Here is a 242079-nt window from a genome sequence, read left to right as displayed (position 1 = left end):
ATACCTTTGTTAAAAAAACAATGCATAGCCGATTTGGGAGGAAAAGCTTCAACCCCCTTAACATCTGAGTTACCACTGAAGGCATAGCATGAATGATAGTGGGCGTCTGAAGGTGTCATTACTGAGAAATGTCAAACAAATTCAAAACCTTACATTTGAAAACAGGTTTGCATTCCTCCACCTAAGGTGACGTTATCATTGGAAACAATAAAACGAACTGTTTTGATGTAGAATCTATAAATTGAATCGTCAGAGCAGAGCAGAATTGGTTGTATTGTAGCCTGAGTTTCGTGCAGCCTCTAGTTTTACCAGGTGGAAACGTGGTCCATATAATGTGAATACATGCAGAATTAGACAGTAAGAGGCCCCTGACATTAGGCCTATACTAAAATAGTAGGGGCTTTTAACAGCTCGCCAACTTACAGGCATCCTCTGCATAGCAGTATGAATAGCCTTAAAAAAAAAAAAAAAACACTCTGTGGTAACGATAGTCATATTTCTGACCCTTATGCCCTAAGTGAAACCGTTAGTCTCATCTGACTGACCCAAGGGTTGGTGCTGGTGTGACAATGAGGCTTCCAATGTTCAAAACAGATGTCAAGCTTTCAGTTCATGGCTCGAAGGGGGGGAGCAGACCCACGTGAGACAGTATCAACGGCTGTAATGTTCAGTTTGAGGAGCGTCATTCTCTCTGGGAGCAGGAAATGGTGTCCATTCTCGGACCAGACCATTAATGTCATGTAGAGCAGCCATAGCATCTCTGTGACTGCACTCAGCCGGACCGTAGCAGGGCAGAACTGGGTGACTCTTAGTGAAGCCGTCCAAGGCCATAGACAAAATGGAACCACGTACTAACAAAAGGGACACAGGGCCATCAATGTCTCTCTTTACCATTGGCCTAATCAAACAAATCAGTGGGGAAAATGTGGAACACTAATCCATCATGGGAAATGTTGAGTTAATTTAAATAATTACTTATGGGTTGAAATCAAATTAACATTAACATTAGAACTAAAGTCAGTTAAAATTGGACTTGCACGGATCAGAATCTAATCAATACACCATTTTCCCAGCTCTGTGATGAAAGGATAACAAGCAGGGATGCAAACTTGTCACCTTTCGGCGAAATTCGCCGTTTTGAATCCAAAATAGGTCGTTTGTGTGATTCATGTAGATCTGCAATAAAAATATTATTGGGGTATCGGGGGGGGGGGGGGGGGGTGGGGGGGGGGGGTCTGGGAACTGGAGTAATCTGCAGCCGCGAGCTGTTATGTGCCATCATGACACGCATGGTGTTCTTTTTTATATATGATAATGAAGCGCGAGCTGTGTGCTCGAGTCTTCCTGCCTGTCGGCTCTGCTCATGGATGTATAATAAGGCTCTGCTGCTCCGCGAAGATGGTCTAGCTTCAGCAGCTACATTACCTACGGGTGCGTTCGTTAATATTAACTGTGTGGTCCGGAGTCACTGTGGCACAGACTGGACCGCTGGTGAACAGCTGTTAGAACGGGCCGTTCAGGTGTTCAGAGCAGAGCTCCCTGTCGGAGCGGCAGAGCGTGATGTGCACTGAAAAGTTTTTCTGTCGCAATATTATTTAAGGAATCGTTGAGCTAGCTAACCAGCACACATTGTCACTATCTGCTAACGTTAGCTTTAGTACTCAGATGTTGTACTTGAGTAAAAGTAGAAGTACCAGAGTGTAGTAATACTATGTTACAGTAAAAGTACTGCATTCAAAATGTTACTCAGGTAAAAGTATACAAGTATTCTCATCAAAATATAGTGGAAATAGCGACAGTCACGGGCGTCGCAGCCATTATCAGGGTGGGACAAGTCCCCCCCACTTTTTGAAATGATTAGTTTAGACCCCCCCACTTTTACCATGTGGAAAGTCCGTGAATCGGTCTATCCAGAGCCATATAATAGAAGAGTTACGACATCTCCGTTCACTCCAATGGACCACTTTTTTACAGCAATGGCGGATCGTGGAGCCTCTCAATCGTTCCCCGGAAGTTAGCGCCAAGGCTAGCAGAGCTGTAGAGTTGCAGCATAATAGACCGTTCGTGACGGACTTTTAAAGGTAAGAAGAAGTTTAAAGATGTATATTGCGGATATTATCAGTACATCTGATTCAAATTAACATGTGTATTAAAGGATGTCAGTCGATTAACCCTAAATTAGTAGATTTAGGGAACGTTTGCAGATAACAGATTAAGCTAGGATACCGAAGCAAGTTAGCAACAGACGTTGAACAGCCTTTTAATTGTAAATTCCGTTCTCTTAATGTCATTTCGTCCAACGTTGTTGAATTAGAGAAGAGGGGCTTCTAAACGGAATTGTATGCGGGGTGGAGGGAGTTAAATATTAGATAAATATAACTTTGGTGCGTGTAAGAGTGAGTGTTTTTAGCAGAGCCATATTGTGTCCTTGTGATTATGTTGATTATTACCTGTCTGTATAATGTTGCAGCTCAGCTGATTTTGGATTGATGGCAAAGGGAGAGGAACTTAAGTGAGAGTGAACACACAAGGTAAGTTTAATACTACTGTTTTATATAAGTAAGCATACTAAACATGTATTCTATCACTGTATTATATAAGTAATCTTGTTAGTAACCTACTGTATGGCAGGTGGAGGGGTAGTGATGTTACAGGTGGAGGAGCAAAACTGCAAGACTGCAAACTCACAAGACAGAGAAATCAAAGTTTGTTCTCCAGAGAAGAGGTTGATTTCACTTCAATTTTTTATTTCATATTTTCTAAAGATGTGGAAATGGCACAAAAAAAAACTTGAGAGCTGTAACCAAGACAACTGTAACAACATGAGTAGAGAGCCACCAAGGTTTTTCAAGTCCCTCTCTTACTCCATTTTGCCAACCCAAACTTCCAGGTACATGACGGGACACCTTGCTTGTTTTTGTTGTTTGCGCTCCTCTGGCTGGGTGCTGGCAGGTGGAGGGCAGTGATGTTGGCAGGTGGGGGGCAGTGATGTTAGCTAGGTGCTGGCAGGTGGAAGAGCAATGTTTAGTCCAAATTTTCCATTGCAACGGCTAATGGAAATGATTGCAGATGTGGATCTGTTTTGGGGTTGCTGGATGTGGTAGCTTGGCTGCTGTTGTTCCTTTTCACACCTTTTTGGATTGGCTCTTGCTTCCAAAATGGCCATCTTTTAATTTTATTTTTTTCTGTCATTTCTGATTTGTTTGGCCTCAATTCTCAGCCTCAGCCGTATGAATCTTTTTACGAGTTTTTGTTGTACTCCACAGCATGACGGAAGCCTGCTGGAGAGGGCCTGAGCTTCTTTTCCAAGACACCCACTGCGTTGGGGAGCTGCATGAGGGAGGAACCAGTCTTGGTCCTAAATAGTTCCTCAATTTGGTGAATGAAGTCAAAGGCTTCTTGGGAGGGACGACAAAGAGCACCTGCCTTGAAGTCTTTCAAGTCCACTAACAAGCTGTTGTCAAGGACTCTCATCATGGTGCTCTGTTGCAATTTTGCATTTTTCACAGATGCTGGCAAACTTGATGATTTTGTGGACGATGTAGCCTGCAAGATGGAAGATAATACATTTCTCAGTTTTTGTGAGGTCAGGTGCTGCTGCTCTGTTCACCGCCATCAGCTGTTCCACTCTGACTGATGGAGTGATTTTTGGCTCCCCTGTGTCCAGGAAGTCTGCCAAAAAGCTACTGTGGTCTTCCTGGTAGCTCCCAGAGCTGATGGTGGTGAGGAACTGCCCCACAGATATGATTCTCAGTGCATGATGGAATTCCACTGGAGTTGGGACAGGATTTTTAGACCTCACACAGCTGAATGTATTTTCAAGGCAGTCTTGTGTGAACCTTGACGTTAACACAAACCTGTGTCCTTGTGTAAGCATCTCCTCTTGTATGGCCAAAATTGATGTTGTTGCCATTATCACCCCTGTTTGAACAGGCTTCCAACCTCCCTTTTGACCTATCTTTATCCCACGAAACAGATGGACGATGTTCTGGAGGAAGGTGATGGCCTTTTGGTACTCCTCCATCTTGAGCCTGCTCAGGGCTGTAATTGGATGGCGAGATGACATCAGATCAAACCAACGATCAACCTGCTCCAGGAACCACGCTGTCGTCAGGTATGACAGAGGGCGGTTTTCTTGCTGCACCATGTATTTCAGCCCAGCACTTGTAGCCTTACTGAACACATTTAGAGCAAGACCAACCTTCATCTTATCAAAGTGACTTGGCTCGATGGCTGCATGAAAGATGGGGAGCTATTTTTAAGGCCATCCCTTCCTGAAAGGTCAATAAGTCCTTAATGGGGACCACAGAAACCTCGTTAGAGGGGAGGTTCTTTCTGTTAACAACATCCTCAGGAATTATGAAGACCTGCTCACGGACAAGGGCACTTTTTTAATTTTTTACCAGATGTGGGACATCGGGCATGAAATCGGGCCTGTCTGGTTTTGCTGGATGTGGCACCGATGTTTTTTTTGGTCCACCCCAAAGGATTTCCACATGGCTCGGTTAGGGCTACCCATGTCGGTGGTGACATCAAGCACATGTAGTCCTATGGATGCTGCCCTCTGTATTATATCAATAATGATTGGCCTGTACTCTGCTCCATTGGTAGAATTGCCAGTGTAATGATATGCCACTACTTGCTCCACCGTGTTGTGTTTCCAGCCAACATAAACACACAAGCATGTGTTGCCACCCCTGTGTGACCTGGTAAAGTCACATCACCGTAGTTTGCCTGTAATCATGTCTACACTTGGTGTGATTGCCATTTCATCCAAGGTCAACACACACTCCCTTTCAAGGTCTGTCAATCTATCTGCCTTCAATTTTAGGAAATCAAAGACCTCTGTCAACACACCAGGCTCAAACTTAACACATTGCATCCTTCTTTGCAGTGTCCTTATTCCTGGAAGGGGAATCTTCAATTCCTGCAGAGTTTTGTAACCCGTTGGTCCGCTCGCAAAGCAATTTTTAAAGCCTTCTTAATTGTCTCATTGCTCCATTTCATCCCCTTTGTGGTGAGTCTGCCTAATGCCTTCAGTTGGTCTTTTGAAAACGTTTTCTTATATTTCTTGTCCCTAATTTTCATTGTTTTCTTGAGAGCTGCATTTTCCTTCCTGATTTTTCTTAGTGCAGCCTTTGCTTTTTTGGTGATTCCTTCTTGGCTCTTTAATTTTCTCTTTAATTGTTGTAATAGATCTGTTTGACTGGCTGCTGGTTCCCTCGTATGCTGACTGGCTGCTGGTTCCCTCGTATGCTGACTGGCTGCTGGCTGAGTGGGTGGTGTCCGCCCTCCCTCTCTCTCCTCACTAGCCATGTCCTCTCTTTCTTCACCCTCACTTTCCTTTCTCTCAGTCTCCTCATCCCTTCTTCCCTCAATTATTGAGACTAATGTGAGTAGAAGACATGGCACTGTAAATTTTCGAACATTTTAAATATTATACCACTTAAAAATAACAAATATTACTTTTGTTACTAAGAGTTCATACTTATTATACCTGTGTCACCTTTCACACTATAGCTGTGATCATGAGCTATGGGCTTTGTAGATACAGGTCTCAGGGTGAATCGTGGTGCAGGGGCCCTTCTCTTTTTGACCACAGGGCGATGCACGAAGATATGAATAGGGTATAGCCTCTGCTCTCAGCCTAGTCTTGCCCTTTTTTGTCTTGACAAACTGGTCTGCATCAAAATGTGCCTGCGGAGTGACTTGAGGTTACTTCACACACAGAACAACTGTGTCTGAATCTTGTCTGCCCACATACATATTCCATAGTGGTTGAATACACAGTATTAGGAAACACTTTATACTTACTGGACATGTTATACTCATGACATACTGTATATAAAATATGACCAAGAATGTGAGACAACTTTATAGAAATTCATATCACATCTGTTACTGATGCCATTTGTCATACTTTGTTAAACTCACAAATAATAAAGTTCCATAACTTCAGTTGGGAACAAAGACCACACCTTATCTCTCCAAGGCAATTTCCCATCCAATAGGTGTACTATATAGGTGTGTATAACCCTTTCTCCTGTCTGTTTATCCCTCTTTCAGCACAAGAACCAGAGGGGGATTCAATGGAGCCTGAATACCTGCACTGAGGCCCTCACCCTGCACCCTGCACCCGAGTCTCAACTCTGTGTTTTTCAAGCCTTTCCCTGTTTTTTTGTATTAAACAAAACATTAAGCTTTCCCAATGGTGTGGTTTTCGTTTTGTGAAAAAGTGCAAATGCAGTGTTTGTAAATAATTACATCACATATATGTTTGCTGTTGGTCGTGAAATTGCTCCTGCTGACTTGAGCCAGCCATTTTTTCCTCCGCTCTGTGTCAGTGGGGAAGCTGTACATTTGTACTCCTTTCTCGGAGCGATTTGAGCATCCCCAGGCAGCACAGCAAACCATGGTGGCGACTAGGAGGTAGCACAGCAAACCAGGACAACACGGAGGAAAAGGCACAGACAAACTGCATGATATGCTATTCAATGTTTATTGAATTCCATGTATTTGCAATGGATGTTCCTAAAACAACACATTTAACATCATCATCATGCTGCTGCTGCTAGTCCTTTGATAGTCACCTGTCGGTCTCCTGTCCTTTCTGAAAGCCATAAAGATGACATTAGTCATTTAGATAACTTGTGTCCTCAATTACCATGGGATTACTGAAACGACCATGAATTTAAGAAAATGGTAGACATTAATCTAATCTGAATTTTAAAGCATTACTTTAGATCCCCTCCCTCTAAATATATCAATAAACATTAGAAAGTGATGCTCCTGAATACCATACAGGTTTAAGAAGATAATATTGGTTTGAAAGAATTCAAAGCTATAAATAAACAGCAACAGGCTCTTTAACCAAGGCACTGTTAGCCTAACATGTAAACTAGTTGTTCACACTAATCCTAATATTATCACTTAATATTAGCAAATTCTATTTTATTTTTTAAAACATATTGATGTAAATACATACACATATCGATTTGTTGTATAAATATTGCAAATCAAAACCTTTATTCACTAATAATTACCAAAAATCGTAGTTCTATCTCCTGTTATCAATGCATTCACATTGCCCGCCATGAACTTCCGGGGAACGATCCTCTTCTCCGTGAACCACGTGACGATAACAATTTTTGGACTTCCGTTGACGTAACTCTTCTATTATATGGCTCTGGGTCTATCCACTCGCCGCACTCTGTAGAGCGCTGTGTCAGTGCTTCACTATCAAATCCATTCCACTTGCTTATTGAGAGAATGCCCAAATCAATGAAACCCCGTACCATGTTTTCCCTGCTACTTTGTACCAAGGCAGATTCTCCCATAGCGCGCGCATTTTCAAGGAGTGTTGTCATAGTTGGACAGCTCAGATCTGTTATATGAAGCGATGCCGGTAGAAGAGCTAAGGCACACACACCAAATGTTCAGGACATTGTTAATACAGCGAAAATCAAAGCTGACGATCTCTTGGTTTGATATGTTTTCTTCCCCAGACAACATGGATATAAGAACATTGTTTTCGAAGAAGAGGAAAGTAAGTAATGAGCTGGTGGCAGTTAATCAGTTAACAGTGATGGCGGCAAAAGCGTCTCACTTCTGGAGGAGTTTCGTCTTTATGTCATGATAGAGAGATACAAATACTAAATAGTTTAGAAAAGGCATCGAAATGCCAGGTTACTAGTATTTATCATGTAAACAGGGAACATGAATAACCCGATCTCTCTGTGCTCATGTAAACACCATGATGTAGAGACGCAGTCAGTGTGTTTTACTGGAGCCTCAGTTCGATAAGAGATTATTTTCTGAGTTCTTTAACTTCGGTACTCTCTCTCAAAATGGTAATGTGGATTATGTTTTAATTATACTTCTTATCATTCAGAAGCTTTTTGTGTGTGTTTATGTTTTACTGAGTGCTTATAGGCAATTTCCATCCCAGTATTCAGTTAACTATTTATTTTCTGTGCACATTACATAGACGAGCTAATATTCTACTGCTTGGGACTTTGAGTCTTCAAAATGTCCAATGTCACAGACTGGGACTTACTTTAGAGTCAGTTGTATTTACATTCAGTATGACTTGTTATGATTCAATGTGAAAGAGTATACTGCTCAATAAATAATGATCACTTCACCACCTCTCTTGACATCTAGGCGCTGAGAGTGAGTCAGAGGCAGAACACAGGGACAGTGGAGAGAGGTCCGTTGCTGAGACAGTTTAGAGTAAATTGTGATGTGGACTCTCATCCCAGAATGTTAAGGAAGTCAGTTGGGATATTGAACAGGAAGCATTTCAGTCAAGGGGCATCATATGGCCAATATAGACAGAAGAGCAACATTTAAGTCAATGATACCATTCCTAGGTGAACTTAACATCTGTATGGAGTCAGATCAGTCTCAATATTAATAAATGCTCACAGAAGGATTCACAAATGTATTTTGCGATTTATATATAAATGACTCTCCACAACAATATCTCTCAACGCACTCACACATATTTTTGTTGTATATAAATGTACAACAAATGGGCATTTAAACTGCTTTTTATTAATTCGAAGACGGCTCTGAATTAATAATCAAATATGTTTCCTTTCTTTACTACTGGATGCAATTACAAAATGTACCCATCATTTTCCTCATGCTAGTATAGCCACATAAAAGTATCAAACCACCATCTACTGGTTTTTTTTTTCGTGGGGGGGGGACCCCACCTTAAAAATGTCCCCCCACATTCAGGATGCTTCCTACGCCCATGGCGACAGTAAAAGTAGTCGTTGTGCAGATTGGTTTATTTCAGAATAATATATATGATATGTTTTATAATGATTGATCATGAAAGTGTTCTCAAAGCTGGGAAGGTGCAGCTAGTTTGAATGACTTTGTATACTGCAGGGTAGCTTGTGGATTTACTCCAGGTGGAACTAAAGTCTGATTTAACACTTGATTATATTTCACATCATTCATCCAGATCTGTAAAGTAACTAAAGGTATTAAATACATGTAGTGGAGTAGAAGTACACCATGTACCTCTGAACTGTTGTGGAGTAGAAGAACAAAGTAGCAAAACATTTAAATACTTAAATAAAGTACAAGTATCTCAAAATTGTACCCAAGTATAGTACTTGTTGAGTTTATGAACTTAGTTACTTAACACCAGTGGCTATACAGATAGAAAGACTAAGCCTTGCACAGAGGCATGAAAATACATTTTCAAAATGCTCAACAGTGCTGCCAAAATTATAAACTGACTGCTACACAATTAAAATAAATGCTTTATATATTTCTATTAGATGTGACTCTTTAGCGTTTCTGTTATTATTACTGCTGCTTTAGTTGTTCTGACTGCTAAAATCATCTGTTATTCCTCATTTTAAAGCCGATATTCCGTGGGGTCGGGGGGCTCGGATCCTTGTCACCTTTTTCATACCTGATGAGTTTGCATCCCTGACAAGACTAGGTACATTACAGGAGTGTTAAAACACCCAAACATGCACACGTATCTTATTTTAGTAGAGATGAGAGGACAAGGTCTAATGTTGTGAACGAAATGATCAAGTCAAAGCTTCAGTATTTTATCTTATGTAGCACATTCAATTCAATAATTAATCTTGAATTACTAATAACTCTAAAGAAGGCAAAAAGTGGATAAGGCAAATACTCATCCAAAGTGTGTGTGTGGTGTGTGGTGTGGTGTGTGTGTGTGTGTGTGTGTGTGTGTGTGTGGTGTGTGTGTGTGTGTGTGTGTGTGTGTGTGTGTGTGTGTGTGTGTGTGTGGTGTGTGTGTGTGTGTGTGTGTGTGTGTGTGTGTGTGTGTGTGTGGTGTGTGTGTGTGTGTGTGAGCGCTTGTCTGCTCAAGGTTTAAAACCAGCTGTGAATGTTTATGAGAAACAATTCGTAGCTTAGACTGAACTCGAAGGAACTAGACTGGAATTTTTTTTTTTTTTAAGAAATCAAAACAGGTGAATACTCTCTTTATGGTATTTAAATTGGGCCAAGTAGAACCCCTTCATGGATTTGTGATACTGATCTCTGTCTGTTCGTATTTGGAAGTCTCATGATTTATTGTGTGGGCCTGTGAAGGAGAGGCCCAGGGAAAACAACATCTATCTTGGAACTGCAATTACTTATCTTAAAGAGATTGCAACATTATACTCCTTTAAAATTGCTCAATTCATTTAAATACATTTATTATGCACAATAAAAACCTCAACAAATATATTGATCCTGGCTTAACCAGCGACCTTTACTCTATTGTTCATAAGCTCAGTAGTTTAACAGCTATTAGAATTGTAGTAATGTCTGTAGACCAATTGTACTAGAAAATTTGAAACAGTTTAATAAAGAATGTTAAACTATATTTAAAACTGTAATTGAACTTCAACTTATATCAATTATCTGATTCCAGTGGCCAGTTGGAATAGACAATCAACAAAGTTTTCATTTTGCAGCAACAGCGTAAAAGGTTTCAACCACAAATGAGGCGAAGTCTGCGAGCTAGTTCAGGCAGTCAACTCGAGCACTTATGCTGCATTCATACATAACGCCCCTTGCCACTCTACAACCAACCAAACAGAGTCTCCTTAATACGCCGCTCTATTTAACCTGCCAGATCTCTCTCCATGCATTGCTTGCTGCTGCTATTGCTGCAGCTACCTCTACGTCGCTGCTGCCACTGCTGTGTTCACTTGCTATTGCTGCGTTCATGTTCCTGCTGCTGTGTTTCATGTTGCTGCTGCTTGCCTGCCGGTGCTGTCCTTGCAAATGTCTATTGCAATCTCCGACTCTGGAACCGAATCATCATACGCAAGAAGCCGTAAGAAATGCCTCATTCCCGAAACACAGGCTAGCTCAGAGCATGGTTCAGACGCCGCTGGAACGATCCACAGCTCCCGCACGACACACATTCAGGTGTCCCACTCCCTTCCGTCCTCATCTGGAGTAGCTTTTAATATCCTTTGGGCCAGAGGAAGTCCCGAGTTCTACGCCAGCTCCGGTAACAACCCCTCTCTTGTGTGTCAGCTAAGAGTCGTACTGTCTCTCGGTCGGCGGGTATTTAAACAACAAAAGGCAGGAGCAAGCTGACTCCGGCATTCCCTGCCATCCTGTCCTACCTTCTCGAAGTAAAATCAGCGCTTGAAGCCTTTAATTCCACGATATTCCCGTGAACAAACTCGATTTCCTCTGCCTGCAATGTAAACAAATGTTTCTACTTCCGCGTTCAACCACGTTGTGCCGCTGACGTCACACCCCCGAGGATTCTGGGAATTGGAGTCCCAGATCCAGTCACAAGTTCTAGCTTCCTGCCCCCTGCAGCAGCAATTCCTTGTGCGAACGCAGCATTAGGAATCGCATCTTGGCAGGTATATAATACTATTCTGCATAAGCAATGTTTTATTATGGAAATATTTGGCCTGCAGTAAGTCATATTTGAGGCAATTATACAGAAGTTGTAACCAAACAAATGAGAGCACCACAGACCGTGGAGGCTTTTAAAAAAGGCCTCAAAACCCATCTCTTCAAAAGAGCCTTTGCCTAGACCTTTTTATCACCCTTTTATTTTATTTTTTTATTAATTCTACCGTGTTGTGTAATGTTTATTTATATTGTTTATGCTCACTACTTGTAGCACTTCGGGATTTGAAATCAAATATGAAGTGCTTTATAAATGGAACCCATTATTATTATTAAGTGTACAAGTATACTACTATAAATGGAAATAAATTAATCATTTCCGTTACGTGATATGAAGGGAAGCGCGATACATTTTTGACCATCATTTTAGACTTCAATCAGCTGTGACTTCAGGTGTTCATGCTGCCGTCATACCCGTTTCAGATCCTCGTAGCAGATATCAAGCGAGAGGAGAAGACCTCCATCCGCGGAAACACGGGTACGTCCGGCCGTCTCGGCATAAGCGAACAGCCGATCCGGCATCAGAACCGAGTCGAGGCCCCTCGATCAGCTGATCCGTGAACACGGAAGTCGCATTACGCACAAGCCGACCGCGTGCAGGCCATGGATGTACCCTCTACGCGCATTCAACCCCTCCCAGGAAATTCAACAAGCAGATAAATGACGTTTATCCGTGTTCACAGCACGTTTAGGCATGATCGCCTCCGTGTCTCATCAAATTCGTATCTCGGCACCCCTTTGGGTTGGGGGAGTCCGGATAAAATAATAATATATTTAAAAATGAATAATATAAAAAAAAAAGAATGCACAGGTGCTCCTTCATACTTTCATGCATATAACTGGTGGTGGTGCAAACCGTGCTTCCTTTAATGATCGTACGATCCCCTCTATCTGGTACCTCAATAGCATACCTCAGCTAATGTCTCAGTGCACACGTCAAGCATAAGGAATGGATGCAATATAAACAACTCATGCTCAATGTAGTCTTGCAGCGTATGTCTCTCACAGCAATGAGTCACTCACTCGGCTCACGTTTTAATCATCTGCAGAATACCTTCATTGCATTACATCATTAATCAGCACTTCTCCAGAACGGTTTCATCTAATTGCATCCCTGTCCTGTCATTCTCTGTTTTATAATGATTGCTTATTCTGCCCTTGTGCGTGTAACCACACGTATGCCCTATCCGACCTGATATCCGCACCGTACTGGCTAATCAAAAACTGTTAAACTCCTACGGTAAGCTATGCATATAACTGGTGGTGGTGGTGTATCACATCCTTCTAAGATAATGTTTTACCACATGCTATGCCTCTCTCACTTATTCCAGCAGACTGCCTGAGCGATAAAGTCTTGTCTTGCAATAGCCAGCAGACTGCCTGAGCATCAGAAATCTTGCAATAGAGTAGAATAGAAGATTGTGAGATAGCAGTCTGAGAACCAATAGCCAGCAGACTGCCTGAGCATCAGAAGTCTCGCAATAGCCAGCAGACTGCCTGAGCATCAGAAGTCTTGCAATAGCCAGCAGACTGCCTGAGCATCAGAAGTCTCGCAATAGCCAGCAGACTGCCTGAGCATCAGAAGTCTCCAATAGCCAGCAGACTGCCTGAGATCAGAAGTCTCACAATAGCCAGCAGACTGCCTGAGAGGTCAGAAGTCTCACAATAGCCAGCAGACTGCCTGAGATCAGAAGTCTCGCAATAGCCAGCAGACTGCCTGAGAGATCAGAAGTCTCGCAATAGCCAGCAGACTGCCTGAGATCAGAAGTCTCAAATAGCCAGCAGACTGCCTGAGAGATCAGAAGTCTTGCAATAGCCAGCAGACTGCCTGAGCCATCAGAAGTCTTGCTCCATGCAATAGTCAGTATCACAGGGAGCGCAGCTCACCCCATCCTATTTTCCTTCTCTCTCCATGAATGTTATGTTCATTCTTTTATAAATGACCTTGCGATGTCTTCAGATCCTCTCTAGTTACTTACAGATGCTGCGCCTTCTGCTGGTTCGGGGGATTTCTCAATGAGTGGTTGCCCCACCAGCTTGCCATGCCCTTCGTTCAACCAAATGACTCTGGATCTACACGTCAAGCCCTCAAGGATTTCCCATATTCTGCCTCCAACCAAGAGCATGATTCAAAGCATACAATTCAGCTTGGTACTTTATCTTCTTCTGTCCCAACCTCCTCTGTGTACTTATGCAATATATATAATAGTTTGTTCATGCATTAATTGTATTTTCATTCAATCCTGCAATCTTCAAGTGCTAAGTATTAAGCCACGCTAGAGTTCATTCATTTGCTCCTCAAGGGCCTTAAGCAGGCACGTCCTCCACGCAATGATAAAGACTGCCTCTTAACTTTGCACCCGTGCAAAGGTTAATGTCTAAGTTCAGGCAAAGGGGTTTCACTATACATTGATAAACGTCAGATGCAGTTGTTACAGCTTTCTATTGGTTTCTCAGGTGGTGAATATACACAGACCTCTCACCTTTTAATCCTCAGCATAATCTCTCCCCTTACTGAATTAACTTTGGAGATCAAATATACACACTGTTTTGAAACATTCAATGTCACAGTTCTGTCATTTCTGGGGGAGTCAAGGAACCCCGAATAATCATTGCTAAAACTAACACTGTTTTCTTTGTCCTTTATCTTCCATGCTGAACTTCTTCTCGCATCATTGCCCTCTGACACATGGGTCGGCACCCATGTTTATTCGATGGCTGCAAACCCAACGACGAGGGTTCTCCTCCAAGCTGTGTGATCTCTGCCTAAACTGCGACCTGCCCCCAGATTGCTATTCCCACTGTTTAAGAATCTGCACAGCCACAACCGCAGCTCTATATCCGCCTACCTCAACCCTGAGTATCCTGGGCCGTCGGTCATCTTCTGCCCACCAGCTCTATATCATGCCTCACATGAATGAGATCCTTTCAGCACAAACAACCATGAGCTCTTGCACTACTCGATGATGAGTAACGTTCAAAGATGTATATCTGTAGAATTCTGTTATTGCATACCAGGTGGTTGCTGGGTTAGATTATATTTATTTCATTATAGTATATTCCCCTCATAGCTGCATGCTTGGGGGGGAAAGCTCATTGTCGCTGCCTCAAAGACCTAGACACAGCAGTCTTGATAGGTAGTATATTCCCCTAAAGCCGCGGTGCTGGGGGGGGGTCGGCACTGGTCACTTCCAGGCCTACACATAGCAGTCTCTCTAGGTAGTATATTCCCCTCAAAGCCGCGGTGCTTAAGGGGGATGGCTTTTCGGGCTGTTCCCGGGCCTTCACATAGCAGTTTCATTAGGTAGCATATATAGGTAGTATATTCCCCTCAAAGCCGCTGTGCTGGGGGAGGATGGCTTTCGGGGTGTTCCCGGGCCTTCACATAGCAGTCACTAGGTAGTATATTCCCCTTAAAGTCGCGGTGCTTAAGGGGATGGCTTTTCAGGCTGTTCCCGGGCCTTCACATAGCAGTTTCACTAGGTAGTGTATATAGGTAGTATATTCCTCTCAAAGCCGCTGTGCTTAGGGGGAATGGCCACATGGCAGCTCGCCAGGCCCTCTACTTATCAGATTTACATCACCAGCGTCAGGCTCGGGCTACGCAGTTTTGGGGGATAGTATCTAATCTCCATAAAGTTTTGGGGTTAGTTATTTGATCATCACTCATCGTGCTATGTATATCTATGGAGTGATGATGCCCGAGCCTAGTCGCCAAACTTAACTATATGCTGCTTCTAATAAACATGTTAAAGGAACACGTGAGTTGTCTGACTGAAATGAGGCGAAGCCTGCGAGCTAGTTCAGGCAGTCAACTCGAGCACTTATGCTGCATTCATACATAACGCCCCTTGCCACTCTACAACCAACCAAACAGAGTCTCCTTAATACGCCGCTCTATTTAACCTGCCAGATCTCTCTCCATGCATTGCTTGCTGCTGCTATTGCTGCAGCTACCTCTACGTCGCTGCTGCTTGCTGCCCCACCACCACCCCAGCTTCCACCTGTAAGCTCGGGGGTTAGTTATTTGATCATCACTCATCGTGCTATGTATATCTATGGAGTGATGATGCCCGAGCCTAGTCGCCAAACTTAACTATATGCTGCTTCTAATAAACATGTTAAAGGAACACGTGAGTTGTCTGACTGAATTAGTATTATGTCTGAGTCTCATTCTGTCTTATCTGCTTTGTTTCGGAATGTGTTCAATACATTACGTTTTTTTTTATTTTACCATACAATACATAGATTAAGAATAAATGAAACAAATAATACAACATTGACCTATTAAGCAGACAGATTTGCAACCCTGATCTCCTCAGGCCGGTATTTATGACCAGCAGTGATGCCTCTGAGGGTCTCAGGGTGTAAGACAGATGCAGGACATAAAACACTCTTTTGCTATTTATTTTTTCTTTTGCAGCACATTTGCAGCACATTTATACTACAATGTATAATTTTGCTTTACATCTTTACATTATTTATTTTTCTCAAGTCATTTACTTTTGGTGAGATAACTAAAGTTTAGTTCATTTTACCCTGGCTATGGACTGATTCATTATTAGTTTTACAAAGCATACACAAAACGGCGGGTAGGCAAACCAATATAGAAACAATTAGACAAACAAACATGAACTCGCAATAAACACCAGCGTGACAGCCAAGTACATTCAGCTCATTTAGTCCGAATTAGGAGGTTTTCAGAGGGGTAGGGAATTATTGAAATGGAGCACCTACTCTCGCATCCACCCCTTGTACAAGTGCTAAGATCGTGCCTGAAGACCGTCCAAAAGCGATAAGCTTCCTCTTGCGACAACCACTCTATTCTAGTGGCGCTATGATCCCCCGACCAGGAGAACATATACTTTTTTCCGCTACCCTTTCTCTCCAAAACAGCACAGTTAACTGTAGTCCTACACGACCAGCCTATACACCCGCCATTGAGTTCATCCCAACGATGAAACACAGTTTGTTTCTACGCTTGCTTGCCACTGCCCACCCGTGATCAATTAGCCTATAATTGTATGTATGCACCCCGGACCGCCACCAGCTGAATCCAGCAAAGTAGGGAACGCTTCCAAGCAACGTAGCCGTAGGAAATGTTCCTCCAGCAGAGTAGAGAGCTGTGGCGCATCAGGTGATTCACGCACCTCGCGCTGCCCCAGCTTTATCAGCAATGCAGAACGGTCACATACAACGAGTGCTTTTAGACCATCTCGTTTTTAATAGAGATGGCGGTGGTGTGAGTTAAATCTTATAGACAAAAGCTGTGACTTTCTTCCTCTCAGCTGCACGGCTGCAGCCACCCAGACACGGGGGTGTTTACACACACCACCCGCGGCTGCTGCTGGAGCCGTGCTCACAGAGGCGATAGGGGGAATATCTCTGGCTGCTTATTTTTAACTGCTGTGTGGCCGCTAAAACCCCCAGAATTCGGCGATTTGTCCAATACAAATCTTTACATTGCTTTCATTACAGAAGCTCCACTTTACTGATGTATTTCTTTAAGGTTACTCTGAACATAAGCTGTGCATGCTTGTATGGTAATTTCGTCCCCAGCAGCATGCACAGAGGGCAATCAGCCAAATGTTCATTAACCAAAATATGAAACAACAACCGCTCAGTTTCACAGGTAATTTTAGGATACCGTCAATCACAGATTCTGGTAAGGCAATGTCCAAATGTGGATTTGAAATTACACTTACCAGTCTCTGAAGATATGTTGGTATCCTGCCGAACAACGCCAATTTGTAAGGGAAACTTCTGTGTAGCAATGCAGTGGGAGTCACCGACTCATGAAGGAGACACAGGACGAACAGGAGTTCTGATGTCAAACACTGGTAGTTTTATTACAAGCACATCGGCTGGAGAATTCATATCACAAGTCACAACAGCCAAAGGTTCTGACTGCACGGGGTGCTGTTTGTCATGTCAATTCTGCTCACCCTCTCATCTTGGTAGACCTTTTAACCAGTTTACAGAGAGCCAAATCCACATATGGGGGAAGGTATCTGTGAACACTTGGAGACACTGAATCACTTATCTGACTTTATGGCCTCTTGTGACCGAGAGGTTGACCGGTCATAAAACTGATAATGTCAGCAATAGCTGAAACTTCCCATTCCTTAAGACAGATAACAGACCTTCGGCTTCGTCGTAAATGTCAAACAGGCCGAAGGTCAAATATCTTAAGTAAAGACAAAATTAATCCCTCACAATAACTGAATATGTTGCAACCACTTCCACCTTTGTAATAGTTTTTCAAAGTTTCAAGATCTTGGCTTGAAAGGTGCAAATAATCTGGTTCTTTATGATTTTTAAAATGCTGCTTTATCCGTTTTAGTTTGAAGTTCTTAGCAACTAATAGTAGTTGAGAAACATCTCTGAGTACTTTAGAGAGCAAGTGGTTTTCAAAGTGGGGGTCCGCGACCCCTCGGGGGTCCGTGGCACTCTGCCAGGGGGTCCGTGAAAAGTTTTCAGATTCATTAATTTAAATTTTTAAATTCCTCTCTGGGGAACCAGCAACCTTACCGTGGTAGAGAGGTTTGTGTGCCCTGATGAACCTGGGGGCTGTGTTGTCTGGAACCTTGTGTTTCCTGGTAGGGTCTCCCATGGCAAATTGGTCTCAGGCAGGGGCCAGACTAAGATTGGTTCAAAAGACCCTCATGAAAGACGACACAAGAAGTGAGGATACCCGGCCCGGAGGAAGCCCGGGGTCCCCTTCTGGAGCCAGGCCCAGAAGGAGGACTCGTCGGCGAGCGTCTGGTGGCCGGGCTTGCCACGGAGCCCGGCCGGGCCCAGCCCGAAAAGGCAACGTGGGCAACACCTCCGCTTCTCCGTCCCGCGGGCCCACCACCTACGGGAAACATCGATGGGGTCGGGGTGCGCTGCCAGAAGGGGTGGCAGTGAAAGCGGAGGGTCTCGACGGACCAGACCGGCGACAGAAGCTGCTTTGGGGACGTGGAATGCGTCACCTCTCTGGGGGGGAAGGAGCCGGAGCTTGTGCGGGAGGTGGAGCGTTACCAGTTGGATCTGGTTGGGCTCACCTCTACGCACAGCGTCGGCTCTGGAACCTTACTTCTGGATAGGGGTTGGACTCTATTCTTCTCCGGAGTTGCTCAAGGTGTGAGGCGCCGGGCGGGTGTGTGGGGATACTCACAAGTCCCCGGTTAGGTTCTTCGTTGTTGGAGTTTACCCCAGTGGACGAGAGGGTCGCCTCCCTACGCCTGCGGGTTATGGGGGGGAAAACTCTGACTGTTGTGTGTGCTTATGCACCCAACAGCAGTTCAGAGTATACGGCCTTCTTGGAGACCCTGGAAAGAGTCCTGTATGGGGCTCCTGAAGGGGACTCTTTAATCTTGCTGGGAGAACTTCAACGCCACATGTGGGCAATGATGGAGACACTTGGAGGGGCGTGATTGGGAGGAACGGCCCCCCTGATCTGAACCGGAGTGGTGCTTTGTTACTGGACTTCTGTGCTACTCATGGATTGGCCATAACAAACACCATGTTCGAAACATAAGGATTGCTCATAAGTGTGACGTGGTAACCAGAGCACCCAGGCAGAAGGTCCATGATCGATTTCGTTATCGTATCATCGGACCTGAGGCCGTATGTTTTGGACACTCGGGTAAAGAGAGGGGCGTGAGTTAGTTGTCAACCTGATCACCATCTGGTGGTGAGTGGGTCGAGTGGCGGGGGAAGCCTCTGGATAGACCTGGTAAGACCCAAACGTGTAGTTCGGTGAACTGGGAACGTCTGGAGGAGGCCCAAGTTCAGGAGGCCTTCACTCACACCTCCGGCGGAGAGCTTTTCGGGGCATTCCTGTGGAGGTTGGGGACATTGAACCAGAGTGGTCGGTGTTCAAAGCCTCTATTGCCGTAGCCGCGGCGGGGGAGCATGTGGTCTCAGGTCCTAGGTGCCTCAAGGGGGCGGTAACCCTCGAACCTCCTGGTGACACCGGTGGTCAGGGAAAGCCGTCCGACTGAAGAAGGAGGCCTTCAGGGATTTGTTATCCCGGGGGACTCCCGAGGCAGTTGCAAGGTACCGACAGGCCCGAAGGGCAGCAGCCTCATCCGTGGCCGAGGCAAAGCAGCGGGTGTGGGAGAAGTTCGGAGAAGACATGGAGAAGGACTTTCGGGCGGCACCAAAGTTGTTCTGGAAAACTGTCCGACACCTCAGGAGGGTGAAGCAGGGAACCATCCAAGCTGTGTACAGTAAGGATGGGACGTTGTTGACCTCAACTGATGGAGTGTTAGGGCGTTGGAAGGAACACTTTGAGGAACTCCTGAACCCGACAACTCCGCCCTCTATGTTAGAGGCAGAGCTGGAGTATGACGGGGGATCCACACCAATCTCCCGGGGGGAGGTCACTGAGGTCGTCAAACAACTCCACAGTGGCAAAGCCCCGGGGTGGATGAGATCCGCCCGGAAATTCTGAAGGCTCTGGGTGTTGAGGGACTGTCATGGTTGACACGTCTCATCAACGTTGCGTGGAAGTCGGAAACAGTACCGAAGGAGTGGCAGACCGGGGTGGTGGTTCCCCTTTTTAAAAAGGGGGATCAGAGGGTGTGTGCCAATTACAGAGGCATCACACTACTCAGCCTCCCTGGGAAAGTTACTCTAAGGTACTCGAAAGGAGGGTCAGGCCGATTGTCCGAACCTCAGATTGGAGGAGGAACAATGCGGATTCCGTCCTGGTCGTGGAACGACGGATCAGCTTTTTACTCTCGCAAGGATCCTGGAGGGGGCCTGGGAGTACGCTTTATCCGGTCTACATGTGTTTTGTAGACTTGGAGAAGGCGTATGACCGAGTTCCCAGGGAGTTACTACTGTGGGAGGTGCTGCGGGAGTATGGGGTGAGGGGGTCTCTACTCAGGGCCATCCAATCTCTGTACTCCCAAAGCGAGAGCTGTGTCCGGGTCCTCGGCAGTAAGTCGGACCACATTTCCGGTGAGGGTTGGCCTCCGCCAGGGCTGCGCTTTGTCACCAATCCTGTTTGTAATATACATGGATCGGATTTCGAGGCGTAGTCGTGGGGGGAGGGGGGTCTGCAGTTCGGTGGACTAAGAGTGATTGCAACCACTGCTTTTTGCAGATGATGTGGTTTCTAATGGCTTCATCGGTCTGCGACCTTCAGCACTCACTGGATCGGTTCGCAACCGAGTGTGAAGCGGCTGGGATGAGGATCAGCACCTCCAAATCTGAGGCCATGGTTCTCAGCAGGAAACCGATGGACTGTCCACTTCAAGTAGGGAATGAGTCCTTACCCAAGTGTGAAGGAGTTCAAGGATCTCGGGTCTTGTTCTCGAGTGAGGGAACAATGGAGCGTGAGATGGGCCGGAGAAATCGGAGGCAGCGGGAGCGGTACTGCAGTCGCTTTACCGCACCGTTGTGATGAAAAGGGAGCTGAGCCAGAAGGCAAAGCTCTCTGTCTACCGGGCCATTTTCGTTCCTACCCTCACCTATGGTCATGAAGGATGGGTCATGACCGAAAGAACGAGATCGCGGATACAAGCGGCCGAGATGGGTTTTCTCCGCAGGGTGGCTGGTGTCTCCCTTAGGGATAAGGTGAGAAGTTTCGGTCATCAGGGATGGCACTCGGAGTTGAGCCGCTCCTCTTCCTTCGCGTCGAAAGGAGCCAGTTGAGGTGGTTCGGGGCACCTAGTTAGGATGCCACCTGGGCGCCTCCCTAGGAGGTGTTCCAGGCACGTCCAGCTGGGAAGAGACCAAGGGTAGACCTAGGACCAGGTGGAGGGATTATATCTCTTCGCTGGCCTGGGAGCGCCTGGGGATCCCCCAGTCAGAGCTGGTTATGTCGCCAGGGAAAAGAAAGTTTGGGGCTCTCTGCTGGAACTGCTAACCACCCCACCCCCGCGACCCGACCACGGATAAGCGGGAGAAGATGGATGGATGGATGGATTAATTTAAATTATCATGATATCATTTTTTTTTTCATTTTTTTTTTTTTTTAACAAATAATCTTTTTTTTTTTTTAATCTAAAATATTTAATAGATTACATTCAAATCTAACAAATAGATACATTTCAAAAATCAAGCGCGTTACCGTGGAAACAACAATAACTGTTACGTCAGTTTTTCCTGTTCACACGCAGCAGCGGAGCAGCCTCTTAGCTCCGGAATCCGGTTCGTTTCAAGCACCAAAAAATTGTCCCGGCCAGAGCAAAAGCACCACATACGTCACGCTTACGTCGAGGCGGGGGCAGATACAGATCAACTCCTGAACAACAACAAAAAGCCCGCGTTTTATCCAGTTTGTACAACGATGGAGAAACTTAACAAGAGTTTCAGTGTTTCTGCCATAGACTGTATATATAAAGGTTTCTGCTCATGGTGAAGCAACGTGTCTGCGTGTTAAGGTGGAACCTGAGCATTCACGTTGATCACCTCTCATTAGAACTCATTACAAATCTATAAAACTATAAATATTAAACTTTACTTCACGTGTTCATTTGAGAACAGCTGTTACATACCTGGGTGAAGGTTACAGTTCATTTAAATGAAAGATGCAACGTTACTCCACACTCATGGTTCAGTCCACCTTAAGAAATAAGACCGACCTAGGAAGCAGTTGTGTTTTAAAAAAACCTTTATTGACACGAGTACACTTTTTTATAAGAATATAACTAAACCACAGAAATGACTCCGGAAAAGCTGCAGATAGAGCCATAAGAAATTAATGCAACTGATTTCATCCGCGCGGTTTGGCTTTATGAAGCAGGCACGCAAACGGTTACGTCATGACGCAAACGATGACGCAACGACGCATTACCAGTCGGACTCTGGGCGGTGTGAAAAGAGCCAGAGAGCCAAACAGAAGGAACTGGTTTTAACCCTAAAAAGCGCTAGCACGACGGAGCTTAACCGGAGTTGCGTTGGTGTTAATGAGGTATTTCTCTCTCTCTCTCTCTCTCGCTCTCTCTCCTCTCTTCATCTGATCGTCCTCTTCTCCCTTTCTCTCTCTCAGCTCTCTCTCTTCTCTCGGGGCTCTCTCCACTCGTCCGCTCTCTCCTCTCCGTCTTCCCTATCTCTCTCTCATCTACATCCTTTCCGTATCGTCACTCTCCTCTCCTCTCATCTCTCTCTCTCTCTCTGTGTGTGTGAACAAATTGTAATTTAAAACACATTTCCTACATGTCTACACCACCTTACCCTCTTTGGATTTAATCAAGAAACATTAACCCTGTATAATGTTAACCAAAACTGTAAAATTATGTTATATTACTAAAAACGTATTATTGGGAATCGCGAGAAGTTTCAGAGCGACAGAGACACAGAGCGTCCCCGTAACCATGGTAACTCACTCTCACTCCTGCCTGGTGCGCATGGCGCGAGAGGAGAGGGAGAGACGCATAAGTGAGACTGATTACTTTGAGCAACATGCATGGGAATAAGTTACAATATAACACATTTGTGTATATTTCTCGCTATTCAGATGGTCATGGTGCTGCTGTTGCGCAATGTGCAGAAGTGTCTTCTTTTCGCACCATGACATTATCAGGTATGAATTTGTTTTTTTCACTGCTTGAGAAAACGGACTTGTGGCTGAGAGCGTGTGAAAAATGTCAATTGTGTGAGAGTTGGCAGCTCTGTGAACTCGGTTGAAAAATTATGTATGAAACTGCCTATCAGATTTATTTACTTATTAATCGAAGGTGCCGGAACGCTGTTCTGGATCGTTCCGGCCCACTTTAACCCCTGTGTGTGTGTGTGTGTGTGTGTGTGTGTGTGTGTGGTGTGTGTGGTGTGTGTGTGTGTGTGTGTGTGTGTGTGTGTGTGTGTGTGTGTGTGTGTGTGTGTGTGTGTGTGTGTGTGTGTGTGTGTGTGTGTGTGTGTGTGTGTGTGTGTGTGTTCTGAAATGCACTTCAAATGATCACTTTTCTCTTGATTTCCCTTTGATATTTTCTTTAGGTACAGTGTTACTTGCAGCTAATTGATTGATTGTTTTATGGGTATTCTGTGTTGAGATGGTGCAAATATTTGTAATACATATCCAATATCTTTCTAATACATTTCTCTTGTGTTGTTCTCTCACATAACTAAGACTATAGAAGTGTAAAAAATAGGCTACGTCAGATTATTCCAAGGGACATACAAGTCAAATCAAGTATATTTTTATTTATATAGCCCAAAATCACAAATCAGAATGAGGGGGTCCTTGGTGTATTCTCTATCTTGTAAGGGGTCCTTGGCTGAAAAACAATTGAGAACCTCTGATTTAGAGGGTGTGCAGGCTGAAGAGTTTGCAGTTGCTGACTGTGAGGCTTGATTGAAATGCACAGATCAGTGTTTGTATACTCACAATGACACTGCTAATATGTTAGAGTTCATCAGGTTAGATGTTGACCATAATGACTGTCATGTGTAGCATGCTAACATTTGCTAATTAGCACTAAACAAGATGTACAGCTGAGGCTGATGAGAATGTCATTAGTATTTGGTCATACATGTGGTTGACCTGAAGGAGCTAGAGTAAAGTGGGAGTGTCACCAAGCAATTAATTAATGAATCGCTATGGGAACGTTAATGTCTCTCCCGAATTGCATTGCAGTCCATCAAATAGTTTGATATTTACATTCAGAGCAAAGTGGTGAACCAACATCAATATTCTCTAGCAAACCTTGAATAAATGGATTAGGGAAATGATTGAGAAATTACATTATTAAGTGCAGAAGTTGCCTATAATAAGCAAGTAATAGATTGGAGGGAAAGCAATACAAATAAATAAAGGGCAAGATTATCTAAGGAACCCATTTTAGGAGGAATATTCGAGTTGCCGGATTTAATTATGTTTTAATAGTTTAAAGGTCAACGGGACGGGTGGCGCAGTGGTCTGTGTATCCGATCATCAGATCAAGGGGGAGTGCTGGGGAAGTCCAGTTCGAAACCCGCTCCTGCCGCCACTGCGTCAGGCCGTTGTGTCCTTGGGCAAGACACTTCACCCGGATTTGCTCCTGTGGGTATTGTCCACAGTACATGTATAATACCAATGTGTACTTTTAAAAGTGCCTCGATGACCTCGAGGCGTGAAGATGGACGGTGTGGCGCAGTGCGCTGTGCAATGATCATCAGATCAAGGGGTGAAACCCGCCGCTGCTGCGTCTGTAAAGCCGGTGTGTCCTTGGGCAAGACACTTCACCTGAACTTGCTCCTGTGGGTATTGTCCACAGTATCTGACCATTGCATGTATGATATATGTGTAATGTGTGTATATGTAAAGCGCTTTGAGTCATTGAAAAAGCGCTATAATAAATGTAAGGAATTATTATTATTAAAATTCCCGTTTATTCTATATATGATGCTCTGAGGTCAATTCCTGATTACATTGATCCACTGTCACACTCCTAGGTTTATGTCACAGTTTTAGTGTTGTCTGTCGGGTTATGGGTTTTGTAAGTCTGTTCATTCAGTGTTTTGTCTTCCTCCTTGTGTTTTGTCTGGTCCTCCTCCCTGTCGTTAGTTTCCCTGATGTGTCTGATTGTCTCATTGTGTTCACCTGTTGCCCTTGTGTTTCTCCCTCCCCTGCCCAGCTGTGTCTTGTCCTGTGATTACCCTTCTGTGTATTTAGTCTTCCCCTGTGTTTCATGTCGGTCCATTGTTTTCCCTCCATGTTATTCCACGGTCCATGTTCCTTGTGCTGCTCGTTTGTTTTGGGATTTTTTGGATACTGCCTTTTTGACACAGCTTTTATTATTTAATAAAGCTCGCTTTTTGTTAAAATCTGCATTTGAGTCCTACCTGCTTCACCCCCTCGTAACAGAATGGACCGACCAAATTTGGACTCAGCAGATTTTAATGTTTTGGCCTCACAGGCGGAATGTCTTGGGTACTCTCTGGAGTACATTTTTTACACCTGGAAGAAGGCCTCATCTAGACGGGGTAAAGAGGCTGCTCTGAAGGAGGCACGCCGGGAGGTGCTCGCAAGCCCTGGCTCAGGAGCTTGTTGCCTGAGTGGCTACAAACTTTTTCAAGTAGCCCTGAAGACTTGTCACATGCTTCTAACCCTTTCCTGGGATCCGACTACTGTCCTGTTGGAGGTCCACGGAGTCTCCAAAAAGCCTCTAGGAGACGCAGGGCAAGGATTCCAGCCCATGCTCCAACAGCCATGATCCCGGCTTCAGTTCCAGTTTCCACAGCCCTGGATCCATGCACCAGTACCGGTCCGCAGAGCTATGATTCCTTGCTCGATTACCTGGCCCACACAGCCATGGTCCAGGCCTCTGTTCCGGTTCCAGTGGCTCCAGCTCCAGCCTCAGACCTTTTTTCAGGAACCCGTCTGGCGTTTGGAGGTCCACGGAGCTTCCAAAAGGTCTCTGGAAGATGGAAGGCCAGGATTCCAGCCCGTACTCCAGCGGGTTCGGCCCCAGTTCTGGCCCCAGCGGCCATGGTTCCGGCCCTGGTTCCGGGTCCAGCAGCCATGGTTCCGGCTTCAGTACCGGCCCCAGCAGCCATGGTTCCGGCTTCAGTACCGGCCCCAGCAGCCATGGTCCCGGCTTCAGTACCGGCCCCAGTAGCCATGGTCCCGACTCCAGTTTCGGCTCCAGGACTGGATTACCGTCCGACACCAGCTCCCCGAGTCCTTTCGGCGTACCGGCCGACTCCAGCACCTCGTCTCCTGTTGGCTCACCGGCCAACGCTAGCTCCCCGTGTCCTGTCGGCGTACCGACCGTCTCAAGTCCCCTCTCAAACCCTCTCTCGAGTCCCCTCTCAAGTTCCCTCTCAAGTCCCCTCACAAGTTCCCTCTCAAGCCCTCTCTCAAGTCCCCTCTCAAGTCCCCTCTCAAGTTCCTACCCGAGTCCCCTCTCAAGTCTCCTCTCGAGTTCCTTCTCAGGTCCCCTCTCGAGTCTCTTCTGGAGTCCCCTCTCAAGTCCCCTCTCGAGTCTCTTCTCAAGTCCCCTCTCGAGTCTCCTCTCGAGTTCCCTCTCGAGTCTCTTCTCGAGTTCCCTCTCAAGTTCCCTCTCAAGTCTCCTCTCGAGTCCCCTCTCAAGTCTCCTCTCGAGTCCCCTCTCAAGTCTCCTCTCGAGTTCTTTCTCAAGTTCCCTCTCGAGTTCCCTCTCAAGCCCTCTCTCGAGTCTCCTCTCGAGTTCCCTCTCGAGTCCCCTCTCCAGTTCTCTCTCAAGTCCCCTCTCGAGTTACCTCTCAAGTCACCTCTCGAGTTCCCTATCGAGTCCTCTCTCAAGTCCCCTCTCGAGATCTCTCTCAAGTTTCCTCTCAAGTCCCTCTCAAGCCCTCTCTCGAGTCCCCACTCAAGTGCCGTTGGAGGTTCCGCTGGGGGTCCTGCCATCTCCATGTCCTGTCCCGTTGGGGGCCCTGCCGACTACTCTTCTGCCGGGGGTCCTGCCAACCCTGTGTCCTGTGTCATTGGAGGTCCCGCCGACTACTCTTCTGCCGGGGGTCCTGCCAACCCTGTGTCCTGTGCCGTTGGAGGTCCCGCCGACTACTCTCCTGCCGGGGGTCCTGCCAACCCTGTGTCCTGTGCCGTTGGAGGTCCCGCCGACTACTCTCCTGCCGGGGGTCCTGCCAACCCTATGTCCTGTCCCGTTGGGGGTTCCGCCGACTATTCTTCTGCCGGGGGGTCCTGCCAACCCTATGTCCTGTCCCGTCGGGGGTCCCGCCGACTACTCTCCTGCCGGGGGTCCTGCCAACCCTATGTCCTGTGCCGTTGGAGGTCCCGCCGACTACTCTCCTGCCGGGGGTCCTGCCAATCCTATGTCCTGTTCCTCTGGGGGTCCCGCCGACAACTCCTCTGCCGGGGGGTCCTGCCAACCCATTGTCCTGTTCCGTTGGAGGCCCCGCCATCACCTGTCTCGCCGGGGGTCCTGCCAACTCCTGGTCCTCTTCCGTGGGGGATCCTGCCGAGGCCTGTCCCACTGGCTCCGGTTCCTGTTCGGCCGACACCGGGTTCTGCCTGGCCTCCGGAGCTGTCTGGTCTTCGCCTGAGAGCCGCGGTCTTCGCCCTCGAGCCCAGCCCCCTGAGTGCCGTAGTCTTCGCCCTCGGGCCCGGCCCCCTGACCCTTCCTGCCGCTGCCTTCACCCTCATGCTCGGCCCCCTGAGTTCGCCCGCTGTGGCCTTCGCCCCTCCGTGGTCTCTGCCTTGCCCCCGGGCCGTCCGCCCGAGTTCCCCACCTTGGACTCTGCCTTGCCCCCGGGCCTTCCGCCCGAGACCCCCTCCTTGGTCTCTGCCTTGCCCCCGGGCCGTCCGCCCGAGAACCGTCCTCCAGACCCCCTCCACCCACCCTGCTGGACTTTGTTTTTTGGGACGTCTGGGATCCGTCCCTTGAGGGGGGGGTTCTGTCACACTCCTAGGTTTATGTCACAGTTTTAATGTTGTCTGTCTGGTTATGGGTTTTGTAAGTCTGTTCATTCGGTGTTTTGTCTTCCTCCTTGTGTTTTGTCTGGTCCTCCTCCCTGTCGTTAGTTTCCCTGGTGTGTCTGATTGTCTCATTGTGTTCACCTGTTGCCCTTGTGTTTCTCCCTCCCCTGCCCAGCTGTGTCTTGTCCTGTGATTACCCTTCTGTGTATTTAGTCTTCCCCTGTGTTCCATGTCGGTCCATTGTTTTCCCTCCATGTTATTCCACGGTCCATGTTCCTTGTGCTGCTCGTTTGTTTTTGGATTTTTTGGATACTGCCTTTTTGACACAGCTTTTATTATTTAATAAAGCTCGCTTTTTGTTAAAATCTGCATTTGAGTCCTACCTGCTTCACCCCCTTGTAACATCCACAGTCATCTTTACAGATCCAACTTTCAGCTTCTGTCTCACCTCATTAAAATGTGCCAGGGCGAAAGTTCACAGTAACATTCTCCTTGAGTAGATCCAGCTACCGGGTCACAAAGCCATAATGTGGTTATCATAGGGTACAGTCCCTGCAGTAAACTGAACTCATAGATAACTCAATTTGGCAACAAATCAACCTCAGGATGTGAAGAGAACAAAACGGGTGTTGCACAAATAATTGTAAAGATTGTATAAACTTTATAGGTACTTTGGATGCACACAGAGCCTGCAGTACGTGACAGAATGATGAACACGGTTTTATTGTGAAACCGTGGACAGCAAGAACTGCTGTTTCAAATTTTGGTGCAAAGAAAATGTGTTATTTGTATGTAAACAGCACAGCTTGAATCAGCTCATACGTTTGTTTTTTTAAAGATTTTATTTTGGCAGCAGCTTGTCAGGGCAGCTGATGTTAGGTGCTGAAAGCTGTGAGGGTAAAATATCTTCATCCTGACACGTGACTTGTCAACTCCATGTCACTCTTGCTTTGTCACGTTGTGTCTTGTGAGTGTTGCAGCAGCATGACCAGACTACTCAAATAGCTAGTGAGAGTTTTCAATGTCAAATCCACTGCCTTAAAATAAGGTAAGGCAAGTTTATAGCACCTTTCAACACAAGGCACATTAAGAGCATTACAATATAGTTCAGCAGAAACATTCTATAAAATGGCCTTTAAAAACTTTCATTAAAAAACAAAGACAATCAAATAAACATAAAACAAGCCAACATATGAGAATTATTAAGATCATTTAGAAATGATTTGATTCATGCGGCTTGCCATTCTTGGACCCTATCTGTAGCTGTAATACTTTGTAGTAATAACAATTGGAGCAGTCTTTTGCTCTTCAACTTGTGTTTAAAATGCATTTCTACCTTAATTTATTTTGTAGGTTTAAGAACAATAAATATATTGCTGTCTTCATTCCTTGCAGATCATTTCTAAAGTGTAATGTTTTCTCTCAGCCATGTGCTGTTGGCCCTGAGTATGAACACGGAGGAACATTCAGAGCAATTACAGATTTTTATGATTAGAAAGCTTTTCTGTTTTTGACCAGATGTCTGCAGAAATCTTTTTTTATTGTAATCATGTGTCCTCATATCCTGCAGTTTCCATTTGGCATTACATTTTTTTACATTACATTGCATTTAGCAATTGCATTTGGCAGATGCTTCATAGATAACAGTAAGAGGCAGAACCAGTTAGAGCTGAGTATGATAACATTATCTAATCAAACTAAATAAAAGTCAGCTGTCCAATGTCCGACATCTGTTATTTTTCTTTTAACCGTGACTCATACAACATAATTTAATATGAAGCCCCTACTAATATAACACCCAGAAACCAGAAAATCAGCAGTACCTCACTTTACTTGACTTATTTTGCCTTATTTTAACCAGGATAAAAGCAATTGTATTTGTATTACAACATATCAATAAGGCTATTAGTTTAATCCGCTAACTGACCTCATATTCTGTATAGGAGAACTTTTAAAGGTCAGACAAGGTAAACAGGCTCCTTGTGCTGTTCCTCTCAGGGTAGAGTCAGTGACTCACTGTGTTGGCCTGAATCACTTATTTCCTTTTCCCCATCAGTGGAAAAGCACCACACAGAAAAGCAGAGGAGGGTCCGCTGGCTGTAAAAGACCTCTCTATGCGGACTCTGGCCTGCAGCCAGGCAGCAGACACGTGTCAGGCCAGGTAAACCAGGGAGGCGTTTCATAAACTCTACACTGAACTTCAAACACTCGCGAGTTGTTAGACTCCTGAATTAGATGTTGTAGAAGTTGTAAATCACTAAATATACAGCCTCGTTTGAGGTTTGTGCGAGGACTTTAAGCTGAGTCTTGGAGATTTAAGCTGGACTTTGACTCAAGATTCATCATATAAAGTAGAGGAGAGGGGAAAGTGGGTTATTTTACCTAAGAGGGAGAGGAAGAGAGAACGACGACATGGCCATGTGGAGGACAGCGACAGCTCTTCTGCTAATTCTACAAACTGGTAAGAAATGATTTGTTTCTGTGAGAGGTTGACAAAGGTATTCAACAGCACTGATTGGGTTGCCCTAGAGGTGGAGATACAAATATAACTAAACAGAATTTTTCCATATAATAGTATTTTTGTTTTAATGAAAGATTATCAAGATTATCATCTATATTACATGTTAAACATATTTTCCAGTTGACCTCAACTTATTGTTGATGTACATGGCCATAAGGTGACAAAAAGTGTATAATTTGGATAATTTCAGAGGTCTGAAGAAAAAATACATTCCAGTATTTGAAATGAATAGAAACATTCGAAAAAAAAACATTTTAAACATATTTATTTTGTATTCCTCCAATTTGTATTGTAACCGTTTTAAATCAAGTACATTGAAAACGGTAGAATATTTTCACAGCAGTAGGATAGTTCTAGAGATGACAGGATGTTTTCATGACTCATTTAGTGGGAAAGTTTAATGATGTATGTGTTTCTCTCTCAGTGTTTGGCCAGAGCAGCATTAGATGGTGCACCATCTCAGATGCAGAGCAAAGAAAATGTTCGGCCATGTCGGAGGCCTTCGCCAAAGCCTCGATCCGTCCATCCCTGAGATGTGTCAACGGAGTGACCATTGAGGGCTGCGTTCAGAAACTACAGGTCAGAATAGGGCTAGAGGAATTTAAGCAATTTTGAAAAATGGTAGTTGTTCCTTAATAGGCAAATCATAAAATAATTTGCAGTGTAATATACCTTATTATTTAGTAATCTATGAATCTGTATCAGTCAGGACACCAGAAGACTTGTTAAAAGATTATTAAATATTTTGAGTGGTAGAACACACTATCAGGCATAAGATAACAAGGCTGGAACTACTTTTACAGTTGCAATCAACTTTTTTATAGCTGATATCAGGCAGCACACTGGGTCCTTTAGGGCAACCACAGACTTGAAGATTTCTGATCTGCCAACAGTAACCTAGTAACCAGAAACTGAGCAAAACACGAACCTTAATGTTTGAATAATGCTTTGTCCTATGTAGGCTAGGCTATATGGAAATACATGATATGCTGAAAATGCTTTTTAGCATTCTTATTGTAAACAAATCCAGTGTCTCTGTTCCAAAACATTTAGATGTTTTAAACCATACCATAAATAGTTATTGTTTCTTTGTACAATGTTCTACAAGTGTAGCTGTCCCTGTCAATCTATAATATTGGGGCTCTTAAGTACATAGGGGAAATGTCCTGATATTTATAACACTATTCATCTTTTTGCTTTCTCTGTTACTGTAGAAAAAAGAAGCAGATGCCGTGTCCATGTTCAGCCCTGACATCTACAAATTGGGGAAAACCAACTCCTTTAAGATTGCTGCTAGTGAATCAAAAATTGATGGTTAGAATGTTTATTTCATCTGAAAAGCAACTCAAACACAGTTAGATGGTTGAAGACAGAGATAACTATTCAGAGAGAAATACAAGTGTGAAACATGATTTCACACTTGTATTCACACAGGACCAAAGATAAATCTCTGGTCCTGTGTGATAAGCAACTTTAAAAACATGTTAGCCAATTCAGTATGTTGTTTTAGTATGTAATGTTAAAAAGAATAGTTTAGTATTTTGGGAAATATTCCTGTTTTTGTATTGCTTAAAGATGAGAAGATGAGCCACTTAGTGTGAAGTCGAGCATGGTGGCCATATAGCTTAGCGTGAAGACTGGAAACAACAGCTAGTAGCTCCGTCCAAATGGAAAATAATACACCTTTAAGAACTGCTAAAAATCACATAATAACACTGTATAATTTGTTTAACATGTACAACTAGAACTGTTGGTGTAATGAGAAGTTGTTGGACTATCTATTGAACAGAGCCAGGCTAGCTGTTCCCTGTTTCCAGTTGTTGAGCTAAGCTAAGCAACTAGCTGTAGATTTGTGTTTTCTATACAAACATAAAAGTGTCTTTATGAGTATTTATAGCAAGAAAGCAACACATTTATTATGGTTAACCTGTAGCAACTTAATGCAGGCTAAATTATCACACGTGTTACCTGATTATAACAACTACTCCTGTCTCTGGGATATTTTTTTTTTAAAACGAGTGATAGTCAGCACTGATCTCCTACATTATATCTCAAAGTAGAAATGTCATGTAATATATTGCTAGTACTCAGTTATTGTGAAGTGTGTTTTTATACCTGCTCTGTTGTTGCCTCAGGTACCGGTGCTAACTACTATGCAGTTGCTGTGGTGAAGAAAGCAAATTCTGGCATCAGCATAAACAACCTGGCAGGAAAAAGGAGCTGTCACACAGGGAAAGGCCGAACAGCCGGCTGGAATATGCCTTTAGGATACCTCATAGACCAGGGCTACATGTCTGTAGTGGGCTGCAACATCCCACAGGGTAGGAAATACACTTCACATAAATAATTGTGCATATGTGTACATACAGGAAGCTGGAGAGACTTTTGTGTGTTTGTGTCATCAGGTGTGGCACATTTCTTCAATGCCAGCTGTATCCCTGGAGCAAACCAGGAAGGTGATCCAGCCTCTCTGTGTCAGCTGTGCAAAGGAAATGGTGAAGGACTGAACAAATGTGACATGAGCGACAAAGAGTTATACTTCAGCTACGCGGGAGCCTTTAGGTAACACACAGAAGTTACTGTTCTGCAGAACTGGGTATTTACATATTTGTAAATTACTTCCAGGACCTATCTAGAGACATTCCATCTTTAATAACATTTTACAAACAGTAGCACATTGAACATATCGAAATATAAATAAAAAAACTATGTTTTCGATAAACAAAAAAATATATAGTTCTCATTCATAACACTCCGTTCGATGTCTCACTATGGGATGCGCCTCATCGCGGAGCAAACATAAGCATCAATCTCATTACGCCAATCCTGATTGGCTGGAGATCTTGACGTCAGGGAAATCACCCCCTATAAGTAGCTTGCGCCACAACGCATGCGCCATTCAAACACCTCTTCTCGCTTCAGAGCACATCTCTATGGTAGCCGGACAAGCTTCACGGTCCACAGACTGAACCCAAATATCCATTTCGGTCGACGGGCGCTTGCCGGCTACTCCTTCTGCTTCGCAGGAAGACGGTAATTACTAACGCTAGTTATTGTTGAAATCGACCTCGCCGCTCTCTTTCCCCGGAAAGTAAGCTAGGTCTGATTTTTTTCAAGCTAGCGTTAGCTTGCTCCCTCACTACCGACACCACGGTAGCGAGGAAGTCTTTTCTTTTCTCTTCCCCACGGAGGAGGAAAGGATTAAAAGGAGCATACTGCCACACCAGTCAGTATTCTCTGGGAATAAAAGACCCACACCGTCCTTTTCTCCGGATTAAGGACAGGGTGGTTACCTCTTTTTCTCCCAACCTACCTGTTGAGAGCGGGTCCTCTCCACGCCACGAGGCGAACAAGATGGACGCCCCTCTCCCTCACACCAGAGGAGTCAGGGACTCGGTGGCTCGACTCTGCGGCTGCGGGTTGAAGATCTCGGGCACAGACACACACCAGGTCTGCTCGTCCTGCCTCGGGCTGGAACACGCCCGAGGCGCTATCGACAACCCCGGCTCGTGCGGACATTGTGTCCGCTTCACCGTAAAGAGCCTCCGCCGACGGCTAGCACGCCAAGCTAGCCTGTCGGAGCAGGAACCCCCCATGTCCTCTGACCTGCCGGCCGGCAGTCAAGACGCGGGGGCATCTGCCACAGAGAGTGAACCCCTCTCCATGTCCGTCTGGGGCTCAGTATCTGCGATGGCCGCAGAACCGGATTCCCGCGCCCTGGCAGGCCGGGACCCGGTGGCGGCAAGACACGCGGGAACGGGACCCCACGCTTTACCGAGCTGGGGCTCCCAGTTAGACCTCACCATGGTCTCACCCGCGGAGGATGTCCTCGAGCTGGATTACGACGAGGACGAAGAGGACGCCTCGGTGTTCCTCCTGTCCGAGTCGGATGAACATGAAGAGGACATCTTCATGTCATCGGCTCAGGCTGCAAAGCCTGGAGCGAGGGCTGCTCTCCCAGACGATAGCATACCAGCTTCGCCCTGTCTGAGTATGGACCTGCAGGCCGTGTGCAAACGCGCTGCGGCCAGACTCGACATCCCGTGGCCTGAAATGGCCAAGGAGACCTCCAGGTCCCGCTACGAAGGGAAACATTTTCCCCAAGCAGCGCGGACAAAGAGACAACTCCTTCCGGTCTTCCCGGAGATGTTGGATGAGGTGTCAGTCTCGTGGAGAGACCGGCCCTTCAGCAACAAGGTCCCAATCCAGGGTGCCTCCTCCCTAGACTGTGACGGAATGGAGAAGCTCGGCCTGCTCCGCATACCGCCCATGGAACCGCTGGTAGCAGCCCACCTCCTACCGAGGATGGGCCCGTCACCGAGCAGGAACCCCACGCTGCCGGCAAAGTCGGACCGATTTCAGTCGACAATGACTGAACGGTCCTACAAAGCCGCAGCGTTGTCCGCCAGGGCCCTGAATGTGGCCTCGCTGCTAACCGCTTACCAAGCGGAGCTCTGCGAGGACCTGTCGGGTAACCCGGGTGCAGCCACTCTGGACGAGATGGCGGCGGTCACAGACATCTGTCTCCGTGTCCAACGCTGCGCCGTCCAGGCCACGGGTAAGGCAATGGGGATCATGGTGGTGCAGGAAAGAGCGAGATGGCTCAACCTCACCAACCTCCCAGACCGGGAAAAGGAGGATGTGCTGGATATGCCCATCGTTCCCGAGGGAATTTTCGGCTCCGCTCTTGCTTCCATGCAAAGGAGGTGTGAGTCGAAAAAGAGGGAGGACGAGGCACTCCACCTCTGCCTCCCTCGAAGGGTCCAGCCGCTGCCTTCGCAGCAGCAGTCCTTCGCCCAAGCTGCCTTGAACCCTGCTCGGTTTAAAACACCGAAAACGCAGAGGTCGCAGCCCGCCCCGAGTCCCCAGCCCAGGCTGGAGACGAGGGCGAGCTGGCCCAGAAAATCTCCGGTTCCGGCTGCAGCTCAGGCGCAGCCAACCCAGAATTTCGGCCAGCAGGCGAGGAAGAAGAAGCGAGCGGCGTGACAGCCCCTCCTTCTCCCCTCCGTGACAGAGCTGGAAGTCCACGGTTCCCCAGCTCTAAATGTGTTCCCGCCGCCTCGAGAGATGCCTCAACACCATCCTCAAGTCCGCAAAAACACATGTCACAAATCTGTTTGTTCCTCTGTCATTAAACATTTGCCGCTGACGCATCCAGGCTTCAGGCCGAGGGCGCAGCTCAAAAAAATGATAAGAAAAACAATAAAAACCAATAAACAGCCCGCCAACTGTTCCCCATCTGAGAGCAGCTTCGGCATCTCTCAAAAGGCGGATTACAGGCGGGTCTGTGAAGGCACCACCGTCACGCGCATGCGCAGTGCCGGCTGGGGTTTTAAAAGCACCACCGCCACGCGCATGCGCAGTGCCGGCTGGGGTTGTGAAGGGGGCACCACTGTGTTCAGACACTAGAGGTTCCCATAACACAACAAATAGAGACTCAGAGGGGAAGAGATGTGACATCTCCACTGGCTCTAAGGAGCATGCAGTGGAAGATGCTCACATCATCTGCTTGGGTTTTCAAGACAGTAACACGGGGCTACAGACTCCAATTCGCTGTCACCCCCCCTCGCTTCTCGGGCATTCTGCATTCGCAGGCCCGAGGAGAGTCAGCCCATATTCTGGAGAAAGAGATTCTCTCTCCTAGAAAAGAGGGCTATATCTATTGTACCCGCCGAGCAGAGTCAGGGCGGCTTCTATTCCAAGTACTTCCTCGTTCCCAAACGGGGAGGGAACGGAATTCGGCCAATACTTGATTTGAGGGCTCTGAACAAATATCTAAGAAGATATAAGTTCAGAATGCTCACTCACACATCTCTGCTGCGGCTCGTGCGACAAGACGACTGGTTCACATCAGTCGACCTGAAAGATGCGTATTTTCACATCCCAGTATATTACCCACACAGGAAATATCTGAGATTCGCATTTCAGGGGATCTGTTATGAATACAGAGTACTCCCCTTCGGTCTGTCTCTCAGTCCAAGGGTGTTTGTACGATGTACGGAAGCCGCGATAGCCCCGTTAAGACAACAGGGTATTCGCCTGGCGACCTACCTGGACGACTGGCTGCTTCTCGCACAGTCGGAGCAGGAGGCTGTTACGCAGACAAATGTCCTCGTAAAGCACCTGCTCAACCTGGGTTTCATAATAAACACAGAGAAGAGCATGTTGTGCCCCGCGCAGACTATACTCTTCCTGGGTTTACACCTGAACTCGGTGCCCTTTTCAGCTCGCTTTTCAGCGGAAAGAGTGAAAGCTTTCAGAGCTTGTCTCGCTCTTTTCCAGCTGCGCAAACATGTTCTCTTCAGATCATGCCTGCGATTGCTGGGGCTCTGTCCAGGATGTCTCCCATCAAAGACATTGGTGCAGCGGCGAGCTGGTCCTCGCCGCTCACTTTTGTCTGCCTCCTAACAGGCTGGACGTTCTGCTCCCAGTGTGACTCAAGCAGTGCTGGGCACCTGGTTGAGTCAGAGCTCTACCTGTTAAGTTCTGGTTGGTTTGGTGATTTTCGAGATAAGCTCGTCTGGCAATACGGGAGCTACAATTTCCCATAGTGAGACATCGAACGGAGTGTTATGAATGAGAACTATAGGTTACTTGCGTAACCCCAGTTCTCAGAGTAACATGAATGTCTCACCAGACGGCCCTCCTTGCTATGGTGAAGCGAGAAGAGGTGCTTATTTTGAATGGCGCATGCGTTGTGGCGCAAGGTACTTATAGGGGGTGATTTCCCTGACGCTGACGTCAAGATCTCCAGCCAATCAGGATTGGCGTAATGAGATTGATGCTTCTGTTTGCTCCGCGATGAGGCGCATCCCATAGTGAGACATCTCACTTCATGTTACTCTGAGAACTGGGGTTACGCAAGTAACCTATAGTTTACGGCTTTCCTTTAGAAAAATAATGCGCATTTGCTAGGAAAATGTTAAGTTTTGATTGCAAAAAAATCTTAATGGACATGTTTTTAAAATGTCTGTAAAACAATTCACTTAACTGAGCAATTTGAAATAAATCCTAATGTCTGATAATGTTTAGAGTGTTAATATAAACCATGTTTTAGTTGATGACGTTAGCATGCTACAATTAACGTCACTAGAGGAAAAGTCAGGGAACCAAAGATTTTAGGATTCATCACCTGTGACCCATATACATCAACACAAATCTAATATAATGGTTGATAACATTTCGAATTCTGAAGCAAAGTGGCAGGTGAAAAAAGACATGCCCATCTCTAGAGTGACACTGCTAGCATGGCTACCAACACATGCAAGGCTAGCACAGTGGTTGGTATCCTCCTCTTCGAGGCAGAAAGCAAAGGATAGAAATTTGAGTCAAGAAACACTAACACTTTCAAAGCAGCTGGTGTGACATTCTCCAAGTAGCATGGACCTTTCATTCTCAACTCCTCCTTTGTGTTTAATCTCTGTAGGTGTCTGACTGAGGATGCAGGAGAGGTGGCCTTCATCAAACACACCACTGTCGCTGAAAACACTGATGGTAACCTCTTAGTTAGCTGTACAATCAGAGATGACCACATCAATTGTTACATTTTCAGCCACTTTGTTGTTAGCTTATTAGCATGTCTGTTAGCTAACCAGTTATTATTTTCACCAGATCATACTCCTCCCTGGGCAACCAAACTGAACTCAGCGGATTATGAACTGTTGTGTCGTGATGGCTCCAGAGCTCCTGTCTCTCAATGGAATAGATGCCACTTGGTCCGCGTCCCATTTCGTGGAATTGTTGTTGGCATGGACGTCACTCCCTCTGTGGTGTTCAACATGCTGACGGAGGGACTGGTGCGTCTAAACATCCACAAATAACAGGAAGTATCTTAAAGTTACAATCTTGAAGATCTTGTTTGGTTTTCTATGCCGGTAATTTAGATTGATATCACTTGTTAAGAGCACTTTTTGAGAATGTTCAAACAGTTTGTAATCTCATCATTGGGCAATAGGTTCAGTCACCATTGTGTTACCTCTTACGACAATATATAGTGGCTTAAGAGAAGAAAATCTTCAAGATTCTAACATTGAGACACATTGAAGGAGTCGGACTAGCATTCATTACTGTGAGATTCTGTGTGTGAGATGAATTGAGTGTTACTTGTCATCTGCAGGAAAAGTCAGAGTTCGGCATGTTTTCATCTATGGATTACGGAGGAGGAACTGTTCTCTTCTCTGAGTCATCCACCATGTTTCTGGGGGCCGTGTCAAATGACCCTGAGAAGTGGATGCATCGCTACTATCATGATGCTCTGACAGCCATGGACTGTAAAGCTGAAGGTGAAACAAAAATGGCACTAGTTGATTTCTATGAAGTTTCTTTGTGAAATGTATGAGTAAATGTAACCGTTCTAGCTAACTGGGAAACCTACCTATCAATTCATATTTCTTTCTTCCTTTACAACCCACCTGTCTATCTTCAAATATCCCAGGTGTCCTGCGTTGGTGTGTGTTGTCCAGTGGTGAGCAGCAGAAATGTGCTGACATGAGCGTGGCCTTCCATAACAAAGGTCTGACTCCAGAAATCAAATGCGTCCACGGGAACTCTGTGACTGACTGCATGAAGAGAATCAAGGTAACAGATGATTTCAGCTGGCGGTTGCTGAAGAACAACTACAGTGATTTCCTTTCATTCAAATTAAAACACAGTATCTGTGCTCTACGGTGGAAAAACTCTAAAACTATACCTTAAATACCACTTACCAAAAGTTTGAACTGGAGTCATTATGTAAGGACATGCGAGAAAGACGCAATTGTCTCTGGCACTGACAACCGATGATAACCACAATGTGTTGATTAAGGAAAAGTCTAGGGATATGTAAAGTCAGTATTATTCATCCTCTAGCAACCAATATGGAAGACCTACAGATGGATATTACCATCCATATAGCCTTGACGCAAGCGTTTTTCTTTGTTCAGATGTATTAAACTAACCCTGTGCCCAATACTTGTTTAGAAGGACTTGGACTTGAATTGAGACCTGTAGGTCTATACTTTGAGCAACACCAACACATCTGTGATAAGCTGTTCTGGCATCTCAATCTCTGCCCTTCCTTTCGGTAATTGTGTAGAACAACGAGGCTGATGCCGTCACCTTGGATGGAGGTTACATCTACACAGCAGGAAAAGAGTACGGATTGGTCCCTGCTACCGGCGAGAGCTACACAGGTAAGATTTCAAACACATAAACTCACACAAGCAAAGTCACACATTCTTGTTACAAAGGCAGGAGATAGAGGTTGTTGTTTCTGTTGTCTCCAGAGAGCCGAGATGGTTCCATGTACTATGCAGTCGCAGTGGTGAAAAAGAGTAGCTTTGACATCCGTAACCTTGACGACCTGCGTGGCCGTCGCTCCTGTCACACCGGATATGGTCGCACGGCTGGCTGGAACGTTCCCGTAGCAACGCTGATGGAGAAAGGCCTAATAGCCCCTAAGCACTGTCAGATACCTCAAGGTCAGTGGGATGTTGGTGTGTGAATCTGTGTCTGTGTGTAGTAGTGGTCTGAGATAGAATAGTCAGAACTCAGAAAAAATAGCACTGGGAAAGAATGCCTCACGCCTCACTTCCACCAAAGTTTGTGCGGATTTGACTCAAATGTAATGGATTTGGTGTTATATTATTAATGCATGGTATTTAAACCCTCACACTGCCAACTTTGTATTTGTCTTGACATGTTTGATGATATGCTCGAAGATCCACACCACGCCCAATCAAGATTACATGATAAAGGAAAGCTACTGAAAGCCACATTATAAATTACAAAACTATTGTATCAGGCTGAATGGTCCTCATTTCTGCAAGTAAAACAAACGTCATGTAAAGAATGGACAGTTCGTTATAAAACCCATTTGTTTTAAAAGTCTTACTTTTTCTTCCATTCTTTGACTTTCTATTTTTTTATGTTTCCCATGACGCCTAGCCGTGGGAGGGTTCTTTGAGAAAAGCTGCGTACCAGGTGCAAACCAGCCCGGTTTACCCAGCAACCTGTGTGGGCTATGTGTGGGCACCGAATCAGGAGAGAACAAGTGTGAGAAGGGAAAAGACCTGTATGATGGATACGACGGTGCCTTCAGGTAACACCCCAAACCCCTGCACTGCATCAAAGTTACATTTTTCACTCCAATTTGTCCCTGTATCCCCAACAATATAATACATGTTAATGAACATGGGTACATTTAGACCGTTGGAAACCTATTTCTGACAGAATGACTGCGCTACAGCTGCTTAATTCATCCAAAATGACCCTATTAGTACTTTAATCCTTAGGTTTAACCCACCGTCACATCATTTTAAGGTCTGTGATTGGATGTTCCTTGCTGAAAAGCATGGAGTTAAAATTAACTTCATCCTCATCTTTTGCACAGATGATTGAACTCCATTTTATGGGACTTTGGGGAAAAGTGCACCAGTAAAAACTTCTCTAATTAGCAACTGTATTGCCTCTAATATAAAATGTTATTGAGCGTTGCACCCATACTGCATGTGTCTGTCTATCTGTCCTTTCAGGTGTCTTGCAAAAGGAGATGGAGATGTGGCTTTTATCAAACATTCTACTGTCTTTCAAAATACTGATGGTAAGACAACAAACTTCAAGAAATAAAATGTTCTTATAAGAGTCTTGTAATTTTAAGGGACATCATTTTTCTTTGTGTTTATTCAGGTAATGGTGAAACGTGGGCAGTGGATCTCCTGTCTAAAGACTTCCAGCTGCTGTGCTCTCAGGACACTAAAGCTGAGGTAACACAGTACAGACACTGCAACCTGGCCAGAGTCCCCTCCCACGCTGTAATGGTACGACCCGATACCAACATCCACGCCATCTATGGACTACTTGACCGTGCACAGGTACAATTATTAATATGTCTTTAGCTTATACAGCGTACGGTCTGTAACACTGTACCGATTGATTCAGAGGGTGTAAGCCAACCAAGTAAAGAGATCTGAAACAATAATTATATAAATGATTCTCCACTGTAAAGGACTCACAGATTTCTGAGACCAAATGTAGGTTTTCATACATGAGATTTGATGATTTGATGATTTTTGGTGGTGCATCAAATATGCTCTGACGTCTGAGAATTATTATTTGGGCGCCAGAAAGCATGTTGTTGGACAATATAATCCAACAGAAACAGCTAACTGGAATTTAGGAAGAAAATGGTGTCTGTGATGTTTATTAAGTTCCTTTTTATTTCTGTTTCCCTATAGACATATTTTGGCAGTGATACAGGTACTGAGTTCAAGATGTTTGACTCGAAGGAGTACAAGGGCACAGACCTCATCTTCAAAGACTCCACTGTTATCCTTGTCGGTGTTGGTGACAGGAAGACCTACCAGGAGTGGCTGGGCCAGGGCTACATGGACTCGCTGGTTGACCTGGAGTGTAACTCATCCAATGCAGGTAAAAACAAACAAAATAGCTAAAGTCACTCCACACTATCCAATGTAAATCAGAGGTATTTTTCTTTTCATGTTTATTTGTGTGGGTATAACCAAAGCAACTGAAATGTTGTAAATTGAAAAAAGGGTGAAGAAAGCAAATCTTTTCTACGACAGTCTAGAGTCTAGATATCACTTTAAATAGTTAAACAGGTCTGCCAAGTAGATCAACGATGTATTCGGTAGTTCTATATTTAGCAAAGGCTAATTCATTTTTAAAGTCAACTATGTGGACAGGACAGATAGTTACAATTGTGTCACTATGTATGATAGTAAAAAAAAGGATGAGCAAATTAGCAGCCTCTTGTAATTACCGGTATAACTGAAGAGTGGAGTGCAATTAGGATATAGATCATTCAGTCATAAAATAAATACACAGATAGGGGAGCTTTCTAATGATTTCCATTGTTTTCTTACCTACAACATATTTAATATCTCTTTTTTTGTTTGTACTTACAGTGAAGTCCTCTGTATTGCTACTGCTGATGGCTTTGGTCAGCTTCATGCTGACCGACCTCTGGATGTAATGTGTTGCAGGCGTCCAGCAACGTCTCCAACTCACTTTCATTACTTTTTTTCTCTATTTCTAATCTATTAACACTTTACCTTCCCATGACTTCCCCCTCTCCATGCCTGATTATTTTGTTAATTGTCTCTCAAGTTTCTAAGTGAAATTATCAGTTTGTAACTTTCTACTATTTTTGATCTTACAAATTGCATAATTTCTTACTCATTTTTTATGAGAGAGCCATGTTGGAGCTGCCTTTGGATTTAAATGGTGCTGGTGTTGGATGGAAGCACATTGCCTCGTGGTATTGTGGCAGATAAGAGAGTTTAGTTGCCAAAGACTTAAAGCCTGTGTGAATCAGACATGATGAGAGAATGTGCTGCTGCCACTTTGTTTACTGAAGGTGGGCTGCCATATCAGTGTGTATGCGGCCACCTGTTACCTTTCCTTAGTCGGTGGCTCATTCCCGTCTCTCTGAAGCACCGACAATCTGATGATGAACTTTTACACGAGTCCTTAATAACATTGGGATCAATTTATGATGTAATATAATTGATATTACTTACTTACTTTAAACACGAGTAACAAAATGCTCTATGAGTTTGGAGCTAGAGCCAGGAGTTCATTAGCTTAGCTTTGCCTACCTTTAGCTTAGCTTTTCGCCATATTGAACCTTTAAAACAGGGTTGCCAACTCTCACGCATCTGGCGTGTGACACACGCTTTCACTCTCAATCTCAGGCTCTCACGCTGCCCAAACTATTATCACGCCAAAACAAGAATACCGAAGACTAGAAACGGTTTTGAAAACTGTTGTCACGCAGTGATCGTCTTCCCAATAGAACATCTTTGATAATGTCTTCTGGCCAATCAGAATCAAGATAACGGCGTGGTGTTGTGGCAGGAAGTCCCGACGGAGAATACTTTTGCTGTAGTACATCTCTATATACATCGATACAACATTACGTGTTGATTTCTATCAACACGTAATGAAATAAGATCCCACGGTTTGATGATTGACAGGTGTGTGGGCTGTCTTCCATTTTGACACACAGAACAATGGGGGCTATCCACCCTTATCCACAATGTAAAGTAATTCACACAGCCTCTTCCCTCTTCTCTCTGTGAGGAGCAGCAGGTTCAGCTTCATTTAAATATGTCGTGTAGTAATAGATGTATTTTTTTTTTCTCAAGAGAGTACCAGAATGTGTATTTTATGTTAGTATTTCAAAAAATCTCCTGGGGGAGAATCCCCCCTGCAGGGGTTGGATTTTCAGCATGTCAACTCTTTCACTTGTGGGTAAATTGCAGGATTAGCTCCAGGTCGTCCTTTTTATTTACTACAAGACAAATGTGCCTTTTTATTTCATACAGTTCAATTTGGATTGAGACAGGGAAATAATCTAAACCTCACGCGTGGCGTTTCACTGTCAAGGGGGCGATAGAGCGTGTATGTAATTACATTGCAAATACTGACTTGAGCCCCACCACTGTATGGGTTAGCCCTACCATAGATTACCCAACAAAAACACTCCGGAGCCGATAAGTCAATGAATTGCTTATTGCGACAGGCACACAATAAAACAGTGGAAACAAAGATGTGTTTGATTTTCATTAGTGAATTAAACTGTGTGCCCTTTGCCCCTTTGTAGTCTGTGTCCAATATTGTGTATTTGTATATGTATATCCTATATGCTAAGGTCCCGCTGCTGACACGATAGCAGTCATTTCGTGTGCAGATGTGTAATTAAACCCATGATAACAAAATCTCACTCCAGCCAGGTACCCAAAGTTGGCAACCCTGCTTTAAAACTACATTTTTAAAAGGCTTTATGTAAATATAGAAGTCATATTGCTGTTCCGTTCTGCTGCCACTTGCTGTGTGAGTACTACTAACTAACACAGCCTTTCTTTAGTTTAGGCTGTGTCGCTAATATAAGCTAATGCCATATCAGTGAATATGCACTAGTGTTGCCTCCACACAGAGCTGTGCTGGGGATAGTGTGATGATGAGTGGCTGAGTGTTCATCCATAGGCTGTCTGCTTCATGTATTCTCCTCAAACACCTAAAATTAAGTTGAATATATTAATCTGGTTTATATCTTGTTATTTTGATCATAAATGGAAACTGCTTTAGCAGCAGATAGTCAGCACTTGCAGCCATTTCTCACACCTTGTAAGCATTCCATTTCATACATTTGGAAACACATGGAGTAGGCTCCATCAGATTTGGGGAGAACATAAAGAAAACATCCTGTGGTTTGTGCTGAGAGTGAATGGATTTTGTTTGTTTGGATGCTTTGAGTCAAAGAGGAGTTTGTGTTAATTAGGAGGAGACAATACGGTTTAATAATATGTGTCTTCAACTTTCATAGTTAAAAAAGGGGTTTACTTGCATTTGTGTTTGACTTGGAAACATACATTGATCCCGTTTTGATTTAAAACGGGTTGTGGTTTGATATATTTAGTAATGCAATGTTTGTGTCCAATTAATATAATAGGACATAAATGTTTATGATAGACCTTTCTGAGTAAAATAAAATCTGCTCTCATGTACTCTAACCCAAACAACTCACTCCAGAAATGTGTTAACTCAAACTAACTTGCTCAAGTCATATACTGTATTCATGCTGCTTGATGCTGTTTCCTGTTTTAAAAGGGTGATAGATGTGTATTTTCCTATATTAAGAGATTTATTTGTATATGATGTTCAGATGCCATATCAGTGTATATGTGCTGACTCATGCTGTCAGAAACTAATGCATTCTCTTCCTGCTGATAGAGATTTATTTCTATGTGAAATGATGTAACATGTGACTAATATTTAGTTGCCAGACCAGTGAGTCTGCACAAGTATTGCTACATAAAACTGCCTAAATGAGCTGTTTTCTGTGCTTCAAATTAAAAAAAACAATTTTAAACGCATGTAGTTTGGTTATTCTCTGAGTGTCTGTGTATGTGTGTGTCATATTGACCAAGCCAAGCCCCTACACACATGTATTCCCATTTGAAAAAGGACTGGTACATTTGCAGCAGTAACAGTTTTTGTTTTAAAGTTTAAGTCTAACAGTTATTTTCATAATCAATTGATCTGCCCACTATTTATTTGATTAATCCACAAAAGTGGAATTACATAGGACCCATGGTGACATGTCTCACTGATATAAAAATGGTCTATACGGACAAGAAACACATTCTAGCATTTGTGCTGAAATCATCAAATGTGTCCTTGAAACAAATTACTTCAAACAATTAATGAATCAACAAAAAACAATGCTGAAAAGCATTGACATATATTGAATAATTATTGTAGCTCTTTGTGAAAGTATCTACAGTATTTTGGTCAACGTTTTGTCAAGGCAAAGGGAAATCAGAGCAAGGAAGCATAATTACATACATTACCACAGCCGTAGGAGCAATACAATATAATCTCTTACCCTTTGCAGCATATCTCTAATGATGAATGCAGATGAACTGAGTTACAACTTGGAGGCAGTGGACTGTGAACTCCTGACTCTGCTAACCTGACACAACCTTTCTTAAAGGCAGTCATTGACCTCAGTGGTACATTTGCATAGGTACACACACATGTATCTCCCTATGATCTAATTAAAACATTTATACAGATGAAACAGTCATTTCCTAGCAGTCATACATTATAATCTTTATTTTTACAATCGGACCAACAAGGTGAATAATGTCTATACATATCCTCATCACATCTTTCTCTATATGTACATTTTGACCCACCAAATGATTTACCAAGACAACTGTATGTTCATTACTTTAAAAGCATTTTGGGTAGATATATGTCATAGTGCACATTGGGTAATGATGGTTTGGTATTTCACATTAATCCGACAAGACCTAGATAAAAGGCTGTTCAACAGGGTCTAATGAAATTACTATGAATTGTCAACATTTCCACAATATTTCCAAATCTATAATGGGTCCCACAGTTGTTTGTAAAGATAAAATAGACACTTTCCATCCCTGCATTCTCTGAAATGCAGGGATACAGTGAATTCATTCGTTTAACCTCAGTTCATCATATATTATCTGGCCTTAGATATTCTAAATCACTCCCTGATTGTAAACTGGATCAGTGTCTAATATGTTGCAGTTTACGGTTATAGTGCATGGATGAGGCAGATTGTTTATACATGACTTCCCATATGTCCTCCTCCAGTCATTGTTGATTCACCATGGTTTCAGCTTATCAATAACCGCCCACTAAAGTGTATTCACAGTCTCTTTGTCATCCTATATCCAGCCTGTCGTGTTTACTTCTTGATCTGTCTGGAGCCGTCCTTCCATCCCTGCTTCACCTCATTCACAAAGGTGTCTTTGACTTTCTTCAGGATGCTGCCCATCTTCCCCAGGTCCCCGGGGACTTGGCCGGCCTCATGCTTCACCTGCCGCATCGTCGGAGACTGCAGGACCCGCTGAGAGGCTACTTTACCGGCTATCTGAGCCTTGGTGATGGCGTTGGCTGTGATCTGTGCCGCCCTGCGAATCGGACGAGACTCTGCCAACTTCTCAACAACACGGTGGTTGTTGAGGAGGTTGAATAAGAACCGGAGGAGCATTGTGTCGAGATATTTTGTCGAAGACTTTTGACAATTTAGCTTAGAGAGCTAACTTACCGGTCCCGTCACTTTCGTGTATTTCTGCCCTGTAATGACAACAACAACAACAACAACAACAACGTGTAGCGTTAGTAAACTGGAGATAATGATATCCGACGGTAGATTATACATTCATGTGTGCTGGGGTTGTGGCGTAAATAAGTATACATAAAACAGTTACTGACTTACTTCAGTTGGTTCAGGTGACCACCACTAGGTCGCCGCCGCAATGACATAACAGACTGTAATAGAGTGAGGCTGAAGTTGGTTTCACGTTCTATTAATTTACATTTCAACCGCACGTATACTTATCCACAACTGCGTCTCTACCAATATGAAGCTAACTTCAATTTATGGGAAATTATTTTCCGGACGTTTTAAGTGGTAACACCATTCAGTAAAGTGCGTCCGGTTGAATCATACGTACATCCGTTCTCAGTGCCAGATTTCCCAGCTCGTTTCCGTTGATCATCCTTCCCAACATTCGCACACGGAGCGCTGAGATTCGTCATCTCAGAATTTAACTCTTAAACCCGTGGACACTGTGAACCGCTGCCATGCGTTTGCTTTTGTTTTTCTTCGTGACCATGCTGTCTCTGATCCCGGCGGCAATGAGTGGAGCCGAGAAAAAAAAGCTGCAGATCGGCATCAAGAAGCGAGTCGACAACTGCCCCATCAAGTCCCGCAAAGGAGACGTGCTGAACATGCACTACACCGGCAAGCTGGAGGATGGCACTGAGTTTGACAGCAGCATCCCCCGCGACAGGCCCTTCACCTTCACCCTGGGGACCGGTCAGGTGATCAAAGGCTGGGACCAAGGCCTGCTGGGAATGTGCGAGGGCGAGAAGAGGAAGCTGGTCATCCCCTCCGAGCTGGGCTACGGAGACAGGGGAGCTCCCCCAAAGATCCCCGGAGGAGCGACGCTCATCTTCGAGGTGGAGCTGCTCAGCATCGAGAGGAAATCCGAGCTGTGATGAACAGGAGATGAGGGAACTTTCGAAACGTACGTTTTTTATAAATGTGTGGTTTACACTGATTTGGATACCTCCGATTCTTACCTTAACACCATCCATTGTGTAGGCCTACATCATGCCTGGAAAACAACATGGCCTCGGTTTCCTGTGGGGTAATCTGATTAAATGCAAATGAATTTAGAGGTGCACCATCTGAGCTCAGAATTACATCAACAAATACATGTAAACTCAGAAAACATACGTCAAAATTATATGATAAATTAAAATATATATAAAAACAAGCCACATGTTAATAATATGTATGTTATTGAATCTCAGTTACAGCTATTCGCGACATTTAAATAAAGTAAATACCTCAATGTTGCAGTGTTTCATGTTCGTCCACTATGACTTAATTAAAAACATATATTGGCTTTTTCGATAAAATGTTTCTACATAATTTAACTCGATAAAGGGACCCTTAAAACCCCACCACTTTGACATTTTCAAAGCGTTTCAGCTTTTTTTAAATCTTATGAAAACACCTGTTGAACCAGCTTCCAATCCCAAAATGCTTTAATCTTCATACATAATATTAGGAAATAAACTTGTAAACCGTCTGCGGTCACACCCATCTAACTATGGATGCAAACAGACTCCCAAAGAGTGATGAAAAAGTTGACCAACTCCATTGAACTCAAAACTAGACATTTCTTGAGAGAAGCAGAAAATCCTGCTTTCTAAGTCGCTCGCTAGCTCATATTTCTTACACCACAAACCTGAACTCTAGATCAAGGGGTTCGGCTGCATTTTTTTAAAATAATATGTTCACTGTAGGTGTCACGGTTCTGACTGAAAAGAGTCTTTTCAAAATGTAACCCCTTCAACACCTGTGCTTTTTTGTACCTTTTGGATTACATTTCAAATTTGAAAGTTTTACCATTTTCTTTCAGGTTCCAGGAGCTGCTGCAGCATTACGTGGAGATTATCTGACCTCTGATGAAGAACTTCATGGAAAATCTGGGAGTAGAGTTAGCAACCCCCTGGCAGAGCCACTGTCCTTGTTTCACTGGCTTTGCCCATTGTGCTCTGATTTATTGGTCTGAAGTTATTACAAGATGTGATGTATGTCCGTGCTTAACAAACTATGAGCAGTGAGCAGCTAAACACAGTATTTGGCTGCAGGTTGGAAATAAAGACATGCCCTGCAGTTTCAGTTCATCTGTATTTCTAATTGTCTCTGATTTATAAGTGTGATCATTTGTACATTCTTTTCATAGAACAATTTTGGTTGTTGTTGAATAAGTCAGGAAAGGATGGTTTAGTATACATGTTTTTTACTTTTTAAGTATTTGATAAATGACAATAAAATGTTAAATTGAAGGGGAACTTTGCAGTCTGATGTGGTTTTGTTGAACAACATATTTTTTTTATACACATAGATAAAATCTATAGGGAAAAGTGTGTGGTTATATTTATCTACTTCAAATATATAAAATGTATTTCAAAAATGTTCTTTAAATATCCAAAAGAAAACACAATAAGCAGTCTTTCAGTTACCAGTGACACGGATGGCAGCAGCCAATAGAAAAGCACCACATCACACATTTCAACTGCCAGCTTCCGTCATGTGACCTGGGGCACCTCTCGGTAGCCATGAGTTTAATGGATGGAGGATTAGACATTTGGTGTATCATATAATGTAAGGGGTGCCAATTTTGGATTTAGCTATAACTACTTTAATTCGGGAAATGTTAGACCATATTTAGGTCTAAAAATGCTCGTGGTTCCAGTAAATTGTGATTTTGGATTGTTATGTGAAATGTATTACAGAATGAGCGACGTCTAATAAGCCCTTCATATTTTGGTAGGCTATTTGATTTACATCAAACAAAATAGAATGTTTTTATTTCCCCCCCCAGAAACACAATAACGAGAGTGAGCCCCATTCCGAAGCAGGAGGGGCGGTAATGCAGCTCGCACGCAAGTTGCTATGAAGAAAGTACGGACAATATTTTGGACGGACAAGTAAACCGGAAGTTATCTCAGCGTTGCCGAACACCTGCGGACTCGTTCCGGTTGGCTCTCTGCGATTTGTTCAACATGTCTGCTAAATTAAACGCGTTGCATAGCGACTCTTACGTTGATATCAGTCAATACAGAGACCAACATTTTAAGGTGAGCTTCAAATTAGTTTAAAAGACTGGAATCATTTATTGTAATGTCAAAGTGACGGTTTATCATGTTAGCTTATAGTTAGCTAACAACAGAGAGGGCAGCTCATGCTTTGTATGGAGGCGTTTATTGCTTTGTAACCTTAGGTTTAACTCATTCAAGATATGATAATGTCTTAACTTCTTGACCCACATTGTATTACCATGGTTTTTTTCATTCTACCGCAAGCGTCTCCATTGCAGTAGCTTAACGTTTAATTGAGTTTGTATTTAAACAAAGCCGCTCACTGGAGTTCTCAGACGTTAATCGGAGTTGATTTGAAATCAAGAAATACCTGACGTCAATCCACTGAGGTGCTTTAGATATGGAATAATGAGGTACACATTAAATTAACGGTGCTGCTTGTGTTTTTAGGGAAACCGCTATGAACAGGAAAAGCTGCTGAAGCAAAGCCACACTTTGTATGTTGGGAATCTCTCCTTCTACTCTACCGAGGACCAGGTAGGAAACACTACAAATAAGTATATTTGTGTGCACAAACAAGTATTTAAATAAGTCTCACTGTTCTGTTTTTTAGAATCAAATGCCGTATAATCATCATGTTCTTTTATGTTAATAAGCTGAGAAATTAGGCTCCGTTCAAATAAATGTATTTGTTCTGTATAAACTGGGGTTGTTATGGCATATGACTTGTTGTAGTAGGTCCCCAAAGCCGTGTGATTACAGCTGTTAGTGATCAGTAATCATTTGGATTTTAAATCAGAGACAAAGCTAGTTTAAAATATTGAAATGGCGGTATACTTTTTAAACCAATTTAATTGTTAAAAGTATTTACAGGTAATTCTTTAATGCTCAACAGATCATTTGTATAATAACTTGTATTCTCTTTGTAACTGCAGGTACACGATATCTTCTCTAAAGGTGGAGACGTCAAGCGCATCATCATTGGTCTGGATAAAGTGAAAAAGACAGCCTGTGGATTCTGCTTTGTAGAGTATCCTTTTATATGGAAAATACTTGATTTAACCTACAGCAAACACTCATATCTGTCAACATTTAACTAACATTTGACCACTATAGCTTAAAGTGATCATGTTTTCTAAGTGTATTAGCCTGCAACAGACCGTAACTCCTGCTCTACCAGATACTACACTCGGACAGGAGCAGAAAACGCCATGCGCTTCATTAACGGCACACGGCTGGACGACCGTATCATCAGGACAGACTGGGACGCCGGCTTCAAGGAGGGACGGCAGTACGGCCGCGGAAAGTCTGGAGGACAGGTGAGGAGGATTCAGACACTTACGATAATACAGTTCAGCGAGATGCACGAGTGGTTTATTGGCTTAGAATAAACAGTCTACATATCAGCAAACCAAACATTTGTGTGTACAACATCTGGTGGTGTTCTGGATCTCCTGCCTTTTCATTTGTGTCCTTCATATTGAAAAGTTTTGGAAAACAATATAAAACACAGCATGCTATTTAAATGATGGCATTTACGGAGAAACAAAATCAACACACTACATTATGACATTTGAAAACACCAGTATGATATTTAGAAAGTGAACTCTTGTCCAAAAGTAAATGATGCATGCCTCACCGTGGCCTTTGTAGAGACGGCATTAATATAGCATGGCATTTGAAAAATGAAAGAGATGATGCTATTAACTAATGCATAATCATGTCAAATGGGTTGTATTGCTGCACAATAAGCTTTCTGGCCGTGTGTTAATGAAGAAGCATACATATTGGACTAAGAACTGGTTTATTGGGGGTGAAAAATAGAGCCAATTGCCCTTAATTATATAAATGATTTGGACCCCCAGCATTAAAACAATGAATCATGTGTATTTACTGTAACCCTCTGATTGTGTTCCTCCTGTAGGTGAGAGATGAGTATAGGCAGGACTACGACCCGGCCAGAGGCGGCTACGGTAAGCTGGCTTCGCAACATCGAGGCGCGGAGGTTCAGAATAGTTTTTAACTGAACCCCACTGCAGGTCCCCCCCCCTCTCAGTCCTGGACCAGAACCACGTCATGCTACCACAGACAGTTAGTCGCTGTGTAACCAATACAGCTCTACAGCTGGTCTGCACGGACCACTGGAGCCCGGAAAATAGCAGCTTTTATTTATTTTTTCTCTGTCTTTCATACCGGCTAACAGTTTACAAGTTATCGCAAGCCAAACTCCAAACTCACTGTGTTTTTATTTGTGCATAGACATACCCACAACTCCCTTTCAGGCTGGGAGAGGCTCTGATGATATGTGGTGACTGAGTTGGTGATGTGTCAAATAACAAGACTGTTTAAGGATGTTGTTGTGTCTCAACATTGGGTTAAAGGCAATCCTCTGAACGAATAGAAAGGATGCATTCTGTTATCTTAACTGGTTTCCACAAATGAAACTTGGTGTCCCAAATTGGGTATGCTTTTTTTAAATAAAGATTTTCATTTTTGATGAGTCATGTTTTCTTGTCCTTGTCACCATATGAGATTTTAATCCAATAGTCTCTGCTTAAATTTAACGTAGGCCTTTTTAGGGGAGAATTCATTAACATATTGCATAAATACACACATGTGTTGTCTTGTCTGTGTTTTGCAAACAAAGCAGAAACAAGTGATGTTGTCCCTTAAACCTTAATGATTAATAGGTACTTTGGCCTGGGGAAATAACTTCCATTCCCATCACTAACAAATCCCCTATTTTAAATACAGACAGCTGCTTGTATTAACGTCCAGCAGACCTAGCAATTATTACTGCTTTGGAGTGTTTTTGTCCAACTGATATTTGCTCTACCTTTAGGTTCTTTTTAGGTGTTATGTCCTAACTTTCTCATGAGGGAAATATTTAGCTCACATCACAAAGTTTACCAGCTATCTTGTACTTTGTCAGTCTGCTGTCTTGTGCTGGAAAGTAGGGTTTAGATAAATCAGTGTCCCGCTGTTGGAAACTGCTGCTGGTCAGAGTGAATGGAAATACAGTTGCAAGAAAAAGTACGTGAACCCTTTGGAATGACCTGGATTTCTGCATAAGTTGGTCATAAAATGTGTTCTGATCTTCATCTAAGTCACAACAATAGACAAACACATTCTGCTTAAACTAATACCACACAAACAATTCTATGTTTTCATGTTTTTATTGAACACACCATGTAAACATTCACAGTGCAGGGTGGAAAAAGTATGTGAACCATAGGCTAAAGACTTCTTCAAGAGCTAATTGGAGTCAGGAGTCAGCCAACCTGGAGTCCAATCAATGAGACGAGATTGGAGGTGTTGGTTAAAGCTGCCCTGCCCTATAAAAAATACACACCAGTTTTGAATTTGCTATTCTTAAGAAGCATTGCCAGATGTGAACCATGCCTCGCACAAAAGAGCTCTCAGAAGACCTACGATTAAGAATTGTTGACTTGCATAAAGCTGGAAAGGGTTACAAAAGTATCTCTGAAAGCCTTGATGTTCATCAGTCCACGGTAAGACAAATGGTCTATAAATGGAGAAAGTTCAGCACTGTTGCTACTCTCCCTAGGAGTGGCCGTCCTGTAAAGATGACTGCAAGAGCACAGCGCAGAATGCTCAATGAGGTGAAGAAGAATCCTAGAGTGTCAGCTAGAGACTTAAAGAAATCTCTGGCACATGCTAACATCTCTGTTGACGAATCTACGATACGTAAAACACTGAACAAGAATGGAGTTCATGGGAGGACACCACGGAGGAAGCCACTGCTGTCCAGAAAAAACATTGCTGCACGTTTGAAGTTTGCAAAAGAGCACCTGTATGTTCCAAAATATTCTGTGGACAGATGAAACCAAAGTTGAGTTGTTTGGAAGGAACACACAACGCTATGTATCCAAAGGGTTCACATACTTTTTCTTGCCACTGTAGTATATGGTCTGTTTATCCAAAACAAAGTTGGGGTTTGTAACTAGTGACTCATTTCTTATAAGACAAAGTCTTATCATTATTTCATATACAAATGCTGGTAAAAACAAGTCATTCTTACACTTCCAGTTCTGTAATGATTATTTCCAGGAGAGGAATACATCAGACGTTAGTGATAATCAGAGGTCAATGTCTCAGCCGCTATGCCATTAAACAAAGTTTCTTTAAATCAGGGCTTGTCTCTGGGATTTGAACCCGGGACCTCTCGCACCCGAAGCGAGAATCATACGCCCAACAAGCCATAGATGGTTATCAACAGTATGTTTAATCCTTGCTTTTCTCAATAAAGCATACTGTTAAATGTGTCTTTGCAAAACGTGAAAAGGATCATACATGTTCTGTTTGCCTCATGCTATGAACACTTCATTGTTACATTACAAGTAACATGTAATGTTTTTAAACACATTGTAACTACAACTGTTAAAGTGCAGGGAAATTGCAATTTGGGTTTATGTTTTATTTTGTCATGTACCAATCTTCTGCATTTTTTAATAACACGTCTACTGATACAGTTTAGATAATGTCCATACTCTTTGCATAGTTTTGTAAAATGAAATGGACATGGATGTTAATTATGGTATCATATAATTGAAGTGTAATTCAGAGCATTGCATCAATAATAACTTTTGGGAGCCGGCAAAGTTCAGGTTGAGGACAGCCTCTCCTTTATCTTTGCAGCCAAGCAAAATAGGCTTGTGATTACATTGATGATCATCTTGCTGCTCAGTTTTAGAAGGCTGCGTTCCTACACAGTCCTCGTTCCACGTGTAATAAAGAGCATGGTATCTTGGCAGTTTCCGAGCAGGCAGCTGGGCTCTTATCTCAGAATGAGCTCAGCAGGGGAGTGAGTAGCAGAATACTAAACTCATGCTTTAAAATTGGCTCAACTTTAGACCTTTTTATCGTTATATTCCTGACAATTCCTGCCATCAGCTACCACATCTTACTCTAAATCACATCCTATCCATGTAGCCAGTTTAGAAAATGAACACAAGATGGCAGAAGAGGAAGTGGAGTTCCTTGGAGGATAAAATGGACACAGAAATGTGACAGTGAATCAACAGCCATGCACTTTTGATTGGTGCTCAAGGTTCTCAATGTGATGAGAGAAACTTCCCTTTCTATCATGAGAAGAATGAACACAACATCTATTTGAAAAAGGGGAATCCCAACCAAGGCTGCTGGATAACTGCCATGGCACATGAAACGATTGTGGTGTAGCTCAACACATTATGATCTAATTTATTTTAAACCACAGAAAGAAAATACAAATAGGACTACAGATTTGTTTGATGCTGATATCTAGTAAATGTATTGTCAAAATAGCAATAAAATACCAGCTTGAGTCAGTTGTAGACCTGAAGCCACAGTGATAGAGCATGAAAATACTCAGGAAGTAAGCAGATAAGTCGAAAAGCAAGTGAGCATACAAGTAGAAAAGTAAGCTAAATTTGCTTGTCACAGTCTTCCTGCCTTCAGCCACATCCTCACTCCTCCTGCATTCTCCATCCGTCCACCAGATGCCCTCAGACTTTCTCACCTGACTCTTTCATTCACCTGTTTCCACTTGATCTCATCAGCCCTGAAGTGTAGCACACCCATTACCTACTCCTCCCCAGACAGACTTTCAATGTTAGATATGCCTTTGCTTGTCAGCCTTTTGAACCAGACCTTGTACATAACCTGTCCCTGTTTTGTTGCCTGTTCCTTACCAGCTCAACTGTCATGGATTTTTCAGACTGTTGGCAGTCAATGTCCCTTTATCCTACCTGGCTGCCTGGTAAGTATCAGTCTCTGTTTGAGTCCTTCATCTGTTGGTTGAATTATCTGAATGTTACATTGCTCAACTGTTCTTTTGGTGAGATAAACGTGTTTTTAAAGTTAGCTAAATAGCTAAACATAATGGTGAAATGTTCTAAAAAGTATTGTTTAATCAGTTGAATTAAACAGAGATAAAACCACTACATAATGGTTGTAGTAGTAGTAGTTGTGAGGGAATATTTCTGTCTTTACTCCTAGATATTTAACCTTTTCTGTGTGTTGACGTTTACGACCAACCCTGGCTCTGTTATCTCTCTTAAGGAATGGGAGGCTCCAGCTATGATAAACTTGATAAACCAGTTCAACTCTCGGTCACAAAATGGTTTACGGCTGTGGGAACACTGGCTTCGAGGCCATTAAGGGTCAGACGCAAGTGATTCAGGGTGCCCAGCTGTTTAGTCTATCTCCCCAAATATGTTGTTTACTCTCTCTGAACTAGTTAAAAGGTCTATCGAGAGAGAGGCGCGGCAGATTTGACATGGCAACCCACCAGTGCAGTCAGAACCTCTGGCTGCTCTGTGACTTGATGTGAATTTCTCCGGCCGTATACTTGTAATAAATATCAGTGTTTGACATCAAAGCTCCAACTCTCCTCGTGTCTCTCTGAGTCCTGACTCTCCATTGCTGCAGAAGTTTCCCTTACAGTAGTAGTAGTGAAAACATGACCAAACTGATCCAAACCACTTTATATAAAACATTCATTTTTTTGTTGTGCTATCCTTCATCATTGAAATGAATGAATAGAATAAACGAAGAGTTTTAGAAAACCGTTTTCTTCTTTGCCGAGACCCCAACAATTTCAGGCCTTTCTTTATTACACAAGTTGGGTTAAAAGGAACTGTGGCCTCAACAGCAGAAAGGATTGTAAAAGGTTTAAAATCTGCCCTTAAAAACATAAAGAACCTGTTCATGATCCATAAAAGCTCTATGCATTGAATTTATGATTTATGACATTTTGAGTGAGCCTGGGGATTCATCCACTTCATTTCTTCTGCAGCAGAAGAGGTAAAGCTCACCGAGGCCCCGCATGACACGCTTCTTGCACATTTACAACATTAGCTGTTATCATAGCGCAGTTCAAAAGGGGTCAAGTGAGAATTAGACAGTGCCGAGGCCAAACCCAGAATTAATGAGACGTTTATGCAAATGAGAGGGCTGTTTGGAAATATGGGGAAAAAATTCCATTCAAATCCTCTGCTTTGTCTCACTGATAAGCTCATTACTAAGGCAGCTTGTCATTGGCTGCTTACAGATGATGCAGTTAGATAATGATCGCCCATCACAATGAAGAACAACAGCTCTCACTGTCAGCGTGATGATACTCCCTGACCTGGTCATTAATTCATAATAATATTCACTCATGGATAAGCAGACTTAATACACCAGCAGATCACTTGCTCAATCTCCTTTCACCCCTATGCACATCCTCTAATCTCTGGGAATTTTCTATACAGGTTTTTTAGGAAATATTATTATAGTGTGCTTCAAACTTTGTGGCAGCTTTAGAAAGTTCACTTTCTGCTGTGACAATGGCAAAGATCATTTTAGATTTGAGTTTGAAAGCACTTGACTAGCCCTCACAGAGCCTTGACCTCAACCCCATTTATAATGAACTGGAACGCTGATTGTGAGCCAGACATTATCAACATAACAATTATGTATGGCTGCAATGTTCAGCTGTGCACTGTACTAGTTGGCCTTTCAGTACTCTTTGTACTTTTGGCCATGTGGTATATATTTGATTTAGATTTTATATCTGATAATGCATCAGTTTTGTCCTTATTAATAACCTTATTTTGTGTCTAATCTACATTTGGCACTGTGCAGTAGTCTGTCAGGACAAAGAGGATGACTCACAGTTTATTTAATTCCGTTAATAGTACGGAATAGAGTACGTTATGCTTACGATTTTCTTCATAAGTGCATGTCATGCATTATGTCATTAACTTTCACCAACGTGTATTTAAAGATCCAAGATTGAAAGGCTTTGTCATATGCACAGTAGCTGCAGTGTAGAAATTAGCAATCACAATATTAAGTCCCAAGCTCTTCCAACAATGCAACATAGTTATATACTGTAGGACATAAAACAAAACAAAAAATAGTGCAAGAAGAAACATAGGTGTGATGTTTTGACCTATAAGATGGATTGCGGAAGAAAGCATTTCTCATTGTTGGGTTGAAAGAAATGACCACTAAACTTAAACATAACATTGGATGTATAAAACCTATAAACAGAACTTGAAATCTAGAGAAAAAGGTTTTCATAATATACAATATAATGTCAAAGTATTGGTTTATCATTTCTCTCTCATGTGTTCTGAAAAGACCCCAAATGAACACTGTATGGGGACTATTTACATTACTAAGCACATCATTTAAACAGTACTTAAATAAGTAAAGGATGTATATTCATTTTTCATTTCTTTCTCCATTTGAAAGCCTAAATGTGAGCATTAGTGTCGGTCTAGATTGAGACTGAGCAGTGTGGTGCGATAAGGCTGAAGAGGAATCGCTGAAAATGATTTAACATGAGGAGCTTTGTGTCGAGGCTTCAAAGGCACCTTGTCCACACACATGCTTTTGTACAGCATTTCATCATCTGCTGTTGCATTTGCTTTGTTTCATCTGTCATCCCATGAAGGGGTGATGTATGGATCATGAAAACATGAGTTTCATGTCACTGAAATTAATGGCAAGACTTCAAGACAACACTATAAAATCATCGTTGGTGAACAGAAAAAAGAGTAATGATCCTTGAAATATGTTTCCTACTTTGATCGGGGAAAACAGCTTTTATTTGGTTGTCAAGAGAATTTGGAATGTGTGGCTTTTTGGATGGACAAATGCCCTGATGCATTTCCAATTTAGGCATGTTTATTGTTTATTCTCCCTCTGTCTCAGTGGGTTTGTGCGGCAGATCAACCCCTCCAGCTATCAGCAAGAGATTGACTAAGATGAAAGATGTATCTGCTATAACAGAAGTGTGCCGTGTGGAGGAAATGGCCCGGATGGGAGGGTGTGTCAAGAAGAAGAAGATTAAAGGAATATTATTTTCATTTGATTTGACGAAAAAATCCTGGAGCCGTATTAAATACACTAAGAGCAGCGGAACCCAAAGCCAAACCAACGAGGGTTACAGGAAACACATTATTAGAATTGAGTCAAATTGGAAATAATGTTATTTTCTTAAATGGGTCAAGGTTCTCAAACAATCGCATTCTCACTATCCTGGATAGCATATTTGGTTGCTGACGTGTAAACTCTCGACAACTCTTGTCTAAAAAGGAGGAAAGAAAATGCTAAAATTACAGACATTATAGCCCGTCATTTCTGCATAATCAGACAAGTTTAACATCTGGATTAATTGTACCATGAGTCTGTACGGCTGTCATCAAGATCTATTTACTATTCATTAGTGTTTTGTCTTTTGTGACTCCAATGTATGCAAAAACAATCATAGTAATAGTCATCATCATTTTGACTCGATGTCATGGCTACTCATCAGATCTTTCATCCACATCTCAGACTACAAATCTGTATGTAAAAAGTATGGAGTCATGCCTTGTGAATGATATAGTCTTTTACCAGTTTTTGTTGTTGTTTTGTTTTGCTTTTTTTTGCAAAGAAATTGGTATTGGCTGGATTCAATATTTTTGGAGCTTTACTCAAACCATGACAGAAGTTAGGATATATCTGCCGTTGCTGCATGAGTTTGGACCTTCTTCAAAGGTTTCTTCATTAGTTTTGGCAATTTGTATTTTTTGGTAAATGTTAGGGAAACTTCATGGCCTGCCTTACGACTAACAAGGAGTTTATATTTGACTTAATGTCCAAACGACCCAAAGGAGGCAGAACAAACTTGGCTTGAGGCATTAATTAGACTGTGCTCACCAGAGTGTGATAAGAGCAACAACCACAATTAAGTGTTTAATTGCGACCGACACAACAGCAACAGCTCGCCTTGCATCCATTTTAAAATGTCGACAGGCACTACCATTAGTTCCTTCATTGGTGAAGACTTTTTTAATTTTCCTCAGTTTACACCAACATTCAGGTAAAGATAATTCAGATTATAAAGGGTTGTCTGTTTGGACAGCAGCTCTGACTCTCCACTATCCTTTTCCATGTCTTGTTCCGGCGCGAGACCCTGTCCGTCACAGCCACTGAACTGGTGATTCTGTCGGGTTGCTACAGCTCGTAGACCCAGGAGGCGCTGGCCCTAATATCACGCTCCACAACACGCTCAATACCCCGCAGTTTTCTGGAGAGCTTCACCTCATCCTCGATGCTCTAACGGCGCCTCAATACATGTGTTCGTCTCGCTCACTCACTAAAGATCAAGGTCAGCTGAGGGATTTGCTTACCAGTCCATGTTTTTTAGTGACAGACGAGATGTCATGCTCAAGGATGAAAGTTTCTGCCCCAATGTTTCCCCTCTGATCTCCTTGTGTCTTAAAACATGCTGCTCTAAGTGTGATGTCCGTGCAAAAACCACTGTCACGCTTGAGCGCCTCCTGTTTGAACCGTAAGGCACCAAGTCCCTCCAGCAATCATGTTAAGGCTAATTGAACAAACTTATAATTACAGGAGGATTTTTCAGTCTGTTTCAATTTAGTACAGTCCATTTCCTGCCTCTGATCGATCCACTTTCTTCCTCCAAGTGGCACTGATGACTGTCTGTGAAAACTAAAAGCACCACAGATCCAAACCTTACGACCCGTCGCTTTGGTTTTCTCTCCCTCTCCTCTAAGTAAACACCATCCATCACTTAGGAATAGAGAGATCACCGGGTAGAGAGATATTTTCCTTTTGGCAGATATGGGGTTATAAAGTAATTCTCAATCGAAATCCTTTTGAGGAATGGGAGGATGGTGCAGATATGTCAAGGTATTCTCAATTTTACTTACACTCATGTCCTTTAAACTGAGGAAAGCACTTCAGAATCTGGCATATACTTTACGGTTCAGATGAGTTCACCAAAAATACAAAGTTTCCTCACGTACTTCCATCTAGCCTGGCTTACGTTTTGACAAATATATCCCTGAGGTTTTTAACGTGTACTTCAATACTCCCTTTTCAGGATCTGCACATCTCTTTACAGTGACCCATGTTGATGATTTACATTTATAAGGTAAATGTTAAGAAAATCTCACTCGTCACCGGCTTGATCTTCAATATCAGGATACATGTATTTATTATCCTTGCAAGAATGGAAGTAGTCATCACATGCAGAGGTTGCATGGGACAAATAGTTCCCAGAACAGTGTCCTCACATACCTTAAATACAAGAGTATCACAGTCACAAGATGGAAGAATACCGGTTCAAAGCAGGCAGCAACAGAAAAATGAGCAGAATCCTGCAGAGTGTGTGTCATCCGTGGGTTCATGTCAAACCCCGCCAGCTTCCATCTGCTGGGATGTCCTATATTTATCCTCCCTTGAAATGTCTGTCTGGGCATGTGTCTTTCTCTCCATTTGGGTTGGCTTATTTGAATGGCCACCTTTCTCTGCTGACCTAAAATACACTCTGCCCCTGAATTTCAGCAAGAATGTAGCCAATCAGTAAACAGAATCCTGTGACTCCTGTTACATGTATGTTACAAAAAACGTCAAACACATTGGACAGTATGCGCAGTGACTAATTATAGGCTTTTCTAATGCTCGCGGACATGGGCAGATGATGCATTTTGATGACCAAATCAGACACTTGCAACATGTGGAAGCGGAAACTGCATTAGCCCTAAAAATATATGGGATATTTACTAATTCAAGTAAAAAATTAAGAAATTCGAATCAAGCAATTTGTCTAGTAAACAAAACCATCGGCAGTGCAGATAAGACAACTCAACATGCAAATAAGACTGATTAATTTATTTTAAATAAACAACTTTTAATTAGGTAGTTAAAAATGAAATGTTATTTTTTGAAATAATAACAAGCAGTGTCTCTTTAGATTATTAATGCATTAAAAAAAGATTAAATTACATGTTTAACTTGAGTGAAAGCCAGAAACTCTGCAGTTATAGCACATTATGTATCAATGAAGCACCAGTGAGGATATCATCTTGCTGTGGTTATGGGGATAATGTGCCTCTCTGATTCTAGCAAGCTATTACCGTATGTGTAAATAATACTCGCTAAATGGAAGCTAAACACTACTATCTCTAGGAATCCCTTAAGAGCTGATCCCTTATCAGTGCCATTAGGTGTCTCTGAAGGAGGACGGTAAGAAAGTCAGATTTAACTGTCCGGCTGATACACATCATTTCACAAATAGGCAGTTACTGCTTGCTTGGAATTCAGAAGCTACACAGCTGTTTTAGGGGTTATTGATATCAGACATTTGTCTTTCAATGATTTAGTCCTAATGCTGACACAGGGCACAGATCTCCATGCTGATCCATGAGGGTGGGCTTTTACTGAATAAATAATAAATAAAGCTAAATAAGTTTAGGAGAATCCAGTGTTCTCATGGAAGATGAACAAATTGAATTACAATACAATAGTTGTACCCTTTAAACCTGTGAAATTAGAATGTTGCAAGGATGAGCCAGAGGAAACTTGAATACCAAAAATCAGCTTAAGAGACTGTTGTTTTATCTTCTCAAGTCTGACCTTGCTTTATAATTTAAGAATAAGTAACACCGCTAGGCTGTATTTCATTACAAGGGTGGCTGGGCAGAGACGAGGAGCCGCTCTGACAAAAGACCAGAATATTCACAAAAGACAATGTCGGCCAAAAAACAAGATGGCCAGGCGCAACTCCTTGTTACTGTTTCTTAGCTATTGAACATTTAGGCAGACTATCATACCACATATGCTTTTTAAAGACTTGTGGCAATGGAGACACTGCATATTTTTCCAGCCAAATGACCTGCCAAAAGTAGAGAGAATCTGGCAGCAGATGATGTGAATACAAAGTTAGAGTAAGTGTGCATTGAAATAAATAGGATCATGTGAGTATAAAATGGTGACATAGGATTGTAGAGTGGCTCAATAAAAGCAGCAAAATCCTTAATATCATTTGAAAGCTAATTAAATCACCATATCAGGAATAGTAATACACCTTAAATGACTCCCTTATCACCTGACACTGCCAAATGATTTGCGACCATTTTTCACAGGGAGGCTTTGCTGAGCACACATGCTCTATTTCAACACAAGTTGCATACGATTACATGGCAGCACTTCGCTCTTTCTCTCAGTATTTGCCCCTGAGCAAGGACAATTATGATGGTAGGCATGACTACCAATATAAGCTCTCATATGAAATGTCATCATCTCACATCAGCTGTACTGGACCATAAAGGACGCTGGGGTGAAATAGCATCCATTTTCTATCAATATTCAGAGAGTGCATCAACTGACACGTAACTGCTGAACCTTCCTGAGTTAAATGTGCTGTGTTTATATGTTCAGCCATGTATGCCATCCTCCCTTATTCCATATCAAAATATGTTCAAAAATTCAGTGAGCATAAAACCTGTATGAAAAGGAAATGAGCCAGCTAAAACTACACTCAAACTGGATGATGCAAACTGTATGCATCAGCAAAAAGTCCTGGTGTATCTGGATCATCAGACCCAAACCTGCATGATTTTTAAGTTTTTTTTAAGATTTAAGTGAAAATGTGTGCAATATACAGAACAACCAGTCTTAATTATTTCCGCCTATTCCCATATTATCTAATGTTGCTTTGTGCCTTTGCGTCCGGACCACTTGCACCTAAATCTGAACCCTACTCTGACCCTGTAGCTATAGGTTTAACTAGCTGCTTTTCATGCAGTTTATTATGCAAAATCAACTTTTCCATGTCTTTTATACATAAACATGTGTCCCCTCTGTGTAACGAGATTCTATAAGTTTCAGGAAAAAAGATGTGCTCACTTTTTGTCCTGATCCATCTTTATAAAAATAAAATTAGCTGATCAGATTTTGGCCACACTGTGATGTCATACTGTTTTTTTGCCTTGTGTAAAGGCCCGGACACACCAAGCCGATTTTGGCCGTTGGTGGGCGTCAGGTCGACGATGAGCGTCGACACGCCCTACTCAGATTGGTGTGTCCCGCACCATCGTGTCTTTTCAGCCGTGCCGACACCTTTTCGGCCGAAAACCCCAGTCGGCAAAATAAATCACTCTGATTGGCTGTTCAGCTAGCGAATCAGTGCATGAGAAGTGAAACGGAAGTGAGGGACCCAAACAAACGATTAAGAAGGCAAATCTGAGATTTCATTTAACTCCAGCTCTCGACACAGGTTCGGGAAAGCCCCATGAGCTTCTCGTTGTAGAGTGAAAATGGAACGCACACGCTATTTGTTGTTTGTTTATATCACGCAGTCTGTTCTTCTTCTCTCGGTTATCATGGAGTCTGTCTTCCGGTTGTTGCCTCTTTTGAATGACAAATTCACACTACCGCCGCCTGCTGGTAAGGAGAGTTATTGCCACTCACGCATGCGCAGTTCGTACGTGCTTCTTGGCCGTCGGCTGAAGTCTTTGCGGTGTGTTCCAGTGCGAAACATGGCCAAGACGCAGGAGACGTGAGGCGACACAACAGTCGGGGTCCGTCTGTGTCAGTCCTTTGGTGTCAGCTTGGTGTGTCCGGGCTTTAACCATTAGCCAATAACCCAACACAGTCTCACTCCCTGATAGTCCAATAGCGATGCTTGGTCAGGGTCCTGTGTTGCATAACCAACCAAGGTTACCCCCGCCCACCTTATCACCTGAATCTCCTCCTAGAGCACCATTGTGTTTATTTTAACAAAATATCTCGCAGAAGGGCATGGGGAGTGGCTCCTTATTTTCATCTAAAGTAAAAGACAGAGAATCAGCTGAAAAACAGAGGGGTTTATGGGATGCTACAATGCATGATCTTTTTGTTTTATTCCAGCTAAACACTTCCAAGACATGTTTTGTATAAATCTGAGAACTATAATATATAGATGAAAAAGAGTATACTAGGGGACCTTTTTAATAGCAACAAATACACTACATGTCAAGTTTAGCAGACTCAATATAGTACACAGATACATTTGTCCAAATTGTAATTTTATTTTAATTTTGAAATGATATGACCTCATCCACCATTTCATAACGCACTCATTGACAATGACAACTGTAGTACCCTCTTGGGTACAAGGGCCTCTAGTAAGAAAGGCTCTTGTACAGAAATAGCATTTCGGAAATGCACTCCAGAGCTATTTAAATGCTACTTCTATATATGTACTCATGTCATATTGAAAAGATGACACCAAGCGATTTTAAATAATGCAAAAAGCATTGCTTAAAGAGCCTGTGACAGCATCCCAACAACTGTTGTGCAATGAAATATTGGGCTACTAGTCATCCTGAACCGTCAGTTTAAAAAAGAAAAAGCGATACCGTTCCGTTAAATATCAATAATTTCGAACATCGCGGGGAAATTCCTTCGACTCATTTTGAAGTTTTGGGGGAAGCCGGAAGTGACGTCAATGCGGGAACGCTTCACTGTGCGGCGAGAGAGCCAAACACGGACAAAGTGTGTTGTCATGCGTATAAATGGTGAATTACTGAGTTTAGGCACGTTAATAACGTTTTAATGAAGTTGACTACAGTATATTCATATTTGTCAGTGCTTTCATGTCAATTCGGCGAACATAAACATAAATGATCGTGGTGAAGATGATGATTAAATTAGGATTACAAATCGGTAGTGAGAGCTACTGAATTTCCTCCCGTCGGATGTGATATAAAAACAAATCGATTATTTTTGTAGTTGTAAACTCAAGTGGATGAAACTACATGTATTAGTGCTTTCATGTCAATTCGGCGAACATATGATAGATTAAATGATCGTGAGAATGATGATTACAAATCGTTTGTTTGTGCCGGTCTGCATTTCCTGATGAGAAAACAAACCGATGCTTTTTGTAGTTGTAGTACACCAACATGGATTAAACGTGTGTTTTTTTCACCACAATGTTGGGGAAATTAATGGATAAAATGCACGGATTATTATTATTATTATTCCCACTCCGATCGGGACACTAGGTCCACCGTTTCCCCGCAGCGAGGCTCCCCCCGTTGACAGTTTACGTGGGCTGGGTGCAGTCGTGGACTGGCCATCGGGACGAATCCAGATGGGCCGGTACCGAAGTGGGCCGGTCGGATAAGTCACTAGCACATCCCCCATAGGCGACGCGTGAGGCTCAGGTTTGGGAAGGCTAAATAACTTTTTTTACCTGACGCTGCCTGCCTCCGGCGTCTATAGAAAAGAGATCAACTCAGTGTGCGGAGTTTAAATCTCTCAAGTCATATTACAGGATAAAGGAAATACAGTTTAAACTGCCGTAGGCCTATGCAGAGAAGACGCCGACGTGTCGCACTTATCATTCATATTACATCATTAATCAGATCATCGATCATATAATATCATATATTTCCTTATCTGAGTCAGCTTCTCCAGACGTGAACGCGCTCTCAGCTGGAGAGAGAAACCCTGGCTTGATTTACCGACTTGATCACCAGCGTCTTAGGACCGCTTAGCGAGATCTCGTTAGTTAGTTTGTTGTTGTTAGTTAGTTTGTTACTCAAACATATCCAAGGTCTGTTGAACTGGCTTCGTAGTACAGGGCACATGTGGCTGGCAGCGCTAATGTCAAAGACACACACATTGCATTATATTTGTATTTTACCAGGATGCAGTGACACAAATATTTACATTTACTATCAACAGCACCCGCCGCCCCTGACATCCCCCACTCCCCCCGTTGACAATTTACTAGCGGTACCGAAGTGGGCCGGTCGAGAGTCCCGGGATGATTTTTAGTCCCAGTCCACCACTGGCTACATGACCGTATGATCGCCCATATTGACGCACCTAATTCCTAAACTTCTAACAGATACAACATAAACCGATCCTTCAGCCTCATATGAGCTCTCAGACACGTTCAAAATGAAACTGTCTGAGCTGTCATCGCTTGCTGCTGTGTGCGCCATCGTGCGTTTACATGCAGATGCTGGGATCCTGAACGGTGCAGCTGGAGCGCTGTGCCCGCAATGACTTCACACGTAATTTGGCGGGACTTGAAGAATCCCCGAGAAGATCCAGGAAATGGTCAACATTTAAGGGCAGATTAATGGTTATCAAAGTACAAATATCCAAAATCAGTTCAGTAACGGTTTTCAAGGGGACAATATTTACTCAAATTGATGTGTTTGGATGATGGGGGAAACTCGTGTCACAGGCTCTTTAAAGCCAGGAAAAATCATCATTACGTATGTGAACAAAAGAAGAGTTAGATGCTGTTAGAAATTAAAATCAATGTTTTGATAGCATAATGTACCTTAAACATACGGTCAGTTTAAATGCTATTTTATTCTGGAAAAAACCGGAAGTTCTCAATACCAAGCTTTTATTCTGAAAATCCTTCATGACGACATCCGGGACTACCGTCCATTAGTATCATTGAAGTGGCTATTGACGCCGTTAACATGTATTACATATAAAGTTATGAAAAAGATAAAATAGTTACGGCATATATTTAGTGATTTTAATGTTAACAGATCATTGATGCAATAACATTTTGACCCAATTTGCCTGACTTGACACATGGAATAAAACATGGGCGTAGGAAGCATCCTCAATGTGGGTGACACAATTTAACAGGGGGTGTGGGCAGGTGGTGGACCTCACCTTCTCTAGGGGGGTCCGGGGGCAAGCTCCCCGGGAAGATTTTTTTTTAAATGTTGAAGTCAAATGCATCAATCTGGTCCATTTTGAGAGCAAAATTAGGGACTAAATCTATGGCAGTCAGTAGGGGCTTTGACTGTGAGCCGTAGGGTCGCCGGTTCAAGTCCCCGACCAGACCTATTTGGAGTGTGGACTTCTACTTGGAGAGGTCCCAGTTCACCTCCTGCCGTGGTGCCCTTGAGCAAGGCACCGGACATCTCCCTTCCCCCCTCACTCCCATTGCTCCGCGGGCGCTGTACAATAGCTGCCCACTGCTCCTAGTACTAGACTCCTACTAGGATGGGTTAAAAGCAGAGAACACATTTCACTGTGTGTGCTGTGTGCTCTGCATGTGTGACCATTAAAGAGGGTTTCATCCCTCCCAATTCTTCTTCAACACCCATATAAAACAGAACTGTAAACAGATTAACTTTTTCTTTCAACATTTATTTGAACAGCAAGTGGAGGAAAAAGTGACTGCACCCAAAACAATAAACCTGCTAGCTAACTAGCCTAAACTCAGTAACAGAATGTGGGCAACACGTTCTTCTCCACAGCCGCGCGACCTCTGAGTCAGACGTCACTTCCCCCTTTTCTATCCTACGGGTACAGCCGTACAGCCACTCCCCCTGAACCCTGTTGTAACAACATAATAAACGTTTTGAGGATACAGCTTGGGATGTGAGGACATGGCTTAGAAAGGGCGTGTCGCCTTCTGTCCTGCCAGTGTTGGCAGGACATTAATTAAAATGTCGAACTCGGACTTCATTTTAAGGACATTTCAGCCAGGGGTGTAGAGCTATATTTGTTTACGCACCGGATTGGCAAAACAGGAGAGTGTGTGCACCAGTCTGCCTTGATCTATGTATTCATGTCTGTGACTCTCACAGTATCTGCTGCCCGCAGCTGTTTTATAGAAGGAAAACCTCCTTCACTTCATGAAATCTCTGCAGCACCAGGAGGCAGTGGGAGGGTTAACTCAGCCTCTGAGAAGAGGAGCGTGCAGTGCCTTTCACGTACCGCCTTTCAAGCACCGCCTTTCACGCACCGCCTTCACTGTGTTTACCTTCAGAATCATTAGAAAGGCTAAAGAGCGGTGTGGCTGATGTGTTTTAATCACACACACCTCTACACACACACACACACACACACACACACACGATTTAAATGCAGACTTTTGTTCCTCCATGTTACGTTGTTATTGTTTCACTGAGCGGACCCGCACATTTTTTTCAAACGCTCCCCTTTTTGGTCCATCTGTGCAGTTTTGTGCGCTGTGATGATTCGGCTGTACCTTTAGTAATGAATATTAAATGTTGTGAGGAAATCTTTCCACCAATAATTCCAATAAGTAATCCAAAATGTATTCACTTCAGGTTTACGAAAGTAACTGTAATCAGAGTACTCGTTTTTCAAATGTAACGCAAGCTGAATACAGTTACTTGATTTTTGTATTCTGATTACGTAACACTGTTACATGTATTCTGTTACAACCCAACACTGGCCACACCCCACTGGGCTGGGCCGGAACACTTACAAATGTGGGCCGGTAGGATTTAGGCAATAAACTTTATAACTTCTTCTTTTTTTTTTTTTGGCCCTCCGGCCCACACACAGCACCGGCCCACCGGGGTAACTCCCGGTATTCCCAATGGCCCTGCTCCCACCTAAATAGCAACAGTTAACCAATAGTGGACTATAAAGTCAATTATTACGTAGATAGGTTTATAGCTTATGCGTAAGGGTTCCTAACTTTAAGTGATGATATCAATAAGATAAAGCCCATTTTTCATAGTAAACTAGATAGAAATGTTATTATTTTAAACTAAGTGTTGTTTTGGCTTGTATTTCAGGTTTTAGAATACCACACCAGTGGTTTCCTTTGTTACAGTTCGTTTAAAGATCACCCCACCATTGTTTAAACTCCTCTCTGAGAGCCACATGGTCTACTTTCAAATCTCTTTGTCTACAGGTCAGAGTTTGAAATAAACGGGTGCCATCTTGTTTCAAACTAGACTGTATATTCAAACACCAATTTGTTGAAGCTAACACAAGTTGTGACATTTGCATAATTTCATACACTTCGGTATGCACTGTACACACTAGATTTAGATCATCACCAGATTTCTATTTTCATATTTCAAAAGTCAAAACCATACACTGTACAATTTTTATTTTTAACATTTCTGATTTTAAAATTTGCATAATTTTTATCTTTTAACTTACTTTATTAATTTTTTTACATTTTTTTTAATCCTAATAAAAAAAAAAAATTAAACTTAAAAGAAAAAAAAAAACTTAAAAAAAAAATCTTTAACTTAAAAAACAACAACCCAGATTTAAAGTTAAGTTCGGATGACATAGGATATTATTTATCAGGAACGAAGGTGCTAGTCGGAGGATTAGTGTTTCAATCTTTGATAACTTAATAATATTCATTCGAATAGGAAGAGAGCATGTCACCGAAAGAAACTAAGTTGAGACCAGACGCAGAGTCAGGCTCAACTGCAGATATCAAGGAAAGGGTACAAATCAGATCAGATTCTTTAACCTTTCCAAGTAAAAGACAGAAGACATGGAACCAAATAGAGAAACTCTTGGAACAGTGGCAAACAAGAGGACTGATTCCAGCAGATGATCAACCTGGACCAACGAAAGCACATAGAACAGCTGTAATTCACTATGAGAATGGAGAATACCTGCAACAGCAACAAGCATGGATCAAAGCCGGACAACCCCCTTGTTATGGACCTGCTAAAAGCGCTATGAACAAAGCTGAAAAAAGAAAATCTAGAGTTACAAGTCTGGTACTCCATCTAAAATATGTCAGCCACGGATCAACGAACAGCATGTATGTGGTTCAAGGAGCAGAGCTCACGGCAAAGGAAGATAAGAAAGACAAGACAGAAGAAGCTCCACTTATCCAAACTTCAAAGCTCCATCCAAGCTTGACTGATGCGCCTCCTCCCTACATGACAGAAGAACACCTTTTCTTTCAACCCTCAATACAAGCCCCAACTTTTGGTGCTTTAGGAGGAGTATTGGAGTTGGACGGTCTCCCCACAGCTACACGTGTCAAAGACTTGGAGTATGAGGTAAGACTCCTATCTGGTGAGCTCAACAGAAGATTGGAAGAACTCGGCAGAAGAATGGAAGAGGAGCTCAACAGAAAAATGGAAGAACTCAACAAAAGAATGGAAGCACAACTCAAGAGAAGAGAAGGCGAAGGTTCTCCAGACACAACAACAGTAACTGAAGCTGGAAGAACTGCTCAACACTCATGCTACCGGTGATAGCGGCTGGAGAAGGAGGATTGAAATACCAATCATGGACTCACAGAGACATGGAAGCATTAGTGGCAAAGCTACCTCCACTCATCAAAGGAGGTCAGAAGTGGGTGAATGATCTGGAGAGATACACAGCCCAAGACCACCTGTGCTTGGGGGACATGAGGGCCCTGCTTGGACAGATTGAAGGACGACTTGAGGCAAAAGCAATAGATTCTGAGGCCAATTGCACGCACGACTTAGATGACACTCCATTATTGGGCTGCTATTCGTCACATCTACCCGACAATACGCAGTTTAGATGCCCTCAACAGCCTGAGGAAAGGCACGGAGGAAGAAATGCATGCCTTCTTGAAGAGATGTGAAGGAGTGTGGGAGGACTACACTGGAGAACGACATGATCTTTATCCACCTGTTGAAATGTGGTGGAAGAAAGCTGTCATTAAAACCCTTCCCCCATCAGTGCTGGCAAGCCTGGGAAACGTGGTGGGATTAGACACTAAACCCATTGAAGAATGGGGACTACATCTCATTCACCACGATATGAAATACCAAGCAACACAGAGGGAAAATGATGAAGACCACAAAAAACTAGCTAGAAGACTCTTGAAGATACAAATAGCTGAGAAAGATACCGAAGCTAATAAAAACAAGAAAGCGGCAAGGCAAATGGCAGCTACTTCAGAGATGGCCATAGAACCAGAGAGGCAGGGCAGACACCTCCAACAATTCAAGCTCAGGAAGAACCAGAGAATGCAGGGCAGACACCTCAAACAGTTAAATCTCAGTGCCAGAGAATCAGATGCAGAACCGACAACCAGGAGGTTTCCGAGGAGGCAGAAGACGTTTACGCTTTGAGGGATGTTACCATTGTAGCCAAATGGGCCATTGGACCAGAGATTGCCCGCAACTACTAAGGCAACACCCACCACATGCACCAAACAACGGCCCTCCATGTAGTTACCCCAGGGGAGGTTTCCATGATGACAACGGAGGCAGGGGGTCCCAGAGATGTCAAAGACAAACAGGGGTGCCAAACATGACCCAAATGCCACTGACAGCCTGGTATCAACCACAACAATGAGGAAACTCAGAGGGCCAGACCACCAGGTGATGCATCTTCAGCACAAGGGTATTTTGAAAACCAGCTACATTGAACCATATCTGTCAACACAGGAGAAAGAGGTTTAATGTTATTAAAAAAATCGAGAGTAGCATATTGTATTTACATATAAAGCATCCACAGATTAAAAGTACCAGATTAGAACATTTAGCAGACTATTTTTGTAATTATGAGAAGGATAGAGATTACGAGTGATGTTGTTTCCCCACACAGAAAACTATTGTGTCCACATAGCTAGTGCGGTCAAGACGACGGGTTTCCACCCAAAATATGAAGACGGAAACCTAGTACTCGCCCAAGAACTACACCGACTGCAGTTCAAGGGGCGGCGATACACCTGACGTGGAGCTGTTGAGACCTAAAAACAGAAACTCGATTCTGCTGTGGTGAAGTCTGGCTACAAAGGGAGGTGTCCGATAGGGTCGCTTGTCTCAAATCAGTGAAGAAGTCAACAAAAACCCAGCAGAACTAGAGAGTGACTGTTAGCGGGAGAACAGTGACGGAGCGACAGAGACTGGCACAACATTTTCCAGCCAGTACATAGATAGACCGTGGCTGTGTTTAAAGGGGAACTTCATTTATTCTTAGTGGAAGTGTAGTTTTTTTTTAGTCAAACAATTATGTGATTTATGGAGTCAGATTACATTTTTCTCAAACACAATTTTATAATCGGTCTGAAGTATCTGTTTTAAGGCAATGAGCTGCAGATTAAATAACATAACACTGATTGAGAGCTTGGATGAAGAAGTTGTAGGGTTTTTACAACAGTAAAATAATCTTTAGACCCTCTGGGATAATCCAGTCCAGATTTGACGAGTCTAGGAAAAGTGGTTTTAGATCAGGACCTGGTCTAATGTAGTCTAGATTTAAAAAAAAAAAAAGCAGCAAAATCTCCCTTGTTCGTATTTTCACAAATAGAATTAAGGTTTCACAAATCTCAAACTGTGTTATAAAGAATCTTTAGACCCTCTGGGATAATTCAGTCCAGATTTGATGAGTCTAGGTATAGTGGTTTCAGATCAGGACCTGGTCTAATGTGGTCTACATGTGAAAAAAGCACTGAAATCTCACTTTTTGTATTTTCACAAATATAATTAAGGTTTCACAAATCTGAAACTGTGTTATAAAGAATCTTTAGACTCTCTGGGATAATCCAGTCCAGATTTGATGAGTGTAGGTCTAGTGGTTTTAGATCAGGACCTGGTCTAATGTGGTCTACATGTGAAAAAGCACTGAAATCGCACTTTTTGTATTTTCACAAATAGAATTAAGGTTTCACAAATCTCAAACTATGTTATAAAGAATCTTTAAACTCTGTGGGATAATCCAGTCCAGATTTGATGAGTGTAGGTCTAGTGGTTTTAGATCAGGACCTGGTCTAATGTGGTCTACATGTGAAAAAAGCACTGAAATCTCCCTTTTTTTAATTTTCACAAATAGAATAAAGGTTTCACAAATCTCAAACTGGGTTATTTAGACTCTCTGGGATAATCCAGTCCAAATAAATCGGCTATGCAGCGATTTAAGAGGTTCAAACACGGAGGATTGTTCGCTCAGCGCTGTAAATTAAATGTCCCTTAACTGCCGAATCGGATGCTCTGAATCGGAAGCCAACTTCCGCGTCGTGTTATCCTCTTAGGCCCCACGGACCCGGTTCCGGGGCCGAAATCGCGTCATTTGCAGGAAACAACGTCTAAGGAACCTTAATATTTAATAAACTATGAATATTGTATTTCCATATAACGGGAAAAAAACTAATTTAACTGATCTTTTTAATTTTTTTCTTTAAAAAAAACACACAATGCTAACAGTGAGCCTCTGAATTAGCCCCGAGCGAAAAATGCTAACCTATTACTGCACCGAAAATCACTCCTAGCTCCCTTATTACTTATCCTAGCTGCACATCCAACACATCGTTTATGATCGTAAAGACACAGAATCTAACGTTGCTCACCTCAACAGAAAGATACAAACTTGCGACGTTATCAACAAAAACGTACATCAAAACAAGTGGCGCTAGGTACTAACATGCACTAGGCTAACATGGCTTACCTTCGTCTTTGCCTGGTCTAAACTGGTCTTCAATGGCATTACAACGATAAAAACGATGATGTAGTTAATCCATAGGTTAATATCCAATGTGACTGTGTCCCCTTTGAAATGTTCTGATAATCTATAAGCAATAAAACTGCAATTCCGTTATCTGCTGTCTGCTCTGTGCTCCGTGCGCTCTGGGTCCTGCAATTCCTGCTTCCTTACGTAGTAAACAATAAGTAATGTCTGCTGCGTAATGTGCTTACGCTGGCTGGCATTGGCAGTGCACTGCATCCCCATTAAGTAATGGTTGATTAATAAATCCCATTTTATGTTTCATCATACTCTCAGAGTAGTCGTCCGGAAACTTGAAATGTTCGCTGCATAAATGCACCTGTGGATCTTTCGGTTCATGCCGAGCACATTTCGCTAGCCACTGCCTCCGAACGTACTTCCTACGCTTACCCGTTGGCAATAGATGGAACCGAGCATTCCGTGGATTGTTCCTATCCGAATTGTGGCAATGTTTCGCGATACAATGAGGCATATTTCAATAGAATTGTGAGAGTAACTAGTGTAAACAACATGAACAAAGCACATACGTCAATTTGTCCTCGACACCAAACGCATAGTTCACGTCACTTCCGGTAAAATAAGTCATGTGACTCGTCAAAATGGCGCCGCCCACAGGGTTGATGTTATTTCGGTAATTAATCAGTTTAAAATCACTGTTAACCTCATCGGATTAAAAAAAAAAAAAGAAAAGACTGGCAGAGACTGGTCTGTTTTATCGGATGATAATTATTTAAAAATGCGTGTCATGAGCATTGCCTCCCTTTAACAATAGGTCTCATAACGACAAAAGGTATGCCAAAGCTTGGGCCTTCTCCAAGGAGGGAGTGGTCCAGTTTTAGATATTAGACGAATAGAAGTGATGAATATGTCAGAACTCTGAGTAATATTATCCAAGTTTTGTCTACACAAGCTAGGAATACCACAGAGATACCAGACGAGACACCAGAAGAGACTCCTGTTCGGCCAGGTGATTGGGTGAGGGTGAAAGTTCACAAAAGACAGTGAGCTGGTCAGAACCGTGAGAAGTTGTAACGAACTTCACACGCACTCCAGTTTAAAGGTAAAGAAAAAGGAGCAAATTGACAACACCTCACACATTGTCACCCTTCACTGGCAACTTCCAGAAAATTATTGGGAGTTAGGACCGATTTGGCAGAGCTGGAACAAAACAATAAATAGAAATAAGATAAAGATTTTATAGATTGTACACTAAAGTGAAAACCTATTTTTAGTTTTACACCTGAAAAAGAGTCACATTTTTGTATACGTTATTTTTGTACTCATCAGTTAAATTCTGTAACTGACACAACCATGGAGAAAATAGAGATGATGTCAAGAACAAAGCCAAAGCAATTGTGGGGTCCCCTAGGGATAAGAGTCAGAATAGCATTGTTGATTGTGCTCATTACACTTGGCACTTTTCTGGTTGGATGGGGAGTACAATATCAAGTAAGACATGGATCCATTAGTTCACTCATAGAGAATGCCCACATCACTAACAAAACTCCAGCTGTGTTTCAGAGACTTTCACTTATCCCCAGAGCCAAAAGATCAGCTGAGCAACAAGAGGAGGAGTTAGAAATACTCGGCCCCAAAGGTGAGGCGGTTATAATCAAGATGATTCACCCCCCCCTATATGCAGTTCTTGTATCAAATGATGAGATGGGTTTAAGTGATCGGGATATGTAAGTGATGGGGATTTACAGATTAGGGGAATCTCCAAATATACTGGATCCATGTTTTACTCTGTACCAGAAACACCCGGTGTTAAATTTATGAACAACCGACCGGTGACCTATCTGAGCACAATTATTGAAAATGATTACAGTAGAAACAGGCTACTAACCCACAAGTACAGCTTTGTACGTACAAACTCTATGAACAAAATTCCACAGCAGATAGTAGCGACATTGCAGATATGTCCAGTCACAAAAGTTACTTATGTTCTAAATAACAGTGAGATTTAAAGCGATGGAGAAAATATGGGGACTTTTTTTTATAGTGTGTGAAATATGTGGTGCTTGAAATATGTAGGTATTTCAATTTATAGAAGAAAATGGTTTCCTGAATGCGTTATTTGGAGTAAACATATTACAGTGGGTGAAAGCAATGTTTAGGGATACGGTAAAACCATTAGTAGACATGAATTGTGTTGACATTTAACACTAGAACAGATAGTAAGATTAGGAAAATAGAGTGGAAAGGGTTGGATTTATATTACCTCAGTGTGTTAGAATTAACTATAGGTAATACGTCCCGAGATCTCTCTCTCTCTCTCTCTGCCTGTCAGAAAGCTACGACCCCATCTTCCAAGCAGACAAAATACCTCACCACGGAAGACTCCTCCTTCTCCATCGAACAGACAGAGAAGCAGAGCTGAACCAACAACTCCAAGACTGCATCCAGAACCATCTCCACCTGAGGCATCCAGAACCAAAACCAGGTGACATAAAAAGGCACACTCTCATCGGTCCCCCACAGGACATGAAGTTCCAAGCTGAGCCACGAGATTTGGCACAAGAGCAGAGTGTGGGACATGAGAGCGGAATACGCCCTCCATGCAACAGCGAAGAGACTGTAAAGGAGGAGATGAAAAGCAAAGCAGTTGGGCCACTGGAAAGAGTTACAGCGGAAGGATCCAAGAGCGGATGGACTGAGGAGAAGGTGGACGGAGGAGAGGACAGGACGGAGGAGTTGGCATGGTCCATGCAGAATGTGAGGGGGTCGTGGCTTGACAACCAGAGGGGGAGAGAAGGAAAACGGGAGTGAGTGAGTTTACACATAAACACACTTATTCACCAACGAGAAATACGTAAAGAAAAAGATTTATTAGCAATGAATTAATCAATTGGTAAATTTATAAAGTAAGAAAGAGGAAACTATTAAATAATCCTAAAAACACACTGAGGGTAGAACATATTATTCAATCTTTTCATCATATAAACAAATTATTCTTTAAGAGATTCCAATTCATGTGCAAATTTGGGGAAGATTTAATTTGTTACAATATAGATCTACAGTTTAAAGGGATAGTTTTAGTAACCACTCTATAAAAGCAGTCAAATCTTTATTTGTATGGAAAATGTTAACGGTAGAGATAGTACCAAGCCAAAGATAATATTCAAATCTAAGTATTGATTTCACCATTGTATCATGGTTATTACCTCAGGAGAACTGTTAAGGTGGAAACAACATTTGTTTGTCGTCCAAGATGTAGAGTTTTTTTAAAAGACACTGGGCAAAGAGCGATTGCAAATTTTTATTTTGAAAAACTAATATAATTGGGAGTAATACAGTAATAGGCCTTGGTGCATATTTTTGACAACAAATATCGTTCAGGGAGAAGGGGTCGCTCAACCCACCCTGCAGATGTTTTAAATCATCCGGGACTACCGTCCATTAGTATCATTAAAGTGGCTATTGACGCCGTTAACATGTATTACATATAAAGTTATGAAAGAGATAAGGAGGAGAAAAGGCATGTAGAAGTAAGCAATGAATGTAAAATGTCGAAATCCTCCGTTTAACGCAATATCGGACACAGAAGAACGAGGGGGAAGTCTCCTACGTCACCACAGCCCCCAGAGAGGAGGAGCAAACAGCCAGCAAGCGGGAAGGACGAATGCTTGTGGGCTCTCTTCTACTCGGCCGACCACTGCGAGAGGAAGCTGCAGCCTTTCTCTCCTCACTGAACAATCTTCTGCTTGTAACATTACCTTTTTATTAATTAAAGTACCCATTTGAAACTTCTCAGAGACTCCATTTAGTCTCCTTTTTAAAAGCTTCTCTCCTGGACGCGAGAATAACGAACACAGTTATCAATGCCCAGTAGGGAAGTAGCATTACTGGGTTCACTGGTCTGAAATCTAATGCGAGCTTTGACTGGAAGTAGTATTGTGTTGATAGAGGAATTCTGTGTGTGAGCATGCATCTGTTTACATTTAAATCTGCACAAAGATTCAATATCAAAGTGAAGCCGATGTCTGGATAAATGAGGCAATTATTTTCATATTCTCCACTGAGATTAATTTGCACTGTATGCTAACTAGGGCTAACAGCAGATACAAATGAATGAATATTAAGAGCCTACGCGATCTGACACAGCATCTTAATTCTAGATTTGGAGAGGAGGACTATATTTAAACTTTGTCAAGAAAACCCAGGTCATGTGTTTTAACTTTTTTAAGTTAATGCCAAGAATGAATCAAATGGCTATGTATGTGAAAAGGCTTACTCTAAGTGTTTATCTCAAATGTATGACCCACCTTTGCAGTTCTCCTCAACTCTATGGAGTGTTTTAGCATCTTTCAGCGAATTGTTTTTGATTGAAGTGCCACACATTGTTTTGTTTCGCTTAACTCTTAACACTCTTTTAGTGTATTTGTCGCACTGCAGCTTTTTTTTTTTAGGGGTAACAAATATTTAAAACATATATTTTAATCTCTTTTTAAAACATTGATAAATTAGCTTTTGTCTCTTCTAGATTAACGTTTCCAATCTTGGCATTTCATATTTTCTTTTACTAGTCACAATATTTGAGTGCGTTTTGTTGTATTACTGCTTGTTTGTTTAGGCTTTTCTGATGTTTATTAGTACTTTGCAAGGAACATTTTCTGTACAAGGAACAGTTTTCATTATAAAGCTAGTTCCTGACTCCTTGCAGTTCTCCTACTTTTGACCAAGATTTCCGATAATGAAAAATTAATTACATGCGTTTGATTCAGCCTTATTCAATAAAGTGAGATAAATATCTGCCTGTTAAAACCCCTTTAGCATTTAAGCAATACTGTAAAAGTACAATTAAGTATTATTTTCTAAATCCACAGCAGCAATAGGTTATATCTCTCACAGGCTCCGCCCTCTACTGGACTCTATGGGTACTACCTTACCCTGCGAGCATTCTCCCACTGAGACTTCTATAGACGTAGCCTTGGGCGGGCCTACCTGAATGCGCGCGCATCACACCGTATAAAAGGAGGCCTCGCCTCCTGACTATCATCCTTTTCTCTTCAGCAGCGGAAGTGATTCCACGAGAGACTGAAAGACGTTTGAAAGAAGAAGAAAGAGTTATCATACCTCCAGGGAGTCGCCAGTGCTAGAGACCCGGGCCTGTCCTTCGTGCCCTGGCTGAAATAGCGGGCGCCGATCCCCACCACCTTTGCTTCGAGTGTTTGGGGGACCAGGATATGGCCGAGGCGGTGCCATTCACGTTCGCCATTCCTTCCGGGTCTGGCGTCCATGGAAGTCCACCGTCCAGGGCTGTACTCTCCCTGGATGATGATCATGGCGGCGGGTGTGTGGGCTACTCACTCATTGCTAGAGATGCCCCCGCCTCACCAGGTCAGAGCGATTATTGGGCCGCAAGGCCGAATAAGTAGCTTGGTCCACGGGCCTTGCCCCAGGCCCGGTTCCCCCGGGGACCGGTGCTCGGTGGCTTCACATGATATAGGGTCGACCCTACTTCATCACAGGCCGCCGCCGCTGCCCGCCATGTGATGTCCCTGGGATATCACGCCGCGTGGCACTTTCCAAAGAGGATCGTGTTGATCTCCTGGGAGCCCCCGTGTTTACGGAAGGGCTCTTTGGATCGATCTCCTTGCTCATGGGATGAGGAGTAGTCGCAGCGTGGCTGCTTCTTGCCCATCCCCAGAGGAAGAAACACTGTCATACACTCCGGACCCCGCCCCTGCTGTAAACCCCAGTATAGGGAGCCAGCAGGTGGGCGTGTGCACGTGAGTAGAATAAACCGAGTGCTGTCAAAGCACTGTGCGGGTTCAAGAGACGCTATTGCCGGCATGCTGTTGTCAGAAAACACACCTTGCCTGGTATAATAGCTCCGATTAATGCATTCCACCGTTGCAATGGGAAATACAGCGTTAATACGTGGGCGCGCGGCCCTCGTGAGAGTGGCCGCGGTGCGTTCAGGGACCCCCGCAGGAGAACGGTGGTTTACGTTTGTAAACTCTAGTTCTGGAGTGAGGTGTGTGTGTGGGAAAAATGCATTCAGTAAAGACTATTGCATTTATCCCAGAGTAAGAGTTATTTCTCTCCACAATTCCACTTTTCCCCATGAATAATGACCGTTTCAAAGAGACGGCATTGTGACGGCGCGCGCGGCCCCCCTCCCCCGAGGGCGGGCCACGGTGCGTTCAAAGACCTCAGTAGAGAGGTGAGACCAAGGGAAAGGTGAGATCCCGTGCCCGCGGCGCCCTCCACCTCTTCGGCCCACCCTTTGGAACCGGCGTGCCGGCACTCACAGGGATGGGCTTTACGGATCTGACTGGCGGGGGGAGAACATCTCTCCGCCCGGGAAGAGGGGGCGAATCCCGCCTCTTCCCTGTATAATGCACAGATCACTACGTTTTCTAATAAGAATGAGGTTGATCTGTATCCAAATATAAGTGTCTTTTGTTTCCACAAAGGCTACACTTACACACAATGTTAACCGTACAAATTCCCCATTCGCTGCCCCAGCTGTAGCTCCTGTAAAGGAGGTGGCTAGTGGGCATGCGCAGATGACAGGGATGAACCGCAGGGAGTGCTATCTAAAGGAGAGCACTATGCGGGTACAGGGATATTATGGCCGGCGTATTACTGTCAGGGAACACACTACGCCTAGAGCAAAGACTCCAATGCAGTTACCGTAGGGGTAAAGGCTGCATTATGGCGGAGCCCGCACTCATACAAGAGCGCGTGGCGGTGCGTTCAGGGACCTTAGTAAATAATCGGCCCTTTCTGTGTCAACCCTCCATGGGCAAATCTTCCCTTCGCGGGGAGTTTTGCGGCAGAACGGGTCACCAGAGAGTATCACAGCTTTATAGCTGCGGCCCCACAGCTGAGGGCTTGTCCATTAACACAATGTTCTGGGGAATGGAAACTCAGCTGTGTGCTAACAAGGAGGAGGGACAGGACGCTGAAACGGGGTCATTCACTCCAGTTTTGCAGCGTCCCACTGTACCTCATGTCTATACACTGTACCACTGTATCACATGGACCACTGTCTTGTGGGTGTCCCACACCCACCTCTTTTATGGGCATGCAAGAGGTAAATCTGTCCTCCCAGGAGGAGATGTGTTTCCTCTCAGCAGAGATTCAGGCTCTGGTGCAGAAACAGGCTGTGTCTGTTGTGCACCCTCAGCACAGAGAAAATTATCTTTATTACATTACATTACATTACATTGCATTTAGCTGACGCTTTTATCCAAAGCGACTTACAATAAGTGCGTTCGACCAACAAAATACAACTTGAAGAAAACAGAATCATATAAGTACATCAGGTTTCATAGAGCAAAAACATTTCAAGTGCTACTCAACTGGCTTTAGATAAGCCAGTCCTGTATTAGTATAAAAGTGCTTCGTTAATAGTTCTATCGCTCGAAGTGGAGTCGAAAGAGATGAGTTTTCAGTTTGCGCCGGAAGATGTGCAAGCTATCTGCCGTCCTGATGTCAATGGGGAGCTCATTCCACCATCCTGGAGCCAGGACAGCAAACCCACGTGTTTTCGCCGATGGGAACTTGGGTCCCCCTCGCAGCGAGGGCGCAGCGAGTCGTTTGGCTGATGCAGAGCGTAGTGCACGCGCTGGGGTGTACGGTTTAACCATGTCCTGGATGTACGAAGGGCCAGATCCATTCGCAGCATGGTAAGCAAGTACCAGTGTCTTGAAGTGGATTCTAGCAGTTACCGGAAGCCAGTGAAGGGAGCGGAGGAGCGGAGTAGTGTGCCATGTACTTCCTGGTTCTCAGGAAGACAGGGGAATTCAGACCTATTCTAGATCCCAGCAGCCTGAATCGCCACATTTCCTGCAGGAAATTCCGCATGTTAACTATGAAACAGTTACTGGGGCTTGTGCAGCCAGGCGATTGGTTCACCACCATCGACCTGAAAGACGCGTACTTTCATGTAGAAATTGCTCCAGAGCACAGAAAGTGTCTGCGTTTTGCCTTCCAGGGGATAGCCTACGAGTACAACAGACTACCGTTGGGCTATTCCCTATCCCCACGCACGTTCAGTAAATGTGTGACCACAGCGCTTCAACCGCTGCGCGCCCACGGCATGAGTTTCCTTTTACTAGACGACCTCATAGTCATGGCTGGGTCCCGGGAACAGGCAATGTTTTGCACAGCACAATTGATCACACACCTAACCAAATTAGACTTTGCGATCAATTGAAAAAAGAGCACCCCCATACCTCACCAACAGGCGTTGTAGTTGGGAGTGGTGCTCGATGCAGGCGCGCTACGCGCCACCCTGTCAGAGAGCAGAAGTGCGTCCCTTCTCCGGGCGGTTCACAGGCTGCGACAGGGGGCGACAGTGACAGCTTTAACTGTCATGCAGACTTTGAGTCTCATGGCGGCTGCTCACATTGTGGTCCCGCTGGGGTTACTGCATATGCGCCGCCTGCAGAGGTGGTTCTCCAGCCTGCGTTTGGATCCAAAGAGGGACAAACGGCGGCTGGTGACCATCCCCCCCTCAGTGGAGGGCAACCTCCGGTTTTGGGGGTCCCCGGATCACCTCCGGAGGGGGTCTCCACTGGGACGGATGACCTCCTACATCACAGTGTTCACGGACGCATCCAGAACAGGATGGGGAGGGACCTGCCTGAAGAGGGCTATAGGTGGGCGCTGGGCTCTAACAGAGTTTCGACACAGCAACCTCCTAGAGCTACAGGCGGTAGTGTTAGTCCTCCAGCATTTCATGCCCCTAATTCAAGGGAGACATGTAATGGTCAGGAGCGACAACAGCACCACAGTGGCTTATATCAACAGGAAGGGCGGAGTCCACTCCGCCGCCTTGTTGACCACAGCGGAGAGGCTGTGGTTATGGGCTTCAGAGGTGGTGTTAGCCCTGAGAGCCCTCCATATCCCGGGACTGGAGAACAGGGGGGCCGACCTCATGTCGAGGGGCGGCCCCCTGCCAGGCGAATGGACGCTTCACCCGGAGGTAGTGAAGCAGATCTGGGCCCAGTTCGGGAGAGCGGAAGTGGATCTGTTCGCCAGCCGGCGCAACAACCACTGTGCCCTGTGGTTCTCCATGGCCCTGGGCGACGACCTGCCCTTGGGGGTGGACACGTTTGCACACGAGCCATGGCCAAGGACGCTGCTATACGCCTTTCCACCGCTGCGTCTCATTCTCCCTCTCCTGGGGAGAGTGAGGCGAGAACGTCTGTCAGTCATCCTAGTGGCTCCGGACCGCGTCGGGGCGCCGTGGTACTCAGAGATGACACAGATGAAGGTGGGCCAGCCCTGGGCGGTTCCCCAGTTCTGGGGGGAGATGTCTCAAGAGGCAGGTGCAATCGGGGCGTTACCCACTCTCGGCCAACCTCTCCAGGGTTGGCTCCTGAGAGGGACAGGCTGAGACAGGTTGGATTGTCTGACAGTGTTATTCAGTCTATCCAGGCAGCTAGAGCTGGATCCACCACAGGCCAAGGTGGCTAGGATTCCAGCGATGGTGTGAGGAGAGGAGAATAGAGCCCCTATCTTGTGAGTTAGGCTCTATTTTTTCCTTCTTACAGTTACTGGTGGACAGAGGGCTTGCGCATTTAACAGTGAAAGTGTATGCAGCAGCCATCTCGTCCTGCCATGAGGGATTTGGCGGCAGGTCAGCCTTTAGTCAACCACTGATGTTGCGGTTTTTACAGGGGGTCAGGTGGCTGCGCTGAGTAGTGCACGCCTCCACCCCACAGTGGGACCTGCCCCTAGTGCTCGGAGCTCTGGTCTTAGAACCATTTGAGCCTCTGGAGCTCTCCTCCCTAAAAGCACTGTTGTTGAAGACAGCTTTGCTTCTTGCCTTAACGTCAGCCAAAAGAGTGTCCGAGTTAACCGCTCTGTCGGTGCACCCGAGCTGTTTACGGATTTGGGGTGACCGGAGCGGAGCGACACTCAGACCGAACCCCTCCTTTGTGCCCAAGAGCCTAAGGAGAGCGTTCAGGTCAAGGGCTATTCAGTTAGGGGGTTTTAGTCTTCCCCCCCATGGTGGGGACAGGGAAGCTAAACTGCACCTCCTCTGCCTGGTGCATGCGCTAGCATGTTATGTGGAGCGCACGGTTGCCCTTAGACGCACCGAACAGCTGTTCGTGTGCTTCGGGGGCGGGGTGATCGGGAAAGCTCTGTCCAAGAAACGCCTGGCAGGCTGGCTCTGCGAGTGCATTGCACATGCCTACGGACAGGCAGGGAGAGCCTGCCCCACGGGGGCTCGTGCGCACTCCACACGGGCTGTAGCTGTGTCAACAGCCTTATTCAACGGTGTGAGTGTGGAGGATATATGCACAGCGGCGTCTTGGTCGACGCCAGGCCCCTTCATAAGGTTTTATCTCTTGGACATGTCAGGCTCTTTCTCCTCGTCTGTAATTGCGGGGGCACCACAGGACTGGTAGGTGGGGGGGGGGTTGTGGGTCAGTTGGCATCTGACCCCCTCCCCGGACGTAATGCGCCTTCGCTGTTCTCGGGCCCCGGGATGGGCGAGGGGCGCGCTGGGCCCTTACAGGGCTAGAGGGCTGCTCTCCTCCTGTCGAGAGGCAGGAGGGGGGTAGCTCTCTGGCGCTCTCCCTGTTATCCTTAGGGATTCAGGGAGGCAGGCGTGTAGTAATTCGAGGGGGCTCTCCCCATCCGTCTATGGGCGGGGGGGGGGGTCCCCCGGCACTGTTTTTTGAGAACACTTTCTGCGAGGTAAGCGCAGCAGGGTGTGCTCCGTCAGCCACAGCCCAGATTTCTCCTTGGTTACAACCGGGTTAAAGGAGAATGTGGGGCAGCAGCTGCTGACCAGAAAAGCCGGTCAGGGGCAGTAGGGTGGAATGTTGTTGGATGACAGTGCGCGTATACATCGGGGCTCCACCCACTGTACCCATAGAGTCCAGTAGAGGGCGGAGCCTGTGAGAGATATAACGTTGGGTTACGTATTATAACCCTTGTTATATTAGCACAGGCGGAGCCCTCTACTCAGGGCACTGTCTGTCCTATTCCGCTCGCTGAAGAGAGGTGTAGGATGATAGTCAGGAGGCGAGGCCTCCTTTTATACGGTGTGATGCGCGCGCATTCAGGTAGGCCCGCCCAAGGCCGGCTACGTCTATAGAAGTCTCAGTGGGAGAATGCTCGCAGGGTAAGGTAGTACCCATATAGTCCAGTAGAGGGCTCCGCCTGTGCTAATATAACAAGGGTTACAATATGTAACCCAACGTTTCATAACATTAGCTGCCTCCTTTCATCCTACTTGCATTTTTCACTGAGATGTGTATAAGAAGCTTTCTCTGATATGCCTCTGCTGTTTTTAAAGTTGGACTCTCTCCAGAGAAACTCTTCCTTTGAGAGTTGTAGCATGACTAAAAAAGAAACCTAAAGAACAGAAAGCTGTAGAAATTAGATGATTTGACACATGTGATATGAGCAAAGAACTTACTGTCTGAGCACCTTCAGATCAAGCTTTAGCTGCTGCTTCCTGTCACCATTACTGAGCTCTGCACTCAGCCCACAGGGGAGGAAACCAGTGCAGCAGTTTTCATTTGCTTGAATATAGGGTGCTTTTGAAATCAAATTCATGCAGGACATATTCAAAATGTAAAAGCACAATAACAATAAGTATGACAATCATAAAACATATTTGTATTCAGAGCAGAATGGGGGATATTTTCATGGAAATATTTTAAAGACGTCTGAGAGCGAACAAGTCAGCCGACTGAGATGAGGCGACGCATTTTCCCAATGTGCGAGAAATTACTTTTCTCACACCTCGGCTGCCGAATGGTTTCTCATTCTGTATGGTTGTAAGGCAATATCAAGAGATCTCTCAGATAGGGCAACAAATAATCAAGACGACAAATAGCATCAACCCAATTTTCAATTTTGCTTTTCACAGGAGGAAAGGGCTGTGATGGTTGAATTATGTTCCCATCTATGACATAATGTCCTATTGAGTGAGGAAGTTTATCTTTTTATTCTCAGAAGCACTTCCTCACGGATGTTGTGTAGGGAGAAGAGCAAAGTCCTTTAGGGACCAAAGCCGAAAAGAAAAAGAGGGACAAAGAAGGAGACAAAAAGAGGGAAGGAGACAACATAAAAGAGCAGCTTTAAAACTCTAAATGTTTTTATTTTTCAAGGTTTTATTTTTTTAAACACACATCTTAGATTCATCAGAGACAGATAAAATATTCAACTCTTCTAGAATAATAATGCATCTTGACATGACGTATAGGAAGCTCTCAGATAAGAAGTATGTGAAAGAGCAACTATAAATGTTCTCTCCTCCCTTCATGGATCTAGCATAATGAGAAGGCAGATCTGATCTTTGTACTATAGTTCTGATTGTTCTTTTTCATAGATTTTTGGTTTTAAGTTTTACAAATCAATGACTGCTTTGGAAAGTGCGGCTTTGATGATCTGTAATCAAGAGTGAGACCAAATGGTGAGAACAACATGTGCATCAAGAGAAAAGTAACATTAGATAATTGAACTTCAGTTGCGATATTTCGTTGGTGTGTGGTCAAAAGTTATAAATGGTGTGTCTGTCATTTCCGTTAAGAGTTTGAGAGAGACGTTGTTTTTAACCAATTGAGATGGAAAGGAGATGTTATAAGCTTAATTTTCATTAAACTATAGAGTTCTTGTAATTTGACGAATGGGACAGTCTCCACATAACTCCATGTATATCTGCCAGGATTTTGTCAGTGTTACAAATGTTTGAGTGGACATTTACCACCCTCTTATGTCATGATTTATTTGCTTAGTGGGCTCCCAATGCAATAACATATTGATTTGAATGGTACAGCAACTTTTACACATAATAGCAGGAAAGAGAGGCACCTTCACCTTCTTCCTTGCATATTAACAGGGGCCTCCTCTCGTTTCTGCTGCCAGATATCTTTCCTTACCATGCATGCTTTGTTAAAGGTGGGGTAGGTAATTTTGGAGAGACCAGCTCGAGTGCGCTAAAATTTGAAAATACACAGCCGGAAAAAATCTGCCACTTCCTTACAGAGCCCCTCCTCCAACACACACGAACGCGCACATGACCAATGAGGGCACGAGATAAGTTTGTGCACAGATGGAAGGCTGACAGGCAGGTAGGCCCAGTGGCGTTTTTATATGTACAAAAGTGGTGGGGCACAAAAAACTTAGATGTCTATATATAAGCTTCTGCAGTGAGGTTCATGGCTGGTGAGGCACTGGCACTGACCCCTAGTTTCCACTGGGTCCGTCTGCGGCGTGTTACGGGCGCGTTGCGGCTGCGCCGCGGCGTCCGCCGGGATCGCGGCCACTCTAGTCAATGTGTGCTATTCCACCAGACGCGCTGCGTTACGGCTCAGAAGCGTCCCAGAAGTGTCTCGCCGCTGGGCTCCGCTCGAAATAGGATTGAAGTCTATTTTTCGACGCGACGCAGCCGTAAGGTAATGTCGGGCAGGTAGTGGAACGGTGACAGCATCCGGCCCATCCCCCAAAACCGGTTCCTTCTCCTCCCCCCATCCCTCCTCTGTAGTCTTTCCAGTAGGAGAATAAAGGCCAGCACGACACATTTAAATAATTTGTTTAAACGGCATAATAATAAGGACGATCGTCCATTCTGTGATTCTCCAGAACACACATGTTATGATATTATGGTTATGAAGGTAGATATGGTGCAAAATGCGAGAGCGTGTAAAACCTGATGTGAGCACTTGCAGAAAAAAAATCTGAGCTTGTGTGTATACATTTACACTTGTATAAAATATCCACGTAACTGAACCAAATGTACACTTGTATAAAATATCCACGTAACTGTGAACCAAATTTGAAGTCACAGAAGAAAAGAAAAAAGTTTTGTAGCTTGTAGGAAAAAAATGAACTTAGTGATGAAATGTTCACTTGCAGAAAAATACATATTTTTTAAATATATTTTCCATTACAACTGCAACTTGGTTATTACAACCTCTCAAATCAGTCATTACAACTTGACGAATCTGCTCTGTGGCAGTATAAATAGACGAATCTGCGGTCTTGACTTTTGCTACACTTCTTGCGATAAATGTGTCGCAAAAGTAATTTAATGTGGGGGAGGGAGGGGGGTTGGAGCGAAGGGGCGGAGCTATCAGAACGACGAGGCTCGGGTCAGTCACACAGTCACAGCCAGATCTGTATTGTATTGTATTTTCACAAATATAATTAAGGTTTCACAAATCTCAAACTGTGTTATAAGGAATCTTTAGCCTCTCTGGGATAATCCAGTCCAGATTTGATGAGTCTAGGTCTAGTGGTTTTAGATCAGGACCTGGTCTAATGTGGTCTACATGTAAAAAAAGCACTGAAATCTCCCTTTTTTGTATTTTCACAAATAGAATAAAAGTTTCACAAATCTCAAACTGTGTTATAAAGAATCTTTAGACTCTCTGGGATAATCCAGTCCAGATTTGATGAGTCTAGGTAAAGTGGTTTGAGATCAGGACCTGGTCTAATGTGGTCAGGATGCGAAAAAAGCACTGAAATGTCCCTTGTTTGTATTTTCACAAATAGAATAAAGGTTTCACAAATCTGAAACTGGGTTATAAATAATCGTTAGACTCTCTGGGATAATCCAGTCCAAATAAATCGGCTATGCAGCGATTTAAGAGGTTCAAACACGGAGGATTGTTCGCTCAGCGCTGTAAATTAAATGTCCCTTAATTTTCCCCTTAACTTTCCCCTTAACACTAGAACCGCCAGAGGTCGCTGTATACCTAAAACCGCCAACGGGTAAAATGTACCCGCTATTGATTTGCAAGGTACAATGTTCTTTTATTTATCATACAGAACAGTGCGTTTTGATCGCACAGGGATGAAACCTATACCAATAGAATCTGTGGACTCTCAGCTTTTCATATGATATAGTTTGTGCAGATAGCATGAAGTATAAAATATCGCTAAGAGTGCTGATTTAAACACTTGTTTTGTTTAGGTACACATCTCTCTATCTCTCTCTCTCTCTATCTCTCTATAACTATCTATCGATCTATCCGTAATGTTCTGTTCTATGTTCATATAATTGTCTACATAAACAGACGACCCGGACTACTTCTCTCATTCCGAGTGTCCATCTTTATTCAACTTGCACGTAACCTGCACACATGCATTACGTCCTCAACGTGAGCTCAGTCATCCAATATCTTGTATTCTCCAAGATGTTACACTATCTATAACTATCTATCTGTCTATATCTCTCTCTATCCATCTATCAATATATATATATCTATCTATCTATCTATCTATCTATCTATCTATCTATCTATCTATCTTTCTCAATCTATCTCTCTATCTATAAGGAACCGCAGTAGACAAAAGGCGTTGCTATAGCAACACGTCATGTTTACGCTGCATTTTCTATGAGGTAAATATTACCCGCTGGCGGATATGGGTATAAATGGCATTTTTTTTGCCGATTTTTTCAATCTGACTTCCTATTGACAATTGTTAACAACAGAGGGTGCTACATAACACACATTCAGGAAAAGTCACGGACTGGGAGACTTTAATACGTTATTGAAAAAAAGTTACATACAATCAAAAAACAGCTGTGGGTAAAATTTACCCGTTGGCGGTTCTAGTGTTAACTGCCGAATCAGGTGCTCTGAATCGGAAGCCAACTTCAGTGTCGTACAATAAGATGTGTGTATATTACAATTATTAATGTCATATTTCAAGATGATTACTTAGATATTACAATATGGTTGGTTGAGCTGGAGTTCATTATTGAGCTTACACGTTAACGTCAGTCATATCTGAAGAACAAACCCAAACCTTGTTCTTTTTATTAATTGCATTACCAAATTGGTATCAAATAAACAGTAAGCATTGGTAACACAACTTCCAAAGTTACAGTAAAATAAAAAGGACCCTGGCTCGGACAATACACAATCGAACATGTTCAACAGAAGATAATCAGTTATATTGTTTGTACACATGGTACTTTACATAAATATCTGTTTGTTTAAGGTGTCCAGGTGATGCAGACAGGCTGGACCAGAGAGTGAGAGACAGAACAGGACTCCTCACAGCAGTGAACTTCAGCACAGGTACAAAGACTCTATTTTTCATACTGTACAAAGAATCAAGAAAGATATTGGTTTAAATGAATGAAGTATTGACTTTAATACACTGATATATATTCCATTAAACAATACTAAATACTAGATCACCTACACATCAAAAACACAGTCAGCTGATGGGATGCATCTATTTCCACATCTACACTCCATCAGCTGATTATTTCTATTTGCCTCACTTTATGAGCTTCACATCACTTGTGCCTTGTACCGCAGAGTTTGCAACGTCACAAATAAATGGGGCCAATCTTCAGTCAGATGTGAATGTGTAATCTAACATTTTCAGTAAGAATAATGGACAAAAGGAGTGCAAATACAAATACAATTTATTGAAATGTGAACCGAAAGTTAATCAAAAATGTTTTAAATAAAAAGCACATATGGACAGAAGGTGTAAACCTATTAAATGTATAAGTAAACACATTTAGTCAAATAAAGTGACAGACTAGGCCTGTGCAGTTGGTATCAGCTGTGCCCAGCATGGGCTCCTCCATCCTCCAAGACCCTCAGTCCTCTCCAAACCAACAGACAGGACGTCCATCACACGGAGGTTTCTCCCTGAAGTCTCTGCAGCTCTCTGGACACCACGCTGTCTCAATCCGTCCACACTGAATATGAGAGGGGGAAAATGAAAATAATAAATGCTTTAGACAATAAGAAATATACAGTTGACAGTTGAGTTGCTCAGTTTTTTTAGATTGTCAATACTATTACTGTGTAACTAATATCCCAGGTTAAGAGGCACCTTCAAATAAAGATTGGTCTTTAAATACATTTGGTCTCTTCAATTGTTTGTCTAAAGTCAAGGATCTAGAACTGGTACTTGTAGTTTTAATGATACAGTCTGGTTATTATGCTGTTTGGAGGAGGCATCACAGGTAAGAGTACTAACTAGCTACCATCACATGTACCTTAGCTTGACTTAAATGTATTAAACGTATAATTAAGTGATGGCAAAATATAAATAACTAATGTCATGCAAACATATTAATATTTGCTTGATTCCAGAGTTGAATTTAGCACAATTGCATACAAACGTCAAGGGATTTTAAGATTCTGAAGTCTTCGTTCTAAATAGAAAATAGCATGGATAATTTACGAAGGCTTTACAAACACAGCAGGAGCCCAAGACAATTATAAAACTTGTCATTATTTCAGTACAGTTCAATTGGTTTTATTTTCATAAACGGTTATCAACCGTTAGTGCCAAAGCAATAGGCTATAATATATGAATTACTGCTGTAGACTACAACCACTACTTGTTTAGCTAGCATAAACTCAACAAAGCTAGCGTTAGCTGGCTAACTGACGTTATTTTGCCGCTAAACTGCACGATATAAAACGGTGGTCTTCAAAGCGGATTTAATCCTCAATCACAATAATAATATTCAAAGTAATACTGGGCAAGTAATGGGCAAAACTTACTGTTGATTGACGTGCCATGTCAGCGGACTGGTAGCGACACGAACCGTTAGCCCCGCAGTCATCCGGTTCGACGTGACTATGGCTGTGACTGTGTGACTGACCCGAGCCTCGTCGTTCTGATAGCTCCGTCCCTTCGCTCCAACCCCCCTCCCCCCCCCCCCCCCCCTCCCCCCCTCCTCCCACATCTACAGGTGAAAATTACTTTTGCGACACATTTATCGCAAGAAGTGTAGCACATAGCTGTGTGCATGGCTTCCTTCTGCAGGGAACGGGGAGACGCGCTCTGGCGGCGGTCTCGTTCAAGATCCGAAAATACAATTTAAATATTTTGCACACTTATTCCACTTATTCCTAGTGTGCCACTGGTTACGGTGCCGCGTGCCAATGCTGGCACGCGTGCCAGGGGTTGCCGACCCCTGACCTAGACAAAACCATAATGAATAATTACAGGCCAATATCAAACCTTCCCTTTTTAAGCAAATTGATTGAAAAAGCAGTTTTTCAACAGTTGAGTAATTTCATGTTTTTAACTGACGGTTTTGATGTGTTTCAGTCGGGCTTTCGACCTAACCACAGCACTGAGACTTCACATGTAAAGGTCTTAAATTACATCCATTTGAACACAGACAGTGGCAGAATATCAGTGTTAGTATTATTAGATCTCAGCGCTGCCTTTGATACTGTTGAGCACAACATATTGTTAGACCGTCTTGAAAACTGGGTGGGAGTTTCAGCAACAGCTCTAAACTGGTTTAGCTCCTACTTGAAGGACAGAACAAACTTTGTCTCAATAGGCAATTACAAATCAACCCTGATAAATATGTCATGCGGGGTTCCTCAAGGCTCCATCTTAACACTTTTGCTTTTTAATATTTATATGCTACCTCTGGCTGAAATTATTAAAAAGAGCGATCTAAGCTATCACATCTATGCAGACGACACCCAGATTTATTTTAAAATTACACCGGGAGACTACTCTCCGAGGGGAACCCAACCCAGCCGGATTTTGGGGCGCATCACTGCAGCTCTCTCGTCTCCTCTTCATACACCACACTTTTCGTGGCACACGTACTTACAGCCAATCAGCTCTGAATTATGTGAGATGACGTATGGTGGGGATGGCAGCTCAGTGCCCCTATGGTCATTATTTGTTTGCCACACACATTAAATAGGACAATACTCTGAGCATGCGCAGTGTAGTTTTTACAGTCACCGTTCACTTAGACAGTGAGAGGGAGGGGCATGATCGGGTTTTGTCCCAAATGACTCTAAACAGCTCAATAGGCACACACTGTAGACACTAATTAGAAGAAAACAGACTAAAACAGCAATGTACAGACGAATCAGATGATTAAACATGATCTTAAAATATATTTTATATTTTATTTTTTTGCATTTTGTTGTAATCATTATTTGTAATACTTTCTGCTGACACTAGGTGGGACTGTGCCCCTAATGACCAGTCGCCACTGGGTAGGCCATCCAGTTATTTTAGCTGGACCGGCTAAAATGATTGGTCATGCTTTTTACAGTACTACGGCTTCCACAGATGACATTTTTGTATGGATTTGTTGTCAAAGCACTTAAGATATTCATTGCTATCAGGATGTTAAGAGCATTCCATGGAATATAACAAAAAGTGTATCTCGAGCCGGTTTCTCAAACTTACCTACCCCACCTTTAAGTATGATCATACAGCAGCTTATATGTGTTTGGTGGTTCAGAATGGTACCTACCACTCATTGTTAGTCCTCTTGTAACAAGGGGGCAGTATTCTGGTCTAAAAAGTGAAGCCAATGCAGACTAGCTCTAAACCTTCATTCAAATATCCAGCCTACCTTTAACAAATCTATGATATTTTGACCAAACCAATGACTGGTGAAGGCTCACATCAGCTCCAGCTGTCACAATGACTGTCTCCATTATTTTGTGCTTCTTTGTCTAGGGCTGCGGTCGAATTGTCAGTTTCTCTTAGTAACCTTCCTAACGGAGTGAAATAACCCGGAAGTACCTCAGTGGCAGCCATGATAAGAGCCGTTCGAATTCTCTAGATGATAGTAAAAGAGGTGTTAAACTTTCTTTATAACCTCCTTTAGCTTAGGAAACACTGGATCTTCCTTTACGAAAGAAAAGGAGAAAATGCTGCCACACAATGCCTTGCGGCCGCAACATTTAAGGCAAGGGAATATTCGGACGTTCACGGAAACAACCGATTATGACCGAGAAATTATATCATGAAAGTTACTGTGCTTATTAAGCATTTTAAAACGTATGTGGTAAGTTGCCAAAGTGCTTTGTTCTGAACGTTCATCAGTATTATAATCAAAAAGAGAAATATGAACGTTAGTTTTTACTGAGCTGTGTGGGGTTTCTTAAACTTTAAAAAAAACGTTTGAATGGTGATATACACAGTGATAGATGTTAAGGACTAACGTTTATAATAAACACATTTGTATTTATTATAAGATCTTTTCATACAATCATACGTATTGGGATCATTTGTTTTAATGTGGACCGGAACCTTTTTTATTTCAATTGTAACCTTGTTCATGAATAATTTATGTTTCTCTGTTGTCCACGTTCATAAAGCATAAAACAACACCATAAGAGCACGTTATAAAGTATCTAGATGCGTCTGTCTTTCTTATTAAACATCCATGTAGTCCGCTCACTCCGCTTCTTCCCCACAGCAGACGCACATTAATGACGTCCGCTGGCGCATCATAAATACGTTGCATAGTGAAAGTGCAGTCGGATTCTCAAAGCACCGCAGTCCTTTTGAATTCTCCTATCCACTATGGACTCAGTTTCCACTGTTACGCTGATAATACCCAACTGTATCTCAGCACTAATCCATCTTCCCAGCTCCCCCCTCAGTCTCTCATCAACTGCCTGCATGAAATCAAAGCATGGATGTTGTCCAACTATCTCAAACTAAACAGCAGGAAAACAGAGCTCATGGTTGTGGCACCCAAGGCACTGCTCCGAAAGGTTGGTGACTTCATCCTCGAGGTTGACGGCTGCTCCATCTCCCCATCTCCTGAAGCCCGCAACCTGGATGTCATCCTCGACTCCACCCTTTCCTTCCACTCCCACGTCAAGTCTGTGACCAAATCGGCCTTTTTCCATCTAAGGAACATTGCCAGACTCCGACCGTCACTCTCGGAGTCGGTTGCCGAAACCCTAGTCCATGCGTTTGTCACCTCCCACTTGGATTACTGCAATGGTGTCCTGTTTGGGGTTCCCAACAAAACCCCGGACAGGTTCAAAACTGTGCTTCATGGGCGTAGGAAGCATCCTGAATGTGGGGGGGACATTTTTAACGGGGGGTTTGGGGATCCCCCCCACGAAAAAAAAAAATAGATTTCCTGTATTCTGGTGCATTTTAACAGATGGTTTGATACTTTTATGTGGCTAGCATATACTAGCATGAGGAAAATGATGGGTGCATTTTGTAATTTCATCCAGTAGTAAAGAAAGGAAACATATTTGATTATTAATTCAGAGCAGTCTTTGAATTAATAAAAAGCAGTTTAAATGCCCATTTTTTGTACATTTATACAACAATAAATATTTGTTAGTGCATTGAGAGATATTGTTGTGGAGAGTCATTTATATATAAATCGCAAAATACATTTGTGAATTCTTCTGTGAGCATTTATTAATATTGAGACTGATCTGACTCCATACAGATGTTAAGTTCACCTAGGAATGGTATTGACTTAGATGTTCAAATAAATGTTGCTCTTCTGTCTATATTGGTCATATGATGCCCCTTGACTGAAATGTTTCCTGTTCAATATCCCCACTGATTTCCTTACAATTCTGGGATGAGAGTCCACATCACAATTGACTCTAAACTGTCATTTCCCTTTCATCACTCACCTCAGCAATGGACCTCTCTCCACTGTCCCTGTGTTCTGCCTCTGACTCACTCTCAAGTGCCTAGATGTCAAGAGAGGTGGTGAAGTGATCATTATTGATTGAGCAGTATACTCTTTCACATTGAATCATAACAAGTCATACTGAATGTAAATACAACTGACTCTAAAGTAAGTCCCAGTCTGTGACATTGGACATTTTGAAGACTCAAAGTCCCAAAAGCAGTAGGTAGAATATTAGCTATCTATGTAATGTGCGCAGAAAATAAATAGTTAACTGAATACTCGGATGAAAATTGCCTATTCTTTCACACACAAATACGGGTATTGGGCCGAGGGCCAGGGTCGGCTCTAGAACAACTTGAATGGGGGGGCAATCATTTACCAAGGGGGGGCACACACTGCCGTCAACAACCAACACACAAACACCAACGCAACTTCAATTTAAAAAAACATGCTGTAAAGTCTATTGTCTTTCACACACATTGCAGGGGTGTAGTAATATTGTATAGCGCACCTATGACTTGTGCATACATGCACGGTTGTGGCACGACCACCAAAACAGAAACATATAAGGACAGAGGGTGTCGTTTTCTCATACTGATATTCTGCACAAACTGTGCTGTTGTATTTGCTGTAGGTTATTTTTGTATTATACTGCATATACAGCACTTTGGCTCGACCAAAAATCGTTGAAAAATGTGCTATATAAATAAAACTTGATTTGATTTGATATGGACATAGGCCATCATATAAAAAGTGTGCAAATGTATTTAGTATCCTATCCATGTGAACATGTTTTAGGTGGGGGGTGGACCTAACCTCCTCTAGGAGGGTCTGGGGGCATGCTCCCCCGGGAAGATTATTTTTAAAATATTGAAGTTAAATGCATCAATCTGGTGCACTTTGAGAGCAAAGTGAAGAGATCTATGGATAGCCTACATCTCTCAGCATCCATATGAAACAGAACTGTACACAGATTTACTTTTTCTTTATGGATATTTCACTAATCATTCCCCTTTTAAACTGTATTCTTGTGTTACTGTCCTATAGTATTTCATACCCGTTTTTCATTTATTCTCTCTTTAATAACTATAATGATCATATTACATTACATTACATTGCATTTAGCTGACGCTTTTGTCCAAAGCGACTTACAATAAGTACATTCGACCAGGAAGACACAACCTTGAAGAAAACAGAATCATATAAGTATATCAGGTTTCATAGAGCCAAACATTTCAAGTGCTACTCAACTGGCTTTAGGTAATCCAGTCCTTTATTGGTATAAAAGTGCTTCGTTAATCGTTCTAACGCTCGAAGTGGAGTCGAAAGAGATGAGTTTTCAGTTTGCGCCGGAAGATGTGCAAGCTATCTGCCGTCCTGATGTCAATGGGGAGCTCATTCCACCATCTTGGAGCCAGGATAGCAAACCCACGTGTTTTCGCCGATGGGAACTTGGGGCCCCCCTCGCAGCGAGGGCGCAACGAGTCGTTTGGCTGATGCAGAGCGTAGTGCACGCGCTGGGGTGTACGGTTTAACCATGTCCTGGATGTAGGAAGGGCCAGATCCATTCGCAGCACGGTAAGCAAGTACCAGTGTCTTGAAGTGGATTCTAGCAGTTACCGGAAGCCAGTGAAGGGAGCGGAGGAGCGGAGTGGTGTGGGAGAATTTAGGAAGGTTGAAAACCAGACGAGCCGCTGCATTCTGGATGAGCTGCAGAGGTCGGATGGCACATGCAGGTAGACCAGCCAGGAGGGTCATATAAAGGTATTCCTAGAAAATACTTACATAAATGGTGACCAAACCGTTTGAGACCCACTGAGATAACTTACACTAAAGTGAACTATCTAAACACTGAGAGAGTCCTTACCTCACTGAGCTGACGTTATAAGATCCTCTCAGTCTGACAGGAGAGGACTGTCCTCCACCTTGGTGTAGAAACAGCCCTTTATATCCGTTAGCATAGCTAGCTAACCAGATGCTAACCACAACATTCCACGTTACCGCTCGCGCACTCACAAAATGCGCTCGTGCCACACACACACAGAGCTTGAATGAAACACAGAGACCCATGTACTTGTACTGTACTGTATATCATATTATTTTTGATGGCTTTACTGTATAATCAGTGTAACAGATTAACAGATCGCCACTGGGCTTTCATCTAAACACTCAGCCACGTAATGATAACAAAAAAAAGGTCGGGGGTCATTGGTCAAGCAACACACCAATCAGAGAGCAGCAGTGAGCACACCTCAGGCTGTGTTTTATATTTGTATTATTTATTTCTGATGTATTTCACACAAAAAACCTTTAGTGGAAACGTTTTCACTTAGCCTATATGATAAAAAAAAAGAAAAAATCGGCAAAGTGACAAGGCTTGCCCACCCTGCGTTGGGGGGGCACAGTGACTCATTTGGGGGGGGCATGGCCCGCGAATGACCCCCCATGACGCCGACCCTGCCGAGGGCGACACCGTACTTCCGGTATCCGCCGTTTTACTTGAGGTGCAAGCAGGCCAAGGGTTTAGCCGTACACCGTCTTAGCTTAGCTTAGCAACGTTGCTAAGCTTCCTGTACTGAATATCATAGTCTATTGCCTTAATCAATATCTAGTCAACTCTAAAATACCACATACATGCAATGGCATGATAATATTATTGTGACAAGTGGGGTATTCACCTGGTGTTTCCAGAAATTAGACGTAGATGCAGCCAAAATCGACGCAGTCTGTAAGGGCAATCCGACAACCCACACAGCTCTAGTTTACGCTGGTAACGACCTAGAGCACACCCCTCAAATCCAGAGATGTAATCCGAAGACATGCAGCGATTTCTTCGGTCGTTAATTCAGAAAAAAAACCTAGTGCGCTCTGCCTTGCTACGTTAGCTAGCTGTTTATATTTGCACTTCCAGGATATTTGCACCTCCATGAAAATGGCGTATTTTTATATATATATGGCGTGTGTTGCATTGTGGGCAGCACTGTGTGTGAAAGAATAAGCACTCAGTAAAACATAAACACACACAAACAGCTTCTGAATGATAAGAAGTATAATTAAAACATAATGCACATTACCATTTTGAGAGAGAGTCCCTAAATTAAAGAATTCAGAAAATAATCTCTTATCGAACTGAGGCTCCAGTAAAACACACTGACTGCGTCTCTACGTGGACATCATGGTGTTTACATGAGCACAGAGAGATCGGGTTATTCATGTTCCCTGTTTACATGATAAATACTAGTAACCTGGCATTTCGATGCCTTTTCTCATCTAAACTATTCAGTATTTGTATCTCTCTATCATGACATAAAGACGAAACTCCTCTCCAGAAGTGAGACGCTTTTGCCGCCATCACTGTTAACTGCAACTGCTACCAGCTGATTACTTACTTTACTCTTCTTTGAAAAAAATGTTCTTATGTCCATGTTGTCTGGGGGAGAAAACATATCAAACCAAGAGATCGTCAGCTTTGATTTTCGCTGTATTAACCATTTCCTGAACATTTGGTGTGTGTGCCTTACCTCCGCTCCCGGCATCGCTTCATACAACAGATCTGAGCTGTCCAACTATGACAACACTCCTTGAACATGCACGCTATGGGAGAATCTGCCTTGGTACAAAGTAGCAGTGAAAACATGGTACGGAGTTTCATTAATTAGGGCATTCTCTCAATAAGCAAGTGGAATGGATTTGATAGTGAAGCACTGACACAGCGCTCTACAAAGTGCGGCGAGTGGATAGACCGTTTCACGGACTTTCCACATGGTAAAAGTGGGGGGGGGGGGGGGGTCTAAACTAATCATTTGAAAAAGTGGGGGGGACTTGTCCCACCCTCATATAATGGCTGCAACGCCCAGTCACACATACAAAGCCGTGGCAGTACATCACTCGCACCCTCATCCACCTCCACTGGTTGCCGGTCAAGTCCTGCATAACATACAGAATCCTCCTCTTTACCTACAAGTCCCTCCATGCCCATGCCCCCCAGTACCTATCAGACATCCTTCGCCCACATGCCCCACCCCGGAACCTGCGGTCTTCAGACTCTGGCCTGCTTACCACCCCCCCGCACCAAACTGTGAACCTTCGGGGACAGAGCCTTCAGTGTGGCAGCCCCCACCCTCTGGAACGCTCTCCCTGCGGAGATCCGCAACATCCCCACGCTTGACTTGGCCCTCAAGACCCATCTGTTTACTGAGACCCCATTTACACAGGAACGTTTGTGTTTACGCACCAAATTTGTTTTCAAAAAAGTATTCCGTTCACACGTATTCGGCTCATTTAACGTGTCCGTTCACACGAGACCACTGGAAACGCTGTAGTACATATGCCGGGCCTGTAAGTGGCGCTGTACTTTCGCCACAAAATACAACAAAAGCAGCGAAGAAGACCCCCGAGCATGGTTGCCCTTCTGTTTATGCCCCGCTGTGGATTTAGCAACATGTAGTTCATGTAATTCTCCATGTCCACTTGTTGCTGATGATTGTGGTAGAGGAGCTAAAGATTTTGCACTAACATCTGATCTGTAGCATGGTCGAGCTGTAGATTTTGCACTAACGTCTGTAGCATGGTCAGTAGCAGTAGTCAGTAGCTACTGACCATGCTACAGCAGTGAGCAGCAGAGGTGGGGAGAGGTGGGGCTATGGCTCATCGTTATCAGGAAAATGATCGTATAGGCGTACGTACACACAGAGCCGTTTGCGCGCCCAGAGCGTTCCGGTTGCAGATCTATCCACCTTGGGACCCGTTATCGTTTGCAGGGTCCTTTTCCGCGTTTCCGTGATGGCCTCGTGTGAAAGAACGGGCTAAACGAAAGAGAAAAGTTGCGGATACAACTGTTTGCGTTATCGTGTAAACACCGCCTAGGCCTTTGGCCCCTAATCTATTTGTTGTTTTGTCTGTCTGACTGGTTGTCTGACTGCTTTTTTTTTTGTGTTATGTTTGCTCTGCCCCTGTTCTTCTTTGTAAAGCGACCTTGGGTCCCATGAAAGGCGCTATATAAATCCAAGCTATTATTATTATTATTATTATTCCTTAACCCTGTGACGTTTCACATAGAGGTTAAGGAATAGACGATAGGAATAGACGATAGGGGCTGATTTATGGACTATTCGACTGCAGCCCCTGTTTCTAGCTGCTTCTCACTTCCCCAGAACACTGCGTTGTCATTCTGTCCTTAGACTCTCCCACCTTCCCCAGTCACCTGACTTCCCCTCATCAGACCAGCAGTATAAAAACAGGCCAATTTCCACTCACATGCTGGTTTGTTCCAAGCTTTTCAGCCATCTGTGCCTGCTTACACCATTCCCCAGCTATCGTTTGGACTACACCATGTGCTCTGTTTGACAAACCCCGTGATAGTCCTCAAGCTCTGTGATTGGAGAGTGTGCTCCGAGGGTTACGCCGAGCCTCGAACAGCACTTGAAATGGGATGGAACCACGGCAGACTGTCCAAAACTGGATATGAACGGGCCCACCGCTTCCCTCCCCCCCCTCCCCCCCCCCCCCCCCCCACCCCCACCCGTCCCCAGAACTACACATGCTGGCTATTCTGTGTCGCAACATGTTCTCTATCTATGGCACGTCTCTACTGGGAGTTGTAGTTTTAAAAGACGTTTTCGTATTTCCCATAATAAGAAGTTGCCAGTATTAAACTGTGTACATCCCTGGAGGTTTAGGGGATAGGAAACACTCAAATTTAAAACATATAATTAATAAATGGGTGAAAATTGCTTGTGCCCATAATGGGCAGCATTAATATATATACACACATGCCAGCTAAGGTCAGAAGAGCTTTATTTAACAGCTGGTCTTATGTTTGTGACCCCTGTTGTTAATTGATAACATTACATTACATTACATTAATTGATAAGCCTGAAACATGCACTTGTCAAGGTTCAGAGGCAAATTTTGCAAATATGGCAGTAGCCATCGATCAGCTTAAGATAAGATATACTTTATTGATCCCAAGTTGGAACATTTGCGTTACATCAGCATGTGTAACAGTTGTAAATATGCAGTGGTGTTTATTTGTAAATCATTAGTATAATCACACAAATTCTGTGTTTTATATTTAACAATTCTGTGTTTTTTATTTATTGATTGTTCAATACCTGACAAGGCCGGAGATGAAATATCTACATACATCTTATAAGAGTATAATACATTATGTATAATATCAGTTAAAATAACATTGCTGGAGGTATGCACAAATATTGATAGATGTCTTGTAATGCACTATTGAGGAACCTGCGACCCAAGTTTTTCATTCAATGCATAACTACACCCAGGGGCGGACTGGGGGGAAAAAGTGGCCCGGGGATTCATTGACAGACAGGCCCACTTAATGCGCGGCATGTATCGGCCGGCCGGCGACGAAAGTATGTTACTTAACAAAAAACACTATTCATTTTATGTTATTTTGGACAATTATTCATATAGTAATCACATTACCTGAGCCCTTGAGTTGCCTATAGAGCAAAAATAGTTACGGCATATATTTAGTGATTTTAATGTTAACAGATCATTGATGCAATAACATTTGGACCCAATTTGCCTGACTTGACACATGGAATAAAACATGGGCGTAGGAAGCATCCTCAATGTGGGTGAGACAATTTAACAGGGGGTGTGGGCAGGTGGTGGACCTCACCTCTTCTAGGGGGGTCCGGGGGCAAGCTCCCCCGAGAAGATTTTTTTTTAAATGTTGAAGTAAATGAAGGAAATCTTTCCCCCAATAATTCCAATAAGTAATCCAAAATGTATTCACTTCAGGTTTACGAAAGTAACTGTAATCAGATTATTCGTTTTTCAAATGTAACGCAAGCTGAATACAGTTACTTGAGTTTTGTATTCTGATTACGTAACACCGTTACATGTATTCCAAAATGTATTTTTTTTTTTTTATAAAGTTTTATTTATTTTTTTTTTTTTTGGCCCTCCGGCCCACACACAGCACCGGATTCCCAATGGCCAGTCCGCCCCTGCGTTGTGTTATTGATATGTCAATAAACCTTAGAAAATCTTGAAATCTTGAAAGGGATGTGCAAAATAGTCATTATATACAGTCTTTAATTAACTATTAGTAGAGAATAACGAGTAATTAATATACTTTATAGGGATCCTATTAATATCTAATCATAAAAATAATGAAATTCAATAACATGCTTTAACCACTAGGTGTCCCTTTATATCAGCTGTGCACATTTATGGTGTAAATACAGCCTATCTACCAATTGGATCAAATATAAAAGTCAGCCGAATAAGTGTTGATACTGTTAGAGATTTAAAGGGATATCTGGTCCGCTTTTCAAATCTCCGCGCGTCCCTATCAAGCTGGTTAATACAGGAAGGAATCCAGAGATACCAAGTAACCGTTAATCTACTTTAATGGTAATATGACAATGCAATACAATCAATACAGTACAAATTCAATACAGTTAATCTTTGGGATCCCGAATTTACCTGCACGTGAGCCAGCCAGAGGAAAGAGGCTGAACACCGCGTGTGTGTCTGTGTTTATACTCTTTGACAATGGGAGGAGTTATCAGATCCTCCCATTTGGACCTCCTTGATTGGCAGCCCCAAATATCCCTAACACCTTAGACCTTAGGTTTCCCCAATCACTGTAGCTAGATCTAAGTTGAATGCAACTCAAGACATGCTCTCACCTTCCCCCATCTTACTTTGTCCTCAAAAACACATGTCAACAGGCCCCAAATCCAGCTCACAGTTTTACCCAAATGATTCCCATTTTAAGCTTATCCATAGTTTGCTAACATGAATAAATACAAGTATTTCACTACAAATCCCCCTTTTTATCTCCTTCTCTAGAGATAAACTTAGACAAGGCATTTTTAAATATACCCACTGTCATTCTTTTCTACTGTGTCCGTCCCCCAAACATTGTATAAATCCATCCGAAGCTGGTATTTAGAGTACTTGAAAACTTCATGGAGACAGAACAGCACTTTCCATGGCAGTGAAGGAACCATGAGGGGGCAGCTGAGTGCTAGAATCATCAGCCCCCCCCCCCCCCTCGGAGGAATAGCCCACAAGGACAGCTAATAGGGAGGGGGAGATGCGGCTTTCCCTTCACGGGTGGAACTGATCAGAGAGAAGTAGACTCCTCTGCTGCCTCGACAAGTCCCCTGTGCCGTCCTGGCTTGCCGTGTCTTTGTCCCCCCGATCCGCTGACAGCAGCTTCTGGGCTGCCTGCTAGAGAGATGTCTTCCTCCTCCTCCTCCTCCTCCTCCTCCGGCCCGCTGATGGCGGCTTCCGGGTAGATGCTGTAGAGATGTCTTCCCGATCCTCCTTCTCCGGCCCGCTGATGATGCCTCCCGGGTCGTCTGCTGTAAGGATGTCTCCAGGGTCCTGCTCCTCCAGTCCGCTGCTTCCGAGTAGTCCACGTCTGCCAGGGCCACGTCCGTCCTGATGTCGTCCCCTAGTCCTAGCAGGTGGTTTCCCCGCCGCACACTGGCTCCCGTGGTACGAGCTGTCCCCCTTTTCTCCCAGGCAGACGGCATAAGAGGTCCGCTGGATCACTCGGTCGGGGCCGGAGAGCCTGGGGTTGAGCCACTTTGTCCTGATGACTTTCAGCCAGACGAACTCTGCTGTGTCGGCCTCGTGCTTCTCGGGTCCCCCTTTTGGCGCCAGCAACCTGTGTGGAGAAATCTGATACAACTCCCTCAAGCCTACGCTCAGCTGTTTTGACCCACTTGGAGCCTGTTGTTGGGGTGTCTCGAAACAACAGCCGTCTGTGAACAGGTTTTCTAAATTAATTGTAGACCTCTTATCTGCCAGTGCAGCTTCAGAATCTTAATACTTGGATTGTGCCAACTAAATAAGAACCTCAACATCTTTAGGTAAATTAAATAACATATTTCAATAGCTCTGAATTTCTGACAAGCATCCGTGTTTATTTTTAAATGAAATCATATTTAAAATCCAAATATAATATGAACTGCTAATGTTTCTGGTAAAGAAACACACTAATGTTATGGATTCAAAAACAACCAAAATCACGATACTAACAAAGTGAATGATTTCCTGGTGATACTGCTTCTACCTGTCAGTGCTTAGATATTATCAAGCTGAAAAAATGAATACAGAATTCCAACAAACTGTCATCAAATGTCTTTCTATTATAAATTTAGATGAAATGTATATCCTCATAATGACCTAAACAATAAAGTCTATGGCTTTTACTTCTTTACCAGGCTAGTTACATGATGTTGTCTAAATTAAATTATGTCTCAATACACTACTATGTTTTAGCTTAACTGTAATATGTTCTTTCTACATTTCAAACCTCAGTTACTCTAATGTCTGTTAAAATATTACAAAATTGTTTCATTATCACAGGTCAACTTCTTCGGTATTCTATTATTTTTCACAGTAGCCCCTTGGCCACTGCTTCTGTGTTACCTGTTATAATTCAAATCAATATTAGAAACATCTCAACATTCATCAAACAGTATCTTATCCCCAGATATGGAGCAGGTTAATTACATTCAATGCTCAGTTTGAACATCTGGGTTGGGGCGGAAGGTTTCTGTCAATCCTTAAAAGAAAAATTTAAATTGTGAATTTTACAGCCATGTTGACATTTATACATTATACACACTCCCCCCCTTTTACACATGAAATCATGTGTAACAAAACCCTGTAATGGGAGGGGAACAAAAACTCTCAGGTAATTGGTTAGGGACATAACGAACATTATTTACCATTTGACATCCATTATCATTATTTCCACAGTAAACACTTCAGTGAAAAGAAGTGTTCCTCTCCGTCCTTCAGGCCTAAAAGAAACAGAATCTTCAGATTTTAGTTTTACATTTGCAAACCGCCAACTCATGTGAGAGTAAAATATAACCGGGTCACATGTGCGGTTTCCCCTTTTTGTGGAATTTTTAGGAAACCTTTCGTTTCCCTTGGAGCACCAAAATAATATGTTAGTCCAAAAACATGCTTGGTTGGTTATTGTTTTAGAATCATGCAGTTACACTGATCACATGCCGGCATTCATTCACACTCACACTGTCTGGTTGTCATGTCAAGTTTGGTCAGCTTCACCCCAGAGTCAGTCATCCACAGTGCCTTGTCAAGTTACACTGTCGGTCAGGGTCAAAGGTCAGTTGGTCTCCGTCTTTTTTGGCCATGTGTCGTGCTCTGCAGAGACTTTGACATTTCAGCATAGGCCAGTATCCTTTGTCTACAAAAATATGTCACGATTTCAACTATGATTTTCAAGATGATTCTCACTTGTCATTGGAACTTCTGCCTCCCACTTTTCCTGAAACTTGGTACAAAACTCACTTCCTTCGAGTACTACTACTACTGCAATCCATTTACACCTAATTAGTATTAAAATGTCTAATGACCTATTTCAGAAACTTGTGTACATAACTATTATCTTGAGTCAAAACATTACTAGGATCTGTGTCGCTCTGCATTTCATAGCTCATTATAATTCTGGTCTACTTAAAAAAACAATGATAAACTCTTTAGCAGTGTGTGGAACCTTGGGTGTCCGAACATGCAACAATTACTCACTCCTTTATCAAGGATTTAAAACCGAAGTCGTTTTATATTTCCATCTTAAAGCCCTCCTATGGTAATAACTATGCCACAATGGTGAAATCAACACTCTAGATTGGAATTTTATATGTGGCTTGGCACCAGCTCTCCCTTTAACATTATTAATACAAATAAAGATTTGTCCTATAGAGTGGTTCCTAAAACTATCCTTTTAATGGTGATCAATATTGTAACCAATGAGATCGCTACTTTATTCACACGTGAATACAAATCTCTTAAAGAATGATTTGTTAACATGATGAAAATATTGAAGAATATGGTTTTACTCTGTCAGTGTGTTTTAGGATGATTATCATTTTACTTTAATAGTTTCCTCTTTACTGCTATTTTTAATTTACCAATTGATTAATACATCTTTCTGTCTTTACGTATTTATGAAGTTAATTCAAGTTATTTAAATGTGCGTTTTGTGAATAAGTGTGTGTATGTGTAACTCACTCATTCCCGTTCTCCTTTTCTCCTCCCCTGGTTTTCTCAAGCCGTGACCCCGGCCTCCTCACTTCTAATCGACCATGCCAACTCCTCTGATTCTGTCTTCTCTTCAGTCCCTCAGCTTTTGAAACCATCCGCTGTAACTTTTTTAGGCAGCCATTGGCCCAGTTACATCTGCAGCCCCATCATGCCACTGTTGTTGCACTCCTCCTTTACAGTCTCTCTGCTGTTTTTATGGAGGGCGGATTCTGCTCTCATGTCCTGTCTGAGGGGCTGATGAGAGTATCTCTCTGTATGTCAGCATGCTGTTTGGTTCTGGATGCCACAGGTGGAGATAGTTCTGGCTGCAGTCTTGATGTAGTCTTGTTGTTGTTGTTGGTTCAGCTCTGGTTCTCTGTCTGTACGATGGAGAAGGAGGAGTCTCCTGTTGGGTTAGGTCTTTTGTCTGCTTGGAGGGTCGGGATCGAAGCCTTTCTAACTCAGAGGGGGAGTCCAGGTCTCGGGACACCTTACCTATAAGAAGTCTAGCACACTGATGTTAAATAAATCCAACCCTTTCCACTCTGTCTCTTTCTAATCATACTATCTGTCTTAGTTGTTAAATGCCATCTAAACAACATAATTAATGTCTACTAATGATATTACAAAAACTCACTCCAAAAATTGTTTCATCCATTGTTACATATTTACCCAACACAACTCTGAAATACTTACATGTTTCCAGCATCACATATTCCACACACTACGAAAAAAAACATCCCCACATTTTCTCTCATTTTAAATCCCACTGTTACTTCGAACAATAGTAAACCTGCAGAGCACACCAATCGGAGCACAGTAATGACATTTGAATCAAGTGTAGGCCTATGTCTACTTTCTGAACATGTATTTATATTGTCTAAATTCCTTGGCTATGATGTGCAAACAGTTCGAGTGTAAAATGTGTTTTTCACAATGTATTTACACTCTACAGATTCTTGAGTTTACTCATCTCCTGGTGCTGTCGTTGTAAAAAATGTTCAATTCCTTATTGTTTTGTACCAGTTTTCCAAAATCAGTTCTAACTGCCGTGCCGTTTCTGGAAAGGTGGCGGTACGGCTACACAATGTGTAAGAAGGTGCCAACATGTTCCTTTTTTAACTTAGATTAATATACTGGGCTAGTGTCGTTGTTACTATTAACGTGCTTCCCGTTTTCAATACCGGCCAGCAATGTAATGAAAAATGTCAAGGGTGTGCTACCCCCTTTCAGCCACTAGATGGCAGCAGCAGAAGTTTACAGACAAAGGGAAACGCTCTCCCTCGATTTAACATATAACAGACCTCTGGCTTTTAGCTTTCAGCCTTGGTCTGTTATTTAACCCCAGTTTTAAACGGCGACCCGATCTAAAATATCGTGTTTCCAGGTTTTGTCGTGCAGGAATCAAACCTCGCACCGAACAAACTGCACCGTCTCCACGCCACTCAGGAATAAACTACCTGCAGATCCGCACCAAACTGCTCTATTTACGTTACGCAGGACTTTCCGTCTACCTGGCGATCAACGTTCACGTTTTGTATATAACTTTCCTAACATAGTAAAATATGCATTGTATATTCCATTTAAACTTTAAAAACACTGTGAAACGCCTACAGACAATCCTAAAGTTTTAGTGTATCCAATTACAGACAGTCGATTTTCATAACAGGCGTCTGCGTACCTTATTTGCAGAGTTCGTGCAGGGACCTGCCGATTGTCTGAGATGTTTGAAAGCGTTTATTCCCGACCCATTCTGGTCGTCTGGATTCTTCCTCAGCTTCGTTATATCTGGCACGTCGAGGGTCACCATTTTGTTAGAGATTTAAAGGGATATCTGGTCCGCTTTTCAAATCTCCGCGCGTCCCTATCAAGCTGGTTAATACAGGAAGGAATCCAGAGCTACCAAGTAACCGTTAATCTACTTTAATGGTAATATGACAATGCAATACAATCAATACAGTACAAATTCAATACAGTTAATCTTTGGGATCCCGAATTTACCTGCACGTGAGCCAGCCAGAGGAAAGAGGCTGAACACAGCGTGTGTGTCTGTGTTTATACTCTTTGACAATGGGAGGAGTTATCAGATCCTCCCATTTGGACCTCCTTGATTGGCAGCCCCAAATATCCCTAACACCTTAGACCTTAGGTTTCCCCAATCACTGTAGCTAGATCTAAGTTGAATGCAACTCAAGACATGCTCTCACCTTCCCCCATCTTCGATTGTCCTCAAAAACACATGTCAACAGGCCCCAAATCCAGCTCACAGTTTTACCCAAATTATTCCCATTTTAAGCTTATCCATAGTTTGCTAACATGAATAAATACAAATATTTCACTACAATACTGCAAGGAGACGTATTGTGTGAAAAGAAATGTAAGATGTTGTTTAATGGCTGATATATTTATGATCCACGTCACGTTTTCAGTTCCTCATGTTTGTCTAGAAGTCTTCTCATCAGGGCTCTATAAATACAGAACTACGGCAGATATGTAATATTTAATGCAGCCGAACCGTGTATTAAAATGCCGTTATGTGATGACTTTCAAAGAGAAAAGCAAGCACACTCGGAATAAAGTATTATTATTTTTTTTTTTAATGTTTTCGGTCTGTTTCCGGTATTTGTTAATGACGATGTGCTGTGAGATGTGAGACTGGAATTGCACAGGGGAAAATAACGTAGGCTATCTTTAGATGCGGATTTTGTTAAACTAATATGTTTGCGCTGTGGACCAACACTATACATTGACGGGGAAGGGGGTAGCAATAAAGATAACACCATTAAACAGTTACACAACATAACAGAAATAATATCGAGAGCAGCGTCCCTAGCAACCACCTTGGTAACAATGAAAACGTTCTATGGACGCAATTTCATGAAGTAATCTTCGTAATAACTAGCAAACTAAAGATCATGTACATCCACTGCACACATAATCTGAAATAACAACTCATATTTCTCGCATCAAATGACATCAAAACGCATTTTAATGGCCAAACTAACTTTAAATAGGCATTTTCCACCGAGAATAAAACGTAGTTCGGCCATGTTTTTTTTTTCTGCAGGGAGAAATTTGAAGATCACGTGACATAGACGCTAGCCATTGGAATGAATGGTGAAAAAAAACGGGGTTTGTCAAACAGAGCACATGGTGTAGTCCAAACGATAGCTGGGGATTCTGGGTAGTGTAGTGTTTTCTGCCATCCTTTACTCCGAAAAAATATTTGTTTCTCCGAATCGAAGGGGAAAAATACAAAAGCATTGCACACAATTTAAACCAATCAATGTTGTGTAATTAACAAGGATAATCTGGTGTTTTTTAGTCGATGAGTAGTGCAGATATCACTGTAAAATCAATCGACAGTAAGGGGAATACTTACTTCCGGGTGTACAATTCTCCGTTATCCAATGAGAATGGACGCTCACATTGCCTTTAAGGGCAGCCGACACAAACGAATGCCGTGCTTCCATGAGCGTCATTACCAGTAGAAATACATTGCTTTTAAAATCGTGCTGTGCAACACGAAAAAAAAGGGGAAAATCGTGTTGGTGAACACGAATCAATAGATTAAAAATCGTGTTGGTGAACACGAAATGCCATGAGACTGGGTTGGACATTCATGTACAAGTCATATTTCAACTTCAGTTACTCACATGTTTGTTCCATGTGCTCCAATCCTTCATAGGTTAAAGTGCATGACTGCTAAACAGGAAATAAGAGCATCTAATCCGCTTTATAGTAAGGGGAATCAGACTGTACCATTTACGCTAAGCACGGGGGGCAGTTTGATTTTCAGCCTTTCTGTAAGATTTGATATTGTGTTGATTGTTTTTCTTAGCTTTTGTTCCTTTTGCTTAGTTGATAACTCTAAAACTAGATTGTCTCAGAAAAAGGGGTTAGGGTCTTATTTGAGTGAGACGTTAAGAGGTCTAGTTTGGAACGATCTCATCATTTTTGGCGTAGTCAAGCTCGACATCAAAATATTTTGCTGCGATACTTGGTACTTTAAAAGGCAGATTAAACGTTCAAGTTTGCTTTGTGTATATAAGCTTGTTAGGAATTCATAATTATTGGAGTTAGTTTGTGGCAGCATGTGCTAGTGGTTCATAGAGGCCTAGCTTGAAGTTGTTTGGCTGGTTGGATTTTCCTTTATGTTCTTCAAAAAAGCTTTTATTTGGCATTATTTTTTTACTAGCCACATCTGCACCGAGTCTGATCTGTACAGTTCTATACATTTTTCAAAGTGCCGTAACCATTCTCTAGGTGAAGATGTTTTCTGCCTCTGTGTGTTCTGCCTACGCTACTTGGTATTTACCAGGAGTGTGGTTGTCTCCTAAATTTTCTTAGAGTTGTGCAACAAGCGTTTCTCTTCAGCTAGGGAATAATTACAGTTATTAGGATGCTATTTTCATAAAATGAAGAAAGAAACACACACATTGGTGATGTTTGGATTGCTTCGTGTGTAAACAAAACATAATTTTTGATTTGTCATGTAAGATGGAACAAGTTTGTAATCACAGAAAGGGATGGAGGGGTCTCATTCCCCTATGTGAAAATGAAAAATCCACAATCAACTTTTCCAAGATTTCGTCCTTGAGGCGGAAAATCAATTTATTTTGTATAGTACCCTCCTGTAATAAGACCCTCATCAAAAGGGACTGTGCAGGCAGTCTGCAACGCATGACCTTGATAGGAAACAGCGTGGTGTTGAGAGCAGCGATCAAAGGTTGAGTGGGTGTATACCGTGTATACCAGCAAGGCTAAGCTACTGCCCCTCCCACTGCTGACCTTCACAGGGAACACCAGGGTTGCGGTCGAATAATCCAAAAATCAGCTCCTATCGTCTATCCCTATCGTCTATTCCTTGACCTTTGTGTGAAACGTCACGGGGTTAAGGAATAGTGGATAGGAGAATTCAAAAGGATTTAGGAGAAGAGACTGCGGTGCTTTGAGAATCCGACTACACTTTCACTATCCGACGTGTTTATGATGCGCCAGCGGACGTCATAAATGTGCGTCTGCTGCTGTGGGGAAACTACAGTTTTCTATACAGCGGACTACATGAATGTATAATAAGGACTAGCCTACTGTAAACTCATCTAGAGACTCTGCACCGTGCTCTGATGGTGTTGTTTTATGCTTTATGAACGTGGACAACAGAGAAACATATTCTTCATGACCAAAGTTGGAATTGAAATAAAAAAGGAAAGTGAAACTTATGCTCGTCACCCTCTCCCTCCGGTCCACATTAATACAAATGATCCAAATACGTATGATTGTATGAAAAGATCTTAAAATAAATACAAATGTATTTATTAAAAACGTTAGTCCTTAACATCTATCACTGTGTATATCACCATTCAAACATCTTTTAAAAGTTTAACAAACTCCACATAGCTGAGTAAAGACTGTGAAATGTTGACTTTATTTGATAAGTTCAGTAAACACTAACGTTCATATTTCTCTTTTTGATTATAATACTGATGAACGTTCAAAACAAAGCACTTTTGTCACGGTTTGTGCAGGAAGCAGGACCCAAATGCAGATTAAAGTGTCAAAAACTCCTTTATTTCAAGGCAAAACGATAAACGAAGACAGAACAGAACACTCACCGACGACCAAGTCATAACACAAGACGAACCGACAAAGACAAACGGAAAAACCAGAACTTAAATACACCCAGGACTAATCAAACAAACACGAGACAGGTGAGGAGGTAGGAGAAAACACAGAGGCACCAGGTGAACACAATCGGGTAATCAGGGAGGGAAAACAGACAGAAAGCAACAGGCAGGAAACAGGGGTGAACAATTTACAAAATAAAACAGGAAACCCAAAGACAAGACAAAACAACAATACAGACAGATCGTGACAACTTTGGCAACTTACCACATACGTTTTAAAATGCTTAATAAGCACCGTAACTTTCATGATATCATTTCTCGGTCAAAATCTGTTGTTTCCGTGATTGTTGTGTGATGGCAAGTGCTGCGGCCGCAAGACATTGTGGGGCAGCATTTTCTCCTTTCCTTTCGTAAGGAAGGTCCAGTGGTTCCTAAGCTAAAGGAGGTTATAAAGGAAGTTTGAAACCTCCTTTCCTATCATCGAGATAATTCGAACGGCTCTTATCATGGCTGCCACTGAGGGACTTCCGGGTCATTTCACTCCGTTAGGAAGGTTCCTAAGCAAAACGGACTATTCGACCGCAACCCAGAAGCCCCACGACCCTCTCTTCTGAAGGTCAGTCTGGAGGTATTTGTGGAAAACTGATATTTGTTGGTGTTCATCAAAAGTTTGTGATTGTCTTTGTGCTGGCCTGTGTGCCCCAGGGGGATAACATGGTTTTGATGGATTGAGCATCTTATTTAAAACATGCTCATTCACTAAATATGTGATAAGTACAACATTACAAGGACACATTTTCATTATGAAAAAGTGTCTTTATTTGACTGGAGGTGCATTGCAGCAGTGAGGTCTTCACTCTGTGTCCTTCATTCAGATTACTTGTCGCTTTTTTTGTTAAATGTGTAAAAAGGTATAAAAAGGAGTAGTTCTCAGTTTAGGACAATATACTCGTTTAAGATTTTAGTTTGTGTGAATATAGCATTACAAGACAGGGAATACAGTGAACTAGCACCATTGGCATCCTTATTGGATGAATGTGTAGTCTATTTTTCACTACATAATGTTGTCTTAATAGACTACTTTACCTCTGGATTTAGCTTAAACCATCACTAACTTAAAACTCTTTGTTTGGTTGGAGGCTTCTTTCGCTGCAGAATACGAAAAGACCAAGTGACCTACTTTAACCTCCCCAGATGGATGGGAAAAGTGGGTTTTAATGTCACAAAATGTTCTCCGAATAATTTTTGTGCAAGCAATCCAGGACAATTTATTCCCTACTCAAGTATTGAATTCAGATTACGGGGGTTGGGTTTAGAAATGGCTTTAAAATGTATTACATTTTCTCAAATGTAATCAAATTGAATATAGTAAATGTACACATCTATGTATTTGCATGCAGAGAAAGGACCAACTAAGTTATATCAAAAAAACTCACACTGTGTAATGCGTATAACATTAGGGAACAGAAATACATTATCATGCTAATGTATAGGAACTTTTTAACAGCATCACTTTGTAGTGTCCTCAAACTGTGATGCAGTGATACATTTGAAGTTAGCCTTCTCTAAAAAGTGTGTATCGCCTAATGTTGCTTCACTTGGCCTTCACTGTGCAGAATGATGTATGTGCTGACTGCTGAGTTCTGACACCAGAAGGCTGTATACACAATCCTCTGTTGAAGGAGAACAAGTTTCTCTGTTCACCTTTTGTAATCTCAGTTTAATAACTTGATAATTTACAGTGAATGATGTGAAAATGACTGTACAGTCAGTGAGAATCCACTTTTAAGAGAAATATATGTAACAGTCATACATTTTTACAAAGTTATCAAATGTATTTTTTTATGTAAATCATAAAAGACTCAAAAGACTGTTCTTGGCAGATGTCTTAAAACATGTCTGAATACCAGGCCACCATCTGAACTCACGTCTCACATCACTGCTTACCTGCTGTTGGCACTTCTCCCATATACATTTTTGCAACAGTGTTTGTGTTACTTTTAGAAACAATTCTCTGTATGTTTGCTACAATATTCTAATAATAAAAACGTATTCTCTTTTTATCTTTTCTAATTTCCTCTGATTTAAACCTGCTTTAGCTTTAATTGCAGAGCTCATAAACTCCTCACAAACTAAGAGGCACATACTTTGCATGCCCTATATTCAAATAAACGTAAACACTGATTTGTTTATTGCATTTGAAAGCATAAAGTGTATACTGCATAAAGAGTTAACACGACCAGCCATGCACTCCCTGCGCTAAAGTGATCCATTCGTGGGACCTGCAACACTCTCCCCTCCCTCCTCTTTGCCTCACTCCTTCCTTTCGCTCCATCACTTGTAGCAGGGCAGGCGGTGTGAGAGCATCATAATCCTCCTCTTCCTCCTCTTCCTCCCCACTGGGTCCCGGCCGGCCCCTCCACTGTGGCAGCAGGGCGACCGCAGCGCAGCGCGCCGGAGCGGAGCCGGAGGAGCGGAGAGAAGCGAGCAGGAGAGACAGAGGAGTAAAGAAGGAGGACGGACGGACACACTGTACCTCCGATTTATAGGATTATAATCTGCAGCATCCCGTCGCTTCAACATGTTTTTGGGGTACAAAAGAGTCATTGGGATTACTGCGCTGCTCGGCTGGCTGCTGCTCGGCTCCTGTGGGACAGGTGGAGAAGGTGAGGGGCTCCGCGCGCTGCCTGCGAGACAGCGGACTGTTGAGTGCGTTCTCAGTGTTGTTAAAAGCGAAAAACATGGATTGTTTTTGCACGAGATCCGACGTTTCTTGAGTCAAAGCGTACTGGCTAATTGGGTCGGCTATTTGGCACGTTTGTGACATTTGGCTGTTGACCGTTATATAAAATAACTAAGTTTTAGTTTCTAACCTATAGCAGAATGGACAATGGTCAATCATGACTAGTATTACTTTTCACAAAGATGACTGTAACTGACATTTTCATAAAGATAATTTAAACTCTGATAACAAAAGGCTGCCATAAAGAATTATCTTCTTTTTTTTTTATCATTGCTCAATCTATTTATTTCCCTGATTGATCAATTCATTATGCAACCTATAACATGTCAATTTAAGTAGATGAGCCTTCAAGTGTCCTGTTTAATCCGACCATCAGTCCAAAAACCCAAAGCTTTTAACTTGATTACATCCATGTAAATCAGAGAAAAGCAGCAAATCCTGACACTGGGGGAGCTGCCACTTTGTTAATTTAACTTAAAAAATGACTTGATCAAAACCGTTCATCAAATGATTTAATTGGCTAATTGTTTCCAACCCTAACTCATTCAAAAGTCATAACATCTGCCTCCTTCATTATTTAATTAAGAGTTCTCACTTTTTATTTGTTAAAGCAGTTACTTCTGATCTGTGCTACGACCTGTTTCTCCAGTTTGGAAATAAGTACTGTGGCTCATTCAGTTTATTCTGTGAATGTTGCAAATCAAACCGTTTTCTGGGTCTGATCCGCCCACTACGGGGGCTTGGTTGAAAGCTCATATCTTCTGGGGATTTAAAGCTGTCAAATTTTAAGAGACAGCAAGTCCCACAAGTGTTGTTTTTATTTGAGCTATTCCCGTATTTGATCTTCCCTCATGAGAGAATGATATGAACGACTGTGGTTTTTCCATGGATGTGTTAAGCTGCACAGGAGGAGAATGCGACTTCTTCGGCTCCAGTGTTATACTTGACACGTTTCACAAAAGCTCCTAGAAAGTGGGTCTTGGGTAAAGAGATTATTTCAGAATTGTAGGCATACAAAGGGCTGCTGATTTAATGTCTGCTTGAGAAAACAGATGTGAAGGAATGTGGGAATTCACCTTGCAACAAGTGTCAGATATAGATATACATCTTAATCCCCATCATTAAATCCCTGAATGCATATGAGCTGTTTTCTCTCGGAGGTTTTAATGAAACGTTTCAGTCGTTGCACTCTTGAAGCAGCACCTCTATAAAAAACCTTCCCCCCACTGTAATAGTGTTCTCTTTGAATTATGTTGTAAATAGGAGCAGCTTTTAATGTGACATCCCTGTAGGCAGATCAACAAAATACCCCCTCTAATGAGCTTTTTCAGACACTGGTCCGTTGTGCTCGGTGTGGAGAGTCGAGAATAGGGATGTATTCATGGACATTGTGGCTTCTCGACTGTATTGATCGTGTGTAGAAAGGGGTATTGACAGTTTTGAAATAAATTGACCCAAATCTTGGGTCAATAAGTAATTGGTTCATTGTGTGTTGGCTCGGAGCCTTAGACACAGCCATTTCCAAGAGACAAATCAGAAAAGCTGAGATTTTACGGCATCACTTCACTGTCTATCAGTCAGATATTTTATCATCCGCTTAATGACCTGTCTTCGGTCCAGATTATGCCTCCTAAGCAATGAGAAGGTTTGAGCTCAGTAAAGAACCATCATATCATTCATCATGTTTGTACATGAAGGACAGGAGGTTTCTGTCATTTTCACATTAATCTTCCTCAGTGATACTCTCCGTTTTTTTCTGTTAATATGATTGCCCCTCTCTTTCGCTCTCACACACAGTTAATAGTTGAACAGCTGTTGTTACATGACATCCGCCAATTTCTGTAATTGTATCGAACTCTCCACTGATAACCATTAAGCCAGCCTCATTCAACAATTGCTCAACTGAGTGGAGGTCACAGAGGACAATTCTCTCTAAACTCTGTTTTGTTCTTGTGTTACAACTATTATTGAGTTGATTATCAATGCCTTCCAAAACTCTTGTTGCCTCAAGTTTTGGTCAAGATGAGGCAACTAAAACTCTGCTAAGGTTAAAGGAAAAATAATTCTTCATGGTTAAAAAAAACCAGTGGTGGAAGTATAGGTCCTAGATATCATATGATCTGTATGCCTTTCACTCTGACCTCTTTAGTCAAATAGTTTTGTGATGGTATAGTGAGAAAGTGATTGTTTTTGGTCTGGAAAACGCAAGTCTTATTAAGCATTTGAGTAAATGACTTATGCTCTCATTATTCTCATGGGAATTGTCATTAATTAATCATAATCATTCCATCATCATTTCCAGGACTGACAATGTCTCTCTGTATCATTCTTCCTCCTCCCTTCAACTTCACCTTCATTCATCAACTTTAACGGAATTGTGTCTTCCATACTCTCATCCTTTTAGTTTCATTTTGCAGTAACCATAGGCACCACTTCACCACAAACTTACAGATAGACTTAATTCTTTAGCATTTCTGTAAATCCCAATTTGAACTCTGTCTTCATTTTGAATATTTCAACGGTGGTTGAATGGTTGTTCAGGATCGTTTAATCTCAGATGTGTGAGACCGTAGGAGGGTGTGTTTGATTATTTAGCTAAGACTGAGGAGGGAAGCACTGTGGCTCTGTTATTTTCTCAGACTGCTGAAAATGTATCTCCTCCAGACCACCAAGACAGAGTAAAAGTTGGTAAAAAATATGCTGCGAGAGAAGTTGATTTGAATTTTAAGCCTAGCTCTCTGCTTCATATATGCAAACAGCCCTGTCTCATCAGAATGTATTACTTTCCAATGAGCTGATGGTGTGCATTGAGAGAACATAAACCTCTGAATAAAATCTATTTGATGTGAATGGGTGAGAAATTTTCTCTGCGAAACCCCTCTGTCCTTTATGCTTCATGACACGCAGGAGTCTTGAGAAACACTGTGAGGATAGAGCAAAGTAGTGGAGAATAAATTGCACCTATACTTTTTTTTTATGGGGTCATTTATGAAAATGTGTTTAGAAGTGGAGTCATGAAGAGGTTTTGATAAAGTCAAGGTTATAAAAAGGCGGCGGCTGGGGGTGTGAGCCTGGAGCTGCCAGTCATGAATCTAGATTTATTAATCCAGGGACATGTAGTTAAGCGATAAAAGTGACAGAGAGCTGCAGTTCATCCATCTGCCTTTGTGACCTGAGGGATTTTGTGTTTGCCCAAGGCCTACTCCTCAGTGTATGTCTGCCTCCCTAAAAACAGAGCCATTCATCAGACGACCCTGTCATTATCTGAGACGTCTTGTTATTGGTCCAAGAGGCAGCCGCTTTCTGCTGAGCTCACTATTTTCTGTCACTCTCTGAAGCAGGAGGAAAGTAAAGGCATCAGCTATTATCAAACACACACTGTGTTAATGAGTGACTTGTTTATGTGGACCGTGAATCATCAGCTTTTTCTGACAGCCTGCCGGGGATTGACATGGCCAAAAAATGCTGTGTCAATTATTAGTGTAACCCACATTAAAACATAGTAAGCATAAAGTCATTCAAAAGTGATTTCATTAAGGGATCTCTGCTCACCACCAGGCATGCGCAGCGTAGCAGTAGAGATGGCAAATCCGGATCCTTTTACGGACTCAGGGTCTTCTGAGTCAGTCATTGAAGAGATCCGGATCATACGAGTCATTTGAGTCATATGAGTCAGCATCACCAAGAGCGTAGAAATCCTACCGGTGAAACCGAAAACTTGTTGCATTTCACGAGCATATTAAACTGACGTTACATTAACCTCCGCTACACAGTGTATTTTGCTTTAATAAAAAAATGTTGATCACAAACAAAAAGGGTCATTTTGCGATTTTGCGAATCTCAGTCTGCTGTTGACTCGTGCATGAAGACGAGTCTGCTGGATCTCTGGATCTGCTGCTACGGTTACGGCTCTGAGTCCGCACAAGTCTGTTTTGCACAGTGAGTCAGGATTTGCGAATCTCTGAGTCTGCTGTTGACTCCTGCATGATGACGAGTCTGCTGGATCTCTGGATCTGCTGCTACGGTTATGGCTCTGAGTCCGCACGAGTCTGCTGTGTTTTGTAAAGTGAGTCAGCATTTGCGAATCTCTGAGTCTGCTGTTGACTCGTGCATAATATAGCCGCTGGAGCCGGGAGCTGGAGCCGGGAGCTGGAGCCGGGAGCTGGAGCCGGGAGCTGGAGCCGGAGCTGAGCCGGGAGCTGGAGCCGGGAGCTGGAGCCGGGTAGCCTGGGAGCCGGGAGCTGGAGCCGGGAGCTGGAGCCGGGAGCTGGAGCCGGGAGTGGAGCCGGGAGCTGGAGCCGGGAGCTGGAGCCCGGGAGCTGGAGCCGGGAGCTGGAGCCGGGAGCTGGAGCCGGATGGAAGCTGGAGCCGGGAGCTGGAGCCGGGAGCTGGAGCCCGGGAGCTGGAGGGAGCCGGGAGCTGGAGCCGGGAGCTGGAAGGCCGGGAGCTGGAGCCGGGAGCTGGAGCCGGGAGCTGGAGCCGGGAGCTGGAGCCGGGAGCTGGAGCCGGGAGCTGGAGCCGGTAGCTGGAGCCGGGAGCTGGAGCCCGGAGCTGGAGCCCGGAGCTGGAGCCGGGAGCTGGAGCCGGGAGCTGGAGCCGGGAGCTGGAGGAGGGGCTGCAACATGTTACTGTTAATCTCTCTCCCCACTTTTGGCCACACCCCCTAAGTAAAATGTCTTCCCGGCCGCAGCTATGCTCGTGCACATGACGAGTATGGATCTCTGGATCTGCTATGCTATTACGGTTAGGAGCCGTAATTTACGGCTCCTCTGAGTACCCAAGAGTCTGCAGGAAGTTTCACTGATCCGCGTCCCCTCCCCTGAGCCAAACGATAACTTCTGGAATCTATCCTACTTGCTAAAGGGTAGGCAGATGGACTGGGATACGTTGTAATGTTATTTTACATGTTATAAAGAGAGTAGCGAGTGACGCAATTTATAGTTTTAATTTGTACGTCACACAAGGTGTAGGACTCAAAGGACTCGGGTTAATGGAGAGGGGAGAGTCGTCACGACCAGCTCATTTCTAGGATCCGGGTTAATGATCCGGATGAATCAGGACTCGCCCATCTCTACAGGAGAAAAGAGAAAACGGAGCAAGACGCAGTTGAGACGAGCGGAGTAAATTATAGTAAAAGTGATTCAAAGTTGATTTAAAAAAGATAAAAAATACCATCCACACGGTCGAGAAACCCAGTAGACGGTATAGAACATTAACCAACGGTGTTTTGGTCAGGTTTTTTTGGACTGGATAAAAAGGTTGATCGCGAGTGAGAGGACAACACACACACGCGCTCTGATACAAGATGGCGAGCCAGACCCACGGACTGCTTTGATCTTCGCGCCAGTGAGAGGACTTGCTGGTTTATCAAAGAGACAATAGCTGAACTCACTGCCAGAGTGGTAGGAGTATTGAAGAAATTATAAGGTTGGAACTGGATTTAAGTTGTACCTGGATTTAAAGAGACACTATATATTGTACTCTAGGTTTTAATTTGTCATTTGATTTCATTGATGGTACAATTGTGTTTTTTTCATTGAATTAGATATATTTTACCTGTGCAAAGGGAAAAGAAAAAGAGTTAACTCAGGATATTGAAGAGATTAAAATAGGAAAAATCTATAAATAATACTTAGTAGACCGGTTTAAAAATAAAATAGGCCATTTTATTTTGTTCATCCTATATGGATACCATTTACTAAGTCACAGACATCAGAAAACAAGGGAAAGGTGAAATACTTACCTCTGATTATACTGCAGAAAATATTCATTGTCTATGTTTAATGTTTTGTCTATTTGTCTATTTCGTCAGTAAATTGCCAGCTGTTCTATTCAAACCACCTGGTCTCTGGTCTAATTACTTACCTGTCTATCCACTCTAGTAGAACCCAGAATCCTTCTAGTCAGATAGCATAGACCAAGATAAGAAGTGTTACAAATTGGCAAGCTAGCCAGGATTGGATACAAATAAAACAGATTTAAGATTAGCGATCAGAGACCAGATAGAAGCCTTTTCATCAATATGGATGAAATTCATGCATTAGGCGTCAAAATACCTAACTCGCTCTTAGTTAGTGGCCTGTGTTTATAAACACACTACAAAACAACGGCGAGAAATCTTCCGCCTACCTTCAACGACTACAAGTAATGCTGAACACCACCCTCAGGAGAGGTGGAGTAAAAGCAACTGATCTGGACAGCCAGCTCCTGAAACAATTTTGCAGAGGCTGCTGGGACAATGCTCTAATTTCAGAGCTGAAGTTAGAACAAAAGAAGCAAACTCCACCTACCTTTGCAGAGCTCCTCTTGCTGCTTCGCACTGGGGAAGACAAACGCAACTCTAAAGAATGCCGAATGAAACAATACTTCGGTGTATCAAGACAGAAGGTGTCCTCACACTTCCAAGCTGCTTCTTCTGAGTGCACAGGAGAATGTAACTCATCACCACAAAGACACAATGAGTCAAGATCTGAAATGGAAGAACTGAAAAAACAAATAGCTCATTTGCAGTCTCAGCTGACACAGATTATATTCAAAGATGACAAAACCAGCTCAAAGAAAGCAGATGCCACTACCAAATCTTCAACTGACGGGACTAAACAGAAGAAAACACTGCCCAGCATCCATGATAACAATAATAACAGCCATAGTAAACAGCCAAAACCCTGGTACTGTTTCAGGTGTGGCAAAGACGGACACATAAAGCCCCAATGTGAGGCTGAAGCAAACCCCTCTCTCGTAGCCTTCAAAAGGAAACAGTTGAAAGAGAAACAGATGGAATGGGAGATGAAAAATGGTTATTCACCATCAGATTATTTAAACTAACACCAGCCACTGTTGAGGGACAAATGGAGGTTGAGAAACAGATTAAGAGTCCCAAAGGGAAGCAACGTAAATGGTTAGCATTTTCTAACTCGAAACAGAGAGCAATAACCATACCAAAAGGGCTCATTGGAGCTAAAACTACTGCACATGTGACAATTGCTGAGAAAGACTGTAACTGTTTGTTAGACACAGGTTCGCAAGTAACCACAATTCCCAAATCATTCTACGAACAGAATCTATCCAACTTACCTATTGAGTCTTTAAAAAACCTACTTGAAGTAGAAGCCGCTAATGGCCAAGATGTCCCCTATTTGGGATATGTTGAAGTTAATATCACATTCCCTAGGAGTTCCCTTGGCCTTGACTTTGAAGTGTCCACTTTAGCCTTGATCGTCCCTGACATGCAGTCAACCCTGTCAACAGTTTTGATAGGCACTAACACCCTTGACACTCTTTATGAGTTGTACACAAGTGCTGCACTTCAGAACTCCCAGTCATTGCCCTATGGGTACAGAGTGCTTCTCCAAACCCTCAAACTGAGTGGACTCCAGCCTAGGAGTTGTGAGACTGTCTGCAAAAGACCCAGAGACTCTTGGCCCTGGTCAGACCAAGGTGGTGGAAGGATCAGTCAGCTGCAAAATACCCAATGCAGGAAAGTGAGTGGTGATCGAATCATCAAAAACATCCTTTTTGCCAGGTGGCATAATGGTCACAAATGGGTTAGCAAGTCTCCCACCAAAACTACCTCGTTGTGTACCAGTGATCCTCAAAAATGAATCTGACCATGATATCACTATCTCCCCAAAGAGCGTGATAGCTGAAGTCAATGCCATTCAAAGTGTCCAGCCTGTCACTCACAACAGCTCAGATACTCAAACAAAACCTGACCAAAAACCAAAGAAAATATTTGACGTTAGAGAGTCCTCAGTTCCCAATGAATGGAAAGAACGCATAACCGAAAAACTGAACTCGATGTCAGATGTTTTTGCACAGCATGATCTCGACTTTGGGCGCACTGACAAATTAAAACACCACATAAAGCTCAGTGACGAAACCACATCCAAACACAAAACGAGACCCATACACCCACAAGACATCGAAGCTGTGCGTAAGCATCTCCAGGAACTTCTCAGTGCTGAAATCATTCGTGAATCAGAATCCCCCTTCTCTTCACCGATTGTGGTTGTCAGAAAGAAGAACGGTGATGTCCGACTCTGTATCGACTACAGAAAACTCAACCTCCAAACAGTGAAGGATTCATATGCCTTGCCAAACCTGGAAGAGTCCTTTTCAGTGTTGAACGGGTCCAAGTGGTTCTCAGTATTGGATCTAAAGTCTGGCTTTTACCAAATCGAGGTGGAAGAGTCAGACAAGCAAAAAACTGCATTTGTCTGCCCACTTGGATTCTTTGAATTCAACAGAATGCCTCAAGGGATAACAATTGCCCCTAGCACGTTTCAGAGGCTAATGGAGCGTTGCATGGGAGATTTGAAACTCAAACAAGCCCTTGTTTTCATTGATGACGTCATTGTCTTCTCGTCAACACTTGAAGAACATGAAGAAAGGTTATTAAATGTACTCACAAGGTTGAGAGAGTATGGCCTGAAGTTGTCTCCTGAGAAGTGTAAATTCTTCCAGACGACTGTCAAATATCTGGGCCACATTGTGTCAGAAAAAGGCATTGAAACAGACCCTGAAAAGATCGTCTCACTCAAAACCTGGCCAAAACCAAATAACTTGAAGGAGCTAAGAACCTTTTTGGGATTGTGCGGTTATTATCGCCGGTTCATAAAAGACTACTCAAAGATTGTGAAACCTCTCAATTCACTCACTGCCGGCTATCCACCTACACAGAAAAATCAGAAGCCCGATGTGAAAACAGAGAAATATCACAATCCTAAAGAGGTATTTGGTGATAGATGGACAACAGAATGCCAAGCTGCATTTGAAACTATCATTGACAAGTTAACAACAGCTCCAATCCTTGGTTTTGCTGATCCCAAGTCACCCTACGTCCTACACACAGATGCAAGCATGATAGGACTAGGTGCTGTCCTGTACCAGGAACAGCAAGGATAGAAACGTGTCATTGCATATGCGAGTCGTGGCTTATCACCTTGTGAAGCCAGATACCCAGCACACAAATTGGAGGTCCTTGCCCTTAAATGGGCAGTCACAGAAAAACTCCAAGACTATTTGTATGGAAGCCCATTCCTAGCTGTTACTGACAGCAATCCATTGACCTACGTCCTCACTTCTGCCAAGCTTGACGCCACAAGCTACAGATGGCTAGCCGCTCTGTCAACTTTCGACTTCCAACTGCAATACAGAGCAGGAAAGCAGAATCAGGACGCAGATGGGTTGTCTAGAAGGCCACACAGTGGATTGACAGATGATCATATCTCAGAAAAAGAGATGGAGAGGATACGGCAATTTGCTCAAAGGCACTTGTCTGAAAATGAAGCGTCATGCTTGATTGCTGAGAGCACAGTCAAGGCCATTTGTGATAAGCACCTTGTCCATAACACCATCAATGGTGAACATGCAGAGGAATTGTCTGGTACCACCTTAGTCCTATCTCTAGCACAAAATCCAAACGCCATACCAGCAAGCTATGAAGCTGAGGAACAGTTTGGTGGCTTACCTGTCATTCCTCATCTCACCGTTATTGAGCTGGTTGAAAAGCAGAAAGCTGATACCTGCATCAGGGAAGTAATCCACCAAATAGAGTCTGGAGAAAAACCCCCACCCTCTATCAGAAAATAACTTCCTGAAATCTGCCTGATGTTGAGAGAATGGAACCGACTCGAAGTAATAAATGGTATATTGTACCGCAGAAGACAAGAAGGTGCACGCATGTCTTATCAACTTGTACTGCCGGAGGAGCTGAGGCCCTCTGTACTAAAGAGCCTTCATGACGACCTTGGCCACATGGGCATTGAACGTACTCTGGACCTGGTCAGAGCGCGTTTTTATTGGCCTAAAATGTCAGCCGATGTGGAGCAAAAAATTAAAACTTGTAACCGTTGTGTACGACGGAAGTCTTTACCTGAAAGAGCAGCACCACTTGTGAACATCACTGCTACAAGGCCACTCGAACTTGTGTAGAACTCTGTAGAACCAGAGTAGAATGGTCATCACAGACCATTTTACTAAGTACGCAGTGGCCATCCCAACCACGAATCAGAAAGCGCAAACTGTAGCTAAGTGCTTATGGGAACACTTCTTTGTGCACTATGGCATCCCTGAAAGACTTCACAGTGATCAAGGTCGGGACTTTGAGTCTCGAACAATAAAATAACTGTGTGAGCTCATTGGTACCCAGAAAATCAGGACTACTCCATATCATCCAAGGGGCAATCCCGTTGAACGTTTCAACAGAACCCTACTTAACATGCTGGGAACTCTTGAGAATCAAAAGAAGTGCCATTGGCGAGAACATGTCAGACCTTTAGTATACGCTTATAACTGTACTAAAAATGATGTAACTGGGTTTAGCCCTTACGAAATAATATTTGGGCGACAGCCTAGATTGCCAGTCGATCTGGCATTTGGTTTACCTGTTCATCATAGTAGTTATAATCATACTGTTTCAATCATATTAGTATGCAGGAAAAGTGACAGGTGGCACGCCCCCAATTATGCTAATGAGCTAAGTCCCGCCTCCCATTGTTCGAGATCCTTTGATGTGAGGGGGTACAATTATGTTAATGAGCTAAGTCCCGCCTCCCTTTGTTCGAGATCCTTTGATGTGAGGGGTGAGGTGTCATCAAAAGTAGGTGTGAAATGCCCCTCTGTGTAGTGCCTTTGTTGTCTAATCATTTGATGTGAGGGTTGAGGTGTTATAACAGGTAGGTGTGAAAAGCCCCCCTGTGTAGCGCCTTTGTTGTCTAATCCTTTGATGTGTTGATTAAGGCAGTCTCTTTGAAGTTATGCTGTCTGGCCCCTGTCTCCTCACACCCCTTTGTAGTCTAATCCTTTGATGTGAGGGGTTGAGGTGTTATAACAGGTAGGTGTGATTTCACACCGGTGTGTTATAAGCCTCTGATGTTAATCTAGGTGTTGATTAAGGCAGTCTCTTTGAAGTTATGCGTGAGACTGTCTGGCCCCTGTCCCCTCAGAGCCCTTTGTTGTCTAATCTAATTAGCCTTTGATGTTTGCCCTTTATACCTGGCCTTCAACTGTCTGTACTGACCATTCTGTTAATTTTATTGACAATTTTAACTTTTTCTGGGACCGCAGACATCTTTTTAGGCAAATGGAGTTTGCCTGAACAAGTCAGGAGTGAAATTGTTTATCTCTAACATATTCAACTGCCTGCATTATCAATCTGTTCCCTCTGCCAAGGACAAGCGGCAAGAGGAATCAAAACAGGAGAAAGACACAACAAATCGCGCAGAAAACCCTGAAGAATTATCACTGCACCCGCCTGAGGAATGTTCTGATTATGGGAGACACATGGAGGAGTCTCCACTGCCCGTCACCCCCCCCCCCTGTCAACGCCTTTGAGGATACTCCGTTCACCCTTTCACCCTCGCCCACCCTCCTGGGGATCGTTGAACACATGAAGGAGATACAGAGGGTTGGCACAGATTCCTTCCTGGAGTTCAAAGACCAAACTAAGGCGATACGTAGGGCTGGCACCATGTCCTTTACCCCCGCTCCTCAGCGACGCCCACCAAAATCACCGCAGAGACGCGCACCATCTCCCCCGTCTTCATCACCGTGCCTACGTTAACCACCTCCCCCCCTGGCAGCATGTCCTCTACCCCCACACCATCTCCCACGTCTCCATCGCCGTGCCTGCGTCGGCCGCCTCCCCTCCCTTCGAGAGGGCATCTGCAGTCTCCGAAGCCTGATAAGGATGTGTATGTACTAAACGCTGCAAACTGATATTTGCTGGGTCCAGGCTCAAGGGCATATAGCACTCTCAACTCTTTCCAGGACATGCCGGGGCCCTGCCTGCCTATAGCTTTGCCGATATCTGTGTTGATAGGTAATAGATTAAGAGCGGTGAATCATCTTAGATACAGGAAGCGCTCAAACGTTTGTGTGAGTTTATCTAATTTAGCAGTGATTCCATGTCAGCCACAGCTTGTTACAAAAAACATGACTGATAGTGTGTTTAACAAACTTAAACTAGCTTTATTAAATGTCAGGTCTTTGGCAGGAAAAACATTTTTAATCAATGATTTTATCACTGAGCACAATCTCGATTTTATGTTTTTAACAGAAACTTGGATTGAACAAAATAACAGTGCAGCTGTTCTTATCGAATCAACCCCTCCCAACTTTAGTTTTATGAGTCAGGAAAGAATGCATAAGAAAGGGGGTGGAGTTGCTAATCTGTTCAATGATTCCCTTCAATGCAGGAAGACATCGTATGGAAACTTTGATTCTTTTGAATATGTGGCCCTTCAGCTGAAATGCTCCTCTCGAGCTCTGTTCCTAAATATCTATAGACCACCCAAATACTGTGCAAACTTTTTTGATGACTTTACTGAACTGCTGTCTATAGTGTGTATTGACTTTGACCGTCTAGTCATTGTTGGTGATTTTAACATCCATGTTGACAACCCCCAGGACAGAGGGGCAAAATAACTGTTTTGTGTTCTTGATAGCTATGGACTGACTCAGCATAAGGGGCACACTCTGGACTTAATTATCTCAAAGGGTCTGAATATTTGTGGTGACTGATGTTGCACTCTCTGACCATTCCTGTGTTTTCTTTGAGAGCTCTATTTTTGTTCACAAAAATGTTCAAAAAGAGGTAACCACAAAGCGATATTTAACTGAAAATACTAGGGAAATGTTTACTCAGAATTTTTCTTCCACACTTGCCCCTGCTAACATCTCAGTAAATGAGCTAGTAGATTATTTCAATTCAAAAATTAAAAATGTTATAGATGCCATTGCTCCAACTAAGGTAAAGGAAGTGTCTGGCAAGAAAATATCTCCATGGAGAAAGGCCATGAGCGTGAAAACAGAAAAAAGAGAATGTCGAAAAGCTTAACGCAGGTAGCGAAAAACAAAATCTCCAGGTTCACTTTGAAATCTATAAAGAGAGACTTGGCCTTTATAATTTGGAATTGAAAAACGCACGACAATCATTCTTCTCTGACATCATTACCAAAAACAAAAACAACGCACGTGCCTTGTTTGCTACCGTCGACAGACTAACTAACCCCCCAGTGTCAGTAGCCTCTGAATTTCTATCCACCAGGGCGTGCAATGATTTTGCCTCCTTTTTCACTGACAAAATTCAGAAAATCAGACAAGCAGTCAGTGCCTCTGCATCAGGAACAGCAAATGTGTTGTCTCTATGTCCATCAATTCAAACACCATGACACAATTCCATCAGATTAATGATAAAAACCTAGAGGACATTATACAACTTCTGAAATCCTCCTCCTGCTGCCTTGATATTATTCCAACAGGATTTTTTAAAGATGTTTTGCCTTGCATTGTGGCCTCAGATCTACTTCATATAGTAAACAAGTCTCTTCACTCAGGTATTTTTCCACAGGCCCTGAAAACTGCAGTCATTAAACCGCTCTTAAAAAATAATAATCTAGATGCTTCAGTAATGAACAATTACAGGCCCATATCAAACCTCCCATTTCTAGGTAAAATCATTGAAAAAGTTGTTTTTCAACAGTTGAGTAATTTCTTGCATTTAAATAACTGTTTCGATGTGTTCCAGTCAGGCTTTCGTCCAAACCACAGCACTGAGACTGCTCTTGTAAAGGTCTTTAATGACATCCACTTAAACACAGACAGTGGCAGAACTTCAGTGTTAGTATTATTAGATCTCAGTGCTGCGTTTGACACTGTTGACCACAGCATATTACTAGACCGACTGGAAAACTGGGTGGGACTTTTGGAAACAGTTCTAAATTGGTTTGAATCCTACTTAAAGGACAGAAACAACTTTGTTTCTATAGGTAAATACACATCTGAGTTGACAAATATGACATGTGGGGTACCTCAAGGCTGGAAATATCGTGATGGAGTTTTTTCACTTCAGTCAGAATATTCATGTGTATGCTGCTTTCGACACAAAGATGCATTACATCTACAAACAGAGCATACAATGAGAGCACATGATACACTTTTGATGTTTGTTTCATTTCTGAGATAATGTTACAGAATGTTTCGGAAAATGAAGATTCCAGGACCACTTTAAATGTTTCGTTTACAATCGTTTCCCAATGACCCGGAATAGTACTGCCAGAACGAACGATATCCAAAATGTCTTCCAGTTTACAAACTTCAGCCATTCTTTTTACACAGGGGTCACTACTCGTTCTGTTTTCAATCGTCCTCATCACCATACTTATTAAAAGGGTATTGACTACATTCTGATCAATATATACAGAGCGTTTTGCATAGTAGTTTCCCATTTTTATTTTACTAAGTCAATGTATCGAACAAGTCCCTGGCTTCAGTCAACTGCTGGTTATTAGGCTTCTTCTTCTTCTCCATCCAACTCGGCATGGATCTTTTCAAGTCTCTCCTTGAGGCGTCTGCAGTTTTTGAGATTGTGAAGAAAAGCCTCTGAAGCGCCTTGGATCCTCCAATCATCCGTGAAAATGTCTTTATCAATAAGAGTCTTGTCGATCTCAGTAATGAAGTCGGTGAGCCAGAGTCTTTTCATTAACGCGTTGTAATTGTTTCTGAAGTAAAAATCGGACATGTCATTCAGAAAATCGTGTTGCCTCTGGCCGGGGTGACTGACTCGGCACCCGTTGCATATTTCTTCTCTGTACCGATGTATCACCCTCTCCACAATATCAACCAACACCGATTTCACTGTGTCCATAAACAGAGACGTTTTGGCCCAAGGAGCAAAATCAGCAGCAGTAGTATTGCAAGATTCGGGTGTCCAAAATGGTGGTGATGATGGTAGTCCAGGAGTCTGTTTCTGGCTGCAACTCGCGGGGGGAGTCTTGGTTTTTCTCAGCTCCATGGCTAGTTTACAACGGTCGTCTTAGTGGGGTCCTTCGTTTTAGATGATTTGCTGAGTGGAGGGTGGGGCTTATTGCGTTGAATGGGGGGAGTCATTTATAGAATTGACAGTTTAAAAAAAAAAAAGTTCTTTAAGCGTTGTAGCTTTTTCATCTATCATCTCCAACCAAGCAGCAATAGGGCAACATTTAAGAATAAGTAATAGTTTGTCAAGATTTTACGGAAAAAGTCTAAAAAAGTATAGTTTGTCAGAAATATGGAAAAGTCATTGTGTACAAATAGTATGTTGAAAATCAAAAAGAAAAGAAAACTCAATTAATTACAAATTAATTAATATTTTACCCTGTTCTAAAGTTTTGCACCCCTTAAAGAAAAACCCATTCCTTACCAAGTACTTCATATTATACCCTTTTGTTAAGTGTTGCGTACATCAAGGTGTATCTTAAAGTATCTTGGTAGCAGAAAATAACTCAAATATGTAAGGTTATCAGAAAATAAAAAACCTTGTTTAACTGAACAAGTGTTGCATATGCCAAAGTGTGTCTAAAAGTATCTTAGTAACACAAGAAAAGAGAAAAAAGCATTGATGTTAACAAAAAACTGGATTGTTCCACTGAAAAAACAAATAAATAATTTCAAAAAGTGCGCTTAAAAAGAAAAAATGTATTCAGATAAAGTATTTTGTTAGACTAAGTCCAAGATGGTTACATTTTTACCCCCTAAACCATTTGTATTATATTTTTGTTTTCCTAATAAAGACAGAGTCACCTGAATTAATTTTGTCTCCAGACCTTTTATTTTTTACATTTTGTAACAATCTTAAAACATTTGTAGAGAACAAACACTGTGGTTAAAATGAGTGTCTTTATGACGTCTCTCACACAGTTGGTATTTTTCACAAAATTCATTTTAAACACATCATCTTGATACAGAGATAATACATTTTCGTAAGACAACCCTGACGCTCTTTTTACATAGGTAGAAAACACATTGCTTTTATTTTAGGGGCCCTTAGTTTTAAATGATCTGGTGAGGAGGGTGTGACTTGTTATGTTGATTGGGAGGCGGAGTCCTCTGCAAAAGTGAGAGTCTTTTTTCACCAGTATAATGTCGATCGATGTCTGACTCTGTTTAAAAAAGTTCTTTAAGCTTTGTAGCTTTTCCATCAATCATTTCTGCCAAGCAGTCAGAGGCACCCGCAAGGATGTCTGAAAAAAAGCCCGCATGTAGAGTTGAAATACTCCAAAACAAAATCATCAGAGGGGTTCTCCCCCCGCGTCACCAACCGGCTTGCGCGGTAATACCATCGCCCCGATGGTCCGCTTTTAGTTTCCCAGATGGTGCTTGTCAGGACTCTTCTTACTTCTGTCGGCGGGGGAAATATCTCCTTCTTCTTCCTCCACCTTGAGGGGCAGCGGTGAAAACTCTTCTCTGATCTCGCATGCTGTCTGCGTTTTCTTTGCTTTTTACTGCAAATATCTTGTGTCACCGTATGTGACGTATGTGGCCCGGTTGTAGAGCGTCCCGAATGGCCGTATTGAACCGAATGAACGCCAAGTTGTTGATTCCCCTGGAGACTCTGATGGAGTAGATGGAGGTTGATACATATCAATGTCAGCCATATCAATGTCAGCCATAGCGCTGTCGAGATCTGGTGTCCAGATTGTTGGAGAGGATGGAGGTCCTACAGGCGTTTGCTCCAGGCTGCAGCTCGCGGTGAGAGAGTTGTTTTTTCCCAGATCCATGGTTGATACTCACAAAATGTCCTTGAGGTGTTCTCATTTTTAAATGATCTGGTGAGGAAAGGCGGGGCTTGTTATGTTGAGTGGTAGGCGGAGCCCTCTGTAAAAAAATGAGAGTCTTTTGCAGTCAAACCGGGGGGAAAATCTGCCACTTCCTCACAGAGCCCCTCCTCCAGCACACATGAACGCGCACATGACCAAAAGAGGGCACGAGATAAGTTTGTGCACAGACTGTAGGCGTCTGAACCCCCCGCACTGCTGCATTCGTTTCTTGACTGACGCTCCGGACGGATGGCGGTAAGTTGTCACAGGCTGATTAAAAACCCCATTCGAGGCGTCTCTTGCCATTTTTCTTTTTTAAAAAGGTGACTTGGTAAGTGGAATTGCCTGTCTTTTTATTTAGTTTGAGCATATTTCTATCTTCATCTAATTCCACCCCCCACTATTTGCTAGCCACAGGAAGGGGTGGAGAAAAGGGGGAGAGCCTGGGAGGGGCGGGTAGACAGTCTCACGCATAACTTCAAAGAGACACCTAGATTAACATCAAAGGCTTATAACACACCAGTGTGAAGTCACACCTGCCTGTTATAACACCTCACATCAAAGGGCAAACACCAAAGGCTAAGCCTTTAAGCTTTGTAGCTTTTTCATTTATCATTTCCAACCAAGCAGTCAGAGGCACCCGCAAGGATGTTTGAAAAACCCAACATGTAGAGTTGAAATACTCCAAAACAAAATCATCAGAGGGGTCCTTCCCCAGCGTCACCAAACGGCTTGCGCGGTAATACCATCGCCCAGATGGTCCGCTTTTAGTTTCCCAGACGGTGCTTGTCAGGACTCTTCTCACTTCTGGCGGCGGGGGGATATCTCCTTCTTCTTCCTCCACATTGAGGGGTGGCGGTGAAAACTCTTCTTTGATCTCGCTTTTCTGCGTTCCTTTGCTTTTTACTGCAAATATCTTGTACACAGCTGGTTCCATGCTGGTTTCTTGATGCACTACTTCTTCCGATACAATGGTTGCGTGGAGATCTCTGTAAGACACCAGAGTTAACACAGCCCAATCTGTTGAGGTCAACGTTGCTTTAACACTGCAGGGTCCATACGTTTCTCCATTCTTCAGATTGTAGAAATGCAGTTCATTCGCCATATAGTTGAACACATAACCCCAAACATCGCCATTTTTCAGAGTCCATTCTTCATGAAGTTCTTCGGCTGGAGGCGTCTGAACCCGGCACAGATACTGCATCCGTTTCTTGATTGGCGCTCCGGACGGATGGCGGTAAGTTGTCACAGGTGTCTCGCTGATTAAACCCATATCGATGCGTCTCTTGGCCATTTTTCTTTTTTTGAAAGGTGACTTGGTGAGTGAAAATGACTGGCTTTTTAATTAGTCTGCATGGATTTCTTTTTTCACCTAATTCCACCCCCCACTATCTGCTGGCCTCATATCGTGTGACAGGAAGGGGTGGAGAAAGGGGGAGAGGCCTGGGCTGTGAGGGGGCGGGGGCTAGACAGTCTCACGCATAACTTCAAAGAGACACCTAGATTAACATCAAAGGCTTATAACACACCGGTGTGAAATCCCACCTGCCTGTTATAACACCTCAACCCTCACATCAAAGGGCAAACATCAAAGGCTAATTAGATTAGACAACAAAGGGCTCTGAGGGGACAGGGGCCAGACAGTCTCACGCATAACTTCAAAGAGACTGCCTTAATAAACACCTAGATTAACATCAGAGGCTTATAACACACCGGTGTGAAATCACACCTACCTGTTATAACACCTCAACCCCTCACATCAAAGGATTAGACTACAAAGGGGTGTGAGGGGACAGGGGCCAGACAGGGACTTAGCTCATTAACATTATTGTATCCCCTCACATCAAAGGATCTCGAACAATGGGAGGCGGGCTCATTTGCATAATTGGGGGCGTGCCACCTGTCACTTTTCATGCATACTAATGTGATTGAACCCGTATGATTATAACTACTCATCACCAACCAGGTTCACACTCTCAGTATGTTCAAAACCTGAGATCCCATTTCGAAACAAGCTACAGAGTTGCTTCTGAAAATGCAAAGAAAGTAGCAGATCGCAACAAAACAAGATTCGATAAACGTGTTGAATCTACTCTAAAAGAAGGTGACAGAGTCTTGGTCAGAAACATTCGCCTTACGGCCCGTCCACACAGCAGCTTTTGGCGATTTGTCCACCGCTTCCAGCGCGTCTCCGCCCATTGACTTTGAATGGGGATGACGTCACTTTCCCTCGCTTGTCGCCGAACTGCATTGTGGGGGGGCGAGGCGAAGATTTCCAGGATTTCCAGGATGTTCAGGATTCCAAAGTTGAACAATGTTCAACTTTTGAGGCTGAGCTGGAAGCGACAGCCAATCAGATCCGTTTATGCAAATCTGACAGTTCAAGCGCTAGCCAATCAAACCGCGTGCAAGCTGGGAGAACGAGACCCGCAGTTCATTTCTATATTCCACAAAAATGGAGGAGAACTTAGTTATTGCGGTAGAAAATCACCCGGTTCTTTATGACCAGTCCCTATTTACTTACCGGGATACAAACCGGAGGAACCAGGCATGGGGGGAGGTGGCAGAGACAGTGGGTGAAACTGGTAGGTTTTTGCTTGTTTGGGGATTTTATATCCAGTTTACTTCGTTGCTAGTTTACTTCGTTGATAGCAAGCATAGACAGTATCATTAGCCAGCATGGAATGTAGCATAAAATAGCACCATAAACATTAATCTCATAAATGTTCAAAATGTTAAAAAAATAAATGTTCATAGCCCTTCCTATTTGACAATAGTGTAGAAGAACCGGGTTTTTTTTGCTTTGTATGTCGGGGGCGGGATATTCATGTGATATTCATGTGATTGGTTGTTGGTCGCGAAATCCCCAAGCTGTCAGACACGCCCAGCTCCAGGATTTTCAAGATTTGGTCAAAGCTGCTGTGTGGACACACCGTTAGGGGTAAGCATAAGCTAGCGGACAAATGGGAGACAGACGTTTACATCGTCCTAAGACAATCTGGAGACGTTCCAGTATATGTTGTGAGGCCTGAAAATGGAAAAGGTCCACAAAGAACCCTACACCGTGACCTTTTGCTGCCATGTGGTTTCCTTCCTTTAACCCCAGTGGAAGATGGAACTAACACACAAGGGCCCCCAAGACGGCCAAAAACTCGACAGCAACCAAGACAAGAAAGCTCTGATGGAGCTAATGAGAATGAATCCCAATCTGACCCAGATGAATATGATCACGATGGTCACAGATACCTAAGTGTGGAGGCTGTAGATTTCAATAACATCTCCGAAACTACAGAACAGCCCCTTAGTGAAATTGAACAAGAACCTCTTGAAATGGTATCTACTATTGAGCAAAAATCTTCAGATGTAGCCGAAGCTTTCCCTGAAGACGGGCCTGTGGAAACCTCTGATTGTGACTTATCTGCTAGAGACCCTGCAGAAAGCAACCTACCTGATCCCTGTGGAAACAGTCCACCTGCTGGACAGAAACCAGCATACCTACCTGAACAGGTCCTGAGTGTCCATTCACCAACTCAAGCAACTCCGGAGAAGAATGAAAATGAAAGCAATATCAATCAATCTGAAACGGAAATGGAGAAAGAAACCATCAGAAGATCCATCAGAGACAGAAAGACCCCTAAAAGACTGACTTACCCTGAGCTGGGAAATCCATTAGCTATGATAGTACAGTCTTTATTTCAGAGCCTTACTGAAGTCATAACAGATTCACTCATACAACCTAAATTAGAAACACAAAGAGTCCTGACAATATAGACTTCTAAAACAATGCACAGGGACGTGCATTAGGTAAAGTGGGGAGGATGTAACCCACATTAAAACATAGTAAGCATAAAGTCATTCAAAAGTGATTTCATTAAAGGATACACGTTTAAAATTGGTCAATGATAACATTGACCAATCCCTTTAAAAATATAATAAATAAAAGTAGTATGACAAATTACAAGGTACTGTTCCTTTAAGGGATCTCTGCTCACCACCAGGCACGTGCAGCGTAGCAGGAGAAAAGAGAAAACGGAGCAAGACGCAGATGAGACGAGCGGAGTAAATTATATTAAAAGTGATTCAAAGTTGATTTAAAAAAGATAAAAAATACCATCCACACGGTCGGGAAACCCAGTAGACGGTATAGAACATTAACCAACGGTGTTTTGGTCAGGTTTTTTTGGACTGGAAAAGTTGATCGCGAGTGAGAGGACAACACACACACGCGCTCTGATACAAGATGGCGAGCCAGACCCACGGACTGCTTTGATCTTCGCGCCAGTGAGAGGACTTGCTGGTTTATCAAGAGACAATAGCTGAACTCACTGCCAGAGTGGTAGGAGTATTGAAGAAATTATAAGGTTGGAACTGGATTTAAGTTGTACCTGGATTTAAAGAGACACTATATATTGTACTCTAGGTTTTAATTTGTCATTTGATTTCATTGATGGTACAATTGTGTTTTTTTCATTGAATTAGATATATTTTAAGGGAAAAGAAAAAGAGTTAACTCAGGATATTGAAGAGATTAAAATAGGAACAATCTATAAATGATACTAAAATAGGCTATTTTATTTTGTTCATCCTGTATGGATACCATTTACTAAGTCACAGAAATCAGAAAACAAGGGAAAGGTGAAATACTTACCTCTGATTATTCTGCAGAAAATATTCATTGTCTATGTTTAATGTTTTGTCTATTTGTCTATTTCGTCAGTAAATTGCCGGCTGTTCTATTCAAACCACCTGGTCTCTGGTCTAATTACTTACCTGTCTATCCACTCTAGTAGAACCCAGAATCCTTCTAGTCAGATAGCATAGCCCAAGATAAGAAGTGTTACATTAGTAAAATATGTTATTGCTTTTTTCTTTTATTGATTGGTGGCAAAAGGAAATGTCACTCAGGAAAAGGCCCTATGCTGTTAGACTAAAATATAAGTGGTGGAGGAATTATCAAGTGTTGTCAGTGTTTCATTACTTTATGTTAGGAACTTGGTTACACAAGGATAAGGACTCAAATGCACGACCCGGGAGACAGAGATAAAGTATAAGTAATATACTTTTATTTGCCAAAAGGATATACAAAAATAAAAAATAGTCTTCGCGAGGTGACAAAAATAAAGAGTTTCAATAAGGCTCAACAAAAAACGCTCACAACGTGAGGAACAAAACTTACAAAAAGTTTTCAGAAGCATGAATCAGGCATGTGTCAAGATAATCAAAAACTGATGAGCAGAGTTCTGACATGAGGACAGAACAAGACGAAGTGACACTGAACACTGGGAGACTGGGGAATTTAAACACTCAACAACAAGACACAGGTGAAAACAATCAGGGGCGGGGCTGACACTGATGAGGGCGGGAGAACACATAAGGAAAAGGAATCAAGGAACCTGAAATGAGACGTGACAAAAACAAAACAGGAAGTGAAAAACAATACAACATAAACATGAAACATGACTGACTAACACTTTTGACGGTGCACAACACTTTATGTTACATTTGATGTATTGCATCAAAGTTGTCTTGATTTCAAAGCAAAAATAATTTTCTAAATATTTTTTTTAGGTTGTAAGCATAACAATATAGGCCTAAATAATGGAGCGACTGTCGCTGTGATGGAGTGCAGTTGGCTTTAAATTTGTAAGGTTGTGAGTTCGACCCCAGCCCCTGTAGTCAATATGTCGATGTTTAACTGCAAGATACTTAACCCTGAGTTGTGTGAATGTTCGCCTCCTCGAGCAAGTGGCATATTACTCTGTATGAATAAGGTGTGTATTGGTGAATGATGACTTGTACAATCTTACAAGGGGTGATTAAAGCGCTATATAAACACAGCAATGATACATTCTGATCTAATACAGTACAGCTGTTTTCATCATACAAATGCTAAAACTGTGACTTCATTATCAGCAGAGCCATGGATTGAAAGACACCGAGGGGTGTGACATCTTTGCGATATGACACCTGGACAGGGAACATCCTCCAGACACTGTTCATTGACTGGAGGTTACTTCCCTATGTGGGGCCTAGTGGCTTTTGGCTTGATGCCCAGAAATGTCCAGAAACAATGAGAGAGAAAATACAAAAAGAGGACGGCAGGGTCTTTGTAGAAATGGACACCAACACACACTTCTGGGTCCTTGTGATGATTGAGTGGGATTATTTTTGAATGTGTCTTTACACTGCTTTAGGGAATTCCTTCATATTATTCCCTTTTTAAAATATAGGCCATTTGACATAAAGTTATATTAAGTTATCACAAACAATTGAAATGTATACCTTTTTTATATGCTTCCTAAGTTCTTAGACTGGCCATATTTCTCTTTAAGAACAAATAAAAACCTTCATTGAGTATTATGCAATATCCAACTGGTTTTGAAAAGTCATATAAGAATTGTATGAAAGTTACATTCATAATCAAGGACAACATTTGTTACAGTGGATAAAGCTGAGCTGAAACAACAATTTTGAAGTAAAACTGAAAGAGAACTTAAAGGACTTATATTTGTGTTAGTGAGATGGGTCATAACATAAGAAGAAGAAGATGAAGAAATTAGCACAAATAAAGAAGTGGAGGAGTTTGATTCGGTGCCCTGTGTGGACATTCATTGTAGTTTAAGTCAAGCAGTGACACTCCCAACTCCTTCTCTCATTTCACCCATCAGTGGGTTTTTCTTTTTCTTTTGGGTGTGTGTGATGTCAGATTAATTTGCCCGACTCCCCGCTCACCTTCACACAGCTGCAGCTCTGCGGTGAACAGAAACACGAGTTTCAGCAATAAGGTCCTGTTCTTCTGTATCAGGATCTCTCTTTCCTGCCAGCGGGGTCATTACTATTGAATGGCTTTTCAATGCAGTTACCTTTTTCTTTGAAGAAAACCCTGCTGCTCTTATAATAATGGTGAAGTGCTGCATTTGAAGACCTTTTCATTTTCACCATTAACGTTAATAGATGTCATGTGTAACAGACTTTGTCACATTTTTGTTACTTTCCGTTTTTACAGATTTTCTGGTATTGAGATTAAAATCGTAGTGTGTGTATTGTAAAGAATAACAGTTTTAAAAATGTATCTTTTTAATTAGAGATGTTGGGATAAACCTCTCTGAAGAACCAGCACCTTACCGTGGTAGAGAGGTTTGTATGCCCTGATGAACTTGTGGGCTTAGTTGTCTGGAACCTTGTGTTCCTGGTAGGGTCTCCCATGGCAAATTGGTCTCAGGCAAGGGGCCAGACTAAGATTGGTTCAAAATACCTCATGAAAGACGACACACGAAGTGAGGATACCCGGCCCGGAGGAAGCCCGGGGTCCCCTTCTGGAGCCAGGCCCAGACAATAGAGTCTGTATGCAGACCACAGCAAGGAGGCGGATTCTAAGGGGGTGGATCCTATAGGGGGCGTTTCTTAAAGGGTTATGAGCCCCGCCCCCCACGTATTCTTAAAGGTATATGACGCTCTGTTTCTCATTTTAATGCTTTGAATGAATCATAAACAAACTTTGAAAAATAATAATTATAATTAATTTGCATAAAGAATGAAGAGTATACAACCCACAGAGAAGACAAATTAATTGACCTATTGACAGATCATAATGAATACAGAGTCAATTTGATAGTTTATCATAACATAGGATGCATTAAACTCATAAATTGTAGACATATCATTTTTTACTGTTTGTGCAGTGGTAGTAATTATTATTCAAATCAATCAACTACGTTTTATGGAAGATATTGCTGTATATCATTTAACAACATGAGTAGAGGTTTCTGTACACCTAAAATACTGAAGTTGAAGTTACTGTTCTGATGTGTATCATTCATTTGTTCATGTTGTGTCTGGTGGTAAGATTAATTAATTAATTAACGTATTTATTATTTTTGAAACATTACAATACACATCAAATACTAAACATGAAATGTATAGTACATACCAATACATTGTACAAAGGAAAATATATACAGTACATACAAAGAGGAAAGTCTTCATTAAACATAAACATTTTATTGGGTGTTCTAATTCAGCTGGGGAGACAGAGGAGACAGAGGAGGCTACCGTGGAGGCTGTGGAGGAGGCTACCGTGGAGGCTGAGGAGGAGACAGTGGCGACTGGTGGGGAGACAGAGGATAGATTACATTATAGCAGTATAGTTGTATAATACATTTCCCCCATGTTTTGTTTAAATTGTGTTTAGGGGGAATAAGGTTATGACCACTGCTTCTGGTGTGTTCATGTGCATCACTTACTCTGGCGAAGCGATCCAACGCTGCAGGCTGCCCCTGCGCACTTCTGAACATGTTTCAGAATAGTGGGCTGGGTTCTGATCTCCCCACAGTAGCAGCAGTGGAAATGTGAGGATTTGCAACACACACCATTGCACCTGTACATTGTGAATCCTACAAAGAGAAATCCAGTTTACAAATGACTTCATTCTTAAGGCAATATAACAATTTAAACTGTATTCAAATTCACGTTAGAATAATATTAGTTAGTAATAGTTAATTGGTTAGACTAACTAAAATTAGTCAACTATTTGTACATTTTGGAAGATCTGCAACATTTATTTAGATTAAGAAATACCTCCATGTTTAACAGCCGTTCTTCTATGGGTCTGCAGATGTGCCACAATATGGCCATAGTCCCCCACCTTGCTGCAGAATGTGCACTTGTACTTATTAGGGCCTTCACAAAGGGGTGTTAGAAGGGCATCCCCCTTGTAAACAGTTGGGTGAATCTGGAAGAAAATGAGGAATTGTTTACTATTCAAACTGTTTTTATTTTCACTTTCAACAGTAACCATTCATATCACATAAATGACAGGAACGTTTTTGAATGAGCTTTGATATTTATATTTTAATTGGATTGCTTATTAGTTTATGCAGCTCAAGGGGTCACATAATTTGTATAATATAACTAGTGTTTTTGCTTATCGATATTAGGTAGTTTTTATTATGTTACATTCTTTAACCTGTCTTTAATAGTGTTAGGTGAGCTATTAAGCATGTGTTAGATGACCAGTGACTCTTCTCTAATCATATTACTTTACCACATTTCTGATGATGCCATAACTAATGTTACATAATTATAGAAGACACATCCGAAGTGTTATTTTTACATATTGATTAGCAGCCGACATTTACTGAAAGGATGCGTCCGTCTCTCGTCTGGTTCGTCTGGTTACAAACTATTACAGTTACAACCTTAATCAGTACCGCACATCTTATTACTCAATTCAACCAACCAAGCTAGCCATGTTGTCTATCCGAATCCATACCATATTATTTGATTAAGTTACAGTATGTAGGGCAGGCCTACTTATATTTCCAAGATAATACAACAGTACACTAGCATCATGCTAAGTGCTGGTTAGCATCACAGCATATACGCTAACCTTAGGTCAATTAGATGATCAGCTTTGGTAACACAAATCAGTATTGTTACCGAGCCTGATAATCTATTGACCTATCTAAGCTTAACGTTATTACAACAGTAGAGTAGGCCCGGATGCAAACGGGACTATAGGCCAACGTGTTTATATCATCTTGCTAAGTTAGCATTTAATACCACAAACATTTTTACCACATACAACTATTATTTACTTTATTAACGCTTAACGAGGTTGGACAGTCGATGTTGTACTTTGATAACGAGACAATTGTGTGTTAAGAAAAATGACATTACAATAAATATAAACATGCATCTCTGGAAAATACTATTACCGCTGTTTCAACGTGTTATTCGGACATCTTGAAAGAACGAATGGCTTCTTCTGCGAGGATTTATAAAAGCAGCTGGAATCCCTTAAGTTGCATTACTGCCACCTACAGTATGTATTTCTGCTGAGTGTCATTATTCTATTGGGTATCTATAGGATCCTCCCCTTATAGGAACCGCCCCCTGCATCCAGACCCATCTCGGCCCAGAAGGAGGATTCGTCTGCGAGCGTCTGGTGGCCGGGCTTGCCACGGAGCCCGGCCGGGCACAGCCCGAAAAGGCAACGTGGGCAACACCTCCGCTTCTCCGTCCCGGGTCAGAAGCTGGCTTTGGGGACGTGGAATGTCACCTCTCTGGGGGGGAAGGAGCCGGAGCTTGCGCGGGAGGTGGAGCGTTACCAGTTGGATCTGGTTGGGCTCACCTCTACGCACAGCGTCGGCTCTGGAACCTGGACTCTATTCTTCTCCGGAGTTGCCCAAGATGTGAGGCGCCGGGCGGGTGTGCGGATACACACAAGTCCCCGGTTGGGTGCTTCTTTGTTGGAGTTTACCCCAGTGAACGAGAGGGTCGCCTCCCTACGCCTACGGGTTATGGGGGAGAAAACTCTGACTGTTGTGTGTGCTTATGCACCAAACAGCAGTTCAGAGTATACGGGCTTCTTGGAGACCCTGGAAAGATTCCTGTATGGGGCTCCTGAAGGGGACTCTTTAATCTTGCTGGGAGACTTCAACGCACATGTGGGCAATGATGGAGACACTTGGAGGGGCGTGATTGGGAGGAACGCCCCCCCTGATCTGAACCAGAGTGGTGGTTTGTTACTGGACTTCTGTGCTAGTCATGGATTGGCCATAACAAACACCATGTTCGAACATAAGGATGCTCATAAGTGTACGCGGTACCAGAGCATCCTAGGCAGAAGGTCTATGATAGATTTCGTTATCGTATCATCGGACCTGAGGCCGTATGTTTTGGACACTCGGGTAAAGAGAGGGGCGGAGTTGTCAACTGATCACCATCTGGTGGTGAGTTGGGTCGAGTGGCGGGGGAAGCCTCTGAACAGACTTGGTAAGCCCAAACGTGTAGTTCGGGTAAACTGGGAACGTCTGGGGAGGCCCAAGTTCAGGAGGCCTTCAACTCACACCTCCGGCTGAGCTTTCGGGGCATTCCTGTGGAGGTTGGGGACATTGAACCAGAGTGGTCGGTGTTTCAAAGCCTCTACTACTGCCGAAGCCGCGGCGGGGAGCTGTGGTCTCAAGGTCTTAGGTGCCTCAAGGGGCGGTAACCCTCAAACCTCTTGGTGGACACCGGTGGTCAGGGAAGCCGTCCGACTGAAGAAGGAAGCCTTCAGGGATTTGTTATCCCGGGGGACTCCTGAGGCAGTTGCAAGGTACCGACAGGCCCGAAGGGCAGCAGCCTCAGCCGTGGCAAAGCAGCGGGTGTGGGCGAAGTTCGGAGAAGACATGGAAAAGGACTTTCAGGCGGCACCAAAGTTGTTCTCGAAAACTGTCCGACACCTCAGGAGGGGGAAGCAGGGAACCATCCAAGCTGTGTACAGTAAGGATGGGACGTTGTTGACCTCAACTTGTGGAGTGTTAGGGCGTTGGAAGGAACACTTTGAGGAACTCCTAAACCCAACAACTCCGCCCTCTATGGTAGAGGCAGAGCTGGAGTATGACGGGGGATCAACACCAATTTCCCGGGGGGAGGTCACTGAGGTCGTCAAACAACTCCACAGTGGCAAAGCCCCGGAGGTGGATGAGATCCGCCCAGAAATGCTGAAGGCTCTGGGTGTTGAGGAACTGTCATGGTTGACACGTCTCATCAACGTTGCGTGGAAGTCGGAAACAGTACCGAAGGAGTGGCAGACCGGGGTGGTGGTTCCCCTTTTCAAAAAGGGGGATCAGAGGGTGTGTGCCAATTACAGAGGCATCACACTACTCAGCCTCCCCAGGAAAGTTTACTCTAAGGTACTCGAAAGGAGGGTCAGGCCGATTGTCGAACCTTAGATTGAGGAGGAACAATGCGGATTGAACACATCTTTTGATCAGATTGACAGCTACGGTGAGACGATCTCCCCTAGAACAGGCATCCTCAAAGTCCGGACTCTGGTCCGGATCCGGACCGAACCACAACTGTCTCTAGACTCTGAGCAAATTATACTTTTCATATGTATTATCTGCATTATCTGTGTTATCTGCGAGACATCGCCACAACGAGTCAAAATTATCCGCTATGTCTACTGCAAACAGCGCCCTGCATGTCCGACTGTTGCACTGTCTGTGTGTGTCTGTCATTGGTCCAATCACATTCAGCATCCCGTCAGCGTTTTTTCCCCCCACCAACAGTCTGCGAATCAGAGGCACAGTAGGGCGGGTCTTCACGGAATGCGGGTGGGAAAAATGCGTCTGTCGTCTCTTTCAACCTGTCTGAGTCAGAGCGAGAGTTTAAAAAAAAAAAAGTCAGAGCGAGTTAACAGCTCATCTAGTTGCATCTGTACTGTAGCTAGTAGCCTATAGTTTCACCTACCGGGGTGGCATGGGGTGGCAACGGCCACCCTAAAATAAGGCCTTGCCACCCAAGTTGGCAGCTTTGTTTTGAAAGAAAAGTTGTGGCTCATCGGACATTTATGAGAGAAAGTCTCTAATGTCCGAGTGCAAGTGAATGCAGCACAAGATGCACGTCTTGTACAAGGGGGAAACTCTGGGGAATAGCCGGGACGCCAATACGGAAGTGCCACACACTGCAGTTCATATATTGGCCGATAGGCGATGGCTGCAGAAAGGAGCAATTTCCATAGACCCCCATGTTAAAATGCCCAATTTTACAGCAGAAAAAAACATGTTTCTACCCCTGGCTCCATACATTTTATTATCGATATAGTTAGATTCCACCTTCATGATTATGGATCTGTGAGTGAATTGTTTTCTAACACGACCCTTTTATTTATATTAGGTCTTAACGTTTTTGCATAAATTAGGGCGTGGTCACATTGAGTGACGGCTCTGTCAAGTGACTGCTGCTGCTAGCTTCTCGTCTCTCTGCTAGCTTCTCCGTGAAGCTAGCTACAGGGACTCTGCCTGGTCAGTTCATCCAGGAAACACAACTTGAAGCCGGCCGTGGCTGTTTGTTCTTCATGCTTATATATCGGACTATTGTGACTCGCTCTGTGGTTAAAACAGACGGTGCATGAATGCGGTTTTGCGGTAAGTGAAATTCGAGTGCTTTATTTATGTGTTAATGATTTTAATCAGCTACGTAATGAATGTTAAGGTTTGGGTTAGCGAGTGGTAGCTACATCGGTGCTAACGATGCTAATCGTAGCCTCCAAGTTAAAATAATAGACTGTATATATAAAGGTTAAAACGAAATAGACGTTAAATGGGATAATACTGTTGAACAAACGGCTTCTGTTTGAGGTTGATAAAATAAGGTCATCCTTGTAACGTAGAGAGATATTTTATTATGTAGCTAGGAGGAACTGTATGCATCGCTAAGGTTAATTTAAATTGGCTATGCTCAAGTATGTAGACAAGTTAACGTCGAAGTAGTGTATGTGAAATCAACCTCACAATAAGATGTGTATATTACAATTATTAATGTCAGTCTATGGTCTTGTAACCCCTCCCCTGACCCTGGCACAAGCGTGGAAATATGATTGACGGCGATTTCATTTGAACGGGACGGTGCAAAACGAGAAGCATTCGGACCCAAGCACTGAAGGAATGAGGTATTTTGCGGTCTATAATGACAGAGAAGAGACTGTCAAGTTTGGCTGTACTCAGCATTGAATCAAAACGCACTAAAGCTGTTGATCTTAATCAGCGTTGCTAGATGGTAATCGCCGCATTCAGCTGTAATAGACATGTCAGTGATGTTCTGCTCACGGATGAGCATACAAAACTATTAAGATGATGACCTTACATGTGTAAATATTTGTTTTTCTTTGTGGGGGTCTGCCCCCAAAAAACAGTTTTAAGTCCTGAGAAAGTCAAACTGTGTAAAACTACACTGCCCAGCCAAACAAAAGTAACCACTTTGATTGAACTAGTAGGTAAGGACATTCCACTGGATAATAACTGAAGTATAAAAGAATGCATGACTGAAGTGATGGACACCATGTTGAAGGCAAACAAAAAGAGGAAATAACAGGTCAAATCAAGCAAATCCCCCTCTCAGATTCCACAGCAACCAGAAGAACATAAATACTGGCTGGTGATTTGATTCATCAGCTTTGTGATGGAATAAAAAATGCACAGTGCATTTCCTTAGCTGTGGGTGAGTCCACTGACACCACTGACAATGCTCAGTTGCTGGTGTTTGTGAGTTTTTATGATGAGGCAAAGTTGTTGAAGATGTGTTGGGCCTGACGAACCTCAGTGGACACACAAGGGGGCAAGACATTTATAAAGCAATAATGGGAATGCTGAATGAAAGAAGGTGCAGCTGCCTTTATTCATAACTGTGCAGCTCTTACACTGCGACTCTGAGGTATCAAGCACAGACACAATAACAATGAAAACTGATGCATACAGATTACTTTTGTTTTTGTAACCTCGTGTTAAGAATCTTGTTCCAATTGTTTAAAAGTTTGAATGACCGTAATAAACTGACCTTTGTCTTCTTGAAAAAAATGGTTTGGACCTTTAACATTTGTATTTGAGTACCCCTGCCCTAGAAGCTCCGTAAAGGTACGTGTTGTGATGTCTGTGTTTGCTTCCCCTGTCGCAAGTTCGGATGACTCAGTGATGATACTATATACCTAAATAATCGGTGGAACCTCAGCTTTAATCGGATATCTTGTATGTGCAGCTACGATAAGTAATAAGGGTACTTTTATCTTGAGTTCTGTGCCAAAGTCCGTTAGCATTTTTCGCTCAGGGGTCATTTAGATGCTTCTTATGAGACTTGTGTTTTGTTTTGGTAAAAATGGTTTGTATCATCAGTTAGCTGAGATTATTTCCGTTAATCTGGTATAACACATTAATAGGTTCTTAAATATTAAGATCCCCTGAGAAACAGAGTGTCGTGAAAAAAAAAGTAAAGTACCCGCCGGGACCTTGGGGCTTAACAGGTTAAAAAAAACGCAATATATATCGCAGGGGAACAAAAAACCGCAATGTCAGTTTTTTTCAATATCGTGCAGCCCTAGTTCATATTGTTTTTTCTTGTGTGAAGTACATAACAAAGTCATAGTTTGATGCGCTTGGTTTCTCACTTTATGTTTTTATTCAGCTTCTTAAATTCATCCTCAAGGACTTAAACCAGTTTAAAGATGTAGCAGGGAATTGTCTCAAAAGTATTCAAAATGAAATGTTATCAAGCAGCTTAATCACAGTTTATAGGATTATTATTTTCAACTAGAGAATGCAATTCCTGAAGAATTTGCTAGTGGGAATGCTTTATGCTGAACAATTTACGCTGAACTGCTATGCTGAAATGTAATGTGTAAGAAGAAAGTGGATAATTTAGATTGAAATGATACATGAACACTGGGGGCTTGAATGTGTGATAAGAGAAGAAAATAAAGTAAAAAGGCTTGGAAAAGCAGCAGAATATTTTAACTGCAAACTTTTGAACTAACTTGATGGTGAGTGATCTGTCGCCATGGCAACGGCATTTGATGAAACCCCATAATACGCTTAGATGTGTTGATGGCTGCATCGTTACCAAACCTGTGAGGTTTTGGGCCGTTTGGAGCATTTTCACTGAAGTTATGAGAAAACCGTATTTTATGGCGACCATTGTGTTGCCATGGCAACGGCATTTGAAGAAATCTCAAAACTGTCACGTAGATATTTTCACGGCTGGACTATTAGCACACGTGAAATTTGAGCACTTTTTGACAATTTTCATAGGAGTTATAGCAATATCGTGTTTTACGGCAAGGGATGCCTTTCTATGGCAACAGCTTTTGAGGAAAACTCACTAATGGCACATAGACATGTTGAGGGCTGGACCATTAACCATCATCTGAAGTCTGGTGCTGTTTTGACCATTTTCATAGGAGTTACGACAACATCGTATTTTATGGCGAGGGATGCGTTTCCATGGAAACGGCATATGATGAAACCCCAGAATTGACGTAGAGCTGTTGAGGGCCGGACCATTAACCATTATCTGAAGTCTGCTGCTGTTTTGACCATTTGCATAGGAGTTACGACAACATCGTGTTTTATGGCGAGGGATGCGCTTCCATGGAAACGGCATATGGTGAGATCTCAGATTTGGCGTAGAGCTGTTGAGGCATGGACCGGTGATATACAAGTGAAGATTCGTGGACGATTGGACCGTGTCCATTGGAGTTACAGCGACGTGTTTTATGGTGAGGGATGCGTTGCCATAGTAACACCACATTACGTAACATCAGATTTGTTGTAGAGCCATTCAGGGCCACAGTGTTAACCATCATGTGATGTTTGGTGGCGTTCTGAGCATGTCAGTTGGAGTTATGACATCATGTCATATCTTCAACACACAGGTGTTTATGTTTGAGGTAACAACGTTATGAAACACCTGTGCTTGAGCCCAGAGATCAACGGTTTCCATGGTGATGTGCAGTAATCTGTGAGAGGAGAGCCTTTCCATTGTTCTGAATGAGAGATACACCTCTTACATAACAGATATCGGTGAAATGTCAACGCGTGAAGCATGTCAAGGACCCTGAGCGTCTGAAGTGTGCTTTTTGTGTACTTTCGGGTCAATAATGTGGCCTTTTTGGCAGATTAACTAAAGGTGTGTGGCTGCTGCTGCTGTGAGGAAAGATCAGGCTGCATTTACAATGGGCCTTAATGGAGACATGTTGAATGCTTTTGTCACTTCATGCCGTCAAGAGGCATTTTGTTTAATTATTTTGGCCTATTTTTTTTTTTCAAGCTAAGAGATGTTTTCCTACGTTTCTCATGAAAAATGATGTCCCAGGAGTGTAGGGTTTTGGAATTATGGCATTTAAAAAATATATATATGAAGGCGATTTTCAAGCTCTCCTCCACTCTATCTGTGGCATCACGCACTCTAGCCTTAACGAGCTGCGCAATACACACTAATGTTAAAATCTGAAGTAGGCCTCTTTACCAAGGTCTGAACAATGTTTAATATCTCTAAAAGTATGAATCTGATTTCAAAGTTGTGTTACATGAATAATGTCAGAAAGATGTGTAACATTTCAAAGTTGGAATGAGGTTTCTGAGTGAAAATATGAAGGAACAGTAGCAGTTGAAGTTGCATGAAGATTTTTCAAGTCTGAAGAGTTTCTATATTGACTTGCATGTTGAACATGTGATGAATTATGTGATGTGATGAATTATGGGATATACCAGTCTTTACACTGGCTTCCTGTGTGTGTCAAAGAATATATTTCAAAAATACTGCTGCTGGTTTATAAAGCTTTGAATGGTTTAGGCCCAAAATACATTTCTGATCTACTGCTAAATTATTAACCATCCAGATCTCTCAGGTCTTCAGGGACTGGTCAGCTTTCTGTCCCCAGTCAGAACTAAACATGGTAAAGCAGCGTTTAGTTATTGTGCTCCAAACATCTGGAACAAACTCCTAGAAACCTGCAGGTCCTCTGCAACTCTTACTACTTTTAAATCCAGGCTGAAGACTTTTCTTTTTGTCGCTGCTTTTAATTTAAACTGAGCCGTTGTGTTCATCAGTAAAGTGGAACTTATGTGTGAACTATTCATATCTTAAACTGCACTGTAACTTTTTATTCATGTATTTTTTCTTTTAATGTTTCTTTTATTATCTTTTTTTTTAAATGCCTTTGTCTGAATGTCTTTCATTTTTGTAAAGCACCTTGAATTGCCTTGTGTTGAAAGGTGCTATATAAATAAACTTGCCTTTCCTTGCCTTGCCATCTCTGTAAATATGAAAGTTATGAATGAGAAAAGTAATAGCCATCGATTCCCGATCAAGCTGAACGTTGTCATGTTTGAATGGAGTTTCTGCGATGTGGAATGTGGGAGCAGAAGAGGCGCAAAATAACCGGGCGGAATAAGAATAAATAATTTGTGCGTAGAAGTACAAGTAGTTTGGAATGCTGTATCAGCGTTCCCACTAAATAACTAAAGATGGAAATATCATTATTTTGTTATAATCAGGGGTGCACATAACTTTTTTGCCCTGGTTCTCAAAGGAGCACCTGGAGATGTTGCTTGGTGCTCATCCTTATAATTAAATAAACCGTAACTTTTGAGGGGGTCTTTATTTGCCAGACACACGGCACTGAACACACATGCAGAGGTAAACACAGAACACACATGCAGAGGTGAACACAAGACAACATTAGCACGACCAGTAATCCTGCAAGCTGTCATCACTACCCTCCTGACTGTTCTCCTCACTGTCTTCCTCTCTGTCAGACATGGTAGCTGATGATGTAGGCCTACTTCTTTCTCTCTGGTTGAGTCTGCGATTAGCTGCTTGCATCCACAAGTCAACAGCTGGTTTTGGGTCAAAAGTCTCTGTTGTCATCTTAGACAAGTGGATGTAATCAAATAAGTATGTGAACATAACCAATAACCTACCATAGCCAATAACAAATGAATGTAACTTATTTTATTTGTGTTGTTCATTCATATCTTATTTTACCTTAACATTTATTTATTTATGCATTTTTTTTTATCTCTCCAGTTTTAAAGGATATTTTTGGTTACTGTCCTATAGTATATATTGGAATGATTTAAAACCTGTTTATCCCAATAATTATAAAGCAGTGCCTTGGAAATATTTGTTTACATAAATTGTGACCAAACCGTTTGAACTTAGACTAAAGTGAACTATCTAAACACTCAAGAGTCCTTTACCTCACTGAGCTGTAGTATCAGCCTCTCAGTCTGACTGGAGAGGACTCTCCCTCCACATTATTGTAGAAACATCTTCTTCTTATATCCGTTAGAGCAGCAAGCACGGCACCAGATTCTAATAACAACAGCGCTGGTACTGGTGCACCCTCCCTCGCTCACTCGCTTTGGCTGTGAGCTGCGGGCGCCAGATAAGCCAACATCCCCATTTTCATCACTTACAGCGCCCATCGTACAGGGCAAATGAAAAGTGTAACCGGGGTGAAAAGGGTGTTACATTTACTTAATTATGAATATCGTTATATCAAGGCCGAAAATTAGGATGAGCCCCAACGGTCAAAATGTTTTTTTCCCTCCCAGAACTGCCAGCGCAGCACCTCCCCAGATCTGGCGCCCTAGGCGAACATCTAGCCAGTGCTACGGGCCGGCCCTGAGTTCATATCATGGTTCATATGCAACTCGCAAATATCTTTCTCTCTCTCTCTCTCTCTCTCTCTTCTCTCTCTCTCATCTCTCCTCTCTCCTCTATTTTCTCTTTTCTCTTCTCCCTTCTCTCTCTCCCTCTCTCAATGTTGGTACGCAAATGCGCTTTGTTTCAAATGACCCGGTGCTCTTTTTTTGGCGGAGGTGCGCATGCGCACCAGTTATGTGCAGCCCTGGTTATAATGCCACAACATATGCAAAGAGAGGAAGTTAGGGAGAACGGAAAGGTCTAACCAACACTTAAACAACTAAAATATTGCTGATGGCCTCTTGTTCCACGCAAATATCCGATGACAAAAGTACTTAATAAGTATTTATTTTAATGCAACTACTGTATGTGTTCTCCTCCAGGGTGAGCCAAGCCTAACTGAGGCAAGCGAGAAAGAAATTGCATAATAATTTGATGTTTTTTTCTTAACAGAATGACTTAATGTTCTCTCATTGAAGAAAATAAAAGAATGCCTCCAATTTCTTCTTTTAAAATGCAAATCTGATCCATTAAGATGCTCATCACATACTCGCAATATTTACCCCTGGGTCCATTAGTAAAAGTGATGTAACCTGCAGCAATTTTTCCTAATCTGCATACTGACATTTTTTATTTAAGTTATTTTTGAATCTTATTTTCATTAGTTTCACACTCATTTTGTGTTGCTTGTCTCAGCACTCAGCATGTGTACTAATGGGGAGGGTTAACCTCACATAATCCAGATAAATGTTTTAATTGCTGCTTTGTTGCTGTGGAGCTTTCTTATGATAATTTAATTATGCTGATTAGGTCTGCCTCACATGGAGCCACATATTAATGCAGTCAGCATGAACAAAAAATGACAGCATTGTTTTCTTTAGTTTTACAGTAAAAAGTTAATTGAAGTATATCCGGCATACATGTAATGTAACTTTCTAACGAGGTTTACCCCCTAATCCCACCAGGAGCGTCTGCGCTGCGTTGCGCTGCGGCGTTTTTAGCGATCGCGGCCACTCTAGTCAATGGGTACTATTCGACGAGACCCGCTGCGCCACGGCTCGAAGCGTCCCAGAAGCTCCTCGCCGCAAGGAATTTCTAAAATATAGGATGAATCCTGTTTTTGACGCGGTGCAGCGCGGCGCAGGCAGGAAGTGGAACGTTCATCCAACAACTGCGAGGCTGCACACACGACGCTCCGCTTCCGCAACGTTTTGAAACGCGCCTGGTGGTTTATGACGCAGGAGGAGGTTGCAGCGCGGCGCAGCCGCAGCGCAGACGCTTCCGGTGGGATCAGGGGGTTAGATGGTGAAATTCAGCAGAACAACAGGTCTGCCTAGTGTGGCACCAACAGACTAGTGAAATACAGGAAATAAAGATCCACAATTTCTCTCATTGTTAGCATCAGCCTGGCAGCAGAGCGTCTCATTTAAGGTGTCAGGCTCCAGTCTACAGGACTCACATCAGTCTCAACCAAACTTTACCAGACAGACAAAAGGCTCAAAAATACTTTCAGGTGAAAGCGCACAACTCGGATAACTATGGTTGAAGTTAGATGAAGACATTTCAGTAGCCAATCTGCATTGACATTTCTGCAGTGAGTACTTAGTAAGTTGCGCAGACGTCACATAGAGTATAAAAGGACAGTGTGAGGTTGTGCATTTCAAATAAAATTAAATAAAAAAATTCTAAATTGCAAGATGTTTAGGATGCAAAATAGGTAGGATATCACCCAAAAATAAAATTGGAAGACCCTCTTTTCCTCAGTTCCCAGGAGGATACATATCAATCAGTGATCTCCAAAACACTGCTCGTTTTCATTTCCTCCACTAAATGTGCAGTTTTAAGAATGATAATACAGAGGTCTTGCATTGTTTAAATACAGGCTGTCATCTTGACCCTCCTGTTATCCTCAGATTTACTTTACACCCTTTATCCTCTGTGATCAATTTGACCCCAGTAGTTTAAACTCAAGACAATGATCATATTCCACATTGTAACCAACATGTATGTCTCTGGTGCTTTAGGTATCTTAGTCAACTACATAAATAACCATTTAAATAAAACATTACCCCAACCTCCCCCCTACAGGTCAGGTCCTATGGTGTAACCCTCCTGAGTAGGGATGGGTATCGAGAACCGGTACTAGGTCAATACCGGTACCTGATTGGACGGTATCGGTATACCGTTAAGCCGCTGGACAGACGGTGCTGCTATCGGTATATCTGTTACGTCTACTTCCTTAGTTTAACTTTAAACCATTCTGGTTGGCTGGGAACTCTCATCCCGTGTGGTGTATCCGGTTTGAGACCCCTCTGATTGGCCACTGTAAATGCCACTCGTCATCTCTCTCAACAGCGCTCTTATTATTGTTGTGAGATTCCCGAGTCCCGCAGGCATGGCGGACAGAGCGAAGCGATCGAAGGTCTGGGCAGACCCGGCGGCAGACATACGTCTCTGGGCGGGCATTTGATTTACCAGGGCGGGCCCACCCCGAAACGTACGTTTCCCGGGAAATCTCGAGATTTGTCAAGGGGGGGGGTTTAGGTTGCCAAGGCTGTTGACAGTCTTATTATAGGCTACATCCATTGGTTGTTTTTGTGGCACATTTGTAACGCTGTGCCAACTTGGGCAAGCACACAGGGTGGAGAGGTGGAGTAAGGTTGAGCGATGGAGAGAAAGGGAGAGAGAGAGATATTGAGCGAGGCAGAAAGCGTGTGCAGCGGTCTGCTTGCGCACAGAGCAGGAGTTTGTGAGAGAGCCGGCTTGAGAGTCAATTTCTCTTCAAAATATAATTGATTGCCAGCCTCCCTTGTCCCTGGCTGGCTTGCTAACTCGTTGGTAACGTAGCTGATGTCTTCTAATGTGCCTGCATCTGGCGCTGAGTTGCCATATTCCTTTCATGAACCACTTTCTGATATCCATTGTTGCAGATACATATAAATGATAATAGCCAAACTAACCTAGCAAGAGTGAAGTGACAGGCTGCTGTGCCGCATCTCACTCAAAAACCCACACGACTCAACCCAGCGAAAAACCAGTCGCGCGCGCAGCCTTTCATTCAGAATTTCATTCAGAATTTCATTCAGAATATCATAGCAAAATAAAAAAAATGATATTAAACTAATCTTTCAACATAGTTTAAAACAAAAATAAATATTAGGACAAAGCCCTACAAATATAACAACAATAAAAATAATCAGTGGCGGCTCCAGAGTGTTTTTGTTGGGTAATCTATGGTAGGGCTAACCCATAGTGGTGGGGCTCAAGTCAGTATTTGCAATGTAATTACATACACGCTCCCCTTGACAGTGAAACGCCACGCGTGAGGTTTAGATTATTTCCCTGTCTCAATCCAAATTGAACTGTATGAAATAAAAAGGCACATTTGTCTTGTAGTAAATAAAAAGGGCGACCTGGAGCCAATCCTGCAATTTCCCTACAAGTGAAAGAGTTGACATGCTGAAAACCCAACCTCTGTAGGGGGGTCTGGGGGGATTCTCCCCCAGGAGATTTTTTGAAATACTAACATAAAATACACATTCTGGTACTCTCTTGAGAATAAAAATAAATAAATCTATTACTACGCGACATATTTAAAAAAAAATGAATGCCATTTTAGTTTTGTGTTACTTTGTTCTGAAAGCTGAACCTGCTGCTCCTCACAGAGAGAAGAGGGAAGAGGCTGTGAATTACTTTACATTGTGGATAAGGGTGGATAGCCCCCAGTGTTCTGTGTGTCAAAATGAAAGACAGCCCACACACCTATCAATCATCAAACCGTGGAGTCTCATTTCATTACGTGTTGATTTCTATCAACACATAATGTTGTATCGATGTATATAGAGATGTACTACAGCAAAAGTATTCTCCGTCGGGACTTCCTGCAACAACACAACGTCGTTATGGTGATTCTGATTGGCCAGAAGACATTATCAAAGATGTTCTATTGAGAAGATGATCACTACGTGACAAAAAATTTCAAACCGTTTATAGTCTTCGGTATTTACTGCTGTCTGTGCAATTTACTCCGCGCGAGTTGGCGGACTTTATTTAGCTTACTTTAAAATCATTTTTCATGGTGGGGCTAAGCCATTTCTTGGTATGGCTGTAGCGCCGCCACTGAACATAATAATGAAACAGTTAAAATGTTGTATTCAGCCCTGATTAAAACAGCGAGCCCAAATCCTGAATGGGCGGGCCCAAATCCTGGATGGGCGGGCCCGGCCCCATGGGGCCCGCCCATGACGCCGGGTCTAGGTCTGGGTGCACTTTAAAAAATGTAGGTGCAATATTATATATGTACTCAATTAGTTGCTTGTAAAGGGGGTAACACAAGCAACTTAATGAAGCATTTGCAAACGAGACACTCATTGAATCTAAAACGGTGCAGCGTATTTGACAGCCTAACAATGTGGCTGCTAGCGATACTGCTAGTGCAAATAGTGTATAAAATACTATATGACAGTAAAAAAAAAGTTGTTATTAATAAACAAGAATACAGTTTGAAAGGGGTGTGATTTGTAAAATATCCATAAAGAAAAAGTAAATCTGCTTACAGTTCTGTTTCATATGGGTGTTGAGAGATGTTTCCATAGATCTCCTAATGTTGCTCTCAAAGTGCACCAGATTGATGCTTTCAACTTCAATATTTAAAAAAAATCTTCCCGGGGGAGCATGCCCCCCGGATCCCCCTAGAGGAGGTTAGGTCCCCCCCACTGAAATCATGTCCACATGGATAGGAAACTAAATACATTTGCACACATCTTGTGTCCATATCCTTCTGTTCGGTGGTCATGCCACAACCGTGTACGTGCATGCATGCGCGAGTCATGGCAAGATATCTGGATTAAGAGGTTGCTTTTTCTTTGCACAGCATGAAAGAAAGGCCAAATGGATGGGCTGTGATTTTTAAGCAGAGGTCAATCATTTGTACGGCCCTCGGAAGATGTGGAAAAAATTGAAATGGCCCTTGAGAGGAAAAAGGTTCCCCACCCCTGATTTAAAAGTACAATCCAGAATAATATACGTACTCGCCTTTATCTTTTTGCCATCTTAGCCTTTTTACCAATTTCTTCATATTACAGTTTTGCATGATGTCACTGTAGGACAATGTTTTAAGGATCTCTTGTCGAGCTAGGTTGTCAGTTTGCAATGTCTGGATGAAGATGTAACTGATTTACAAATGTTTAAAAAAATGCCTCTTTTCATCCTCTGTCCGAGGGAAAACCCCAAAAAGCATGATAGGGCGAGCCAGGCCCCCTTATAGTTATTTTATTTATTTTTGTCTGCTGTTGAGAAGCTAATGTATAAGTTATACAGTTATTTCTGCAAGAAAATTACAATACAATTATTTTGAGCACCAAATTATTGAAAAGTATCAATAAGAGTATCGAAAAATACCGATACCGATAAGCAGTATCGGTATTAGGGCTGCAACAAACGACTAATTTGATAATCGATTAATCTATCGATTAATGAAACGATTAATCGATTATTTGGACTATTACTGTATGCCTTGCACAATTTCTCAAACGCTCTTATTTAGCCATCAACTTTTAGATTTAGCTTGAGGTTGTTTTAGGCATGTGGAAACTAACAATGAAGACAATAAAGATGAATACTTGATTCAAAAATACATATTATTAAATTAACTAAACAAATTGTTTACAAAATGAACATTGCTTTTTATTTAAATTAAATAGATAATATTTCACATCAAAAGAAACAATAGTGTTTTAGCAAATAATAAATGTGATAACAGAATTATAAACAGAATAGCTGAAACTTTAACAAACTAACTAATTCAGTTACCTCTAATCATTACCCCATGTTTATATAATTGATTTAACTCCGTGTGTTGCTGCTAGCATACATAACACCTGACGTGGAAACGTTACTCGTGGATGGAGCTACAGAGCTGCTAGAAAGACAGACGAACCCGGTGCATTCCTCCGTCTGGATGTGGAGCACTTTTGCTAAATGTTTAGACTCATTGCTCGTGTTACCGCCCTTACATGCTAAACTCTTATTGGGCTTTTGGTAACGAGCATTGAGACGGGTAAAGTTTAACCACACCTCGGAGCGCGTTCTCTCCGCCATCTCCGCAGTGTGTTGCTGCATGTAGCAGCTGCGTGTGTGTAAACTGCCCCGCCCCCTCGCACACAGACGGAGAGAGAAATCTAGTCTGATCGAAAATACATCATAGACGCATTTGTTTGTCTTTTTACATATTATAAACGAGCTGGCGACACTAAGACTGCGATATAATGTTTTTGTATCAATAATACATGACATATATATTTTAAATGTCTCCAGTACCAATAACGTTGTAGCTTAACGGTGCGTAAAACGCACGTGATGACGTCACCAACGAATCGACGACTGAATTAGTTGGCAACTAATTTGGTAATCGATTTTAATCGATTAAGTCGATTAGTTGTTGCACCCCTAATCGGTATCGATAAAATCCTAACGATACCCATCCCTGAGTGAGTGAGAGACTGAGAGAAATAGAAGTGGTAAGAGAAAGAAGTCCTCACATTTTAGATGTCTTGGTCGATTTTAACATCAAGCACGGATATCAAACTGATGCTAATGACCTTCGAGAGTCAGGAAGGGGCAGGACCAAATAAATCAATCCAAGAATATTGGATTATACCAGAGATTCATGCAAATGTTCACCAGAGGGATTAATTAATCTGTAAGCAGTCACCAGAATGCAGGAAATAAAGTCTCTAACAACTACATTTATTTTCTGGGGGATGACCTCCACAACACCTGTCTTGGTTTCAAAATCTTCTCTATTTTTTTAAGTCTCAAGATTGGCACTGACTCACATCAGTTGATGCTTCGAACAGACAAAATATCAAGTCGAGTTATTGTGGCTGAGAGTTGCTGATTGACTGAGTGAAAAACAATGCTGCATTTTGAGATGCTAAGTTTCCACTGATTCAGTCGTTATTGCAATTGAATCCCATCCAGTTCTTTTTTCTTGCTTCTGTCAAGGATTTTGTAAAGAAACCACATTGCTTTGAATATCTGTGTATCAGTCTGAGTTAGGGCTGGGCGATTTGGCCTAAAAATAAAATCGCGATTTTTTTCTAACTAATGGACAATTTTCGATTTAAACCTCGATTACTTTTTTTTTTCTTTTTCTGACAGCTCAGCTTCAATTTTGTCCTGCTCTGACTGGGAGGTAGACGACACTGTCAGTAGTGATGTGTGGCTTATTGAGCCGGCTCTTTTAAGTGAACGACGGGAGCCGGCTCTCGCCCGCGAACGAGCCGTTTTTTTGTTTTTTTTGCGGAGGGATCTAGATCGGCATGAAGGCACATTATGCAATGTGCACATCATCCCGCTTATTACACATGGCCACATTCTCAACAAAGTAACGACATGACTCCCAATATTAATTGAAATGCTTTTATGGATTTAGAAAATGATTTTATTGACTTAAAAAATAGTTTTATGTATTGATTTAAATTGACAAGCATCCGCTAAGAAAAGTAGTCCGTTGTTACTGTTTGAACTAACGTAGCAACGGCAGGAACTGCTTCGATAGTGTTTTTGAGGAGCTTTTTTATTACAGATTTGAAAACATCGTTGCTTGCTTTAAAAGTAGCACACTTCATGATGTCAGACCTTGGGAAGTATCTAGATATCCCTGCCCTAATGCCAAAGTAACTGCCAACTGAATATGTGTCGCCGTTTGATGTCTATGTCTGGACCGCTGCGTAAAAAGGAGGGTTTCTGCCCCATTACTTCTCTTCTTACTTCTATAAGAATAAAACACGGAGGACGGAGATCTCTTTTCCTCCCCCTCTACAGACCGCCCAGCAGCTGATCTCAGAGCACGCTCCCCTCTCCTGCAGGGAGGTTAAAACCGAAAAAATCGCACAGCCCTAGTCTGAGTCTTTACCTTCCTTTTCTTCTAATCTGTATATGTGCTTTACCGGTAACCTTTTTATATGTCGGCTCCTCCGAGGAAAATCCGCCTCGTCTGTTGAAACAAGGCCAAGGCCGTGCTCTCACGACACAATATCCCACTGAGGTTTTAAGTCCCTTACACACCAAGCCGATTTCGGCCGTCGATAGATGTCGGGCCGTCGATGAGCGTCGTGCCGCCCTACTCAGATTGGTGTGTCTTGGTATGTCCCGCACCGTTGTGTCTTTTCGGCCGTGCCGACACCTTCCGCCGCCGATTCGACATGTTGAATCGTGAGGCTGTCAGCTAAAGGCCGTCGGCCAAAGAAATCACTCTGATTGGCTGCTTAGCGAATCAGTGCATGAGAAGCGAAACGGAAGTGAGGGACGCAAGCAAACTATTAAGAAGGCAAATCTGAGATTTCATTTAACTCCAGCTCTCGACACAGGTTCGGGAAAGACCCATGAGCTTCTCGCTGTACAGTGAAAATGGATCTCACACGCTATTTGTTGTTTGTTTATATCACGCAGTCTGTTCTTCTTCTCTCGGTGTATCACGCAGTCTGTCTTCCGGTTGTTGCCTCTTTTGAATGACGAATACACACTACCGTCGCCTGCTGGTAAGGAGAGTTATTGTCACTCACGCATGCACAGTTCGTACGTGCTACTTGGCCGTTGGCTGAAGTCTTTGCGATGTGTGTTCCAGTCATACAGTCTATGTGTAACGGGTCACAACCGTAAGCGACCTGTTATCGAACAGGAAACGACAGCGAAGCATCTGGGTGTCTTTTCTGGCATTTATTCTGAGAACAAAAACAACATTCTCTTTACATCCGCGTTGCACATCCTCAGCAGTGCTCACTTCAGTGTCCCTAGTATGTATTTATACTAGCTTATTTATACAATGAGAAATTATTAAATGACCAAGAAAATCTTATTTTTAAGTAACCACACAAAATACAAACACAAACATACCTGAGAACAAAAACAACATTCTCTTTACATCCGCGTTGCACATCTTTACAAAAGAAAAAAAAGAAAAGTCAGAAAGTGTTGACATGTACAGTAAACAAAGAAAATGACGCAGATCGCGTCTATTTCCCGCCAAAACCACACCGTAAATATCACTGAAAAATACAATTTCTTACGGTGGAAACTTAACAAAAACGGGTTAATACAGCTCTACAATACCCAAATGGACACTTAACAGCATACATCACTTTCATAAATTTAAATAGCCGGTTTACCACACAAAATTATAATGAACTGTAACATAATTCCTAGCACAGTTTACCCTCAGCAGTGCTCACTTCTAGTGATGTGTCGGTCGCGAACGAGCCGGCTCAAAGAGCCGGCTCTTTTAAGTGAACGACGGGAGCCGGCTCTCGCCCGCGAACGAGCCATTTTTGCGGAGGGATCTAGATCGGCATGAAGGCACATTATGCAATGTGCACATTATCCCGCTTATTACATGGCCACATTCTCCACAAAGTAACGACATGACTCCCAATATTAATGGAAATGCTTTTATGGATTTAGAAAATTATTTTATTGATTTAAATTGACATGCATCCGCTAAGAAAAGTAGTCCGTTGTTACTGTTTGAACTAACGTAGCAACGGCAGGAACTGCTTCGATAGTGTTTTTGAGGAGCTTTTTGATTACAGATTTGAAAACATCGTTGCACAATTCATTATGTCAAACCTTGGAAAGTATCTAGATATCCCTGCCCTAATGCCAAAGTAACTGGCAAATAATAATAATAATTCCTTACATTTATTATAGCGCTTTATCAATGACTCAAAGCGCTTTACATAATACACACATATGATACATGCAATGGTCAGATACTGTGGACAATACCCACAGGAGTAAGTTCAGGTCTATTGTCGGCTTTACAGACGCAGCAGCGGCGGGTTTCACCCCTTGATCTGATGATCATTGCACAGCGCCACACCGTCCATCTTCACGCCTCGAAGACATCGAGGCGCTTTTACAGGTACACATTGGTATTATACATGTACTGTGGACAATACCCACAGGAGCGAAGTGAAGTGTCTTGCCCAAGGACACAACGGCCTGACGCAGTGGCGGCAGGAGCGGGTTTCGAACTGGAGTTCCCCAGCACTCCCCCTTGATCTGATGATCGGATGCACAGACCACTGCTCCACCCGTCCCGTCACAACTGAATATGTGTCGCCGTTTGATGTCTACCGCTGCGTAAAAAGGAGGATTTCTGCCCCATTACTTCTCTTCTTACTTCTATAAGAATAAAACACGGAGGACGGAGATCTCTTTTTCTCCCCCTCTTCTGACAGCCCAGCAGCTGATCTCAGAGCACGCTCCCCTCTCATGCAGGGGGGCGTGGTCAGCTGCAGCTCACAGAATCAGCCCCCTGCAAAAACAGCGCTGGAAAGAGCAAATAGAGCGAAATGAGGCATGGCTAAAATGCAGGATCTTTTTGGTATTTTGAAAAAAAACCTATATTTATTAGGGGTGCACCGAATGGGAAATTATTGGCCGAAACCGATACCGAAAATAGGAAACAGTTGGCCGAAAACCGAATGCCGAAAGGCCGAAAATGATTAATAGAAATATATATATATAATGTATACATTTTTTACCAATGTTGTTCAGCTACCTGATTATGGAAATAGACATGATTATGGCAAAACTTAACTTAAATAATAATCACTATTATGGGTCCATAAAACATTATTCAGCACTTTTGAATGCATACAGTACATTTATATATGTCATGTATTATTGCTAAAAAACATTATATCGCAGTCTTAGTGTCGCCAACTCGTTTCTAATATGCAAAGACAACAAATGCGTCTATGATGTATTTTCGATCAGACGAGATCTCTCTCCCGTCTGTGTGCGAGGGGGCGGGGCAGTTTACACACACGCAGCTGCTACATGCAGCGGAGCACACTGCGGAGATGGCGGAGAGAACGCGCTCCGAGGTGTGGTTAAACTTTACCCGTCTCGATGTGGAGAATACTTGTTACCATAAGTGCAATAAGAGTTTAGCATGTAAGCACGAGCAATTTGTCTAAACATTTAGCAAAAGTGCACCGCATGCAGACGGAGGAATGTACCGGGTTCGACTGTCTTTCTAGCAGCTATGTAGCTCCATCACGAGTAACGTTTCCACGTCAGGTGTTATGTATGCTAGCAGCAACACACGGAGTTAACTACATGATACAAACATGGGTTAATGATTAGAGGAAACTGAGTTATTTAGTTTGTTAAAATTTCAGCTATTCTGTTTACAGTCTGTCATCAGATTATTTAATACGATTTGTTAAAGGCTCAGGGCAATCTCGATGACAAAGGTCAATGTCCCCCCCCCCCCCCCCCCCCCCCTGTGAGCCAGCCGCGAGCATGGTCGCCGCGTCTTTATTACGTCATCACAACAACACGTTAGGTTACCAACTTAAGCCTGTTCTGACATTCGGTGATATTTTTTCGGTGCTAAAACCCTTTCGCCTTTTTAACCATTTTCGGCCGATAATTTTCGGTGGCCGAATATTCGGTGCATCCCTAATATTTATATACTTTATATAGGTCGATACAGTAGCCCCTTTTTTTAAAAATAGTTTTTATAGGTGTTGGTATCTGTTTTGTGTAGCGTGGTTCTACAAGCAAGTCAATGCATTCATTGGGTGGTATCAGAGAGTTGCACGGGTCTGTAAATGCAATGAAAACAATTGGCCACAGCAAATCATTTATATTAAACATGTAATTTTTACTTTTGAATACTTCAGTACAAAGGATGTATTGAATAATTTAAGTGATATATGTGTACACTAGGGGTGTAACGGTTCACAAACATTTCGGTTCGGTACGTACCTCGGTTTTTAGGTCACGGTTCGGTTCGGTACGTTTTCGGTACAGCAGAACAAATTATCACAAAACATAAAATATTTTTGGGTTTTTTTTAATTATTATTAAACTGTGAATAATGTATTCACTCAAATAAATACAAAATATAATGAATAAACATTAAGGTGCAGAATTTTGATGAACCTAAATAATCTGTATTTGAACTGTACTGCACTAGTACCTAAGCAGCCAGTTTGACATTAGGACTTGCTTGTCATTGTATTTTCATGTTTTTTGAAAGAAAAATGAACTTGTCCACATTGCTTGCCGAAAGGGCTGGCACTAACAATGTTTCCTGCTGTGGGGAACACCCTCTCGCTAGGGACAGAGGTAGCAGATACAGCCAGGTAGCGCTTTGCTAACATGGCAACATAAGGATATTTGGCATTTGTAATAGCTTTGGCTCGGTCTGAACTTTTTCCGAGTGTTGGAGGCTTAAATGCTAGTGGGAGTTGGGTTTGCACTTCAGTCTTTTTTCTTTTGATACCGGTGATATTCACGTTCGGGTGATGCCTTTTCAAATGAGTGTGCAAGTTTGATGTATCGCCAGCTGTGTAACCAATTGTAGTTGAACAATGCCGACAAACAGCTTTGGTTCGGTCCACCTGTCTTTGTCCGTTATCATTGTGTTCCCAAACCGGAGACTTCAATGATGCTGGAGGATTTTCGAGCTCAACTTTATCTGCGTTCGCCATTTCGACAGTTCCTCAAATTACTGACTACATTTGAACGCATCCCTCTGACCAGCTCTCATAGTATGCCTCTCGTCCAATTAAATGACTTGCTCGCTCTATGACGCGTTGAACCCAATGTGATCAAATTACTCAGAATGCTGCGACGCAGCACCTGAGATTACTTCCAAGAAGTTGTTCACGTTCTCAATTTTTTACGTTTAACGTTGTATTCGTTCGGTACACTTCGGTACACACGTGTACCGAACCGAAGGGCCCGTACCGAATAATTTCAGTACGGGTAGGACGTATACCGTTACACCCCTAGTGTACACATATAAATCATTAGTCAAAACAGGGCTACATTTGATTTAATTAAAAGGTATAATAAGTGGTAAACTGAAGAGCCGTTTGGGAGCCGAAAGAGCCGGTTCTTCTTGGTGAGCCAAGCCAAATGATCCGGCTCCCCAAGAAGAGCCGGAATTCCCATCACTACTCACTTCAGTGTGAGGGGAAAGCGGAAATGACATACAGGAAGTAGAAAATGATGTGCAACGGGAAAGTGTTCCCACTAGAAACATTACTCAAAAATATTAAAAGGAAACAATCTCATAAAAATTAAATTCACAACCTATTGTAAATCGTAATTTATAAACTAATAATTATTTATACACATTTTTAACTCCGTTACATATGGTTCCAGTCAGTGCGAAACATGGCCAAGACGCAGGAGACGTTCCGTTGGGACGTGTTCTTTGTTGTTCTTTGGTGTTCTTTGATGTTAGTTTGGTGTGAAAGGACCTTTTTCAGTGCTCAGTTCACCCCTCTACACTATTTCTACTGTATTTTGCAGCTGGTGCTCCACTATATTCAATGGCTTGCTCTGGGCCTCAGGTCTTACTAGATGGAAATAAAGGTGTAATCCTACTTAAACATCTGATAAGGTTTTATTTTATTAAGTTCAGGAGTAATAACTTTGATTACATTTTTAAAATGTTCATGCTAATGTGTCAGATCATGTATTTTCCAGCCTCTCAAATATGGACATGTCCCGTTTTTTTCTGTTTTAAATCATTTTAAACTCATTATCTTTCTGTTTTAGACAAACACAACCCTATACCAGTAAAAGCCACACGTTTCATACAAATTACTTTCTGTTTGAAGCTGCAGCAATTGACCTGAGCTGGAATGCACTCACACACTCCTGAAGTGTGTGCACAGTGGAGAGGAGTTACACCGGGAAGTCTTAGGTGGATATGACAGGCTATTCAAAACTGTTAACAGCCTGTTGTTTTTTAGAGCCACGTAATGAAAATCCCTCTGTGCTTGAAATGAAGTACACAAATATTGACAAAGTAATCTCATCTGAAGCCTTGTTGTCGGAGGAGGGAGACCAACCTGGCACTTCTGAATGGGTTGTGAATAATTTGAACTGGCTCTCTTTTCAGTTGTGCAAAAATAATCCATTTAAAAGTAGAGAGTTTAGATTACTCTTGCACAGTAATCATGGAATGTGAACATATGATAATTAGTTTCTCCATGAATAATTTACATATCAAGTCGCCGCTCCTTTCATAACTGCTTTTGTCAGCTGCAAAACAACAACCCTCAAAGTAGTTACTTTCTCATGAGCAGACTGGCTGACACACAGATTCAATCTGTGTCTGCCACTGGGCAGGTGGCACTCCAGTTATTGTACACAGCATATAGTAAACTGTATGGTTCCTTCTCTGTATGTCTGCAGTTTTATATGTAAACTATTTGGAAGTGGCCCTTACTACATCACGTAAAGTTACACATTAACAAAGGCACATCACTCTGATAATCTACAGTATGGAGGTTATTCCCTATCTTTATTCAAGAGCGTGTTCTTTCAATTTGAGAGCATCATTTATTGATTTCACGTTCAGATATTGTATTTCTTTCAGTTAAACCCTGTCCTTGCGCTTAGACTTGCTCTGCTTCTGCCCAAACTGTACGCTTGCATTCAGATATATTGCTGCTTGCACAGATTTCCTGTTTTCCAGTTTAAAACCTTGTCCTTGCACTAAAGTCCCGGACACACCGGGCCGATTTCGGCCGTCGATGAGCGTCCTGTCGCCATACTCAGATTGGTGTGTCCAGCACCGTCGTGTCTTTTCGGCTGTGCCGACACCTTCCGAATCGGGAGGCTGTCGGCAAAAGGCTGTGGCAAAATTAATCACTCTGATTGGCTCTTCAGCTTAGCGAATCAGTGCATGAGAAGTGAAGAAGGCACACACAGACGGCTATTATTTGCGGCTATTATAATTTTTTCTTCATGTAATTTTTCATTTAAGATCATATGTTGCCCTCACTAAGTATAGATACAGTTCATGTTACACCATTTATTGTGCATTTCTCTGAAGCAAATGTAGTGAGGGCAACATACGATCTTAAATGAAAAAATTGCATGAAGAAACATTTATTTTTATTTTATTATATTTCCCCATTCCTAAACAATGAAATAACTAAGAAAAAAGACACATTTTGTTGTTAGTTGCCTAGCAACAGTGTTCACGTAATGTAAAACACTTGAAAGCCAGTTATTATAGATGTGCCGCAAATATGACTACCAAATTAATTTGCAGGAAGTAAAGTTAACGTTAATAGTACCATTAAACTAAAAAGTCGTAAATAAAGCAAGTGAAGTAGGCTACATTTAATAAAGCCATGGAGGGAGTTTATAAACCTGGTTAAAGAGACCGCCCTTACGGGACGCTCTAATAAGTAAAGGGAACGCGCCAGCAAGACGACACTTCACATAGCCTCCTATAGAGTGGCGAAGTCACGCCCATCTACACTGAACAAAAATATAAATGCAACACTTTTGTTTTTGCTCCCATTTTTAATGAGATGAACTCAAAGATCTAAAACATTTTCTATACACAAAATAACCATTTCTCTCAAATATTGTTCACAAATCTGAAAAAATCTGTGATAGTGAGCACTTCTCCTTTGCCGAGATAATCCATCCCACCTCACAGGTGTGGCATATCAAGATGCTGATTAGACAGCATGATTATTGCACAGGTGTGCCTTAGGCTGGCCACAATAAATAATTAATTAATAAATAATAATAATGTAATTGTTTGCCTGTCTGGCCATCGTAACCGGGCTCTTTGAAGATCCAAAAGTCCACGGTTTTCTTACATTTCTGATCGGATTGGCAAAAACTTCAGAATTTGTATTGACCGCCATTCAAATGACAGTTTTGTCTTCCCCAAAAGTGGGCGGAGCCGTAATCTTTGGCCGGAAGTGTGTTACTCTCATCTATTGGTTGAGGGATTTTGAAATGGTTTTTGCACAGAAAAAATCCAAGCGCAGAGCAGAAATCTGAGAGCAGACATTTGATTTGACGAGCGCAGTCAGCGCACAGAAGCAGCCTAAGTGCGAGGAGAAGGTTTTAAAGTGGAAAACAGGAAATCTGTGCAAGCAGCAATATATCTGAGGGCAAGCGTACAGTTTGAGCAGAAGCAGAGCAAATCTAAGCGCAAGGACAGGGTTTGACTGAAAGAAATACAAAATCTGAACGTGAAGTCAATAAATGATGCTCTCAAATTGAAAGAACACACTCTTGAATAAAGATAGGGAATAACCTCCATAATAATCAGGAAAGTGTGTTGTCTGTGAAAAAATAAACTTGTATTTAAATGTTAGAGAGAGAGAAACAAATGTGGCTGAAAGAGACACAGGCCCTCAAAGGTCAATTTAAGCAAGTCAGATATATAATATTCGTCATGTATTATGATGACGAAAACAGGTAAACGATTTACACACTTGTTTCCTTTTCTTGTATGTCAGTGCTTGCAATTTACTGTTAGGAAATGTCATGTGTCCGCGACGAAGGACTGTTTCACATGGCGTTTTTTGTTGCTGCATCAGAGTAAATTGTACCTTCTTCATCATCATATACTTAATGTTAATAGGTCATTCATTAAGAGTCAATTTGTTCTCTACTTATCCGAAGCTTCATTAATTCATTTATTAACATCAAAGTGTATGAGGCTTTAAAAGGTTGCCAATGACTTTGCTCTCCTGCTGAAAACCAGTTGTCTTTTTTGACAACACATTTTATTTACTCAAACCTATATTTATATGTCATAGATACTTAGGTTTGACCTTATGATTATTAGAAAACTTCCATCAGTCCGTGTTAAAATGACGGATAACTTGCTGTAACATATAGATCCATATATTCGATGAAACAATCCATGATTTTAAACTGTCTTTTCTGCTTTTGATTGGTTAACAGAGGTATGTGACAGCCCGCTGGTGGCCAATCTGCCGCCATCATCATTCAGAAGCTCCTCCCAGCTCACCAGCAGCCATGGGCCGGTCTTTGCAAAGGTCAACAGGAGAGAAGGTGAGGAATCATTCATTGCTATGTCCAGCATAAATATTTAACAGCCTGTCGTAGCAGCATTTCTCAAACTGTGTTCATTGCCATAAATAATGCCTGGGATAATCCAGGCATTGACCATGGCACAGACTGTACTTGGTGCAAGACTTGTTTTAGAGTTTAAAAGGGGATTTTCAAGTTTAGTTCCCCTTCTTTGAGAGGTTTTGGAAATATTTTCTCAAAAAGGGCTGAAAAAAAGAAAGCTACTGCTAACTTTAGCTCTGTGGTAAACACTTGCATATACTCTTTTCATACTGTAAACCACAGTTGTTTTTCATACCATTAACAGTGAGGGATGATGGGTGCAAGATATCCGTACAATTATAGCTTTGAGCAGTTTTAAACTTTGTGCAAAGTTGACATCAGCTGTCAAGAACTATTCAGTCCAGTAAAATGTTGGTGGCAGATAGAGAAAAAGCAAAGCCCGTTGAAAGAATCTCCCTCTTTCTACTGAAATGTGTTCAGTTCAGTTTGGTGGGCTGCAGTGGTGCATTTCTGCATCACTGCAGGAGAGAGTCTCTGCAGGACGCACAGCACCAAACATCAAAGCCAGACTTCAAATGGATTCACACAGTCTGAGAGATACCTCTGTGGAGGCAAGGTGTAGGGAGAAGGAAGGAGAGATACATTCAAAGATAGATAGTTTATAAGGACAGCAGTTACTGCCAACAATCTGTATCGTGTATATAAAAATGCATTGGAATTATATTACTAGTACATCAAATAGCCCCACAGGACCACCTCCTCACAAAAAGTGTATAAATCAGAGTTGTCATTCACCAAACGCAATGAGAATCCAAGAGGGAGTGCTTTACTGGATGCTGATGCAGGGTTTTTAGAGGGGATATCATGGTTGGGTTTAGAGCTTTTGGGAGGGAACGGTTCACAGATTTCTCCATTTACAGAGCTCAGGGGCTGACTGTGTTGCCAGAATAGAGAATCCTCTTTTGTCTTTTACTTCTACTATAAGTATAATTTTACCAATTTGAAGACAACATAGAAAATAACCCAGCAGAGGTGTCCATGTGAAGGCTCGCAGTTTTCTTCTTGTGTAAACACATTCCAACACATTCTATAAAATTGATAAGAGGGAAATGGTTGAGCTTATTTCCTGGGTCTGTAGGCATTTCTGAAACATAAAGCCAATCATACAGCTGGACCTTTTCCAACAGCCTGCAGCTGGGTTCAACAGAACATGGTGCCTTTCAGGATGCCCCCCCCATCCCCCCCCAACTGAATCTGAGTCCAACAGAGTACCAAAATCAGACTGAACACTACTTGACGAACAACAAGTTTTGGCTGCTTGTGGCAGAGCGAAGTCCTTCCAGTGGCACGTGGTATTGCACATTTCATTATACATGTATGTGTAGTGTACATGTCTGGAATAAATGAAAGCAATGACAGAAAAATCCTTATCAGAAATAATACCTGCAGGTGCCATTTAGGTCATTATTAAGTTAAAGTTCAATATTTGTCAATCTGCATAACAGCTTTTGCCTTTCATTGTTAGTGATTTGAGAATGGTCCTTAAGTATTCAACTTGAGTCAAATATTTAAGCATCTGTGTACATTATGTGCATTTTATATTGGGTATGTATGTTATGTATATATTATTTTGGTTTCTGGCCACCAGTATAAAGTATCAGCATATGGTGTGTCTTTGCGCAGTGCATGATTTGTTTGCTGCTACCAGATGCATGCCATCTTTGCATGTGTGTGTTGGACTGACTGTGTGTTTCATACATGGGGGGCATTTATTCCCAGAGCTGCCTCCACTTACAGTCTAGGGCCCGACCCTGAATGCGGCCAACAGCAACAGAGGTAAGCAACAGTCCCACACAGGCATTTAATCCTATATCTCCCAGGTGAATAACCAAGTGCAAACTGGACAATTAGCATGTCATGAGGTGGAGGAGTGGCCAGAGATAGGAGCTCTGACAGAGCTCTGCAGGGTTCCTCTAACAGACGGCTCTGGTTTAGAGGCTAAGGAGGCGTACGATCAAAGCTGCCGGTCTCAGCAACAGACTTCATTATGTTCAGGACATTTTCTTACACCAACATGGGAGAAATATTATTGATGTGAACTGCACTGCTGGAGAGGAGTATGGCTAGCCTAAGCTGAGCAGTTGTTTACTATGGTAAACCTCACTTTCAATCAGAAAGCATTACATAAGATTAACAGTTCAGATAATATTGACCCATGTGAGTTCAATCTGCAGGCTTTTACATCACATAAATGACATCATTTTCTAGAGTGAATGTTCCAGACAAAAGAGAAAACTGTGCATTCAGAGGAAGGATTTAAAGACTTGAAGAGAGCAGAGCAGGGAAGATGCAGGGTGCTCATATGCAGGCATACGTGTGCCACAGACACCAAAACGTCAGTATAATACAAATACAGAGAACTCTTGATGGCAGCAAAGTCGTAATCAGTAAAGTCTGAATTGGTTTGTCAAGGCTTGCTTGTAATGGATGTTCATTTATATCTGAAAAGTCTCTCACTCCAGCTTTAACTGCACCATTCCTTACAGTGGCAAGCTGGTTTCCAAACATAAAATAGGTTAATTGATTCGCTGCAAGTGTTGTTTATACAAGCTGATCAGTGTTTCTGCAAGCCTTCAGTAGCACCATGGAATCTTCCCAAACAGAAGTGGTAGGTCAGACACGGGTGAACGATGGCCTGTTTAAACGGAAAAAGAGAAAGCAATTGCAGGTAGCACTGGAAATATTTGTGCTGCAGTTTCTTTTAAAGTCTCCACTTTGGCTTTGAATGTCTGCACCAGTGATCATGTGCTCTGTGCCAAGACACTTGATGTATTGGTGATGCACCTGATGATCAAATGTAGAATAAATCAATAAGCAATCTAATCTTTGCCTGTTTTGGAGCTGAAGAATATAAAGTGTTGAGGAGCATTCCCCACAGGGTTGATTTGGTGCATCCTAATTGGCTGCATGCGTATGTGGAAATGTCAGCATTCAGAGATGAGTAACAACTCAGTAATGCATCTGGCAACAAGCAAGGGCCTTTTCAGTTAATTGACTGGATGTGAACTTGTTGGAAGTTTTACTCTCCCTAGTTTTGTCAACCATTTTGCTGCTCAAGTGTTCCCATCTCTTCAAAATCTTTCTATGTTTGTCTGTTTTCCCCCTCTCACCGTTCCCCACATTTCACTATATCTCCTTCTCTTTCTTCTCCTCATCTGCTAATGTATTTCCACCCTTCTCTGCCGAATCCTGCCTTGTCACTCTCTTGTTGAACTCTTGTAGAGTACCATTTCAACTGCCAAGAAAACATTGAGATAACTTCATTCCATCTTATAGCCAAATGTTAACAACAGCATTTAACATTTACAGGCAAATGTTAAAATGGCAGTATTTAACATCTAAACGGTCCCATTTTTTTCCAGCAGCCCATACTGATAATTGCACATTAGAACCACTGTAATTACGCTGAAATAAGCATGGGACACTTCATCAATCCCCAGTAATCATTCTCTGGAAGAGCTCATTTAGATTTGAACAGGAGATTTGAACATTAGTAGGGGGTGATAGGTTAAATTAAATATGTGGATGGGAACAATAAAACAAGGCATTGATCTTTGTGTAACGTTTATGCGCCGCCTCTGCAGGTGCCCATTTAGTGCTGCTCTTAAATACCACAGTTGCTCTGTTCGAATCCTCCTAATCGGAAATAGTCACTCTCCTTATAAATCTAATTATATGCATACATTTAGCTTAATCCTTGACAAAATGCTACTAAAAGCCACTCACCTTATTTGGTCCATCCCTCACTCAATTAACATCAAAATCTTTGAGTCACACAGTAAGAGGCCTTTTCCTGTGTTAACAACATAAACAACATTTGATTGCCAGAGAAGCAGATGTAACACATCATGCTCACCTGTTCTTTACATGTTCATAATGGTTTATTTTGGGAGACACAAGTTCTCAATTTTCCAATTAGTTGTGGCTTTGTAAGACACCACCCTCAATTTTGTCACGTACATTTCTTTGAGTAAAATGCCCTTGCTGCCTCTGCAGCCTGCAAACCTTATTAATTTGTGCTCATGTTAGTTTTAGCCCCATTACTTGCAATCATGTATCTTTGTTTTCCACCTGCCTACTACATTTAGTTTAAAATCCCTAAAGGCACCGTCTCCAGGGTGTGGACTTAATTATACTCTGCCTCAAGACCACTAAAACTGTTTTCATTGCAGTGCAACGTTTTTACAACCTATCGATATGTTACAGTGGCCTGATAAGAAAACATCTGCCTCTTTCATTTCACTCTTTGTTGTTTTGCTTCCCATCTCTGGGAATGTTAATATGGCTTTTGTTTTGCTCTGGTGCTGTGTCATTCTTTATAATAATAATAAAATAATATATTAATTTTATATAGCGCTTTTCTGGACCCAAAGACGCTTTACATTTGGGAGGGGGGGTATACAAACAAAACAAAAAACAGAGACAAAGCCAAAAAGAAACAAAACACAACAGAAAAGCAGTCAGGAGGAAGTTGATTAAGAGGGGGGGGGCTTTATAGATAAAGAGTTGAAGAGGTGGGTTTTGAGGCGGGACTGGAACAGGGCGAGGGACTCAGACTCACGGAGGTCTTGGGGGAGTGAGTTCCAGAGCTTCGGGGCTGCCACAGAGAAGGCTCTGTCCCCGAAGCTCCGGAGTTTGGCCTTGGGGATTGAAAGCAAACCGGCTGAGGTGGATCTGAGGGACCGGGGTGGTTGGTAGAGGGTGAGGAGGTCAGTGAGGTAGGGGGGGGCCAGATGGTGGAGAGCTTTATAAGTGAGGACCAGGAGTTTGTAATTGATGCGGTGTGTAACGGGGAGCCAGTGGAGTTCTTTGAGGACCGGGGTGATGTGATGCCATGATTTGGTGTGGGTGAGGACTCTGGCGGCTGCATTCTGGACACGCTGGAGTCTACTGAGGGAGGTGGAGCTGATGCCGTAGAGGAGGGAGTTGCAATAGTCAAGGCGGGAGGAGATGAAGGCGTGTACGAGTCGCTCAGCTGCAGGGCGGGTGAGAGAGGGACGGAGTTTGGCAATATTGCGGAGGTGGAAAAATGAGATTTTGACAACATGACGGATGTAGGGCTCGAGGGAGAGGGTGGGGTCAAATATCACGCCAAGGTTGCGTGCCTGGGTGGAGGGGGAAACAGGGGTGCCATCAATGGTGATTGTCAGGTTGGGGGTTTTGCTGAGGGTGGATTTTGATCCGATGAGGAGGAGTTCAGTTTTATTGCTGTTGAGTTTGAGGAAGTTGTGTTGCATCCAGGATTTTAATGCAGTCAGACAGGATTCGATGTGGGTGAGGGGGGGGTTGTTGGGGGATTTGGTGCTGAGGTAAATCTGGGTGTCGTCGGCATAGCAGTGAAAGTCCAGGTTGTATTTGCGGATAATCTGACCAAGGGGGAGGATGTAGATGATGAAGAGGAGAGTATTATATCCCAGGTTGTCAGAAAATCACATTAACCTCCAACTTAAATCCATTGCAGCTATATGACTCTCCAATTGGTTTAAGACTGTCTGAAATTCCCCCAGGCCCACACATGCATTTAGAAATGTTGGCCTGGTAGTACTGTCTGTCTCTTTGCTCTTGTGTCTTACCACTTGTCTCTTGTCACTTTGGGGGATTATTTTTCTTCTGTAATGGCTTGTATCCCTTTTCTCACATCTGTCCTGTTTTTGTCTTCCTTTAGCCCCTTTTTTTCACCCATTACTGTGTTGAACAGTACATCAGTTCTAACCAAACATTGCTTTTATTTGGTGTTACTACACATCCGCTCCCTCAAGTGAAGCCATTGCCCTGACATGAGTTGGAACAGCCTCTATTTCCCCCGTGAATGCAATCCACCCACTCGGTGGAGATTGCAATTAGAACAGAACGGATATACATAATGTGCCCGGTGTTGTGTTCCACTGTTTTATTAAGAGAGACAAGGGCTGAAGTTAATTTTCTTTGTGGAGATGGCTTTGGGGACAGGCTGGGAGAGTGGTGTTTCAGGAGCTGTCTTGGTGTCTCTGTGGTCCAGCCTCCATTACTTACGGAGCAGTCTGTGGTTATATATAACATGATTGAATTGCCCCAGCATTTCATATAACTATTTAAGTTTGTAAACTCCAGCCTAAGTAAATAGCTGGTGAAACAAAACAGGGTTGCACCATTAAAATGGATGTCTCAAAACTTCATAGTAATGTAAGAGAAATGTGTAGTATACAATCCAATCAAAAGTGATCAGCTATGTGTACTGTAAACAGGGATTCATTGTAGTATTGAAGATACTACAAGATTAGCCAATGTTATCCTACCCCTTTTTAACATCCTAAACAAGCCATTCATTAGCAAGCTTGTAGTATGTAGAAAAAGAGAGCAATAGTGTTGCAGATGTACTTGAAAGCATTCAGCTCTGAAATTGATGATATGAAAGAAGAATGACCCCTGACAACAGAATATGTCTGTTTCTTTTTTTGTAAGAAAAATCTGCAGATAGGTTAACATCCTGAACACGTAACTGATTATTTTCCAGGATGGTTACATGCTCACTTCATATTTAAGCCTGTTATACTGTTAAAGGACAGGTCAGGACTCAGAGAAATACCATGACATTTAAGTAGTACTACCATAAATATCTACACATGTGATACATTCATATACATGGTTGAATGATGCCTTTGACATATTATAAGCTTAAGTGTTGGTTCACACATATTTAGTGACATTTAGGCTCTACATTTAAAATAATCCCCCTGGCATAAGAAGGTTTTGCTAGATTTGATTTACAATGAGATTTAGGCACTGAGTTGGAGCTATTTTCTGGAGTAAATCAGGGTAACCTGTGAAATACTGGCCTCAAAAGAGCACAAACCGGCTGCTGTAGGATCTGAACTTGTTCTCTCTGAATTTTTGTTGATTCTCCCACTCGTAATAAAAAAAGTCATAATCCACCCCTGACACGACACGTCTCTGGCTTGTATCCTAACACAGCGCCAGAAGGAAGCATCCAAAATAACATTGTCTTTGAAGCTTTAATACTAGCCCAAATAAATCCACGTATGATCTGCAGCAATGACACATATTTATTTATTTGGAGCGATGCACTATTGGAAAACTTCAGTAAATGAGAACATGGACACCAAAATCTGCCATTGGCTTCTGCATGAATATATTTTAATAATGAAACATTTGCACTCTTATATAATACTTTTAACTAGGTTAATTAAAATGTGTTTCTGATTAGCAACCATGTTATAATCAAACTCAAAGGGAATTTAGCTGCACAGTCTCCTATCGACAAGCACATAGCTTTCGGAAACCAGGTCACACTCGTTAGAGAAACCTTTTTTCCCTCTGATCTAAGACTATTTTATTTAGAAAATAAATGTTTATGTTGAGACATGTGAGAACATTATTTATTTAGTTAAATTAGAAAAACAGTTCTACAGTGTTTCAAGGGCATTATGACTGTGTCTTTATAGATGTGGTTATAAAGGCTGACTCACGAATACATTGCATGCACACTGTACACTGTTATAGAGAAAATTGTTTTAATGCAACAAGGGAAGCAACTTATCCCAATGTAATCCATGTATCCCTTATTTCAACATTATTGACATAAAATCTAACATTTTGATGATTTTCTTATTCCAGGAAATCAGTGGCCCTTCTGAGAAAAATATTGCGAAAGAGTAGTTATGGTTTATAGGGGCCTGGGATGCTTATTATGACAGAGTGTTTGAATGGAGCTACAGTGATTTGTTTGAACCCCTTGGGTTTGACAGTGAACAGCTCTGCACGGTTAGCAGGTTCAAAGACTCTTTTGAAAGTTATTACGTGTGGAAAGAAGAATTATTCACACAGAAAGGTTCCTTCAGATTGATGACCTTCCAGCATACTTATTCAACCTCAGACCCCGGCTGCTAATGGGGGTGTTTGGTTTTCAGGTGTGTTGACCTCAAAGGTCACGGTCTCCTGACTGGTTCATTCATTGTGGTACTGGGCCAATTTGACTTTCCCGCCGAGCAATGCTTTTGACCTGTTTTACCCTTAATTACCTTTCTGAATGTGGGAAAAAGCTTTAGTGTCAATAAGTAGGGACAGCATGTGGATTTCCTTGATGGGAACTGACAGGCATGCATGAAAGACATTATTGTTTAGGTGATCAATCGTGTTGCGTGACGAACATGACGGATTTAGTGAAACATTTTCTCTTCACAGAAGTCATTCTGCTTTCCATTTTGGGCTCTTTTACTTTCTTGGATAGATATCTACATCTCTCTCTTTATGTCTCTTAAACTCCCTCTCTTCCTGTTTCCTCCATTGCGATCGTGTACTGTAGATGTCAGATTATCTGTCTTCCCTCTCCACTCCAGCCTTAATGAGTAAAGGTCATGTGTCTGCTCTCTCCTGCTTTGCTGTCAGTGTTCATGTCTGTTACTTTGATACTTATTAGCTCTGGCCTTTAGCTGCTGCCCTAATGAGCAAAAAGCACAACACTTACGCACTCGTGAAAACCTCAGACTCAACTGATTCAACTACAGCCAATTTAAACCACATCTATTTTATATCTCCACACCTGAGTTTATGAAGAAATTAAGAAAATCATGTTGAAGTGGGGATGTTTCTTTGTGTTGGTGACAGTATTTGTTGATCACACCACAAGATTTTGCTGCAATACAACAAAATAAATGATTTAAGTTGAAATGTCACAATTACATGAGCAATGCCAGTGACATAGTCACATCATGATGCAGTTGTGGAAAATCAGTTTTCTTCACTAAAGACAACATGAAGATAAGTTCTGGAAACTGCTTTACTCAATTCATCCCTAAATTGTATTTGTTCTCAAACATTTGATTCCAACTGGATGTGGAATATGTAGACTTAAAATGCATACATTATAGATGTGTAATTACATAATTCATATACACACTACGGTACAAAAATAATAAAACTCCTTAGCTCTGATTGAGACTGTAATACTGATTACACACCAGAGTATTTATTTTATATAGATGATACTTTACACTATATATATATATACACTATAAATGGCTAATCAACAAAGTTCGGATATATTTTGTATTCTTGCCCACTGGAGTTTTTTACAGAGACACAAACCTGGATTGAGCCATTGTTAAATTAACACATTTCAATATGACCCACATTACAGACTGTCTCCTTGCTCCGTGTCAATAGCACATTACGTTGAACTAATGAGGTTCATGTTCTGTTGTGTTATGACCATTTGCTATTCCATAATGAAGTAGCTTTTTAATAGATGTAATGAGATGTCCAGGCTTTGTGTCTGAAGTGTTGTGGTATTCATTTGTGTTGGCCTCGAGTCAGCATGACATCATCTTGGCACAATCTCCAATGCTCTTTAGGCTGGCTGTTTTATTAAGTGCGTGTGTGTGCGCGCTCTAGGGGACTCCATCTGCTGTGCCATGGATATGCTTTGTGCTGCCTAAGCACTTTTTTAAACACACTCACACATTCACACATCTTTTAGCATCCAAAGTGTCTTTATCAAGTAGCAGCCTTTTCAATCACCTCCAATGATTTTCCCATAATCAGGTTCTGCTAAAGTCCTCCCTTCTCTCTCTCTCACACACACACACACACACACACACACACACACACACACACACACACACACACACACACACACACACACACACACACACACACACACACACACACACACACACACACACACACACACACACACACACACCCACACACACACACACACACACATACACACACACACACACACACACACACACACACACACACACACACACCACACACACACACACACACACAAGGGATGCCAGAAGCATCCAAAGTTGTACAAAAATGCAGATGAATGAATGTTGCCAAAGTCTCTGCAAAGGCATCTAATCAGTAAATGGCAATTTGACGTGTTGACTTGTGAGGGGGACACACGCAGTGGTATCCTGGAAAGAGTTTGGTGTTGGTTTGACCAAACCATCCTCCCCTAACTCCCCTTCATGCATACTTTGTTGTTCTTTATTTATGTCAGAGGACACCTCATTTGCTACAATCATGATTACCAAGGCTAGAACAAGAGAGTGCCTAACACCTTTGAACCTCCCTGTGGTGATCCAGCTACCAATGGGGGATAATGGCCTCCTAAACCTATTAAGAGGTAGAGTAGGGCCATAGCGCCTTAAATCTATCATGACAACTAATAAGAGCCATTTTAAAGGCTGAAAACTTTTAAAGCGAGTAAAGGGTTAGCTACTGTTTTTAAGGTACATTTATCACTCTCTCTTTCTTCCTCTGCTGTCTCTCTTTCTCTTGCAAGGACACAGACTGCACATCTGTCTTTTCTTCTGAATTTGACTCCACTTCGAGCGATAGAACTATTAACAAAGCACTTATGGCGCGTTTCCACTGCAGCGGGTAGCCCCGTTTAAGCGTCCTTAACCGTCCTCAAGCGGCCAGGCCGGTTTTTGGTGGCGTTTCCATATAGCCTAGTACCGGCCAGCGGGTACATTTTCCCTCTTTTTCCGGCCTCATAAAATCGTGGTTCCCTCAGACCAGGGCCAGGGCTGAACTAGTGACGTCAACACTCTCGACTGCTGATTGGTCAGAGAGAATCGTCACAATATTGCGCGCGAGTTCATCCCTAGCGTCGCATATATATCTAGAAGCAAGCTTGCAGCATTTTTATACACAGCATTTTGTAAACGGAGGAGCTACAAAAATGGCTACTTCTAAGAAAAGCACACCGTGGTCGACCGAGGAGGTGACGACGTTCCTTCATCTCATTGGGGATGATCAAATCCAGCGGGAGCTCGACGGAACAACTCGAAATGTGAACAAAAACAAAGCCGATCGCCCCGCCTACACTGCGTTGCTACCCCAGGTCCTAAACTGTAATGGAAATGCGCCACGGCCTGGGCCGGCCAGCGAGGCAGCCCGAGGCCTGAGCGAGGACGCTTAGGGACGCTTAAACGGGGCTACCCCGCTGCAGTGGAAACGGGCCATTATAAACTAATAAAGGGCTGGCTTATCTAAAGCCAGTTGAGTAGCACTTGAAATGTTTTAGCTCTATGAAACCTGATGTACTTATATGATTCTGTTTTCTTCAAAGTTTGTATTTTGTTGGTCGAACGCACTTATTGTAAGTCGCTTTGGATAAAAGCGTCAGCTAAATGTAATGTAATGTAATGAATTTCTAATCAAGTTTCAGTATTCAGAACAAAGCCATTTTGTTACTTGCTTGTCTTGTTTTAGTTTCTAAGCCATCTGTTTTTAATGCCGTGCAATTATATTGCAACCATTAAAATGAGTGAAATAATATAAAAACGTCCAGGAATATATCAGGGTTTAATTTGAATGTCTTAATGTATATAATGAATAATAATAATGCAATGAATATAACTCTGTCTAGCACAAACACAACTAACCATTTTAAAGTGAAAATTACTATTTTTTAAAATTAGTTTTATAATTATGTTATGTTTAAAAATGAACCGACACACAGTACACATTCAACACATGTTATTACAGTGGTTTTAAAATCGAATTACTGTCACAATTATTATATTTTTTACATTATTTATCCATAAAAGTTTGCAATTGGTGACAGACATGCTCCATGGTTTTACAGATCTGAAGTGACTGACGTGTTTTGTACTACAATATGAACACACTGTAATTAATATCATTCACCCCTGGATGTCCTCTCCAGCTGCTGCAACAGCTGTCTCCAGGACAGAAAGGAAGCATGTTGCCATGAAAAACATAGGGGGGATGCAGTGCTGCAAGTGATTGTTGACAAGACAGAACCGCTTCAGCTCAGTACTAGGTCATATCAATGTTGATTTGATTTCTCACTATATTCCACTCGGCACCATTGCTCTGTCAACATAGTAGACCCATAAAAACCAGAGGAGGTACATTCAATGGCAAAACACATCTTAACACTTCAGTTGTGTGGAGTCATCAGTTTTATTTAAATACCGTGCTGTGGCTGCACAGTCTAATCCAGTTTTCTCAAAGTGTTTGTGGCTCAAATGCATCCCCGCTTAATGTCTTTGATTATAAGGATTTAATATTACCATCATGAAGCCAGGGGACGTGTTGAATATATTGCAGGGTTTTAAATGTGGATAAGTGGTCTTAAATTAAAGCCAGAAATTAGATAAACTATATGTATAGTCTAATTCAACATAAAAGCACGGATTCCTCTTAATGTGCATGTACTTGCAACTCGAGAAAAAGTGCATTAGCTAAACTTTCAAGTATGTTAACCCTAATCTTTGACATTCCTGTCATCTGCAAACCCCTAACTATTAATATATGGACATTATGCAAACACATAAACAAGCAGTAAGTATTTACTGTATATCCAAACTGTGGATTTATTATTGGCAAACTCATAACAATGATTGTTTTCTTCCATAAATGCACAGATGTAAACAATAGATTAAAATATAATGAATAACATTTCACTCCCACAATGTGTCTCCATCCCTCCCTCCCCCCCTCATCATTAACACACTCTTGTCTCTTGTGCAGGAGCTGGAGGCTGGTCCCCTCTCGTCTCGGACATATACCAGTGGTTGGAGGTGGATCTGGGGAAGCGGACCCGGATCACTGCTGTTGCTACGCAGGGACGCTACGGCAGCTCTGATTGGCTAACGTCTTACCTGTTGATGTTCAGCGACACAGGACACAACTGGAGACAACATCGACAGGAAGACAGCCTAGAGGTAACTCTACATTTGAAAAGAACGTTAACACTGCTCAGATTACATTTTGTATTGGGGGGGAAATGTTGTTAATGTTTGTGTTTTCCACGATTGCTGCCACATTAGAACAAACAATGGCAGTACAATGAACACAATACAGGTAGATATTACATTTCCACTCAAACTTCAACAACATAATTCCCAGGAAACAGGGGTTCCTATACTGTGCAAGGCTATTGCAAAACAGAAAGTAAAGTAAGTAGACAAAAGCATATATATTGCTTGGACTCCCACCTTATTCTCACATCCCAGAGCTAGTTTGTGACACTAATGAAAATGTGATTGACACAAAGAGTTTAGAGCCAGTGACAGGTTTCTCAACATGTGTTAAATAAAGCACAGCATGTTGTTCAGCTGAAAGAATATGGTTAGTCAAAGCGTATACCGAAAGGACATGCTTGTGAAAATAGTGATATTGCTCCAGACAGCAGAAAATGAAGGTGTCACATGCTCCAAACAACCTGCTTGTCAGATAGTTAAACACTATCTGAAAAACCCATCTCAATACACTATTCTGACATCAGAGATGGGAGCAGGGAGGTAGGAGGTGCTTGAACATCTCTCTCAAGCACTCATCTGTTTAATTGTAACACAAAAATTGCTGATACTTTTCCAGTGAACAAACAGAAATTCACCAGAAACATTATTCCAAAAAAGTGGGCTACATTCGACATGTTTCGGACGATTATTGTGTCAACCTCTCATTGACAACTGGAACAAGTTCTTACTAGAAACAAAAACGTAGTAATTCTAGTATGATTTAGGAAATTGTCATTTGTAGTTGCTTGCATTTAAATACAATTTCAGAATTCATACCACATTGTGTCTTTTAACAGCTATCAAGGCAGCTTTGGAGGTGGCGCCTTCATATCATAGGCATCATTTACATGATCTGTGGGGAGGGGTACTGCCTACAGCGGCAAGCCTGCTCACCAGGAGTCTTTCACACTCTATTAATAATGTATGAAAAAATAAAAGGAACCTGGGCAGGGCTCTGTCGACTGCATGGGGCTGCTGTCAAACAGTTGAACCTCTGCTGACGGGAGGCTGGTGCTGTTGTTAGAAGACTGCGTGTCATATAAAAAGTCATGCCTTTGATTCCTGCAGGGGCGAAGGTGTCCATCATTCTCCTCGCAAGACGCTGATGGCACACTTGCCAGTCTTGATAAGGCTGTCAGAAATGTGAACGAGGAAGCTGACATGCATGTGGTGACTAAAATATTCTGTGCTCAAGTTTGTGTATCAAGTCCTCGCTGCAGCCTGGGGGGGGGGGGGGGGGGGGTGGCTGCTGTTGCTCTCTTTTCTTCTTCTATGTTTGCAAATGTATCCCAGTGTTTATTTTCCGCTCTCAAAATCTTTATTTTCCAGCATTTTATAGCAAATTTTAATCTACTTATTCCCATCCCACGTGTCAATAGAGAGAGAGGTTACCAGACTGCAGAATGACTGATCACCACCAAGCAAACTACTGTATGTCAGAATGACAGGAAGCCATGCCGGCCTCCGTTGATTGAACAGCATTAGATGTGATTCAGAGGCAGTCAAGCATCCCCTCTCTCTTTTATGGAAGACAGTGCAGGCTTCTTGTTAGAGCAGCCCAGAGAACAGCTTTTGATTCAGATTTGACAGCATGCAAGTTTCTTACAGGGGAGGATACAAACTATCTGAGAAAGCAGGGTATGAATTCTTGCAGCTTAGAAACCTGTTGGTTTGACACTCGGCATGAAAGGTGATACACCCAGATCAGCTCTCCCGAGTATTTTTTAAGCTTCGTATTTAAGTTAGGCCAGCTTAGTGTGTCTGTTCAGGAGGAGATTTGACTGAACAAATGGTTGTATCAGTTTCTCACTGAATTCTCAGCTTTGATGCTCTGTCTTTTCCCCCTTTACTCTCCAGTGTAACTTTTAAAGAGTAATTGCTGCCACTGTTTACTAATCCACCAAAAGGAAATGTCATGATTTAACATCCTAGAAGTTTAAACTACTGGCCTGATTTTTATAAAACTTAGTGTGAAACATGGGCCAAGGAAGAACCCATTACATTTTGGAGTGGATTAGAATCATGGGCCAAAGTGTCATATATAGAACCGTTAACTATGCCAGACAAGGCATTTGGTCTTGGCGGAGGTCTGTGCTCTAAGAATGCCCTTGTAGTTCATTATTAATTTGACAGCAGTCAGTGAATATGACATTTGTATCTGTGCCTTTGTCAAAATCTTTCAGTGATGTGAAGTCACTAATTACATTTAATCAAGTAGTGTACTTTAGCTTAATTGTGTATTCTTACTTTAATTAAATGTCTTAAGGACCATTTGTTATGCTTTTATTTGTATTCAAGCATTGTTACAGTGTGCTATTGCTACTTTCTCTCAAAGAACAGTTGTACTTTATCTACTCTTCTTCTCTGACTATTTCTCCGGCCCTCCCTCCTTCTCCTCTTCGTCTCACCCTCTACCTTTCCCTCTCTCCTTGACTGAGGTCTTGTCAGAGGCTTCTCATATTTCAAAACTTGGTCAGGCAAGTAAATGAGATGCCGCTCTCCCCAGCCTCCTCAGCAGGAAATAGAGCCGTTTGTTGAGCTTACTGTAACGCTTCGCTACCCGGCCGGCTCAGCCCTTCAAAGCTCTGAAGACGGCACCGAGATCACAATTATACAGCATGAGGGAAGCCAATTTCACTCACATAGCCATTCTCAGCAGACACACTCTCAAGAAGGGAGGACTGAAGCATGCACACTTGAATGCAGGTTGTTTCTTTCCTTACAGGCGGAATGTGTCGCTCTCTGTGTGCTGTTTGACTGTCAAGTAGAGAATCCCCCTGAATTCCCACAGGAAGCTTGTTGGGAAAGTAGAGGATATTAGTCTTTTAGGAGAGGCTTGGTACAGAGACAGAATACGTCTCAGAGTTATTGATTACTGGACAGAGAGAGGGAGAGACATTATCAGTGGATCAATCTCTGAGAGTTTAAAGTTTGAAAAAGACTGTCTCAGCATCAGGAGGGAGACGTTTTCTGTACTAGTGAATACTATCCCTTTAAAAATATTGTTTCATCATACTGTACATGTTTCTATAATTATTTGATACTTTAAAAACAAGAAGGTTAGAAAATAGTTGCTCTTAGAATGGCTGCACAACGTTTATAGATAATAAATTGTCTTAGTTAACAGTAAACATTTGATCATGAGCATTAACGTACAAACGTTCCTCTATTCCTGTCTAATAACTTCAGGAGCTGCCTTCAGATCTTTGCTGGAGCAGCATCAGAGACAGTTGGACGAAATAAAAAAAACAAGCTAACTTGTTTGTTTTTTTCAGGCTTTTCCAGGTAACAGTAATGCAGACACTGTGGTCCAGTACAAACTCAATCAGCCGGTGATAGCTCGCTTCCTCCGGCTGATTCCTCTGGACTGGAACCCCACTGGGAGGATTGGACTCAGACTGGAGATATACGGTTGTCGTTATAGTAAGTGTTCTCCATGTATTGACTTTTTTATGACTGATTTGGCTTGTGTTTGTCCTTGAAGAACAAATATAAACGTGCAATGTTTTACTAGATTTTCAAATTTCATTATCTGGCCTATGAACATTAGAGCTATTATTGCAATACGTTTAAATAAATACTATAAACATTCATTTGGACCAACACTGAATAATCTAGATAGCACATAAACTGGGTACAAGTGGTCCACAATGTGCAGGATTCTTTAGTCACACTTGATAACACACAATGCTGCAATTTCATTTTTTATTCCCCCATTATAACATCTGTTTTTAATTAGAGCTTGGAGGAAAACACTAAGGTAACACGTGTATTTTTTTATTACAGATTCCTTCCAATTCTGCTCTCTCAACAGTAAAACATAATTACTCTTGCTGGTCTTCTTTGCTGCTCTGTCTTCAGTAGCAGACGCGAGACCATATGGTTTTCCCTCAAAGGGATTTGTACATAAATGGGCCAACGGTTTTCACGGTCATTAAAGATATCTGTTCAGGACATCCGTACCTTCAAATAATACAAATCCAATCATGAACCAGGAAATAAAGGCTGTTGTTTGTGAGTTCACAGTGACCCTGTTGTCTTGTTTTGTCAGTCCCAATCTCAAAGACATTCAGTTTTTAATTTATATAAAACATAGAAAAACAGGAATATCCTATTTCCGAGCCCAATAACAACATTTTCTGCCATTTATGTTATGAAGTCTTTGCTCACCGCTGTCTGGCACTCTGTGTTGAAACTCGTCTCTGCCTCAACCTAAAATGTACCGTTGCATAGCATGTTATATGAATTACTCAAATGTGGTGTGTTTGTCATAATGGTGATTTTTTTTTTTCTGGAGACACTTACTGTGATAGGAACACAGAAGTAGTTTCTGTCTATTTATGTGTGTCTTTGTCATTCTGTAGCTTCTGACGTGGCCTACTTTAACGGCAGCAGCAGCCTGCTCTACAGACGCAGCGTGAGGCCGAGCTGGACGGGGATGGAGGTCGTCTCTCTGAAGTTCAAAACCCTGACGAATTCTGGGACTCTGCTTCATGCAGAGGGACAGAGAGATTCCAGCCTCACTCTGGTGCTGGAGAAGGGACGGCTGCTGCTCTACCATCAACAAGGTACTGACATCTTTCTTCAAATACTTATATTAGAACATTGTCTTACAGCAGAACAGAGACAAGCTAAGAGGCAAGAAAACAGATAAAGACATATTTTAATTAATGCTGTCAAAATTATCGCGTTAACGGCGGTAATTAATTTTTTGAATTAATTGCGTTAAAATATTTAACGCATTTAAAGCATGTGCAGAATGGCCCGCCCCATACATCCCACCAGTGGCAGCGCCAGAGTATGGCTGAGGTAGGCTACAGCCATACCAAGAAATGGCTTAGCCCCACCGTGAAAAATGATGTTAAGGTAAGCAAAATAAAGTCCGCCAACTCGCGGAGTAAATTGCACAGACAGCAGTTAGTAAGATTGATTTCAGTAGCCCCTTGTCTGGAAATACCAAAGACTAGAAACGGTTTTGAAAACTTTTGTCACGTAGTGATCGTCTTCTCAATAGAACATCTTTGATAATGTCTTCTGGCCAATCAGAATCACGATAACGGCGTGGTGTTGTTGCAGGAAGTCCCGATACATCGATACAACATTACGTGTTGATAGAAATCAACACGTAATGAATTAAGACCCCACGGTTTGATGATTGATAGGTGTGTGGGCTGTCTTTCATTTTGACACACAGAACAATGTTATAATAAACATACATACGTATGTTAAATGGATATATCCGCCTTCTTTCATTTATCTTTCCATTCCCACAACAATATACATAAATAAATGGCATATTTTGGACATAGTTCGAATGGTGATTAATCATGATTAATTAATTTTTAAGCTGTGATTAATCTGATTAAAATGTTTAATCGTTTGACAGCCCTAATTTTAATTAAATTAATGAAAAATAAAACGAGGAATCATAAAAATGGCTAGAGATAGCATAACAAGCATATCATCACATTATGGTATATGTAAACATAACTACATTGTGCATTGTATTACCTGTTGAGAGTGTCTGTATATCGCTATACTATAGCTCCACAAGCATTATAATATCATCACTCAAAATCTACTTCTGCAATCTTCTTTAAAATACTTTATTTCTGAATAAAAAGCTACAATAAAATGTAGATTGCAATATTTGTAATGATTATATATAATATTTTTTAATTAAAAGAGTATTTGGATAGATACATAATTACTACTTTGTTCATCAAGTCATGCCGGTTTAAATGTTTAACATCCAGTTTGATCATTGACTATTTTACACCTAATTAAGAGTGAATGCAGCCATATTCAACCTTCCAAGGACGTGGATTGACATCTGTAAGGTTGCTGAAACTTTGGATATTTGAATTGAATAGTTTTGTAACGGCTTTTCCAGCAAACTCTTCAGCTACATCTATTCATCCACTGTTCATTGCTCTGAGTAAATGTCAGCTAAACGCCTATACCGTACAGTGTAATCATGCACTGTATTCTCTCATGCTCCAGTGCATCCGCCAACCCGCCTCTATATGAGGAATGTAATATCTTGCACAGTTTTGTCCCCATAATAAAACGGAGGGAGCTTCAAGTCTGTCTCCGTCCATCTGCTTGATTGTTTGTCAAATGTGATTTCTAAGATAGCGCTGATCCAATTTATGCCTCTTTCTGCTTATGCTGATGAGCTCAGTACAGTCAGTGTTTACTTGTTTATCCATATGTCGCAAGCATTATCTCAGACAAAACTAATCAGATATTGAATACACTTGGGGAATTAATTGGTGCAGTTTGCTGTAGCAGGCGTGCAGTTACAGGTCAATGAGTGTGGAGGAGGCCAGCATCCTCTGTTGGGGAAACTCTCACTCTTAGTTTCTCCCTGAATCTTTCCTTACTCTTCCTCCATCGACTCTTTCTCGCTTCAATTCTCTCTCAGCTTGACATCCGCTCTCATGCTCCCTCTCTTCTAATCTGATGATGGATGTAAGCAACATGTGTTATGGATGGACTCTGTGGTGCACAGTGTGCCAGCACAGTATAACACGATCCATGGCCTCTAACTGCACGTAACGCAGCACTGTGAAGCTATTTGAGGTAATGAGTGTGTGAGTGTGTGAGTGTTTCTGTTGGTGTAAATGAGGTGAAATCTTAGGTGTTGTCAGACTGCCAGACCGTCATATCAACACCATACGGCATCAAATATGCCATCTGGCTGCTGGAGTGCTCTGCATACCAAACAGGGCTTTCTTTTCTGCATTTACGATGGAAGGTCTATTGAAAAGATCACATCCTGGTAATATGTTACAACAGGGTTTTTACTCTTAATATTCCGAACTTTCGAGAGTTAAAGGATACTTTTTTCAATTCTGACTCGAGCAGTATTTGTAGAATAGATGTAAGGATGAACCAGGAGAGTGTGGCCATAAATAAGGTGCTGAACCGAGTTTAGAATTGTGTGTGTTTGGTTTCAGGATTGTTTACGGGCATTTAGCGATAACTTTAGTGGTGTACTGTATGCACCCTGTTGATTCCCATTCTGTTCTTCTGATTTTTGGAGTTGAGCCTCTATCTTGCATGTCTAATCTGGTCACACTTAATATCAATTTTATTTTTCTTAATTATTGCTATATATATTTCATTACTCCTTTTTTTTTTAGATAACTGACACTTTAATCAGGATAGACAAGTCAATACAAAATATAATGCTTTTATGATATTTGCTTGTTAGGTCTAGAGTAGACAGTAAGTCCTTGGTGCTTAGGCTCTATGGTGAGATGTGTCATTAAGAGGAGTTCGCCCTGAGCAGCAGCAAGATGAATCCCCCAGGGAGTCCAATCACTGGTGGTGGAGGTGGTTGATGATTCTGCAGAAACCGGGCAGTGATGGGTGGTGGAGGGATGTGCGTAACAGCATCAGGAAAGGCAAAGAGAGAATCATATCTCAAAAGAACCAGCAGCAACATGATATGCTACAAATGTGTGTTGCTGTGACGTTGGATGGACCTGAGCTGATTAAAAAAGCTGATAGGACGATTGAGAGACACTGAAAGGAGGGACATTTTGAGTTGGCATGCATGAAAGCATTTAATGGCCGGATATATGAAAAATGAACACAAGCATAAGCATACAAAAGAGTAGCGTAGCTAGGTCTTTGTTGTGTGACATGGACCAAGGATGTTACAGTGGCCGGAGCCTTAGTTAGTATCATTTTTTTTTTTTTTACTTTATTTTTATTGAACAAAGAAAATAAACAACACAAACACCTTACATCACTTTACAGCACATCAGTATCAATCTACACCAAAGACAGTACATATCAGCAAATGTTGGAAAAGATAAAATAAAAATAGTAAAAATGCAGACCCTACATCCATTTGAAAATCAAAACAGGGGAAGGATAATACAAACAAGAAATGACAATAGAGTAGTAGTAATATTACAAATAATACCATACATCACAGGATCTGGGATTTTTCTCAGGCAGAGAAATACCTTGTCAGGGGAGACCACCTCTGTTGAAACAGATCTGTCATTAATTGTAATTGGGCAGTCAGAGCCTCCATCCCATATACCTCCTTTAATTTTAGATTCCATTGTGCCAGTGTAGGTGGTTGTGGCTTCCTCCAATGCAATGTTACCATTTTCCTAGCAGTCATCAGGGGTATATGCAACAGGTACTTCTGGTTTTTATTACATACATCCTCTGCAACCAGATCAAGTATAAAGTGACTAGGGTTGAGTGGTAGATCAATTCCCATAATTCTGTCTATCTCCTCCTTTACCCCATGCCAGAAGGGGACCATCTTTGGGCAGTCCCAGAATATGTGTGAGTGGTCACCAAATCAGGCCGCACTCCCTCCAGCAATACTTTGCTGTGAGGGTGTCTATACATTTGAAAATTATCAAGGGTGTCCTAAAGAACCGTGTCTTTGTCTTCCAGTCAAACTCCTTCCACGTATTACTGTTTATACCTTTGTGACAGCCCTTACTCAAAGTTTCCCATTCCCCATCTTCAATTATAATATTCAACTCTAACTCCCATTTATTTTTTATGTGGAAGGTGTTATCCGGTAAATCCATTAATAGGTTCTTATAAATATGGGAAACATGATTCTTAGTCGGTATATTGTGCCTAATTATATTCATAACATATGTTTCAATGTTTGTTGGGGAATTCTTGATTATGTTCCAATCTCTATGTTTTGTAATGTAATGCCTAATCTGTAAATACCTAAACATGTCACACGATGGTAACTGAAACTTCTCCTGGAGATAGGAAAATGGCTGCAAAATATTATCATAAAATAATTGGTCAATAATCTTTAGACCTCTGTCTGCACACTTCTTAAAGGTACTGTCCGCTATTGAGGGGAGGAATTCTAGATTTCCATCAATTTGCATAGCTCGAGAGAGGGCAACTGTCCCCCTAAATCTCTTTTGTACCGCAGACCACACTTTTAAGGTGTGTTTCACATATATGTTTTGGACTCCGACTTTCTTTTGAGACTGTTAGCTCGTAAAAACCAGAGTGGACAAATGTATCTAGTTAGTATAATTTAAGCATGAAATGTAGTTGGCGACTTCGCTAACATTACATTTATAAATACATTTCAAGATTGGAGTTCTTATGAACATGTTGCTACTATAGTTGCATAATAGTTTAGTGCTGATGTTTGAAGTTCCTTCATTAAATGCATACAACAGTCAATAGATTATGGCGGAAATGTTTTCTGAATTCAGCCGTAGTTTATCTATTTTTCTGCTTCCTCACATCCTCCAGACTTGTCTTAACCTCCCTCTCTCGCTCTCACTCTCACTCTACACCCTACAATAAAACCAAAATATTGTCAACTCCCTTTAGTTGGGAAGCGTTTTAATTCCCTGGTGGGTCTGTCTATCTGTCAGAGAAAGAGAGGCGTTATCTGCAAAAGCCATCAGTCAGACTGAGTGACACCTGTCACATTTCCCTGTCGACCCGCGCCGAGAGTCAACAAACTGCTCAAAGAACTGCTGCTGGCCGGGATTGAAAACAAATACTGCTGCTTTTTGTAATGGAGCAGAGATTAGATTGAGCTATGATAATCCAGTGATACAGCCAATACTGAAAAAAACAACCTTCAATCACAGCCCTGTCACTGCACGCTTCTCTCTCTGGCTCTTGTTATTAATTCCCTGCCTAGCTGCCCCTGTTCCCTTTCTGCCTTTTCTATTTTCCTCTCTCTCCGTTGTTATTTATCACTGCCTTTCTTATATGTCGACCCAATTCGGCTCCCGCTAGATTTTTTTTGCAGGCGATTATTTGCCTTTTTCAATTGCATGCTCTTCGTCTTTCTCTCTCTATCCCTCTCTTTTACATCCCTCCCTCCCTGCCTCACACTCTCCCAGGAGTTTGCAGTCTACAGACAGTGTAATTTAGATCAATAGCTTGGAGCATCCACCATGAGTCCCAGCATACTCCTCCACAGTCAGTTGTTGGCTCAAGAGAAGAGAAGAGGGGCTCCAACTAGGGGGGCAGAGATAAAACCTGAAGATTTAGATGTATTATATCCATAGCTCCACAGTGTGAGTGCTTCTCCCTGGGGCTCTTCATTCTTTATCTCTCCAATTTGGCAACCTGATCCTGTCGGCCCAGCACCTCGCTTTAACAGTGATGCATGTCGCATCATGAAATGAACAAGTTGGCTGAGACACAGAGGAGCTAAAGACAAGACAGCAAATGATGGCAGCATTGTGTATCAGGGGACACAAACAAAAGGAGTTGACCATTGCAGATGTTTAGCAAGTGTAACTTCTATTAGCATAAATTAATGATGTATAAAAACAGAAAGAAAGACACAAATGCAGTACAGCAAACAGAAGAATACAGCAGAGCAGCAGTTAGTTCTCTGTCTGTCAGTGGCTGTCCAAGCAGTTGGAATACATTGGCTGGCTCATTAAGATTTATGTCCGCTATACAAAACCATCTTATTCTCTCTCTGCTTTACATTCATCAAAATGTCAGTGTGCACTAATGTAGCCAACTGCTTCATAATTCAGTTCAATTCTGAACTGTCACCGGGAAGCTGTAACACACAGCAGTAAATACACTGAGGCTGCTGGGTCCTGCTCCACTGCGCTCTGGAGGAGGCGGTGTTAAGTATAGCTGGCTAAATTAGGATGGCATCAGAAAGTCGTGCAGGGCATTTTAAGCTGAATCCTGTCTTTTCACTACTGTATATAGGGCATGCTGTGGCATTACATGAACAACCTTGTAATATGTGTTAGTTAAAACGGTAACAAGGCCCATTCATACAACACAGACCAAATGACAAAAACTATGATGACATATATACATATATTGCATATATATACATATACTGCACTGACCTCACCACCTTCAATAAACTCACAAAAACTCACCTCTTCAATCTGGCTTTTAATGTGTGATTGTTTTTGTATTATTTGACTTTAACTTTAACTATATATTTATTTGTTGTTCCTTTCTTTTCTTTTCCCTTCACTATATCTGTGAAGTGTCTTTGAGCACCTGTAAAAGCGCTAACAAATTAAATCTATTATTATTATTATTATTATTATATATGAATGAAACATATGGATCCAGAAGCACGTCAAAAATCATCCAGGAGCTGCAAAAAAATGATAATGTGGGCAGGACCACAACAAGGTGTTTTCTTATGTACTAATGTTTTGTTTTGGCCTCAGCTGACGTTTACCAGACTTGTTAATGAGGATTGATATTATTGGACATTTTCCTATGATCGGTGATCAGTGTAAAAAAAACACGTGTTTCAGATTTTACAGCTAATACAAATGTTTTCTCTCATCACACAAAGCGCTGTGGAGTGCTGGGGAAAAAAGATGAATCTCCCTGGACAAAGTGTGCCAGTTGGCAGGAAAATGGGAAACAATGAATCGTGGCGATTACTGTTGCATTTGCTTACTCCATTCCAATTTTTTTCTGGTGATATACTGTGAGCCTCCAGGAGTTTCTGTTTGTAACGAGCCTTATAAGAGTTTCAGTCGGCAGCCTCTGTATTTTCACAGGAGCATGAAATTGCAAAGATAGCCATGGGACTCTTACTGTAACACTCCTATGCTGAATAATATGTTGCTTACTGCTGATTGTTTCTCTTTGCAGCAGCAATACACTTTGTAGCTCAAAATATAAAGATGATAAGCCACATGTATAGCAGAGCGGGAGATGCGCTTATTTTTGCCTTTTTTATGGAGGAAGAGAAGGGATAAAATGTGACAAAGGTCATGTGCATTGAAAACTAGACTTGCTAATCGCCAGCAAGCTTATTTAGCCTGTTGAAACTCGGCATTTTATTTTTAGAATTCCCAAAATATGAAGCAATCAAGACGAAATTGGAATGAAAACACTCTTCATTTAGAACATCTGGAATAACGCTGGGTGCAATACAATTTGCATTATCAATTTATCTGCTGATTATCTTTTGGTCATCAATTCATTATTTTTTGCTTACAGCAACTCTTCACCCTGTTCAGCCCCATATAAAACAGTGTTTTTTTAAAGCTGTACCTGCTTTTTGTTTATATTTTCCTTCCTGTTTTTACATTGTGTATCAAGTTTTGAATTGAATAAGTTGTTTGAGTCCTGTTCTTTTTTTTCACTATTACCTTTTAGTGTTTCTAAAAATGTCAAATGTGACTTGATAGTACACAAACAAAAAATATCATGCTAATAAAGCCCCAATGAAATTCATTTAATTTATTTGGAGACGGTGCCTTGGCTTAGTTGTGACATTGCTCCCATTAATATCCCTGCCCTTCCAGCTTGTTTTATGGTAACACACTTAGTTACCACCTGTAACTACATTTTGTTTAGAGAAATAACATTATTTCTACAGTCGAGCTGTATTTCAAACAGTAGCATCACGTGACGCTGCTGCTAAAACAATTATGACAGTCCGTCTCCTGATAAGGTCTATCATGGCCGCCCTTCATAAACAGATTTACAGCTCGAGCAACGATCCGTAATGGAGCAGCAGACAGAATATGATAAGGTGATGTCGCCTCAGGGAGCTGTCTCGAATGGTAGACTGCCGGAAAGTGAAAAGTGATGTTCAGCGCAGACACCTCAGCTAAAGACAGGAACATTCAATATTAGTCTTCTCAGGATGGATAAACCCAGCAGGTGTTGCAGTGCAACACAGCGGTGCTTCTTTTCTTCTTTGTTTGGTGCTTTAAGAGTGCAGGTGAGGAGAGGAGGAGTGAGGGGAATTCAAACTGACAGAGAGGAAGTTTCATTAATGAAAGTTAAATGTTTTTACGACAGTTTTTCCCCTAAGATTTTTGTATTGATCCACACCTCTATTTCCACTTAATAAAGCTGTAACAAAATATGCCACCTCATCGAATTGCATTCAAAGTTAATAATTGGACATTTTAGGAAATCCGCTCTCATATTTGTGCAATGTGCTTACAGTAGCTTAGCTTAAAAACTGGAAGCAGGGGGAAACAAAAGTCAAGGCTTGATCTAAAGTTTAATGTTTCTAAGCGATTGTCTATTAGAAGCACATGGGTGTGCCTCTAGCCTTCATTTTGTCCTTAATATAGAAATACAATGCAGTATACATACAATTGAAATAACGTATAACTTAGATTTGAAAAGCTAAGAAGTAACACAAAAGACAGATATTACAATAAGTATTATGTAATAACATATTGAGCAGTACAATTAAAGTCATAACACAAATTAAATATGAGAATTTAGGATAATAAAACAACATACCTACATTTAGCAGTGTGTGCTTGTTCACAGTGTTTGGTTAAATCTTAAAGCCTACTTATATTGAGCTTTAAGTTGTTGAAATGTAAACCCAGCTGAATTCATTTCAATGACTTAAAACCTCAAACATTAACAAATTGTGTCTCATTAGTCTAATACAATTACTGAAATGAAAAAACAACAATTTGTGGTTTTATGAAGAGCTCAGGGTTTCCGCTAGGATTTTTTCTCGCTGGCAAATGTCCGGACAGAATTAATTTTACCGGACAAATTTGAAACTTACCGGTCATGTTTCAATAATAATAATATTAATAATTGTGTAGCAGAGTTTCCGTCAGCAGGTAATTACCGGACTATGACCGGATATGCTGATGTTTAAACTCAGTTAATGGGAGTCATTTTTATATTGCTTCAGTTTATAATCGTAACAGATCGAAAAATTCAGATTCATTTTTCAATAAATGATGCGCAACAACAAACAACATAATTATTACATTCAAACAAACTACTTGTAGTAGATGAAGTGCATTATACTACACATTTTTTACCTGTCAAATGATCTACCCTCGTAAAAATATAAGCTCTTAAACAAACGACTCGGTGTATCTCACTCGTTCTGGTGTATCTCCCTCTGTCAGCAGAAACTCTTTCTCTCCCACAAAGTTGAACCTGCTGATGTTGGGCTGTCATTAATTATGTCCTGCTGTTATTTTGCAGTCTCATTATCGAACGTGCTCCTCTCTGCTGGCATACAAATATATTCGCTCTCTAATGAGCGAAGGTGACCTCAGTGCCCCGCTCCCTGTTAGAAACAAAGATTCAAATATTCCACTGTAGCTGCAACGCATCCACGACTTTGTTTTGATAAATCAGACATGAACCTTCCTTTAGGGTTTCCTACTCCCAGAAAAAGTATGTTTGTTGTTGTTGTGGTAAAGTGATTTCTTCAAGTATCTTTGTCCTTGTTAAAAATGCATTAAGGAGGAGGACACAGACTGCTGACCTTAACGTTTTTTTTTTTAAGGTAGTGCAGGAAAAAAAGAAGTTCATCAGCAGGAAATGCACCTAAGAGGATTTCTGCCTATTTCTCCCAGCTATATAACGAAGAAAACACAATTGATTGTTTCACACCATCACTTCTGCAGGTGTGAGTTCCTCCTCCAGTGGGCAGCTTCTTGTCTCTGTGGGCAGTCTGCTGGACGACCAGCACTGGCACCATGTGAAGCTGGTGCGCCTCAGCACTCACCTCAACCTCACCGTGGACAAGAACACTCGTCAGGTTCACATACCAGCCGAGCTCAGCCACTGGGACATTCATCAGGTAAGAGAAACTTTCCAGCAACCCTGTCTCCAACAAAATAACGTTCCAGTACAGCTGAAGTGCATTCTCAATTTTATTTTGAGGTAAACACATTTTCTCTCGGATTATGATCACAGCTTTAAAGACCTTGTTAATGATGCTACAAAACCACACGGTCAATTTTAGAAAAAGCGTTATAGTTTGACATAACATTAGTACGTTTGTTCCTTTATTTAAATTATGGATGTATAATAAACTAAATCAGTGATGACTTTTGGTTTTGCATGGGAAGTCAACTGCAAACTCCTTGGAAAAAATACGTTTATTTGTACCTATCCACCCACACCGACCTCCCCACTGCGAGGTCTTCCACATGTTATTTTACACTTTATTTAAAACTTCTTTATGATACATATAGATCAAAAATAAATATAGGGAAAATGACAATGTACTTTTATTTCCTGGTAATGTCATCTTCAGGAGACTAGGATGCAAAAGGGTATTTTAAAGTGGTAGCCTAATCTATACTAAGACATTTAATGTATCAGACAGAAAGGTTTGTTGTTTTGTCCAATATGGCAGCAGCTTGAACTCATATTGGATGCGTTACTAGGGATACGGGAGCAAACAGATTCTATGAATAATACGATTTTTTTCTTTTTCCCAATCAGAACTTGAGTAACCTTTGAATTTTACCTTGGTCCGTGAAAACGTTCTATCAGATTCCATGTGTTGTTTCTTGTCCAGCTGAGTCTGGGAGCTGTCCAGAGCCATGGCCTGCAGAAACCCATCCTATCCAACAGGAACTTCAATGGCTGCCTGGAGAACTTTCTCTACAATGACCTCAACCTGATACAACTCGCTAAAAAGAAAAACCACCAGGTGTCTTTGCTGGTAAGTTACTGGTTCAGCATCTTTGGAACATCAATAGGGAAATCTGCCAGCCAATGTCATCAGAAGGTGAATGTAGATATGTGTTAGTTTAGAGTATGGTAAGTGTAAATATTAAGAAGCCCTGATAAACAAAATCTTGAAATACAACGATGGATTTCTGGTTTCAGATACAGCTCTGTGAAAGTTTGTTTATATCCCGGAGCTTGAATTAATTCGAATTTGGACTATTGATCAACAATGAATATGTTAGGTAACTGTGAAAATAGTTATACTGATTTAAAAACGGAGGCCTTCTGAACATTCTAGATATATCTCTATAGGGCTTATGGGTACTGTATTTCTATATTTCTATTTTCCATTCTTATATAACCATGATATCATTTTTACATCAGTGTTTAGTCGTCCATCATTTTTTTGCCTATTGTTGCCCAGAGATGTAAGATGTTGTTTTATTGAGCAGTGTTTGGGGGTATTTAAATTCTGAATGAACTTAAGTGTCACTGTTTCCTTCCCTTCAGACTTGCAGTGCTCCTCCTCCCACAGTGTTCTCCCTTTCCTGCATCAATGTCATTATTATGCTAACGGTCACTTTCAGGATTACTGTTGTCATTATTGTTATTTTCATCATCTGCATCATCCTTCTCATTTTCACACCCTTCATCACGTCATTAGCATCATCATAATCTCCTCATTACCATCTCCAATGTCATCACTTAAACATTTCTTTTGATTTACTAAGCCCAAAGCAAAGAGAACAAATCTGAACAAGATGAGTAGACACTGCGATAAGAAGAACAATACATCGGGATGGAAAAGATGTGGAGAATGAAAATGAGGAAAGGGGAGGGAAGAGGGTGACTGGAGGAGGAAAAGAGAAAAACTGGAACCTTTTGGTGCTTTGAAAATTAATATGCAAGTTATGCTAATGAGGTGTAAATGTGAAATTTGTACCTTACATTGTGCGGTGTAGGAGATTTCCCTGGCTACATTATGCTAACCATATCATACATCCTTTGTGCTGACTTTCTTAATTCCCTTTATAGGTTTTTTGTAATGTTTTATGGACATTTAAATCATGCTCATGCCTTAGAACTTTGAACTGCCTTGAACTTTTTAGATCAAACTTTTCTGAAAAGGTTCTTCAATTGTATTATTTTCAATTTCCCGATGTCACGCTGGCATTAAGAGAGGCGAAACAAATCATGGAAGTGGGTGCAGAAGCTGCATGACCTGGTGCTTCTGGTTTTATCGCTTATTTTAGCTGCTCAGCTAATAGCATTATGTTAATACAGATGTCCTTTGCAGAGAGCTGCTGAGGACACCTCAGTGACATCGAGTCAAAACCGAGTCAGCCTTTGCAACCAATGAATATTCATGTCTTTCTTTTTCATAATCCTCTCTCTCTCCTCCTCAGGGCAATGTGACCTTTTCTTGTGCTGAGCATGTGTCAGTCGCTGTGACGTTCACCGACTCCCAGAGCTTCCTGCAGGTGCCCGGCCTGACGTCGTGGTCTTCAGGGCTTTTCTCTGTGGCCCTGCAGTTTCGCACGTGGAACAAGGGAGGGCTTCTCTTGACCTTTGACCTCCCGCAGCAGCAGGGCACAGTGTGGCTGTACCTGAGTGAGGCCAGACTGCGCCTACAGATCAATAAAGCCGGCAGGGCCCGGCTGGAGCTCAGCGCAGGTCAGTTCAATCAGAATTCTGATGAGTTTCACGTAGCGGGAGGTGTGTCTCTGGTGCCTGTGTTGTTCAGTTGTATTACAGAGATTTCATGACATGTTCTCACAGCTCAGATTCATGCAGTACACATACAATACCAGCCAATTAACCTAACAGCCTACAACATTCAGCATCATTCTTTCCTATTTCTTGTTTCTTTGCATGATGTTTTAGTACAGTATGTACTGATAGGCGCAAGGTACAGGGATGAGGAAGATATTGAATACAAAGTTAACTGACTGAAATAAATCATTCTGTTGGAATTTTCCTAATGTGTGCCTGATCTATTAATAATGAGTGTATTGTTGACTGAAATGGCAGGGCTTTAACACTAAACGTGCAACAGACTGTTCTTTACAGCCTTTATAAACACATGTATTACTTGGCATAAAAAGCAGTTTCCTAGCCATTTTGTGTTATGCTTCATTTAGCACTTTACGTTCAAAATATTTAGTGTAAAGGTTTTGTTCTTTATAAAACAGTAAGTCCACAGGGCTTAGACTTTCTCACAGTCTTGCTCAGCTGTCCTCTTGATAAATAAGTAGTTAATGAAGTATGGAGCTTTGGTCGAATGATGGAGTCGTAACCTCTGTCAAACCTGTACGCAGACAAGACTGCACCATTATTTCGGGAGCTCATGAAAGCTTATAAGCATGTGCAGCACTTTGGCTCGACCGAAAATCGTTTTTAAATGTGCTATAGAAATACAATTTGATTTGATTTGATTTATAAGAGTTTTGTGAAATCAAAATGTTAATTCTGGCTCATTAAATGTTGAAATGTCACAGTTCCCCAGACTATTCATTATAACCTTAACTTGTGCAAAGTTTATAACACTGAAACTTATTTAGTAGTTTTATCACAACTATAAACAGCTTCACATCACCTTCATTGAGTTTAAGGTACTAAAAAAAGAGTCATCATCCTGATTTGCAGTCAAACCCAAACAGCAAGGGGAAGAACCAATCGAATGACTTATGAAACAATGACAATGTTATCAAATATAATTTCTCTTTTTTATGGTGTGTGTGTGTGTGTGTGTGCGTGTGCGTGTGTGTGTGTGTGTGTGTGGTGTGTGTGTGTGTGTGTGTGTGTGTGTGTGTGTGTGTGTGTGTGTGTGTGTGTGTGTGTGTGTGTGTGTGTGTGTGTGTGTGTGAAGGTTCAGGACTAAATGATGGTCAGTGGCATTCTGTGGAGCTGAACTCAGAGCAAGATCTTCTGAGCATCACAGTGGACAAAAACGAAGGAGCAACCGCTCACACCCGCATCCCACTTCCTCTAACCATAGACAGTCAACTCTTCTTCGGTGGTAAGTGAAATAAATCTTACATTATCTGTGCTGTCTCCAGCTGAGGCTGTTTATCTTCAACCCTACTTTTCTGTTGTCGAATATTTACAATTGTACCTCACAAACTGCTTACATTGATATTTAGGACTGGTTAAAATTCATGGCGCCACTCAGGGGGCAATTACCATCGGCAGATCTACTTAAGAGGTTTTAGTGGCACCCTCAAAGGGATGAAGACATAAATAGGCTTTATCTCGCTCTTCAGTACTTGCTCATCCTTTCTTTTACTTTCTTTAAAGTTATCTTCCTTCAAGTTATCTTTCTCCTTTTACTTTCCTTTTCTTTCCTTCCTCTATGCATTTCTCGCTCTCCCATCCCATTCGCTTTTGATTCATCCCAATCTCTTTCGTCTTTGCAGCGCCTAAATATGCTCTCCCCTCTAATTATTCCAGAAGTACTCTTTTACACAGAAATAAAGGAAAATGCTGTAGATACACAGGTTTTAAGATTACATAACACGCATTCCAAATGATAAAAGAAGTAAAGATTTTAAGGGATTTTGAATCCTAAAAAGTTAACACATTTTTGCAGTCATGAAGAGAACAGCAAGAAACAGAAAGTCACCAAAGATAACCCCCTCAATTCTACCTATTATAAGAGCGTATGTGAGGGTACACAGACAGTGAGGTGGAGAAAAAAAAAACCTTGGGAACAAATCTGCAGTGATTATCAAATGATAAGCATCTTGTGCACTTTCAATCTAAAAATGCAACTCTGCTGATGAAAAAAGGTTTTTGTTTTATTTTCTGTAGAGCAACGAAACAACCAAATACACTCATCATGCAGCATGCATGGAAGAAATATGTTTATTTTACCTAGGTAAAAGTATAAATGCTATCAAACTATACTTAAAGTACTATATGTACTAATCGTGATTTTAGAATAATGTTTTGCTTTATAATATTGTATTAAAGATTCAAAGGTTTATTGTCATAACATATACGCAATTATGGTGTAATGATGTATGGTATAAAAAACGTAGATCGCAGGTTCTTCAACAGTGCAATTACAAGACTATTATGTTTTGTTCGTGAGTATAGCTTTAATGTACAGCTGGTAAAAGTGGAGCCCTTTTAACCACATTATACACTGCTAACTTTTTCATCTGCCCCTTCCATGTTGTTCTAAATGCAGAACATTCTCAAGTAAATCAGGGGCATACTGTATACTGTAAACTAGCCGAAACTGAAGACACTGAAGTATCTCACAGCGATCAAAAAGGGTTGAATTACTTTCCACCCCTGACTGATTAGATGTTGTCTCTCTTCAGAGGGGAATCTATCTCCAGTGCTGAATGGTGAGATGTGTTTAAACCACACAAGTATCTTGGTAACCGATACTGTGCCTAATAACCTAAAGGAGGCCGTTTTCAAGATAACATTAGAAGAAACACACTTTGTTGGCCTTTATCTTCTTGTGTCACAACTTTTTTTGACATTAATTCTGAACTTGCGCTTGTGATGAGGAATATAGAAATATCCTTCACAGCTTGGTAGCCAAGAAGGATCAAACACTTCAGTCAGAAAAGTCATAATCACTTCATCACTTGTAAGCGCAAGTTTTGACCCCCTATACTAGAATATCCTGGGGAAATTAACATAATAACACGTTCCCACGTGAATTCAGACATATATTATCCTTATGATATGATTTAATATATTCCACGATAAACCACGATCAGTGTTATTATCTGAGGAAAGGGGGAGAAGGGGGTTGTCAATTCATCTGTGGACCAACCAATAAGTGAGTGTTGTGTGTTTCCCTCTCCAGGTTGCTGCAGCAGTCAGGAGTGTAGGAACCCCTTCAAAGTGTTTCAGGGCTGTATGCGTCTGCTGACTCTGGATAACCAGCCAGTTGACCTGATCAAAGTGCAACAAAGGATGCTGGGAAACTACAGCCACTTGCAGATTGATATGTGCGGCATCATCGACAGGTTAGTCTCCAAAAGAACCAGCTGAATGTTTTTCTGCTGTTTACATGCAAAGTGTTGGGCTGATAAATAAGTGCAATAATTTCTTCATCTACTCTGTGAATTGATTTGGTGCAAAGTAGTTTCCACAGTGAGTATTGGAATTGTGAAATCATTGATAATACAGAGACAATAAATTAAACGAGGCTAATCATCTAGGCTTGACAATTGTCATTATTCGACCCAACAGGATCAAAGGGAATCATGATTTCAATTTCAGTCAGACAACTCACATGTTTCTTTGGAAGCAGCATATAGTTGAGTTTGGCGTCTAAGCTCGGGCCTCATCACTCCACAGATATACATAGCACTGTAGAGGAAACTTCTGTGTAGCTATGCAGTGGGAGTCACCGACTCAGGAAGGAGACACGGGAAGAGCAGTAGCTTTGATGTCAAACACATGATGGTTTATTTGGAGTTAACGGCCGGAGGATTCACATCATAAGTCCAAGAGTCAGAGGTTCTGACTTCACGGTAGAGTTGCCACGTCAATTCTGAAGAACTCTACCCCAGACCCATGTATTTAGCTAGTTCAGAGAGCATCATCAACATGCTGCATAACAAGATAGAATGATAACACCTCTATCAGCTGACGCCAACAGGCAGGAACAGGGAGACAAAACACTGAGAGCACAGCAGCCAAGGTTACAGGTGCCTGTGCTCAGTCACAGTTTGAACTGATACACTGGGTCAAAGTTATGGGCCTTGGAAAATATTCCACAACAAGCACGATGAGTGATGATTAAATAACTAACCCCCGAGCCTACAGGTGGAAGCTGGGGTGGTGGTGGGGCAAGCAAGCAGCAGCGACGTAGAGGTAGCTGCAGCAATAGCAGCAGCAAGCAATGCATGGAGAGAGATCTGGCAGGTTAAATAGAGCGGCGTATTAAGGAGACTCTGTTTGGTTGGTTGAAGAGTGGCAAGGGGGCGTTATGTATGAATGCAGCATAAGTGCTCGAGTTAACTGCCTGAACTAGCTCGCAGGCTTCGCCCATTTGGTAATATTCTACTTGTTCCTGTTGTTTGTTTTGATATCATGCAAAACAATGCGTTTGTTCATGATATTTGCTGCCATGATAAATAGTCATTCATTTAAAAAAATCTGTGAAAATAGTCCCCAATAATACAACTGTTTACTTAAAACGTATTGAAAGGATATACTATATTCTAAAAGCATTAGTAAAGATCTCCTTACTGCTAACAAACTGCAGGTTCAGTACCGTGGAGAGCGCTGTGGCAGCATGCAGTTTTCTGCATTTGAAGGCACATTTGTGAACACTTTCATATAGATGTAATTAGGTGTGGTTTATAATGGGTGCATTTTTCTATCCAGCATACACATTCTTAATAATTCTCAGTGTGTACTCAAATGTGTAGATACACATTACATTCTACGGTCTGACTGCTTAAGTGGTAAGGTGAATGAAAAGTGAATACGAAATGCTGCTATAAGAGTTGCTATATATGTAAGTGATACATGGAAAGTTTGTCATATTAAATATACCATCTGGCAGTCTGCTGACTGGGGCTTTTTAGTCAAGAAAAAAGTTCTGGAGGAGGGTATTTCTTATAACTCACTGTTTTACTTAAACACGATTATGCAAATATCTAAATCTACTCTCTCTTGGGTGGCGAAAATACTTGTTTGTATCACGGAATGAAAGGGAAATCTCTCCTGGAGGCACACAAGAATTCAAGGGAATGAAAAATAAGCACCAACACAACCATTTATTAATCTAGAACTCTCATCCTTGGCCACTTCAAACACTGGCTACACCTAACTGCCTTACACCCTAAAGAGAGACTGAAATACTTACTGTAAGTGCTGCTTAGTGGATTAATTAGCACTTAGAGGAACATGTATTACCTCCCCTTGTTCACCTAAGGTGATTATCAAAGACAAAATGGGAATGATGTACCTCCTAAGTTATCATGGAGAGAACATTTTAAGTATACTACAACAGGGAATGGCTGTATAGTCAGGGATTGGGCTTCAGGTCCTGCTGGGTTGATTTGTTTTGTGCGTCTCAATGCCCCCTTTCTTTGACAAAGTATGTGTCGGGGGCACTGGTTGTTTTCACTATGTTGTTTCCAGGTCAGAGCACGAAACCAGTTTATTTCAACCCTGTCTATTGGCAAAAATGTTCTGAATGGCCAGGTTAAAAGAGCCGCGCTAAAAATATTGCATCACAGAGAGAGGGATACAACATGAGGAATCGTAAAAATGGGTATAATGCCGGACATTTTCGGACTTACTCTTTTGCAACGAAGGAAAAACGAGAAAGTAGTTGCTTGTCGGATTTTTTGTTATGGAAAATTAAAAAAGTTGTTGGACAAGGTGCCAAAGTCTGACATGAAAAGAGAATCGAGGTAGGGGGTTTGAACGCACTTCATTTGAAGCATACAGTACTGACACCTTTAGGGCACACTTTCCTTCGTACGCTATGAAGTCTCTGAACTGAGTGCTCCCTGCTGCCGACCTCTTTCCTTCACTGTGCGTGTTTATGGAGCGAGAGAGATGAAGCTGTCAGAAGGCAGTCCCTTTTGTTACTGTTAGTTTTCTGACAACTTAATAATACACTTGTCAAAACACACATAAAAAGAAGCACAGGTCACCACCAGGTCCACTCCTCTTGTTTTGTTTGGCTGTCAATGTGTATTAGTCTGTCAGCCAGTCAAGTTACAACATGGCTGTGGCTCAGTGTGACCAGGGACTCACACACACACATCCTCAAACGTGTGTGTGTGTGTGTGTTCGATCTGGCAGTTCATCCAGCAGGTGCAGAGCAGACTGGATGCATTAAGCAAACCTTTCCCCTCTCTCTCTCTCTCTCTCTCTCTCTCTCTCTCTCAGATACCTCTCTCTCAGATACCTCTCTCTCTCTCTCTCTCTCTCTCTCTCTCTCTCTCTCTCTCTCTCTCTCTCTCGCTCTTGCTTCTCTCTCTCTCTCTCTCTCTCTCTCAGCAGACAGCGGCTTTTTGAAGTAGGACACCCCAGTCCAGATCAGGGCCTGTGCCGTGTTGGTTTAGCCTGAGGCAGTATTAGAAACCAGGGAGATAGGATGCAAGCCCTGTGATACATTATAGCACACTGTTACACAGCGCTCGAAACGTAAAGATAAGATACAAAGTGCTGTGGTGCAGTACGCTGTCACATTACATTGCAAAGTGTAAGTCAAGCCAGGAGACCTCCAGAGATTTATAGAGGACACATTGTTCGTGAAACTTAAACCCTTTTTAGCCTTGAAAAGATTTATACTAGATTTAGTGGTACAAGCTACATTGCAGTTCATCGTTTGACCTGCGCTAGAGTTTCTGATCCTCTCTGTAATTTTCTCTCTCTGAGTTTCTGTTTGAGGCAGCATCAGAATCAGAATACCTTTATTAGTCCTACAGAGGGGACATTTGCAGCGTTACAGCAGGAAAGAGCCACAGACAGCTTAGTGTTGCATATCTTACATGCGTTAAAAAAAGTACTAAGTTATAATATAATAAACAATATGCTAAAAAAAGATAAAAAGTTACATAATTTTTAAAAATACAGATCAAAAACAAATCAAATCTACAAATCAAATCCTGTAGCAGTTCTTAGGATTTAGCAGCCCGGTATATATTACAGTTATTAAAGATGGCATATGTATATAAAGTGTATATTGCACATAAAGCACATATTGCACATAGTTTGACGGTATTTAACAGCATGGTTACACTGCTGACAGCAAACTGGGTTTTGACACAATGACAGAAAACTCAACCAATGCTGCAGGAAAAAGAGTTGCCTACTGTGACCACAGATGTTTTTTGTCAAGAAAAGTGGAATCCTACCCACTGTAACAGAGGGCAGTGGGAGTCAGGGCAATGTGGATGTTGAAAAGATTCAGCAAAATGGGTGCATGCACAGTCTAGGACTATACTGTTTGGGATGTAGTAAAATAATGTTCTACCTGCAGTGAAATTAATAGGACAGTTCTCTGAAAAATAGTGTTTTTAGTGTGAGTTGCTGAGATGCTCTTGATTGTGACAGTGCAAGATGTAAACATGAATGGCTTTCTTATCATGTGAGCTGTAACGTTATCTAGCTCAGGAGAGGCTCTGGTCAATGGTTTGATGCACTCTTTCTTCTGTGCAGTGATATGGTAGAAAGAAAATGGTTCTTGCATCAAACAAGGTCTGTGGCCTTCAATGAATTTACAGAGGACCTTATGTGAAATATTAGGCTGAAAATGTTGATGATCAGGCAATTGTATGTAAGATAATCATCCTAGGATAAATCTCTAGTTTGTAGATTTGTTGACACTTTAGGGAAAAACAGCAGACATGTAAAAGACCTTGGCTGTTAGCTTCAACAACCGCTGTAACAGTCGAATGCCATGATTCTCAGCAGCATCAACTTTTATCTCTGCAGTGTTACACAGCTTCTCCTCTGCTCTGTCTCGCTTCAGTCCGCTGACTTCATTTCCTCAGGTTCACTGTCCAAATCTAGTCACTGCTTCCATCTCGCTGATGCTCACTTCATTTTTCCTTCCGTCCATCACCCTAAGCCTCTGTATCTCGCCTCCTCCCTATCTTCTCCCTTCCTGCCATCTTGAGGCATCCATGCTTTCTAATTTGTAAATCTTCTGACCATACCTATTTTCTCTCATCCTGTCAAATACCTGTCCATGCTAAGCTGGTATATAGTCTCTTGTACTTCTATTTTTAGTTTGGACTCTTGTGAGTTATACAACTTGAAATGATATATTGGTTAGGGTTGGGTATAGATGTGTAGTTATGGTGGTAATGCATCAGGCGAATAATGCTTCTCACAGGTAAAAGTTCATCATGAATTAAATGATTTATTTATCTTTGTGTCTGTGCCCATCCCTTATGTGTTTACAGACAGCAAAAATACAGTTTAGGGTGGTTAAACTTTCCATTTCAGTACCAGATTATTGGTCATTTTATCGCTCTGTTCTAAACAAAATATGCTTCCTTCTCTGCAAGATTTGCCGATAAAATCTGCTGCAAAAAAGATTCCCTTCCTGAAACATAAATCCAGTTTTCACAGTCATCCAAAGAATTTAAAACACAGTACATAAAGGTAATTTTACTAACAACATAACATCTCTGTCTTCGCAAACAGGACAGTACTGTCAGGATTATTATGTCATGTCACGTTTCTATGTCTAGGTGTGGGTGTTTTTCCGTTCTCCTCGTCATGTTTTCCTCCCTGTATATTGTCTGGTCTCTTTTCCCTGTGTTTTCATGTCGTTAGTTTCCCTGGTGTGTCTAATTTCCTGATTGTTTTCACCTGTAACTCCTTGTGTGTCTCCTGTGCTCATCAGTGTCAGCCCCGCCCCTGATTGTTCCCACCTGTGTCTAGTTACCCTGTGTTTAAATTCCCCTGTTTCCCAGTGTTCAGTGTCAGTTCGTCTGGTCTATTGTCATGGTAAGGTCTATGCTCCTGGTACTCATGAAAGGTTATTGATTCCTCACTGCGTAAGTGCCTTCATTTTTTGTTCTCTGTTTTTTGTCATCTCGACTAGAGTTTTGGTGGTTACCTTTTTGTTCATTTTTGCCAGTCATGGAAAAATAAAGTATCTTACAATACTTTACCTCTGTCTCCCTGTCTGCAATTGGGTCCAACATCCTAAGTGCCTGAGATCGTAACAAGTACATACTGTGAAATGAAACTCATACTCAATTTCGCCTGGCTCAAACATTAAACAAAGTGGTCCCTCCACTTTTTCCTGAGCTTTTAAACATGTCCCTTTTTCTGTGTATTCACATCCCCTATCGGAAATAGGTTTTTGATAGGATGTTCTGACAACATAATTCAGTGTCTATACACTGTAACAGGTAAATCATTTGGTGTTCATTTCTTATTTAAAGGCTTAGGGAGAGACTAAACATTCACCATATGAGTGTTTACTAATATAGAAGGTCTCTTGAAATAAAGCTTTTTCTCTGGTCTCTGATTAGATAATGAGATATTACTTATTAGGGTTCAGACTCTGTATTTGCCATGGGTGTGCAATTTACCATTTCCTCGTGGCTCACCCAATTATATTTTTGTATTTATCTAAAAGTCAAACTCGGCTGGAATTGTACATTTAATGTGAGATTGTAAAGATTGAATCACCGTTAATGTAGTTCTCCTGTGTTCATTCTGCTTATGTGACCTGTATACAAATTAGCTTATTAACTGCAGTTGATTAAATTGCATCTGGTCCCAGCTTAATATACAATACATGAAACAGTTTGGAAGCTGACTTGCTAATGTTATAGGCCTCACACAGCAAATGACCTCCCCTCACCTCTAATAGCACCACTTCCACCACACACACATTCTCCTCCTGTGGAAGCACTACAGACACCACACACTGCATTCCCTGGATGGATAGTCACAGATATGGTTCTCAAAACTGTCAACAGAAAATCAAACTAATAGACATCATGGTATAGGAATCATGTTGAAATGTTGAAGTATTCTGTAAACTGAATCGTTATTGGTTCTACTTTGTGTCTGTGTAAATGGTAAAAGTTGTATCAGAAGCTGTAACGAATAATGTGCTGTGTGCATCTTCAGCAGATGGGAGACTGAGGAACAAAATATGTCTCCTTTTCTTGATAAAAGGTGTAAATAAATAATAAAATCCTTTGTTCTTGGAAAGATGGGTTTGGTGGGAGTCTGAGAATGTTGTCTCTGGCTGATGCAATGTTAGTTAACACAATACTAAGAAAGGCATGTTTCAACGACGTCAGCTTTTTCTCAGAACATCCACCTCCACTCGACATGAAATTAAAGAAGTTTTCGTTTAAAAAGATTGAAACTTTTGTTTTAAGACTGCTTTCATTTAGATCCCCCCCACGCACCTGCTCATCAGAATTGGCAGGTGTAGTGTATGCCTGTTGTTGATTATTGTACCAAAGTCCTTGAGAAACTTTTCAGATAACTTCTCACAGACACTCTTTGTCTTTGTCTCTGTCTGTCTGCAGGTGCTCTCCCAGTCACTGTGAACACGGAGGCAGATGCACTCAGTCATGGAGCACCTTCCACTGTAACTGCTCCAACAGTGGCTACCGAGGAGCCACCTGTCACAGCTGTAAGTATCCAGCACCTGGGCATCTGCAGGTCTTTAAAAATACAATTAAGAAAATTAAACTTATTTAATTTTAGGTTGAAAAGGGGTCGGCTATTTTTGAGGGTTTTTATTATCTGACATTATGCTTTAATTTAGGTTGTAGTCACTTAAAATACATATCATATATATGGCCTGGGTTGCAGTTTTTAATCAATTTTCTATACATAATACTAATAAAAGCATTGATAAGGGGCAACTTCCAAAGTATTCACAAGGGAAGCCAAATACAATTTGATCCATTTGATTTGTTTAGTTCTTTTTTTGTCCTGATCCATCTATATAAAAACCTGTCTGAAAATTAGCTGATCATCATGATGATTCTCAAAGGGGCTTGGCCAGCAGCAGCTCATTAGCATTTAAAGCTAAAGACAGGGGTTTATGGGATGCTACAATGCATGATCTGTTTGGTATTTCAAGCCAAACACTTCAGAGACATGTTTTGTATATAACTGAGAACTATAATATATTGTTGAAAAATAGTATAATCTGGGACCTCTAAGTATAACAAATAATATAAAAATATGTTAATTTTTGTATTTAGCTTAACACTTCATATATCATTTAAATAACAAACACAAATACATATAAAAATAATGAAGAACGCCGTTAAGACTATACTTCCATTTTCTCCATTTGATAAGGAGACAAAAGTGTGTGTTTTTGTGCCTTAATAGTTTAAACAGTTAATTACAATAATGTGCACATAAATATAGTCATAACCTAATGTTCACACATTGCGAATGATTGGGTTAATGAGGATTAATACAGGATTCCGGACATGATTTCACTGCTTCTGTTTAAATAACTGGGAGACCCCATGTCTCCTAACAATTAATTTGCTTTTGTGTTTTTTTCTATTCCATTGTTTCAGAACTTTAATTAGCTAAGTTCAGTTGGGAATAGAATAAACAGATTGTCTGTGTATTATAATTATATTTCTATTGAATTTTAAAGCCTTCAATTTTTGTTTTTGGCATTTTGAGACCTGCAGATGGCCCACTATCTCTTTATTAAATGTGTGTTCATATTTCTGGGAGAGGTATGTATGTGCAACAGTCTTAAGTGACAGGAAAGGCTGCTTTTCTCTCAAATCTTTTGATCTGCATCATTTATTCGAAGAAGAAAGACAATGAAAATGGTCAAAAACAAGATGAAACATGATTTTAGTTCACAATTAGCAACAAAAAAAATGGCATTAGCTTTCTTTCTCAAACTTTTACATTACCTCTCAGCCTGTGGGGACACATTTGCCATGGCGCCTCTCAACAAAAACAGCTTGAAACATAATACAGAACTAAAGTGTCACATTATCCACTGAGAGGCAGCTGAAGAAAGAACAAAGTCATCCTGCTGTAGATGAAAGCCACAATTGTCACCTATTTGAAAATGGCACACATCAACCCCTGATTTGGAGCAAGTGGTGTGAACTTTTTTCTACCCATTGATATTTTCATTTTAGAGGTACTGTATGAGGTTTCTGTGAAGTCCCTGTAAATAGGTTATTTTTTATTTAAATCTCTAGCTTCTCCTGATGTGCTGCTTTTTCACAGCTTCATATGTGTAGGGTTCATCTTGATTCATGTAGACTATAATTTGACTGTTAAATGTTTGAATATATTATTGTTTGGGGTAAAATAGTGAAATAGTCTACCTTGTTCATGGAATTAAATGAACGTAATACTCAGTGTGAAGGCAGATTTCCTCTGATAATCTAAAAATTATGTAAATCGCTGATAGAAAAATGTATATTTGTTTACTGAAACAATTGTGTTTACCTCTTACTGATGGCTATGTCTGGTAAAACAACTAAACACATTTTTCTGCAGCATTAGCCGAATATACCTCATTTAAATAACACAAGTTAAATTAACCATGAAATGAGGCATCATCCTTGACTTTTTGTTGCTAAATGTTTTCATTTTGTTGGAAACAATCCCTCGGGTTCCAACTTGAAAGAGTTGTGGAGCTTCTTATATTGAGTCACAATCAACAATACAATTGTTTCAATAAAACTGAATTAGAATGAAATACTTCTTGTTAGGCCCAGAACAAACCTCTATATTGTTTAACTCCTTTACAAGGTTTCGTAACAATCAATAGAAATGGAAAGGAGAGAAGAGAGATGAAACCATAAAGAATGAGGAGAGAGAGAGAGCGATAAAGACAGTGTAAGGGGGAGACTAGCATGTGAGAAAATGAGAGTGAGCCCTAAGACAAATTATTCTTTCGACATAAATGGATTTCAACGTACTGCCTGTAGTGTTTTAGGTGAGTCAAAATAGAAATTAAAGAGATTCTGTCTTTGATTACACCGCCAAGCATTGATTGAATCCTCTACGGCGCGCTGGTGGTGTGATCAGCTCCGGGCCACCACAGGTACATACATATATATACACACACAGCTCACCTCTGGATGACTGTAATCGGCTCAAAACCTTTTCTAAAGCTTTCTATATCAAGGAATATGCTGTGTTTATTGTGTTTATTGTATTTTGTTACTCTGGCACAACAATTTCCTTCGGGATGAATAAAGTCTTATCTTATCTTATCTTATCTTAAGGAACTGACTATGAAAAAGTCTGACTGACATGAGCAAAAGCAAAAATGGGGAAACTTTCTTCCACTGTTAAAAAATGTACTCCTATGACTTCTTTCCCCAGCACTGTATATTGTAGAGTGTGTGTTAGTCTGAGTGTGCATGTGTGTGCAAAGCTTATCCAACCAGAGATATTCCCATATTTCAGATTTCACCTAATTTAGTGCAGTTGTTGCCGGATACATTTATTTCACACAACTTTTTATTGTTGCTTAATCCAGTTTTAAAGGGTCCCTATTGTGCTTTTTGGGGTTCCCCTTTCCTGTTGTGTCATATAGGTTTATTTGCATGTAAATGGTCTGCAAAGGCTAACAAGTTCCCTCCATAGTGAGGTGTCTCTCTCACCACCAGCAATTTACATCTAAGAGGCATTCACAATATATTCTATTTTGGTTTGAATAACGAACTAGCAGCTCTCATCAGGGTTGAGTTTGTTCTGATTTCTTTGCATACTTTTAACAGCAACATTTGAGGATGTTGAGTCAACTTTACTGTTACAAAATGGGTGGTAGGCACAAATGACACAAGTGTTTTGCCCCCTCACAAGTTCCACTTCGGTTGAGTGAGGAAACTGAAATATTTGTTAAACAAAGTCATGCCATCCAATATGTTCTTGGTTGGATGATCCAACCAAGAACATATGATAAATCAAGCAAGATAATCTTCACATTTGTGGTGGAATATTATTTTTTTTTTGGGATCTGGTAAAATCATGACAACTTTTGAAATCCTCTCACCTGTGATGCACAGGTTAAAGGTTCACTGAATATGCAATTGATTCACCATTATGATTTCCTCAAGATTCATATTGGAAGGATTTGATGCTATCTTTATGAACTTTTTTTGTCGCAGTGTTTGTTCAGGAGGTCAAACACGTTCTTTGTTGGCTTTTAGTTGTCAAGATAACATTGGCTTATGGATGCGTAATCTACTCAGCTACTAACTGACTTCCAACATCAGATCACACTCTGCATAAAACATGTGACACTAAGCTTTCTCCATCACTCTGCCGATTCTCTGATACCAACACTGTTTGCAACTCCTTTCTCTACCCAAACCACTCGAAGCAGAGCATTGTTGGCCACATTTAACCGTTAAAATTGCCAATAAATATCTAATTCTTTGTTTTTAGATGCTCCAAATGAGATGAAGCCAGCAATGTAGACTGATAGTAGTGTTAAACCTTGTTTTAAGGAGTTTATTGCAGCGATGTTTCATCACAAATCCCATTGTAAAAAAGTTTTTATTGGTGATATCCTTTTATTGCATTTTCTATCACAGCGAGATATGAACAGTCATGTGAGGCGTACAAACACAGAGGCAACACATCAGGACATTATCACATAGACGTGGACGGTAGTGGACCAATCAAACCCCAGCTCATCTACTGTAACATGACAGGTAACACACAGATACACACAGATACACATAAATACACACATGCACACAATTTGATTCACCTAATCTCTTCATGTTTGAGCCTTTTATACCATGAAAGCTTCAATGTATTTTGTATTTATGGAATTTTCTCTTCCTCTGTGTCTCAACTGTTTTCATCTCTCCCCCAGAGGACATGGCATGGATGGTGATCCAGCATAATAACACCGAACTGACCAGAGTGCATTCGTCCCCGGAGAGAAACCAACATATATCACACTTTGACTATGCTTCTGAAGAGGAGCAGTTAGCAGCAATCGCCAGCCAATCAGAGCACTGCGAGCAGGAGCTGTCCTACCACTGCAGGAAGTCCCGCCTGCTCAACATGCCAGGTAAGACTTACTGTGCGTCCCTACTCGCATAGTATCTGAGAAACAAAAGATTGCACCCAAACCAATTTGGTGACACAAAATTATTTGAGGCATAAACCAAATGGCATTTTTTTAGGTTGTTTCTTTGTTGATGAGATGAGATTTTAGCGAGGACAGTGAGATATATACGTTTTCTTGGTATTGTTTGTGTTGTGTTGTTGTATTGAGTGTGTTTGAGAAAGAGAAAAACTGTGTGGTGGAGGGGTGTTGTTAAAAGTCAACAGCGAAAAGGCACAAAGTTTTGATAAAGTAAGCTTTATTTCAAGTTTCTGTCTCTGAGGGTTTTATGTTAGGGAACAAGAAAGGGTGGTGGGAACTGCTGATTTGATTTGTTTAGAAACTCATTAAAACACCAATGAAATTTAAAATGTGCATTTTCTCCTCCTCACATTGAAGCAGTTAAAATATGTCTGCATAATGCCATTATTCCTCTACTTATTCATGAGCTGCTCCTGTTTGTTGCTTTTTTTGCAATGCTTTTTTTTTTTAAAGGACAAAGAAAACACAATAGAATGTGTTGTTGAAAGTATCGATGAGTGACAAGTATCTGGTTCTACAGTTAGTGGGATTCATTGTCTTATCTTTGTGTTGTTTACTGTGAAATCCATCTTTGTTCCCAAAAAAAAAATGTATATGTGATTTAATGATTTGTATTTTTGTGTGTTTCAGAGGGTGCTCCGTTCAGCTGGTGGGTGGGAGGTCCGGGTCCAGGTCAGGTCCAGACGCATTGGGGCGGGGCTCTGCCCAACAGCCGGCAGTGTGCCTGTGGCCTGCAGGACAACTGTCTGGATTCAAATCACTACTGCAACTGTGACGCTGACTACGACCAATGGTAATGCACTTTATCATGTTATTGTGTCCCTGAGTCACAATCCATTACATACAAATCCAGTAAAGCACTTTGAAATGACTGTCTATCAAATAGGGGTCATCAGGATTGGACCTATTCATTCTCAATTTTAAGTACTTAGTATAGCATGATAAGGTGTTATTATATTCTGTAAGGAAATTAATGAAGGAAATGTATAATATAAAGTATTCATGATAACAAACAAGGTTTTCTTATAAAGAAAATGTGAGGCAAAGAACAATGAAGCATGAAGCAAAGTGAGGTTCACCAAGTGTTTTCCAATATCTGTTTTGGTACATCTGAGAAAACAATTTTGCACCGAAGAACATACTGGAGGCTTTGTTGTCTTTTTTTTCAGTTAAAATCATGTTTAGAGTAGCTTCACAAACTTATAATGCAGATTGTATTTTTGAGTGTTTGTGTAAAAACGAATATGATACTAAACTTGTTTTCTATGAAAACAATGATTTATTGAAACCAGCATAATACTTCAATTTTCTTTTGAGAACAAATATCAAATATATTGCTTTACCCTCAATTTGTCCTGCTCTCCTGTTAGATAAGAGCCATGAGACATCAAGGATGAATCCCAAAATATTGTAACATTCCTCTATGTTTTATTCATTCCTGTATTTAAAATCCTTTTATCCATGCTATTAGCAATTCTCTATTTAGGTCACATTTCCCAATCCTGCTCTGCCGTTAGACCTGTCTTCCCATACTGTATCCAATCCTACTGTCTGCATAGCCACAGGGACCTTATATCTATTATCTGGCTGCCAATATTTGTGAAAAACGTTCTTTGCTAATTTAGTTTGAACACTTTTCCCTGCAATCAATATCTCATCAAATACATCAGCGCTGTGTGAATACAATCTTTGTTCACACGATTTTACAGCATCAACCTGACTGCTAGAATTTAAAACACAACAGAACTGAGAAAGTGCAAGGTGGTGCTGCATGTGCAGATGAATCACTCGACCTACGTCTGAAATGCTTTTCATCATTTCAACATACACCTCCAAAAACAAATGAGGCTAATTATTACAGTATGTCCCACCTTTTCTCGCACCTTAACCTGTTAAACTCCATGCCCCCGCCCCGGGGGCAAAACACAACAATATTCACAAAACTGTGTCTCAGGGCTTCTTAACATTTAACAACCTATTAATGTGTCATACCCACTTAATGGGAAGAAACTCAGCTAACTGACGATATTAACCCATTTTTACCGAAACAAAACACAACTCTAATACCGAGCGTCTGCATTAGCACTAAGCAAAATAGTTCTAACGCACTTAGCACATAACTCACGGTAGCAATATGTTATACTTCATCGGATCTGCACAAACAAGATACCATATGAAAGCTGGGATTCCACAGATTCCAATGGTATCATCACTGTGCTACCAAAACCCGCGGCAGCGAAGGCAAGCAAAGGCAACACACAACTTCACTTTACGTGGCCAAAACGGCAAATACGTCTTACCTTTGTTGTTTTCTGATCAAAAGTTGTGTTCAATGGCATTAAAACGCATATAAACGCTGCTGAAGGTTAATCCAATGTCTTTGAAATGATTACTGATAATCAGTGATGTACCTGAATGAACGATCGTTCATGAACGTGTTCATATTTTGGGCGAACGTGAACTGAACGTACTGTATTTCCGCTAGATGAACGTAATTGAGAACGCGTTCATTCTCAGTGCTGTATAACGGCGTTCAAAAGTGCGTTCATTCTCAGCACTGTATTATAACGGCGTTCAAAAGTGTGCCAGATTTCATATGCCTTTCAGCCGAAAACCCAGTTAAAACACACCGTAAACAGGCTTCAAAATAATGCGGAAAACCACCCAATCTGGCAACAGCAAGCTGCCTGTGACGCGTACGCGCCTGTCACCCCTGGCAGTCGCACTAAAATATACGTCATCAGACTCCTCACAACAAACAATGTGGAACCGCGGAACTGGCGAGCATTGAATGAATGAATGAATGAATTAGTATGGACGAAGCCGAGAGCAGCTGCAGCAGCACTCGCTCAGAGTCAGACTCTACGGCGTCGGCGTATGAGCATTTAAAAGAGTTTTACGTTAAAGTCAGTACTGACTCAGACGGAAAAAATCTAACGTTTGCCTGTAACCTTAGTTTCATACCTCAGCCTGGTTCCTACCTCGTGTTGTGTTAGTACAGAGTTATGTCGGCACATGTTTATATGTTATATGTTTGCACAATGACTACTTTCACTTTTGGTACTTTAAGTATATTTAGATTATTATACTTAATAAAGACCATTCAAGCAGCACGTTTTTCCTCATGTTTTTGAAAATATACTGTAGAGATGAAAGCTGCAGCTGCTACTAGTGTGGACTGAATGGGCGGCAGCAAAGCGTTATGGAAATGCCAGTATTCTGATTGCTGTCTGTGGTTCTATATGGGTTGTGGCAATCATTTTGACAAATAATAGCTCGCAGCAACGTATTGAAAAAATAACTATAAACTATAAATTAGTTCATTTTTGAAACCATGAACTTTAGTTCAACATTTTGAATTATGAACTATGAACTGAACTAGTTCATTTTAAAATGTGTGAACTGTGAACTGAACTAGTTCATGTAGAAAGTGAACTTTACCAACACTGCTGATAATCCTTCATAACATTTTGTCAATAAGAGTAGTTTTCATATATAGCAGGGGTGCCCAACCGGTCGATCGCGGGGAGATTCCCAGTCGATCGCAAGATGTGTCTAAAAATAGAACAACAATATTCTGTTTTATCGTTAATGTCCTATAACATAATCTTCCTGTGCCAGAATAATGCACTTGAACGCATCAAAGCTTTGTGATTGGCCGGTGTGACCCCATGTGTCGGGGCGTGGCTGGTGGGCAGTCAGTGGGCACTATTTCGCTGACTTTGTCCGTGTCAACAGGAGTGACAGTCCGCACACAGACAAGACCGCAATTACGGCAGAAGCAAAAAAGCCCAAAATATATAATTTTCACTCCGAGTGGGAGGATGATTATTTTTGTATCTCTTCCAATTCAAAGTCCGTCTGTCTCATCTGCAATGCGAGCATGGCTTTATCGAAGAAGGGTAATTTAGGAGCGGCATTTCAAACAGTGCACAAACGCTAGGAGACGGAATTCCCTCCTGATTCTGCCCTACGCTCCAAAAGGGGAGGGGCCTGAAAGGACAGCTAAATGCACAGCAGTCCATTTTCACCAGGCCCAACAACAAGAGCAAGGCTGCTACCAGAGCATCTTATCGTGTCAGTCACGTTCTTGCGAAACACATGAAGTCTTTCAAAGACGGCAAAGTTGTGAAAGAAGCATTCCTGGAGGCTGCCGACGCGCTTTTGGGGGACAGTAAAAATAACAGTAGCATTTCAACAGGTTTTTGATATAATAAAAACTCAAGTTAGATACCGTTATTAATCAGATGTAAGTTTTAGTTTGTTTGAACTTATTCATTATAATTATTGTACAAAATGGTATAAGAATGCAAACTTAAATTGATTATAGTCTATCATCAATTCAGGTTAAGAAACTAGTGTTGCTTGCATCCTATTTTACAGGCATTTATTTTTATACTCGACTAAAATGCAAGAAAAAAAGGGTTTGATTAATTTTGTCTTTGTTATTGCACTTTGGCAGCAGATTCCTGTGTAGCTTCAGATCTGAGTTGTCTTATTAGTAAGCCTCATTTATACTTTTGTAGCAACACTATTTTTATATAATGGCAAATAAATATATATATATATAATAATAATTTTTCCCTGTGTCATATGTGGCAGCACTGTTCAATGTTTCTTGAAAACATTACCCACTGTAGTGACGTGTGAATAAACTCCAACTCTGTATCAACAACACTGTTGTGTCACTTCAGTTAAATACTTGTATGTGTGTAGATTAGAAAGAGGTAAGATAAAGGATCTGCAGTATTTTATGGAGTATTAATCGTACAAAGGTCAGTAGAAGTGTGTATTTACCTGGTAGTAGGCTGTCAGTAATGGCTACGCCTCTCTGTTTGGACTGGTAGATCTCGGCAGACTGGCAACTTTAAAAGTAGCTCTCGGTTCAAAAAAGGTTGGGCACCCCTGATATAGAGTGTATGAGAGCTGTAACCCAGCTTCCGGTTTTGGGCATGCTGGCTGCGCATCACTCTCATTCACCAATGGTAATGTTTAGATGGATTTAGGAACTTCCCCTTGATTCTATTGGCTCTATCGGTTCAAAAGAGGTGTCAATCACCAAAATCGACCGATGGATTCCAGAGATATGGCAAATCCACCCAAATGACCCCAGAGGTGTTTTTTTTTTCTAAACCTCAATTTCACTTGTTTTGTTTTGCATCAATCTTGATACAGGGTACTTATTATATGTTGTAGTTTGGATTCCTAAAGCTTTTAGTCTACTATCCCATCATTCAAGGGTGGTTTTCACAATAAGTAATGGGTTTTTTTTGGACGGAAACTATAATTTAATTTTGTTTTACTATGTTCAATCTGAATTTACTTTAAAATAAAAAACATCTATATTGATTCTGACTTTTCTACATCCATCTCACAGGTTTATCATTGCTTTGAGAAAATAATAGCTCCAGCGCCAACAGGGAATATGTCTATATTAATATATAGTATAATTATTAATATAAATTCGTATTCTTTTCAACGTCATTCTCCCACTCTTATCACTAATAACCTGCTCCGCGTCTTCTGCTTCTCTGTCCCTTTCCTTTTGCTCCTCTCCGTCGTTATATTCTTTCCCCCTTCTTTTACATTTTCTTGTTACTTCTACTTCTTTTATTTTGTCCCTTCTCCTTTTCTGTCTTTTTTCTTTCCTTTCCTCTACTGCTTCCTGTATCATCTTTGGTTCTTATTTATTCTCCGTACCCTCCCCTCCGCCCTCGCTTGTTCTCATCCTTTTTTACTTCCTTCTTCTGCTCCTGTTGTTTGTCTTTATTTTCCTATCCCTCTTCTTCTTCTTGTCCTCCTACATATTCTATTTCCTCTTATCTATCCTCTCCTCCTTTCACTCCCTTTTGTCGCCCTCCTTGTTCTTCATCCTCCTCTTACATGTCTCTTCTCCTCTTCCTCCTCCTCATCACACAGGGCTAATGACTCGGGTCTGCTCACCCATAAGGAGACCCTCCCGGTCAGGTCACTGGTGCTGGGTGACGTCCGGCGGCCCGGGTCAGAGGCTGCCTACAGGGTGGGACCCCTTCGTTGTCATGGAGACAGTAAGTCCTTTTCAGTTGCTGGTAATAACTTTAAATGCTGTTGAAACTTTGTCATTCTCCACACTAATTGGATAATTTGTACGTGCACATATTGAGTGTTTTTTTAATGGTGTTTTCATATATTTTTTATAATTTAGATTCTGTATGCAGTAAACTAAACCAAAGGAAAACCTGGTATCCTAACATCACCCTGCCATTTCATTTCCCCAATGAAAAATAGACTGCAGCGAATTACACCATCTAATTAGCATTACAGCACCTAAAATATGACTCCCCTTATGCTCTTTAATAACAACTTCTAATGAAAAGCTATTTAATAAACTAATATAAGTGATATACTTTTTATCGTGTTTTAATTGCTTCTAATTTCAGATTTGAGTTTAATGAGTAAATTGATGAATAAATGTATGCCATGCCAGATAAATCAACATAATGAGAAAGTGTAGCTTTTCCTTGGTTCTCGGCTAATTAGCGGAACAGTTGGTGCATTTGTTTACTACACGATTTTCATTAAAGAACCATCATAATGAGATTCCTCATATTAAGCTTTGATTCCAGAGTGATTTATCCACGATGCTGAATAATAACGTTTTTCATCCTTTTTATATTAGGACAAATCTGAAAGCATATGGAGTATTCAAGCACTTTGTTTGTGTTTCAGAGAACTTCTGGAACGCTGCGTTTTTCGACAAGGAGACATCTTACCTTCACTTTCCCACTCTCCATGGAGAGCTGAATGCAGATATCTCCTTCCTGTTTAAAACAACATCCTCCTCTGGGGTCTTTCTGGAAAATCTGGGTATCAAGGACTTCATCCGGATCGAACTCAGCTGTAAGTGACAACTAAACAACGTTCTGCCTTTTTAATATAAAAATATTTGGGTTTGTTGTAAAGATTTGGTAGTGGGAGACTATGAAAGAGGACGACATGAATCAAAAACATAGTCATGTTAAAGTCATTTTAAGGAGTTTTTTGGCGAAAACTGTGATACATGAGAAAGTTTCTCTAACCTTCAGAATTATGTTTTTCAAAGGACAAGATGTTTTTGTAAACAATAAAAGCCGTGATCTTTCCCTCAATCTTACCAATTCCAAGAAAAATATTTAAAAATAAAACAACTTTTTATTTGTAGCAGTTTTAGATGCCTCTCTTAAATTATATCCTGCATAAAAAGCTTATACTTTGGGTTCTGAATCGTTAATTATTCTGCTGCGAATACAGATGTTTTGTTTGTGAGTGTGTTCATTGTAAGTAGAAGAATGACTCTTGAAGGTGAAGTCTAAGAAACAAATGTTACTGTATTGGTTACATTCGACAGGTGACTTGTGGAAAAGTAAAGCTTAATCTCTCTTTAATACAGTACATCCTTACTCACACACACACACATGCCAACACACACAGGACAAATGGTAACCCTAACCCGAACCCCAGCATTGTTACAGTAAAGCGCATCTCTTATCTCACTAAAATGCCTTTATTATGACAGCTGAAGTCGGGATGACTATCATTATTACTGCTGTTAACACGACTGGAGCTAGGCCAGGGAATGTAGTTATCCCTCTGGATTTTTGTATCAAATTGTTACGTGATCCCACAGCAGTACTGCTTTTCATTCTCTGTCAGCATCCTCCATGAGGGATGATGATGTGAGAGCCACCACTCTGCTAACTTCACCCCTAGATGTGGAGCAGAGACACGCTGGCAGTGTAATGATGGATGAGCGTACTCCACGTGGCCTTCAGCTCACCTCTTATTATAGGTTACGTTTTTTAACCTGATAGAGCTGTGAAGATTAATGACTACAGCATGCTAACCTACATTATGTCTGGAGTCTCAGTCCCGCTCGGATGTCAGCAGCACATATCTTAACAAGGAAGGGCACTGCTTTGGATTTGTTTCCTCCAGATGACAACAATATATTCTCCTGACGCTACGCAACGTACGTCTTTCTGGGCATTTATCTACAAAGTCTCTGTTAGGAAGTAAAGTACATACAACTTACAGTAAGTAGTGCACTTACGGACAATTTTGAGGTACTTTGTGAAAGAATACAAATAAAAGTTTAGGCAGACCAAAGTTATCAAAAATCTAATCTGTGCAGTAGTTGTTGAGATGTCTAAATGGAAATCTCAAATGTCAGGCTGCTGGCGGCGCTAGAGGGAAGGGCATCCGTATAGTCGTTATAATTTATTGATATATTTTTAGCAATTTGTCCAAGGTTTGTTAAGATATTTATAATCTAAGAACCTGTTGACTATCGGTCTGAAACAACTTAGCTTCAGCGTCTATTTCTGGGGTTTCAGATATTCAGGCCAAGAATGCTATTAAATGCATTTATCTGTTTAGGATTTAGATATAGCAGTATGGACCAAATTGGTGCACCAACCAACTGAAAGTGCCATCAGTAGAAAAGGAGCTGGACTGATGAAGGTAATAGCTTCTGATACGGTTGATGTAACGCGACTATGATTTATGACTGGTGCCGAGACTTCAGTCACTAACACACAGAACTAACAGATGTGAGTCTGTAGCTGCAGTCTTTCATTTCTGCCTTGGGCTGAACTCTGAATAATCTCAGCTCTGTGACCGGCCGTCTGTCGATCCTGCTAGCAGATGGACAGGCGGGAAGTCACTTCACACTGAGGCCAACAAATTATGGTTGAGGAACACGGCGGTCTATTGGGTTCATTGAAAGGTGGCACAGTCTGAAGCGGGGGAAAATGCTTTTGCAATGAACAAAGTGACAGGAAGTCCCAATTTTGTATCTGAATCTGCCGTGTTCTTACAGCAACTTTAATTTGGTTCAAAACCAAATTGAATTTCTTTAAAAAAAATAAAAAATCCTAAAGCTTATTTTTTTAAAGTTTGGTAAGATATTTTAAACAAATAAAAATGGTTAAACTCTTGCTAACTCACCTACCTGGCTACCAACAATTAACAGTAAAGAGTCAAAATACTTCTGCTTTAGTCTCTTCCTCATTGGTTGGCTTGATTGTACACTCTTTATTTAGAATATCAGAAAAATGAGAGAAAGAAAATACTGAATCTTAAATATTGTTTGAATATCTTCAGTGTACACATTTCCTCTTATTAAGGCAGATACTATTTACACCCGGGTGTCCGTAGCTAACATTGCTATTTACACCCGTGTGTCCGTAGCTAACAGTGTTATTTGCACCCGGGCTACATATTAGATACTGTTTTGGATAGTATTTATGGAAATGTTTCTTTGATAACTTAATTCCCTTGTGCTGCTGCGTCAAATTGTAATTCCCCTATGGTGGATGTATAAAGGCACAGCTTATTTTAAAGGTCCCATGTCATGCTTTTCCGGTTATTACCCGTCCCCTTGTGTGTTAAGGTTGTTCTGCATGTAAACGGTCTGTAAAGTCACAAACCCTCAAAGTACACCCTGTAGCGAGTACAACTCCAACACAGAAAATAAGTGTCTATGCTGCCCTAGAACGCCTCGTTGGAGATTTTCTTTTTCAATTTTTTTCTTGGAGAAACGAGTCTGCAGATTGGTCCACACACACACTCAATCTTTTCTCAGCTGCAGCTCTGCCGATTTCTCCTCCCTGAGACGGCGGGACGCGGCGAGGCTGTGAGTCGGTGTGTGAGCACACACACAAACTCCCAGCCAGGCTGCGGGTGTGTGTGTGTGTGTTCGGGCTGGTTTCGGGCTGGGTTTCGCTCTGTCTCGCTGTCTCACAGACGGCCACTGGGCTCATAGGGAGGGGGGGGGGGACAGGAGCTCCAACAAGCCGTTTAGGACAGAGTGAATACACATACTATACAGAGATGCTGTATGAAAAACCAATGTGATTTTGAAAAATTGCACAATATGAATCTATTTTAGTAGACCTCAACAATGGAATTATGATGAGTAGAAATGGCCATGACATGGGACCTTTAAGCACTATACACCTGTGTGTTGTACTGTATGCATCTCTTCTTGCTCTTTCTACGATTGCTTGGTAAGGTTACCTGAACATCAGGGACAAAAAACACCTGTGCTATATTGTGAACATGGCTGTAAGTTAATACTTGTCCCACAGACCCCCCTGATGAAAGGGGGTTAATTAATCTGCCACAACAGTCGGAAAGAAGTTATGAGACGTGATGAATTTTAGTATATTTATTAAATACCACAACAGTAAACAGTGACTAAAAAATCAATTATGTAATTGTGCCCCAATCAGTCTATTTCATATGTACCCCCTGAGGCTCTTCATGTCCTGCTGGACGCTGGCAGGATCTGCGTCTTTTAGCAGGGCTTCAGCATTCTGAAAGACACAATTACACATTTATTTACAATATACAAATGATTTCATGCCCCACCCTTGTGTGTCTTTAAGTTGAACCCACAAACAAACAAATAGACTCAATAAAAAGGCACTTTTATAATATGTGCTTTAGTAATTTCCATCAGCACAGGTTCTTTTTTGGGGTGGGTGTAAATAGCCGAATAGCTGCCGTGTGTCTATTTTCAACCGGGTGCAAATAGACACTCCGTTTTATTATTAATCACCAATGATTTAATGTTAAACAAAACTTACTTAAAATGACAAACAGTGTCAACATCATTACACACAGTCCTGTGCCGAGTTGTGTAAAGTGTGTTTCTCTCTGTGCATGATAGAGTAACGACATGTCTGAAAAGGAGATAAGGGATTTGCAATGTCTCGCTCTTCAGAGGACACAATTATCTCAAAGTGTCAGGAAAGGTTTGTTAATCAGCTCGTCAGAATTTGGCGGGAACAAGTCAAACACACTATGCTGGTGTGACAGTCAACCAGGCATCCAAATGCTTCTGTGTTCAACCGTCTCACGCTTTTATGTGTTTTCTTTTTCCTACTTTATCTGATCTAATGTTCCGACCACTGCCTTCCTTCTCCAGCTGCCTCAGAGGTCGTCTTCTCCTTTGACGTGGGAAACGGGCCGCTGGAAGTGCGAGTGAAGGCGAGCGTGCCGCTGAACGACAACCGGTGGCACAGCGTGCGAGCAGAGCGAAATGTGAAGGAAGCATCATTGCGTTTGGACGGGTTTCCTGCCACCACACAGGAAGCTCCAGCTGACGGACACATTCATCTGCAGCTCAACAGCCAGCTATTCATAGGTGAGAGGAAAGAGTGTGAATTTGTATGTTCTCAAATGCCTCAAAAATGTTGGAGATCAAAATAAAAGAACTTAAAAGGATTGCATTTGGGTTTTAGGTGTAAAGCACAATAGGTTAATTTAAGGTCATAGTAAGGATTAAGATAAGACATTTGATAGAGAGTTGTTTATGGTGTTAGAACGTTGACCTCATTAGCAGCTGAGTGCTGTTGGTAATTGCTGTCACGTCTTATCCTTTCTTATCTCGGACTGTGGATCTAGCAACATATGCACACAGAATTTGCAATTTATGAGTGGAAGGAACTTGGTGATTAGTATTCTTGTCTCAGCAACTCGTCCTGAAGTAGGCTGCTATTCAGATAAATTAAACCTGTGGACTGTACTTTACAAAGTAAGGCTTGCTACTTCTGCCCACTTTGCTATTTGGTTTATAATAGGCAGAAGTATGGGGGAAAAGTGTTGTTTTGCAGCACAGAAGTCCCACATGGGCAGCTGGCTTGTTTCTAATGAAAGTAAAAGAATCATCCTTAGATTCCTTTATAATCCAACTGGCCCGTGGTGAGCTGAGAGAGGTGAGACGTTTTTAAAATGCTGCTGATCCTAGCTGGGTGAGTAAAAAGCATTGGTGCTGCACTGGAAAAGGAAATGCTGAGTCCACGCTTGATTGAAGTGTAGCCTCTTGTGAAGCTGAAATTGAATGAAAACTGTTGCATTGAAGCATGCAAAACAATACAAGGTAATTTCTTTTTTATTTCACCTCTGAATTGTTTTCTTCTATACCCTGTTTGAGACACTCATCCCCAAGTCTATTTAATATGTAATTCTTTCCAAAAGATGTCACATGTACTATTCATTTTAAGGCTCAGCCATTTTCTAAAACAGCTGTAGATTTTTCGCAGAAAACCAGGAACAACTAGTTCATTTGTTGGGGACTATTTACACTCTATGATCAACACAACTATAACTAAACGGCTGTGTCCATTGTAAACATAAATTGTGTGCAACAGAATGGCTCACTGATGTGCTATTGGACAGCAACGAAGTCTATGCCACAAAAAGAATAAACCGCATTAGACTTTGTAAACACGTGTCATATTTGTTAGGACCATCATGTTTAGTCTAGTTTTTAATAGGATTCTTTGATAAAAAATAACATTGACCATCACTAAACATGAACCTTTAATCTAAAACAATTCCAGAGAGTACCACAATCCCTAAATACAGATTCAAAAAGTGTACTTCAGAAGTTTGAGCTCACTTGTCTTTACTTCGTCTCTTCCACAGACTTTCATAATTCCTTTTAATCTCTTGATCTTTCCTGCAAACTGTTGATGAGGACATGGAGATTTTCTGTGTTTTATGAGACCTTATATTTCTGCAAATATTATGGACATTTGTAAACACGCATTCAAAGTGAAAATCAATCAGCAAACAGTGGTAGGAGAGATGGATGTACAGTATGCTTTGATTGGCTCTCTGTGTTAAGATAATAATCCTCTGTGAACAGCCAGAGTGAAGTGGCCGTGAGGTTGTTCTCCTTTAATGGGCAGCACTTGTCCTGGTTGGTGTTTTCAGAGGTATTAACATGTTTGAATGCAAATCCTTTGGGATTTTGAAATAGACTGCTTTCGGAGAGGGGGTTTGTGTTTGACAAATACTTGATTTGCAGATAAGCAATATGCATGTGGGTGCCTCGACTCTCTTTAGGGAGTGATCCAGAATTTGTTATTGTTAATCCATAATGTGAGCAGCCTCCCTTTCATGAAATCATAATTCACAACACTGCAAAGACCTCTTTATTGCATGTGTCCAATTTTTTTATATCGAAAATTGCCTTGTGTAACTTATTGAGACAGGGTATTTGTTAGTTTGAATTAATTAGCCGTAATATTGCCTCGGGTGAATTTATGTGACACAAAGTTATTGTGGTTCAACTTAATTTACTGCCGAAGGAATTCATTAATTGTGTTAACACAATGTTACACACACTGAGATATAGTTAAAATAGTACTTGAATTATTAAATTATAGTATTGTCTTGGTGTCTGTGTTGGCTGATGAACACATGAGAAAACCAAAGTATTTTAACAGCCATGACAGTGATGGTATAGTTTAAAACTTTGCTGCTTCATAATTTAGATCAATATAAAGATGGGTATGGTTTGAGCAAGCGTTGTGCTCTGCTGACATCAGCCTACTGGCATTTCTGATCATAAGCGATGAGAGCAGTGACCAATATGTGCCTGTTGTGTTGCATACATTTCTGGGCGACTACATTTTGTGTTGGTTATTTGCGATCTGACTTCAACAACGGTAACCAGCTGTTGATTTTGAGACGGCAGTGGCTGGAAATGAAAGAGGGCAAAGGGTACCATGCATGGTAAATATTTAATAGCACAAAACAAATGAACACCATTGCGACACAATTCAGGTTTTCCTGGTTTAGGTAAACATGACAGGGTTGCATACACCTCAATTCATCAATGAATTAATGCTCACTCTTCAGAGGACATTTTCACTACGTATCTAAAATCAAAACACCGATACACTCCAAACAGGTGCATGCTGAGTCTGGATCAAAGATAAAAAGGTGAAATATAAATGATCACAAGAATGTTTGCTGTGCATACGTAATACATGTTATCTTATTGAGCCAAATAAAATGCTTAATTACATTTCCTACTCTGGTTCTCTCTTAATGAGCTGTCTGGGTTTTATAACTGTTGCTGCAGAAGGAGCCTGGAGCCTCACAGGTTAGAGATTAAGTGGTGTGAAAAGCATCTTTGACTGAACATGTGAAGCTTTCCAGACTCAAACTGTGACAGTAATACCCTGCCAAATCCTTTCTGCAGGAACAATCACAACTGTCATTTGTGGATCCAAAATAAGACGTTGAATGCTTTGAACTCCTGGAGAGATGTCATTTTGCGGTTGCTATAAGCATATTAGTTGTCAGGTGAAAGGAGGACGAGTTTCTCCTTCTGCTTGTTCGTGGAAAGCATGAATGTGAGACAACAGATGGCTCATCAGCCACGCAGTTAGCCAATATAGTGCTACAGACAGAGGCAGTGTGTTAATGTCTCAGTGCCTGGCAGAGTAGACCTTGTTGTGCTGCAGTGGCAAAATGTGCCTGTCAACCATAATACACTAAATGATGGCGTACATGCAGCACACAACATGCATCCACTGAAGCCTCTGCACCTCCCCAGATATGTTTCTTAGCAGAAGATTAAAACAGTCTCACACTCCACACTGATCTAAGTTTCCTCACAATAAAGCATTCAAAACGTCATATTTCAATACATTAGTCTTCATTGCCTTTTTACTCTTAGAAGTCCCACGGACCAATTGAATTACGCCATCTTGTTGAGTCCTCTTTTGCAAAGGTTTTTGAGCGGTTAGCTAAGACTTGCTGGTAGGGCTTCAGATAAGAAGAGGAATTATAGGTGGCTGAATCTGTAAGTAACGGTGGATATAAGTGTTGTTATTGTAACCATATATTTGTGTTGGCTTGATGATAAAAGCATCATGCATGGATACTCTTGAAAAGGTGAGGATTGGGGCACGTTCAAAGCTCTAGTTTGGCTGCTTAGAGTCCGTCAAATCTGGGGCAACTCACACTGAGTGTGTGAGTACTAGTGTATCATTTGAGTTTGTTTGTGTTTCAGGAGGCACTGCGTCCAGACAGAAAGGCTTTCTGGGCTGCATCCGCTCTCTGCAGCTGAACGGCGTCACTCTGGATCTGGAGGAGAGGGCAAAGATCACCCCGGGGGTCCGACCTGGATGCCCGGGCCACTGCAGCAGCTACGGCTCTCTCTGCCAGAACCAGGGTCGCTGTGAGGAGAGAGACAGCGGTTTCTCTTGCAACTGTGACCAGTCGGCGTACACTGGACCCTTCTGTCATAAAGGTACATACATTAAAAAAGACACACACTTCCTGCCGTTAAACACAAAGATGCAAAACTGGAGCCTTGACATCAGTTTATGAATCGTTTCCTTTTGAAGCTACTAGTAATACAAACGTTCATTATAGGTATAGATAACTTCATTTCAGACCTTTAAAGTTTCACTAGATATTTTAAGATCTAGAACTCCAGACCGATCCAATTATATATGATGGACAGATTGACACGCTGGATAAAAAATCTGAAATACGGCTTGATAACATCTTTCACTTTTAAAGCAATCCTGCTTCCAACTGCAAATTATTGCCTTAATGTTTCTGTCCGTAGAGTTGCAATGACAATTTCATTTCCTCGTGCATATAAGAGGTGATAGGCATGAAGTTCATTATATGTTTGGGTCTACGAAGGACAGAGTGAGTTGTGTGCTAGGAAACTGCTCCAGAATTGAATGGGGTAAAAGAATAAAAAAGAGATTCAAAACTTTGTTTTCTTAAAGTGCATAAAGTGTTGATGCATTTGCAAGCCAATAGAGAATTATTTCACAGCCTTACGTGCCACACTTTTTATAACCCATCTCTGGTGCTTTAAAGAGGAGTGGAGAGAAAAGATTAGGGCTTTCTGTAGAGGATCCTTCAGTCAGCAGACATTAGACTGACCCTGAGTTTCTCTCTTGATCACTGTCTGCACAGCTTCCTCTCCATGCTCGTTGTGAGTGAGACATAATGAGTCTGTTCTGTCCTGAAGGTCAAGCATGAAGATTGTCTTAAAGGACTCTTCTGGCCCACCATGCCGCTGTGATGCATCAAGGGCCTGTTGGACGGTGATGAAAGGCAACATAACCTTAACCTCAATCTGTACTGTAGAACAGAGTCCTGCATCGGGTCGGGTACCCGCGGGCAAAAAAGGTGATTCGCGGGTGGTATTTTTTTACGCTTTTTTCTGGGTTCGGTTCTGGGTAAAACAAAGATGATGCGGGTCGGGTCGCGGGTATTGCATAATAAATATATTAAAATAATAATAATTTAGTTTAATGTTTAAATCCTCAGACCTCTCCCCCGCGGGACCGCGCATAATCATAACCTCTGCAGCGCATCAATCTGCTGCTGAGCACGCCACATTCGAAATGGAGGTGAAGCTCTAGCGGAGAATACAGCATTTTCAATAACACTTCCTCAAGAGCGAAATCCAACGTCTGGGAGGCTTTTGGTGTCATCCTAGATGGAGAAAATAACCAACATCCCACGCTTTTTGAGACAAATATGCAACTGCGTGTGTTAATAATTGCACGTTTTCACTGCTCATATAGGCTATAGGCTATGCGGGTTCGGGTCGGGTTGCGGATCTTGTGCCGACAGGTCGGGTCGGGTTGCGGAACTAATTGGCAATATGTGCGGGTAGCGAGGCGGGTTCGGTATTGCACGTCGCGGGTGCGGGGCGGGATCGGGTCTTGAAAATCAGACCCGTGCAGGACTCTGCTGTAGAAGGGGATTATGATTTAGGAAGGTTTTTTGGAGAATACCTTTTTTTGCTTTCTTGCTGAGTGGTAGAGAGAAGATGGATACCACCTGCATGTTTATCAACCTGAACTGGAAATGGCAGTGAGCCAAGGAATAGGCTGGCACACAACACTATTGTCCTTATAGCCGGATGTTGTTGAGCCAGGCTTACCTTCTTAATTAACTCCCCTAAAAAAAGTATTTAAATTACAATGAACTGAAATTCTGAGACAGCCACTTAACCGGTTAATGCGTACAATTAAGAGAATAGATCAGAAACTGTTGGATTTTAAAATAAAAGCTTTTAAGTCCTATTGCTACAATGTTGGTGTGCTTAACGTTTTACAGTAGTAGGTTTAAAGGAAGCAGGCTTCTAGAAAATACGATAGAAATAAACAATATTTCAACTATAAATACATTTGATTATTTTTTTAAATTAAACATATACAACTTGTTTAAAAATTAAGTTTTTTACAACTTTTTCTCCGGTTTGACCTTAATCAAGCAGACTGTCCTATTACAGATGCAATGCAGACTTGGGCAGCAAAGGTTCATTGGTCAACTTTCTACATTTCAGAGGTATCGGCCAGCTTTCAGTCGTCAACATCCATCACGTACAACCTGAAGGAGCCCCATGAGCTGAATAGGAACAGCAGTGCCTGGCCTTCCTCCATCTACTCTGATGTGACGCTGAGAGGAGAAAACATCTCCCTGAGCTTCAGGACGGCTCAGAGTCCTACTCTTCTGCTCTACGTCAACTCTGTCTATAAAGAGTACCTGGCACTGCTCATCAACAATCATCGTGAGGGGGACAATTACCTCTTTTTCCTTCTTTCCTTTTGGTTTGACCCAATTTTATCCTTCCTGCATCGGCTTGAGTTAAACTTTCCTGTCTTTTCCGTTTCTTTCTCCCCCTGCATTCAGTTTTGTATACACTGCTGCTTCCTTTTCCACGCAGCATAGGTGATTTGTTATGTACAGTGTCAGGTTAAAAGGAATACTTTTGGTGCACTCACTATTCAATTATAACTCCGCCTTTAGCAGGGGTTCCCCTTCAATTGTTCTTCCTTTTGCAATTATTTATTGAGTTCAAATGTTCCTCACTCACTTTACTGTAGAGCTCCAGTTGGCAGGAAGCAATGCTAAATGCGGGGTATTATAGGATTTGCCATTATCCGGTGTATTCAACTCGTAAGTATGGCTTGAAGTTAGGTTCAGGTGCTGGAGATTTTTGTTGTAATAATGAACACAAACCATTGTCTACCAAACAGAAACCTTTGTTGAACATATAAGGTGGCATCTGTTCGAATATTAGGTTATGTTCTTTAAATATTGGTGTAAATTCTGCTGTTCAAAAAGGCATCTTTGAGGTTTAAGATACAAACAATAAAGCAGGTTTTAAGTGTTGATCATGTCGTCATCAGGCATATGCACACTTGACAAAGCATCTAATTAAATCCCAGAGAGAATTTTCTTTTGGATGCGCCACAAGACTTTTCTCATGTTTCTTATATAGCTGCTGCAGTAAAAGGAGCCTGAGCCACTGCACAAAAACAAATCGTTTTACTATCTATGTGACTCGCTTGGAGCCTGAAGCACGCTTTGCCCTTTGCAAGATTGTTTTTATTATCAAGATTTGCTCTTATGATTTTGCTCTATTAGTCTGTGAAAAGAAGTAACAAAGTCAGTCATAATTAGGAAAAGTAAAATCTTAATAATTGAATTTCTGCTCATCTGTAATTTCTGCATTCACATTATATCAGTGGTGTGGAATTTATTAAGTGTAAGACTATAAAAAATGAGGGACATTTCATTTAATATCATGGAGTCTTATTCATAGAGATACAGTTTTAATCCTCAAAGTATATAATGGTTTTTATCTTCTTAATTCAGCAGCTGGTATGCTGAAAAGAAAGCTTTATTTGAAGGAGTGAATACATGTCTTCTAAGCCAAGAATAAGGACATTTTGGAGGCTTAAGTGCTTCTTAATTATCAAAGAGTTACAACGTGTAGCAACATTGTTTAACACTTGTATAATATGATTAATAGAACATTGCTCTTCAAGAACGCAATATATGTTTTAATAAAAAGGTAACCTAAACACTTTAATGCTTGTACAGTATTATCTTTGATGCTGAATCTGCTTGCCTTAAAGAGTAAGATTGCATTGTGGTGCTGTGTTTTCAAAGATGAGTTGGAAGTGTGGTACAAGTTACACAGCGGCCGAGACGTGGAGGTGCTGAGGAGCAGAGTCACGGACCTGGCTGATGGACGTCTGCACACGGTGATCATCAGGAGACAGGCAGACATCGTCTCTGTGAAGGTACACACACTTACTGCAACAAATATTAACACTGTGACACACCGATGAATTTCAAACACAATATTTAAAATATGTCACACTGATATCCACATTGTGTAATACTATTTTAAATGAGCCCACTGCACTAAGCACCTGATGAGTGCATATGAACACTGACTGGAGCTGACGCTGGTTGTTATATTATTATTTTAAATGCTTGTTTTGAGTCACTGTGCTGCATTTTGCCACTGCAGATTAATTAAGTCATTTAGTTTACTTGTGTTCTATGCAGTCGTATCAAAATATGACCCAACTGGGATAATACTCATTAACAGGAATTGTTGGGCATACATGTAGGTGCAACCTAAATTAAAGTCATAATCGGACATAAAAAACTAAAGTAATGATGTAGTAACAAATATTGGCTATGCATTCACAATTATGCTCACTCAAATCTTCCACTGTGCTCTGTAAACACAGCATGTAAATGACCATCAGTTCACAAAACACACAAACCAGGAGCCAGCTTTTTTTATTATCAGAGGAAAAAATTATAATTAAAATCAAAATACCCTCAGCAGTGCCAGTGGGTCCCAAAATCACCAACATGTCCACAACAAAGCGGTCTACAAATGGTAATTTTCCTGTTTGTTTTCAAGCTTCTTTCAATGTTATTCTTTTTTGTGGCTCCACTTCAACATTAGCAGATGTCTTATTGATAAATGATTCACTCAGGCTCAATCTCTTTGTTTGCAAGCAATACATCACAAGCTCTTTTATTAAAAGAGTGTCTCTCTCTGAGGCATTCATCACCTCACAGCCTGCTCCACTTCTCTACTCTGCTACTGTGAGCCCCTGCATCTCATGGGGCCATTGGTGTCCAGCTTTTTGGGTTGAATCTTATTTCAATATTCAGGTCAGACCAGAGGTTCAGTCTCCAGCTAGATTTTCATCATTCATGTTATTTAAACTCCTTTTTTCTGCTTGTGATCCTCTGTTAGCCTTGCCTTGTCTCCAAGCTATAACTATAAGCCTGAAAAATATCATTTAAATAAATGCTAAATAAATATATCTGTCTTTGAAAGTTTTTAGCTATTTTCTCTTTGCTTTCTAACTTCAAAGCTTTTACCTTTTAAACATGTGACATACCTGTACATTATCTTTCAGGTCGATCAGAATACCAGAGAGTATTTCAACTTGACATCTGATGTGGAATTCAACAGCGTCAAATCACTCATTCTTGGCAAAGTGCAGGGTAAGTGAGGCTCCCGCACTTATACAGAGTCATTTGAATAACAGCACTGACGTGTTTGGACCTATGCGACAAAACGCTGCTGTTTTCTATTCATGATGTTGGGTACAGGGAAAGTAGCCATCTGAACAGCAGCTGTGGTGCTTTTAAAAACGAGTTGACATCCATATTCAAATGTTCACAAAGAGAGCACTTTACAGTGGAGATAAAACACAAAAACATTGGAAATATCTAAAGCTGGAGCCACCCACTTAAGTCATTGTTATGTGGCATTGGAAGCATTTTACTGGTAATGAGCATTGTTTTCTCACTAATGCAGAACAATAGTACACGTTTGTGAACTTTTATCTGTGTTTATGAAGCTTTGAGTAATACAGTCTTTGTGTCTCTCTAGCTGAGCCGGGCTTCAGACAGCTTTAATGGAAATAACTTTAGAAAAGGTCCTTCTCTTTGTATGGTAATGAGGAGAGATTGAAAAGAACAAATTACTTTGAAGATTGGAGTCAGCACCCTGTGATACAGCATACCAACCAATAAGTCTCGGCTGCCATGGAATGGGTCAGACCAAACCAGGAAGTCAGACAGAACATTTTAATTTCACATCACTCCTGTCATCCTCTATGACTGATTCGCCTGCCCCACAACTCTCTTAAAGGGGAAACTGTGTACCAGAGTTGTGATGCCTTTAGGTTATCTCTGTATTATTATAGCTACATATTAGACAAACACATACTACAGACAGTCAGGGCTGAGTATAGGGCTGTGTATAAAAAAAGGTTCTGAATGAATAACTATTTTTAAATTAACATTACTAAATCAAATTAATTTAAAGTGGACCTATCATGCAAAATGCACTTTTGTATGTCTTTGATAGATAAATATGTGTCCCCGGTGTGTCGGGGAACTCACACAGCATCAGAAAATAAAACCCTCTCTCTTTTCCCCCGTACCCATATCTCTAAAAACGGGGGTACAACGGAGCTGATCCAGATTTGCGCCCGATATGATGTAATATCGGAAATGTGGACCCACGGCACTATCAGAAAGTTGCTATCAGAAACAATGCCCGACTGTTTTGGACGTAATATGGTCGGTGTTTACATTAGCATCGCTAACACTCAGAGCTAACCTGTACTGCACAGAGCATGTGTGTGAAGAAGCAGGAAATAAAAAGGAACTCACCTTGTGGTATAACCTGAGAGAGAAAGCCTTTGAGCTCCATACTGTTTCAGAAATAATCCTTGATATGGTGTTTCATCACTGCAGTATTTAGTTTAGACAGTAGCTGCCAGGTCCCGCATGAGTTCAGCCCCTTCCTTTTTTATTTTGGATCAATCTTTTTTTTTTGAAAGCTTTATACCCAAAATCAGCACTTTTGAAACCGGAAGTGAAATAGAGGGATATGAGGCGTGGCTAGAATGGGTGATCTGTTTGGTATTTTGAGCAAAACACTTCATAGACATGTTTTTAATATATTTGTCTGAGACCTATGCTATTGCCTAAAAATAGCATGATACCTTTAAGGCAGGGGTGCCCAACCAGTCGATCGCGATCGACCGGTCGATCGCGGGGAGATTCCCAGTCGATCGCGAGATGTGTCTAAAAATAGAACAACAATATTCTGTTTTATCGTTAATGTCCTGTAACATAATCTTCCTGTGCCAGAATAATGCACTTGAACGCATCAAAGCTTTGTGATTGGCCGGCGTGACCCCATGTGTCGGGGCGTGGCTGGTGAGCAGTGGGCAGTGCACTAGTTCGCTAACGTTGTCCGTGTCAACAGGAGTGACAGTCCGCACACACACAAGACCGCAATTATGGCAGAAGCAAAACATATATAATTTTCACTCCGAGTGGGAGGATGATTATTTTTGTATCTATTCCAATTCAAAGTCCATCTGTCTCATCTGCAATGCGAGCGTGGCTTTATCGAAGAAGGGTCATTTAGGAGCGGCATTTCAAAACAGTGCACAAACGCTACGAGACGGAATTCCCTCCTAATTCTGCCCTACGCTCCAAAAGGGGAGGGGCCTGAGAGGACAGCTAAATGCACAGCAGTCCATTTTCACCAGGTCAACAACAAGAGCAAGGCTGCTACCAGAGAATCTTATCGTGTCAGTCACGTTCTTGAGAAACACATGAAGTCTTTCAAAGACGGCGAAGTTGTGAAAGAAGCGTGCCTGGAGGCTGCCGATGCATAATAAAAATAACAGTAGCATTTCAACAGGTTTTTGATATGATAAAAACTCAAGTTAGATACCGTTATTAATCAGCTGTAAGTTTGAGTTTGTTTGAACTTATTCATTATAATTATTGTACAAAATGGTATAAGAATGCAAACTTAAATTGATTATAGTCTATTATCAATTCAGGTTAAGAAACTATGTTGCTTGCATCCTATTTTAAAAAGGCATTTATTTTTTATAATCTACTAAAATGCAACAAAAAAAGGGTTTGATTCTATTAATGTTGTCTTTTTTATTGCACTTTGGCAGCAGATTCCTGTGTAGATTCAGATCTGAGTTGTCTTATTAGTAAGCCTAATTTATACTTTTGTAGCAACACTATTTTTATATAATGGCAAAGAAAGGGTTCAGAGTCTTTTCTTTTTTCCATGTGTCATATGTGGCAGCACTGTTCAATGTTTCTTGAAAACATTACCCACTGTAGTGACGTGTGAATAAACACCAACTCTGTATCAACAACACTGTTGTGTAACTTCAGTTAAATACTTGTATGTGTGTAGATTAGAAAGAGGTAAGATAAAGGATCTGCAGTAGTTTATGGAGTATTAATCGTACGAAGGTCAGTTTTATACAAGTAGAAGTGTGTATTTACCTGGTAGTAGGCTGTCAGTAATGGCTACGCCTCTCTATTTGGACTGGTAGATCTCGGCAGACTGGCAATTTTAAAAGTAGCTCTCGGTTCAAAAAAGGTTGGGCACCCCTGCTTTAAGGTATAACAGCTGGGGATTTGTATAAAATTCAAATGGCTTTGTGAGATGTAAGTTCCTGAAAAAAGCCTTTCTTCAACGTCCAAGAAATGTGTGAAGAAAACAGAATAAGCCCAAACTGATTAACCCCTGTTCTTATGGTTTCCATCATGACCCCAACCCATACATTTGACATTTATTAGGAGATTTATTTTAGCGGTACCGTAACCCTTAACATACAACAATGAATCCTGCCTATCTCATATAAGTTGGCTGACATGAGTTCTTAAATAACGCTTACAACTTAACAACTGTTCAAAGTGGAAGTACAGTTTCCTACAAAACCAAACCGGACTGGTTGTTTAAAGCACATGCCACATAAATGTATCATCACTGGTTCAATTCCAGCCAGGACCATTTGATGCATTTCAAACTACTTTGTACATCCCACTTGTTTGCTGTTTCCTGTCTCTTAAACTATCAAGTATAATAAAGTTGTAATACCAAAAATAACGTCAACAAAAATGCCTTTGTAGGTGTGCTTACCTTGGTGACATGTTTAAAGCTTGGCTGCCTCCAAGTGTTTTCTTCAGCTAACACCAATAAGTTATTAAAAGTGATTCAATCATTAGATAGTATAAAGCTATATAGGATTTAAAGATCTGCCATCTTGTAATCTATCCAGTCATGCATTCATCCATTTTCTAATCCACTTATCATGTCAAAGGGTCCTTGGTGATAGGCAGGAGACAGGCTGAACAGGTGGCCAATCACATATCCAACTGGCTATGAATAGAAGTTAGATTTTACTTAAGATAAGAGAGGTTTCAGCTTACAACATACACGTTTTTGTTTTATTGTATTTCTCAAATAACCTAAGAAATTGAAACCAAGAATGAGCTAAATTAATATGTTATCAGAAGAAGTAGAATATATAGAAATCTAATGAATATATTAACAAAACCAGAGTTTTTGGATGTGTAATTAGGTACATCATTTGTTTATATATAATTTAAAGTCAATAATATTTTGTTTATCAATTTGATACTGCTTAAGTTTGTACAGCATCATAATTCTCATGTTTCATTTCTTTATTATTATATATTTTTTTTATTATTGTTTTACACGTTCGAAATAAATCAAGAGTGATCACTATGACATGTTTCTGCTCTTCTCTAACAACCGTAAGTTGCCCATGTTAGAAACAACAAATTGATGCTGGTGCTGTTTTTATGTTGAGCTTCTTAAATATGTTCCGTTGTTGACCCGGGCCGTGTCAGTGTGCGACCCGGGCCGTGTCAGTGTGCGACCCGGGCCGTGTCAGTGTGCGACCCGGGCCGTGTCAGTGTGCGACCCGGGCCGTGTCAGTGTGCGACCCGGGCCGTGTCAGTGTGCGACCCGGCCTCATATCAGTATCAGAGAGGCAGCAAGATAGTTGATACACTGTCACTCCCTGCCAGTGCTGTCATCCATCAGCCTGACTAATGGAGCAGGGAGGAATGGATAGACTGCGCTGCTCACAGAGAAAGAGAGAGAGAGGGAGACTTGGGGGGGTGAAGAGAGTGGAAGGGAGAGATGGTGATAGAGAGAGGTGGAGGTACAGGCAGAAGCCGGGCGGAGGTGGACAGAAATCATCAGTTTGGTGGATACAAGGCCAAAGCTGTCAGTGTGGGATTTGACTGCTCACACAAACATCCAAATCCTTCTCAGGAAGGAAGGCACAGACTCTGTTCAGCACCTTTAACCTAATACCAACGGTGTTACTTGTATCTGTATTTTTGTAAAATCTCTTTGTCTGAGGAGGAACTCTATATGTTACCTTTTAGTTTTAACAATGTTCTTGGATATTCTTTTATCAGATGACATGTTTGATCAATTAACAGAGCTACTTTAACATTTAACCAGGGCTGGGAGATGTGTTAAAATTATTCACAATCTGGCCAGTGATTGGAGATCTGTTGGCTTTGGTTTGTGTTTGTGTTTGCAGCTGAAAGGAGTGTTTGAGTGGCTGAGCGTAGTGACACACAATTCATGAAAACTTGACAAAAACTGAATAAAACTCGCAAAAAGGTTATGGTTAATGGTTATTGTTTAAATAACGTAAAGCACCTACACTGTCTTATAAAGAAATTGCCCTGTCTGTATGTGCTTAAATGTATAAGGCTAAGAAGGGTTAAAGGTAGGCACAGGAGAGTGTGTCTTTCTTAACAATGGAGAGAAAATATAGAATGCCATCCGAGACAATCGAATGCTACTGCTCTTACTTAAATCAGTTGTGTCATTACCTTTTTCTCACATAAAGGTGTTGCCCTTCATTTTGGAGGCTGCTCAATAGATATACACATGTCATGAGCATTATAATTCAAAGTAAAATAATTTCCTGATGCTCAGAGGATCACATTTCATTGAAAACGTAATCAAAGCCGGATCAAACATACAGCTGATAAACAGCCGTCTCCAGCCAGGCTGCTCTGCCGCGTCCCGTTCATGTGGTGAAGAGTTGCTTCACCATGGCAATAACTTTGATTGGTGACAATGATATGCTGGGTAATCAAATTGCACTGCAGGAATAATTGAGGGTCACACTGACATTTATAGCTACTGAAGAATTTATGTAGCACCTGCTGTCACAAATAATGATGTTGTAAACAGTTAAGCGCCAAGTGAGATACTGGTGCAGTTTCTTAAGTCTGTGTATTTGCGTTTATTTTACTAGTTTTGTTCTGATAACAAAGAGGCTATATGGTCAGTGTCTTCATCACACAAGCTAAGATGTTCCATCATCTGGTAAACATAACAAAAACGTTGATCTACAGTATATCCAGTATTTATATTAAAACTACTGTAATGTCCAAATGTTTATTGAACTTTGCTGAGGACCTGTGTGCTCCTTCACAGTCAAAACATAGCATGTCCGCCCAGATAAAATGTTCCTATTTGGCAAACTCATTGCCAGTTATAAGTGCAGATGCAGGCCTGGTACTGTTGAATACAGAAAATAGCGTGTTTTATTTTTGCATACATTTCAGTGTCAAGCATCAACGTTCCTTTTTAGTATTTACACACCAGCATTTGAGGGAATGATGTGTTTGCATTGTCCCATAGGTATGTTTCATTTTTGGGAGCTCAATATCTCAGAGGCAGTGATAATGAGCTGTCTTCAACCTCTACAAAGTGCATGAATTGTATATGAATATATTTTTGTCCAAAATATAGCTTTTTACATTCAAAAACATATATATATATTTATTTACATTATGTGTGGTTTTTTTCAGTATCCTCCACTATCAGTGTTACATTCAGGAAATCATAGCTCTAAAATGAACAGCAATATGATTAGATTAGATACAATTCATCATCCCAACCGTGGCGACATCAAGATAAATCACTGCTGTATTTCAAATGTGTAATTGGAACTTGCTGATAACAAATGTGTCTTCTCTCCTCTCTGTGTTTCTCTGTCTGTGTTCAGAGTCTGGTGAGATGGATGAAGAGCTGGCCGGCTTGGCCTCTCTCGGGTTCAGCGGCTGTCTGTCAGGTGTTTTCTTTAACTCCATCAGTCCTCTGAAAGCCGCCCTGCTGCACCCTGACAGCCCTGTTGTTGTCAGTGGCCCACTGGCCCAGTCCAGCTGCGCCTCCTCCTCCTCTCCAGCCAATCCTTACGCGGCAGAAACCACACATTCCGTATCAGGTACAAGGAGACGACTCAGCCATTATTTCCTATACTATGCGTAACATATATCTTTAGGCAGACATCCCACCCATCTCCCTAGAGTTAAATAGTATTCTTAGGGCTGCTCACTAGACTTGTATGGGCTCATTAACCATCCTCCTCCGTTAGCAGACAGACTGAGTGATGGCACTATGTCAGATGAGATCATTCAGACAGCTGTAGTGAAGTCTTTTGAAGTTGTTCTGAGGCTTTAACAAGCAGTGACTGCACTGACTGATGAAAATCTATCCCCACACACTCCTTGTCCACACGCCTTTCCTTCTTTTTATTTTGTTTCTTTTCGTTTGTTTTTCAAACTTGGTGATCTTTGTCTACATTCTTTCTTCTCTGTAGGCTTTTTAACTCGCCTTTTCTGGACTCCTTTATTTCTTTCAGACCAGCCAAATTCAGTGGATCCCGGTCAGCATTTAGTCAATGCCATCAGGAGTGACTCAGCTCTAATCGGAGGTAATGTATTCTTCTGAGCAGGACTAAAAGTTACGGTTGGCTAAAAACTTTATATTTGGAGAGTCTCACATTGTAAAGGGGAAGGATAGAAGTGTTTTAAAAAGGATGCGAGGGAGGAGGGAATAATGTTCTAGGTAGCAGAGAAGAAAGAAGCAACATTAATGAGAAACAATGCATTGGCTGTTTTACTGAGAAGATTTTGGGTCTGAATTCACATGGCGCATGACAACTTTGCTGACAAAAAGGTATTAGACTCGCACCGAACCACTTTGATGCAGTATTTCATGTCATAACTTCCATTTGTTTTACGAATAAACCGAAAGCTTGAGTGACATCAATTTGAGGTTGTTTATGCTCAAATCAAAACTTTTCTGCTGTGCTATTTTAGATTTAGATCGTATTACAGGAGTGTATAGAGTGACAAAACTAACATTGCCCCAAAACAATGCACTTTCAGTTATTACTGGATTTATTATTTAACACATAATAAAGGATGGGAATGGTCTGAGATACACAGGGTCTGATCTGTAAAAAGTTTTGACAAGCAACGATGTAGGTTACCTTGTGAGTTTAAAAGTAGATGTTTTTGTATTGTGCTAACAATAACATCAAGCACATATGAATCTTGACTAATTGGATTTCTTGCCCATATAATGTTAAATGGATAATTCAACTTGAATTGTGTCAAACGAGTGACTGTGTATCACGTCACCCTTGTGCTTTTGCCTGAGACAATAAACAAGGGAAAACATTTTGAAACAGATATGAGAATGTTATAAATCTTGTCATATATATCTGTGGAAGAAAATAAGCAGGTTGTCCAAAATTAACAATTTCTTGAAGAAATTGGTTTTGCTATAATATTAAAAGCAACCTGGTAAGTTGGATTCTGAATTAAAAGTATTTTTGATTTTTTCAGGGGTGATCGGCATGATGATTTTCATCTGCGTGGTCGCATTGGCGATAATAGCCAGAATCATCTGCAGCAGGAAGGAGACGTATAGAAACCAGGAAGTGAAAGCAGCGCAGCCGGAAGAGGACCAGGAGCTCCCCTTCAGCAGCCAGGTGGACTCTCAGAGCGCTCCCACTGAAAACCAAAAGGAGTATTTTATTTAGCAGGACCCCCAGCATCACACTGAGCTGTCAGGACAGAGCGGGACCATTCACCAACAGCTCAGAGCGTTATCAGACATTCAGCCCGGAGCTACTGGTGGACCCATCAGATGTGAAGTCAAGAAACATTTTATGATTTTCTTACAGTAAGTTCTTATCTGCTGTCATTCTGAGTGTAAATATTTATAAATGTAAATGGTCATTTGTGTGCTTATACCAATGTTGTTTGCCATATTGTAAAAAAACGTTATTAAAAAGAAAACATGCAGAATTGATGTGTTGATCGAAATACGATTGTTCCAGTAACATTCTGAACTTGGTGTTTATTTTTAAAAAGCACTTTTTCTACGAGGATGATAAACCTTGCTTGAAATTTCAGATGTCAGAGCCATACAGTGTATGTGTGAAAATATGGGAAGAGTAATAGTTAACATAATTCAAACCACTGCTGTATATACAAGTCTGAATACTCATATTCCACATTTTGCCTTTGAGTTCGTCGGAAGGTTTCTTAGTTACTCATTGTGCTTTTTCTTTATATCTTGAAAAACCAAATAAAATCTTGACGAAATGAAGGGATTTTTTTTTTTAACTTTTACTGACTGCACCAAAAATCTTTAAAACTAAGACTTAAAGCTCAGACTGTCTGTCACTTTGTTCAATCTGCTAAAACCCTAATTGGAAATTAGAGAAGCTGACAATGAGATAAATAAATAAATGAAAACCAGCATCAAATATAAATATTGGATATATACTTCTCTGACGCTGAGATACTTTAAATCATTGATTGTTTTTTCTTTTTTTGCAACATTGACAATGCGGTTCCCCCTTTCTAGAAGGTTTTCATCCTCCAAGATTTTACCTCATTACTGCTGAGTTAAGGATCTATTTGTTCTTTATGTGTCTCTCTCTTCAATATGTTTGATATTGATTTTGAATACGAACAAATGTCTCTTTTGATACTCTTGTTTTCAATAATCCCGCACAATAATGATACACGGTTCATGAAAGCAATAACATTTGTTATTCTGAACACCTGCTGTTTGGGAAGTCTCTGAAATTGATGCAATTTAAACTTCCCCGATAGTTAGCGGGAGACATGATTGCCTCAGTGTATCAACAATGAAAGTAACACAACAAAGCTAAACTAAAATATTTGTAGGAGCAATGACTGATGAGCACCGACGATGTCAGTGGGAATTAAATTAAGGATTGTGTTAACGACCAATATTATAAAGTGTGCTTGACATACAGGCGCAAGACATTTCTCTCTCTAGAAGTGCTAAGACAAAGCTGTGCTATTGTCTCAGCCTTTATCCAAGATGCCATGTACTAATGAATTGAAATATACCATATCAGATTTCAGCGGAGCCCAGAAAGCCTCCTGAACCAGTAAAAAGGAATTGCCTTTGAGACAAAATAGTTGTATTTGACTGACTATTTATACCTGACATTCACATGATATGTATATCCTATCAGTCATATCTGTGAATCTACAGTCATGAAGTTTGCTCTTCAAGCTTTATGCCACCATTTAAAAAATGTTTCTCAGTCGAAAAATGTTTAGGTTAGAAATACTTATAAATTACATTATTTTTTAAATTATAACTGTTTCATTGAATGAGAGTTACAGCAATTACATTCAAATCAAATCTATT

At 41.7% G+C, this 242079-nt stretch overlaps 5 protein-coding genes across 7 annotated transcripts; 4 read left to right on the top strand and 1 right to left on the bottom strand.

The window, feature by feature from the left end:
* Positions 1-29977: 29977 nt before the first annotated feature.
* On the top strand, positions 29978-43032 carry LOC117542451 (melanotransferrin-like). The gene is made up of 16 exons (XM_034210143.1): positions 29978-30215; positions 30700-30854; positions 31490-31589; positions 32411-32596; positions 32681-32837; positions 37702-37769; positions 37887-38071; positions 38392-38557; positions 38710-38852; positions 39349-39445; positions 39539-39733; positions 40200-40353; positions 40787-40854; positions 40941-41125; positions 41489-41681; positions 42179-43032. Exons 1-16 carry the CDS (start codon positions 30167-30169, stop codon positions 42244-42246), a joined length of 2169 nt encoding a protein of 722 aa, XP_034066034.1. The 5' UTR covers positions 29978-30166; the 3' UTR covers positions 42247-43032.
* A 2471-nt stretch (positions 43033-45503) lies between these two features.
* On the bottom strand, positions 45504-47186 carry si:ch211-162e15.3 (protein NCBP2AS2). 2 transcript variants are annotated; one of them, XM_034210145.1, is made up of 2 exons: positions 47044-47186; positions 45504-46901 (listed from the first exon to the last, which is right to left on the bottom strand). In XM_034210145.1, the coding sequence occupies exon 2, from the start codon at positions 46813-46815 to the stop codon at positions 46510-46512; it is 306 nt and encodes a 101-aa protein (XP_034066036.1). In that variant the 5' UTR covers positions 46816-46901; positions 47044-47186; the 3' UTR covers positions 45504-46509. The 2 variants fall into 2 exon arrangements, with proteins under 2 accessions (XP_034066036.1, XP_034066037.1); XM_034210146.1 differs by having other exon boundaries at positions 47040-47085.
* Positions 47187-47262: 76 nt separating this feature from the next.
* On the top strand, positions 47263-49196 carry fkbp2 (FKBP prolyl isomerase 2). Its single transcript, XM_034210144.1, has 2 exons — positions 47263-47857; positions 48761-49196. Exon 1 carries the CDS (start codon positions 47412-47414, stop codon positions 47826-47828), a length of 417 nt encoding a protein of 138 aa, XP_034066035.1. The 5' UTR covers positions 47263-47411; the 3' UTR covers positions 47829-47857; positions 48761-49196.
* A 515-nt stretch (positions 49197-49711) lies between these two features.
* Positions 49712-52443, top strand: ncbp2 (nuclear cap binding protein subunit 2). The gene is made up of 5 exons (XM_034210152.1): positions 49712-49985; positions 50397-50483; positions 50882-50976; positions 51127-51265; positions 51871-52443. Exons 1-5 carry the CDS (start codon positions 49911-49913, stop codon positions 51967-51969), a joined length of 495 nt encoding a protein of 164 aa, XP_034066043.1. The 5' UTR covers positions 49712-49910; the 3' UTR covers positions 51970-52443.
* A 61929-nt stretch (positions 52444-114372) lies between these two features.
* LOC117542469 (contactin-associated protein-like 4) lies at positions 114373-240692 on the top strand. 2 transcript variants are annotated; one of them, XM_034210168.1, is made up of 24 exons: positions 114373-114676; positions 167055-167165; positions 179766-179959; positions 183313-183460; positions 184402-184605; positions 194425-194600; positions 195327-195473; positions 196888-197155; positions 198351-198500; positions 200310-200472; positions 207487-207593; positions 211510-211629; positions 211797-211997; positions 212706-212868; positions 217995-218122; positions 218784-218954; positions 223024-223242; positions 226909-227148; positions 229219-229443; positions 230832-230965; positions 232112-232199; positions 238601-238819; positions 239237-239308; positions 240228-240692. In XM_034210168.1, exons 1-24 carry the CDS (start codon positions 114592-114594, stop codon positions 240422-240424), a joined length of 3930 nt encoding a protein of 1309 aa, XP_034066059.1. In that variant the 5' UTR covers positions 114373-114591; the 3' UTR covers positions 240425-240692. The 2 variants fall into 2 exon arrangements, with proteins under 2 accessions (XP_034066059.1, XP_034066060.1); XM_034210169.1 differs by lacking the exon at positions 167055-167165.
* Positions 240693-242079: the final 1387 nt, after the last annotated feature.

Source organism: Gymnodraco acuticeps, unplaced genomic scaffold (assembly GCF_902827175.1).
Source record: "Gymnodraco acuticeps unplaced genomic scaffold, fGymAcu1.1, whole genome shotgun sequence".
Lineage (NCBI taxonomy): Eukaryota > Metazoa > Chordata > Actinopteri > Perciformes > Bathydraconidae > Gymnodraco > Gymnodraco acuticeps.
This window is presented reverse-complemented; position numbering and strand designations above follow the sequence as displayed.

Excerpts from the sequence above, each read along its gene's own strand:
- fkbp2 (XM_034210144.1), top strand. The coding sequence starts at position 47,412 with ATGCGTTTGCTTTTGTTTTTCTTCGTGACCATGCTGTCTCTGATCCCG.
- si:ch211-162e15.3 (XM_034210145.1), bottom strand. The coding sequence starts at position 46,815 with ATGCTCCTCCGGTTCTTATTCAACCTCCTCAACAACCACCGTGTTGTT.
- LOC117542469 (XM_034210168.1), top strand. The coding sequence starts at position 114,592 with ATGTTTTTGGGGTACAAAAGAGTCATTGGGATTACTGCGCTGCTCGGC. Across the intron at positions 200,473-207,486 it reads ATGTGCGGCATCATCGACAG|GTGCTCTCCCAGTCACTGTG; the intron begins GTTAGTCTCCAA and ends GTCTGTCTGCAG. Across the intron at positions 218,955-223,023 it reads CATCCGGATCGAACTCAGCT|CTGCCTCAGAGGTCGTCTTC; the intron begins GTAAGTGACAAC and ends TTCCTTCTCCAG.
- LOC117542451 (XM_034210143.1), top strand. The coding sequence starts at position 30,167 with ATGGCCATGTGGAGGACAGCGACAGCTCTTCTGCTAATTCTACAAACT. Across the intron at positions 30,855-31,489 it reads GCTGCGTTCAGAAACTACAG|AAAAAAGAAGCAGATGCCGT; the intron begins GTCAGAATAGGG and ends CTGTTACTGTAG. Across the intron at positions 40,855-40,940 it reads TGTCTTTCAAAATACTGATG|GTAATGGTGAAACGTGGGCA; the intron begins GTAAGACAACAA and ends GTGTTTATTCAG.
- ncbp2 (XM_034210152.1), top strand. The coding sequence starts at position 49,911 with ATGTCTGCTAAATTAAACGCGTTGCATAGCGACTCTTACGTTGATATC. Across the intron at positions 50,977-51,126 it reads TGTGGATTCTGCTTTGTAGA|ATACTACACTCGGACAGGAG; the intron begins GTATCCTTTTAT and ends CTGCTCTACCAG. Across the intron at positions 51,266-51,870 it reads GCGGAAAGTCTGGAGGACAG|GTGAGAGATGAGTATAGGCA; the intron begins GTGAGGAGGATT and ends TTCCTCCTGTAG.